The sequence below is a fragment of the Apiospora phragmitis genome (assembly GCF_038363925.1).
Source record: "Apiospora phragmitis strain CBS 135458 chromosome Unknown utg000013l:1.0-2965645.0:1.0-2969333.0, whole genome shotgun sequence".
Lineage (NCBI taxonomy): Eukaryota > Fungi > Ascomycota > Sordariomycetes > Amphisphaeriales > Apiosporaceae > Apiospora > Apiospora phragmitis.
The window spans coordinates 1-257,654 of record NW_027117413.1 but is presented as its reverse complement, the minus strand read 5'-3'; the positions used below and the strand labels follow the sequence as shown (position 1 = coordinate 257,654).

General features: G+C 51.9%; 79 protein-coding genes across 79 annotated transcripts; 44 read left to right on the top strand and 35 right to left on the bottom strand.

Moving 5' to 3' along the window:
• Nucleotides 1–3,072: 3,072 nt before the first annotated feature.
• Nucleotides 3,073–5,862, top strand: PG994_013824 (uncharacterized protein; the record flags this gene model as incomplete). The annotated part of the gene is made up of 2 exons (XM_066865233.1): nt 3,073–5,688; nt 5,761–5,862. The coding sequence occupies 2 exons, from the start codon at nt 3,073–3,075 to the stop codon at nt 5,860–5,862; spliced, it is 2,718 nt and encodes a 905-aa protein (XP_066708362.1).
• Nucleotides 5,863–23,153: 17,291 nt separating this feature from the next.
• PG994_013823 (1-phosphatidylinositol 4-5-bisphosphate phosphodiesterase 1) lies at nt 23,154–26,630 on the top strand (the record flags this gene model as incomplete). Its single annotated transcript, XM_066865232.1, has 1 exon — nt 23,154–26,630. One exon carries the CDS (start codon nt 23,154–23,156, stop codon nt 26,628–26,630), a length of 3,477 nt encoding a protein of 1,158 aa, XP_066708361.1.
• A 10,772-nt stretch (nt 26,631–37,402) lies between these two features.
• PG994_013822 (uncharacterized protein) lies at nt 37,403–38,359 on the top strand (the record flags this gene model as incomplete). Its single annotated transcript, XM_066865231.1, has 1 exon — nt 37,403–38,359. One exon carries the CDS (start codon nt 37,403–37,405, stop codon nt 38,357–38,359), a length of 957 nt encoding a protein of 318 aa, XP_066708360.1.
• Nucleotides 38,360–39,914: 1,555 nt separating this feature from the next.
• PG994_013821 (oxidoreductase) lies at nt 39,915–40,997 on the bottom strand (the record flags this gene model as incomplete). Its single annotated transcript, XM_066865230.1, has 1 exon — nt 39,915–40,997. One exon carries the CDS (start codon nt 40,995–40,997, stop codon nt 39,915–39,917), a length of 1,083 nt encoding a protein of 360 aa, XP_066708359.1.
• A 1,190-nt stretch (nt 40,998–42,187) lies between these two features.
• On the bottom strand, nt 42,188–43,491 carry PG994_013820 (uncharacterized protein; the record flags this gene model as incomplete). The annotated part of the gene is given in 2 exon segments (XM_066865229.1): nt 42,188–42,593; nt 42,605–43,491. The coding sequence occupies 2 exon segments, from the start codon at nt 43,489–43,491 to the stop codon at nt 42,188–42,190; spliced, it is 1,293 nt and encodes a 430-aa protein (XP_066708358.1).
• Nucleotides 43,492–45,931: 2,440 nt separating this feature from the next.
• On the top strand, nt 45,932–49,933 carry PG994_013819 (GANP/Nin1/mts3/eIF-3 p25 family protein; the record flags this gene model as incomplete). Its single annotated transcript, XM_066865228.1, has 2 exons — nt 45,932–45,945; nt 46,015–49,933. 2 exons carry the CDS (start codon nt 45,932–45,934, stop codon nt 49,931–49,933), a joined length of 3,933 nt encoding a protein of 1,310 aa, XP_066708357.1.
• A 1,406-nt stretch (nt 49,934–51,339) lies between these two features.
• On the top strand, nt 51,340–52,801 carry PG994_013818 (uncharacterized protein; the record flags this gene model as incomplete). Its single annotated transcript, XM_066865227.1, has 4 exons — nt 51,340–51,573; nt 51,626–51,886; nt 51,955–52,286; nt 52,357–52,801. The coding sequence occupies 4 exons, from the start codon at nt 51,340–51,342 to the stop codon at nt 52,799–52,801; spliced, it is 1,272 nt and encodes a 423-aa protein (XP_066708356.1).
• Nucleotides 52,802–53,343: 542 nt separating this feature from the next.
• On the top strand, nt 53,344–54,408 carry PG994_013817 (ubiquitin-conjugating enzyme; the record flags this gene model as incomplete). Its single annotated transcript, XM_066865226.1, has 2 exons — nt 53,344–53,392; nt 53,495–54,408. 2 exons carry the CDS (start codon nt 53,344–53,346, stop codon nt 54,406–54,408), a joined length of 963 nt encoding a protein of 320 aa, XP_066708355.1.
• A 5,346-nt stretch (nt 54,409–59,754) lies between these two features.
• On the bottom strand, nt 59,755–66,405 carry PG994_013816 (uncharacterized protein; the record flags this gene model as incomplete). The annotated part of the gene is made up of 7 exons (XM_066865225.1): nt 59,755–60,551; nt 60,608–60,831; nt 60,884–61,253; nt 61,369–62,326; nt 62,409–62,917; nt 62,970–66,281; nt 66,339–66,405. The coding sequence occupies 7 exons, from the start codon at nt 66,403–66,405 to the stop codon at nt 59,755–59,757; spliced, it is 6,237 nt and encodes a 2,078-aa protein (XP_066708354.1).
• A 947-nt stretch (nt 66,406–67,352) lies between these two features.
• On the bottom strand, nt 67,353–68,396 carry PG994_013815 (uncharacterized protein; the record flags this gene model as incomplete). The annotated part of the gene is made up of 3 exons (XM_066865224.1): nt 67,353–67,915; nt 67,938–68,281; nt 68,356–68,396. 3 exons carry the CDS (start codon nt 68,394–68,396, stop codon nt 67,353–67,355), a joined length of 948 nt encoding a protein of 315 aa, XP_066708353.1.
• Nucleotides 68,397–69,723: 1,327 nt separating this feature from the next.
• On the top strand, nt 69,724–71,029 carry PG994_013814 (uncharacterized protein; the record flags this gene model as incomplete). Its single annotated transcript, XM_066865223.1, has 2 exons — nt 69,724–69,986; nt 70,054–71,029. The coding sequence occupies 2 exons, from the start codon at nt 69,724–69,726 to the stop codon at nt 71,027–71,029; spliced, it is 1,239 nt and encodes a 412-aa protein (XP_066708352.1).
• Nucleotides 71,030–71,341: 312 nt separating this feature from the next.
• Nucleotides 71,342–72,028, bottom strand: PG994_013813 (uncharacterized protein; the record flags this gene model as incomplete). Its single annotated transcript, XM_066865222.1, has 2 exons — nt 71,342–71,915; nt 72,018–72,028. 2 exons carry the CDS (start codon nt 72,026–72,028, stop codon nt 71,342–71,344), a joined length of 585 nt encoding a protein of 194 aa, XP_066708351.1.
• A 497-nt stretch (nt 72,029–72,525) lies between these two features.
• On the bottom strand, nt 72,526–73,691 carry PG994_013812 (methionine adenosyltransferase 2 subunit beta protein; the record flags this gene model as incomplete). The annotated part of the gene is made up of 4 exons (XM_066865221.1): nt 72,526–72,821; nt 72,882–73,334; nt 73,402–73,421; nt 73,498–73,691. 4 exons carry the CDS (start codon nt 73,689–73,691, stop codon nt 72,526–72,528), a joined length of 963 nt encoding a protein of 320 aa, XP_066708350.1.
• An 826-nt stretch (nt 73,692–74,517) lies between these two features.
• PG994_013811 (uncharacterized protein) lies at nt 74,518–75,618 on the top strand (the record flags this gene model as incomplete). Its single annotated transcript, XM_066865220.1, has 3 exons — nt 74,518–74,597; nt 74,658–74,886; nt 74,974–75,618. 3 exons carry the CDS (start codon nt 74,518–74,520, stop codon nt 75,616–75,618), a joined length of 954 nt encoding a protein of 317 aa, XP_066708349.1.
• Nucleotides 75,619–76,643: 1,025 nt separating this feature from the next.
• Nucleotides 76,644–77,803, top strand: PG994_013810 (uncharacterized protein; the record flags this gene model as incomplete). The annotated part of the gene is made up of 3 exons (XM_066865219.1): nt 76,644–76,993; nt 77,057–77,148; nt 77,238–77,803. Coding segments are annotated over 3 exons (1,008 nt in total), but the record flags the coding sequence as incomplete, so codon positions are not given.
• A 439-nt stretch (nt 77,804–78,242) lies between these two features.
• Nucleotides 78,243–80,233, top strand: PG994_013809 (Cytochrome P450 monooxygenase COX2; the record flags this gene model as incomplete). The annotated part of the gene is made up of 7 exons (XM_066865218.1): nt 78,243–78,314; nt 78,389–78,948; nt 79,095–79,173; nt 79,234–79,365; nt 79,431–79,713; nt 79,781–80,015; nt 80,080–80,233. 7 exons carry the CDS (start codon nt 78,243–78,245, stop codon nt 80,231–80,233), a joined length of 1,515 nt encoding a protein of 504 aa, XP_066708347.1.
• A 262-nt stretch (nt 80,234–80,495) lies between these two features.
• On the bottom strand, nt 80,496–82,690 carry PG994_013808 (uncharacterized protein; the record flags this gene model as incomplete). Its single annotated transcript, XM_066865217.1, has 2 exons — nt 80,496–81,233; nt 82,181–82,690. 2 exons carry the CDS (start codon nt 82,688–82,690, stop codon nt 80,496–80,498), a joined length of 1,248 nt encoding a protein of 415 aa, XP_066708346.1.
• A 450-nt stretch (nt 82,691–83,140) lies between these two features.
• Nucleotides 83,141–87,663, bottom strand: PG994_013807 (exonuclease kem1; the record flags this gene model as incomplete). Its single annotated transcript, XM_066865216.1, has 5 exons — nt 83,141–84,503; nt 84,559–85,785; nt 85,954–87,446; nt 87,508–87,601; nt 87,659–87,663. 5 exons carry the CDS (start codon nt 87,661–87,663, stop codon nt 83,141–83,143), a joined length of 4,182 nt encoding a protein of 1,393 aa, XP_066708345.1.
• Nucleotides 87,664–88,626: 963 nt separating this feature from the next.
• On the top strand, nt 88,627–90,057 carry PG994_013806 (Histone acetyltransferase type B subunit 2; the record flags this gene model as incomplete). Its single annotated transcript, XM_066865215.1, has 3 exons — nt 88,627–88,660; nt 88,733–89,831; nt 89,883–90,057. The coding sequence occupies 3 exons, from the start codon at nt 88,627–88,629 to the stop codon at nt 90,055–90,057; spliced, it is 1,308 nt and encodes a 435-aa protein (XP_066708344.1).
• Nucleotides 90,058–92,131: 2,074 nt separating this feature from the next.
• PG994_013805 (uncharacterized protein) lies at nt 92,132–95,764 on the top strand (the record flags this gene model as incomplete). The annotated part of the gene is made up of 1 exon (XM_066865214.1): nt 92,132–95,764. The coding sequence occupies one exon, from the start codon at nt 92,132–92,134 to the stop codon at nt 95,762–95,764; it is 3,633 nt and encodes a 1,210-aa protein (XP_066708343.1).
• A 1,660-nt stretch (nt 95,765–97,424) lies between these two features.
• Nucleotides 97,425–99,606, bottom strand: PG994_013804 (uncharacterized protein; the record flags this gene model as incomplete). Its single annotated transcript, XM_066865213.1, has 5 exons — nt 97,425–97,538; nt 97,649–98,389; nt 98,449–99,155; nt 99,267–99,324; nt 99,451–99,606. The coding sequence occupies 5 exons, from the start codon at nt 99,604–99,606 to the stop codon at nt 97,425–97,427; spliced, it is 1,776 nt and encodes a 591-aa protein (XP_066708342.1).
• Nucleotides 99,607–104,063: 4,457 nt separating this feature from the next.
• PG994_013803 (uncharacterized protein) lies at nt 104,064–104,491 on the top strand (the record flags this gene model as incomplete). The annotated part of the gene is made up of 3 exons (XM_066865212.1): nt 104,064–104,109; nt 104,183–104,258; nt 104,323–104,491. The coding sequence occupies 3 exons, from the start codon at nt 104,064–104,066 to the stop codon at nt 104,489–104,491; spliced, it is 291 nt and encodes a 96-aa protein (XP_066708341.1).
• Nucleotides 104,492–106,852: 2,361 nt separating this feature from the next.
• Nucleotides 106,853–108,309, top strand: PG994_013802 (uncharacterized protein; the record flags this gene model as incomplete). The annotated part of the gene is made up of 2 exons (XM_066865211.1): nt 106,853–107,426; nt 107,474–108,309. 2 exons carry the CDS (start codon nt 106,853–106,855, stop codon nt 108,307–108,309), a joined length of 1,410 nt encoding a protein of 469 aa, XP_066708340.1.
• Nucleotides 108,310–108,895: 586 nt separating this feature from the next.
• Nucleotides 108,896–111,283, bottom strand: PG994_013801 (H+/oligopeptide symporter; the record flags this gene model as incomplete). The annotated part of the gene is made up of 8 exons (XM_066865210.1): nt 108,896–109,786; nt 109,831–109,864; nt 109,933–110,116; nt 110,179–110,356; nt 110,455–110,555; nt 110,629–110,750; nt 110,807–111,218; nt 111,277–111,283. The coding sequence occupies 8 exons, from the start codon at nt 111,281–111,283 to the stop codon at nt 108,896–108,898; spliced, it is 1,929 nt and encodes a 642-aa protein (XP_066708339.1).
• A 3,176-nt stretch (nt 111,284–114,459) lies between these two features.
• PG994_013800 (uncharacterized protein) lies at nt 114,460–115,254 on the top strand (the record flags this gene model as incomplete). Its single annotated transcript, XM_066865209.1, has 1 exon — nt 114,460–115,254. One exon carries the CDS (start codon nt 114,460–114,462, stop codon nt 115,252–115,254), a length of 795 nt encoding a protein of 264 aa, XP_066708338.1.
• A 198-nt stretch (nt 115,255–115,452) lies between these two features.
• PG994_013799 (DNA primase large subunit) lies at nt 115,453–117,014 on the bottom strand (the record flags this gene model as incomplete). The annotated part of the gene is made up of 2 exons (XM_066865208.1): nt 115,453–115,621; nt 115,678–117,014. The coding sequence occupies 2 exons, from the start codon at nt 117,012–117,014 to the stop codon at nt 115,453–115,455; spliced, it is 1,506 nt and encodes a 501-aa protein (XP_066708337.1).
• An 846-nt stretch (nt 117,015–117,860) lies between these two features.
• On the top strand, nt 117,861–118,795 carry PG994_013798 (inosine/uridine-preferring nucleoside hydrolase; the record flags this gene model as incomplete). Its single annotated transcript, XM_066865207.1, has 2 exons — nt 117,861–118,412; nt 118,457–118,795. 2 exons carry the CDS (start codon nt 117,861–117,863, stop codon nt 118,793–118,795), a joined length of 891 nt encoding a protein of 296 aa, XP_066708336.1.
• An 867-nt stretch (nt 118,796–119,662) lies between these two features.
• PG994_013797 (glycosyl hydrolase family 47) lies at nt 119,663–121,711 on the bottom strand (the record flags this gene model as incomplete). Its single annotated transcript, XM_066865206.1, has 2 exons — nt 119,663–121,172; nt 121,248–121,711. 2 exons carry the CDS (start codon nt 121,709–121,711, stop codon nt 119,663–119,665), a joined length of 1,974 nt encoding a protein of 657 aa, XP_066708335.1.
• Nucleotides 121,712–127,280: 5,569 nt separating this feature from the next.
• On the top strand, nt 127,281–133,086 carry PG994_013796 (Lid2 complex component; the record flags this gene model as incomplete). The annotated part of the gene is made up of 6 exons (XM_066865205.1): nt 127,281–127,703; nt 127,926–128,706; nt 128,765–128,965; nt 129,008–129,093; nt 129,165–132,424; nt 132,462–133,086. 6 exons carry the CDS (start codon nt 127,281–127,283, stop codon nt 133,084–133,086), a joined length of 5,376 nt encoding a protein of 1,791 aa, XP_066708334.1.
• A 1,172-nt stretch (nt 133,087–134,258) lies between these two features.
• Nucleotides 134,259–135,458, top strand: PG994_013795 (uncharacterized protein; the record flags this gene model as incomplete). The annotated part of the gene is made up of 1 exon (XM_066865204.1): nt 134,259–135,458. One exon carries the CDS (start codon nt 134,259–134,261, stop codon nt 135,456–135,458), a length of 1,200 nt encoding a protein of 399 aa, XP_066708333.1.
• A 1,374-nt stretch (nt 135,459–136,832) lies between these two features.
• Nucleotides 136,833–138,655, top strand: PG994_013794 (uncharacterized protein; the record flags this gene model as incomplete). Its single annotated transcript, XM_066865203.1, has 3 exons — nt 136,833–137,966; nt 138,027–138,395; nt 138,449–138,655. The coding sequence occupies 3 exons, from the start codon at nt 136,833–136,835 to the stop codon at nt 138,653–138,655; spliced, it is 1,710 nt and encodes a 569-aa protein (XP_066708332.1).
• Nucleotides 138,656–139,703: 1,048 nt separating this feature from the next.
• Nucleotides 139,704–141,494, top strand: PG994_013793 (Beta-glucuronidase; the record flags this gene model as incomplete). Its single annotated transcript, XM_066865202.1, has 1 exon — nt 139,704–141,494. The coding sequence occupies one exon, from the start codon at nt 139,704–139,706 to the stop codon at nt 141,492–141,494; it is 1,791 nt and encodes a 596-aa protein (XP_066708331.1).
• A 695-nt stretch (nt 141,495–142,189) lies between these two features.
• Nucleotides 142,190–143,786, bottom strand: PG994_013792 (splicing factor 3a; the record flags this gene model as incomplete). The annotated part of the gene is made up of 2 exons (XM_066865201.1): nt 142,190–143,626; nt 143,697–143,786. 2 exons carry the CDS (start codon nt 143,784–143,786, stop codon nt 142,190–142,192), a joined length of 1,527 nt encoding a protein of 508 aa, XP_066708330.1.
• Nucleotides 143,787–144,191: 405 nt separating this feature from the next.
• PG994_013791 (eukaryotic initiation factor 4a-12) lies at nt 144,192–145,451 on the top strand (the record flags this gene model as incomplete). The annotated part of the gene is made up of 1 exon (XM_066865200.1): nt 144,192–145,451. One exon carries the CDS (start codon nt 144,192–144,194, stop codon nt 145,449–145,451), a length of 1,260 nt encoding a protein of 419 aa, XP_066708329.1.
• Nucleotides 145,452–145,854: 403 nt separating this feature from the next.
• Nucleotides 145,855–147,262, bottom strand: PG994_013790 (uncharacterized protein; the record flags this gene model as incomplete). The annotated part of the gene is made up of 4 exons (XM_066865199.1): nt 145,855–146,368; nt 146,423–146,805; nt 146,890–146,957; nt 147,034–147,262. The coding sequence occupies 4 exons, from the start codon at nt 147,260–147,262 to the stop codon at nt 145,855–145,857; spliced, it is 1,194 nt and encodes a 397-aa protein (XP_066708328.1).
• Nucleotides 147,263–148,840: 1,578 nt separating this feature from the next.
• Nucleotides 148,841–149,354, top strand: PG994_013789 (uncharacterized protein; the record flags this gene model as incomplete). Its single annotated transcript, XM_066865198.1, has 2 exons — nt 148,841–148,991; nt 149,086–149,354. 2 exons carry the CDS (start codon nt 148,841–148,843, stop codon nt 149,352–149,354), a joined length of 420 nt encoding a protein of 139 aa, XP_066708327.1.
• Nucleotides 149,355–153,147: 3,793 nt separating this feature from the next.
• PG994_013788 (uncharacterized protein) lies at nt 153,148–155,656 on the top strand (the record flags this gene model as incomplete). Its single annotated transcript, XM_066865197.1, has 4 exons — nt 153,148–155,007; nt 155,065–155,200; nt 155,259–155,360; nt 155,424–155,656. 4 exons carry the CDS (start codon nt 153,148–153,150, stop codon nt 155,654–155,656), a joined length of 2,331 nt encoding a protein of 776 aa, XP_066708326.1.
• A 3,511-nt stretch (nt 155,657–159,167) lies between these two features.
• Nucleotides 159,168–159,656, bottom strand: PG994_013787 (uncharacterized protein; the record flags this gene model as incomplete). The annotated part of the gene is made up of 1 exon (XM_066865196.1): nt 159,168–159,656. The coding sequence occupies one exon, from the start codon at nt 159,654–159,656 to the stop codon at nt 159,168–159,170; it is 489 nt and encodes a 162-aa protein (XP_066708325.1).
• Nucleotides 159,657–160,808: 1,152 nt separating this feature from the next.
• Nucleotides 160,809–162,354, bottom strand: PG994_013786 (uncharacterized protein; the record flags this gene model as incomplete). The annotated part of the gene is made up of 2 exons (XM_066865195.1): nt 160,809–162,065; nt 162,121–162,354. The coding sequence occupies 2 exons, from the start codon at nt 162,352–162,354 to the stop codon at nt 160,809–160,811; spliced, it is 1,491 nt and encodes a 496-aa protein (XP_066708324.1).
• Nucleotides 162,355–162,819: 465 nt separating this feature from the next.
• Nucleotides 162,820–163,520, top strand: PG994_013785 (uncharacterized protein; the record flags this gene model as incomplete). Its single annotated transcript, XM_066865194.1, has 5 exons — nt 162,820–162,870; nt 162,929–162,949; nt 163,019–163,103; nt 163,194–163,401; nt 163,469–163,520. The coding sequence occupies 5 exons, from the start codon at nt 162,820–162,822 to the stop codon at nt 163,518–163,520; spliced, it is 417 nt and encodes a 138-aa protein (XP_066708323.1).
• A 1,996-nt stretch (nt 163,521–165,516) lies between these two features.
• Nucleotides 165,517–166,487, top strand: PG994_013784 (uncharacterized protein; the record flags this gene model as incomplete). The annotated part of the gene is made up of 2 exons (XM_066865193.1): nt 165,517–165,873; nt 165,936–166,487. 2 exons carry the CDS (start codon nt 165,517–165,519, stop codon nt 166,485–166,487), a joined length of 909 nt encoding a protein of 302 aa, XP_066708322.1.
• Nucleotides 166,488–167,326: 839 nt separating this feature from the next.
• Nucleotides 167,327–168,941, bottom strand: PG994_013783 (uncharacterized protein; the record flags this gene model as incomplete). The annotated part of the gene is made up of 4 exons (XM_066865192.1): nt 167,327–167,862; nt 167,938–168,376; nt 168,448–168,515; nt 168,650–168,941. The coding sequence occupies 4 exons, from the start codon at nt 168,939–168,941 to the stop codon at nt 167,327–167,329; spliced, it is 1,335 nt and encodes a 444-aa protein (XP_066708321.1).
• Nucleotides 168,942–170,123: 1,182 nt separating this feature from the next.
• Nucleotides 170,124–170,961, top strand: PG994_013782 (uncharacterized protein; the record flags this gene model as incomplete). Its single annotated transcript, XM_066865191.1, has 2 exons — nt 170,124–170,501; nt 170,623–170,961. The coding sequence occupies 2 exons, from the start codon at nt 170,124–170,126 to the stop codon at nt 170,959–170,961; spliced, it is 717 nt and encodes a 238-aa protein (XP_066708320.1).
• Nucleotides 170,962–172,605: 1,644 nt separating this feature from the next.
• PG994_013781 (uncharacterized protein) lies at nt 172,606–173,508 on the top strand (the record flags this gene model as incomplete). The annotated part of the gene is made up of 2 exons (XM_066865190.1): nt 172,606–173,058; nt 173,155–173,508. 2 exons carry the CDS (start codon nt 172,606–172,608, stop codon nt 173,506–173,508), a joined length of 807 nt encoding a protein of 268 aa, XP_066708319.1.
• Nucleotides 173,509–174,235: 727 nt separating this feature from the next.
• PG994_013780 (alkaline phosphatase-like protein) lies at nt 174,236–176,664 on the bottom strand (the record flags this gene model as incomplete). The annotated part of the gene is made up of 8 exons (XM_066865189.1): nt 174,236–174,601; nt 174,678–175,342; nt 175,406–175,650; nt 175,702–175,790; nt 175,856–175,974; nt 176,030–176,441; nt 176,495–176,542; nt 176,605–176,664. 8 exons carry the CDS (start codon nt 176,662–176,664, stop codon nt 174,236–174,238), a joined length of 2,004 nt encoding a protein of 667 aa, XP_066708318.1.
• Nucleotides 176,665–178,128: 1,464 nt separating this feature from the next.
• On the bottom strand, nt 178,129–179,648 carry PG994_013779 (tRNA-guanine transglycosylase; the record flags this gene model as incomplete). Its single annotated transcript, XM_066865188.1, is given in 3 exon segments — nt 178,129–178,927; nt 178,944–179,364; nt 179,420–179,648. 3 exon segments carry the CDS (start codon nt 179,646–179,648, stop codon nt 178,129–178,131), a joined length of 1,449 nt encoding a protein of 482 aa, XP_066708317.1.
• An 873-nt stretch (nt 179,649–180,521) lies between these two features.
• On the top strand, nt 180,522–182,492 carry PG994_013778 (uncharacterized protein; the record flags this gene model as incomplete). The annotated part of the gene is made up of 1 exon (XM_066865187.1): nt 180,522–182,492. One exon carries the CDS (start codon nt 180,522–180,524, stop codon nt 182,490–182,492), a length of 1,971 nt encoding a protein of 656 aa, XP_066708316.1.
• A 183-nt stretch (nt 182,493–182,675) lies between these two features.
• On the bottom strand, nt 182,676–183,659 carry PG994_013777 (uncharacterized protein; the record flags this gene model as incomplete). The annotated part of the gene is made up of 2 exons (XM_066865186.1): nt 182,676–182,685; nt 182,707–183,659. The coding sequence occupies 2 exons, from the start codon at nt 183,657–183,659 to the stop codon at nt 182,676–182,678; spliced, it is 963 nt and encodes a 320-aa protein (XP_066708315.1).
• Nucleotides 183,660–184,496: 837 nt separating this feature from the next.
• PG994_013776 (uncharacterized protein) lies at nt 184,497–185,243 on the top strand (the record flags this gene model as incomplete). Its single annotated transcript, XM_066865185.1, has 2 exons — nt 184,497–184,847; nt 184,869–185,243. The coding sequence occupies 2 exons, from the start codon at nt 184,497–184,499 to the stop codon at nt 185,241–185,243; spliced, it is 726 nt and encodes a 241-aa protein (XP_066708314.1).
• Nucleotides 185,244–185,741: 498 nt separating this feature from the next.
• Nucleotides 185,742–187,215, bottom strand: PG994_013775 (uncharacterized protein; the record flags this gene model as incomplete). Its single annotated transcript, XM_066865184.1, has 2 exons — nt 185,742–186,658; nt 186,726–187,215. 2 exons carry the CDS (start codon nt 187,213–187,215, stop codon nt 185,742–185,744), a joined length of 1,407 nt encoding a protein of 468 aa, XP_066708313.1.
• Nucleotides 187,216–187,893: 678 nt separating this feature from the next.
• On the bottom strand, nt 187,894–191,864 carry PG994_013774 (uncharacterized protein; the record flags this gene model as incomplete). The annotated part of the gene is made up of 6 exons (XM_066865183.1): nt 187,894–188,301; nt 188,381–189,172; nt 189,578–189,811; nt 189,880–190,000; nt 190,715–191,365; nt 191,425–191,864. 6 exons carry the CDS (start codon nt 191,862–191,864, stop codon nt 187,894–187,896), a joined length of 2,646 nt encoding a protein of 881 aa, XP_066708312.1.
• A 1,701-nt stretch (nt 191,865–193,565) lies between these two features.
• Nucleotides 193,566–194,272, top strand: PG994_013773 (uncharacterized protein; the record flags this gene model as incomplete). The annotated part of the gene is made up of 2 exons (XM_066865182.1): nt 193,566–193,737; nt 193,809–194,272. 2 exons carry the CDS (start codon nt 193,566–193,568, stop codon nt 194,270–194,272), a joined length of 636 nt encoding a protein of 211 aa, XP_066708311.1.
• Nucleotides 194,273–201,141: 6,869 nt separating this feature from the next.
• PG994_013772 (uncharacterized protein) lies at nt 201,142–201,684 on the top strand (the record flags this gene model as incomplete). The annotated part of the gene is made up of 3 exons (XM_066865181.1): nt 201,142–201,156; nt 201,405–201,482; nt 201,553–201,684. The coding sequence occupies 3 exons, from the start codon at nt 201,142–201,144 to the stop codon at nt 201,682–201,684; spliced, it is 225 nt and encodes a 74-aa protein (XP_066708310.1).
• A 285-nt stretch (nt 201,685–201,969) lies between these two features.
• On the bottom strand, nt 201,970–203,431 carry PG994_013771 (tRNA ligase 1; the record flags this gene model as incomplete). The annotated part of the gene is made up of 2 exons (XM_066865180.1): nt 201,970–203,292; nt 203,360–203,431. 2 exons carry the CDS (start codon nt 203,429–203,431, stop codon nt 201,970–201,972), a joined length of 1,395 nt encoding a protein of 464 aa, XP_066708309.1.
• Nucleotides 203,432–204,138: 707 nt separating this feature from the next.
• Nucleotides 204,139–205,970, top strand: PG994_013770 (Protein transport protein SEC61 subunit alpha; the record flags this gene model as incomplete). Its single annotated transcript, XM_066865179.1, has 6 exons — nt 204,139–204,148; nt 204,322–204,335; nt 204,448–204,702; nt 204,762–204,929; nt 204,952–205,838; nt 205,895–205,970. 6 exons carry the CDS (start codon nt 204,139–204,141, stop codon nt 205,968–205,970), a joined length of 1,410 nt encoding a protein of 469 aa, XP_066708308.1.
• A 2,196-nt stretch (nt 205,971–208,166) lies between these two features.
• On the top strand, nt 208,167–209,252 carry PG994_013769 (HET-domain-containing protein; the record flags this gene model as incomplete). The annotated part of the gene is made up of 3 exons (XM_066865178.1): nt 208,167–208,182; nt 208,338–208,860; nt 209,036–209,252. The coding sequence occupies 3 exons, from the start codon at nt 208,167–208,169 to the stop codon at nt 209,250–209,252; spliced, it is 756 nt and encodes a 251-aa protein (XP_066708307.1).
• Nucleotides 209,253–210,940: 1,688 nt separating this feature from the next.
• On the bottom strand, nt 210,941–214,115 carry PG994_013768 (fungal-specific transcription factor domain-containing protein; the record flags this gene model as incomplete). The annotated part of the gene is made up of 4 exons (XM_066865177.1): nt 210,941–211,508; nt 212,257–212,882; nt 212,945–214,048; nt 214,098–214,115. The coding sequence occupies 4 exons, from the start codon at nt 214,113–214,115 to the stop codon at nt 210,941–210,943; spliced, it is 2,316 nt and encodes a 771-aa protein (XP_066708306.1).
• A 682-nt stretch (nt 214,116–214,797) lies between these two features.
• PG994_013767 (uncharacterized protein) lies at nt 214,798–216,275 on the top strand (the record flags this gene model as incomplete). Its single annotated transcript, XM_066865176.1, has 3 exons — nt 214,798–215,642; nt 215,707–216,114; nt 216,191–216,275. Coding segments are annotated over 3 exons (1,338 nt in total), but the record flags the coding sequence as incomplete, so codon positions are not given.
• Nucleotides 216,276–217,225: 950 nt separating this feature from the next.
• On the top strand, nt 217,226–217,534 carry PG994_013766 (uncharacterized protein; the record flags this gene model as incomplete). The annotated part of the gene is made up of 1 exon (XM_066865175.1): nt 217,226–217,534. The coding sequence occupies one exon, from the start codon at nt 217,226–217,228 to the stop codon at nt 217,532–217,534; it is 309 nt and encodes a 102-aa protein (XP_066708304.1).
• A 1,796-nt stretch (nt 217,535–219,330) lies between these two features.
• On the bottom strand, nt 219,331–219,531 carry PG994_013765 (uncharacterized protein; the record flags this gene model as incomplete). The annotated part of the gene is made up of 1 exon (XM_066865174.1): nt 219,331–219,531. One exon carries the CDS (start codon nt 219,529–219,531, stop codon nt 219,331–219,333), a length of 201 nt encoding a protein of 66 aa, XP_066708303.1.
• A 1,019-nt stretch (nt 219,532–220,550) lies between these two features.
• Nucleotides 220,551–222,302, bottom strand: PG994_013764 (uncharacterized protein; the record flags this gene model as incomplete). Its single annotated transcript, XM_066865173.1, has 1 exon — nt 220,551–222,302. One exon carries the CDS (start codon nt 222,300–222,302, stop codon nt 220,551–220,553), a length of 1,752 nt encoding a protein of 583 aa, XP_066708302.1.
• An 867-nt stretch (nt 222,303–223,169) lies between these two features.
• Nucleotides 223,170–224,495, bottom strand: PG994_013763 (acid phosphatase/Vanadium-dependent haloperoxidase; the record flags this gene model as incomplete). Its single annotated transcript, XM_066865172.1, has 2 exons — nt 223,170–223,571; nt 223,656–224,495. 2 exons carry the CDS (start codon nt 224,493–224,495, stop codon nt 223,170–223,172), a joined length of 1,242 nt encoding a protein of 413 aa, XP_066708301.1.
• A 1,862-nt stretch (nt 224,496–226,357) lies between these two features.
• Nucleotides 226,358–226,585, bottom strand: PG994_013762 (uncharacterized protein; the record flags this gene model as incomplete). Its single annotated transcript, XM_066865171.1, has 1 exon — nt 226,358–226,585. The coding sequence occupies one exon, from the start codon at nt 226,583–226,585 to the stop codon at nt 226,358–226,360; it is 228 nt and encodes a 75-aa protein (XP_066708300.1).
• A 1,401-nt stretch (nt 226,586–227,986) lies between these two features.
• On the top strand, nt 227,987–228,577 carry PG994_013761 (uncharacterized protein; the record flags this gene model as incomplete). Its single annotated transcript, XM_066865170.1, has 2 exons — nt 227,987–228,226; nt 228,287–228,577. 2 exons carry the CDS (start codon nt 227,987–227,989, stop codon nt 228,575–228,577), a joined length of 531 nt encoding a protein of 176 aa, XP_066708299.1.
• Nucleotides 228,578–228,655: 78 nt separating this feature from the next.
• On the top strand, nt 228,656–229,804 carry PG994_013760 (uncharacterized protein; the record flags this gene model as incomplete). Its single annotated transcript, XM_066865169.1, has 1 exon — nt 228,656–229,804. The coding sequence occupies one exon, from the start codon at nt 228,656–228,658 to the stop codon at nt 229,802–229,804; it is 1,149 nt and encodes a 382-aa protein (XP_066708298.1).
• An 829-nt stretch (nt 229,805–230,633) lies between these two features.
• Nucleotides 230,634–231,520, top strand: PG994_013759 (uncharacterized protein; the record flags this gene model as incomplete). Its single annotated transcript, XM_066865168.1, has 2 exons — nt 230,634–231,214; nt 231,358–231,520. 2 exons carry the CDS (start codon nt 230,634–230,636, stop codon nt 231,518–231,520), a joined length of 744 nt encoding a protein of 247 aa, XP_066708297.1.
• Nucleotides 231,521–231,654: 134 nt separating this feature from the next.
• Nucleotides 231,655–233,782, bottom strand: PG994_013758 (MFS general substrate transporter; the record flags this gene model as incomplete). The annotated part of the gene is made up of 6 exons (XM_066865167.1): nt 231,655–231,911; nt 231,981–232,248; nt 232,307–232,349; nt 232,430–232,757; nt 232,832–233,164; nt 233,320–233,782. 6 exons carry the CDS (start codon nt 233,780–233,782, stop codon nt 231,655–231,657), a joined length of 1,692 nt encoding a protein of 563 aa, XP_066708296.1.
• A 932-nt stretch (nt 233,783–234,714) lies between these two features.
• PG994_013757 (Cyp51A) lies at nt 234,715–236,040 on the bottom strand (the record flags this gene model as incomplete). The annotated part of the gene is made up of 1 exon (XM_066865166.1): nt 234,715–236,040. One exon carries the CDS (start codon nt 236,038–236,040, stop codon nt 234,715–234,717), a length of 1,326 nt encoding a protein of 441 aa, XP_066708295.1.
• Nucleotides 236,041–237,071: 1,031 nt separating this feature from the next.
• PG994_013756 (uncharacterized protein) lies at nt 237,072–238,055 on the top strand (the record flags this gene model as incomplete). Its single annotated transcript, XM_066865165.1, has 2 exons — nt 237,072–237,083; nt 237,624–238,055. The coding sequence occupies 2 exons, from the start codon at nt 237,072–237,074 to the stop codon at nt 238,053–238,055; spliced, it is 444 nt and encodes a 147-aa protein (XP_066708294.1).
• Nucleotides 238,056–238,659: 604 nt separating this feature from the next.
• Nucleotides 238,660–239,345, bottom strand: PG994_013755 (uncharacterized protein; the record flags this gene model as incomplete). Its single annotated transcript, XM_066865164.1, has 2 exons — nt 238,660–239,275; nt 239,341–239,345. The coding sequence occupies 2 exons, from the start codon at nt 239,343–239,345 to the stop codon at nt 238,660–238,662; spliced, it is 621 nt and encodes a 206-aa protein (XP_066708293.1).
• Nucleotides 239,346–240,246: 901 nt separating this feature from the next.
• PG994_013754 (uncharacterized protein) lies at nt 240,247–241,299 on the bottom strand (the record flags this gene model as incomplete). Its single annotated transcript, XM_066865163.1, has 1 exon — nt 240,247–241,299. The coding sequence occupies one exon, from the start codon at nt 241,297–241,299 to the stop codon at nt 240,247–240,249; it is 1,053 nt and encodes a 350-aa protein (XP_066708292.1).
• A 1,144-nt stretch (nt 241,300–242,443) lies between these two features.
• Nucleotides 242,444–243,506, bottom strand: PG994_013753 (secondary metabolism biosynthetic enzyme; the record flags this gene model as incomplete). Its single annotated transcript, XM_066865162.1, has 2 exons — nt 242,444–242,550; nt 242,630–243,506. The coding sequence occupies 2 exons, from the start codon at nt 243,504–243,506 to the stop codon at nt 242,444–242,446; spliced, it is 984 nt and encodes a 327-aa protein (XP_066708291.1).
• A 526-nt stretch (nt 243,507–244,032) lies between these two features.
• PG994_013752 (oxidoreductase) lies at nt 244,033–245,209 on the bottom strand (the record flags this gene model as incomplete). Its single annotated transcript, XM_066865161.1, has 3 exons — nt 244,033–244,695; nt 244,768–244,916; nt 244,981–245,209. The coding sequence occupies 3 exons, from the start codon at nt 245,207–245,209 to the stop codon at nt 244,033–244,035; spliced, it is 1,041 nt and encodes a 346-aa protein (XP_066708290.1).
• A 376-nt stretch (nt 245,210–245,585) lies between these two features.
• Nucleotides 245,586–247,705, top strand: PG994_013751 (uncharacterized protein; the record flags this gene model as incomplete). The annotated part of the gene is made up of 6 exons (XM_066865160.1): nt 245,586–245,861; nt 245,954–246,334; nt 246,414–246,662; nt 246,745–246,958; nt 247,049–247,233; nt 247,301–247,705. The coding sequence occupies 6 exons, from the start codon at nt 245,586–245,588 to the stop codon at nt 247,703–247,705; spliced, it is 1,710 nt and encodes a 569-aa protein (XP_066708289.1).
• Nucleotides 247,706–247,831: 126 nt separating this feature from the next.
• PG994_013750 (uncharacterized protein) lies at nt 247,832–248,593 on the bottom strand (the record flags this gene model as incomplete). Its single annotated transcript, XM_066865159.1, has 1 exon — nt 247,832–248,593. One exon carries the CDS (start codon nt 248,591–248,593, stop codon nt 247,832–247,834), a length of 762 nt encoding a protein of 253 aa, XP_066708288.1.
• A 464-nt stretch (nt 248,594–249,057) lies between these two features.
• Nucleotides 249,058–249,988, top strand: PG994_013749 (uncharacterized protein; the record flags this gene model as incomplete). Its single annotated transcript, XM_066865158.1, has 3 exons — nt 249,058–249,306; nt 249,348–249,656; nt 249,683–249,988. The coding sequence occupies 3 exons, from the start codon at nt 249,058–249,060 to the stop codon at nt 249,986–249,988; spliced, it is 864 nt and encodes a 287-aa protein (XP_066708287.1).
• Nucleotides 249,989–251,173: 1,185 nt separating this feature from the next.
• Nucleotides 251,174–252,403, top strand: PG994_013748 (uncharacterized protein; the record flags this gene model as incomplete). Its single annotated transcript, XM_066865157.1, has 6 exons — nt 251,174–251,323; nt 251,373–251,451; nt 251,580–251,689; nt 251,722–251,983; nt 252,053–252,116; nt 252,196–252,403. The coding sequence occupies 6 exons, from the start codon at nt 251,174–251,176 to the stop codon at nt 252,401–252,403; spliced, it is 873 nt and encodes a 290-aa protein (XP_066708286.1).
• A 1,821-nt stretch (nt 252,404–254,224) lies between these two features.
• Nucleotides 254,225–254,650, top strand: PG994_013747 (polyketide synthase; the record flags this gene model as incomplete). The annotated part of the gene is made up of 2 exons (XM_066865156.1): nt 254,225–254,345; nt 254,589–254,650. 2 exons carry the CDS (start codon nt 254,225–254,227, stop codon nt 254,648–254,650), a joined length of 183 nt encoding a protein of 60 aa, XP_066708285.1.
• Nucleotides 254,651–256,131: 1,481 nt separating this feature from the next.
• PG994_013746 (fatty acid synthase S-acetyltransferase) lies at nt 256,132–256,377 on the top strand (the record flags this gene model as incomplete). Its single annotated transcript, XM_066865155.1, has 1 exon — nt 256,132–256,377. The coding sequence occupies one exon, from the start codon at nt 256,132–256,134 to the stop codon at nt 256,375–256,377; it is 246 nt and encodes an 81-aa protein (XP_066708284.1).
• Nucleotides 256,378–257,654: the final 1,277 nt, after the last annotated feature.

Sequence of the window (257,654 nt, the reverse complement as noted above, 5' to 3'; positions counted from 1 at the left end):
AGAAAAACGTACGACACACCCATCATGCCAACGCATCCTTCTGTGGAAGAAGATGTTTGCTATGTTTGTCCCAACACTCTGTGTCCAGTCACAGCGTCTGGTGTCAGCAGAGGGGGCCAGCGATGGCGAGCTAATTTGTGCCAGGGGCCAGGGATGGATGGTCCCGTTTACCTAGCCAGCACTAACCTCCAACGCCGGACACCACCTAGCCACCCGTACCCCGACGACTTTATTGCTCACTCTCCATATATTACTTACTGATTGATGGCGCATAAGCAGAAGGAACTATGTATATGTACTACTATGTATCTCTATTTCGGGTGATAGATGACCATGTGTGCACAATGGGACTAAGTCAGCATCGCAACCAACTGGCCGGTATCAGGTAGTTGTGTCCCCCAATGCCTAGCTGGCTCAGGCCTGCCGGCGCGGATCCTGATTTCAACGAACAACTCAAACGGCGGTGGCGCAGAGCTTCTCTGCCTATCTGCTTATCTCACGTCTGTGCTGTGCCCTATGCTTCTGGTCCGCCTGTGAGCTGAGTCTTGCGCCGGGCCGAGCAAGGTGTCACAGTCGCTTGTCGATAAAACGCTGCCGGGCGGATGCTGGCGTCTGTAAGATATCGCGTGGTGCCGTGCAGTCAGTATTGGTGCGCATCTCATGCTGCACGGCGCAGCCTGCACGTAGCCCGCCACTATGTAGCTTCACGATATGGCTGCATTGCTCATGTGCCATATACAGTTGTTGCTCCTGGCAGGCTGGCAGTCCTGCAGAAAGGGGCCAGATAGGATAGAAAGGAGGGGGGTGAGTGGTAACCAAGATCTGCCCACCATCCTGGGGTGGGGCAGCCTGAAATGGGAAGGACATTCAGGGGTGCCATGGCCAAGCCCTTGAAACGTGTTTCGGCAGCCTCCTGGCCAGGGTATGAGCAGCCAATCAGATGGACTATCCGGTTGGATTATTTCTATCTCGGGAAGTTAACTCAGGGGTATCCCTTTATCGATTCGATGCGACTTAGCAGGTACCGGCAAGCCCGCCCTCGTTTGCCGTCCCAGCCGGGGTGCTGGCGCTGCCGGCCACCGGCGCGTGCGACTCTGGTCGAGCTGGCGTCAAACGTGACATACATATTGGAAGAGGGCATTCGTTGCATTGTGCATCCCTAATCTGTGGCGCAAGTCGAGCCATTCACTGTTGACTAACAGACCCAGACCTAAATTTCTGGAGTGTTTCTATTTAGATCAGTCACGATGATATTCAAAGTCTTAGACTGTCCTTCGCTAGCGGGTCATTACCCCTTTCTGTGACAAAGACCGAGTTGATGCATGATATGGTGCATGGCTTTCACCTTGCTTGCATCTCTCGCCATGACGTGCCTGACCAGCAGTTCGTTCACGAAATCCGCTTCTTCTTCATTTGCTGATTCAAAATTGACGGTTGGAGCACACAGAGCAACGAAGCACGACTCATCTTGTTATTCAACAATTATTAGGGGGGTCTGACAAGATTGCCCGCCCATTTCCAGCTACGTCACACCACCAGCATCAGACCGGGCTTATCCACCCAAGAAGGCAACTCTGCAGATCACAATGACAGCGACTGCCGATCGTCCCAATCGTCTCTCAGGATCCTGTCATGTCATAAGAACGAGAAGTCAGTAATTGGAATTGTAGGTAACTGGCCTCACTGGCAAGCGGGTGAGAAAATGAACAAGGCAAAGCTATTGCGCAAAGAGCTGTATAACAAAAATGAAAATAGCAGTATATTCCCCCTGATGGGAATGGATATTTCCGTTATTTTCTTGGAATATGAGGGGCTCTCTGTTGTCCTGATAAATTCGTTGAAATAGGAGTCATCATACCGACTACTTCGATACAAGCCCATTCGCCGTAAGCTCCTTTTTTGTCACCAGCCCGACAGGCCCACAGCGGGCAGAGGACGGGTCAGAGACGGGTCTATCTCTTTTAATCATCTCTACTCCGTATGCGTCCCACAATTCCGAGTTCGTGCTTCTATAGCGATCGACTGGACCGTCTTTTGTTTATTGTCATCACATTGGCGCCCAGAACGAGGCGGGCAGCAAACAGATATTTCATCATCAGCTGGCCAGCTCGCAGGCTCGCTCGTCATGTTTCAATAAACCGTTAGGGGACCATCCTTTAGAGTTATTCTTTCATGCTTGCCATCCCTGTCTGGAGTAGTATCGTCCCCTTGGGGTTTTTAGATGACAGGTCAAGTTGCATAGTATGTATTTCCAGGGGGCTCAAACTGTTCCTGTATCATCGCCACCTCCACCCTTTCTATATATTCAATTGTATTGCCCATCGGAAGAGGATGCTGCTTCAGCTTATGTTGTTACCCGAGAGCCGCATATCAAATTTCGGCAGTCGGTCATTTGTATGTAGTACTGGTCTCTAGGGCGATTCTTGCCTCGAACCGCTGGCGATATTAGGCCATGCTATTTTCAAGTCCAATTGTAATGGCAGGAATCACGAGTTCCAGTCACTCTCCTGCCGTGCCTACCCATCGTCTATCAGGTTGTATGGATATCGTTACTTGGTAAATACATTATCAGTCCTCTGGACGACCACCAACAAGTATTTGTGTGTTTTGATCAACTGGTGTCAATTTCCGATTGTTCCTCAAGATAGAATGCACGCCCTTCAGATTCTTCCGAAAATTGAGCGTTCGAGGATCTATAATAGGCATGGTATCTTGGGGAGCGCATGCCGCGTCTAGAAAAAAGAAAAGCGATGGTGCAGCCTTTGACGATGCATCGTAGCAGTCCGTAGCCCATCTTCATATTGACACTAAAGGCAGTGATTGCTGATGCGCATGTCACGTTCCTGGCATTGGCAGCTCTGGCCGCCCCTTCCAAACGCCCGCTTACCTAATACGGATCGGCGGCGCCACAGCCGACCTCAGAGTTCAAGCCACTTTAAGGAGATGCATTGTCGCGTGTGACTTTCATCGGGTCGCCAGCGCAAAGACAGCCCACTTTGCAACTCAACCCCCCCTACGACGACGTTCCTACGACCCTTATGATGATATGAAGAATTTGATATTTGTGCAATCATGGACGATCTTTCAGGGCTCGATTGGTCGTCGACCAAGTCGGCGCAAGGCACCAACAAGCCAAACCTAATGACGATGAATAGCCAGGGCAGCAGCAACTTCTACCCATCGCTACGGCCGAGTCCAACCCCTCAGCTATCCGGCAGAAACACGCCCATGTCAGCTCAAGGCTCGGGACTGGGTGCCCCCAAACCGGCCACTGCCAAACCCGCGACCGACAGCTTCAGCAACCTAGTCAACTTCGGCGGGGCGAAGAGCAACGCCAATCTCAGCCTACGGGAACGGCAGGAGCAGATGGAAGCGGAAACGAGGAGGAAGGCGGAAGAGCAGAAACAGCAAATGCAGTCCCAGTATGGGAATGGTCAGTTCTGGGATAGCCTGGCCCAGGGTTCCGCCAATGCCTCCCGAACCGCATCGCCAGCAGCTTTCCCCCAGAACGGCCAGGCCAAGACCGGCGGCGACGACGACGACTTATTTGCGGCCTTCAACAGGAATACCAAAGTAGACAACGCGAGCCATTACCCGCCGCCGCTTCAGCCATCTTCTGGCAAGAGCACGCCGGCGAATGCGGCTACACTGGACCTTGGCAATCCGAGCGCATGGTCCCAGCCCTCAGCATCCCCTTCTGGGGGCTTCGGCGACGACGACGACGACCCATTCGGTCTGAACCAAGTTCGGCCCAATCAATCCCAGCAGCAGCCCGCTGCTCCACCTGTGAGCGATGATGATGACTTCTTGGGCGACCTGGCAAAACCAGTGGAAGAGGTGCGCCGGAAAGCACAAGCAGCTCAGCCTACAGCCCAGCCCGGCAAGCCTATCGAGGACTCCAGCTCCGACTCCAGCTCCGACGCCGAACCAGAATCCCGTCAGCCTCGCGGCGGTCGCGGCGGTAATGATCCATTTGACAAAGCGGTGGCAGAATTAGTTGACATGGGCTTTACCCCTGAAAATGCTCGACGCGGGCTTACGGAGAATGGCGCAGGGCTTAACATCCAAGCAGCTGTGAGCTGGCTCCTGGATGATGCGCACAAGAAGTCTAGAGAGAAGCCGGGAACGAGGGGCACCCGCAGCGAGCAAAGCAGAACACGCGATGAGACCGGGCGGTCCAGGAACAACGGCAGCCCAGCCTGGATGAGGGAAGATCAGCCCGACACCACGTCACCGGCCGAAGGATCAAGCGATATTCAGCAGCGCGCCGCCGCCATGGGAACAAGCTTCTTCAAAACCGCCAATACCCTCTGGAAGACGGGCCAGAAACAGGTCCAAAAAGCCGTGGCCGAGTTCAATCACGAGGGCGGTGGTGACCCGAATCAGCCGAAATGGATGCGGTCAGCTCAGCAGGAGAGGCAATCCGCGCCGGAAAAACAGCGCCCATCGGCGACGGATGAGGCCATGATGCTGGAGCCGGGCATGCGACCTGAACGGACTTCGCGCTCAAAGGAACCCCAACCTGGCGCATCGAGATTCGACTCGCCTCGGGATCGGTCTCCTGCCTTGCCTATGCGTTCTGCTAGTTCATCATCCAGCGCCCCCAAATGGCAACAGGCAGCGAAACCTTCGATAGATCCTCGGTCCCGTATTAGCAAACAGGCCATTGAAAAAGAAAGTGCCCAGGCATATGTGAGCCCGGCTCGGCGGAAGAAGGCGACGCCGCAACCGCAACCACAAGCAGCGGCGGAACCCGAACCGGACCTGTTATTCAATTCGACCGCCCCGCCGTCTCGGGCACAGCCTTCTCCGGCTCCCGCGAAACCGGCAGCGCCAGTTTCCCGTGCCATCACGCCCAGACCCGCGGCACCTACGCGGCAGATCCCACCCGTCTCGCCAGCTGTCCTGCAGGCGTCTACGAAACATCGAACGGACGGCACCGCGCACTTCAAACGCGGCGACTTTGACGCGGCGCATACTTCCTACACAAACTCTCTGCAAGGAATCCCGCAGGCTCACCCGATCTGCATCGTACTACTCACGAACCGATCCCTTACTGCTCTCAAGACCGGTAGCCCTAAACAGGCGGTCGAAGACGCAGACAATGCGATGAAGATCATCGGGCCCTCTCGCGGTGAAGGCGAGAAGGTCGCGCTAGGGGACGGCGAAAGTCGGGATATGAAGGAGCTGTACGGTAAGGCATTGAGTCGCAAAGCCGAGGCGCTCGAACAGATGGAGAAGTGGAGCGAGGCCGCCAATGTGTGGCAGCTATGCGTCGAGGCCGGCCTGGGTGGTCCTACCGCCACCGCTGGCCGTCAACGCTGTCAGAAGGCTCTGGCACCGAAGCCGAAACCCACTGCGGTAGCAGCCAAACCGCGGCCCAAGCCTTCAGCATTGTCTGATATGGCGCCACAGAAGAGCTACGAGGCGGTCCAGAGGCTACGGGCTGCCAACCAAGCCGCCGAGGCGGCCGACGACGAGAAGTTCGCTTTGAGTGAGAAGGTAGACGCCCGCATTTCGATGTGGCGAGACGGCAAGCGGGATAACCTGCGTGCGTTGCTTGGCAGCATGGACCAGGTTCTGTGGGAGGGCAGCGGCTGGAAGAAGGTCGGTCTACATGAGCTGGTCATGGCCAACAAGGTCAAGATCAACTACATGAAGGCCATCGGAAAGACGCACCCTGACAAGGTAGGCATTCTCCCCTTTTTTCTTCATTTTGTGGCTGGCGACGGTGACACTGACTATTTTCTCGAACAACAGCTCCCACAGGACGCCTCTACCGAGGTAAAACTTATCGCCGCCACCGTTTTTGCCACCTTGAACGAAGCCTGGGACAAGTTCAAGGCCGAGAATGGGCTCTAATACTAACTTCCGAGGAAGGAGACACAGGCTTCATGGTACTTTCTGGCGTTGGTAGAAGATAGCTTTAGAGTTGGGTTTAGAGGGGGCACTGTGGATGACGAACGAGACAAGAGTTATGAAGAGACATGATTGATATCATTGTAGGCACGAACTGGAGTGCCCGAAAAGGGAAGCTCGCAAGCGCGGTAGACAGATCCGGAGCATTGTTATCTCTCATATTTGAATAAGTGACAGATTGCTTACTTGCTATCTGCGATGCTACGATGCCGTAGCCCAATGATCCTAACTTCGGCCTCCAGACCACTCCTGGACTGCATGCGCCATGATGCAGGAGACCTTACGTACAAGAAGTGCTACTCGAGACTAGGATGCCACGCAACATTGCTTGCTATTCGAAGCCATCATAGTATTATACTTCCCCATCTGCGGAAAGGTGGTCAGGCCAACACTTTACAAAGATCTCATGAAGAGTCACATGTTCTATGCGGTAATAATGTAGCCTATAGCCTAGCCTTGCTGGCCACTCCATGGTCAGGGGTTGATATTGTTGATGGCGGACTCTGCGTTGCTGTCCTTGAAAATACAGCATGGCGAAACCTCCCAAGTTGCGTGCCAATGGCATACCAAACCAAACATGTTTACGTTCACGGCAACGACGCCTCGATGAGTGTGGTTCTCACCCCGACTTAGACCATTCTGTGTCCTATATATGGGAGGCGCAACACAGCATATTCTCGTGTAATCCAATATCATCGATATTGAAGGTACTGTGCAAAGAATTCAGCTCAGGTTCGTTACGACTGATGGATAACGAAAGCTCGACGCAGACTAGCTGTTGCGGGATGGTGAGACTGATCTCGGAATAGTAGCAAAATGGAAGCTGCCCGGTCTACTCCTGTCATACCTTCGCACTCAGCTGACCCTTGAGTTAGAACCGAGACGAACAAAGCATAAGGTACATTTTTTGAAGTCTGACCTGGCAAGTATCGAGGCCTACCACTGAGTAGAATCTGTTCCCCCCGAAGTTTGCCTCCCAGTCAGGCACAGCACTCCCGATTACGACCTCGCTTGGCAGCACAGTGCTTCCTTTCCCCATTCTCTAAACGTATGGGTTTGGGGAATGGACTTGCTCTGTCCCTTCCAGGGGACCACCCACCGCACTCGACCCTGTCAAAAGCTGCAGCTTGCAGACCCGCGACGGCCACAAGGGGGGCATGGGGGAAAATTATCAAAGGGGATGTCCCTAGAATTTCCATTATACAACTGGGTACATGGCCAAACCATAAAGCAGAATATCCACAATCTCCTACGAGAGTGCCATCCATGTACATAGTGTCAACCGTGCCGGGAACCCTTATCTAGCCAAGACTGCGCTTCGCGACGGTAGAAGCCGCCCTCGATCAAGATAGTGTATACCATACCGCAGGGAGCAAGGGGTGCGCCTTAGGGGGTGGTTATGGTGTGTGTGTGTGTGTGTGTGTGTACGGCTCAACCTGACCACGTCATTGGGTCGATCGTGTCATGGGCCCTGCACGCATGTGTTTCTCGAAGCAGAAAAACATCCCTTCTCTCTGCCGGCCCAACCCACCAAGTCTAGGCGATTCACCCCGGGACCGCGGGAGGGGTTTCAATCGCTCTCTCATAGGGTCCTGTTTAAAACTCGATCGTTTTCATTTGTCTGTCCATACGATGGATGAGGGATAGCATGGACACGTGTTTGCGAGCGGCAGGGGCACGCCGCCCTCGCCTTACGCAGCTCATGAAGAGAACATACCCAACGACATCCCCCTCTAGTCAAGGGCCCAGAAGAAATAGTTCCGGTGTGTCCAACGACGTTGTGTCTCTATCTCTGATGAGGCGATGGCATGACCCGCTGATCCGATGCTGCAGCTACCATTATTGCGTGTGCCCCGTAAGACAGGCTCGTAGAGGGCAGCCAGTTACTGGCAGGGTAGAGACAGACATACTCGGAACCACAGCGCCAAGGGGTTCTCGGACTGCTGGGACCGGTAATCCAAGCAATCGGACAATTGAACCATATCTTTGCAGCGGCGGGGCTCGGTCTCCTTCCCCATCCGCAGCCAAATGTGTATATCTATCTATGGTGTGGTCGCGGCCGCCCCCTCACCCTTGACTTGGTGGTTTGGGGCCTGAAAGTACTCTGGCGCGTTAGTCGCCTCTCGTGGCTTGTGCAGGGAGCAAGCAAACAAGTGGAGAGGCAGTCACTCAGGGTTTCCCAAGCCGGATCTCGACGCCTTTTGGCAGAGACGGCGGCTTCCGAAACATGCGATTGTGTCATGGTATGAATGAATGAATGAATGAATGAATGAATGAAAGGGCGGAGGTTACACGGGTCGAGGGCCACGATGTCTCACTTTCTCCACGGTGACAGCAGCTAGCAGTGCCTGTCAAGCACCTACGTACGGCCATATACAGAGCGAGGAAAAGAAAAAAGAAATTAGAGGAAAGACAAACATCCGTGTCGATCGCGTCATCCGAGACAATCTGCAAGGGAAACTAAATCTGTCTCTGCCTTATCACGCCTTGTACTACCGCATCCTGGTCTATCAAGCCGATCGTCTCATCAGTCATGGAGCCAAAGTCATCCCACAGCATCAATTATTCCACGACAGGGTCACAGGGAACACCAGGTTAAGACTGTAGCAACTAGACGGCTATGGCACGTGGACCACCGCAAACGGAGCATACCTACATGCAACGGGAACAGAGACGAGATATATCATACACCATCCCGTGATTGGCCGCGGCCAACTTCAGGGGTAAAAAAAAAAATTACCATGGTAGCATTCTCATCTGTTGCCCCCCGCCTTTTATCGTAAGTATCAGAACCATAATCGAGCTCGGGCTGGGTCCAGCTACCGAAGTGCCTCACTGCCAAAATGGTGACGGAGTCGTGACGTTGCATGGTACCACAGACCCAGGGCAGCTTCAGCGGGCGGGCGGGCGGCCAGACGGCTTTTCACGGCCGGCACGGCCCTTTCTTGCTCTCTGCGTCTACGATTCGTGTGCATCCACCACGGCCCATCGCCTTCCACTCCGTCCAAGTTGAGTCTCCTTCCCCATCTCTTCTGAGATGCAGAGAAAGAGGCGGGAAAAAGAAAAGAAGGGACCTACGCCTATACTGTTCCGGGGAATAGACGCACACAGACCTCGCGTATGTATGCATGAAATATATGCAAGGGGGTGCCAGCGGGCAGGCGGGCAAGTTGCTAGAGGGCGCGAGCGAGGGGGGGAGGGCATACTGTAGACCAACCAGAGAGCGGTCCGGCAAGGCGGACAGAAAGAGGCAACCAGGCTGAGGTGCAGGAAGCACGCATATACATATGTAGCATGGCGTCTCACAGCATTTTTATTGCTTGCGCCGGAGTCTTGGTCGAAGGCTGCTGATTGGCCGGAGCACGAGCAGGCACATGTGGTGGAAATTTAAAGAGACCTGCTCTACATCGACGCGTATGCAATAAAAAATAAATACCGTAGCATCATTTCCGAGCAGTCGCAAAGCTGACAAGGTAATCTCCAGGGTTGCATTACTGCATTTCAAACACGGCGAGTACATCTACCTTGCTGGAGGGTGAGATAGGAGAAGGGGGCTGCAACCCAAAGGAGGGCAGTGGGCGATCATGCGCGCACAGGCGAGCTATCAACATGCAGGCGTTTGGCGTACTTCGGTGGTGTGGCAGCAGCCAAAAAGAGGCAAGAAAAAGGACATCGTGAAGAAACGATACATGCTATCGATCTCACAGTGACAACATGCTACTACAAACTACATCGACCTTCGAGGGATACAAGTAGAACATCTACGCAAACACATACCTGCCATGCCCATACCATACCATACCCACACCCACATCCCCTTTCACACACAGGCACACACACGTATGCACACTCTAGCCAACGCACGAAGCCAGATCGGCCTCGGCCTACCTCGCCAGCTGACGAGAGCTGAAAAAGGACAGTGCTGTAGTTTGTGTTGACTGGTACGCTGGATGAGACTTTCACCCCCGTGCATCAAGTAGCATGCCCATGGAATCGATGTCAGCGGTTATAACGAGGGGATGTTGGGACTTTTATTGTGAGATGGATTGCTACTGCTGAGACAGATTGGCAATCTCGAGACACAGTGGGCGCTGTGGTTGCTTACGCCTTCTTCACTTCTGTCATCGTTAATACTGAATATGCTGCTACCATGACGATGATCTTCCTCAGCATAGCATCTTCAAAAGCGCCGCTTGCCACCGCGCCGCTGTTGCAATCCCATCCAGACGACACCCACCTTAGATTCGCGTTGTGTTCGGCTGTGTATAGACTGTTGCCTGGCATTGCCAACGGTAAACCACCATGGGCCCTGACCTAGCGGAAATTGGTATGCATTATGCATATAAGGTCCCATCTGCACATGTAGGTTGTCCTGCTGACCGCCCAAAAGGAAGTCTTGTCATATCTCTTTCAGGTCGGGGGGAAAGTGATTTTGCCGTTCTGGGAGGATTTGTAGATCAGCCCCAGGCCTGAAGGAGGTGTGGTCAATAGAAGCACGGAAGATTGAACGTAAGCCGGAGATAAGGTACGATACACTACATACCAGAACCATCATCATATCATCCAATGCCAAGCTAGGCCGGCTACATATGCAACACCTATCAAGGTCGTAATCTAGAAATTCCCTCCAAAGGGTCAAAGAGGCAACCCAAGTGCTTACACAAAAGCGATCCCGACTGACGTCGTACTGCATTACCCCAGAAATGACCGCACCTAGGGGCAATGTGGTTGGTGGCTGGGGTTTCTAGGAGGGAAGCACCATATTTAGACGAAGCTGAGGCTTACCTCTGCCCTGCAGCACCCTTGAAGACAATATGGGCTTGGTTGGCAGGTCATTCATACTCCTCGCCTCTGGTTCGATGTGGGCGTAACCAAGGTAGGTGAAAGTCGATATAAGCAATTAGTGGGAGACATGTTGCAAAAGGCGTGTTGCGCTCGTGCACACACGGGCGTCCGCTTTCGTTCCCCACATGGAGAAACAATTTGCGATCAGTCCTGATAACTCGGAGAAGGAGAGAGATAGAGTGCTGAATACTGGCCTCCTTGCTCTCTTCCTTAAGCAGCAATCTAACCCGGGGCTATTAAGCGAAATTGTCATCAAAAAGGCGTCATGTAATCTTTGCAAGCTGGCACAACTTGAATGGTTCCTGGTGCGATAGAGGACCCATCCGCAGGATACACGGAATGAACGAGCGAAATTCATCATTTGTCGTTCGTCGGGGCAGTAGGCATAGCCATCGGGAGCCGAGGTCCCGAGACAGATGGCCCCGTGATGCCATGGCGCCGTCGCTGTAAGCTAAGACGGCCGACATCTGCGGCGGTCTCGGTATATAGCCTGGCCATCACATATAATGGATGCCCCCCAGTTCAAATTACAAGCAGGCGGAAACAGCTCCTGGGCTTTTGAGATACCGGATTGGGCCAGGTAACCATCCATTGGACCAGTCATCTGCATGGAACCGTTGATGATATGATGACCGCATCGCAGACCACGTTTCACACTTGCGCGTGTGAAACTGTATTGGGGTGCGGAACATTCGCTGCGCGTGACCGCCCTAATCCGCTTCGTCGCTGGCCTACATCTGTTGTAGACATTGCTGACTGGTGATAGTTTGAGGAGGAAACCACGGCGTATGACAAGGCGGTCAAGCGGATATGTGAGAAGTGAGATAGAAAAAGGCCGGTCAAGTGCCAATGGTAGCAGTATAGCTGTACAGGAGCTGGCAACTTGGCACACTGTGGCTCTCGCAGTAAGCCTACCCCGGCTTATAGGTTCGTCGGCTTTGAGATGAGCGGGTTTGGGTGCGCTTGGTATTGGCTCCCGTACCAGCTCGTTGGTAGCCGACGCGAAATCCCTGTGATGTTTCAGGGAAACAAACTCCCCGGGAAACGAAACGCAGGACTAGGATTTTCAGTCTTGCCGTAACGTCGACCATGTGCCTCGTCAGCACAGAGGGACCTAGTAAACAGGACCTTCCCTCCATTGGGCAAGCAAATCTAGTTGGGAATTTACTCCGATGAGGTTGGATGTGACTAATAGCATAATCTGGGGGCTCCAACACCGCAATCTCACATGGCTCGCTTATATCCTAGCCCATGTTTCCTATATCTCGCATATAGGGCTGCGCTGTCTTCGGGGGTACCAATACTCCAAGATACCCAAACAAATACAGTACGGCGGTGGTTTGTATTGTCCGGCCGGCCCTGGCTGGCGATCAACCGGATCCTGGCTGGAGACGCGAAGCTGCAGCAGACTGCAAGGGGCCTTGTTTAGTACGCTAGGTCGTGGCGTACCATCGGCCGTAGAATGGCCGATCAGATCATGTTGTTGCTCCTGCTGACTCACTTCGCGCGACCCAAGCTGGCGATGATAATTGCCTGATGGCCAGGCAAGGGCATCTGCGCCTTTCATCAGCAGCGCGTGCAGATCAGATGCGGCGGCATGCTTGAGTATGAAACAGTGACTGTCAGATCAGGCTGGACTTGAGAGTTACACTGCATCTTGGCCAGGTACCCCAACTGGGCGTTGCTGGCATGGCTCAGAGGCGAAAAGGGTGCGATAGCGTTGGAGAATCCCCGGACGATGATGGCGGTCACGTAGAAAGAAGACCTAATGAGGCGGCTCTCGGTGAAGATTGGCCAGTCTCACCGACGACTCGTACAGCATTTCCCCGTTTGGGGAGACGCGCAGTTCCAGAAGGAGCGCTGTGCAGTCTGCATGCCACTGTCGCATCGCCCTCGTCGAGCCATATCATGATCAGTGAATAGCAGTTACGCGAAGACGACACTGCCTTCGGAAACCGACCCCGGCAACAGCCAGAGGGCAGTCCACGACTGAAAGGGGTCGATTGCACCAGATATCATGCATGTGCTCTCCTCCTCGACCGCATGCCGCTGCTATCACCCCACGACTTCCTAATGTGACCGGCATGCACGTCAATCTATAGATCCATGCGAAAGCACCAATTCGTTGCTGCCCTGAATTGATCGACACGGTAGGAAGGAGGCAGCAGATGCCGTCCGTTCGGCATATGCAGAGGGAAACAAGCAGGAGCGACGACAAAACGGCCTGGGAAGAGATGGGCATGTTTGCCTGTGCCGCCATTATCGCCTGACAAAAGCAGCCGAGCCGAGCCCACCTAGCCAGTCAGTCTTGTTCGGATTTATCGACTCGGTCAACACCGGTGCAATGCACGCAACAGAGCCCAGATAGATAGACCAGATAGACCTCAAAGAAGGTATTGAAGGTGCAGGCCTAACCTAGCAGCGTGTCGTTACATAATCCCCAAGGTAGGGAGGCTGCTGGCTGGGGATGTACCTGATCTGAAGCGTAGCCTAACTGGGTTGGTCGGGATTATATTAATCTACAAGTAGGGGTTTGTTTCTGGAGGTGACATGTTGACGTGCAGATGTGCATGGCAGTGTTGGTGGACTGGATATTTCCGGCAAAGCAATTATTCATCGGACCCGAGGAGGCGAACCAAGACCATTGCCAGTCAGGGATAACTCTGCACTCTATGTAGTACCGTGGTGCATGCCTCAGGTTTGGAGGATTTGATTGATGTATCTAATGTAAATGAACGATGAATCCCCAACGTGTCGGTACTCGTAATAATAGAAATCACCGTATCCTGGCTGTTACAGGGTCACGGCTGGTTGCTTGACGAGCGCGGCTATGCAGCTTAGACTAGCGCTAGTCGGCAAGTAGGCATGTACATGTCTATTAATACTCCTTTCCTGATAGCTAGCAAAGTTAGACAGACTTAGTCCCTCCTCTTATCAAAAGTGAGGCGGAGCGCAACATCCAAGGCACCGGCTTCCTCACTTGAGAACCTTCATTTGGTCGCTCGTATGGGCTTGCCGTCGCAATCCACACCGCTTGTGATTCTAGCATGCCTACTTTTGTATTTACTTACTTACATACTTACAGACGGTGGGTGGGAGAACATTGAACCATGTTAGGAGGTCGGCATTGAATAATACCAAAGGCGTGGTATCACCTGTACATACATAGCTACCTACCTACATCCAATGCAAAGCACCGATGGATCCGACGAGCTGGAAAAGGGCCCCAGTTTTGGCTTCTAGAAGAACACCATCTTTTTCTTCTCCATGCTGTAGTCATGTTGGAATGTCCGGCACCCCCTGTCGGCCCCAGTGGGCGTTGTACACCGTCCGTAGCGACGCAATGCACACGGTGGTATTGGAGATTGGAGATGTGCTCCTCCTTGGAGCGTATGGGCCGCGCCTTGGTATTAGCTGCTTGCCCCCTGCCATCAATTGGATCAATTGATCTCCTGCTCCCCTAAGTAACCCTAAGGCGTGGAGTTCGGATTAGATAGAGACGAATTCTAGCTATGGACGTAGCACATCCACCAGTGAACTGTATGTACTGCTAGAGAAGATATGTAGAGAGAGTCATTGGCATTGACGGTGCTCCATCTGTAGCTGTAGTCTCCTTTGCCGCTTACTCGTTGTTGTGGTCTGATGAGAAAGTATCGAGCTCCAAGTCTTATTCGCGTGCCATGGACGTCACGGAGGCAGGCTAGGCGGATCAGGGGATCATGTGTACATATTGTACATATGAGATTCCCAATCAGTACGGATCTTGCCTGGTGTTGTATGTATCTCACCATTTCAAGATTCGATTTGCTTCTGCCGCGCGAGATGGACTGGGGTAAGTATAAACATGGGGGGATGTGACATCTTCACTTCCAAGCCTGTTGGTCTTTATTTCCGTCCTGGTAAAGAAACCCAGAAACCGGGCTTTCAAGGGTTTCTTCCCTCCTGTCAATCCCCCTATCTTGCGCGCAATGACGAGCAACGCGCCCGACTCGGAATATCGCTCGTCGGTGCTGAAACTGTAGCTGCTCCACCCCCATTTGTGATCGTGAGAGCCTGGTATTCGGATCGTCTCTCCTTCTCCACAGCACATCAAATCTGCATACATGCGCATGAGTTCGGCGTTCAAAGTAGAGTGCTGGATGTGGTCAGGCCATCCTGTCACTGTCCGAACAACGGCCGCCCGGCATGTTGTTCCAGCAATCCCGCTGCCCGCCCATCATCATTCGCAGCCTCCCGGTTACTGTCCCGGTGCCTGCAAGTGTTTGGCACCCTGGTTCCCATGCCTTTCTCTTTCTCTCTCCCCTCACAGTAGGTAAAATCAACGATGGCCGACGGCAAGGTCACGGTGCCGGCCAGATAGGCGACTGTTTCAGAATGTAGTATAGACTGGAGTATACAGTCGATGGATCGGCGTTTATATGGATGCCTAAAAGGGCCCATCAATTGGAGTTCGGTATGTTCGGGTCGCAAGAACCCCTCTGTCCTGCCTGCCCCTCGTGAACACTGTAGTCTTCACCTTCCATTATGTAGAGGCAGTTTCCAATGCACAGTCAAAGGCTTGCAGCTTGGGAAAATTCCAACCAAACATAGCTTATTAGACGCAAGGTCACGGATGACGTTTACAAGTTTGCGTCGCCATTACGAATTCTATGGGCTGAGCCTGATTTGTGTGTGTGGTGTGTATGCATATTTAGTTGCGCATGGAGGTGCATGCAGATATCGGGTTGCATGCAGTCTGTATGTTGGATGTAGCCCAATATGCTCCATCATGATTGATTGAGCGGCGGCCAGGATGTGCAGGAGGGTGGTATGACAATTAAGAATCCAATTGCCTGCCGAACAGAAAGCAGCCCCCGATTGACACGCGAAAACCCTCACAGCCGCGCCATGCGCCCGAAAGGAACCCACCTTGGATGATCGAAGCGCCATGGGTGATCTACAGAGTACGGTATGACACAATCGTACCAAGCGGGTGGTGGCAGCGGCTTGTTCACGATTGGGGCCTACAAAGGAGGGGATGATCCTGCTCGCTTAAGCAGGACCCGGAGAGTACCTAGTTTGTAATGACCACCTCCAGTATTCCTCAATAGATGGATCAGCATTTGACAACTGGCCGCCTAGGCTGAATCAGGCGTCGAGATCGCGAAACTTCACGCCGATCGACGGACCGGGGCTGCGCGCGATGCGACATTGCGAACGACCGTGATGGCCCCCAACCGGCCAAACCCCAAACCTTCTTGCTGTTGTTGCCGCTCCTGCTGCTGCTGCTTTTGGGTACCGCATTGCTAGCTTATTCGGTGGGATGCCGGTTGATGTGAGAGAGGACGTCCATCAATTGCTATTCTCTCAGTCTTGGCTCTGTTGTAGAGCTGGCCGTTCGCCAACGGGCCATCTACGTACAGTAGTTTCGCAGTGATACGCATATCCCAACTGCACGATTGCAGCATGCGGCTGCAAGTTGAACGTGGAACAGCCGGGCGATGCCATCCCGCAGCGGAGCTTTTCGCTTCGGAGGCTTGTATCCATCGGTGCCCATGCAGGCCATCGCACCATCTGGCGGGACCACGACCTCTGCGGCGGACAACGTACATCGAGAGCATGTACCTATAGACAAGGCGCCGCGTTGCGCGCAATTCACCAGAAAAAAGAAAGAAAGAACCCGAACTGGTTGGCTGGCCATTTCTGGGAAGTATATGAAATGCCATGCGCATGATGCATATGTGTGTGTGTGTTCGTAGTAGAGCAAAGATATTAGAACATATCATCCCGGGTTGATACCAGGTCGGGCAAGTTCATATGCAAGTTATATGAGCTGGCCTCTCAAGAGTCAACTTTGAGCCTCACCGGCTAAAAAGCCAACTCCTCGCGCGCAGGCTTTTGACAACCCCTGGGATCCTCATGAACAACCTCATGATTGCTATATTGCAACTTGCCTTTACAAATCAGCAGTGCGAAAAGGGCAGGTCTGGACCAAATGATCATAGCTAGGATCAGAGTCGTGTTGCGGTTCTTGACGTGTGACGTGTGTATGCAGTATGACGAGTCTATTTCCTGGGGAACGTTGAAATTGGGGGAGTTGGGGGGCATCCGGACCCCTCTAAATCCTGCGAATGAGCTCGCAGCTGTGCCTGACACACGGAGTAAGCAAGCCCTCTCGTCGGAAACAAGGCCCACTGATATAGGCTCAGTACTTGTCTTGGTTAGGTGCTTATACTCTAGTGTTCTATAGAGCTCAAGTTCACGATATATCAACTCGGAAACCGGCTGGATCGCCATCTTGCAGCTTCATGCAACGATCTCTTCTTCTCTTGACAGGTCAGTGGCTTCTACTGATGAGAATGGCACTCGGACCTTGTGCGGTTGATTGGTGCGCCTTCCGGCGTTGTCCAAATGATGGGAAGCCAGCTGATACGTTCGATGCAAGACGGAAACAGCTCCTATTGGTAGTCGTGGGAGTTGCATGCAGTTGTCGCTGTGAATCATCTCGGCAAGCTTCCAAGAGGAAATCCCGAAGGCACGTAAGATAAGAAGCGTGACAGACAACCCGTCGCCTCGGAAAATACACGATATGCTTGCTGGTGGCAGCAGTTGATTGGTCGAGACCCCTGATGAACCACAATGCGCCCTGGCGTGCGAGCATGCGAGAAACTGTCCTCGTGACACTCCGACCCCTGCCGTGATGTCGAGAATTGCAGACGGGAGAGAGTATACGCCAATCGCCTATTTTATATTGCGCACACGGCGGCTGTGCGTGTTCATCTCCTGCCTACCTATCGTCTTGGATATGGACGAAGCATGTAGGGAGGGAACAAGACCAACATTCATTGTAATCATTCGATGTAACCTAGCCCGAGAGCGCGAAACAGAACACGATGTTTGATTTATTAAGCCAAGAGCACAGCGACGTCCGTATGGTCTGAAGAAAGTCCCAACACGGCCGATCTGTCATGTTGTAGAGGCCTGGCGCCGGTTTCCAAGATATACTCTTCGTTGCTGTTGCCAACCCTTTTGGATGATCTTTTCTGCAAGGCGCTCCGGGTAGACCGCTATCAAGGTTGGTGTTGAGGCATGTCAAAGGAGAAAAAGAAGAACTAGGCTGCCTAAAATGACAAGCTGGTCAGCACTAGCTGCATGCGACGACTGTCTGTTGTCAATTCTTAGTCGACTTGAGGCTGGGCGGTGAACGCCTCCCTCCAGATACTTCCTAATGCGAGTCGTCTCAGCCAATCAAGGCCCGGCTTAGCACCTGCAATCTGCAAATTATAGACAGGATCCCTGCCGCCGTGCCTTTTTACCCATTTGAGGATGCGGGGTTAAAAATCGATTATTCAGGTATTATGTTGGCTTTGTGCCAACGAATGAGACCAACGAATGTGTACCGGCACTGCCCTCAGTGCTGGGTATTGCGTGTAGCTGTACCTGTGCTGTGGTTCAAGGCAATTGCAAGTTTGCAACCATACGATTTGGGGACAGGAAGAGATGCATGATCTTCGGTGATAAGTTCGAATCTTATCAGCGCTACTGGTGTATCGTTTTGACTCTTTCCTGGGACATGACGAAGACGCCGGGCCCAGGTCCGGCGTCTTTCTGAGTCGTTGCGAAACACACTGCAAATAAGGATAGGCGCGCGGGCTGGAAATCAAGGTAGATCGCTTTGACGGGTGGGGAGAGAAGGCTGCCTCGCAGTCTTGCCATGCTTACCTATTACGGAACAAATAAAGAACCTTGAGAACCGCAGTGTTTTGGGTTCACCATAAGACTCTCTGGGGAAATTACGGCTAACCTTCAAGAGGTTCATGCACTGTTGACAGAGCTTTGGCTCACACAAATGAAGTTTTCAGAGACAACCGGTTCGTTCCAGACCAGCACCAGCTAGCCAGACATGAAGGCGGACAAACAACGCCTCACCCACATGGTCTTTGGCCATCACGATACTTTCCCGACCAGGCAGCCAGCCAGGAGCCAGGTACAAACAGTTTCAACCGGCAGTAGAACATGATGTTCGACATTCCCTGGTGCCCACAATGGTGGCTTGTGAAGAGGCCCTCAGGGTGCAGGTACATACCTACACCATGTAGTTGTTCTAGGACGACGAATAGGCCAAACTGGAATGAATGGCGAGCACTGACCGAGACGGGTTCTCGGATGATGCCGTCACCACCACCGGCTCACTGTCAGCTGGTCCCCTAGCGCAGCACCTGTACTTTGTAGTAAGGCCGTGTCCATCCCAGATTTCACCATCTGCGATAGCATGGCGTGGTGCTGTTCCCCGGTATGGTCTGCCCTGCAACGGAAGAACGGGCAGGAGCTCAGCCAGGCGCGATGGATTTTTAGCAAAGTATCAAATTTACCTGCTGTGTCCCTGATAGAGTGCCAGCAATAAGGTTGGCGACCTACAGTAGTAGTAATAAAACAGTGGCACCATTCTTGCCCTTATTGACTGGAGATGGAGCCTCGCCGACGGCCGGATGATCGCCAGAAGAGCCCACTCCCCGTATTGTTTCGCAATTAGCTTAGGTTACAAGAGGCAAGGTCACACTGTTGTCCACTTCTTCTCGAAGCGACCGTACGGTTCCAGCCGCCCTGGGTAGCAGTGGTAGAATGGGCAATGCGCTTGCCTCTCTCGCCGTGGCCTCACTATTGGGCTTGCGCCTTGAGCCCTATCGGACCTGAGGTGAGTGTGGCTCAGGGGGATGATCTTGCGATTGGACGACGAAACGCTACCTCTTCTGCCTCTTCCGGCGGATGAGTCGACTGTGTGTGTGCGTGTGCACGCAGTAACGGTCTGTCGATCAAGGACAATAACCAAGGCATTCACAATGTGCTGGCACATATGTCACAATGGACTACATACTCCTTTGGGCCAGGATTTGACCAAATTCATAATGTTGTGGTTTTGCTTGATCCAATCTGCTCAGTACTGGGTACAGCGGTAGGGTTTGGTGCTTCTGGACCCACCTGCCACATGCATCTGGGTTAGGTTGGATTCGGTTTTAATCTTGCAATCTCTCTCATCTCCCCCAGTCTCTGGACCCAGGCTTGGCGGTCAGAGAGATGAAGAAAAATTGCAATTATATGTCAAGCGGTCTGCATATGGGCTGGTAATAGATCAAAATCAAGCACACGTATAGTTAAACCCGTGAGGTATATCTGCATATCAATTGTTATACTCAGCAAATCAAGCCCATACAGTATAGATGACATTCATAGTCCAATTGGACATAACTATTGTGCACACGGGTCTCCTTGCTGGACTTTGTTACTGTTTAGGTCTGATTAAGTGTAAATTACATAGGTGCATTGAGCTCGATAGTTCGCCTTGTTCCTTGCGTCGGTCGGGCCATTCTCGACTTCTCTCAGACCAGCGGGAATGCGAACTACTGCCGCATTGTTGACTCGGAATCCATCTCATCAAATTACAGTACATGCAAACTCACGCCCAAAGGTGCGCTCTTGCCCTTGCCAGTTTGCTTGCGCACTGGAATTTCGAGACAGGGAGCTGGCTGTGGAAACGCTGCCCATGACGAACACGTCAATTCATAGGCTGGGTACCTATAGGTAATTGCACTGTCACCCAATATAGGGTGGTGAAGTCATTATTGGATGTCAGTGGAGTCTGGGCAGGCCGTAGGTACCGACACATATGGGGGCTCCTAGCACCACCTATATCAGTTTAGCCATGTACTTAGAGACCTGGCTTTCCACTGACGATAGCCTTCGTCGAATGGAGTTTCGTTTTACTGTTACTTCAGGTTACTTAGGAGGTTTGTTCCTGGAGCCGTCGGCGACGGTCCACGCCCTAGTCATCAGCACGCTATCCTCTGTCATGTATTCATGGGCGGGTTAGGCTGCCAAAAGTACACATGCATACAGTAAAGTGTCGTAGTGTGCAGTGCCAGACCATACCTAGCGCACCTGCTAGCCTAGCACAACGGTCGCGGTCGCAGTGGTTCCTCCCAACTCCTTCTAGCATACCTGTCATATGTGTTTCTTGGGCAGATACCTGCCTCGCTCCATACCTATGTTCATGTGGCCGTGACATGTACCTGCCTCATGCATCCACGCAATACACAATCCATACGCACACTGCTACGAATAAGAACATCGACAAAACTGTTTACCTCCAGTTAACCACTGAATTCTCCGCCTAAAGACATCAGCGCGCGTGCTAATCACCTAAGCTTTCGAACGAACCTTTCCGAGAATTATCCAATTGGTCGGCATGATCGTGGAATGGAATGTGAACTCTACTCTTCGCAGCAGCGGGCTCAAATCGTCTCTTCCAAACATCGAAACTTTGTGTGCGCTTGATGAGATTGATGTAGGTACTTGCAGAGGGAAAGGCAAAAAGAAAGGAATGCGTGCACAGTGTGATCTTTGCCAGGGCCCCGAGAAAAGTAAAGTAGGTACCTACACAGCTGCTCTGCCGTCCTACCCCTGGATCTGACCGGCATGCTTGCTCAGAGAAAGGCAGGGCAAAGAGAGGAAGCAGATTGTGAGGATGGAAAAGTACAGCGCACGGCGTAGCGATACATTCTTGAATCAGCCCAATTCTGGGGTATCCCCTGTACGTGCGAGCGACCGTGGCCAAGTAAAGAAGTACGTACTGGGGTGTCTCTTCTGGTTTCTTATTCGGATACATACGCCCCATGCCACTCAACCAGTCAACTGAGTTATGCCTGCAAAGAGTCATTGATCTCCTCCTGCTTCGCTCCCCAAGGCCCAAGGGGCCTGTGCCGTTCTCCCTTTTTCTTCAACTTCCTAACTCCCACCTGTACCTTTGCTGCATGTACACACTACGGGCAGGACTTACTGTACAATACAATGCGCCTCTCTCCACAGTCGATACCTGCAAAGTTTCCTTTTGTTGTTCGGTACTGCACTGCTCATCCGGTGCTCTCTTGTCCATACCCAATCCTCTTCTCCCTCTGTCCTCTGCTGCGCACACACGGTAATCTTTCTCTCCACCCCCTCCTTTTTTTTATTTCCCTTTTTTTCTTTTCTTCTCTTCCACCCTGGCTTCCCAGGCTAGCTACCTAGCTTCTGAACGACTTGTTTAGAGTCTTCAGTACGTACCTGTCGATCGTCCAACCCCGGTTCCCTGTCCGGCCATGCCTTCTCATCCCTTCTCTGTTCCGTCACTAATAATCTCCCGACCCCGTCTACTGCACCATAAGTGAACCTCAAGTCCTGCCTTTGCGAGAGAAGCACTCAAAATCCGCCTTGCGTCCAACGACTACAAATCGCCGGTATCGACACATCTCGATTCTTCCTCGCATCAATTGCCTCTGCATCGCATATACCAACGCTGTACTACACACTGGCCAGTCCTGCCGCGCACATTCAGCGACGTGCGCCAGGCCCAAACATCCAATTCTATATATTCCTCTTCGCTTGTCGCGCGCATTGCCTCGCAGCAGCGCTATTGGGGGAACTGGACAGGAACAATCGCCGACTGTGCTTAGAGAACTAGCGTGTGAACATCGCCTTCACCTTCAACATACGAAGTCGCTGTCAGGCGGCGCTCCTGGCTCCAGCTCTATCCGCGCCGCTCCTACAAAGAAGGGAAGAAAAGAAGTTGCAATCCCCCGTTAGCTCCACAGGATACGAATAAAACGCAAAGGACCAAAGAGGAAGTGTTGGGATAATCTCCTCGCGGCATAGGGAGCAACAATATCGATCGCCAGTGTGGGTTATCTGCATATCTGACTACCCTAGTCTCTCGTTGTTCCCGCCGAAAAAAGCGACCTGCATACTGCTGCAAGACCGACACCACCTTCGTCTCTCTCTTTCTCTCGCCCAGAAGAGCCAGCCACTTGCAGCCCTCTGTTGCAGGCTACGTCCACGGTCCCAACCTGCGCTGCACGTCTATGCTGTACGGCCAATCTGTGCAGTTGCTTGTACCTCGACGTACTCGCCCCGAAAAGCCGTACCTGTACTCGCCCAGTACTTCGAGGCCTGCTACTACTCCGACTCTGGTGGTTTGTAGGCCTGCTCACCACTTAGCTTCGGACCCCAATAGATATCGTGGGGTATCGGCTTGCTGCTTCGAAGTCTGTATATAAAGGCATCTTGGTCCCGGATCAGCCTGTTGTCATTTCCAGCTTACGGCCGCCACGGCTGCGTCCGTGAATGCTAAGATTCACCTGCATCCTTATAAACCCTTGCTGCTCCTCTACCGCCTACTTGTCCATGGGCCACTGAGCTTTGATCTTTTCCTTCCCAAACTGGCAGAATCATGAGGCCCACGAAACCAACTGGACGCTCCTCTTCATAGATGCCACGCCTCTTCGCCTAGCTCAGTCTGTCCTGCGCTGCTTTTCCAAACCGACCAACCGCGTAGAACATCGCGCTTCCTTGTGCCGGGTTGTATCCCGCACATATACACTATGTCTCCCCTTCCAACCTCACATCCACGGTCGAGTCCCGATCCCAATGCCAACTCCACCACTCCTCCCATGGCTGTCCAGGGCTCTTCCCAAGGTTCATTACAGCGGCGGCGGCGCCCCAGCCGGGTGCAGACAGTCGCCCTGGCGAACCCCAAACTTAGTTCAATGCCCTCCTCGACCATGAGCGCCTCTTCTATGGCCTCGAGCTTACCACAAGACTCGCCCCTCATGACGCCAGAGTACGCCGCGCTGATGGCAGGAGGCTCTGTTCAGGCTTCGCCCGAGCCCTTTCCTTTTCTTGGCCGCGACGTCGACCAGTTCCCGCCCACGCCCTTGATGCTGGGCGACCCCTTGATACTACGCGACCCGCAGCTGTCACGCAAGCCGAGCGTCAACTCGATGAATCCCAGCGTGGCTCCTAGCACCAGTTCCCTAGCTGAAGCATTGCAAAGCAGAGAAAGAGACAGCAAAGGGGGCCTCATGCGGAGACTGTCAAGCCGGGCCAAGAAGCTCGCACCCACTCGCCGGCAGTCATCTGTCACTCCCGCAGGCCGAGACGGCACTATCGGTCCTGCTATTCTGCGCCGCAGAAGTGACAGCAACAATACGGCCCCGCCTGAAACCGTCTTCTACAGCGATTCAGACGATGCTTTCACGGACGAGAGAGATGAATACAACGCTCTCGGTCTGATGAACGGGTCATTGCGAGAAGTATCATCGACAAGTAACCCTGGCTCCAACACTGGCTCGTTGTCTCCAGTTGGCGCGCACGCCGGGCCCGTCATACCGTTGGCTCTGATCAAAGGGACCTCTATCTTCAAGGTCTCTAAGAAGAGGAAATACAAGAAGATATTCCTCGTCTTGGATTCGGAGGCGGCCAAGATCACCTGGGACAAGAACCGGCCGTCGAAATCCATTTACATTGACGACATCAAAGAGATTCGAGTCGGATCGGACATTCGGCAATATCGTCTCGACTACGAAGTACCCGAGTCGGAGGAGGGCCGTTTCTTCTCAATTCTGTATGCCGTGGCCGACAAGTCCAAGAGCAAGGTCATGCACCTTATTGCCGAGGATGAGGAGACCTTCGACAACTGGGTGAATGCCCTGGACGCCATCTCGAAACATCGCCAAGACCTCATGACATCCCTCATGTCTTTCAACGAGAAAGCCATTCGTGCCTACTGGGCCAGCGAGATGACGAAACAGTTCGAGGGACGACCCCATTCCTTTGACGACGAGGAGATCGATCTCCCTGGCGTCGAGCGCGTCTGCCGCAACTTGCACATCCATATCTCGCCCGAGCAACTGCAGAGCAAGTTTACCTTGGCGGACGCCACCAAGACGGGGCGTCTGAACTACGGCGAGTTCCAGCTCTTCGTCCGCGAGATGAAGCGCCGGGGGGACATTCGCGCCGTCTACCGTGGAGCGGCCACTACGGATGTGGAAACCGGCATTACGTGGCCCGAATTTGCATCGTTCCTGCGTGAAACCCAGGGCGAGGATGTCGATGCGGACCCACGTGGCTGGGAAGCCAAGTTCATGCGTTTCGCCCGCCGGCCCAAGCCGACAGCTAGCGAGCTAGGCGACGGCGAGACCCCATTGCCTCGGATGACTGAGCAGGCCTTTGCTGCTTATCTTACGTCTACCTACAATCTTCATCTTACGCGCGAGCCTGCGGAATACTCCCTCGACAGGCCTCTGCATGAATACTTCATATCCAGCTCCCACAACACGTACCTGCTGGGCCGCCAAGTAGCCGACCTCTCCAGCGTCGAGGGCTACATCACCGCTCTAGTCAAGGGCTGTCGCAGCATCGAAATCGACTGCTGGGACGGCTCTGATGGACAGCCACAGGTCCAGCACGGATACGCCATGACCAACGCCATTTCCTTCCGCGAAGTCATCAACATTGTCAACAAGTACGCCTTTGTCGCCAGCCCATTCCCTCTCCTGGTGTCACTCGAGGTACACTGCAACAACACCCAGCAGGTGCTCATGGCGGACATCATGAAGGAGATCTTCGACACTCGCTTGGTAACGACACCACTGGATTCGTCTTCGGATAAATTGCCATCGCCGTCTCAGCTGAAGCACAGAATTCTGATCAAGGTGAAAGCGGCAGCGCCGAGCGTAGACGAGTCACGGAAAGGAAGAACCCCCTCCTCTACCGGACGTCGGCGCGGTAATAGTCTCACAAACAGCCTTTCATCGCCGTATACTAAGCCGGTGGCGGCGGACAACGGGGCGGTGCCGGCCATGTACCTCGCGAACAGCCCGCTGCTCAGCCCCAGAGAGTCGTCCCGCTTGAGAGTGGGCAAGCGATATAACACGATTACCGAAGGCGAGGTTCAAGAAACCGTAAGCAGCAACACGAGCGACAACGACAGCGGCAGCGAAGGTGCACCCAACAAAAAGAAGACGAGCAAGATCGTCCCGGCTCTCGGTGAACTAGGGGTCTACTGTATGGGTGTCAAGTTCGATGGGTTTGCTGCACTCGATTGCAAGATGCCCTTTCACATCTTGTCCTTTATGGAAGGGACGTTTAGCAAGCACACGAAGACCAAGGAGTATAAAGATGCTCTGTACCGACACAACATGCGCTTCATGATGCGAGTGTATCCCCAGTTCAACCGCCTCACTTCGCACAATTTCAACCCTCTGATGTACTGGAGGAAAGGCGTCCAGATGGCGGCGCTCAACTGGCAGACATTTGACCATGGCATGCAGCTCAACCAAGCCATGTTCGAAGGCGGCACCGACCAGTCGGGCTATGTGCTCAAGCCGCACTCGATGCGAGAGATTCGCATGTTGCGGGAAGGCCTTCCCGACGAAGCCATCGGCAAATTGGAGCGAAAGAACGTGTCCTTCACCATCGACGTGATCTCGGCCCAGCAGCTCATGCGCCCCGGCAACCTACCGGCCAACCGCACCGTTGACCCGTACGTCGAAGTCGAGGTGTTCCATGCCAACGACAAACGGGACAAGCATGACAGCAGTGTCGGCATACCTACGCCCACCGACACCCCTTTGAAGTACACCACGAAAGTGGCCCGAGAGAACGGCTTCAATCCCGTATTCGACTACAAGTGCCACTTCAAACTAACGACAAAGTACCCGGAGCTGGTCTTTGTCAAATTTAGCGTGAAAATGTCGCCGGACGGCGAGAAGCGCAACGAACGCGTGACCCCAATGGCGACATACACGGCAAAACTTTCCAATATGAAGGAGGGCTACCGGACCCTACCTTTGCTTGATCCGAATGGGGATCGCTACCTGTTTTCCACCCTGTTCTGCCGCATCGAGCGTGGCCCCGTCACCAATGTCTACGTCAATCCCGGGGACGAGAGCGAGCCGGTCGGCAGGATCAAGACGCTTGGGAACAAGGTCTTCAACCGGTCTTACAACGGCAACCCGAAGCTAGCGGCTGAGAAGACGGTGGAGAAGTCTCAGTTTCGACAGTGGCTATTCGGATAGCTCACTGGTTCGAACTGTATAACATATATTCTGCCTGTGCTTGGTCAGGGCATCCAGCATGTATCAACATATCACGCGCGGCGCAAGATGGTTCGGCCTTTGCGAGCTCAGGCCATTTTTGCAATGATTCCCAGCTTCGTTTTTTATCTACGGCGAGAATACCCTTTTCGATCACACATGAGAACGGCGCATTACGGACACTAGCGGACATGGTGCATTTACTTTTTGTTTCTTATTTTGTTTTCCGGGTTCACAACGGCGTTTCCAGGGTTGTTTCTCAGAAGAGCGCGGCCCGGGGCTGAATCGGCCAGATGCGACTGAGAATGAGCACGCATACCTGGCAAGGAATCGCATTTCAGGTGTTTGGCAGGGCTGGGACGATAGACACGGGGAACCACACAAAAAAAAGGTTGATGCCTCTTTACTTGGGCGCATGGTCTCAATCGCGGCGGCGGCGGCAATTTCAGGGGGGCGCTAGCATTGAACGTCTGCACAATCGATCCCCTGGTGGACGAGGGTTATTTCAGGCATCTGGTTGCATGGGACGGCTAAAGTTAGGAATGCTGAGCATCTCCATGAAGACGGACAGCAGGCTTTTTCGCTTTGTAAGAGTTGGAGAAGGTCTAGGCAAGACACCTGATACTCCTTGACTAGAAGAGTCATTACGAATTTTACGAATACGGGATCGCTCGTACAGCGCATATATCCCCTTCTTGATGACCTTGTTTCCGAGATACAGATACCAGTGGCTCGCGCTACGAACCTTGTACAAGTAAAATACTGAAATGGAAACATATCTCAACATGAACCACTTGATACTTTCCCCGATTCGTGACTTGTGAATACACCTCAACTGTGGAAAGGGGCCTCGCTTCGCATAAAGTGCACTAAGCCGAGTTTGCGTTTCCATCTCATCTCGGCTTGGCCTTTTTTTTTCTTTTTCTTTTGTACCATCTGGTATCCTTGTTGATCAGTGCCGTAGATCCCGCCGGTAGCCGCCATGCATCTGCCCCCTGCCCTGTTTCGATCCTTTCTCCCCTTTGGAAATGAAGTATCTCAATCTGCGCTGCGCCCTTGCAAGCTTGCTGACACCCCAGGGATTCCGCTGTAATTAGAAATCGAACTGTGCTCCTCGGGTAGCCCTGATTGACAAAAAGATGTCACATGGCCGCGGTACGGAGTCGGGCACCTGATGAAAGGGACAGACAGGGGCAAAACCCGAGAACTTGGGACGCAACCCCATCTTGCCAGGGGGTTCACGGCGTTCAGGAGCATCTGATACGTCGGGCAGGCGCCGGGGTACCACTACGCTAAGACTTGACTCCCGCGGGGGGATCGCCGGGGAAAAGGGTAGACAGACGTCATCTCTCCAAGGAAACAGAGACGAGAAAACGGTCAGGCTTTTTCCCCCCTTGCCAATATCCTTTCATCTCTCCCTCTGCTTCTTATTCGCAAGTCGCGTGGACGCCCCCTCCCCTCCACCCCCCGGGTCCCCACGGTGCTTCCTTGGGTTGTTTCAAGAAAACAGCATGGTGGTTCCAATGAGGGAGTTGAGTTGACCGCTGCGCGATTACGGCGTGCTGGGCGGGCAAGGAGGGGTTGGGTTGACCGCTGCAGATCGTGAAAAAAAATGAAAAAACAAGGATGGAGAAGAGCAAAGCCAGCCCTGCGACGATGACAGCCAGCCCAATTGACGGGAAAAGCGGGCATGATTGGATCAGACTGTTTCCCGGCAGCGCGCTTCCTCAGACACGGGAAACTGCGGTGAGCAAATCAGGTAACCAACGTGGTCACGCCGGATGGAGGGACTCCTCTGGCAACTCTCTGTCCTCCTGTCCTCGTGCCCAAAGCCAAACCACGGCACATACGGCGGGGGTTACGACGCCGGACAGGCTGTGCATCGCGCATCTTGCTTCCATCGCCAACCAATCCCTCCTCTCGCTCCCATGCTCTGATCTGACCTCAGCTGATGATGTAGGTGCGGTGTGCGTGCCGTTGTTGCCCTATCCATCCTCTTATTTTTCTCTCTTCTTTACCGCCTCGGGTGCGGTCCGTCCCCTGCCCCAGTCTAGGCTGGCTCTTCAGCGACTGCTGCCGTGGGCGCATATCTTCAAGCCCCGATTGATCAAATCCCGGCTCGTTTCTTGTCACCACTCGCGCACGTGCATGAAGGCCGGCCGGTACGCAGGCCTCCTCCTGTCCGCCCGGAATGAATAGGGTAAGCAAAAGTGCCAAGGGAACGAGCGAAATCAAATCCCACTGCAGACTGCAATTTCCTGCATGCGAAATCCAGCTGTCAACTGCAGGGGCTGACGGCAGTATGCGGCACAACCTAGGAAAAAGAAAAGAGCCCGTCTCAGTCTTCGACGTTACGTAGTGCGAGGCAGGGGACAAAAGCACTCGCTTGCTGCTTGCTTCCTTCTTTGCTGCCGCATCCTCTGTATCCGCATGTCGGCCTCCACTGAATTGATTCACTGACACCCCGCGTTGGATCTTGACAGACTGCGCGGGTGAGTGGCGGGCCCTGCATATGTTGAAGAAGAACATGCTGTGGGCGTACCTGCTACATTCGCTCGTTGTACCTTTGGTGAGACGATGTACATGCAAGGAGCTTGAAACACGTAGCGTACCGTTTAAACTGCCTTTGGTTATTTAACCTAGCAGTGGCCTCCTGTTATACGACGACAACAAGTTTGGAGCATTCGTGATGGATGGAGGCCTTCCAACAAGGCCATCTAAACAAACATCAACTGTCTCCAATCTAGATCGGGATACATCCATACCCTCTCATTGTCGGGCTTCCTCGAAAGGGAAACCCGAGGCCAGAAAACAGTGGCTCACTGCAAGTTCCAGGGTTTCATCCTCGCATCATATTCACACACGCTGGTGCTCGGGTTTGTGCTCAGTCTCGCACTTCATCTCCATGTGCTCTGTAGCTATTCGTCATCTGACACCGGCAGGAGCAGCCACGCTATGCTCGGGGAGCTCCTGGTCATGAAGCTGCGTTGTTGTTGTATAAACCTTTACTGCTGTATTATCACTCACATGATAATGCCATATGCTCGACCAATGCCCTGTAATGTATAGATCACAATCAAGGCTATTGGCGCCTCAGAGATGGGGTTTCATATGGACTTTCACGATATAGTAATTAGCTCGTAGAACGGCCAGGTCTGGCATTCCAATGGCCTCACACCCTTGCTCCTTGTGATTAGGGACAGAGACACATCCATAACGCCCTACCTTGATCTTGTACTCCAGCAAAAAACATTGGTCCTCCTTATATGGCATTCATCTACCTGAATACGGGCTCTAATGAGAATGGTTCGTATGTTCAAGCGCGACCTCGCTGTGTGGGTGGGTTGGTACCACCGAACGTACTTCCAGTCGTGAATTGTATAGTTCACGAACACAAGGTATACATCAGTAGCAGCACCGCTTGAAATGATATACTCCTGGGAAAAATGCTGTGTCATCTTCAGCTCGCCCAAATCGACACGCCGAGCGCCAGGCTAGGCGGCCTGAAATGTTTGCATGCCGCTGGTCCGCAATTCAGGGGCTCACTAGAACATCTACTCCATCAAGGGCACACTTCCTTCGACACTGGATTGTAGCATACGTAGAAATGATAATACGTGTGAAGCGCACATCGAAACTCACGTAGGAAAACTAGTCTGGTACTGGATGAGTCGAGACCACTGCCAGGGTCGTTTTTGTCGCTGCAGCGACCGATCTCTTTCTCACCAGACGCTTTGCCTATAATTCGAAGTTCTTCTGGCACAGATTGTGAGGAGATGCTGTAATGTCTAGTTGAGATCAGAATGACGAGACCAAGAAAGAAAACCTAGAGATGATTGGTCTTAGGAAACATCAATGCTACCAGTCGGTGTCGCGGCAGCATAGTAGCACAGCTTGATTATGACATGGCTGTATTGGCGACGCTCTCGGTTCCGCTACCCGCGACTCCTTTATTGAATGCTCTCGACTTTAAAATAGAGGCATTGTCTGTTACAGCACTGTCAGAACCTCCGATCGCGTGCATCGCGGGCCAGCTATCGCATATAGCCAGCCATTTTTGGACCTACTACTACTACTACGAGTATTTGGGGATTTATCCGAAACAGGAGTCTGATCCAACTGCTTAGTCCTATGTACTTAATGACATTAACCCCCACCCCTTTCCATTCTCTAGCAGTGTGTGAGCTGCCATCGTAGCGCAAAGAAAACGAATGAGTCTAGGGGCTCTTAAGAAGTGTGGCTTGTCCAACTCACCGTGACGAAGATTATGGGCTCCCTGCCCTAGCATTTGACAGAAAGAATGGAAGGAATCCCCTGCCACTAGACGAGGGTGTCTTCAAGTAAGCCTCGATACACGATTTGCCATAAACCACTCGAGAGGTTTGTAGCCACATCCGTTATAGGGCAAGTAGGGTATCAACATCATGTCTAGTTCAAGCGTCCCATTGCGTGACATGACGAAAAGTCCAGTCTGACCTTCCCAAGGAAAGCTCGCTGCCCTCGGTGTCAAGGTTTCTCCCCGTTCATTTTCTACATATGGTACCTTGACCGACTTCTCAGGCATCGACTACATCATGGAAAGAGAGGCGCTTCGTCCATATAGTGTGAGCTACGAACGCTCTAGCCAGCAACATGTTCGGATATCACTAGATACTAACAACGTTCTCCCTGGTCGTGTACTGCACCATCAAGAAGTAGACATGAATGAATACCATTGTTCTCATGACACAGGGTGGAGACGATGTTCTGTCTATGGCAGAGATAAACGCATTCAAAGTACAACCAGTTCAAAACTCGTAACGAGAACGGCCTATTCCTCCGGCTTTCCGCACTAACCGTGTAACACCTTTACATGAACACAAAACTACCTCTGCATGGAGCCAGTTCGTCCGACGGCCCCAATATTCAGAACGCAAACAGCATTCATCCGGAGATTAGGATGATGGCGGACTCCAGGTCCTCAAACAGAAGCTTTGAGCAGTTACCGCACGGGTGAGCCTCGTAAGCACAACTAATTCGGGGTCGTCTTCGTGGGGGTAGAACTTAGAAAGGGCATTTTCCGTCTCGTCTGCGGTATTTGTTCTACTTGACCTTGATTGGGGGATGAAAGCGGAGGCCCTGGAACACCAACCCTCCCACGGCAGTCTGTGCTGCTTCACCGAGAGCCCGGCCCCTCTGAAGTATAGTTTGGAGGGGTGGAGGGGAGGTTATTGGCTGGCAAACATCACCATCCGGGCGTGGGCTCACAAGCTGAGTAGAGATGAAGTACTAGCCGCCAGACCGAGTGACTCCTCGTCGCTTATATTATGAATGCCTGCTGTGGGGACATCGTGAAACGAGTCAAGAATGCTGCAAAGCACGAGAAGGTGATCATGGCTAGTTCAAATCCGCATGAGGTCCTGGATTGGATTCTTCTCTTCTGGGGCTACGGCGCTGAACTCAGATGGCCCAGTGCAAATGTTTCCCCTTAGAGGATGTGATACCCGTCGGAACGAAGGCCGGATCGTAACTTTCTTCTTGATAGCACATCCACAAATGCAAGACGATGGGGGTAGCAACCGATCCTGTGAACTAAAATTCTGGCCTCCTGGATTGCCAAGTAAGCAATAATATGTAAGCTTTCGTACTCGCCAGTATTTGCATTTGGTTTATTAGAAGAACAATGGCGACTCTTTCGGTGAGTATACTAGTCAAAGGTCATATGTTAGACACTGCCGGAGGAGACAAGTGAGGTGACAATAGTCAACCACAAAATACGGAGAGTCAGGCGCCCCATCAACGGAGCAGGCCTAGACTTCGCTGTGGCATAAACAACATCGGCTCTGTTCCTGTAATACCTGTACGCGTGAGTCGCTTCGCGGCTGTTGGAGACTCACCATGGTCCCTGTTGCCCTCGTGACCAGGCTGGCCAGCCTCCAAAGCATACGCCTCATCTTTTCTTTAGCTTTGAGTTTGCTGAAGTAAGAAACCGCGGACGCCCCGCACGGCCACGAAGAAGGAGGTCTGAGGTCTGTCTTAGCTCACCGGCTTGGGATCTGCGCTGTCAAGCTGAATAGTTCAACTCTGTATTGACTCCTAGACAAGGAGGGCCGGGGATGACTTGCGCATGGACGACGGCGACCATTGCGAATGGTCAGACACTCGCGGGTTGGCCTCCGTCGAGCGGCGCGTACTAGTGGCAGTGAATCGAATGGTAGCTGAGAACATCAGTTATCCGCCAGCCTCCGCCTTGGCTTCGGTGGAGGAATCCGCAAAGCATGTGAAGGTCTAGACTGCTCCAGCTTGCCGCTTTCGCCCTTCAAGCCACGAGCCCTTCGCTTACCTCAGCTAGCCTCCCGACGGTCCGCCCTGTAGGCTGTAGCTGTATGCGGGCGACCACGCCTTATCGAATGGCGCCTGGGGCCGGCGGTAGCCGGACCCAAAGCTTGTTCACGGCGGGTTCCAGACTATTGGGCCCTGCAAGGTTTGTGCCAAAACGTGGCATCTACAGAACATTTGAACGCCACAGGAGCCAGGACAATGGGAGCTGAAGAGGGAGAGGGAAGGGAAGCCACTAGTCACGCGCAGCTGAGCTTCACGCCAGGGAGACAGCTCAGCTAGCGTCACGTTCTAGATGCATCTCCCTTCGTCGAGGAGAAGACGCTGGATCGGCAGGGGAACCAACATACGCGAGGTCTGGTAAAGAGGTGGCGGCCTGTGTATCGTTCCAGTCCTACACTCCGATGTGTATGAGGCGTTTGTTAACACCTCAGAATAGGAGGCACTGGAGGCAAGTGCTATTGAATGGGCGTATATGCCAATCTCTTCAAGATTACCAGCATGGCCAACAACAAAGACAGCCTATTGCCACAGACTGATGGTGCCGTGAGAGATCAAGCCCAACCCTAATCCTTCTCACGTGGCGAGTGTTCAAACAAAGATTGAGCGCCGTTGCTTTTGTCGTATTTGCTTTTCTCTTCACTCAGCTATCGAAGGATGTGGAAGTTAAGGACTGGTTACTTATCTATGTGCTGAGTATGTCTGTTCAGCTGTCATTCGGTATGTAGAATTGCCTCATCACGACACCAAGCGAGATCACAAGAAGAAGAAGATCCCTCCTCGCTAATCACGGTCCCGAGACTGCTGGTCAGAGGAGCGGGGCTTGACGATTACGGCCGACCCAACGTTGTCTTGACTCAGGTCGACCGAGCAGTTAAAGATCACTCTGCCCGGTCGGGCATGTGTACATTGCATTGCATTAACCAGCTATGTGCCGAGGAACTGAATCTGCCTGAATCTCACGACATGGCTCGACGGGCAGCCAGCAGTGGTGGTTAATATGACGATATGCTCACTTTTGGAGTATCTGAATCAGGGTCCCCAAGTTTCTTCCTGAAAATGGTGTAGTCCGAATCCGATCCGTCACTTGTTTAGAAATGAGACTTGCGCGGATCAAGTCTAACGTGCATTCTCTAAGCATGCAGACCTACCTAAAGTAAGCTTTGGGAGGCTGCCAAGGAGTCAAGGACCCTCAGAGCCGGGGTAACGGGGTCAAATCCTGGTGCAGATCTACACTGGATAACCGGCCATTGGTTGCGGCTTGAGCCGAACCCCATTAAAGCGGGATGTAACCTTTGTAGAATGAGGGGGAGGGGTGAGGGGTAGCAGCAGCAGCGGGGACAGAGTCACTACCAGGACAGTGCGTGCAGAAGACTACTACCGTACATACAGTCGAAGTTTGGTAAGGTAATAAGGTTATTGTAGGTCTGTAGTGTCATTGATGGGCGCCTCCTGGTGTAGGTAAAGTACATACATACATACTTTGCTTTGCATTTTCAGGGTCTCTGATTCATGGGCTGAGCTGAACTTATTCCCCAGACTTGACGTGCAGTCAATCTGGAGTTCTGAACGCTCTTCTACTTACTCGGAACATGCGTATCTCCTGCGACCGGGAAACTACTTACCTAAAGGGGAGAGCCGGTCATATCGGGTGTCGGTCACTTAATGTCTTAAAGCAATTCTGGCTCAATGGCTTGGATTTGGTGTTGGCCAACCAATGTGGTGCAACGCCGATTTTCCCATAGGCTTGAAAAGCAGCTGGAGAAGTCAATCAATTAGCGATTGATATTAACAAACCAATCCAGGGAATGCGCCATGCACATAGCCACCTCGGGCCCGGAATTTCTCATAGCAAATGACCAGTAGAAATGCAGCACATGACGACGACGTCGCATACGTTTGGCTGGTGCCCGCCGAATATGTTGCTTCCTGCGGGTAATCCAATGATGAAAACTTGGTAGATTCCATATTCCGTTTCTCGTCTCATCTTGAGGAGCATCTAGTCAGGTGTCTCAAGTGGCAGCTGCATCCATCCCAGTTATTAAGGATATGCACACAGTATTGGTCGGCCTTGGTTTGTCTTGCCTTGTCTTGCCTTGTCTTGCATGATGACGGGTGGTGGACTGATGGGCATATTGGGAGAGTGCCTGGTTGCTGGGTGCTGGGTGCTGGGTGCCGACATGCGCCGATGATCGTGAGCAGCGCCGAGCCGCGTTGGCCCGCCCGAACACGTCGTGGTCTACGTCAAGAACCCCCCAATTGCATCAACGCCCATAGAGTTACGTATGTAAGGAACGAAAAGGGCAGCCGGCAACTCTCTTGCTGATCTGGTGACCATGCTTCGAATCATGACGCGAACGGCTAGCCTTGGCAGCGCGAACGTAACGAAGTCAATCAGTCATCGGCGGGTCGGCACCAGAGGTAGATCGCCCCCGACAACATTTGAACGTCTCTTCTTGTAAAAATAGAACATTACGCCATGGCATGGGCTGCCCCGGATCTTGTCAACCATGCGAGAGGCGAACTTTGAGTATGTACATTGTCATGGTCAATTGGCCCCCAAGGAGGGCCAATGGAGGGAATGCGAATAGCCACTTATTGATTACTAGAATTCCATACCTCCCTACCACGTCGGCCTGGACACTGCCACACACTCTGGAAGCTCAACAAATAAATAGTACTCGGTTATACGTCAAGGGTCGATACCTACACATATCTCGTCTGATGCCCACTAGAGTTGCCATGCACTTGGACATTATGGTTTACCGACCCTTGTTATTCCCGCCTCTCAAATAGCATGCCTGCAGACGAACCCTGCATTACCTAAGGGAATCGGCAGGCGGACGGAGTGAGACTTCGCCGTTGGCCGACATGATCCATTGATAGACTTCCCTCGAATTTGCAATCAAATACGGACAAGTAACTGACTCGAAAGCGCCTATCAAGCTGTCATGGAAACATCCCGATTTTCCACGTCAGTCATATCTTCTCGGGCCTGAGACTGTGAAACAAAGGCGTAAGTTATGTGTCGCAACTGAATGGATACCTACTGCCTACCTACGCACGCACTTACAACCTCCACCGAGGAATCGTCACACCATCTTGGCCTCTCAGAAACCACGCATGCATTGCAGGCAGTTTGTGGCGCAAGAGAATGCACAGTCGAACGCGCGTAAAAAGTCCATCGGTTGAACAAATCACAGAGAAGGCGGAAGGGATGGGAATGCATACGTAGCAGTATATGCGTTTGGGCGCTGTGGCTATGATAGCTCCTTGATTGCCAGATACACCACTACGAGTGGGGACTCGCGATACTTCAGTTTATATGGTTACCTGGGCGAGTCACAGGTCCTCGACGACGTGAACTTTCACCATCTGAAGATATCTGATAATCTAATTGATCCAGAGGCCGGTCCCACTCTTAGTGGTGTACGTCGTATTTGGCAATCAAGGGGATACAATACCAACACAGACACAGCTATCTGCAGAGCCTGGTTAGTGTTACATCGGCTTCAATCGGTAGGTAATGCCGTCGTCGGCAGTCCCACAGAGGTTAAACACCTCCCAATGGAGAGGAGATGCGACTTCATCAATTCGCCCAGCACTGCCAGCTGGCTTCCTCTCTCCCCATCGCACGTTTGGACACTTGTCCATAGCCCCACGGCTATTTTGTGAAAGTTACGAGAGAGATCCAATGAATATGAGACGATTTCATCGGCCTGCTTCCGCTGCTCATGACCATTTGTCGAGCTTCGCTGGAGGTGGTAGCACCGGGGACGCTGCGGCTTCACACCGACATGCCTTGGCAGGGCTACCCCTGCCTTTGCATACGAGTAGTTCTGCGGAACTTCGAGTGGCCACCACGGTGAGTCGGCCCCCAGCTGCCGCCTGTCCTCCTACGCACAACATGCTGTGCGTGCGAACAGCAATTAACCTAGTCTCCTGTGGCGTCTCCCCGTTTATCTAACCACGTTCCAGTTCTGGCCAGAGATGGGGTCAAAGTTAGCCGGCTGACATGGCTTGCACCAAGGATCTCCTGGACTCCAAGCTAACAGGGTCTGGCCTTCTCTCATGGCGTAAAGGCAGTCTAATAAAAGTAGCTGGTGACTAGCAGTCAGCTGTTGTTATGAGCGTCAAGAAACAATGTACATGCTCCCGGACAAGGATGAGACCCCCTCATTACTCAATGCCCTTGGCCAATATATAACTCTTTCAGGTCCTCGGGGTGCAAGTCATAGTCCCTCCATCACACAGCTGAACATTCTACATTGTGGTCTAGATCATCAGTTTACGTGAGCATAGCCCCTTGTTGACTTATACGTCAACCCACACCTGATCCCTGCATCAGGATCTATACTTGCTTCTTATTTGACCGTGGGGTCTTGACCCATCAGAGCACCATACCATTCTTACGCGCAAAGCCTCTCTATACCGCAATGCCATCCACCAGGTCTCACACTACAACCATCGATATGCAGGACGCGCCACTGGCCCTCGTTCCAGTTATAAACTCCTTTGGCCTCCTCACCCGATTCTACCAACGACAACGCTCCCAGTACCTTGATCTTGTCGACTCCCTACAGTGCAACATGGAACGCACACTCACGTCCCTCTTCGCCCAGGCCAGAGGCCCGCAGACATTCCACATGTTCGGCGAGCTCCCACCAGAGCTGCGCATCAAGATATGGCAAGAAGCCATGCCAACCGCACGAACAGTGGTTGTTCAGTCGCCCTTCTCACGCCGTCCCGAGGCGCCAACGTCTCTGGACGGAGTCCTAACATGCCGCGACGATGGCGAGACATGGCACTCCAACACCCAGATTCCCGCCCTCCTCCATGTCAGCTCCGAGGCACGGCACGAGGCCCTGAAGCATTACACGCTGGCGCTCGGGGTTGGAGACTACGCGCCGAGAATCTATGTCGACTTTACTCGCGACACACTTTTCTTCGGCCAAGCCGAGCTGAAGCCCGAATGCTCGTCGCTGTGGGGTTCTACTCAGGACCTGTCCCGGGCCCAACGTCTGGCGGTTGTCCCCGAGGGCGCCTGGAGGGTGTTGCGATGGGGCAAAGTCGATCTGAATTCGCTGCAGAAGATGCTCTTCGTCTACGACACATACAAGCTTCACCTGGGCCCCACCCCGCAACTCGTGGAGGACGTACCCGAAGAGGAGCTCGAGGAGCTCATCAAGCGCATCGAGGACGCGGACGAGGACCCTTTGGCCTTGCCGGCGGAAGAGGATAGCCCGGAAAAGCAGGAGCCGCTCAAGATGCGGATACAAGCGGCCCGCGAAGAGCTCGACACACTCGCCATGGTTCTCCCGACCCAGTGGGAAAAGGAACCACTGGTATCTACGGCCGTCTTCAAGAAGGGCCGGGGCGACAAGTGGGCTTAGGCCAAAGTCGGAAGACCGTGAACCACCGCTTGGCCTGGCGATCACGTTGTACCACCAAACTACCTTATTCCCTGAAGTTGTATGCTAGGTTTCTACTGGATGTGTTTTTGGGGCGTTGTAACGACTGGAATGAAGCAGCAAATGATACCATTTATTTTCTAATACCACTGGCAAGCATCTAATACCAAAACAAAACAAAACAATTTGATGAAATACTGCAATCCGAAGTTACCCATGTGCATGTTCGAAGCCGGGCAGCGATGCTGCATATTCCATCTCTACAACAGGTAGATACTGGCAGTATGTAAGTGATTCTGCCCCGCCATCGAGCCCCCAACCCGGACACCTTGAACATCAGGTCCCGAACTTGGTCTGATCTCCCAGTCCCCTTGAAATTTTGTAATGCTATGAGCATACAATCTTCTTGAGGCACGGCAAAAAGCAAGAGCGAAAACAAGAAATAAGTCAGGGGCAGTATCAAGAGGAAGACGAAGCGGTTCACTTACACCCCCTCCCTATCACACATACACATGCAAAGAGCCGATTTGTTCGCCTCAGTCCGAAGCATGCCACAGAGCCTTTGATCGGTCACAAACCAAGCAACCAATTGCCTACGCTCGCTGCTGAGTGGCCAGGACAAAAACGATCTTCGGGAAGGCCGCGCCAGCCTTCCACGCCTCTTGGCTGGGTTACAAACTTGCTTATGTTATGTGCTTTGGCTGCTTGCTGCACGGCCCAGGGATAGGTCGTGGGGTCCAGGTCCACTCGCCAACTGCCGCGTCTTTCAGCAGCGCAGCGTGCCGTTCTCGTCCCTCCGCACCTTCGGTCCCGTGTTTCCTAAAAAGCAATGAATCAAGGGCGGAAACTCTCAGCTTGCCGGATCGGCTTGCTTTTTGCACCCAGACGCGCCTAGCGATTCAGGTTCAGATACATCCGTCTAGGCGAGTCGGCGAGATAAAACCCGATTCACCGGCCTTGGCGATCTACCTCATAATAGTGACTGTCCGGTATTGTTGGTCCTAAAGAGGTCCCGGCTATTATTGCTTCTGACTAACAAGACTATCGGTTTTGGGGGCTCTCTTCCACAGCATCTGCACTGTAATTTGCAACACGGAGGACTGCCAGCCTGTCATCCTGCCAGCCTGCAGAGCACAGCTGTTAGCCATGACCAAAACACCGTTGTGCAATTGGGCAAAGCATGATATGGTCTGTCTTCGGATGATCCGTCAAAAAATGTCGCAACCCATAACCAACGACGCCGCACATGTCACCGACTCGGCCGGCCCAGCTCCGCTCCGCTGACAGAACAGAGATACGCTTGTTTAGGTAGTTTTGACTAACTCGAATGACGGCGATCGCTTGACTAGCTGTACAATGTTGCCCCTAAGACTTGAGATGACTGCAAGCCCTTGCGGGTCCCGTGGGAAGCTTAGGTAAGTATTTAGGAACAAGGTAAGGTTGGCAGACCCTTACGTACGTACGTGCTAAATACAGAACCGAGTTTCGTGTCGCTAAAAATAGGGAAAGTCAACAGCTATGTACCTGACACACGGATTTACAATTTCGGCTGACTGGGCGTCGGGGTGATGTAATCCCTCCCAGTCTTGAGCATCTGCAGGGCCTCGTCCACCATCTCGCGAACAATATCCCCTGCCGGCTGGATTTTGGTAATGGCGCCGGCGACCTGGCCCATGAGGTGCGGCGGATCGACGTCATTGCCCTGGTCGAAGTCCCATTCGATGGGTGTGATGCCCTGGTCGCAGAGCTCCTTGATCTTCTGGGGCTGCGCGTGCCACTTGGCAACGTATTCGTTGGTACGCATCCGCAGCGGGCGCCCCGACAGGACGAGCGTGCGTTCCGTCTCGTCGAAATTGCAGGCCACCACGGCCTGCTTGTGCTCCTCGCTGCAGCCGGCCTCGACGCTGGCCACGAAGCGTGTGCCGACCCACACGCCCACCGCGCCCTGCATCAGCGAACTGGCCAGGCTACGCCCGCTGTACATGCCGCCAGCGGCCACAACCATGGCCGGCTGGCCCTTGAGCATGGTCGGCTTGTAACGGCGCGCGGCATCGACGACGCTTGGGATCAGGACGCTGTTGGCTATGTCGCCGGTATGACCGCCACCCTCGCCGCCCTGCGGACATACCATGTCCACGCCCAGCTCCAGGGCCTTGATGGCGTGCTTCGGGTGGCCCACCATGTTCATCACGTAGATGCCCGCCTTGTGCAGCCTGTCGATGACAGGCTCGGGCGGGACGCCGACGGCGCTGATAAAGAGGCACGCGCCGCTCTCGATGGTGATGTCGATCAGCTCGTCCAGCTTGCCTGCGGTGTAGTCGTGGTTCGTCTTGCGCGCGTTGCCGCCCACCTGGGGCAGCGCCAGGTCGATGCCGAACGGCAGGTTTGGTTGTTTGAACAGCGCCTTCATGTCCTGGACGATCTCGCGGAGCTGGTCTGGCGTGTACATGAACCCGCCGAGGACGCCCAGGCCGCCGGCGTTGGAGACGGCGGCGGCGAGCGCGGCACCCGAGGTGCGGGCCATGCCGGCCAGGACTATGGGGTGCTGGATTCCGAGGAGCTTGGTAAGTGGCGTGCTTATGGGCCCTGTAGGCGTGAGCTCGGGGTTTGTGGCTGTCATGTTTTCCGGTTGCTGGGCTGTGCAGCAGCTGGGTCTTCGACAATATAAGTAGGTACTGGGTTGCGCGTTGCTGTGATCTGCCTATAAGCCAGCAATGTGTGGTAACGTGACTGTTGCAGACAGTCTCAATAACTCAGACAGGAATTACAAGGTTGCAGAGTACGGGCAGCATTAATATGTAGATGCATACAAATAAAGATTACTCGGCAGCTCAACTCGTGTTTGTGAGACAGTAATTGGGGAAGTAGTGGTCGTTGGTTCATCATCGCTTTAAGATCTTATCTTACAGGATCTCGGTCATGGACCCTCGGTTCTCCACCACACCCACATCCACACCGGTAGCGCTTTGCGGGGAAAATACCGAGGCACGACGCGGTCCCCTCCTCTCCCTGCACTTTCCCAAACGGCTTGTTTCAATGTTGCCCGTCACAAAGTACCAGGGCCTTAATACACTCCACGTCTACCTGCATTTTACCGCGCCCGGATCATTGATCGTCCCATTGGGAGTGCTTGTTGGTTTTCTTCACATTGGATGTTGTCTATTCAAGCATCAAGACATGACGTCAAATGGTAGTCTCACTGCTGATCCAGGACCCCCCAAGTTTGAAGGTTTGACAGAAGTCACATCGTTGAGAGGCAAGTATTATTAGGCACCTAGGCAAAGAAGAACCCATGGTCTCGGTCTCAGTATCGTCCTCGGGCCTGTGTCTATGTCTCGGAAAGACAGTGTGTAACGCCCCGGACCCCCGTGTCTATTGCGAATACGCTATGCTATCGTAATGATATCCTGTGGATTATATACAAGTAAAGGGTAGTGTCATGTCATTCTGTCATCTTCATAGCCCGGCTGGCCTTGCTTTAACGTGGCTCATCATAATGCTCATCATGGCATTCTACATCGCCGTTCGCCTGGGAACTGCAGACGTGGAAAGTAGTATAGTATGTACGCTCGTGGTGATTCCGTCCCAGGACGGGTATGTACACCAGAAAGGGGCGATGTTCGAGCCGGCATTTGCGGTTTTCGATTGCAACATCCTTCTGTTTGGAAAAGCAATTTGGTCCATATCACCTGGTGGAGGGAGATCCCCGAAGCCAGCCCTAAGAGCTAACGTTCATTCTTAACTACCATCAGAATCGTAGTGCTGCTCCGCGTAGGCGAATATGTCGGTAATCGTAAACCATTATTGCTTCTATTTGAAATACGGCAACCGTGCTGGCACGAATTCGTCGCTTGGCGGTGATGGATCTTGCGGAGTTTGTTGTGTCTGCATCGAGTCGGGTTTAGAAGGAGGAGAGCCAACCGTGAGTACTTCTGCTGTTTGCGCCGGTGCATACACCTCGTCAACTTGTACCATCTCGGCCTTAGCTTCCGGTACGGACTCGACCTGCATATTATCGCGGTGGAGCCCGCGCTCGAGCGCCAGCTGGGCGGCGGCTTGCCGTTTCCGCTCGACCTCCCCGTCTTCCTGCTGCCGCAGCCGCTCCTCCTCGTGCTGCAGATCCTCTATTATCGAGGGGTCGGCTGCGGCCAGTTCGGGAGTCGGGGGCATCGAGGGCGGCCTCGAATGCGTCGACCCCAGCGTCGTCCGCGATGCGCTGCGCTGTACGCTGTAATTCGAGGCTTTGCGTTTCCCTTGCTGCTGCGCGTCTTGTTGCTGGAGCGGTCGTCGACGCGATCGAGCTCCACGGCGAAGTCGTCAGCGAATTCGTCGTCCAACGGTATGGCATCCTCTTCCCCTTCTCCGTCACTAGGGAATAGGTCGCCTCTCGATCGGTATGAATCGCTGGTATCTCCACTTCCAGTCGTCCCGCTTCGTTTCCTAGAATGCGTAGGAGACTCCATGAAATGGGCTTCGTATCCATCAGATCCTAACAACGGCTCGTGTTCCCCTTCGTGCCGGCCTGGGTGTTCCATCAAGTTGGCCGCGCTGGGCTTGTACCGCAGAGGTCCTCCGATCTTGAACGGCAGCCTCCCTAGAAAGCCGATCGGCTGCGTGCTGGGTATAATGGTGGGATCCTCGGCCGTGCTCGACTTCCGCCTCGCCCCTCTTGTGCCGTAGTTCATGCCTCGTTTCTTGGTCTGGGGCTGCTCGCGCACCTCACCCGCCCCTTTCTTGCTCGTGCCCGTGCCTGCCAAAAGGCGGTCCCAGTCTTCGTGGCGCCATCCTTTGAATATGCCGCCGCCGCCACTGCCTTGCCCCGTGCCGTCATCCCCAGCTAGGTCGTCGTCCCAGTCATCGTAGAAATCGAAACTGTACTCGGCGTTCCCCCGCGCGCGCTCGCGCTCCCTCCGCCGCCGTGCCCTCTCCTCTTGATCGCCCAGGCAGCAGGCGGTACAGCCGTCGAAGACGGAACAGAGGGAGCCGAGACAGGGGTTCACGTAGGTGTGGCCGAAGGTCCAGATGCCGGCCGCCGCATTCTCCGTCACCGCCTCGGTCGTTTGCGATATCTGGTTCCACCGCTGGCGTAGTCGCGGGTCTTCGAGAAAAGCCATGTGAAGCTACGGGGGGGGGGGGGGGGCAGGCTTATATATAAACACTGAGCTGGGACGTGCTGCAGGGTGCTTTTGTGTGTGCGTGTAGCCTGATGGAATTGCACTGCCCTGTTTCGGGGGGCGGTTGTCGGACGGACAATGTAGGGGGAGGAAACGAGCCCAGCCAGCCAAGCGAGCTGTGTGGTGCAGATCGACCTCAATCGTGCGCCGTGTGGATTAGCTCAGGCGTTATCGTATCGTATCGCGAGAGGGCTCTGAAGGCTGTGTGTGCGGTGGTGGTCTGGTTGTGTGCTTCTGTTCTGTCGGACTTCCGGTCTGCTGGTATGTTGTGTCGCGCGAGGAAGCCTCGTTCATCAGCCGACCCTCTTAAGACATGGATGATGGACTAAGGCGATGATGATGTGGGTGTCGGACGTTGACAAGTCTCCATCAGCGGGGCTGACAGCAACGGAAGGGTCAATCGTACGAGAGGTGACGACGGCTTTTGTTCTCCAGATCACTGGAAGAGAGCCCTTTATTGTGTCGGAGACTGGACGGGCAATATGATCGTCTTTGTGTGAAGGGCGAAGACGGGGGGTTTTAGGAAGATGGTTCGAAGATCTACAGGTCACGACGGAAGATTGATGTTTCTATTTGTGAGACGCACTCTCGGCTGGCCAAGTCGAGCGTCAAGGGACTAACCTAGGGGTCTTGTACTTTTTTTTTATTAGGTTACGGGCAGAACTGTACAATGCAAGCAACCTTGGTCATCTGCGTGCATTGGGGCGGCCGGCAGTAACATGCACCCTGCAGTAATATTGCCCGGGTCAGTCAGTTCCTAGTGCTCCCATTTCCCATGAAATTGTAATGTTGGGACCGCCGCCGAGTCAGGGAATATGAATTCATCAAGTGCAATGCCGGCACCTCTCTAACTGACTACGACTTTGGTTGAGCGGAACAGCCAGGCATTCCATGTCCCAGGGCAGAAGTGCGGGTTGGCTCTAACGTGGCTGGACATGATGACCTCATTCCCTTTTGACCGGCAGTCGGTCTGATGAATGGCCATGCACGTCTACATGTATGATTGGTATCATGGCCGGCCATGTGCTGTACACGCAGTGGATGGCCCTTCATTTACACCGTACTTTCAACTCAGACTTACATTTTGCAATTGCCAAGTTGATATGATAAGTTTGGTATACAGTTGACCTTGTACTGATTCAGTTTTATACTATGTTCAGTTTTATTAATAGTACCGAGTTTCATATCTTTTCTTACCTTTGGCATTCTATTCTAATATAAGATGTAGTAGGTTATTTACTAATAGAATACGTATACATAGTCTAGAGTAATCTTGGTTATTAACATGATAGATGGCGGCAATTGCTGACAACACCAACAATGCCTCCAAATGACAGTCGTTTACCATTGGTAATGCTCGACAATCAGGTTGACTATGTTGGCAGTGCTATTGTTGGTGATGATGGACAATGGTGCTACCAACCACCCACTCTCATTGATTCTGGCCAATTGAGTAGATTAGCCCAATCCGGTCAAGGGCAAGGCGGTCAAGGTCATTGAAGCAAGCTCATGGTCAGAGCTTCCATTCTTTCCGCTTTCACTTTCACTCCATCCAGATGGCAGATGGCATTTGGGTCTTGAATGAACGCGGCCAGACACGAGCAACTTAGTCAAGCAACCCGAAAAAGACGGCCGTTCCACTCCCAACGCTCTCACTTCCACTTTGCCTCACGTCAAGTCGGATACCCACCTCGGTCAATCGCCGACAAAGCGCGACTCCAACAACACCATCATCATCAATTGCAAGGCTTTGCCAACTCCTACCATCGCCGACAACCTCGCCGCGACCCCCTTCGCATCACGATCCTTTGTCGGCCTACGACTGTACTCACGAGCTCAAACCTGTCACCAAAAAAGAAAACCTCTGAGCTCTGCGGCGCGTCCACTTCAATGATTGATCACCACACCTCAGCATACCCTTGACACTCGGCGCAAGAGGCAAGAGCTGGGGATTGTCGACAGCCATGGCTGCACCGAACCGTGAGTTCTCGGGTCTTTCCTTCAACCATCACCACTCTCCATACATAGTTATCCTGTTCACTTCGACTTGCGACCGCGCGATACACTCTTGAGTAGCCGGGAATCGCCACACTCACAGATTGGTTCCCAACCCTTCTTGAAACCATCCGAGCCGAGTTAGCTAGAGCGATGACGGATCGGCAAGACATCATGGGTTACGACATTAGGCAGATCTTTCAGCACAGGACAGGCTGGATACTGGGCAGTCTTCCGTGTCCTATCCGTAGAGGCTGCGCCTTCATGTTCCCCCAGACATCCCCAGGCGATTGATGGATAGTTTGTGGCTGGAAGCATTCGTCCGTCGGAGGCACCATTGTCGACCCATAGACTACTACGCAGGAAAACCCCCCCAACCACCGACATGCGCTTCAAAATGTAGGTGTGTAATCGATCCACTAATGTTACGGGAAATGCAGCTTTTGCCTCGCTTGCGGCGCCGGCGAGTGCACCCTTTGGCGCTCTTTCACACGCTCCATTCAATCCATTCTCCGGTCTAGACACCGCACCGAAAGCGCCATCGCCAAACCCCAATCCTTTTGCTGCTGCAGCGAAACCGAACCCATTTGGTGCTCGTGCGCCCGCGGCCGTCACAACGCCATCCCCTGCATTTGGCCAAGCGAACATTGCCAAAACCGGCGCCCTGCAGTCATATCCGGCCCCAAAACCAACGGGGCTAGCTCATGGCCAACCCAACGGCCAGGTTAATGGAAAACGCCGAGGAGGCCACGAGGAGCAAGGGCGGCCAAAGCAACAACGTACGACGCCCGCCCAATCGGCAAGCCACCTACAGCCCAAAGAAACCCGACAGCCGGTTTCGAATGGCCGCAGCTCGCCAAAAGGCACAGGGCGTGAAGATTTCGCCAACACCATCAAGGCGCAGCTTGCTAGGGATGGCGTTAAGGCCCCGACATGGCCGTCGGACCCGGGTGCCCGCAACTCGAGGGCCGCGATGGATAGCTTTCGCCAAGAGCACAAGGCTTACCGCGAAAAGGCTCGCAAGTCACTCGTGAAGGCAGATTTGGTGGATGAGGAAGGAAAGCAAAGGCGTCTCGATGAGGCGCTCATATTCAAGGGTATATGCGAGGAGATGTGCCCGGAGTGGGAGAAAATCATCCGGATTACCGAGAATGATGTGAAGCTGGCCGAGAAGGTGGACAGGAACGGGGACATGATACCGTGCCCAACGAGAATGGTGACGCGATTGGCTCGATCTGCCGCCGGGCAAGAATTGCCCTTGCCGATGGATGTACGATCGCCCGCAGCGCTAAGACGATCACTGGACTATATGATAGACCAGCTGATTCCGACTGACGATCTGCTCGCGACCCGGCATCATTTTCTTTGGGACCGCACACGAGCGATCCGAAAAGACTTCATACCCCAAGGCCCTGCCATGAACGCGGAGGAGGTGCAGGACCACATCTACTGCCTGGAGACCATCGCGAGATTCCACGTGACGTCACTACACCTTCTCTCGCAGCCTGGCTTCGCAGCGGAGGACTTTAGTGAACAGCAAGAGCGCGAGCAGCTCAGTAAGACGTTGATGTCATTAGATCAGGCATACGACTCTTGCGCCACGAATGGGATCAAGTGTGAAAATGAAGCCGAATTTCGCGGTTACTACGCCTTGTTCTTTGCGAACGAGACAGGTCTGAAAGAGAAGGTACAGAGATGGCCGGACTGGCTATGGGAATCGGATGGGGTCAGGACCGCCATGTGCCTTGTTGAAGCCATCGAAAACACCTCGAGGCTTCATGGGCCCCTCAGCCCATGGGCACCCGCCGACATGGCCATGAATATCGCTTCGATATTCTTCACCATTGTTGGATCACCTCAGATCTCCTACACAATGGCCTGTTTCGCAGAGATTCACTTCAGCATGGTCCGGCAGTCGATGCTGCAGGTGATAAAGAAGGCCTATTCAAGACCAAGAGATGGACCGAAGGACCTGAACCCTGAGTTTCTCCGGCGAAAACTGTATTTCGACACCGACGATGAAGCTGTCGCATTCGCCGAGTTGCACGGGCTGCACTTCGAGGAGGACAATAACCGCCGGTATCTGGTCCTCAACCCGCGCCAGCAGATGGACGAACCGCGCGTCCCTCATTCGTTTTCGAACGGCCTTGTCGAACGGAAGCGGAGCGACAGATCCCTTGCCGAGATCATCCACGAGACCGTCTATGAAATCACCGGAGCAGAGATGGCCGAGACGGGTCCTGACGAGGAGAGCCTTTTCGTGGAGGATACACAAGTCACTGATGAAGCACCTGGAGAGGTCGAAGAGATTGTCGAGTCGGAGACCGAGAACGAGGTCCATGCGCCGCCGACGCAGGCCGCCCCTCTGCCCACGCCAACGCCTTTCTCGAACACTGCTATTCAGGCACCGCAGCCCAGCATTGGGGTGGCTCCAGGACAGTCAATCTTTTCGCAGCCAAGTTCGATGACTGCCTCGACGCCTTCGTTATCGACTACAACTGCACAAAGTGCTCCATCTGCTGCCAATCCCTTCGCTCATCTGTTTGCGGCCTCAAAGCCAGAGGCGCCAAAACCTGACGAGCCAACGAAACCCAAGGTGGACAAAAAGGTTACGTTTGGGGACAGCACATTCCTTGGTCCCGCCGAATCTCCCTCAGATTCGCAGAAGTCAACCCCCAGTATATTCGCGTCCCCGAATAAGGACACTACATCAGGGGCAAACAATACGCCATCTATATTTGCCAACATCAAACCTTCACTCACTGCCACGAATCCATCCGAGACTTCAAACAATATCGCACCGAAAGGCCCCGCGATCACCTCGATTTTTGGCTCATCTGGATCTTCACCTGCTGGGATTAAGTCTCCCAGCTTTGGCACACCGTCTGCTTCACTTGGGAATACTTCAACGACCAACTCAACCCCCACTTCCCTCTTCAGCACGATGGGCAACCCAAACCCTATGAGCTCTGCCACTCCTTTTGGAGCACCACAATCGCCATTACCCAGCACATCGTTGCCTTCCCCGTCTGGCTCTGCATCAGCCACTACAACCCCGGCACCCAACACCCTGGGGTCACTTGCATCTACGGTGTCGTCTAGTGTCACCCCTGCGCCCCTACCGCCTCCTACTCCGGTGCAGAAAGACCCGATGGGAAGCTTTGCAGAATGGTTTGTCCTAGGCGATAGAGGGTTAATGAAGGACCATCTTGAAGAATGGGTGGTGGCAGAAACTCTTGGAGAAGTATGGGATAAATTCCGAGCCGAGGAAGATGAGCGCATACGACGGGAAGAGGACGAACGGTCGTGGGCCGAGGCCAGGGCCTTCCGTACGTACAGTCTAAGTGTCACCTACTTCTACCGGTGGCTCGACACCTTCCGCAAACGCCGCGTGAAGAAGCGAATCCAAATGGAAAGGGAGAAGGCTCGGGCTTGGAACTCACCGCAGAGCGTTGCAGCACGAAGGGCCGAGGAGGAAGCTGTGAAACAGAAAAGGCACGAAGAGGCTCTCCAGCTGGTCCGCGATCGGAAAGCACTCAACAAGTCTAAGAGAGAAAAGGCATTCAGGGAGTCGGTTCAATCACCAGACGAGGATGTCGAGCAGGCCCTGCTCGCAAGTGGCGTCTTCAAAGGGATGCGCGATGAGCAGGCTGCCGCTCGGGAAGCTGCTGCAGACGATGGCGAGCCGCCCACAATGCTTCCCTCGGAAATGCTGCGGCGCGGTGAAAATCGCCGACGTGAGAAACACGGCCTGAGGCCCATCAGCCACAACTCTACCACTTCCAGTGCCAAGCTGGGGTCCAAGACTGCAAAGCTCATGGCCTTGGCCAACGGCCGAGACTCGCACTCTCTGCCGCCCAGTAGCTTCCGCAACTCAACGACGTTCAGCTCCAGTTTCCGATCGAGCCTTGGATTCAACAACAGCCGCGTTGAAAAGGCCAAGAAGAAGAGTCGAGTCAAGGATCCTTACTGGCAATACAAGGTCCATGGTCTCGTCTTGATGCCGGACGGCAAGTATGCCTACCAGCCAGAGGCACTCGAGAAGTTCCGCAAGAGCACCATGCTTGAAAGCGAGCCTAGCGATTCCCTGGCATCAACACCCAATGGCGAGACTCAGCGTCACAGCCTGTTTGCCGTGGCCGATGGCCTAGATGGCAGCCACAACAGCAGCCCGTCGCCGGCTATTTCGCGGGTCTCCTCCAAGCGCAAGCGCCCCGTGGTACTGCCAGATGAGGTCGAAGACGAGGACCTGACCGCATACCGAAGCGAAGCGTCCGCTCCCAGCCGCAAAAGGGCCAAGAGTGACGATGAGTCGGAAGCGGACTTCCTTGCACAAATGAACGGGCTACTGCAGGAGGTGGAGGACGAGAGGAAGAGGTTGGAGTGATGATAGGAGTACATGTACATATTATAACGATTTCCAGGGGGTCTCAGTACGAGAAGATCGCGACAAGGCATCAGCGGAACATTGCATGGGACGGCGTTCTTCTAGATACTAGGAGGTGCGGTGGCACCGAATGATACCCCGATTGTGCTGTTGGAAATTCAACTAAGCATGACCGACTGACAGTTCTTCTTGCCCTTCTTCGTTACCTTGTGATGCTGCCTTCCACGAACATGACATACAGAAAAACATCTGACGCATACGTATATGTTAGCGCTGATTAGCTATTGATATACCGCTGATTCCACGTTGAAATGATATTGGAGCACATTCAGTCCATGATGCTTACAACTATGGAAGGCATTGAGTGGCCCCCTCAAGACTTGCTGGGCCTCGTCGTTTTGTCCACCACTACATCAGTTACGATCGATATGTAACACCGGTTGCTGTATTCTAATGAAGCTTTATTCTGCTAGCAGGCTATCAGGTTTCTGAAGTGTCATGTCATATGTGGTGGTGAAATATGCGAGCTACACCTATCTTGACTACACAGTCCTGGATTAGGGGTAGCTCGTATTTTTAGGACCACCCTCCCAGTTCTGTGTGGACAAGATAGGGGTAGCTCGTATATTTTTTAGGACCACCCTCTATTTTTCGAAGACCGCCCCGTCAACACTTTGTTGTAATACTGCGCGCTCCTTGTTTTTTCGGAACTGGGAACCACGTGCCTAATTGGAGTTTCAAGACAGAATTGCATAGGAGGTTGCCTTTTGTATCTGGGCCCTGATACTGTGCAGTCTGGATGTACGCACACGTCCTATGCTTCCTCCTCAAAGACCTTATGTGTCATGTGCAGTTCTTGGGAAGCCTCCAACCTAGATTTGTACTCCTTGGTTTGTGTATACAACCAAGGCAAGCGTCTGCAATGACATGCTATGTAGCTCCTCGTCCTCATGGTAGTTCTTTCCCAGCCCGAACCCGCTTTCCTCTCCATCGTCAGGGCAACTCATGATTTTTTGGTGTTTAAGGAAAGCGGGTACCTGGAATGCTTGCATTCAGTTTTTGACCCTCATGATAAATTGATTTATTTCCTTCTGTGCTTTCACCAGTCGCGTCCCTCCTGGAAGTGCAGGTCGTTTTTGCCATCTAAAGTGGCAGCTGCCATTGTCGTAAACCTCATTCTCCTCCACTCCGTGTGAGACGTACGTTACCTTTCCTCATATTCAGTGCCCCTTCTTTCACAACACATCACCTGCCGTCAATCAAAAGGTACAGTCTTCTCGGTGCTAGACAAAGGTCGAAGATCCGCCCGCACCGCTGAGTTGAGAACATCCGAGAGACGGTCATCGATTCAAATTTCTGACACCGTCCATTGGATCTTGCATCTCTTGCGTATTGCCGCAGCTATCATGGCAGCCAACAACGTCATTCCTCTCTCAGCCGCCGGTCTTGCCGGACATACCGCTCAAGTACCAACCCAGCCGCAGGCTGCTACCTACCCGTGCCCCCGGCCTGGATGCGTCGACGTCTTTACTTCCGCTGCCGATCTCCACCAGCACCAGTACAAGAAGTCGCATTGGAGATGCACCAAGTGCGAGATCAACTTCTATGACGGCACTACTTTGCTAAAGCACGATGCCGAGGTAAGATATGGGTTTCCGGTGTTGACAAGTCCATGACTGACCTGCAGCTCAGCGACATGTACCTGAAGTTGAACTCGTATGCCCTGGCTGCGATTCAATTTTTCGCCGCCCCAGAAGCCTTATGAAGCATATCGAGGCCGGCCAATGCGTAATCATCAAACCTCCGATGATCAACGAGGCTCGCAAGAGACGGGTGGACTTCGTCAAGGGCTTGGGTAGTATGAACCCTGCAAACGATGACAACCTGTTCCGCCAGATGGACGAGAAGGATGTCAATGCCGATATCCGCCCTTGGTTCCAGCCCGATAGAGTGGTCCGCAACTTTGTCGAATTGGAAGAAGATGATGATTTGCTGTTGATACGCCAGCCCGAGACCCCAAGGGTGGGCCTGACATGTATCTTGCGGGTGTCAACAAAGCGCCCGACCTGCTCACTGGAGACAACCTTGCCGCTCTCGGCCGAGCCTTCGAGGGGAGTGAAATCCAGACCGACGCTGGTCCCTGGGCATCGAAAGAGAACCAAGTGTTCCCAAACACCCGGCCTACCCCTAAGCAAGTCTTCCGCGATCTGGAGCATGAGCACCATGACATGCCGGTCGATATAACCAAGCGGATTGATCATCGTGTCTTGGATCCCGACAAGCATGGCTACAACCCGGCTGTCTTCTACGAACCTCTCTTTGAGAAGTACAAGTGTCCTCATCTTCGGTGCGGGTATGTCCACCCATCATGGGTCTAACCAGTGTGTGTTTGGGGTTACCGTTTGCTGACATGATCACAATAGTAAGAAGTTCGAGCGACCTGGAGGACTCACCTTTCACCTAAAGTCTCCGATCCACAAGGCCAGGATGCGTATCTCATGCCCTTATTGCTCCCGCCTCTTTGCCACGATGACCGATGCTATTGGCCACGCCGAGTCGGTCACCCAAAAGTGCCAGATCCGCGGATCCGACTTGTTCCGAGAGTTCATCGCCAACGTCAGTGGAGGATTGATAGACGTCTTCATGGCCAAGCCCGACAATATTGCTTTCCACGTCCCCCACTATGTGGTTCCGCCGAACATCTTGGCCGAGTTCGTTCCTGAGCTTCGGCGCAAGGCACATGAAGGAGTCGACACGCCTGCTAGACAGCACAACAAAGACGACGGTGGTGTCTCCCCGAAGTCTGAGGCACGGCAAGCCTCTGAGGGAGGATACGAGGACAATTACCCAGCGGCAGCTCCATGGTAGAGCGACTTCAGATAGTAGCCACATACATAGGGGTGCAGTATTGCATCCTGCTGATTGATTAGAGCCGGCGAAACTCTTCAAGCTGTGGGCGAGATCATAGAAGCCCGCTGTAGCAGATATGAAGCTCTATAGCTTGCACAATAGATACGTTTGATTTCCCATACTTCTATTGTTTTGGGGACTCGTTAGTGGGAATTGAATTGCTAAAATTAGCGCTCCTTGTGATGGACAGCGTTAATAAGGTTGCCCCCTAAGAGTAGTTCCCAGGGACCCTTTGCAGCGGGCTCAGCGGGGTCCTGAGCTTTGAGGTTCTAGTGCTGTAGTACATGAAAGCGACCCCAGCTGTCGTCATTATTTTAACGGCCGTTGCGCCAGTCCACTAACCGACACCTGGCTTTACCCTTCTTGACCAGATTAACGCATCTTCAACTCAACCAACTACATAAACTCCCAAGGACCTGTCAACACCACCTCTGCATCTCCATCTATTCTGCCTGCTCAGTCAGGTTCCCCTTCGATTGCAAACTCCTATCGCTGCCATCATGGCGACACCCAAGTTCAACTCCAAATCGCCCACCATACGGCGCATCTGTAAGTCTGTCCCTTCCCCCTTCTCTTCCTCTCCTGGCGGCAAGTAGAGGAAGCCGGTGATGGTCCGACACGATTCGCTAATCAGCTACACCTGCACAATAGTAAAAGAAGCCGCCGAACTGTCGTCCTCGCCCTCCCCCGACTATACTGCCACGCCCCTCGAGACGGACCTGTTCGAGTGGCACTTCACGCTGCGCGGCCCGCCGCACTCGGCCTTCGCCGAGGGCATCTACCACGGCCGCATCGTGCTGCCGTCGACGTACCCGCTGCGCCCGCCGATGTTCCGCTTCAGCACGCCGTCGGGCCGCTTCGAGGCCAACCGCGAGATCTGCCTGAGCATCTCGGGCCACCACGAGGAGACGTGGCAGCCCGCCTGGGGCGTCCGCACCGCCCTCGTCGCCCTGCGCGCCTTCATGGAGACGGACGCCTCGGGCCAGATCGGCGGGCTCAACTCGACCGAGCCCGTGCGCCGCCGCCTCGCGTCCGAGTCCCGCGCCTGGACCTGCAGCGCCTGCGGCAAGAGCAACGAGAACATCATCCGGGAGGTCGAGGTGGAGTGCCAGCGGCTCGACGAGGAGGAGCAGGGCGAGAAGAGGCGGAGGGAGGAGGTCGAGGTGCCCGCGGAGCTCAGGATGGGGTTCCGCGACGAGATGATGGAGAAGACGAAGGCGCCCGAGGGGAGTGCTGATGCGGGTGGTGCTGCTGCTGCTGCTGGTAGTGGCAGTGGTGCCGCAACAACGACGACGACGACAGAAGAGGGAACCGAAACGGCGCAACTGGCCGAGGGCTTCGTGCAGACAGCGCCGATGCCTGCTGCGAGACCGGGCCAGGGCGTGCCGCAGCCGACGAGGACGATTCCGCTTCCAAGACCCGCGGCGGCCCAGGCACCGGCTGCTGCGCAGTGGCCACAGAACAGGGCTGCCAACGCCGACGTGCCCATGTGGATCGACTACGCCATCATGGTTCTCGTAGGCCTGCTGATCGCCATGCTCCTCAAGATCTTGGTTGGTTACTGAGTCGGACAGAGAGACCACGAGAGAGCCACCGCGACGGGTATAGGTGAAGCTCCGGTTGGCAAGGGCATGTGTTTCATTTACGTATGGGCTGATTTGGCACGGCGCGGCGCCTGGTGTTTTGGACTTTCGGCACAAGGATAAAGGGAGCGTACGGTTGCCCCTAAATTAGGCGTCATTGCGCAATTGCAGCTTGCTTTCCCCCTCTGCAGGTATTAGTAGAATTCATGGATTATGCGTACGATACAGGATTTCGAGTGACTTTCTTGATTCGACTCTCCTAAGCTCTAGAGGTAGGCTGACACCGCTCAAAGGGCTGGCCTCGTTGAAAAGACCCTCATGGAAGATTTCTGGCGCAATTCACAACTTACACGGAGACAGGAAGTTAGTCCAATTCTCTTTCTTCATTGTTCCTGCTCAGTGAAGTAGTTCACACTGGGCCAATTTCTCTCTTGTACCCCTGGCTCTTAAAGCAGTTTTAAGCAAAGGAGCAACTGGACTAGAGAAGTAATGTCAGTCATGAGAATATGGGAACATTCATCCATTCCTCTTTAGAACATGCCACATAAGCACAGAAAGGTGCTGCAAGGGATGGCCGTTAAAAAGCCTAAAAAGCTAAATTATTACATTTTATGTAACGTATCCCACAAGTGAATGTCTCACATAAGTGAATGTCTCACTTTTATAAATTTCCTTATAGCCTTAACCTTTTTTTATATTCTTTTATGTCTAAAAATGCTATAACTTTAAAAAGAGAGTAATATAATTCTAGCGCTTTAAGCGCTTTAGAAAAACTTAATTTTAAGTATATAAAAGGCTATATTAATTTATTACGTTTTATTAAAAACTTTGTAACGTAAATAAAATAATTAACTTATTATTATAATGTATTTAAACTAATCACTACGTTATAAAGTAAAAGCTTTAAAAATAACTAAACGATTATTTTTATTTAATTCTATACTTTAAGTGCTACCTCGCGAGGGATTAACCCGCTAATCGTAACACTTATATAATATAAAATACCTACGAATTTTTAAAAGCTTTAAAATTTTAAAAAAAATACGATTATTTAATATATTATTAATTTAAATACGCGATTGTTTCCTCTTTAATTAATTGTTTCCTCTTTAATTAAATAATATAAAAGATATAATAAATTAATTATTTAACTTATATAATATAAGACGCGTTAATATTAATTAAGCCTTTAATTTTATATAATAATAACTAGACCTCAGGACACGTTTTAATTAAAAAATCGATTATTAAAAAATCTTTTATAAAAATCTCGACGCGTATCGCGTATAATTTACCCTTATATAAAATATAATTTATAAATACGAGATTTTAAAAAAGAATATTTATAACTTTAACGAAACCGGTTTTTTTATAAATTAAATCTCGTTCGAAATAATTATAACCACTTTTAATTAACGCGGAAAGCTTAAAGTAATATAATAAAAGAACCGGGAATAAGTTATAATTATTTAAAACGTCGAATTATATAATTACACTATCCCTCTATACTTTATTTTTACCAGGAAAACGCACCTCTCTTCCTAGTACGAAAATAACTTATTATCGAAAAATTAAGTAATCGTAATTATTAAAAATAACTAAACTATAAATAAAAAAGGCGAAAATTAAATTTAATACTTTAATAAATATATAAAATCTTATATAAAAAATATTTACCGTTTATTAATTTTTAACGGTTATAAAAGCTATTACTTAATAATTTTTAAACTTTATTATAAAAAAAACTCGATTATTATACTTTATATATTTTTTTATTTATTATATAAACTTTAACCTTTTAATATCGGTTATTTTTATATATTAAAAAAGTATATAAAAAAGAAATTAAATATTTTATATAGGCGTATATTATTTATATATTAAAAAAAGACTTTTTACTAGCGTTTTGAAAAGCGTTTTAAGCGACTTTCATTATTTTAAATATATAAAGAAACTTTTAAAAAATAAAACTCGTTTCGTATAATTTAAAATATATTATTTTATAATTAAATATAAAGCTATATATTTTAATACTTTTAAAAATATTTTTCGGCTTATTTATTCGTTAAAAATTAAAAACTTTAAATAATTTAATTAAAATTTAACTTTAAACCGAATATACTTAAAACTGTATTATATAATATTAAAATAACTTTTTAATATTTATTTTAATTAGTTTTAATTAAATCGTAAAGGTTATAATATATATTATATATTAAATTACTCTTATAAAAAGTAAGAACGCGATATTTTAAAAATTAAATAAAATATTTAGCCGCGCCGCCGTACGAAAAAAATAGCTATAAAATAAAAGATTATTTTATATATAAACTAAAAAAGATTTATAGTTTTAAAAAAATATTAATAAATATTTATAAAATAAATCGCGCTAGAAGAGTAATTATATAAAGACGTTTAAAATACGCTTATAACGCTATAAAATTTATAGAGAGCCCGGGTATAATACGCGCACTTATTAAAATAATATAAAAGTATTTAGAAATAAAGATTCCGATTAATTTTACTATATTAAATACGTTATAGTGAAATTAATTTATATTTTATCGAAAAGGGTGTAAAAGAATAAAATATTCGCTTATAAAATACGTTAACGTACCTTATAAGCGAGCTGCGTATATAAGCGAGCTGCGCACTTTTTATTATTAAGCTTTATAAGTTAAAAATTAATTCGATTATAACATTTAAAATTAATTAAATATATTAATAATTCTTAATTTTAAAGGTTTTTATATTATTTTAATAAGTACGCGTATTATATTTAAGCTCTCCGTAAATTCTATAATATTATAAGCGTATCTTAAACGTCCTCGTATAATTACTCCTTCGATACGATTTATTTTATAATTATTTATTAATATTCTTTTAAAACTATAAATCTTTTCTAGCTTATATACGAAGTAATTTTTTATTTTATAGCCGTTTCTTTCTCGTATAGCGGCGCCGGCTAAATATCTTATTTATTTTTTAAAATATCGCGTTCTTACTTTTTAAAAAAGTAACTCGATATATAATTTATATTATAACTTTTATAATCTAATTAAAGCTAATTAAAATAAACGTTAAAAAGTTATTTTAATATTATACGATACGGTTTTAAATATGTTCGGTTTAAAATTAAACCTTAATCGAATTATTTAAAGTTTTTAGTTTTTAAAAAATAAATAAGCCGAAAAATATCCCTAGAAATATTAAAATATATAGCTTTATATTTAATTATAAAATAATATATTCTAAATTATACGAAACAAATCCTATTTTTTAAAAACTTTTTTATATATTCGAAACGGTAAAAATCGCTTAGAACGCTTTTAAAAACGCTAGTAAAAAGTCCTCCTTAAAGATATAAATAATATACGCTCGTATAAAACCTTTAATTTCTTTCTCGTATACCCTTTTTAATATATAAAAATAATTAATATTAAAAAATTAAAGCTTATATAATAAATAAAAAAGTATATAAAGTATAATAATTAAGTTTTTTTTATAATAAAGTTCGAAAGCTATTAAGTAATAGCTTTCGTAACTATTTAAAAATAAGAGGCAATATGTTACGACCTAGCCTAATCATACGGCCTAGACCCACAAGTCAACGGCACGGAACTACGATGCCCCGACCGGGCTACGATACCACCAGCACCGACAGGACCGCCAGCCACACCAATATGAACTCACCTGTACTTCGCGACTAACCAACGCCTCGCACGAACACTCCGCGACCAGCGATGGGCCGGATGGGCTCCCAAGCAAAAAGGACAAAGGACGGAGGTCACGTGACGGATTATAAGGATCACCAGCTTAGGGGGAATAAGCCACTAAGCCAGTGAGCCTGGAGGCTCAGGGGATTACTAACCAAATTAGGAATAAACTACTGAGCTAGAAGAATTAGTAAAAGAGGGATTAGATATATAATAATAAATATTCCCCATGTATTTTATATAAATACTCCTTATTTTAGTAATTAATTTAAGTACTAATCTTAACCTATTAATAAGGTATATTACCTTAACGACTCTATTATAAATAACTTCGTTGTTTATATTTTACGTTATATTTATTCTTACGGCTATTATATATTATATCGATAAGAGCGGACTTTTATCACACGTTTAGATACTCTCTCGTATTACTAAATATAAACCCTTCGGTACGTCTTACCAGGTTTCTATTTAGACCCCTAATAGCGTTCGTTACACAATAATAACCCTTTGTATAAGACTTAATATATTAATTAAAATATCGAATCTAGTCCTCGCCTTTTTTATTCGTAGTTTAGCTATTTTTAATAACTATAATCACCTAGTCCTTTAGTAATAAGCTGTTTTTATATTAAGAAGAGAGGTGCGTTTTCTTAGTAAAGATAATATATAAAAGGATAGAGTAACCGTTTAATTCGACGCCTTAAATAATTATAACTTATTCCCGGTTCTTTTATTATATTACCCTAGGTTTTCTACGTTAATCGAAAGTGGTTACGATTATTTTAAACGAGATTTAGCTTATAAGAAACCTAGTCTTATTAAAGTTATATATATCCTCTTTTTATATTTTATATTTATTAATTATATTTCGTATAAAAATAAATTACGCGTAATACGCGTTAAGATTTTTATAAAAGACTTTTTAATAATTAATTCTTTAATTAAAACGCGTTTAAAGGCTTAATTATTATCGTATAAAATTAAAGGCTTAATTAATATTAACGCGTAAACTAAATAATTAATTCGTTATATCTTTTATATTATTTAACTAAGGAGGAAATGATCGCGTATTAAAATTAATAATATATTAAATAATTAGTTCCTTTTTAAAATTAAAAAGCTTTTAAGAGTTTATAGAGATTTTAAATCGTGGTCGAATTCCGCGTCGTCGGCTATGTAACGTCGACTTTAAAATATAATATATCGTTATAGCTTTTTATATACTTAATTTCGAGTTATTTTAAAGCATTTAAAGCATTAAATTAAACCTTTTTTCTTTATTTTTTAATTCTATACTTATTAAAAAAGAAAAGTTAATATAAAGTTAATTATAAGAAAGTTAATTAAAAGTGCGCAGCTCGCTTGTGGGGTACGTTATATATATTATACTTTAGAAGTTTATACAGAGCAGTGGCCCGTGGCACTCTGCATTGAGGTATCACATGTTTTAGTGCGGCCCAAGCCGGCGCGCCCTTGCAGCCCTTCACAGCTGTCGTCCCCAAGTATATCAATATCGCCGAGTGTATCAATGTCGCCGAATACATTGATATCGCCATCTGCATCGATCTCGCCAAATATGTTGACATTGCCAAATGACTATCAGCATCAACTATGCCGTGGCAGCCCCTTTCCCTTTGAGGTCTACCATGTTTCCGATGATGAGCCACCACCATTCGCCCACTGTCCAGCCATGGCCATCTGAAGTCGACTCCAAGATTCCTAGGCTCTGGATCCACTGGACGATCAGGTTGACCTCGAAGACCTCGACCATTGGATGAAGCAGAGTGGCGGCGCTCTTTGCGCTGAGGGGTCCTTTGGTAGCGAGCGCAAACACTACCAAGCAAACATACTGAACCCAGCGCTCCGCTTCTAAGTTGCCGAAGAAGTCACGCCAGATAGGCACCTCGCCCACAGGACCCCTCTCGGGGACGGGCAGGTGGTTGGCTTCGACGGCCATGGGTATGTCTTCGCTGTAGAGGTACTTGTCCGAAGGCACAAGTCTTACGTCAAAGCTGTAGTAACTCTTGGGGAACATGCGACCCTCGTAGTTGCTGGGCTCAAACCCGAAGGGTACATCTGGGAAATTCACATGCTGGAGCATGATCCTGCCCTCAGCCTGGAGATTGATGATGGCCATGATAGTACCGGCATTGGCGTCGAGAGGCACGAACATGGTCTCGCCGCTGCGGAAGCACATGTCCAGCTCTGATTTGAATCTTGAGGCCTCGGCAAACTTCTCAACGTTGGCAAGCTTCTCGGCGCGTTTCTCAAAGTTGTTGTTGAGTTTGAAGACTTGTCCCATGAACTTGCCTTTCACCCTGGAGATCACACGGTCGTGCATCAAGCTCGACACGGCCCGTTCGAGCAGAGTGTTGAGTGACTTCTTGTCCATGTTTGCCCTTCCAGCTTTGCTAGGCCATCTCGTACATCCTCGCCTACCGTGCAGCGCGACTTGCTGTTACAGAGCGCCTTGATCCACGAGATTGCCAGTTTCATGATGGCGTCGTCGTCGGCACCGCTACTCATGGGGACTGTCAATGGTTCGCCGCCGGCCCCGTCGATGCGCGCATAGGCTGATGTTATGGGTCCGAACCATTCATCTCGCCATCTGGCTTCAATCTCGGGTGGTTCTTGCAGCGAGTATCGGTCCTCGAGTACTTCTCGCCTCGGGGGGGAGCTCAACTTGCTGGTGCGTCTTGAGCTTGGCGGCCCAGTTGATCAACGTCTTCCAATCATACGCCTGGACTTTGTCGTAGTCCAGTGGAGGCAGCTTTCCCTGCTCGTAAGCCTCCAAGAATGCGATGGGGAATCGTGCATTGAACGCGTCAATGAAGCTCTTCCTCTCTTTTCCCATCTTGGACCAGAACCGCTTCAGGCCAGACAGAGACATCTGGGGGAAAAGCCTGATGAGCATGCCCCAGTCGACAATCTTTTCGACGCCACCAACCAGTGCTTTGAGCACAAGAAACGCGACTAGAAGGTGGTGTTCTCCATCAAAGAGGCCAACTTCGGCAGCGGCTTCACTGCGCTGGGTCCAGCGACCCCTGGATAGCGGGGGTAGTTCGCTAAGTGAGCGAGTCTTGTAGGCAATATCTCGACGTATCGTCACTGGCCCACGTCGACGTGTATATTTTCTTTTCTTACGAGGAGGCCCTCTAGCCGCCCCTCGCTCGGTGTATCTTCCGGGAATGCGGGGGTGGTGCAGGTTGCGTCGTGGGTTCACCCGCCCCCACAGATCCGACGGGTACACAGATCTCGTCGTCGGACGGCGCCTCAGTGATGTCCTGTGTCAAATTGGCGACTGTGTACTGCAAGTCGTTCTGCCACTCAAGTTTTGGTATCGCACGTGTGCTCGTGTGCTTTTCGTCGACGCCGAGAGATATAAATTTGTATTCTGGCGCAGCTGTGCCAGAGAATTGCAAGTAAACGCCTTCCGACGACAGCTCCCAAGCTTCAATGCTCATGAGGTTTTGGACAAAGCCTTCGTAGCCAGACCCTTGCAATTTTCGAGCATGTGGAGGTCTCTGACTGGCGCCTGTTGCCATATCTATCATTTCCTGGGCGTCATGGGGCAGATTTTCCCTGAAAAACCATTGGGACGTTGGGAACTTGCCGATCATGGCGAAACTCTCACCAACACCACCAGGTTTGGACCCTTTTGGGAGTTTTGCAGGCCAGATCCCATCGCCAAGAGCTTCGATCCGTCTCCAGGGAGCAAACCGCACAGCGAAGTTGGCGCTCGCATGTGCCCCCGCCTCCGCCGTGTCACCTGCGTCGGACGGGACATCACCTTGTGGCGGTATTTCTGCAAGGAACCTATCCTCGTCATCATCATCAGAGTCGTCCTCCTGCGTTGCTGTGAAGTCGGAGGGTTGAGGGTAAAGCAGACGGGTAGACTCCGAGAGTTGAATTGCCCGCTGAACGTTAGGGAGATCTGCATCGAGGTTCCAGAGCACACTGAGATCGCTTTCGGAAGCCCAGGTGTATCTGGCAGCATTAGCTGCTTGGCGAGCGAAATGATTGTCATCGAGGGCAACATTAACACGCTTGCTGCCACGGCCCCGCCCGGCCTTGCCCAGTCCCGCGCCCACGAGTTGTGCCGTTGCCCCGTCCTCGTCCCCGTCCTTGTCCCCTTCCACGACCGCCACCACGACCGCGCCCACGGCCAGGAGTTTTAGAAGCTAGAGGGGTGGTGTCGTCGATTTCCATGCCCTCAGTGTGGCGTTCGACTGACTCGCCTGCGCCCACGTTTGTTGCCGTTACCGTCGGATAAGGAGAGACGCCTGGCGCTTGAGGCAAGATGTAACTGGAGCCGCCCTCAACATCACCATCCAGTTTCTGTCGTTTTGAAGTCCACGAACTCCCTTCGCTGGGTCTTGCTGACTCCTGTCGGGTTCTCTTGGTGGATTCGGATGCCGAGACTCGGTCTGTCGTGGGTACCCTTGATGTCTCTGAAGGCATATGATAATCAAGCGTGAGGACGCTTTTCCGTACGGAGCCCTTGGCAATACTCGTGCATGCAGTAGGGATCGATCCTGTGTCCCCAATGCCCAGAGCTTCAGCTTGGTTGGGTCCTCCAAGCAACATACTCAGGCCTGGGGGGATATAAGGGTCAGGATACAACTCTATGGCTTTCGCTTTGATCCCGAGGATCTTCTCTGAGAGCGTCTCTTCTCCTTGTCCATCACTGGGTTTAGATATCACCGAGATGGATTTGAAATTTCCCTCATAGTCCCTGAAGGCGAAGTGATCCTGCCTGATAACTTTGGCCCCTATCATCCTCTTCACGATGTTATCACAGGCTCTTTGATCGGGTGGATCGACGTCGTCGTCGAATCTGCGGGGGCCAAATGGATGAGATTACAACATGCAGTGCTTGATCGCCAGGGAAAGCCCCCCCGTTGTCACGGAGGAGCTCTTCGATGAGACTCGTTGTGCGTATTCGTCTCTGCGCACCCATAGCCTTAGCTGCTTTGCTACTCCGCTGCTTTGTATCGCGTTGGGCTGACGGCGCGGGTAATTTTCCACCAACATTACTGCTGTTGGAAGGTGTTTCCTGCAAAGCTTGGGCTTGCGGAGTTACATAGTGTATAGGAGTGGGCAATGGATAATCGGGCGTTACACGATCCGGCATATCAAGGACTAGCGTAGGCATAGATGTAGCCACTGTAGGGTAAGGAGATGAGCGCGCAGCATTGCTTCCCTGGAGCACAGCACCGACATCTGTTTCTGGTACCAGTGGGCTGCCCGGGGCCATCGCCGGCTGGGAAGCCAAAGTGTGGACCTGGGGAAGTTGTGCAGTGCCTGTGAAGCTTCCATTTGCTCCAGGCGGCACGCGTCTTGCTGTTGGAGCAAGATCAGGTCCACTGTGTATTTGCCCGACGCTTAGCAGAATAGTGCTTTGACGTGATGGGGCCCCTTTCGCGGGGGATGTTTCTTGCGGGGTATCAGGACGAGCACGATTCGGGCGTTTGATGGGCAGCGCCGACTTGGAGTGCTGGCGGTCTGCCATGGGACTCTTGGAAGGCGTGGCCAACGTCTTTGGCAGGGGGCGCTCTTTCGGCTTTGCACGCCGGACTGATAGAATCTCAAGACTAGGCGGTGGCGGTACCCAAGAGGGGTTGCAAGTAGATTGGGACTTCTTCTTGTGATATTCCAAGCCATTAGTATTCTTCCAACTATTACCACACGTCTCGCAGGTGAATCGCTTGTCGCTTCGTCTAGAAGTCTTGTTACGAGGCGCTGCACCCTCAGCCAGAGTAGAGGCACCCTTTTGATCGGCTGACGGAACCGGTCCCGTACCATCAACCGGAGTTGAGGCATCCTCTTGATGAGCTGGGAGAAACGTCCCCGGCGCCGATTCGGAAACAGGGGTAGTAGGATGCTCAGCGCCGTTTGGTCTACTTTCGGCCACCATGCCCTTTTCGACAGCTATTGGCTTCTGAGCACCATAACTAGGCGTCGGCTGCTGGAGGTCCGGAGTCGTGTCCAATGGCTCATTGCGCGCCACTTGCTGTTGGCCAACCTCACTCGATTTCTTCAAAGAAGGGTGCCTGATCATCAACACTAACGATTTCCGTTTCCGGCCTTTGGTTTTTCGAGGATCCAACGAGTTCGGCTGACCATAGAATACCCCTGAAGGCAATGGAGGGGGCGGCATAGAGTTCTGTATTGCTTGAGACGACGATGTAACAGCACCGGCGGCTTCAGCCGGTTGAGGGTCATCTATATCCATGGGTTCAGGTTGCGTCTCTTCGCTTTGACCAATCGGACTTGGAGTCGGAGATTTCCTGCCCCTGAGTAAACGCTTCCGCCTTATTGGTGTTTCGCTAGGTTGCTCAGACGCCGAGTTCTCATCTTCATGGAAGGGCTGCGATATTTTAGGCCGACGGGTCCGATACATTAACTGCTTATCTGGTGTATTGGGTTCCGAGGGATTGACCGGTGGAATCAACTCCCGTTTCTTTGGCATAGAGACGTATTTGGCCGAAGTATTTCTCATGAACACCTTGGCAGGTGGACGTGAGAAGCCGTATTTGAGGTTCAGGTCTGTCGGTGGAGCATCAGAGGTTGTTGCGTTTTCAGCGACCTCTTGCTGTCCTCCGTCCGGGCCTAGCCTGGAGTTGCCATTTTCTGGCTTGATATTACTGGTTGCGAAGAAGCTGTATGTCATCGTCTTCCCGCGTCGGGCAAGCTGTGCAGTGACCGAGAACGGCTTGAGGTGTTCGGGGTGTACACGTTGTTGCCCGAGCAGAGTCGTCATGGAGAAAATCCATTTGCGATAAGGCCAACCCAGCAGGAAGTATCCGATATTCAAGTTCGATGTACCCTCAGTGCCAGACCGCTTAATGATGTCAAAAACAGTGTTGATGAGAGGTTTGTACGGGTTCCATGCCGAGAGCCTGATCATGCCGGGACTGGGAAGTTTGGCTATGAGTGCCTGTTGGGTTTTCAACTCCGTCTGCTCCGAGCGCGACAGCTTCGAGCCTGTCTTGGTCGATTCGTGGAGCGATACAGCCGACTTGTCTTTGCGGTGCGAAGATGGATCTTTCAACCTCATTCTGGTGGTCGGGGTTTTCCTGAAGGCTTGCCACTCCTCGGCCGTTGGATCACGGATGAACTCCACACAATCCTTGAAGACTCGGTTGCTATCAGGAGCCTTCATGGGCCGAAATTCGACGATGCCGCGGTGCGCGAACCATCTCGACGACTTTCCCATCGCCCGCATCTGTGAGGTCTTCCCTACGATATCAAGCTTGATACGGATGTCGCAATATCTGATCTTGCCGAACGCTTTCACTATAGCCAGAAAACCTTGCGCGAGTGCGATGTGATCAACCCTTGCGCCGTTCCAGAAATGGCTGAAGGGGACCGGTCCCCAGTCTTTGGTCAACGTTTCCCTGGATAAATCGACTTTGGCAGATGCGAGTCCTTCATTGATAGTCTCCTGCTTGGCATGGTCTGCGAATTGGGCCAACCAGATCTTGCTTGTTCGACAACCTCGCAGCATGACTGGTTGCTTCACGATATAGCCTTTCCGAGCAAGCGCGTCCGTCCGTGTGGGGAGCGAGCGCTTGTCTTGATTAGTGAGTCTGACTAAATCACCTTGAAGAATCCCGACCTCCCTGACAGAGGCAATGGCGACTAAAGCCTGCCATTCGAATTGAGGAACCTTCTTGAGATCGGGTTGGTGGCCAGTGATGGCCTTCCATAACCTCTCTTCCGACAGATGCAGCCGTGGTGCGACTTTGCTTGCGGATTTCCCGGATCGTCTACTATCAGTGCTAGCACCTTGAGCCGCCGGCCCGGAGTGCTCATTCGCTTCGGGCAATGTTTGGTCAGGGCTTCCAGAAGGGGGAGGTCCCGTAGGGGTGACATAGCCGGAAAGATCGAGTGCCTCCTTGAGCGAGATGCCCCTGAAGCGATTGTCATCGCCAATGATTACATCGTTTCGAGCTGTAAGCCAGTTCCAGACAACGCTTGCTTGGGAGATATCACTTTCGCCCACTTCTTGGCCGTTGACAACCTCAGAAGATGGTAGCGGTGGCTGTGCGTCCGCACTGAAAGCCTCGGTTCCGACATCACTTGGGGTGTAAAATGTCTTGACAGCCTTCACCAAATGAAGAGGCGAGAACCCTAACAGACGACAAGTTAGCAAGACCAGTCTATGAGGAGCCAGCTAGGTGAGCTTACCTTCCAGGCCAGAAAAGCCAATCTCCGTGAGGAGCCATTCAACCAAGTCGTCGAGTCCCCGATCCATGGTCTCGGTTTCGTTGGTACATCTAGTTGGGCAACGAATGCAAGTATGTCCGATGATGGGTTGACTTCCCACCTCTCAAATGCCTGATGTTGGGAAGTAGCTTGGGCGCGCGGCTACGGCTGCACATTTACCATTGTCAGACCAACTGCTGCCCCGAATTTCATTCAGAGAACACTCGGTAGGTTGAGCAAACCCAAGTCAGGTTGGCAAAGTGCAGGGGATCTGTTCAGTTCAATACGTGGGTTTTTTTATCGTTGCTTTCTCCGAACAGACATGGCGCGACAACGAGTTGCTTGCAGACTGGTATGAGACGTAAAATCCGTTTCCGAAAACGCAGCCTGGCCTGAGATTTTGTTTGTTGTGTGTGTGGTTTCCTCAACTAACCAATGTTGTATTATGATAAATAAAGCAGTAAAGAAAGAGAAAAAAAATCGAGTGTAGAAAAAGCCGGCAGCTGGGCTCGAAGTGTGGTGCTCTGGAACTGGAAAATTGGGCAGGATTAACCAAAGCCAAAGACCAAGACAAAATCTAATACCCGCTTTTGGAGCTGCTCAACCGTGGGGTATGATGTGGGGCTGATTATACTTTGATATACCCCTCACAATCACTCCAGACACGCCGTACCGTGCCGGAGCAACTATCACTTGCTTTGCGCCGAACAGCAGGCTAGCACTGAATCAGATCCTACCTGTCAATCACTATGCCATCAATGTCAACCGCAGACAAGGTATTCAGCCAACAGGATACACAGCCTCGTGGACAGTAGCACATGACATAATGGGAGTTGACGATCGCTTCAGCGACCAGCCAACCTAAGCCGCTTTCGCAACCAACCAGGCTCTGAGCAGGGATGTGTTGGGTCTAGGTGAAGATTAGGATGTAGCCTGCTTCTAATGATCTACATCGCGCGAAGCCCCCAATCAAAGGGACTGCTTGTACCCATTCACCTATTGGGCGGTTTTACTTTTGCCTTCCATCATCTTGCGATAGGCTGCGATGACGCTCTCTCGCTCACCCTGTAGCTCCTCTCTCCTTCTCAGACTTCCTGCGGCTTTGGGCACATTGTCCACCGAGACCCCTGCGCCGCGGACCGTCAGAAGTTTCGCCTTGTTGAGCTTGTGAAGCTCCGGGGGCGCTTTCGCGACGTCATGCAGCTTCGGCCTCGTTTCCCCTCGCTTGCGCTTCAGCTCCGCCCACGGGTCTTCCTCGACATCGTTGGCCTCGCCCAGCAGTCTGGCTCGCTTGCCCTTCTTGCCCTTCTTGCCCCCCACCGTGCCGAGTTCTGTAGGCAGCTTCCAGCTCACGCCCTGCTCCTCTTCCTCGGCCTCTCTTTCGGCCTGCTCCTCGAGCTCTTCCTCCCATTGCTCCTTGATCTTCCTCTCCTCTTCACGCCACTCGTCGTAGAGCTTGTGCATCTGCCGTTCCTTCTTTGTGCGCCATACCTTCCTCCTCCGAGCGGGTCTTTGCCTTGTTTCGTCGTCTTGCTGATCAAGCCCCCAAGAGGGAGCGCCTGGTCGACGCGGGCGGCATACTCTGACATTCGTTCTCCTGGTTTGATCTTTGGTATTTCGATGGCCTCCTTGGCCTCGGTCTCGTCGATGCCGCCGCAGTGGCTGCAGCTTTCGCCTTCTTCTTCTTGTTCTTTGACTCGCGATCTTCGCCATTATCCAGGCCTGAGCGTGTTCTCTTGCCCCCGGACAGGGCCATCAGCCTCCTGAAAGCGCGGGGCGCATCGTCCTTTTCCGTCGATTCGCGCTTCCGCTTCGCATTTTTGGGCGGCGCGTCTTTACTAGACTCCTTGATGTCCTGGCGACTGTTTCGTTTCGATTTCGTCACTGGCAATGACTTGGCGACTTGCGTGGGCGGCAGATCAAATCTGAAGTCATGATGCAAAGGTCAGCTTAGCCGCAAGGCGAGGTTTCCACCCATGGTCTTGCTATAGTTACTCACGTGGAGGGATCCCTCTCTCTCCTAGTGTGTTTGTGCGGCATCGCGATGGTGACCCGCTGGGTGCATGTGGTTTTCTGGCCTTGATTGTAAGGATTCCCGTCCGTCGGCTGAAACCTCGTTGAAGTTGAGCCTCTCGCCGTAGCCAGCGCCTCGAACCTTCGAACTTTTCCTTCCAATCACAGCAACTGGGCCCACTCTCGATAAGATAAGCACTAATAAGGTTGGTCCATACTTAGAAGTAAGCGCTAGCGAGGCTTGTTATATGCGCTTGCCAAGGAATCCGCCCTGGCGAATGACTCGAGAGTCTCGAATCCTCCAGGCCCATTTGGCTTACAAGCCACGTTCCATGCGGCCTTGCCCCCGTCGTCTCCCCAGTCAAATGGATGCATCCAACAACCAACAGAGCTCAGCTTCGGTTAGCTGTTGCAAGCAGGAGGAGTGCGGTTGCGCATCGAAATGAAACAACGCGTTGTGTGACGCTTTTGTAGTAGAGGGATTGAAACCTGTCTTTCTGACAGCCCCCAGAATCCCAGGCCAAGGCCAAGGATCAGCACCGTTCGTTCATCGGAACAGTTGCCCTGGCGAGGTTAGGTAAAGATGTGCGTTGCTTTGAGACTAATGCTCCGGCGCTTTTGCACACATGTCGTGACCTTGCTCCCTTATTGAACTATAATCTCCCGTGCTGATGGCAAGATGGTTGCTTTGTATATAGTAGCTTATGTGCGCCGCCCCCGCTGCACTCGCCGTACCCAATTAAAAAGCCACGCCCTCCCAGCTGGGGAGTCCGCGGGCCCTGGGTTGTCTCATTCTGCTGCTGCTTCAGTACAAGTCTGACCTAGTCCCTCTGCTAGGGACCAAACACCATGGCCGCTCCAGCGCCCGCGAGATGGGGCCGATAAGGGTCCAGACGCATCTTATGGGAGGGACGCCATATACGGGGTCTCGGGTACTTGGATGCTTCCAGCTTAGCTTCTGTCACGCAACTTAATAGGTCAGGTATTTCGATAGCAGTAAAACGGCATGCCGGCTGTGCTGGTTAAGTACTCACAGACGCCCATGTCAGCTGCATCACTAAATCCCCAGTTTCTACTCTTTTTGGTACCCCACCCTCCCTTCGAAGATCACACGATATAAGCTGTATGGTGTAATATATCCACGCCGGGAAAGACGCCGATCGCCTGTTTGCAGATCCACCCCTTATGGCGGCCACCAACACCACACACGTCATCTGAGTACACCGGAGCAACTACCTAGCTATTCTTTACATGTATAAGAGCCCCTCCGCCCGTCTTCCGGGGTTTCGCAACATTCCTATCCTTTGCATACCTCAAATCGTTTATTATAGCCAGCAAAATCACCACCGACAACATGGCTGACCACCCGCCGACGAGTGTGTCTGCGAAGGAGAAGCGGACCCTGGCCGAGTTCCTGAGTATGATGGACAGAAGGAGACCTATGTATACGCGAACCCGGTCTAGGTCCGATAGTGAAAGCGTCACGGGGTCTTCGACGGCATCTTTTGATGAAGAACACTCGACGGGTTCCGAAAGTAGGCGGCTTGTGCCGAAGCGGAGGAAAGGGCGAGCCATGGCATACTTCATGTGCGGGTCTATATGGTCCTTAACGATACTGTAAGTTTGACCTCGTTTTCGTGCCCCTCGTCGGCACAGAACTACGCTGATATAGTGAGCGCTACAGAGGAATAGTCGCGATGGTTGATCTAGCATTGATGATATCGCGAAGCTTATGGGGTCTTGAAGACGACCCCGACCAGATCTTCGCGAACTGGGGCAAGCCTGACACGGGCACAGAAGGCTTAGCATGGTATCCCACTGATTTTCTCCGGGACGTGCAGCCGATACATTGCCATTCGCACAACGACTATTGGAGGAAGGTGCCCCTCTTCTCGGCCCTTCACGCGGGTTGCATAGGCGTCGAGGCCGACGTTTGGCTGTACGACGGCAATTCCACCTTGTACGTCGGCCACAACCGGGCCTCCCTGACGGAGGCGCGGACCTTCCAGTCGCTATACATCAACCCCTTGGTCGATCTCTTGGAACGCGCCAATCCGCAGACGCAATTCACCAGCAGCATCAACGAGACTAGCCGCGGCGTCTTCGATGTCGACCCGGAACAGTCACTGACGCTCCTGGTCGACGTCAAGACGGACGGCGCCAAGACCTGGCCGGAGGTCTTAAAGCAGCTCGAGCCGCTGAGGTCCCGAGGCTGGCTGACGTACGTCGAGAACGGGACGGTGCACAAGGGCCAGGTCACCGTGGTCGGTACGGGCAACACCCCGTTCGACCTCATCACCGCCAACACCACGTACCGCGACGCCTTCTTCGACGCCCCGCTGGACAAGATGTGGGAAGACCCGGACTCGAACGAGCCGGTCACCACACCCACCACCTACAACAGCACCAACTCGCACTACGCGAGCGTGAGCTTTGGCGCCGCAGTGGGCCGCGTGTGGGCCGGTCTTACCAAAGAGCAACTGCGGACTATCCGAGGTCATGTCAAAGGCGCTCATAGGAGAGGCTTGGCGGTGCGTTACTGGGACTTACCCGCATGGCCCATTGGCCTGCGCAACAGCGTGTGGCACGCCCTGGCGACCGATGGCGTCGATATGCTGAACGTGGACGACCTTCGATCAGCATCGAGGAAATCATGGTGACATTGCGTCTAGCTAGATACTTGCATATAGCGTTTTGAGTTTTCGAATAGCCTTTTCATCGACATGAGCATATAGCGTGCATTCATTTCAACCCACGCTGACGCCTACTCGTACTCCTTTGCCGTCTTTTCCGTTCATCCATGTATCATACTTTCCGCCGGCCATCTAGCCGCAAAAGAGTTCCGTCCGAAGGTCTTCTGGCATACTCACGAGGTATCGCTCTTTGAGACAATGTATCAAACTGTGCCGATATATCCGGGGTCTGTTTGATTAGTGCCGGATGAGATCTTTCGCCGACGTCATGAGTTCGCATCACTGACTCTCATCATTGTGTGCTTTGTGGAACGATTTTGCATCGTACGAGCATCCCAACTGCTTCATGACCCCCTTCAGACTCCAGTCATCCGACTTCCGGAGTACTTTATTGGCCAGCTTGTGCGTGTCCAAAACCAGATATTTCATCGCGCTATTGTCGAGATTGAGTCCTAGGTTTTCTAGCATACTTAGATCTCCTTGCGGCGAGTGGCCAACTATAACAATGTTGCGCAACCTGCCATCGCCAAACTTATCGTCAACGGTCTCTATGACGTTACGGACGGTGGTTGCGACTTCAGGTATGCATATGGAATCATTGCAATCATCGCCGCCACCTGCGCCGTGGACTTGGTAGCTGTGGATGCGGATCAGCTTTTCTGGCATCGAGCTCATATGGTACGCGAAGTCCCGAGAGTCTAGAATCGCCAGCCCAACCTCTACAATCTGTGGCTGATAATCCGGGGTCGTCCTGGCTTTGACGCGCTCCCCACGTGGGGCTTCGATATCGAAGCCGACGAATATTGGTTCGGGGTCGTCGAACCCTTTGTCATATGGGCGTAACCCAACAAGCCTGTATATTCATTTGAGTCAGTACTCGGGGCTTCTTGACCGTTATAGTGAACCGAGCTCTGCGCGAGTACTTGGTATTTCGAAAATGCATCATGGTACTTACCTCCAGGCCATTCTTCGATACCGACTTTTTACGCATTTTGTATTCAGGGGTTTCCAATACCAGCCAGCTCAAGGTGGCGGGGGTAAGCAAATGGTGGCAATGCTGAATACCTCAGTGGAAGCATCTTATGTCGAGGTTATCGAAGAAACGACATCAGTTCAAGAAGCGTTGGAATATTTTGTCTCTTAGAGCCAAATCTGAGTGATCTGGGTTTCCTCATTTCCATAGCAGTGCCAAAGTCTGTTCCCAAGATAGCATCTCCGTCTACGCCACCACAGTTAGAATCAGAGGGGAAACGCAAGCAGTCGTTGCTGAAAGTCATCACGAGCTTTGAACCACTGCTAAATTCGACTATGCCGATATTTGTTGACTCTTATGGCATGTCCATACTTTCAACCGAGACTTGAGCGGCCATGGCATTCTTGATGCATAACGATGATAGATGAGATAGCACACCCCATGAGTATATTCCAAAAGAACATCCCGTAGCCTATTAAGCATAGACAACTCACTTTCTGAAGGCTCTTACAGACCACCTCCACCAGCCAATGAAGTCTTGAGTTATGACACTGATGCCAAGGTCCTTCAGAGCTTTCGCGCTCAAGTGGCAGTCATACGGTCGCTGTACGGCTGCGTTGGGGTCGTTGCCCTCCGTGTTCGGCTCAATCCTCGCGATGGAGAGACCCATGATGTCGCCAAAGACCTTGCAGATCTCATACTTGGTGAGCTTGTCCTCGGAAGAGAACTGCAGGATCTTGGGCATGGAAGATCGATCTTGGGTCTCAAGGTACTTCACAGCAATATCTGCAGCATATCGTCAATTAGAAGACCATCGACGGAGCCAACAACCATCTCCAAACTTACCTTGACAGACTCGTCCCACGTCCTCGGTGTTTGTGGGATAGCGCAATGCCCAATGGTCCATCTTGGTCTTGGCGCCCTCCTCCTGAGCCTTCCATACCACGTCCATCAAAACGTTCACGGCACTCTCGGCAGGGGTCTCAGCGTCGCCATATAGGACGGGCACCCTCAGGACGACTCCCAAGCCCGACTTTCCAGCGGCCTCGTACTCCTCCAGAGTTGCGTGTTCACCGTCCAGCTTGGTCTGGCCATACAAGTTTGTGGGCTGAGGTTTGGCGTCTGCCTCGTACGGCGCATCCCCAGGTTTGCCGGGAAAGACATAATCGGTGGAGATGTAGATGAGGAAAATGTTGCGCGCAGCACAGAGACCTGCAAGCGACTTGGTGGCTGCAACGTTGAGGGCACGCGTTCCCTCTGGATCATTATCACACTTGTCAGGAAAGCGGTTGGCGGCGCCTATAACGTATGTCAGCAACGGGGTTCAAGTGGTCAGGGTGAATATAGCAGGCGGATATTAGCGTACAATGGACTACGGCCTGGGGCCTGTTTTGATAGGTCGCATGGGTCAGTATATACGCGACAAAGGCGAATCTATGGCGAATGGGGACGTGGTGCTCACTTCACGCTATCCAGAATTTTCTCGACCTCGGCGGCATTGGCGAGGTCGACCTTCAGAACGTCAACACCGTCGGCTCTGGAGAAGCCGGTACCCTTCACATTCCATTTGGCGCGTTCAAAGGCTCTGGTCACCTGCCGACCGAGCAGCCCGGTAGCACCAGTTACGATGGCAGTCCTACTGGTTTCCGATGACATGGTGTTGATTGAGAGTCGTGCTTTGGAGCAAGTATTCACTAGTCAGGACCGAAGCGAGGGGTAGTCAACGGGTGACGTCGGGCTGCCTTGTGCTAGTGGGGGTGCGAAGAGGGGCAAATGGGGGCGCTCCCTTTTTGTAGCAAGAAACACCTCAGCATATCCTACATGCATACATTTGATTTGCATATTTCTTCAAGTCGGGTACTACTACATACAAGCAGACAGCCATATTGATAATAGTTCCAAGGATCATCGCTTCTTATCATCAATCCCTTTTGAGTTCTACTTGAATTGAAGCTGGCCTGCTGCTTGGGGATGGGAAGCAACAGTGGCTGTTGTGTTGTATATGAGTAAACGTCTCCTATATTAACCCCAATAGATTGATATAACACACACTCAGCAAGTTTCGAACCAATATATCAATGACAGGTTGCTTGACCAGCCGTCGATGAATATGCCGACCATCCCAATCAGCTGTGGTGCCTGAGACTCGGGTCTAGAACATTTGACGTGTCCTTACGCCAGCGCTAGGACTGACTGCGGAGTCGTTGGCGGGTGCCTTGTTTGGCGCATGCTTGCTGCTTACATACACCCTAACCTTACATACGTACCTCACACTAATTTGGAGGCCGTTATGTACGGAGTACCTGCTTTCTTATCCGGTAGCTGTTTGGTCTGCCTCGCTCAGGCTTCAACATCTTTCTCTGAATCATGTCAACCCTACGCGCTGATATCCAACTCTGCCCTGAGATCCTGCGTCCCTAAAGGCTCCTAACACTAAACGATACTATTGTTACGCTCAGGAGTCCGTAATGCGACAGCGAGAATGGGTGACATTCTGATGACATCACCCCTCTGCGAGGATCCGTCACAGTATCAATCCACCAGGCGCACCGTCTTTGGCACGTAAGCTTCAACCTCTGTCCTTCCCCGGTGCCAACTCCGGATTGCTCATCACAAATCCAGGCTACTATGGGTGTTAGTTATCGCGGCGTACGTGCCACAGTTCGTTGGCATCAAGCGGGCCGGCACTAAGGGCATATCGCCTTACTACGTCCTCAACCATGGCCTCTTCTCCACGACCACACTAGCCCTCCGGCTCAGCCATAGCGTCTCCTTTCCTGCTTTCAACTGCGTAGCGAGCCATCAACTATGGGGTTGGGAAGGCTACTCGGCACTTTTGGGCTTTGTCGAGGTAATCGTACAATGGCTCTGTTCAGTCATACTGTAGGGAACTCCCTCCATCCTTATATGGCATTTGGTGCATCCAATATACTAACAGCGAGTGCCAAGCCTCGTGGTTTATATCCGCTATCGGACTGTGCCTCTCGTCACGGCCCCGAATCCGAACGAAGCCCGGGCCCGTAGAATGTCGGACTGGCTCCCAGAAGAGGCGCATGCGCACAAATTGACGTCCACTCGGATGCGACTCATACTCGGGGCATATGCTGCCGTCGCTCTGCCCATTTCGTTGGCCTTTCTTCTCGTGGGCGCGCTGCCTTCGTCTCCGGAGCAGCCTCGTCAATCCACCGCTTTTAGCGTACTATGGAGTATATGGATCACGCTCCTGTGCGTAGCTGATGCATTCCTGGTGGTGTTCCAGTTCATCAAGCAGATGAAGACGGTCGGTCGCCTGGGCACCCGTGGGTCCCTCAGCATCACGTCGATTGCCATGCAATCCGTGGCGCTGATTTTCCTGTCCGTGTCGCAGTTCTATAGAACGCGCGGGAACTTCATGTTCCGCAGAGAGCGACCTCTGACCTTCGGGAAGTTCCTAGCGCTTTTCTTCTATGTTTACGGATGTGTCAGCGTCGATGTCATGTATTTGGTGGCGGGTCTCGGCTATCTGGTTCTGTTCCAACTATGTCTCCTGTACGACTGGAACCACCTATTTAGCAGGCGGTTTGGCCGGATTAGGCTGTTGTAGTGCGGGATGACCCTGTTCTCTGGTACGGATGTGTATGCATGGGAAGGTGCTCGGTGTTGGAAATAAAATGCCGGTGCAACGGTCATTAACCTAGGCTAGAATCGGTGCAACTCAGGTCGCCCAACAGCTTACGTGCAGGAAGTTCCCTGAGACAACATGTTGCGTTCTGCCCGAAGACCTCTGCTTCACCCACTTCACCGAGAGTCAAGAAAACCGTGAGTGAAGATGAAATATTTATCATAAGATAATGAGGCCCCCGAGGGTCCATGCGATACAGAGCGGCGGGGGCTATCTCTGGCGACTTTGAAACGGCATGCAAACACTTTGAACTGCATCGTCTGCGTTGCAGATCCGACAAGCCGAAAAGACGTTTCCCAATTGCACACTCCAAGCTGGGGGGAGGGGCCAAAGTCGGCGGGTCGGACCAGGAAAGATCAGATCAACTCCAGACGTTGACGGTTGGGGCCAGGTTGAAAAGTTCGAAGGGTTACTTTTTATGCTGCATACAGGCTAGTCTGTTCTGTCGTTGGCGTCGTTAGGGGCCCCCCTTCCGGGCCTTCCCCCTGCCTGCATGCGCTGGAAGGCCTGTCCATGTTTCGAGCTCAGCTTTTGGCCCGAGGCCATGATTGGCCCAATAGCCAATTCTGCAACCCCTGGCGATCCCCCTTGCCAGGCCTGAAGGCGGCCCTCCCTGCTGGGACGCATGCACTGTCATGAGATGATGGCGCGTCATGTTCTCCATTCATAATTTGGTTTCTAACTCAAGCTTTGTACGTCAAAACTGTAGCAACCTGTCAAATTTCCACGACTTGCCAGCCAGAGACGGAACAAGTAAAAAAAGAAAAGCAACACAGGAGAAGAAAAGCAGTATACCTGCTGTTATAAGAGCCAAAGATATTCATAAAGGTCTCTCTAGCCGAAAACCTGTACCCCTTTGATCCTTGTTCCTGCTCTGCCCTTTCCTCCATAATTATTTTCTTGTGTCGTTGATCATGGTTTCGAGCCTTTGCCAGTAACTACACGCCATGTATAGCTCCGGTCCCATATCCTATCGTCGACTGGCGTTATCCGCATGTCTTCTATCGCTCTTCCTCATCTCTTGGCTCTACCTCCCTGCCACCCGTTTGACCCGGCAGCACCTCTCCACCGCCTTGGCTCACAAGAACCCTTTTGCCGCTTCCACGACGGCGCAGCAAGACCAGGAACAAACCAATGCCCGCGTCGAGCTTGTCGTCTCGTCGGTAAAGGCCGAAAACACGTCATGGATCACCGACAATTTCCCTCATTACCCTGCTCATATCTATGTTGCCGATGATCCCTACGCTCCACTGACCGTGAAGCATAACATCGGACATGAGAGCACAGTATACTTAACGTATTGGTTGACCCCGGTTTCTTGAGGCTCTGGACAGTTCGTGAGCTAAGATCCTATTTGCAGATACATAATTGATAATTACTATAAGCTGCCCGACGTGGTCTTTTTCATCCACGGACGCCGATACCAATGGCATAATGAGGATCCCTTGTATGGTGAGTCTCTCCCCTTCCCAACCCCGCATGTACCCGGGGATGATCATCGACACATTTACTCACCGTGCGCATTGTTTTCGACTCCTCAGATGGCGTCCCTGTCCTGCAGAGGTTTAGGATCCCCTACGTCCTGAGCCACGGGTTCTCGACGCTGCGCTGTTCCTGGCTCCTAGGCTGCCCGCTCGAGATGAAGCCGAACCTGGACGCGGCGGCGCGCTGGGACGACCCGGCGGCGGACCAGCGGCTCAAGACGGAGGCGGCCTACGCCAAGGCCTACACGCAGCTATTCCCCGGGCAGCCCATCCCGGAGTCGGTGGGCGTGCACTGCGGCGCCCAGTTCGCCGCGACGCGCGAGCGCATCCGCAACCGCACCCTCGAGGACTACAAGTTTTACCGGCAGTGGCTGTGGTCGACGGAGCTGACCGACGAGTTCAGCGGCCGCGTCATGGAGTACTCGTGGCACCAGATCCTGGGCCAGCCCGCCGTCGACTGCCCCAACGCGGGCACCTGCTTCTGCGCCAAGTTCGGCCTGTGCGACCTCCGGTGCGAAGAGCACGGCTGCAAGGGCCGCTACTTCTTCAACTTTGGCGAGCTGCCCGCAAAGTGGCCGGAAGAAGGAACCGGCCAGAACGGGTGGCCGTCCAAGTATTGGCATTTGTATGATGTATAGATAAGCGAAATCTTTATTGTTATTTTTTATTTAGGGCGGCAAATCTGGACAGATGGGCTTCGTGTGTTTATATAAGCAGCACGTAATCAACTAAATTATGAGCTTCAATCCCTATACAAACCAAGTCATATTCTTTCGGCAGTAGTTGTATAATTGCCGGTGCTGCGTTGGCAGGATCTATGTCGCTTGGGGAAAGAATGCGGGGATGACGCTTCGGCTATTGGACCGAGAGCCGGCCTTTGCTGCCGTCTGTTCGGGATTACAATGCATGACTCTTTACGGCGTAGGTGATGAAGCTGCCTACTCGTCGTAAGTATATAAGGTGGACGTGTGTATCTTTCAAATCCTCGTGCATTGCTTGCTCACCGTGTGTTTGTCGGCAGAATCGACTTAGTATCACAGACCGACCGCTGGGTTATTCACGATGATCGGCACTATACTTCTGAACATAGGATTGGCAGGCGCTCTGGCCTACCTTACCTTGCTATACCCTTCTGTAAGCCACCCCGAGGTCCTACCGACCTACCTCTCATCAGCCTCCTCCCTGACAATAGACTTACACATCGCAAGCTCCGCCAAACCATCAAGCTCCGCGCCCACCGCTCCCGCCTACCCCCTGGCCCTAAGGCGGGCAAGACGGGCATCGCGAAGCCGTGGGTGTACTTCCGCCAGCTGAGCGCGCAGTACGGCGACGTGGTGTACGTGCCCGGCCTGAGCAGCGCCGGCCCGACCGTCGTGCTGGGGTCGGCGCGGGCGGCGTGGGACCTGCTGGAGCGGCGGGGCGCCGTCTACTCGTCGCGGCCGCGGTTCGTCGTCGGCGGCGAGCTGCTCTCGGACGGCCTGCGGGGGCTCATGGCTCCCTACGGGGACTTCTGGCGCCGCTGGCGCAAGCTGCTCCACTCGGGCTTCATGCAGCGCCGCAGCGCGTCCTACCGGCCCATCCAGCGGCTCGAGAGCGCCGTCCTCGCCCGCGACATCCTCGCCGACCCCGGGGGGTTCCGTGCCCATGTCGAGCGGTACGCGGCCTCCGTCATCATGCTCGTCACGTATGGGAGGCGGGTGGTGGATGTGGCGCGCGACGAGGTGGTGAAACAGAATATTGAGGCGATGGGTAGGTTGACTTCTGTCAAGTAAGTCTCATTTCCAAAGATTCTACTTCCCGCCATGGTCCCGAGAGAGATATTTGGGTAGAAACATGAACAAGTGAACAAGGAGATCTCAAATCAGTCGGATGGGGGCAGGTTTACGGTTGCTGGTGCTAAGTCTACGTCCGTAGCATCCCGGGCAAATACGCCGCAGAGAGATACCCAGCGCTCAAGTACATCCCAGCCATGTTTGCCCCCTGGAAGGCCGAAGTGCTCAAGCAGCGCCAAAAGGACATACAGCTCTAAATGGATCTCTTGAACGACATCAAGGACAAGGTCGCGAGAGGCGTCGCAACGCCTTGTTTCACGACGCATCTTCTTGAGGAACAGGAGGCTTTAGGCATGTCGGATTTGGAGCTTGCATACACCGCTGGCTCACCGTTCGGCGCGGGTATTGAAACGGTAAGTTGGCTTTGTATCCAAGACCCGATCGATTCGTAGCTAACTAACTCATTTGGTGGCCGTAGACAGCAGGGACGCTCGCAAGCTTCTTCTTGGCATGCGTCAAGTTTGGTCACAACTTCATCCCGCGGGCCCAGGAGGAGCTGGACAGGGTTGTTGGGCGGGACCGGCTACCCACGTTTGAGGACATGGAAGAGTTGGAGTACGTCAGGGCGATCGCGTCCGAGACATTTCGGTGGCGGCCCGTAGCCGTGCTGGGTGGCACTCCTCACGCGAGCACGGCCGACGACATGTACAATGGCATGTTCATCCCTAAGGGGAGTACAATCATTGCTCCGTTGTGGACCAGTACGTATTTACTACTTTTGCCACAGGCCGGCAACAGACATTCGTTGACTCTCCTCTCTCCGTACAGTTCATCTCAACGAGAGAGATTTCCCAGAGCCTCATGAGTTCAAGCCGGAGCGCTTTCTTGAGGATCGCGACTTCCCCGGCACTCTCGGTCACAGTGCGTTTGGCTGGGGCCGCCGTATCTGTCCCGGCATGCATCTAGGGGCTGCGTCAGTCAACCTCAACATCGCTCGCACACTGTGGGCTTTCAATGTGACTCCGGCCAAGGACGAGACCGGGCAGGACATCGATGTCGACATGTAGGTTCTAGGTCCAAGAAGGATCGAAGACGGCATGTATGCAACTGCTAATCTATTCTACCAGTTTCGCATTCACGGACGGGTTTAACTCGAGCCCGCTTCCGTTCCCCTGCTCCATCCTGCCGAGGTCGCCGCAGCATGCCGACGTGGTGAGAAGAACCTACGAAGAGGCCGTGGCAGAATTAAAGACTTTTAAAGATTCCCCAGTTGAAGTGTAGTATGGGGATGCAGGGCTAAAAACGACTACGCGGATGAGTGCGATAAAATGAAGAAGAAAATCTTGCTTGTTTTTCATGGTGATTCACACGTCCATAGCATCATAATGTCCTGGTGGATCAAGCACCCTTCGCTAGTTTGTCTTCCTGCTGCTGCTCGTACTGCTGTTTCAATCTTTTGGGCAGATACTTCATCATTTCGATAGGGCCCAGACTATACCAATTATCCGGTACACCATCATCATCGGTGAAGGGGTGGGGTACATTAAAACCCTATGAACCCTTCCCAAAGGCTCGAAGGGTCGAAGCCAGGTGGTCGCTCAAAAAGGGGCGCGCCACCTGGCGTCTGGGGAGTGCTTGCCCCTGACTGATATACGTCTTCGTTTGGCCAATCCTCGTTAGACACTGGACTATCGTCCTGTGGCCCCTCGTCGGCTAATGACTGCGGACGGTGATCTACGCCTTCAATGACCACGTTGACATCTTCAGGGTCACCAGGCCACCCGCGGGCCTTGCGACGTCGCACAACAACCACGCCACCGTACTTGTCCTCTAGGTCCCTCGTTGTGAGGCCTTCATAGATATCGTCGCGGCGGTAGTCCGACTCCACGAAGCTTTGCGGACTGTTAAACTGGGGTAAGCGGAGATCATGCTTCTTTTCGAGCTGGTTAATGGGCAGTGCCCAGTAAGCGGCGTCGTTCACCGAGGCCGGGAACTCAATATGCGTCCACAGCCTGTCACTGTTATCCAAGCGGCCGACGAAAAGCGCAAATGTCGAGAGCTTACCGCGACTATCAGCCTTTAGAAATATAAGCCAGTTGCGGTCGCCAGGCTCGATGTGTAGATCACAGTGATTCTCAAAGGGTACGAAGCCGTGACCCAATGAGCCACCCAGTACCTTCAGGAGCCCGAAAGGCTCCGACCCAACATAAATGATTTGGATTGAGGACTTGTGGCTCAAGTATGGTTGTGTCAACCCTTCATCCATCCGTTCAGTGACATTCTTGTATTCAAGGTGTGCGTAGACCGAAAAAGTTTGATGAGAAACCCAAGACTCCGGTCGGATGCATATTTCCTTCAGGCTATGATCGCGGACGTAGGACCCGTGTGGACCATCTTCCCGCCTGAGCATAATACCTACAAAACAGCCCGGTATACGAGTAAAGGAACAGTCCAGTACTGCTATGTAGATTGGCGGTAGGGGTTTATTCTCGGTTCTGTCAAAATTATGCCAGTCGGTACCCTCTGGCTGCGGTTTATGACTGAACGCGCGCACCAGTGAAGCGGTTGGTGCATCCTTGTGTACAAAAGGGCCTGCTGGTAGCTGCTGGAGACTGACAGACGCAATAGGCCCAATAAGTGGCAAGTTCAGACGTGCCCTCCGTAATGATACCTCGATAGGATCGTGTGGTGCCCCAGCAGAGCTATCGAAATCCTGGGCCATTCGCTCTCGAAAAGTGACAGGGGCTGGTTGCACATCCATCGAATAGCCAAAATAATCCGGGTTTGGCGCAAATAAACCTGTATGTCCCAGTCCTGAGTCATCCCGCCAACTGAATATCGAATGATCGTATGGATGCCGTTTTATGATTTCCTCTTGCAGTCTAAAGAATGCGGTTTCCCCTCTCCATACAAAAGCGGCATAGTCACGTCAAATATCCCAAGTAGGCTATAGGCGCGATCCTCCAATCGTGATGTATGTCGACCAACGGCCCAGTTCATTTTCTGGGCCGTGGTTGCCAGTCGCCATGGCTCAGCAAAGTCTCTTTTCCGGGCTGTTGTCGCTAGGTGTGATGTCTTTGAATAGTCGTCCAGCCTGCCAGGACTGATGGCAACGTTTTCTGCAGACACCGCTCGAAGATGACAGATATCAATACGGGTGATCTCGTGGATCAGTGAGACTAATGAATGCTTCGTCCCCAGGTCATGCCAGTTCCTGTCAAAGAATACGACCTCTGAAGGCGCGATCAATTCTTGCAGCGTCCATCCTCGTTTGAACCACATGCTATTGCAAAACTCGTTGTGCAGTCGTGTCTCCCTAAACAACCCCCAGATATCGTTTGGATGGGACTGTCTGAACAGTCCAGTCTCAAACATGCGATCCTTAGTGGCAAAGAAATCTGCGGTATCCTTGGTGACGTCGCTGAGGTAAGCGTAGCAGATCTCGGCCTGTTGGTACCATTTGAACATGGAGTTGATAGACTCGCTGAGCTCGGCACTTGATCTTTTGTCGATGCAGCAGGTATCAATCCAGGCGTATTGTAGCCCCTCCGACCTGGCCTTGTAGCAGAACGACAATATCTTATTGTAGGCCGGCATCGAAAAGGCGCTGCCGTCCATGTAGTCCACATACGTGACCTCGGCACCGTCGCTCCAACGATGAGACAATATGGCATACTTCGGAGGTGTGCGACCCATAAACTCCTCCATCTCCATCGTTTCCGTGTTGATTAGACGCATGTTTTGATAATTCGGCCAAGTATTAGGATGTCAGTCATCGATCGCGAAATTCCAATAGGCAAGGGCGAGCAAGGTCGCTATAGTAGACTGACGGTTTATTGAGCAAAATAGAATGAAACAGGCAACGAGAAAGTGACATGAGGCAGCCTGATCTAAACGGCCACTTACTAGGTGGGATGTGATGGGACAGGGGTTCGAACGAGTTCCCCCGCATCAGGGCAGATGATTGGCCAATATCATGCGTGTAGCCGTTGGGTTGGGTTGATAGCAAGCCCGCGCCCACTCGAGCATCAATGTTTGGTGGATTCAGTACTTGTACGTTGTCTATCTAATCTTCATTGCGCGCTTAGTATGATCATGATCCACAATGCTGGGGATCCATCGGCATCCATGAGTAGATCGCGCCTCCGGGTTGAGCATATTCACCATCATGCTTGATTTACATTTCCTCTAGGAAGAATTTTGCTGCTGTCCTCCTCTCCCTCGAGAAGTGCCGCCGCGGCCACCTCTCTGGCCTCTGCCTTCTCTCCCACGACCACGTCCACCTTTACCCCTTCGGCTGTTGTTGTCCTTAGCATTCAGATTCGGCGGAGGCGGTACTGCGCCGTAGACGGCTCCATTACTCTGTCCAGACGATTGACCTTGCGCATAGCTGTAGCCCTGGCCACTGTGGTTGGCCGATTGCCAATCATAGCCGTTATTGGCTTGGTATCCTCCTTGGTGGGTCGGGTGCTGTTGCTGCGGGTGTGCACCATTCGGGGCAGGCCGATAAACCAGACTTGAATGCTGTAGGTCTGGTACCGCGTTTCCGGCTCCTCTGCCACGACCAGGAGTGCGATGGTCTGCACCATACATCGCGCCCCGGAACGATCCATTCAGGGGAGGAGGTGCAGGAGCATCGCGGTATGTTCCTCCATTCCTGCCACGGAATCCGCCTGAGTTCCCGCGGTTTTTCTGAATCGAGTCGGCAATCCTGTGACCTCCAGTGTTTGGCTGTTTGGGAATCGCAAGGAAGTGTTTGCTCGTGATGTTCAGGACAGTATTCGCAGCGACTGTTGCTCCCCGGAACGGAGAGCAACGTTCGCCCAAAGCAGTGCCGCTCATGAAAGGCTGATCAAATACCACATCAAGCATGTGGTGGTTTCCAAGAGTACTGATACCAACAACTGTTCCCTGAGCACCAGTCTTGACCTTGCCAGAACCGGCAGCGTAGATAACACGGTCACCAAGAGAGAACTTCTGGTCGCCAAGCCGTTGCTCGGCGTCCTCAATGCGCAGCAGCACGTCTCGCGGAGCCTTACGTTTGACAAATAGATCGTCTCCCATGCCACCATTGAATTCCACGATGAGATCATTAACCGCCTTTTCAATCGCCTTGACAACATTGGAGTCGAGCTGTTCCGCATCCAAGGGAACCTTCTCAAACTTGCTGGTCTCCACCGTCTTAAGCCATGCACCGATTTCCTTGACTTTGAGAGTGGCGTCCTCGGGTTTCAGATGTCGGAAAAGGTCCTTCTCGTGCAGCTCATTACCCTGGGGGTTTTGCATCATTCCAACGAATAGATCGGCGAATTTAGCGGCATATTCCGCGATAAGGGCTTGGGCAGCGTGGCTATACTCCCATCCACGAGTGGATTTTCTAGTATAGCCCAGTACCTTCAGTTTTCGACCCTCGAACTTGAGGTTGAGGCCCAGATTCACCTTCATGTTGCCAACAGTGTAAACAAATAGCGATGAGGCGATTTTACTGAGAACCAGGGGAGAGACGCCGATGTTCTTTGCGACGTTGAAAGCAGTCTCGTAACCACCGAGACTATCCCCCGAGTGCCACAACTGGTTTAGCAACCGTAGAGAAGCGCGCTGCGTACTTGGACTCGTGCGGAACGAATTCCTGGCCCTTCGCTTTCGGTTGCGGTTGGCGGTTCTTGGGGTGATGAAATGCCATCACTGTTTCTACCAGGCCGTCCTTGTGACCGAGGACTCGGGCAGGACGCCCGTAATACAGGAAGTCTTGAACCGTTTCTCCGAGGAAGAAGACATTGGAGCCCAATGGGAACTCTTCTTCGATGGGTAACGCTTCTCTTTCAATGAATCGCTGGTCCTCACTCACGACCTCGTCTACTATGACCTGGGCAGCATGGTCTTTTTGGGTCCCTGGTATGTGTCCGTACTCCTTGATAAGGGCACCCTCCTTGGTCTTTACCAAGCCCTTCAGCATATCAACTTGTACCGTGACCTCGATGGGGCCGATGACAATTCCAAGCCGCTTGCTGTAGAAGTTGCCTAGGCTGGCCGCTGTCTTCTGCCAGGTTTGCATCGCTGGACCGTCCATGTGCTTCTGGACGATTTTTTCCTCGGCATCATGCGTATATACGTAATCGCGATCAGTGACGGAGACGATCTTGGCTTCCTGTAGGAAGGGGTAGCCAACATGGCATATTTTCCCCAGCTTCGACTTGGCCGTTTCAATGCTGCTGCGCATCTCAACGTCCGATAGCGTGACGATCATGCTCTGATTACGGCTGTCTTGCTGGAAAACATTGACTCCATGGTAATCGAGACTGGCAGTATAGGGCAACGTTGCCAGACTTGGGAATCCAGCCAGAGCCTCGATGTTGAGCTTTGCACCGTCAAGAAGGCCTCGGTAGAGCTTTGCGCCATCTGCCGTAGGGAGATCATAGATGTTCTCGACGCATTGACAGCCGGGTATGTCAGGAAACACGCCAACCATAGAAGACGGATACACGATAGGCTGAGCTGTAGGATCATAGGTGAACTTCAGCGACACACCAAAGTCGTTTCTTGCCTTCTCATGGGCCGAAAGCAACTCGTTCTTAGGGGCCATGGCCGAGAGCAGTCGCTTCTCGTCAATGAAAGGGATCTTTACGATGGCCTCCCACTCCATTTTCTTGCCGTTCATGTCAAGCTCGAAATCCCGTGGGTAGAAGTCGTTGATGGGCGACTTGGGATCTGTCATTAGCGGGTGATACACCGTGGGTACAATGCCTTTACTTCGATCCGGCAGAACACCCATCAACTGCTCGTAGGGTCGGAACGGTTGGCCAAGTTGAAAGTCCATGTCGGCATTGAAACCCCTGCAGACATCTGGCTTGTGTTAGTTCCAATAGACAAACGTTAAGTTTTCGGGGTCGACTTGCCTGATATCATCGGAGAATAATGATATGCGTAGAACCAGGGCCAGGAGGCCACGCCGCGATAGTAGTAGTACAATACCCACTGCAAACCTTGGACATAGTTCTCACAGAGTAGGCGCAGCTCGGTTTCCCTTTGATTCGGGCGACCACTCCTTGAACTTGGAGCTGTAGTACTCGTTCTTCCATTCGCCAAATTTCTCCTTGTACTTGATCGCCATCGAGGCCTGCGACTCGGATGCTGAAATGTCGATTACTTGTGCCGAGTCGTACTTCTTCATCACACGGTTAAGAGCGAAGCCGGCCTCAACCTCGTCATCTTCTTCCTCATCGGCATTACCATTCATCTTTCCGGGGAGTGAGACCACGAGATGACGTTGGCCTTCATCATCGTCAACTGTGCGCCATTCGAGTTGCATATCGCCAGCCAAATCCTTGATAAACTGACGATCGGCTGCGACGAGTTCCGTGCCCAGGTCCAAAGGCTCCGCGCGCGGCTTCTGGACGTACTTCTTGACTGTCTTCCACAGCTCCTTCTGGGCAGAGGTCATGATCACCTTGCCCTTATTCTTGGGCATCTCTTCGCCCTTTGCCTCGGCCAGCTGCTTGCTCCTCAACCATTTCTGATCGGAGTTTTCATGCTCAAAATGACGGTTCTCCTCTTTGGACAGCTCGTCCAAAAGCAGTCCAAGGCTCTGAAGATTGATAACACCTCCCTCGTTGATATAGCCCTCGCTCTTGGGCAGGACCTCCTTATATATGCGAAACATGGTCGCCAATGCACCTTCGTTGATGTGCAAATGGGGTAGATTGGGCAAGAAATCGTTTCCAACGAAAAACGCCATGAGAATGAAGTCATCTATAACCCGCTCCATGTCGAAGGGGAATTTTGTGGCTCCCTCGGCCTTCAGCTCTTGGAACTCCAACTCCAGATACTCCCGAACAATGCAAAGATGCATCAGATAGAAATTCTGATGCTCCAACTCCTTCGATGCCGATTTAGAAGCACGCCCAAATGTGACTTCCTCTCGAAGCAGACAGAAATGCGGGTCATGAGTTAGTAGGCCCAGCATGATCAGATCAGCATCAAGACCGTACAAGCAATGCCGCACATTGTGATCGTAATCAGGCTGCGCTTTGGCATTGCGGATATACTCCATGATCTTGTGCTCTCCTTCTCCGGGAACTTCGTGGCCAGACAGAACGATGTCACAGCCCTGCCAATCCGAGTCCTGGGTGACCTTCTTGTTAATGAAGTATTTCAAGTGTCGTGTCAGCTTGGCCATGAATTCTGTGCCAGGCGTGATGCAGTTACTGTCGAACGGCGCTTCCTTGGGCATTTCCACGCCCTCCTTAATCGCCTTGTCCCGGGCCTTCTCAGCGTCGAGAGCTGTTCGAAAACGACGGGCTCGTTGTTGGTTCATCTTGGCGCGTGGGGCAACACCATCAATGGCCATGAAGAAGAGCTTCTTCGGCTTGATCTTTCCGAACAAGTGTTCGATGTAATTGAAAATGCGGATGAACATCTCCTCCTCGGTGAGACGGAAGGTTGCATCATCTGAGTCCTTGTGTGTGCAATTATGTATGATACCGTTCATGTCCAGCTAATCGCAATACAGTCAGTTTTCGAGCTCACCAAAAGGAACATATGTGCAGGCGGCATACGTATAGATTGTCGAACTCGGGAATGCGATTCTCGGCGATCAGTTGCGATATCGCCGGATACCGCTCCGAGAGCCATCGAAAGAACTTGGGAACACTGCGAGAAAGTCAGTCGCGGGGTTATTATCCTTGGTAGGGTTGAGTCTATACGAACCCCATCTTGACGAAGTCGCATGCGGTCGCAAAGTATAGGCGACGAAATCCAAGTAGTAAAGACGGTTGGCTTGAAGGAGCGCGTCAAACGAAGTGTTGAAACGAAACAATCTTGCGCAGTCCAGCTGGGATACAGGAGGGTGATGCAAAAAGAATGAATCCTGTCAAAATTGCGAAGACGACCAAGACAAGGAAGAGCCTTAGCGGTACGGGACGGGACGGATCTGGCCAGAAACGCCTTGCGAAGGCAATTGGAAGGATCCTATAGAACAAGACGAAGGGTACAGCGAAATCGCGCAAATCTAGGCAGCGTTCAGTTGAAGCATCGGGAGCCCAGAGCAACAACACCACAAAATGAAACGGGAAGAATATGTAGAGAGTATGTAATGAGGTCGTCGCCTCTCTGTCTCTTTCGCTCGTATGACGACTGTGATTCTGGCCGTGCTTTTTACAGAGTCAGCCGGCAAGTGAAGTGAATGGGGCTAGCGCGGATCCTTGTAGCAGAGAGAGACCGTAAGTTGTGCAAGCAGGCGATTAACAATGAATTGATGGTCTTTGGTCGTGGCTTGGGTCGCTGGGCGATGGATTTGGCGTACAGACTTGGCAGACTCCTTCAGGGAGCTTGGGCCATATGAGTTATGCTCAGCCTTATTCTATCGAATGTGAGGGGGGGTCGATAGTAGGTAGCCTTGCATAACTACACGTACATAAGGCCCGACCTACCTAAGCTAAGGTACATGCATACAGCCCGGCACTTTACGCGACTGGAAGCCGCGTTTTCTTTCCCTTGGAGCTACGCGATCCATCACCCACCTTCCCGCCGTTTGCGCGCTGACCATTTCCACCGACCATCAAGATCAGGCCCCCGACGCAAACCAATCGTCTTCACCCTCACTTTCCTGATCAATTCGTGACCCCCAGCTCAATTGGGAAGCCGCAAGTCCCCAAAGCGATCGAACTGCTCTCACCATGGCTCCCGCGCAGGTTGCCGAGGACCCTGATGGTAAAATTCCACCACCCAGAATCAGATAACAAACGCCGTACCAGGATAGAGCTGACTCGCCTTCGCGAACAGTCAACATGACAGGCCAGGACTCCGAAGACGAAGAGCAACGGCTGATCAACGAGGAGTACAAGACATGGAAGAAGAACGCGCCTTTCCTCTACGACATGATTCTCAGCACTGCTCTGACCTGGCCCACCCTGACCGTACAATGGTTCCCCGATGTCAAGGAACCCGAGGGAAAGAACTGTCGCATTCATCGTGTGTTAATCGGCACCCATACCGCCGACGAGAAGCCCAACCACGTTCAGATCGCGGAAGTGGAGATACCCAAATCCATCAAGGCGAACCCTGGCGACTACGATGAAGACCGAGGTGAAATTGGAGGCTACGGCAAATCCGACAAGGGTTCTATGAAGTGGAACATCGTCCAGCAGATCGACCACCCTGGCGAGGTCAACAAGGCTCGCTACTGTCCGCAGAACCCAGACCTGATCGCCACCCTCACAGTCGACGGTGAGATCCTCATCTTCGATCGCACCAAACACAGCGTGAAGCCCGACGGAACGGTCAATCCACAGATTACACTCAAGGGCCACCAGGACGAAGGTTTTGGCCTCTGCTGGAACCCTCACGTCGAAGGGTCGCTGGCCTCGGGCAGTCAAGATCAAACAGTCCGTTTGTGGGATTTGAAGTCCCTGGAGAGCGGCAAGACCACCCTCGGCCCGGCACGCACTTATACTCACCATACCAACGTCGTCAACGATGTCCAATACCACCCTATCTCAAAGAACTTCCTCGGCAGTGTGTCTGATGACTTGACGCTACAAATACTCGACTTACGGCAGGAGTCGACTACCCAGTCTTCACTCGTAGCTCGCCATGGCCATAGCGACGCCATCAACGCGCTCGCATTCAACCCTACGACGGAAGTCATTGTTGCTACAGCTTCAGCCGATAAGACCATTGGTATTTGGGATCTGCGCAATGTCAAGGAGAAGGTCCACACGCTCGAAGGCCACCAGGACGCTGTAACCTCGATTGCCTGGCACCCCCATGAGGCTGGTGTTCTTGGCAGTGCCAGTTATGACCGACGCATAATCTTCTGGGACTTAAGTCGTGTTGGCGACGAGCAGCAACCAGATGACCAGGAAGACGGACCACCCGAGCTGTAAGTTTTCCGGAACCGCTTCATTGGACATATTACTGATTTCGCTCGCAGTTTGTTCATGCACGGAGGTCACACCAACCACCTGGCCGATTTCAGCTGGAATCTAAACGACCCTTGGCTTGTAGCCAGTGCTGCTGAAGACAACATGCTGCAGGTGTGGAAGGTCGCTGAATCTATCGTGGGCAAGGATGAAGGCGACATTAATTTAGAGGAGATGGGCAGGTAAAGGGGAGGCTCATAATCCCGCCTCGTTATTATCTGCGCAATCTAATTCAATCGTCAGCTAGCAAAACTACTTGATGATATTCAATATCGGTGTGTCCGAACTATTTCTAGGCGACCATATGGTATCGTTACGGCCGGAACCCAGGAGAAGACCGGTTCGATGTGCGGGGAGAAGCAGAAGGACGGCAATAGTCTACTGCTAGTGGATGTGAAGAAGCTATGCGCAGCAAGGCTACTGCATTGGATATGCAGTTACACGCATACCAGAGGTGCCACGAGATTCGGGATGGTTCGAGGGTGGTGCGCGGCATTGATCGTGCTTATGGTGTTTTGGTCCTTGGCTACATGTAACCATAGACTTAATTGCTGAATTTCTCGGGGGGCAAGCAGCAACTCAATACATGTACATTGTGATACCAATCTTGAGCTGCTTTCTTGCTTCCACTGGACTTCAAGGTCTTGCTGCCCGCAGGTGAAACGGGTTTGGTGATCTTTCAGCTATTGATGGCCTCTTTTCCCTCACAGCATCTCTCGGATGCTCCGTAGCCTACCACAATTCGCAGAAATGAGCCTCTAGCTTAGCCACGACTCCACCACCATCACTCACCGCTGCTTTCCATATTCATAATCTCTACTAACAACTCTTTCTTCCAGCCAATCAAAGAATCTGATGATCTTTGATCAACAAGCCCGCTTGGCTTAGTGGTAAAGCGCATCACTAGTAGGAGGTTTCTGACCGACGACATGATGAGATCACTGGTTCGATTCCAGTAGTGGGCAATACAACACATCATTTGGATGGATTCTTTTTATTCTACGACATGGCTTCAATACCCGACTTCTTGTGAGCGGATGGGCCTGGAAGTGATCACAACACCCCCTTTTTGTAGGTACGTACAGGCGATGTAGCCCGGCTATATGGACTATCGTTCTTAACCTAATAACTGCGCACCATATTCAATGGTTGGAATATCTCTTTCATCCAATCCAGTGTGGTTAGTTCTTTCCCATTCAGGTCAACTCGTCCAAAGATATCTGATGGTTGATCTGGCTTGTCTGAAGCATAGACTTTGGGCTTCAGGACGACTGTCCAGATCTAGGCCTCCGAGCTTCAAGAATGTGTCATTCTACGTAACCTCACATCGTAAGGAACAAGTAGCAATTGTAAGATAGTATCAAGCTTGCAACTGGTGGCAATTGATTCGGCTTGGGTGTGAAGACCATCCTCAATCCCCATATTTACAGTTCTAGACAAGCGGCTTCAGGGGCCAGCAGCGTCAACATACTTTGCGTCGTTAATGCGTTGCTGTCACGTTATGCTCCATGTACTTATACATTGAATATCTTTTCCCGCTGGCATAGGTTGCTTATAGGATTGGCCGTCGGGAGAAGATCCTGTGATCTGAAGAACCAGAGACTTGAAGCTGAGCTTCTCAAAGGAGATCATGCGAGGTGCTCGCTTCTGCGCCTGTTTATGAACGTCACTTCGCAGAAGCACATCAGAATATTCAGCTGTTGGAAGCAATATGTATCTCCTCCTGCTAGTTGCTCCTGGAACAGATCAAAGACCGCCGCACATGCGGAGCCGGGGCCGGCCCTTGCGGCCCTGCCTCGTACCTACTGACTCGGTGCGCACTTGTTCATCGCCGGGGGGCGACGACATGGTTAGTGGTGCACAACAATCCCTTTGGGTTCTGATTGTTCTCGAGGAAAGCGGGTCTCTTGTACTTCTACCTCGCCATTGTTGTTGTTATGGTTTTGTTCACACACGCCCAACACCAATCTTTCATCCACGATCCTTCCTCCTTCAGCTCTTCTCCACGCAAGCAAGCTGAAAGTGAGACCCGTTCACTACTGTGACTTGCAAGGGGTTCGACACCTGGATTTTGTTTGGCCCTGTACGCAATAATCTACATGTCCCAGACCTGGCCTTGCAAATTGCAGGTCACGTCGGAACATCAACACCTTCTCATCTGGTCCATTTTGCCAGACCCTTTGCGCCAATACCAACAGTCCCTCCACATAGTTACTTGCCCATACACATACTAGCTATTCTCAACACTTCCGTTCTCATCATGGCTTCCCAAGATCAGGGGAAGACAGATGCCGGAGGCAGCCGGCCTTCTCCTCACAAGCCTGCCACCACTAAGAAGCCGAGCATGGACGAAGTCTACAACAGGGTTCTGGATTTTCAACGCAAGAATCCTGACATCAAGTTCACCAATGAGGACTTGGCCAATGCCTTTCGTACAGTGGCTCGACGCAAACAGGCGGCAGAGCTGATGAAAAGCATGACCGGTGTCTCCGTTGACATTACTTCTCAGAACTTCCAGAACGCTGCCCATGGTTTGTCAGCTTCAGCGCCGAGCACGTCCACAAAGCTCGACCCAGCCGGCCTTGATGCACAGCAGATGACACAAGACAGCCAGGCTATCAACATCACAGACAAAGATGGTCATGAGCTCGGCCTCTGGATGAAGAAACAGGATGTCGGCCGCATTGTTCAAACACCCAATGAGGGCGCCCCTGCAATGGCATCCAAGCCAGCCTCTGCCCTGCCTACACCCAACTCGGGTGAGGAGATTGACTTGATTGAACCTGTTACAACCGCATCATCTGATCCCGCTGTTACATCTACACCCAGCCCAGACCAATCGGTCTTGTCAATCCGGCCCCGGGGTGATGCTGCTGAATCTTCGGCTCCGGCCCCGACCTTGAATCCGATTCTGGCCGCGATTGCCGGTTTTGCAGCTGCTTCCAGCACCACCGGAAACAGAAAGGCACCTCCTCCGGCCCTCAACCTTGAGCAGCCCTCCCGACTCGCGCTTAAGCCTGCCCCGAATCACTATCTCTCTATGGTGGCCAAGTCTACCAAGGAGATGCAGCCAGGAGGTATGGATAAACTCGAGGTCGCCCTCAACTGGGGCAAGAGCCCGGCGGAGCAGGTCGGCTTGCTGAAGAGCCCCATTGCAATGGTGTTCTCAGACAATAAAGAGAGGGCGGAGGGAGTACCGTCTATCGCGAATTACAGCGTGGAACCTATTCCCCAAGCTTACCAGAAGGCTACCGATCTGTCGACTGATTTCACTCTGGAGACGCCACTCACTGCCAACTTCGCGAAGGAGCAAGTCGAGATCAAGAAGGAGGAGCAATCCAAGAACGAAGAGGCGGTATCCATGTACCAACCAGACGTCAAAGCCCTCTTCAAAAACCAGCGCGGCGGCTCTGCCTCCAAGAGCAAGAAGGGGAAGGAGCCCAAATCCACTTACCGACGACGTACCGCCAAGAAGATCACGCCCTCCGAACGCATTCATTTGGCTCTCAAAACCGGTCACAGCCGCCACTCCAAGCGGTTCGACATGATCACCGAGTTGTCGACGAAGTTGGAACTCGTCGTGGAAGTTTGCAAGTACCTGCCGCCTGCCGATCTTCTCAACCTGTACAGCGTCCACCAGACCTTCCACTCAGCCATCAATGAGTTCTTGCGGTCTTCCATCCATGCCTGGACAAAAGTCAACTGCCTGGATGCCGCCCTTGTCTATAACTGGCGCAGCGCCACGTATCGACACCTGACCATTCCCGATCCCGCTGGCCGGCCACTCAAGACACCACAAACGCCGACCGGCTTTCATCCATTCCGCCCCGAAACCAATGTTTATAAACCGGGCGCAGCTGACAATGAATATCTCGAAAGTAACGGCATTGACACGAGCAGCCGCAAGGGCAAAGAGAAGATGACATACTCAGACGATGACGCCAAAAACGCCGACAAGGACACCGATGAAGACGATCACAAGATCTGCCGCTTGGTTCCCACCCTCAAGTGGTACGCCATGCGTTACACGCGCCAGGAGGCAGCGGACGATATCCTCGCCCACCTGGCACGCCGCGGCCACCGCACTCCCCCCGGCACCTCAGTCTCCCTTCTGAAGCTCTGGAAGCTGATGGCGTCGCCGACCAACGCCGAGCGCCGGTCCATCATACGCAACGACGCCCGCAGCAGCCACAGCATCGGCTGCAAGTGCTACATCCTGCAAGCCAAGGCCCGGCTGGACGCGGGCATGGCCGTGCCCCCGCTCAAGAGCCTCGAGCGGATGGCCAGGGCCGGGACGTTCGGTCTGCCCGACGAGATCCTGGGTTTCACCGACCTCGACCTGCTCCGCCTGCAGTGCTTCTTCCTCAAGCTGGACCTGCGCTTCAACCACCCCATCTACGGGCCCGAGGACACCGACCTGTCGGACCTGCTGCTCGGCCAGCGCAGCCTCGTGCCCCTGCGCCAGATGCTGTTCGGCGAGCGCTACCGCACCATCGACGAGCTGATGGCGCTGAAAATGCGGTACGACCTCGGTTGCACCTGGTCGATCTTCATGCCCGCCGCCCCCGAAGTGCTGCTCCGACAGAACTGGAAGCTCATGGGTGTGCCCTTTGCCGACTGGGGCAAGGTCCACCTCGAGTACTGGGGTGAGCGCAGTGGCGGCTCTCTGGCGACCCTTCCCGACCCGCACGACAGGACCGTCAACCGCAACCACATGGTCCACGTCCAGGAGCTCGTGGCCGAGGAATCGGCGCGGCGCGACCTCAAGCTAGAGTTGCACCTACTTCCCCTGATGCTCTGGGGCTGCTTCGACTGGAAGACGGGCCGCAACCTGTGCCCGACCGAGGCCGAGATCTACATGCCCAACGCGGCGCACAAGTCGCGGCACATCGACACGACCGAAGAGTTCACGCGCATCGAGATCCTCAAGGGTCGCTGGGGCAGCCTCACCGCCGCCGAGCAGCAAGAGGTCCTCGACGCCCAGCTCGCGCGCGACGACCTGCTGCGCAAGTGGGACAACAACCAGCTGTGGGACCCGCGGGAGCACACCGACGAGGACGACAACACAGTACAGCTCTCGTACGCCGTCACGCAGCCCATCACCGGCCGCAGCGGCCCGCCCGAAATCCCTAGCAGCAGCGGTTCGATTATCGAGAATGAAGCCGACGACACGGTCGAGACGCACGGACCCGTGACGGCGCGGGGGCTGGAGCTAGAGCGCATGCGCGACTCGGAATTCGGTTCCGACTCCGATACGGACTCCGAAGGCGGCTTTGGCAGTCAAGACGAGAACCAAAGCAGAACGGGGGATGAGAATGCTTGGATTCCAAAGACCCCCGCTGATGAATACCAGTTGCCTCAGTCTTTCAAGCGGACCCTTGACGAGTACCAGCGGCGCCAAAGCCGTACTGCATCGTCGGCTCCGCCGACCATGGCTGGATTCATGGCTCCACCGGCAGGCAGCTCGTCACGTAGCTCCGTCTACTGCAGGCACTCGCCTTTGTTGCCGCCCAGCGGAGGCGCTGGTCCTGCTGGCCCCGAAGATCCGGTGATCGACGAGGACTTTATCAACAACGTCTTGCGCGACTTGGAGCAGGAGCTGTCAGACGGGGACGAGACCGAGATCGGTGTCGACGACACGTGGGACGACTTCGACTGGGCCGATGCGCCTGGGTGTATGTGGGACTTTCTGCACCTCCAGGTGGAGGAGGAGGATGACGAAGAGAACGATCAAGCTGATGCCGCTTCTCAGTCAGCCGACGCCGGCGCTGGTATTAGCAACACTGCGATGAACATAGAGGAGACGGTTGAGGCTGCTTGGGCTGTTCTTCAAGAGGCTGAAGAAGAGGCTATTGCTGCTGGCTACCGGAGCATCCAGGCGCGCAGCCCTTAAAGTGCCAGCGCACCACGGGTTGACCGACGCTGCCTATTCGGAAGCAGCAGTGCCTTGCGAATATTTGTTTTCCCTGCAGCTCGTTTCTGCTGTCGACCACGAGCTCGTCCTAGCACCTGTTGGCCATATTCGGTTCTATGTGCGACAGTTTCTAGGGGGTACCAAAATGTTGCCAGAGAAATTTGCTGGAAAGATGTAGTATTGTATTGTACACTAGACTTCAGCAACTGTTGGAGGGGGGTTAAATGACTGATGTCATCCAGGCTTCCGAGACAGTGTAATGTGGGGGAGCTGTCAAGATGAAGAAGCATGTCATGAGATGCAAACGCAAAGGGGAGCCTATTCACTTAGTCGTCTAGGAAGCCCATGAAGCATCTGTAGGGAACAAAAGCAGAGCAGACTGGTAGTAGATATAGATGAAAGCGAATCAGGCAATGTCCAAAATGAATGAGCCTTGAGATGATGGGTCGGAAATATGGAGAGATCTTGCTGAATGAGTATCATTGTAATTCAGACACATCGACTCTGGTAATACCCGTTCGATATTGCTCTTAACCTCTCACCGAACTCCTCCAGAGCACAACTGACAGTATTGATGTCGACATTCCAATCTTGCAACCACACCACAAGCACCTCTTGCTGTGCTGGGCTGCCGGACACATAACACGACAGTTGTGAGAAGGCAATTGAGTCTTGGTAATAAAAGATGTTACTTGCATCAGTCCATATAAAGGCAAAGCCCATAAACTGAGGATTGAGTCGGCGATGCCCGGCCTCTGATCTACATGTAGAGACAGCCATCCAGCTGTGCAATAACGAACTAATCCAACCTGCACTCCCCGACTCCACCACTCCCAGGCTGTGCCGTTTTATGTAATTGATTCCTTTCGTGGGTGAGGAGTGACCATGAACATGAACAAGAATAGAGACTTTAATGACAGGCCGCAGTGGCAACAATGTGAACAAGAGTTTGACGGGAAATAACCAGCGTGGTGAAGGAAACGAGAAGGGAAAAATAACGGAAGCAGAGAAGACAAAAATTTGGACAACTAGTAAAAAGAGGCCAAGGATATACCCTTTACACTCCCCGCGCTATGCCACCAAATCCATACCACAAGAGTAACCATGTACAAAAGTCGCCCTTTGTCCGATAATGAGGGTATCAGGACAAGGCCATGTATCGCTATAAAGTGCAGACCAAGGTGACCTACAGAGGACCTAAGCCATGATGACTCTCCAACTGTGTATCGAGGATGCTGCCGATGTTGTTGTGCTGAGACTCTACTCGATAATTCCACTTTTGTCTTTCCAGCGAACCCCTCCCCAAAGTAATTTTGGTTATACGCAACCAACACCCCCTCCCTATCCGAATCACAACCTTGACTCCCCCCTTCCGGTACCAAGTTCTTCCAAGCCTGTCATATCATCGAAAGTCTGAGTCCAGTGAGATATACCTGCCAAGGTGTTTGATGGCTTGCCATCTGCATTTCATTCAAAGTACATCCCCCAAAATTAGTGACACTTTAGTATCAATGTCGTCAAAACATGGTGTATTTCCACAGCCGCCCAACACCTGACAGTATCGATGAGAGTAAACAAGCACGGCCCCAGATAGATCCGAGGTCACGCAATGGGCCATTCCAAGCTGATAACAATGCCTTTAGGCTGGCGACTTATTAGGGGGAGCACCGGCACCGTTCTGGCGCGCATCGCCTCCGCTAACAGAGAGCCCACCAATGCCAGTAGACAGAAATGAGAAGGGATCACTCTCGTTCTGGTTCGAGTAGAAGTTATTAGACGGGCCGGCTGATGCAGGGCCATTGCTCGCCGACTGGAAAGCGGCCTCGGCAGCACGGCTATCAAAGGGACCGGCAGAGTGAGAACCGGAGCAGGTCCGAAGTGGGTGTTCAGAGAGGGGTAGGGAGCTGCACCGCCACCAATACCGGAAGGAAGAGCATATGTGCTGGGAGGACCGCCAAACTGCTGACCATAACCGCCGCCAGCACCAAAGGGACCAGCAGCCGAGGCAAAAGGTCCAGGGCCGGGAGTGCCAGCCATGGAGTTGTTGCCGGGCATACCGTAGCTCGAGCTGCTATCCATGGGCGAAGGGTAACCGGAATCGGCGACGACGGCGGCACCGGCTCTGCTTGCGCCGCAGCGCAGGCAGCAAACATTCTTAGCGAAGTTGTGGTAGCCGCAAACCTCGTTGCCACATTTCCAGTCACCGGCGCGGAAGGGAACAACGCCGCCACCGCCCATACGTCCACCACCATGGCCCATATTACCGTGGTGACCTCCGCCGTGGTGAGGTGGGGGCATCATGGGAGGAGCGCCGTAGCCTCCGTAACCATAGCCACTGCCGCCGCCGCCACCACCAGTCATCTCGCCGCCTTGTGCGCCAGCGTTCATTGCGGGGAAGGAGCATCGGAAACAGGCGGTGCGGCGCTGGAAGTTGGAGAAACCACACGAAGGGCAGGTCCAGTCACCAGGGCGGGGCCTGTTCTTGCTTGGCGGGAAAGGCGTTAGTATTTCGGCAGCGCGGTCAAGTACGCGGCTTGATGAAGGCGAGACCTCGATGGCCTTCTCATTGAGTGCACGACCGTTCATGCACAAGCTCTCGGCAGCCTGGAGCACATGTACATATTAGCGAAGCCATCGGACGATTCTGCCAGGGGATTACTAACCTCTTCGTGGGAGGAGAAAACGGCGAAGCCAGTCCCGGTGGGCTTGTGCTGTTCCGGCGTGCGAAGAGTCCAGAACGCAATTGGGCGGCCGCCAAACTGGGTGAACCAGCTCTCCAGCTCGGACTGGGTCGTGTCATGGGGCAGACCAGACATATGAAGAACCTTACTGCGCTCCGACAGGAAGGCACGGACATCGGCCCGAGCATCCATGGGTCTGGTGAGGACATCAGGGTGAGTCTCGCGAGGCTGCGACTTACGGATCAGCCCGCGAAGAACTCTAGCCAACGTCACGGCTTCCTCCATGGCACGGCGAGGCGAGGCGGGAGCGAGGGCCTGCAGATGGAAAGGCAGATTGTGCTTGATGGGAGCACTGGACTGCACTGGTTCGACCTCGAGCGCAGCGCAGATGTTGGAGAGCATCGAAGGACCGAAGGGGAGAGACTCGGGGTGGTGTTGTTGCCAGCGTTGGTACTCGGTGCGCAGGTCGAAGGTGCGCGAGTGCTGCAGGTAGGGAGGCAGCACGACGGCCTTGTCGCGGGCCTCGCGGGGAAGCTGGACTCGCAAGTCCCAGGCATCGAGGGTGACAAAGACGAAATCAAGGTTCTGCGAGGTCAAGTGCTCGGAAGCGAAAGCGTCGAAGCGGTTAATTGCGTCTCGGAACGTGCCCGCATTGCGAACATGCTCCCACGTCAAGGTCGTCAGACTAGCTGCAGGTAGGCGAACACCAGGTCAGTCTTGTCCGTCCCAGAAGCGAGATCGGCTAAGCACAGCACATCACGGGGAATCGTCGGGCTCGGGTATTCTTGAACTGAACTTACTGCAGAGCGGAGTAATGGGCGTGTTGATAGGCTTGACAAGAACATTTTCGCGGTGAATCTGCCAGAAACCGCGTTAGTAACCATCCTGAAGCAATTTGCAGCACCGTCTGCACTTCTCATGCAAGGACGGGGGGCCCGCAACAGCTCCATAGTGCAGAATTGGGTGGAAAATCTTGTGCCATACCTCGTCTAGAGACTTCGCGTCCAGCAGAATCCATCCAAGCTCGATAACCTCGGCCGAATCTTTCGTAACGTAGACGCCGTGCTCATCGCAGGTGGTTGCTACATGAATGACGACGTACCGGTCGAAATGAGGCGGCTGCGGCGGCTGGTTCGACATGGTGAACGTGGGTGCCGGTGGTACGACGGTGGAGGGAATATACGATCGTGATATGGTACAATAATTATTATAATTGCAGTGGGTTTCCGTGTCGGCTGGAGAACAATCCCTTGAATTCTCAACGTGAGGTCGTCGTGACAATGGCGGCTGTGGTCGGCGTCCAAGTCCTTTTTTTCCTCCCTCCTCGTTTTCTCCTTCGCCCGATGAAGAATCGAGTCAGCTAGCTGCCTGAGCGTATGGGAAATACGAATGACTGGTAAAAATGCAGAGCCTTCCAAACAAAATGGTCGAAGGATATGGTGCAAGACCAAGAACGGGTGAACCGAAGGTCGGTGTGCTGAAGCTTCGGTCGGTTCGAAGAAGGGGTACTTCAAGGGGAAATGGGAGAGTGGGAACACAGCAATGGGCTTGCTAGTCTAGTTTCCGCTTGGTATCTTTCTCTACCACGCCTTTCCTCACAGCAAGAAATCTCTGCAGTTTCCTTGCGGTCCTTGGGGGGTGAAAACCAAATACCAGAGAAGGAAAGGGAAAGGGAGGAGAAAAGAATGGATGCAAGGGTTTGCGCGAGAGCGATGATGATACTGTGGTGGAGAGACTACAATCGAGAAAGAGAGTGGTGTGTGTGTGTGTGTGTGTGTGTGTGTGTGTGTGTGTGCGTGTACAGTTTTGCGAGTCGAGTAGGTGAGAGCGAGGTGACCGACTCCCTGAGTCGAATTGGTTATTGCGTGTGGTGCCAGCTCCAGTTTCAATGAGTCCAGCGTTCTGTTACCACTAAAACAACCGGCCTGTACACTTTCTGGGGCTTGGGTTGCTCGGGGGTGGTGTGGTTTCGGCTGGTGTTGGTTCGGGCAGTTGTGAAAGCTGATCGCTGTCTTTTCGTGTGGTGAAAAAAAGCGGATGTGCTGTTTGCTCAAAGGAGTTTAGCCCCGTGTTTGACGGGGACGGTTGAACTCGAACTAACCTAGTAACATACATGTACATCAATAATGAATAGGAAGGGTGGGCTTGCGAGGCTTGCATTAACCGAAGAATACCTAACCAACCTACCATATTCTTGACATGTCTCTTCAGCAACTTTGCTTGCTGTAGAAACCAGTCAGCTTGACTCGGGCCATGGTGGATTGGAAAACCCGATCCTTTCAAACCCACGCGTTCCGCGTCGTTGTAAGTGACTCGTCGGCCCTTCAGTAAGCTGCTAGACACCCACTCCAAGCAGCAACTCAATTCCCAACTGCGGGTGCTTGGCAATTGGCCATTACCGCGCTTTTGCTTATTATTGTGCTGCTAGGTATTCCCTTTTACACCCGTTGCGTCGGGCCCAGTAGAGTGGAGACCTGCACTTTGTTAATCCTCTCTGCATATACACGTTGCGTACTCCCTATGCAAACCACATTAGATATCGTGTATGTAGATGGACAGCTCTGTCTTTACATTCAGCGCATGCTGTAGTGGATAGCGTCCGCCGCCGTAACGTGTTGTCAAGCAGATTCCCACAGATACCGAAGGTTAAGAGTCAACCTGTCACCGAAGCTTCGCAGAACACACTTCTGTCACTGCATGTATGTGCTGTACTAGATCAGAATACCATCCGACACACCTGCAGCCAGCAACTTTTGGATATCACGGCTATATCCATCTATGTGACAGATATATGTACAGTGAGCTCATAGCGCACGCATACTAATCCAATAACCTACCTACTTAGGTCGCTTGAGCTGTAGCTTGAGCTCCAAAACAGCCGAAGGTGAGTTACAGATGCTGCGTGCCTGGTTCCGTCTCGGGCTAAGCTTCTCTGCTTCATGTACCGACAATAGAATCGGTAGGAAGTATGAAAATCCACATCAGGTACGATTGGCATATACCTGGATATCGTCTTATAACATCGCTGGCGTAATCAAGAGCCTGGCACCGACAAAAGGCCGACCTGCTGCACCTTACGTTGGACAGGTTGTCATTTGATGTTTCCCGTGGTTCCTGGCTGGGTAGCCCTCTTGGCAGGGATATATGCACTTTTTGGGCCCGGGCGTTTCAGCGCTGAGGCGTCTGTGCTTCCGGTAGGTTGGTGGTGTTCCTTATCCGACTTGTAAGATGTCATCTCATGTAACCAAAGTAAAACTTTTGGCCAGAATCGCAACCTGCCATGTCAGTTCCGTCAATATTGACAGAACTCTAATAGCAGAACATAGGTTGATTCAGAGTCAAAATGGGCGTTCAGTCAATGTGTTGCAAACATCAAAATACTTACCTATATCCAAAACTCTGACTCGAAATAACCCAACGTCAATATGAATCTCTAGATATAGCCACCTATCAGTAAACATCCGAAGGGGTTTATTTTGCTACATACAACACATGTATGCATAGTGACTCGATCGGTTCCATTGTAGTCGGCGGGCACGATTCGGCTGAAGTCCAACAGACAGGTCCCTTTGACCAAAGGGCGTTCATTAGGTTAGATGACACATGGGCCATCGTGGTAAACAGGATATGTACCTACGTAGATTATTTCCAATGGATGGATTCGCAACCGACATCTCTAGGGGTTCTCTGATCAGTCACACACATTTGACATGCGGTCTATAGGGGGGCAGCCTTCAGCGTGGCTCCCCTGCGAACATGAACTATTGGGAAGTTATCTGTCTGAGCCTCCAGACTCCCGGGATCCACTCATAGAAACATCTCTCGTCTTTTGGCCGTGTTATGCGACTGCCATTCTCATCCCCGGAACTGGCGCCGTTGATTCCTTTCCTTTCCGTCCATGCCGCCCGGCCACAAGCCTCGTGTAGAGTCGAAACTTGTGTTTACTTAAACACTAGGTACTTGCACTAGTTCCACCGGCTGTCAATAAGCGCCGACCAAGTACATAGTTCAGGCAGCTTCATCAATAGCACTCCCGTTCTACAGGTCTTATTATGGTATCTTATTGCCGGATATTATTATACATGATATAGGCGAAGAAACTTGTCCTGTAGCTGCTTGGAGCTCACCGGTCAGATGGGACAACCTCAGGTTGAGATAGCATGCCCGACCATCGTGGTTCGTTGTCGCACGCTTGGTCCAAAGGAGGCATGGTACGCACGCACTGAACAAGTTGCAAGCGATGCTATACTTGCACAGCATCGTCCACGCAGGAGCAGTATCTCGAAGCCTCCGATACCAGAGGAGGCGTGTAACATCATAGATATCGTCAAGCTGCTTACGACCGGGAATCCCGCTGTGTACCTACTATCAATAGAGTCCCAACAGATCCAAGGGACGGTCCGGGATGCTTCTCCACATGAGCTGCAAGGATCACGTCTGTGATAGTCGTTTCAGGAGGGTGCAGGTTACGTTCACATCGAAATCCATACATACATGCTGCGCGTGTCAACATTTGGTCAATCATTGAACACATGCATTCGGATGCTGCTGCATTGACCAAACGGCTTTGATACCGCCGTTGTACTCAGCAGTATGCGCCGAGCTTCGTGGTGACAGCCTTGCGTTTGCGTGGACTACGTACTCCAAGCCACATGCATAGGTAGCAAGTCGATAAGGACTGGAGGGTGCTCCGTAGTCGCAGTAGTACTGGCAAGGCTTGATGAAATCGACTTAGGCGGGGAGGCTGCCAAAACCTTACCTACCTATTCCGTACTCTAGGGTCGCCACCGAGGACGCGTAGCCCTTGCTAGTCGGGACGGCAACAAAAGCTAGAAGGCTCAAGGTCTGTCTTCTAGAACTGTTCTAGACTCAATGGTTTGGGTTGAAACGGAGGAGAACGGAGATTGACCGGGTCACCCAAACTCAAGATGTGATCAATGTTCAACATGAAAGACTTGGCATACCACCGAGTCCTCGTGAATTGTGATAAGCCAGTTGACATCGTACATCATTCATTTTGAGGAGACATGTCGAGGCTTGAACTGCCAAGTTGATAGGCATTCTGAATGATTGATGATGACTATAACTCGATGACATATGCTCCGGCGTGTGAATACGTATTATGTTGTTATCATTACTACTACTGATCACATTGAATATACGACGCTCCAAGTTGAGTCATCAATCGCAGGCCGGTAATCTCATGTTCTCGACGGACTTCATATTTGGTCAAACATATTTGGATATGCGCAACGGATAAATCGGCTGATAGAATTCGTTAGTCGCGGTGTTTAGCACGTGCGCTTGGTGGCGCATACGTCATTGCATCAATGGCGACTCGGCCAAGCCCATGTAACAAGCATGCCATGGCGAGCAAGGCAATTTCTTCGTGAAACTTGGAACAGATGCGCATAAAACAATTTCGGAATTTGCGTTGCAGTACTTATAATTGTAGCCGCCACCCTTTCTTGCCAATCAACCATCTTTGAGCCCAGACTACTACCACAACAGCAAGCAACAACCGCACGCGACACCATCAAACACATAGAATACCTCCAGGCATCTAAATCAAAGCGTCAACGAATACAGCAATCAAGATGGGTGCCATATCGGGAGTCCTCATTATCCTCATCACGATCTTCAGTAAGTAGAAGGAGACGATCCAGCGAAAACTCCGGTCGTTGTCGATGGCTCGGGAGCTAATGTGGAAATCCAGTGCCTCCGGTTGGAGTGTTCATGGTGGCCGGCTGTGGCGCCGACTTGTTCGTCAACATCTGCCTCACGATCCTTGGGTACGTTGCTTGGTCCTCACACATATAACTGTCAGTCCGTTCGGAATCTAACTGTTCTCGGTAGTGTCATACCCGGCCACATCCACGCATTCTACCTCGAATATGTCTACTTCGACCGACGGGAGCAGGCCCGCGAGGGACGTTTCGCTGCCAAACGAGCCCCTGGTGTCTATAGCGAGCGTGTGCAAACTGGCGGGCAGGGTTACGGTACGATGGCCCAGTCTACTGCTTAAGAGTTCTGCGTTGTTTTTGAGTTCAAACTGGACTGAGGGAACAGCAGCTTAATCGGCAAATGGCGAACAGCGCAAGACAGGCGCGGCTTGGGGGCCATATTGAGTACGAAGACCCAAGGTTATGATTTTATGGTATAAGAAGCAACACATGGCGTTCGCCTGGGGGGGGGGTGGGAGAGGCGGAGACGGCGGCGATCGCATTGGTTTGCTGCGAGTCCAAGAGACTGCCAGCAAGAGAGACACAGACTATAGTCGTTGGTGAAATACATGATTCTTCCTCTATCCAAAATGCTTCCCGGCGCCGATGGTACGATTTGGCAAGCATGGGTGCTAGCTACTACGGGCTTCTTGTGACGTGCAAGTCACTGATTGCACGGGAAGAAGCCCCCTGTGTAACCACCGTGTCGTTACCACTTTGTGCCGGGTATATCTGTAGGCTCGTACTATTTTTGCCATCTCAAGGTGACAAGCCTCAGCACGGTCGGTCGATTCGCCCGTTCAGATGTTACTCGCGGGCAGCGACCACGGGAACAGGCAGTCTTCCATCCACGTTGCGTGCAGCAGTGCTGGATCGTAGTCCAATGGCGGCGTCTAGCAAGAGGAGCTAGACACGTAGCTAGCCAGCCATGGAGCGCGTTCGGTTCATCCGAGTGATACCTTTTCCGGATTGAATGTAGTGGTAGAAGCCGGCCACAGCCGAGACAGGCAGTTGAGTCTACTATGCATGGATGGACAAGTACATACATCAATGGGGATCGGCAGTGTTGCTAGCGGACGGACCAATACGACGACCTACAACATAGCTACATAGAGCTTCTGGCTAGAGCCCCGGGACTTCACCGTGCTTTTCCCGAGAGCGTCGAGGGCCAATAAAGGAAACTCGAACAGCTTGCCAGATTTCCAGGACCGCGACGGAAACGGAAAAGTCAATTCGGCGTACTGATAGTTGGTACTAAAGCCTATCCCATATTAACTGCGCACTGTGATAAAGATATCTACTCCTTTCCAATGGGTTGACGCGGCGCTGCTCTTATCTCAATTATCAAATGTTGGTAGGTAGCTTTCCGGGGCGTCTCCACCCCAACGCTCACGATAGTTACCTATTGCTAGGTAGATTTGAGCGCACCGAGATTCAGCCTACTACATATACCTATGCAAGTATCATATCAATCATGGGTGGTTGTGGAAGATGTAGCCTGCCCAGCCAGATTGATTCGATCAGATGAAGAATGACTGGAGGTAATGAAGATGAACTGATAATGGGAGCAGAAAACGGTTGAGGTCGAGGTCTCCCCCCACCTCAGCTTCCCCTCACCGACCCCCCTGTCCGCCTTTGAACGACAGCCACGACTTCGTGCATATGGCGCTTTGCTTCTGGGACCTGCCCACCAAATAGTCGCGCGGGCAATTCTTCCTACGACCACTCACCACGAGGCTCTGGATATGCCTGCATACAAGCGAGGGACAGCGAAGAACGAACGAGAGTCGAGACGGTTGAGCCGAGAGGGAAACAAGAAGGTGAAGAAAGTTTAAACTCCCTTGTCGATGGCCAAAGGTTGAGATTGGGAAAATATCCCTTCTCATGCATCCGATCAAACTCATCCTTCCATACAATCCACATCCGTCTGCGCCGTACATGCTCTGTTCTACGTTGACCCCCCAGTCGAATTGACAAATCCATCCATCTGTCTGTCTACGATTCGCCCAAAGCCGTCCTCTCCAGTATAGTATCGTCGATGATCGTTCCATGCTGCTTGGCTCCTTCTCCTGCTCATGCCAAATCGGCCCCAAGAAGAAGCAGCAAGACTGTACTGCCCTGCACTGTCACCTCCATCTCAGGCCAGGAGCCCGCCTGCCTGGGGTAATCTACCTACGCCTAAGATTTCCATCAGTCCTGGTCCTCCCCCCACCTCCACAAACCACCAACCACACCATCTTCAATTCCGCGTTTTCTGGATTTGCGTGCCGCTCTCCTCACTCACTGTCCTCCATCTTCCCCAGAATTGAACAGGCACTACACCCCGTATCTGCTGCTTGCTACACCGCGGGTGTGTCTAGCTGCAGTGGCCTCCAAGACAGTGTCTTAATATCTTCCGTTACGCGACCCCCCTAGTCGAGCCGTAATTTGATTCGGCTTGCCAGATACCAACCACGGCGCATTTGCCATTGGGAATCTGCAAGAGCTCTGCATACAGCAAAGGATCCACGATCCTTAGAACGTCTAGGCCATATACGTCGCATCCCTCTCGCCTGCCTACATACAGGTTACTGCATAACCGGCTCGTTTGGACGGGAATCCACTCCCTGAACTTGTTTTTGCCCGTCAAATCTATTGCGTTGTGTTGTCCATGCATGTAGAAAATGCAGTCCGCAGATATGTCGACTACTACCCCGATATCAGACACGCCACCTCCGATACAGCAACCACCCCGTACTCCCCGATACCTTCAAAGACGGCCTCCCTCTCTTTCTACTGCTTCAAACCCACCCCCGCCTCCTTCTGCTCATCACCATCAGCCGCCGCCGCCGCCGTCTTCAGCGCGCTCGTCTAGGCATCGTCGACACTCTCTACCCTTCTTCAGCTACCCTCTAGTCAGCCAGCCCAACGTCTCCAGCACCTCTCTGGTACCCTCGACGGCCGAAGGAAAACCCATACCGCTCGACGATTCCACTGCCGCCGACCGTACGACAGCCCTGAGAGAACTCAACCGTTCACAGCCCTCTTCCCGCCACCGCTATACGAAAAGCACCGGCGCACCGAGCACCGCCACGAGGACCACCACCGGCACTTACTCGCAGCCCGTCATCGTGCGGACCTACTCTGGTCCCCCCTCCGTCCTCGATTTCCAGCCGTCCCGCGAGCCGGCGGATTCCTCTGTCCTCCAACGCGGCCTCTTCGCAGACGTCCAATTGGCGGCCTGGTCGGAATGGCATGGTGTTGAATATGACGCGCCACCGGGGCACCAAGAAGGGGCAGTCTAGGGAACGATGTCAAGCTCCCGCCCCTCGAGGCCTTCAGCTTTAAGAACATCATGGCGGATATACAGCAGGACATTGGCGCTGACCTGGATCGGATTGCCGAGATCTGTGCCAGGTCCAAGTACTCCTTGAGCAACCAGTACGAAGTCCACGTCGTACCGCACGGCAGCGGAACCGGCTTCCTCTCGTCCGCATCGGCATCATCAGCTAGGACGCAGGCACCGGTAGGGCCCACACTGCAGGCCATCCCGAGCGACGATGAGCAGTCCACCACGAGACAAAAGAAGCGAAGGAGCGCAGCGCGAAGGAAGAGCGCAGCTCACTCTACTCTCGAGACCATCATGTCCTCAAGTCGGTCGTCGGAGGAAGACAAGAGCAAAAAGAAGTCTGCCCAGGAACTTACTGACGATGTGCGCGGAAGAGCATCGAGGAAGCGCAAGGACGGGACTGCGTCGTCCTCTCACAGTGGCGAGGAGCCATCAAGCCCCGGAAAATCAGTGAGAAAGAGCGTCAGCCGTCGCAAGTCAAACTCTTTCGCGACTGCTGTTATTGATAGTACCCGCCAGGTACAGGGAGAGTGGGCATCGCCACGGGCATCGGGGGCTGCGCTTGTTGGCGAGCCGGCCAAACCCGAGACCTCCCATAGCCATCTTGAAATAAGGACAGCACAGGAACCGGGGTGGACGGCCATCCGCCCGAGTCATCTGCAGAGCCATCGAGGGCCGTGCTGTCTGCCTCCGTGGCCGCTGCTGATATCACCTCTCCCGAAGAGCCGCGGGAACAACCTGGGCTCTTGGCTGGCTTCAGCAATTGGATGCCGTGGCGAGGGTCAGCTGTGACGGAGGTTGCCTCTTCAGATACGAAAGGAGGGACGAGCCAAAGAGCTACGCAGAAGGCACCCTCAGGGAGTTATTGAGAACTTCGGAAGCATCGCCTCGGACAGTAAGGGGAAGGGGGTCGGCGAGGATTCTTGCCAGTAGAGGCTATGAACCTCCGGTTGTTTTGGGCATGACATAAACTTCCTTGTTGTCTACATACGTCGAGACGGGTCATGTGATAGAAGAGGCACTTGCATTTGAATTGGGAGGGAATTGCCGTGTCGAAAAACAAAACATTGCAGATATGTAAACTATAATGAATTAACGAAGGTCACGAGATAATGGGCTATGCCACAAACGAAGGGACGGCTACGAAAAAAGACTGGATTAATAGTATCACGTTGACAGGGCTCTGTGTCCATTCCCACTTCGACCTGAATCAAGCTACTTGGAGACTTGATAAGAGGATACGATTCGCCTATATACAACTACTCGAATATGGTAAGTTGAAACTGCAATTCCTCCTGTCCACTCGTCATCCTCTCAACCCTCTTCCTATTGGCCCAAGCTCGCGCCTAGCAGCGCAGCACATCTCTAGACCCTTCCATCAGGCTTTGGGATTAGGGGAAATGCCATCGTCGCTGCTCTTGCTGTCGATGGGCTGGGCCGTGGTGGCGGGCAGGGCGGTCTTCTCGTTCTTGGCGGCGTTTTCTTCGTCGCTGACCTCGGAGTCGAGCTTCATGTCGTCGAAGTCGGTGTTGATGACGAACTCCTGGTTGTCGAGTTGGCGGAAGGTGAACCAGAAGGCGACGGTGATGACGGCGCCGGCGATGGTGGGCGCGGCGAAGACCCAGGGCAGGTAGGGGTCCTTGATGGCGGCCGACGTGGCGAGCGACAGGATCGAGGAGATGGCCGACATGAACAGGTTGATGGAGGCGACGAGCCCCTTCATGTTCTTGGGCGACTGCGTGTAGGCGATGCCGTAGGCCGTCACGTTGATGAAGACCTCGGCCATGGCCGTCACGACGGTCGGGATCGCGTACAGGCCGATGTGCACCGTCGAGAAGCCCTGGTCGCCCAGCTCCGTCTCGGTGCACCCGCTCGCCTGGTTCCCGCAGGGCGAGGTCTGGTAGACCCGGTGGGCCAGCACCGAGTACGCGATCGACCCCAGCGTCGTCATGGCGAAACCGAACGTCATGCGGGAAATGGGACCGAAACGGATGCCGGCACGTCGGAGGGCAGGGTAAACTATCATGTCATGCCTGGCGTTAGCAAGGAGGTGGTGCTCGTTTGGGGCGGTTGCGACTAGGGCAGAAGGAGTAGACTGACCAAGGTGGTTCATGATGGGAACCAAAACAACGATAGAGACGGGGTTCAAGTTGTCGAGCAGGTCGTTGGGCATGCCATGAGCGTCCATGCCGGCAGTCAAGGTATTAGCAGCGGCGCCAATACCACCGTCATTCAGACCAATGATGGGCTTCACGTGGATGTTAGCCTCCTTTTTTGATTCGAGCGGAAGACACCAATGTCATTCCTACATACCTGGAACAGGAAGATGCCACAGGCTTGGAAGGTCCTGCGGACGTCATTGACAAAGTTATCGTCGTAAGGGTACTCCTTCGTGATGCCAGCTGCTCGCCGTACCGAAGGTTTTCCGAATCCCAGAACCCTTTACGCCCGATCATGCGGATACCGCCGTGGCGGAAGATGTCAGCTAGGACACGGAAAACGTTCCCAAGGTCAGACCCTCCGGCAGGTTGCTTGATGAGACGTGTGTTGAGGTACCACAGGAGGGGCGGGAGCATTAGATAGATGATGGTAGGGATCACTTGACAGTGCCTGTTAGTTCAAGTCATCCTCCAGTTCTCAGCCTGGTTGGTCAAAACTCACAGTACGCTGCCCAGTATCCAACAAGTTTTGCCAGGTAGCTGGTAGGAATCCCAAAGCAAGAACCAATGTTGATCAGAAGATAGAACCAGAGCATGATGGAGGCAATGGATTCTTCAGGGTCAACGACCACCTTCTCTCCGCTCTTCTTCTTGATGACATGGGCAACTTTGTGAGGCGACTGGTCCATGATAGTGGGGAAATGTTAGGCTTGAACTAGATTCAGAGATAACATGTTAGCTCTCTCGGTTCACATGATAATGAGGTTGTTGTACATACCTGGGCTGCACCAATAGCAAGCAAGTACAGTGAGAAAGCGAACGGACCAACGGCCTTTCCAGAGGTGAGGACCGGTGGCAACGCAGAGATGATCATGATAACTATAAAGTGCATCAGCAAAAAAAGCACTTTACGGAGCGGAAGGGGGGTTTCGAGATAGCGAAACCCACTCACCATGTGCTATGCCACAGATACCGACACCCCAGCAGATCATCTTGAAACGACCGTACTTGGCATCGGCCAACCAACCGAAGAAGACCGGTAATGCATACGCCATGAACTTGAATGCCTCGGTCCTTGTTCAAGGTCAGCAAAACATCCGTCATGATCAGCCAGAGAGGGAAGAACTAACATGGCCGTAGCAACCTGAGGACCAAGCCCCAACGCACCCGGGTTGAAGCGTGTGCCGGGAGGAGTCCGGCCGGTCGTCGACCCCGGAGGAAGCGGGGCACGGATGAACTGCTTGTAAACCTGGTTGCAGCCGTAGTACGAAGCACGCTCGGCAAACTCGACGGCACAGAGGTAGTAGCAGGAGTTGGGCATCTTGCCGGCCACGCGGCGCAGGGTACGCTTTTCTTCCTCGGTGGCGACGTACAGCCCGTGGAAGGTCTCGCGGTTGGCGAAGTCGGGGTCGTCCTCGAGGCCAGAAAGCGGCATGTGAGCACGGTCGATGGTCTTGGCGGCGGTCTCATCGTGGAGACCGGTCCGGTCAGGACCGACGTCGCCGACAGCGGCAGCGACGGTGCCCAGGGTTTGCTGGGTGTCTGCTCAGAATGAGTGAGTAGAAGGGTCATAAGGTAGGTTTGCAGAATCTGAACGTACCGGCCATTTCTTCACAAAGCGGCTGGCCGAAGACTTGGCTATCAGATGGCGGTGGGCTTCTTTTGCTGCCCCGAGATCCAGAAAACCAGATATAGAAATGCGGCTGGCAACTGCAGAGAACCTGGAGAGGGTCCTCTCGATCGATCGTCTTCATATATACTTCATTATCGATCCCCGGTCACGTCGCACTGAAGCCGGATATATCTGAGGACCAACACCCGAACTGCAGTCAATATGCAGCGACTGATAAGGCCTTTTGTAGCTTCCTAATACAGCCAATCGTTAGGTTACGCCCGACACCAACAGTGGTCTTGGCAGGACCTAGAAGCACACTTGACAAGGACGCTGCAGGTCCCTTGTCGTGACCCTTATCCGATGCCGCACTGCCATATCTTCAAATCGTGAGGCCGGTCCTCTATAGTATCTCTCTATGGGTCGCTATACTCGAGCTGCAAGGCAAGCTTTTCTCAAGCTCGCAACAAGGCTTGCGATCAAGCAATTGGCGCTTCTCGTCCTTTTCTTGTCCTTATCTCGCCGAGAGATTGGAGTGGGGTTTGCTTCATCCCGTATCTTTGGAGGTGTATTGGCCAAGTCGCACAAGAAGCTGGGCCATCTTGGCAACCTTGAAGCCCGGGGTATTGTAGATAATGTTAGACGAGAGAATGGTCGGGACTCGGGAAGTCGTACCGACAGGTTGACCAAGCATCTTGAGAAAGGGACTGTGCGTGCCTTGGCGCTCGACGAAGCAAACTTGTCGAGGGAAATGAGTTGGAGGCTTGGAGCGCATGTCCACGTCGGTTGATTGGTCGATTGACACAGCAACTACTCCGTATAAATAAGTCCTTCTCAAAGAAGAGGTGAGTGGCTATTGTCGTGATAAGGCAGCACCGACTGACTGATAGCCCCCATTCATGTATCCTAGTTTTGGCGTGCATACCGTTACATGAGTTGTGGAGACTCGATTCCGAACTATTACATGCACATGAAGTATGTAACCCATGCCATCGTGAGAAAGGAAACAGGAACCACTCTGTCGGGAAGGCACTGGCTTGTCTGGTCTGGGTCACCCCCACCAGCCTTATCTTGAGAACAGCAGCACAGCAACGTTGAAGGTTGCCAAGTATTTGATACACCAAATGCCAAACAGTCACAATGAGGATACATTGATCAACAGGGAAACCGGCCATTTCCTCACAAAGCTGCTGACCGAAAACTTGACTATTGTATGGTGGTGGGCTTCTTTCGCTGCCCCAATATCGGCCTGAGTCAAGGCTCTGGCAAAGTTCCAGCTTCGAATTAACGACCATGAAAAGGGGAGGATAGTGGGAAGAAAACAGATGGACGTTCACCAGGCTTTGGATGCGGGGAAGCCGCAGATAGTGTCGCCCCATTATCCTTTCAGCTGGTCGATCATTGTTACATTGGTGTCTGACAAGACTCGATGGAAAGTGCTGTGAAACGATGTGATGCAGAATGTTAGCCACAGAGCTTCAACGTCGAACCACACCACTCCATTGCCAGTCCAGCCAAGCAGCCTCTCCAGCTGGAAGTCATGACAATGTCCCGCTGCAAGTCTCAGCCTTGGGCGACAACTACGCCTAAGGCGGTCCTCCTGCGCAGAAAAGGACGAAGGGCCATTGAGCGATCGTCTGCCCGGTCCTTTCGTAGATGCACCCAGGGGAGCACATCACTGTTTCACCTCAGCCAACATCTATATCCACCAATCAAGATCCCATTGTATATTGAAAGTGCCCGGACACGGTGTATATGTGGTGCAGTGAACAGATAGGGAGAGAGAGTGCTGGCTTGCGATGATGGAGTATATAAACTCGCTCAATGCCGCTGCAACTTGTGGTGAAATCCTCGTTCCTTGCCATCTTCCTCTGGTTCTTGACCAAACGAACAAGCAACAACACCTAGCGCCACCATGCGCTTCTTCAACACCGTTCTACTTCTCGCCACGACCTCGGGCAGCCTTGTGTCTGCTGGAGATGTTTGCCCTGGTACTTTCTGCAATTAGCGGTGGCAACGACCATGAGTTGCCTGTGCCTCATCGGTTATCTCAATTGGCTCCAATCACGGGTATGAGGCTTGAACTCATAATCTTCGCATCTGCTCAAATTTGCCGAGGCGAGATATATGGCGCTCTAGCCAACCTAAGTAGGTAAGTACCCTAGAACGTTGGCACACAGAAAGTGATCTGGAGCGTCTACATCGGGTGTTTTTGCATGTTGGTAATTGCCAAGTTTCCAACGTCGTGGTGCTACCGGCTTGTAAATGATCAATATATATCAATGGTCCTACGACGTACATGTACTTCCTTGAATGTCCAAGGTTGCCTTCAGGTGAAAGTGCCGCTCCATGCTAGATCGCGGCTATGGCTTTTGAGCACCCACAGTGGGTTGTCGGCAGTATGTTCGACGACCCAAAGCATGGACTGTGGCGAAGAAGCCACTTACATTATGTATTATCTCACCACGTTTCCCATATCTATAGCTTCACTAAAGGCGACACTAAAGAAAGTCTAGCCCAGTAGATCGAGCGCCAGGTTATTGGGAGCCGAGCCTCCTTTTTTCCGAGTAGAGACCGCTAGCTTGAAACCCCCAACTACAATACAGCACCCTCTGCAATGTGGTTTCATCTACAATCGGTGTTGCTGTGCTGCGTTTCTGGGACGATCAAAGTTGGATCTTCACAGTATTGAGGAGCCTCTTATATTTTGAGATAATGATATACCGAATGTAAGCCTTCTCGGTGGTTTCCTATATCCAGGGGCAACACCAGATTGCTACTTGCGATGCCAATTAGGGGCTAGGTGCAAAACACTGGACACAAAATACGAGCATCTGCAGTGGGTAGTAGAAGAGATTCGACCCTTAGATGCATCAAAATAAGAAAGAAATTCACTTAATTTGACCCGAAACACGGAGGGCTAAATCTGCTCGTGGCGGATTGGAACTACGCGAGGAATATCCCCCTATGCGCCATGGTCAAAACCTTCCCCCCAACCTGAACGTGCATAAGAAGATGGCCATCACCGGACGTCCGACCGAGGAGAGTCCCATAGCGAAAAAAAAAAAAACAGAAGGCAGTGCTTTCCCACCCAACCGCACACCTTTCCGTCCAGTGAGACATGCATAACAACAAAAAGGTCGCGGCCTGTCCCCCCGAACGTCGCGCAGCATGCCTCGAAGCCGATTCAGCATATACGGCGAGGCTTCCGTGACCACCACGGTCGCGCCAACAGCACCTGCTGCACCCTCCTCTTCCCTATCATCGGCGCATACCGCAACGTATTCGCTGTTTCCCATCGATACCTCCACGCGCCGCTGCTGGGCCAGACCACCGCCCCGGGCACGACCACGAACCCGCACCAAGCCGAAAGAGCCCAGGCCGGCATCCGTAGCGCTACCACCGCGACCAGCATCCGTATCCCTGCCCCACATCGCCATGCTCCTGAGCAAGCCCCTACCCGACCCGAGCCGCAAGACGGCGGCAGCGGCGGCCAACAACAACAACAACAACAACGGCAAGAGCTCTTCGCCAGCCCCAGCTCCAGCCTCGGCCCCGACCTTTGCGAACAGCGACGACATGCTGCGGTGGCTCTATGCCGACCTGACGCGCATCTCGCAGGTCGCGGCGCCCGACATCATCCTGCACCGCGCGGAGGACCACAGCAACCCGCTCCGCGGCGCCGCGGCGGCGCAGGAGCACGAGGAGGGGCTTGTGGCCGCCGCGGGGGGCACGCTGGCCATGAACGTGGACCGGGTGAGCTCGAACGAGCATTTCGGGTCCGTCATGGGGACGCTTCGGGCGCAGAGCCAGAACATGGGCGTCCCAGACCTGGCGGTGCCGTTCTGCGGGGTCTGGAGGTTCGAAAAGGGGACGCTGGCGGAGCACTGGGAGAACGTGTCCGTGGACCCGGCCAAGGTCGCACGTTGGTTTGAAGAAGCCGCCAGGGCAAAAGTAGTGGAGTGAAAGAAGTTGATGTTTGGCATCCTGGCGACGCCATTCATGCTCGGAATGTTTTTGTATTACATCCCCAATGTGTTTCCGCCTCCAGCGGAAATAGACGCTTACTTAACGGCCGTCTCTCGAGGCTCTGTACACCCAAACTCCAGTTCCCCCAAATGCCTTGCGCTTCAATAAAGTCATCCAGTCAATCATCCGGCGCCATTATGCCTCTTCCATCTTTACGTCTTGACCGCCCTTTCCTAGGTTCTTGAGAAGGTAGCTTCGCTTAAAGTACTCGTTCGGATGCACAATTGTCTCCAGCTGCGCCGACGTTAAAATGCCGTCATCCTTTGCACGTTTGATCTCGTTCTTGTGTACATGCTCGAACACGCTAGATTATTTGTCAGTGCTGGTTGCTACGAGGTAGGCTGCTTGTTGGACACGTACCGATTGCAAGCCATATGGAATTTCTGAGCCTCTTTATCTGCTTTGACACCTTGTAATACTGATCGGTCTGCGATGCCCACCTGCTGTAGCAGCGCTGTCAAATTCTCCAAGTTGAAGTGCCGATATGGACATCCATGCGCCTCGCCCGGGCCGGGTGGATGCTCAGTCAAGATCTTCTGACACGAGAAGGGCGAGTATCCTCCCCCGCGACGGTTCGAGTCACCGCCAACATCGCCGTAGGAGTGCCTGACATTGTACCGATACTCCTTGTTGAAGGTATCGTCAGTGATTTTGTGGAATGATGTCCGCCAGAAGATAAGGCACTCCTCCAGGTTCAGGCCAATGCCCTTCAGGAATAGAGTGTACTGTAGACGACCAAAATGCTTAAGATGCGCATCGCGCCGCAGCGATCGGTGCAGGTGCTGCATGCAAAGAGGGAAGCTGGAGGACAGGGCGTCCACGTTCTTCGCGGAAATATCAGCATCTGGCACCGACGAGGTGCTGCTGCTGTAGGATGCGTCAGGGGTTATGAAGTTCTTCGACAGGTGGTCCAAGATGGGCGTCAGTCTGTCATCTTCGTCCAACCGAGGGAGCGCACGCGCCGTGAGTTCCAGAGAACGCTCTAGACGCTTTGTGAACTCGGCGATCACCATGCTCGTCGACTCTCGCGAGGGCACATAGGCCTTGCCGGCTCGGAGGAACACCCTGCGACCTTCCACCAAGTCCGGAACTCGCTCCCAGTCCACCTTGAACCAAGTCTCCTCTTCCTGGATTCCTTTCCTGAAACCAGTAAGCGCAGCAAGCTCGCTGGCATATCCTCTCCGCTCTTCGTCGCTAACAGGGTCCCATTCCAGATTCAGACTCTGAACGAATTCGTTACGTTCCTTGGCCGTGTCGTCGTTCAGACGTAGACGGAACAGCATTGTCTCGACCCGGGCGAACCTCCTCCGGAGGTCCTCCGTAGAAGCGAAGGCCAGGCGCAGGATGAAATGGCTGTAGTGGTCCTTCTGCCGCTCGGCAGACAGCTTGGGCGAATTGCTCGAGTTGAAGCCGAGAGGGAGGTATTTTTCGAGCAGAGGCTTCATATGATCAGCCGTTTCGGTAGGGGACTTGTTTCGGAACGAGCATGCTTCCAACTCGGCCAGGACGCGGAGACGGTCGATGGCCCATTGCTCAAACTGCTCCAAGGTGATATCGGCGGTTGGCGGGACGGCGTAGAAGTTCAGTCGGTGGGGGTACGCGGTCTCCTTGTATGCCGGGTCGGCGAATTGCTTCTTGCGATGATCGACGACATTGCGCCTTTTGGGGTCGATTCGACTGAAGTCCTGTCGCAGCATCATGATTGCACTTTGGGATTGTCGGGAAATGGCGGTCGTTGGGAGGAAAACTGGTGGATGGAAACTTGCTTGCTACCATTTCTCTCCCCACATGGCACGTCCGGGTCGCGTTTGGAAAAGGCATGGGAGACGCGTCGCGACGGAGAACCGCTAGTACGATCGAAAATCAATTAAAGCCAACCAATCACATGAAATCAATTGCATGGGGTGGTGGGGTGGGTACATATTATGCAAGTATATGGAAGCCCCCACTAAGTAGCATAATTACATACATCTGTACATGTATGTACGGATAGCTTGGGGCATATAGCGATGGTAATCAATACCTGCACGTGGTCAGGCAGGCCATGCTTCTGGGATGCGGGCTCTCTTTCAAGTACATGTATGTAGATAAGAACATGGCGAGCGTTGGTTTGCTCCTGTCTTTGTGTGGCTCTTGTCCTTACTGTTCAAAGGGCGGGTTTGCCATTTGCTACCGTTGGAATATGCATAAGAGGGCTTACTCAGAGCAAACTTTCCTTGCCGTTTGCCGCTTGCCTTTATTTTCTGGATTGGCTTTCTTATAAGAGTGGCCTTGCTGCTTGTCGATATCCAAAGGCGGATTTTTTTCAACTGTCTCCTAGCCTCCAGCACTGAGACTGATGTCTCGTTAATTCCGTCTGCATTCTTAACTCCACTAGAAGGAGTAACGTATCCCAGATCCCCCTCACTAGTACTTCCCCGTGTAGTAAGCACCAATCAGAAAACACAAAACCCTACATCATCAGCATTGCGTACATAAGCCGGTCGCAACGCCTTCACTTTCCTGTTCCCATCATCAGACCCTTGGTCAGCCACCCCTTGAACATGGCTTCAACCAATGACGGCGACACCCAGGCCACCGTCAAAACAGAAAATGTTGGCTCTCCAGCTAACAACGACGGCAACAAAGTCATCAACACGGACGGGGAGCCCAACGTTGACGACATCATCAAGGTCATTGTCGATACAGATATTGGCACTGACCCAGACGACGGTCTGGCTCTAGCATACTTAGCTCTGCAACCCCGTTGTAATCTCCTCGGCGTCACCATCGTTACCGGAGATGTCCAACAGCGCGCAGCTGTGGCCCAGGTTCTTCTTCGTGCCATGGGTCCAAAAGCAGCCGATATTCCCATACACTGCGGGCGTCGCGACGCTATATTGGAGGGCGAAGGCCAGAAGCAGTGTCAGCAGTACTCTGACATCCAGAAGGAAGACCACGTGCTCAACCGACTGGAAAATACGGCCGTCGACTTCATACGAAGGACCATCCATGAGAACCTCAATGAAGTCGTCGTACTGACGATCGGGCCTCTGAGCAATCTTGGTCTGCTCTTTGCTCTCGAGCCCGAGATCGCATCTGCGACACGCGATGTGGTGAGTATGGCCGGCAAATTCCTTCCCGCAGGGGAACCGCACAGGAATGGAACATCGCCGTCGACCGGACTGCAGCGGGCATAGTGCTGGCGACAAGGCGGCCAAGCCATCGCTTCGTCGGGCTCGATGCCACGCGCCAGGTGGCCTGGACGAAGGAAGAGTACCTGGAATTCGAGGACAAGGTGCAAGGCGAGCTCAAATCGGTCCTCCAGAAACTGAGCAGGTGGTGGATGAGCATTAAGCCCCGCATGACCTTCCACGACCCCTTAGCTGCCGCTGCCATCTTCGAGCCCGGATTGTGTAAATGGAAATCAGGGCACGTGGCGGTGGACCCGAGGAACGCGATGGTGACTTTCACCGAGTCTGAGGGGGACCCGATCTGATTGCATCCGAAGTGGACGCGGATGCCTTCTTTAAACACTATCTGGAAATATTCAAGGATGTACTGGAGCAGAGACCCGACGTTACGAGATAGAGAGCCCCATCTGGAATTCACAGTAATGCAATGGCTCATGCATCGCTATGTTACGAACTAACAGTGAGTTGTTGTTTCGCCCTCCCCGAATACCTAAAGCATAGCAGGCTGGTACAAAGAAGCCCATTAAGCACCAGCACAGAAGGATAAACGAAGATGACACTGCAAGTCAAAGCACCTTGAGAATTATTTGAATAGAACGGTCCCTCTAGCCCTTGTTTGTGCCGGTTACATTTTACTTTAAATAGTCGGCTGAACTCCTGTCGGTTCGCCAATAACGACTCGTACCCCTTTTCTTAAGTGGATATTAGTAACGCTTGCGTATTGTACATTTTAGCCCCACTTGACTAGTATCTAACTATAATCGAGTTATAGTCGATAGATGAGTTGACGCAGCTGCTTGAGGTGACGTATCAGCCGGAGTCAACAACTTTAAAGCCATCTACATCACTTCCAGAAGAGCTTACGGGTTCGGACTCCTGACACGTATTCATGTTGTCCCCGCAGGTTACATCCCGCAATCGGGATTTGGTGCTTAGACCATGAGATCGATAAGAACACTGGGATGTTTAATAGAAGTAGAGGCTTTCAATAATAACTCCTTACCCCCGCCCATTCCGTTGATGATGTAACCATCTCCTGTAGAACCTGTCCGTCGTTTAGTGACGCCTCTTTTTATGGGAACCTGTTGGATACAATGGAAATTGTATAACACATGCCAATTTAACCCTCAGACCTCATGCCCTTGCATAGTTGTATATCGCCCAGCAACACACTAGCGCAAAAGACGCTTGAATGGATGTGCTTCCGTGTTGAAAACATACTCGTCCAGGCTGATGAGACTGGGCTCGCTGAAGATGAGGTAGAAGTACTTCAACGTCTCGCCCATCCAGAAACTCTCCATAGAGTCAGTTTGGTGCGGCTTGTCCTTCGACGCAATGGTAATGTCCGCGAGCGCTGAGTTTGCCAGGTTGGTCTTGGAAGCCTCCTGGATGGCCTGAAACATGGTCCAGGCCGATTCGAGCAGGCTCTTGTCGCCGGTCACCCGGTATAACACGAAGACGCTTTCGATGGCTTCGGGCCGCAGGATATATCGTCGGTCCATAACGTCAGTGAAGCCCTTGGGCAGTCTCTTGTCGGAGATGACTTGGTCCGCGAGCGCGCTGATCTGCTCCTTCGTGAGCTTGGTCACGTCTTCCTCGGCGCTTGCGAGCAGAGCTTTCTTCCACGCGTATTCATCCCATTCGCAAGTCGTGCTCTTCGACGGACACGGTGTCATGAGAAATGTCTCGGGCATAATGCCGTGCGGCATGGAAGCATATGTCCAGATGCATCCGTCGGTGAGCTTTCGAGCAATGTCCAGGTCATCTGGCCGTTGCAGCAATTTTGTCCCGATAGCTAGCATGCCTCCAACGAAGCAGACTAGATGCTGTCCCACAAAGTCCGACATCGGTACTTCTTTCCCAGCACCGTCCTTGTTGACATGCACGGCAGCCGCCAGCAGTATGTCTGCATTATCCGGTGTCATAGGTCGGTAGAAGCTGTACTTCTTGGCTGTATTTGCCGCATAGGTGTACATCTCGCCATACTCTGGCAGCAGGCCGCCAGAAAGGGCGACCATCTTAGGTAGATACTCAAATACCGAATCAGCCATGGCACCAAGGCTAAAAGTGTTGTCTCCATGGAAATCCTTGGTCTTCGGGTTGATACTGATCGGCCACACTGTGTCAACTGTTAGCAGGAGTATTGCGTACAATAGGAGAGTAGCGTAGTTCTGCATATTACTAAAGACATCAAGAAGAGAAGGTGGCGGGTACGTACTGCCCGGGAGTTTGGTCTTGCTCTGTTCGGCCTTCAGTACCTCCGTGATCCGTTCCGTGGCATCAAACCATTTCGGGTCACCAGTTACAAAAGACAAGCGTGTGAATTCCATGCAGAGAGATCCGATTTCTGCAACGAGAGCCCATGACGACGCTTCCTGCAACTCCCCTTTTCCGGCCTTTGTCACGTCCCAGCGCGTGATGGGCATCCGGTTGGGCGTATCGAAAGCGACATACAGCATGTCTCCCACTTCACGGGCCTTGCGTAGAAGCCTCTGATCTCCGCTCAGGTCGTATGCCGACAAGAATCCTCCAAGATATCGGATCGTCGTCTCGAAGACATTGACCTCAGTAAGAGAGCTAGTCTCAAAGCTAATGTTAGTACCAGCAGCAACCGCATCCTCAAACTCGCTTCGCATGTTCATAATCCACAGCGTGTCCAAATTGTCGACCAAAGTAGCCCCCCTAAACAAAATCAGTCAGTATGCAATTGCCCGATGCAATCAGAGAAGAATGAGACGGGGCGTCGCAGGTGCTGACCATCCGCCAAAAGTATTCTTGGCACCCCCACTGACGGGCGCGAGCTCATCCTGGAGCCATGCATGCTCGCGATATGCTTTCCAGCCACGTCCGAATGCTTCCTGGACAGCAAGTTGCCTTTCGAGACGTGTCGCCTTCTCTGCGCTGGTCTCTTGGCTGAATTGATGCTGGATCTTTGGAAGCTTCAATGGCTTCCCCCCCGGTAGTGGCCGAATTGATTGCAACTGGTAGTGTGTTGGCAGCTTCCTCCAGAAGTACTCTGGATCGTCCAAAACGCCGGGAGCGATGGCGGACCCATGCTGCCACCTAAGAGCTGGTATTGAGCTGTGGAAGCTGGAGGTGTAATAAAAGCCGACGGCCAGCAGAAGAGCCAGCGGAAATATCAGTCTGCGCTGGATTCTGGCCATCTTTGCTTCATGAACTGACTTGTTGAAGTTGAAGGAGTTGAATTCAGGTGGACTCATGCCCAGCTCCAAATGTATGAGAAGCGCAACCTTAGCCCCCAGGTCCCCTGGATAATGGGGGCGGGGCCCCGGGGGGTGTTGGTTAGGTGTTGGTTATTAGCGTGGACAGTGCGAATGGAGGGCTTGCAGTGCTGCTATTTATACATTCGGTACTCCGTACTCGTAGCTTGTACTCGTAGCTACATGCTTACACTGCGTGCTTACATTAACAACGTTGACCGTCCTATTTAAGATACAGTTCATCCTGTTTCTTCACCTACCTGCCGACCCTTTCTACCAGTCTTGGCTTGGCGGCAAGGGATTCGGGAAGCTTGCAGTGCCCCTGTGCGACAACACCTCTCTTCTCCGAACGTGCCATGTATCGAATCGGCAAACTGCTTCTGCCACACCCTACATGTAAGGTACGTGGTGATGTTTATCACTTCACGACGGATAACAAAACATTTGAGACTGGAATTAAGTCACGTAGTTCTTTTCCCTTATTAACGTTACTACGAATGTTATAGAGGATGTGATTTGATTTGGTAACGGGCGACTCAGGAGAGCAAACGGCCATGCTTTCTTTTGATCTCCTTTGGTTCAAATGGAAATGAAGTAGAAAGGTGGGCGTGACGACGCCCAAGAAAAATGAAGGTCTCGTTTCTGGTCGCTTCCATGGGCAATTGAGCTTCGATCATGCCTTGATGGCAAGTCGGTGCACACTTGGAGGGGGAGGGGGGGGGGGGTAAGCAGCCACATGCATTCTGGGCAGGGCCAATGAAAGTGATGATGTGACCGACATTACTTTTCATACCTTAAGCAGTAAGTGCGCCGCCCCCTACCCTAGAAGGCTGTACACAGTGGCAGGTAGCTCATGAAGCCAGACAGCCTGCTTGACATGATCAGGCTGAACCGACGAGTCCTAAATAACGGCGCACCCCCAGTGATGTCTGCTCATTCTTGGGCGTTCGTCTTACTTTTGATCGCCTCGCTCTTTTTACGCAGAAGCCTGTTTCATACAGTTCTCTTGTTCTTTACTATAAATCAGTATGAATGCAACTCGATATTGGTCTATTGCTTTCGCCCTATCTATACTGATCGCTCACGCATATTCCTTCTGTTATTATCCAGACGGCTCCCTTGCACCGCACGACACGCCATGTCGTGATACATCTACGCAATCAACCTGCTGCGGGCAAGGCTATGCTTGTTTATCGAACAATCTGTGCAAAGCTACCGAGGAGGAGCTGCAGATACCTGGAGCAAGTTCGTTCGTTCATGGAAGCTGCACGGATAAAGATTGGCGTAGTAGCTCCCGCCCGGCCTTTTGCGTGAATTCGAAGGTACGTCTGAGACCTAGAGGGTTGGAGAAGGGTGTCACTTCGATGGGATTTCTATATAGTTCCTGCTTTAGGTATTGATGTAACGGCGTATACCAGGCGCCAAATGATGATCTTACCAGCGGTGGCATGGGGGTAGCCAAATGTGCAGACACCACCGAAGACCTTTACTACTGTATCGACTCCAACCGTGCCAATGTCGACTGTCAGAACAATATCAATGTCCTCTTTCCAGGTAAGTACGGTCTACGACTCAAGTCATCTGTGTCCTTTCCAATGTCATTGACACTTGCTTGAGGTACGCCAACAACTGTAACGGTCATTGGACAAGCCAACCCCACGACTTCCTCGACCTTATCGCAAAGTAGTATGACAGAGATACATACTACTGCGTTGATTTCACAAGACGGCGCAAAAACTGATACGCCAGCACAAGCAACATCAGGGGGGGGGGGCGTCTTCTGTGACTGGAATTGCAGTCGGTGCTTCGATCGGGAGTGTGGCATGTATTCTCGTCATACTAGGAGCAGTATACTGGTGTCGGAGGAGGCGAACAGCTGTACCTGCCACTCAAGCAATTGGGAACCAACAGACATGCAATGACGGCGCGATGAAGCCCCAGGGAACACCAGCAGAACGAGCATCAGAATTATATAATGATCCAATGGCGCATGAGCTGGCACCTTACCAGTCCGGTCAGGTGAGGCACGAGTTGCCACACGAGCCATACCAAGGCAATCAATGAAGAAAGCTTGATGATAGGGTCGGTGATAATGTGTACCTGTGGTTGCTTTTTAGAGGCGCTGTGTCTTTCTCCATCTGCATAGGCAGAAGATGACCGTTGTCTTTTTGTCTTCAATATATAATTACCAGCTTATGAGTATATAGCATTCGAAGCATGTAGTACGTTCTTCTTGATTTTTAATATTATCTTATTGGATTGTGAATAGATAGATCTTTAAAGATGAAGAAGTAGCTCTTTAGAGTAAATTAAAACGGTCAGAGCAGTGTTTTCACCTCATCCGCATAGTCTCTTAAGACGAATAGACATTTCAGTATACTCTTGCCAAGCAAGTCAAGTATACCGTGACAATAGTATATAAGACAGAAAGCACGAGCTGCTGGATATCTTCATTGGATATGTTATGGTATTATGTAGTTCCAGGGTTACATAAGTCAATGTAGATCCTGGATGCTCATGCGTCGCGGTTCTGATGAGCCACGGCCTCAGGGGCTTGGAATTGACTGAAATAAATTCTCTGGGCTAGGTATCCGTGATACAGGTCAAAAGACGTTGAGCTATCCGGGTCCTATAACAAGGGATGATTACTTAAATTCCTCTACATCTGTGGACGACATCGGCACGGATATATTTCGCCCATCATAGGTACTGAGGACGGCTCAAGGCAAGAAGGGTCTAAGGTCGCGGCAAGTATCCTACGGGAGATTAGTGTGACCTTTTGAAGAACACATAGCAAGCCTGCAATGTCATGCAATCAATCGTGTACTATTGCAGGCAGTACAGGATGGATAATCAGAGCAACGCCTGGCGATGACCTTTCCCTTGGTTTACCCCTGACTCCTGGGTTGCTTTCCATAGTATGGACGTCGAGTCTCAGCGTTCCAATAGCTGGACTAATTTGTTATAAATCGACCTTGGGTATAAATTCACAGTAATGGAGCTATCTTGTTCATGAATCAACAAATAAAATCTGTTAGAGAGAAGTATGAAGTTTGGCAGCTCACTGTCATCATTTCCCGTCAGCCACCCTCTAATTAGCCGCATGTATTTTCCTCAGCCACGGGGCACGGGCCACTATAATAGCCACAGATAGCGACATGACTCGAGTAGCTTTTGCTTTAAGACTGTGATCCCACTTCCATTGACTACTTCTGTACAGCAAACATGTGCTATCTTTGGTCAAGCGATGCCATTTATTAGGAAGCCTTAGGCGGGCAGTGATGGCCAGTGAAAGGGAAAGGGAAACGGAACATGACCATTTTGGTAGATAAGCTGAGTCAGGCATAGCCAAAGAGTAGAAGTTCACTGGTTGTGCATCAACAAACCAGTAATCCCACATCTGGACCTATGTGCCTTGAAACTTCGCTACCAAAGGTCTAGCCTAGCCATTTCGCAAATAGGCTTGAGAAATGGGCTGAATGTCGGCGTAGAATCCGATGTTCCACTGTCTTGAGGCGATACTTGTAAGAAGTCACGGGCCATAATAAAACGTCAGAAATCGCAATGGGTGGGCCCGCTGAGAAAGAGTTTGATAGCGGTCGGGGGCGACTAGGCTATATGCGAGGCTTCAGCCAATCCAAGACGACTTGTCGTTGAGAATGGGTCAACACCCCTGACTCCTCGAACCCTCATCCCTAGAAAAGGGCTCATGCAATTCTCTGACGGAAGCAGGCTTCAGTTGTCGCTTCAAGCTCATCAAGCTCTCCTCCCTCCGTGGTTGGACAGGGAGCAGACCTTGGCAGAAAAAGCACTGCAAACCTGAATATTTGCTCGAGTCGATCTACGTGCATCTAACGGCCCCCCTTGCTTTGCATTGCATACTTCGTAGTGGCACATGAGGCTCAATACAGTGTTTGTTTCTAGAGAACCGATGCAAAGGGTTCAAGTCAATCGCGACGGTGAAAGCTTATTAGCTTCCAATGGTGATCTGGTTACGGAGTAGGTGGTCCAGCTTTACATGTCGCATCAGTCTGATCATGCATGGGGCACATGGAGGGATTGGGGACTCCGGCGGTGCTTTCGCACAGATGATCAGTCAAAACTCTGCATTGCTACGATTGCTATCTATTAGCTATTAGGTATGAATTGGCAATTGTCGATTTGCAGCTATTTACTATCACCTCGTGGCGATGCCATGGATATCTATTGACAAGCCGATACATAGAGCCTGGCAGTATGAAGAGACGTCCATTGAAAGGAATTATGAGATTTGCTCAGGTGGTAGGGTAGATCAGTGGTGGTCGGCATAATTTTAGATCTTAGCCCCATTTCAGCAGAATGGGATTGGATGAGAGTGAGATGGGGGATATCTGAGGGCCCACTTCCTTCAATGAGGTCTGGTTTACCGTGTTCCCAGCTTGCGTTTGTACCGACCTCACGTCGATAGATTTGGGACCTCCGTTCCTGCCGTTCCGTCCTCCCCCCAGTCTCGATGTCCTCTCCCACCTCATCCGTTGACCGCGCTTTCGGCCTAGCCGCAATGCGAAAGTGACATTCTTACACACCTGGCCATAACACAACCCTCGAAGAAACAATGAGAACACACATTTCCTCACCTTAGTCGCTCTTCATGAACGAGGCCAATTGCATGTAGTCGTGTTAGTGATGATATAATTGGAGCTTGGAGCTAAACACGAAGAACTCCTAGAAAAAGCCTGCAACTTTAAACTGATGCTGCTCATTTCAACCTCGTAGCAAATATCTCACTCGGCAGACTCTAGGTGACTATATGATCTTCATATGAATTCATACCTCACATTCCGTGAGTTTGCGGCGTGCAAGCAAAAGTAAGTACTGATTGGAGATGGTTTGGCTGTCCAATGTGTAGTTGGTTGTAGGGGTCGGCTAGCAGGCTGGCTACGGGGGCAGAGAGGTGGTCGAACGATTCAAGCAATTCAGCCAGTGGGTCCAGGTATCTGGGCTGGTCCGCCTTTGCATGATCCATTCCCGTTCCGTCGCCGGCTCTTACTTTCTCCCTCCCAGTATTCCTCTCAACTTTCACTCCTCGTCCGTTAACCAGGAATAATCGCAAGCTTGGAACGCCCTCCTCCTCTCTTTTTCCTATATCGTTCTCTTACTAGTGAGGCGGGCTTAGCTGGTCGACTCCATTACGCGCCGGTTTCTTCGACACTAGGTACTCCCTTCTTAATCAAGCCAAGCTGCAACCCAGCTCCCTTCCTCTCTACGACCCGAGGCAGTTTTTGTTCGTACACAGAAGCTTCTGCTTTTCGTCCCTGCTTTTCGTCCCTGCAGCTACTGCCGAAAGTGCGATTCCTCGGAGAATCTTTCTCCATAATAATTACCAGAGAGCCATTATTGGAAGGCGTAACCTGTTACATCGCTTGCAATGCGCCTGCACTGTGACTGAGACGCTACTTCCCGCTCCTCCGTCGACTTCCATTTCTATGACGCCGGCCTCGTAAACAGTATACGCCATCCCGTACTGCGAACCGATTTTCGCCTCGTCTCTTCGTACTTTTCCGACAAGGTCCAGAGCTATCACACTGGCATGGCACCGACCATCCCCATAGCCATGGCCGGCAGTGCTCCCGCCAGCGCAGCTGCGAGTTCACGAGCCTCGCCAGCAGGCGGCTCTTCCACTACCAACGGAACGAAACCGAAAGCAACAACACAGATCCACGGCAATGGATACCACCCAACCAATCCGCAAATACCACTGAGTTCGATGCGCAGCGCTCCTTTAGACCTCACATCAGTCGAGCGAAGAGGCCAGCCGACGGCGAGCCGTGAGGCTGTTAAACGAAGCCGACCGCATGGACTTGAGGAGGCGCCCACGTACCGCCCAACAACGGAAGAATTCAAGGATCCTTTCCAGTATATCCGCAAAATTAGCCCCGAGGCAAAGAAATTTGGCATCTGCAAGATTATCCCGCCAGACTCGTGGAACCCCGAGTTCGCGATTGATACCGAGGTAAGAGCTGGCCCATACTGAGAGGACTCGACCGCAGCGAAGAACACCTACTAATGTATCCCACCAGAAATTTCACTTTAGAACAAGGAAGCAGGAGTTAAACTCGGTGGAAGGCAGTGCGTGTCCCCCATCTCCATTCCCAGAATCCGTGCCACCGGTCGCCGCAGCTGCTAATACGAGCGAACCATAGGTACTCGAGCGAATATGAACTACATTGACCAGCTTGCCAAATTTCATAAGCAGCAAGGCACCAACCTCAATCGGTTGCCGTACGTCGACAAGAAGCCGCTTGACCTTTATCGCTTGAAGAAGGCTGTGGAAGCACGTGGCGGCTTCGACAAGGTCTGTAAGATGAAAAAATGGGCCGAGATTGGCCGAGATCTTGGATACAGTGGAAAGATCATGTCGTCGCTGTCAACGTCCCTCAAGAACTCCTTTGACAGGTGGCTCAATCCGTACGAGAACTACCTCCGCCAGGCCAAGCCGGGTGTCTATCAACAGCTAGAGTACGAATATGGCGGCCCCTTCACGCCCAGTCCAGCTCCTAGCCCGGTGAAGCGTTCCAATGTTGCGACTCCATCAAGTCTTCGTGGGGATTCACCAGCACGGAATGCCAGTGACGCCTTGCAGACCAGCATCGGCGCCAATGGACTCAAACAAGAAGTCGACACGGCTATGCCAGATGCAATCCCTACGTCCGGCGGGTTCACGGCCATCAACTCGGGCGGTGGCGGTGGTGGATTTACGGCAGTCAATTCCGGCTTCGCCAGTGTCAACCGCGCAACGCCGATTGATAGCAAGAACTTCACCCCTCCGAAGCAGTATGGCAGCCCAATGACATCAGCAAAGAACACACCTGATTTCAGACCTGCTGCAATTGGTGCTGCAACTGCGCTGAAGCGACAGCTGAGTTGCGATAGCCTGGATTCATCGAAGAAAGAGCTGGGCACTGACAAGGATGATTCAGAGGCCGGGAGCCGCCGTAGCAAACGGCTTAAAAAGGGTGAGTTGTTTCTATCTTCTCTATAAGTATATGCGCACCTGTGGTTTGGCTTCTATAGGATCTACTACCTCCTTCATTCTCATAAGGTTTTGGGTCATCATCAGCCAATGCGGCTATCATTTCAAGATGTCGACAGCTGTGTGCAACGGTTTCCAGGCAGAAATATTGGACTACATGGGTCTCCCCTGCAGCCAAATGCCATTTTGCGGACTACTAAGGAGAATCGATCGAAACCGGAGACAAGTTGTGGTTGCTTATTGTACGAAGTGTTTTGGCTAATGCAGACGACTTACAGATGCAGTACCGACTGTGGCCGGTTCACACATGTCTTTATTCCGACCTTCGGCTCCGCGAATCCCTCGCGACGAGACAGGCAACATTGCTGAGGTAAGTACTGACTACGTTTTCGCTGACGAATGCCTCCCACTGGAAATATACTGATACTAGTGGATTCATAGCGCTGCCAGACCTGTGGCAAGGGTGAAGAAGCTGGCTACCTCGCCGTCTGCGAGTCGTGCGATCATGGCTACCATGGCGCTTGTCTCGACCCTCCCCTAAAGTCCAAGCCTGGCGACGAATGGAATTGCCCACGATGCCTTGTAGGTGACGGCCAATTTGGATTCGAGGAAGGCGGTCTCTACTCTCTGAGGCAGTTCCAGGAGAAAGCCGCCGATTTCAAACAAGGCTACTTCGAAAACCGGATGCCCTACGACCCCGTGTTGAACTGCTCTCGCCCCGTTACGGAGGATGACGTCGAAAGGGAGTTCTGGCGTTTGGTCGCTAGCATCGAGGAGACGGTCGAGGTAGAATACGGCGCCGATGTCCATTGCACCACACATGGATCTGGCTTTCCCACTCCGGAGCGTAACCCCGACGATCCATACTCGACAGATTTCTGGAATCTGAATGCTCTGCCGCTACATCCCGAGTCTCTGTTCAGGCATATCAAGACGGATATATCAGGCATGACCGTGCCGTGGGTGTATGTCGGCATGATCTTCTCCACATTCTGTTGGCACAACGAAGACCACTACGCCTATTCAGCCAATTACCAACACTTTGGTGCCACCAAAACGTGGTACGGTATTCCTGGCGAGGATGCCGAGAGGTTTGAGAACGCCGTCAGAGAAGCCGTACCTGAGCTTTTCGAGACACAGCCGGACCTCCTGTTCCAACTTGTAACTCTATTCACCCCCGAGCAGCTGAAGAAAGCAGGCGTCCGAGTTTATGCCCTCGACCAGCGGGCCGGCCAGATGGTGATCACATTCCCCCAGGCTTACCACGCCGGCTTCAACCACGGTTTCAACTTCAACGAGGCTGTCAATTTCGCCCCTTGCGATTGGGAACCGTTTGGTCTTGCTGGTGTGGAGCGGCTTCAGGAGTTCCGCAAACAGCCTTGTTTCTCCCACGACGAACTGCTCTGGACCGCGGCCGAGGGAACGGGAACGGCGACTGGGCTGAGCATTCAGACGGCCAAGTGGTTGGCACCAGCTCTCGAGCGAATACATAAAAGAGAGCTGGCACAGCGCGAACAGTTCTTACGCAGACACCTCGAAGGGAACCAGCACACTTGCATTCTCTCGGTAAAGACCGAGGAAACCCACGAACCTTGCCCGTTGACCTACCAGTTGCTTGACAAGAATGTCCCTGAAGAGGAGTACCAATGTTCGTATTGCAAGGCGTATGCTTACCTGTCGAGATTCAAATGCAGAACGTCAGGCAAGGTCCTTTGCCTACAACACGCAGGATCGCACGCCTGTTGCGATCTTCCCGAAGCCGACCGGCTCAATGGCAAGGACCACATCCTTTTTTACCGCAAGGAAAGCGAGGACCTGGACTCCATGCACCGCAAGGTCGCCGACAAGGCCCACCTACCGGAGGCCTGGGAAGACAAATACGAAAAGACGTTAGACGAAGGTTCCGTACCCTCACTCAAGTCGCTTCGCGCTCTTCTCTCTGAGGGAAAGAGCATTCCGTACGACCTCCCCTCTTTGCCAACGCTTAAGGAATTTGTTGACAATTGCAATGACTGGGTCGAAGAGGCGACTAATTATACGGTGCGCAAGCAGCAAAACCGGCGTAAAAGCGACAAACTCTTGCAGAGCGGCGGGCGCAAGTCCATAGGCAACTCCCACCACGATCAAAAGGAACGCGAAATGCGAAGCATCGAGAATATTGAGAAACTGATCGACCGAGCCGCTACGATCGGGTTTGATTGCCCTGAAATCACCCAGCTGACGGAGCGAGCCGATGCCATCAAGGATTTCCGATCGCGTGCGCAGGCTGCTCTTGACCGTCTGGTCGTCCATTCTGCCACCACTATTGAAGAATTGCTTGAGGAGGGCCGGGGTTACAATGTCGATCTGCCCCAAATCGACCGACTGGCACACTTCCTCAAACAAATACAATGGAACACGAAGGCACGCGAAAGCCGTCTCACCTTCATGACCCTCGGCGACGTGAAGGACATCTTCAAAGAGGGTGTCGACCTGGAAGTGCCCATGTACAACGACCATTACAAATATTACTCGGAGAAGCTGGCAGCCGGGCAGCAATGGGAAGCCAAAGCGCATGAGCTTATCAACGCTGAAATCATCCATTATCCCCAGCTAGAGGCCTTGTCCAACCAGGTTTCTCACAACCAAATACCTGTTACCCGGGAGACGCTGGCAGCAGTGGATCAGATTCTGCACAAGCAACGAGAGGCACATAAGCAGATCCTAGATATGACCGAGCGCTCGAAGGATCCAGACTATACGAAGCGCCCGAAGTACGTGGAGGTCGCGGAGATCATGAAGAAGCTGGAAGACCTGAACTCAAAGCCCACCGGCACGCTTGACCTTGAAAAGGAGCAAAAGCGCCACGAAGATTGGATGCGAAAAGGCAAGAAGCTCTTCGGCAAGACGAATGCGCCATTGCATATCCTCAAGTCGCACATGGACTACGTGCTTGACCGGAACATGGACTGCTTCGACATTACCAACGACAAGCCCAGACTCCCAGCGGAACCATCCTCTCGAGCTCCTAGCGAGGAGAGGGATGCCAAGGCCAATCGAGCTTGGAACGACTCGTCCGAGGGCAGGGATGTATTCTGCATCTGCCGCCGGAGCGAGGCGGGCATGATGATTGAGTGCGAATTATGCCATGAATGGTATCATGGTAAATGTCTGAAGATTGCCCGTGGAAAGGTCAAGGAAGAGGACAAGTACACTTGCCCAATTTGCGACTGGCGCGTCAAGATCCCTCGTGATGCGGCTCGACCAAAACTGGAAGATCTCCTGGCTTGGCAGGACGAGATTGCTGGCTTGCCTTTCCAACCCGAGGAAGAAGAAGTTCTTCGGAAGATAATCGACAATGCCCAGGACTTCAGGCAAGCCATTTCGGTGTACTGCAACCCGATCATGATTACTGCGAATGAAGCCGAGACGCAGCGATTCTACCTGCGCAAAATCGAGGGCGCCGAGATCCTGCTCGCCGACGAGACCAACTTCTTCCGCCAAGAATTGCACAAGTGGAGTCCCGTTGCACCCGAGCCGCCACCTATACTGGAAGTGTCCAAGAGTACTCGCAAACCACGACCCACTAAGCTACAGAGGATCTTGAACCAACATGGCGTCGAGGACCCGGAAGATCTGCCCGATAGCATCAAGGGTAAGGCCCTGAGCCTGAAGCGTAAGCAAATGAATGCCGAAGCTGCATTGGCTGCTCACCCCTCCCGGTGCCAACCCATCTGGGTACCCCCCTAATGCTACTAGTCCCTCAACTCACTCCTATGGTTCCGGGAGCCAACACTTCTTTGGCCGTGGGTCACAGCCTTCGACGCCTGCAGCCCTAACAAGCACCGCGCATGGTCATCCTCCTCGTGGCCCGGACTCAACTTCGTCTAGTAGGCCTGGTTCCGCCCTTCGAGGGGGTGATCCCATGGATGTCGACGGTTCTGGCCCGGGTCTGCATCCCGACTTTTTCATGAGCGCTGGTAGCAACGGGCCGGGTCCCAGACTCATGGCCACTGACCGCGAACCCCTTTCTTTGGAGGAACGTCTGCTGAGCGGTCATGACGATGTGATGAACCCGCATGGCGACATCAGTAAGGCTAAGGCCCTTGAGATTCTGGGCCGCACCGAGAATGGACGCCGCAAGGCCGAGGAGCTCTTTGGCCCCGATGTCTGGAGTGCAGAGGGACTGAGGCGCGGCTCTGGTGGCATCGGACGTGGCATTACGCAAGCACCAGACGAAGAGGACAATAAGGATGTCGATCGGATTATGCTAGACTTCACGAACGCTGATGACGACGAAGGCGACGCCGCAAAGAGGGGAGCTATCTCGGCCGAGAGTTTTGAGGCTGAAAGAGACGATATGGCTATGATGGATTCCGACTGAAAGTGAAAACGACTGAACGGACGGCGCTAGGAGTTTTGATTGTTTGGTGCATGTGGTCGGTCATATTTAGATCTCAAGGCGCGTTGCATTACTACATACCCATGTCAGCTAAACATGGCTGCGGACTGATTATTCCCACTGCATATCGGAGGCGGAACTACATCTGTGTATGATTACATGGCTGGACTGGAGGGCGACAGCGACACTAGGAAATTTTGTTCAAGTAACTTGACAGCGACTAAATATAGTTATACTACACCAATCACGATGCGTATGCTGTACCGCGATTTGTCTCTCCATGATTGTGCCGCTGGTAATAGCTTGGAGTATCACGATCTTTCCTCCTCCTCACAGGATGCTGCGGGCACGAGAGGCAGTGATCGGCATTGATTCCGTGACTGCTCACGAGAAAACGTTCCTCCACTGCTGTGCCCATCGACATGCCATGTAGACGATAGCAAGGTGGATGAGGTGCTCGCTCACTTCACCTCGGAGGCGAGTTGAAGACGTATTTGCGTACTTACTTACGGCAGCCGCTCGCCTCGTTGAAGTCCGTCGGGTATGGTGTCACAGTAACCCCACTCGAAAGCTCAGTAGAGTCCACCGCTTCTCCTTTGGAACTGTCATCGGCCACCCCAAAGAGTGCGTGTTCAACGGCTCGATGGGCATATTCCGTTGGTGACATGGAGATCGAAGGAATCCAACATTATCCCAGATTGGCTGTCGAGGGGGCTGGACGCGGCACAGCGGAGGCCTAACGGAGGCACAGAGACCTAGCGGAGGCACAACGGAGAACTAGCGGAGGCACAGCAGAGGCACAGAGGCACAACGGGAGTAACACCTCGGCCGACATGTAAGGTGAGGTCTTGGTGATTCAATGATTGGAGGGATGTTCCAGAAACGTGATGGATGGATGAGGGGCCACCAATTTAACATCGTTGGTTTTTTCCTTTCTTATCTTGTTGGGTTGCACTATTTCCTGGCATCTTCTCCTCAAGCCAAAATATTCATATACTTCAGATGAGATCTCATTCGTATTCCTTATACCAGTTCCGAGACAGAGGATCGAGAGGATTCTTATATAAGGTATGTACGCAAGCCTTGCTCCCCAGACTCCCCCACAAGAAATCCTGAAGGATCACTCACTGTTCACGCAGCAATCCTGCGGCAAGATGCAGTTATTTACACATCCATCAACACTCTGGACCAAGTCTCCCACTACACCTTCAACAAGTCAAGGTTCTCTAGTCCTGGCTTCCTTGTTATCCAGACAACCTTTCAAGGGGGTGTATGCCATATATCTTATTTTGGAATTCCTCATCATTCTACCATGGCTTTTGGCCCGCTACAGCTTGAAGTCGACTCGGCCCTTCCCACAATGGAATCTGAAGACATGCATTACGACCAGAGCCGTCCGGCAAATTTTCGTGTACCACACCGTTACTCGATCAGACGGTCTGGCGAGTGTCATCTCGGATCATCAGAAAGCTAAAGAGCATTACTCTGTGGCGACACCGGTAGACCCAGAGCTCTCCCAAGTCCTGAGTCCTAAATTTGCGGATCCAGCTGCGGTGGGCGGCTTATGGTTTCCAGGCCCTCCGCCTGGGGCATCACCGAATACCCGCGATGAGAAAGTAGTGTTGCATTTACCTGGAAGTGCTTTCGTCCTGGCACTTGGGCGGGAGATGTTTGGGCGAGAAGTTGCAAATGTAATGTCTCGACATCTCGGGGCATCTCGGACCTTGGTGGCCCAGTACCGACTGTCCTCTGGCACTGGCGGCGTCCGTTTCCCGGCTCCCATACAAGATATCGTCACTGTCTACCATCAAGTGTTATCTCTCGGGATAGCACCGCAGAATATTCTTCTTTCTGGGGACTCGGCTGGGGGTACCTTGATCATCGCCTTTCTGAGGTATCTAGAGGCCACATCGAAGCTTCCACCTCCGGGTGGCGCACTACTTTGGTCTCCGTGGGTCCACGTCACTTCCCATGCCGGCGCAGACCATGAAGCGAGCCGGAACTTCGAGCACGACATTCTGCCTGCCTCGCTGCTCCAATGGGGCGTTGACGCCTATCTTCCTGAACGCCAGCCAACTGCCGATGAGCTGCCCTATATCTCGCCCCTGCACCACCCCTTCCGGACCAGCGTTCCGTTGCACATCAATGCCGGCTCCGCCGAAGCCTTTTTCGACACGATCAAGGAGTTTGCAGACGAGATGGCAGGCATGAACGGCAATCAAGTCAGATTCCAGCCGGCAGAATTTGCGCCACACGACCTGGTCATGCTTTATAAGGGGTATGGAATGGAACGGGAGGTAGAGCTGGCCACAAAAGATGCTCTCGAGTTCTTCGGCTGGCAGGGACCAGCATAGAACTTGGTATCGCGGATAGAAAAGGAACAACACAATTTGGCCTATTCATGCCAGTCTTGTCACCAATCAATGGGATTGGCGCGACACTTCTTCATACATACGTGAAAGTATTCCCTATCTGGTAATCGGGTTTTAGCTCACACGCATATGCGTCGAGTAAATCTATATGCCATCATATAGCGAATATGCTGTTTGATGCTCTATTTAATTCTGGCTGTGATCAGGTCCCTTTCATCCTACGTAGCAAGATATATCAACATCTAAGACTTGAGACACTGCGAGTACCCTGTCTATACGATTGCAGGTGACATCATGATCTGTATTTGGTGTAAGAGTCAGTGACCCAACAAGGGCGCTTCAATACCGCGTATTGGAGACCGTCTCCTTGGTATTTGGGTACCTAAGCTAGGGTGCCGAATTAGGGTGTTGGGCAGGTCCAATGTGAACGATGCTTCGCAAGGGAGAACAAGGAGAAAGGGGGGTTGACGGACAGGCGGTTATTATCTTACATTCGAGATGATTTACCGTCCCCTCAAACCGAATTGCATTGACTTTTGCGTCCAGTCAACGATTTAAGTAGGTGGTTTGATGTGACACTCTCCCCATAGTAGCCCTTGTCACCTGATACATAGATGACTGCTGATGTTGTGTACATGGCTGATATTCCACTACTGCATTCTCCTCCAATAGTGAGCATGTTAATATATGTAAATAGCTTCCCAAGCCAGGCATCTACCACTCGATAAGATCGCTGATTCCCCTTACCAGGCATCACCCAGAAGCCGGGTGGTGAAACTATATCTACATCGCAATAAGGGGACCAAGACGCCCACCGAAAAGTGCAGGCTGGGCTTCATTTTTCACGCCTTAAAGAGGAACATGTACGTACACATATAACCTGTGCCTTTGTAGAATCGATCAATTCTGTTGTAAATACCAATAAGACCAACGGGGGCCACCACAGTAGCAAAAGAAACCGGCTGCATTTCGGGCATTTAGGCAGACTTCAGTACCCAGATAAAAGCTGGGTGGTATCGAGAACACTGCTGAAGTATATTGACCCTGACTTTGAGCACACGTCAAGGATTGGTGAAGCGATTATCCCAGTGTAGGTACTGAAGTATATGCTGAACAGCACATGCAGTGGGCCTCCGCTTTGAAAACACCCAGTTTGGTTTCCTTAACGACATCAACACGAACTGGCAGGACCACAACCGCACTTTCCTCTTGACCCTCATAAACAAACAACCTTATGTAACGCGTTCTACCCTTTCCCTGTCCTTCCAAATCACAACCCACCAAACCTTTCCTGTTGACCTTCAACTTGACCACGCAACTGACACCACCCATCCATTCCCTCAGTTCTTGCCAACCATGGCCGCCCGTCATTTAGGCGCAGATCAGAATGGAGAGCAGACTGATGAAGAGCCCAACATCTCTGTTGTGCCCGTCCCAAACCCCATCCTTTCCCGGTTCGGGCACTTCCTGCGCGACGAGCGTATTGAAGAGGCTGATGGCGATGACCCAGAGGCTTCCATGAATGCGCAGGATCAAGTTGATGCCTTGACAAACGCACCCGTCTTCACGACAGGTGCGGCGAACCATGTCAGCGATGCCTTGTCACTCGATCCTGGCTCCATGTCACTACTCATTCCACAGTTCGCTCTGATCGGCAATATCCAAAGCATGTCTGGATTGCCATCTACTGCGCTCGAAAACCGCTTGGTCATGACGAACCTTAACATCCCCTGGTCTGCCTTCATCTGTGGCTCCCAGGGAGCTGGCAAGAGCCATACACTCAGCTGCCTCCTGGAGAATGCCGTCATGACCAACAACGACGCTGGTCAGCTGCCGTACCCCATGTCTGCGTTGGTGATGCACTACGACAACAACTCAGGCTACAACAACACGCAGCTCTGCGAGGCGGCATACCTGTGTTCTCGGAATGTGCCCGTCAACGTGCTGGTCTCGCCATCCCACATATGGGCCATGAAGAAAATGTACACTGAGCTGCCAGGTTTGCCGCCCGGCCACCCTCGGCCCAAAGTTCTCCCACTGTATCTGATAGAGGATCATCTTGATGTCTCTAACATGATGAAGTTCATGGCTGTCGATCCAAAGGCAAGTAGCACCCCTCTGTACGTGGACGTCGTCAGAAACTTGATCCGAGAGATCGCAATGGAGGGTCCTCGGGTTTTCACGTACACCGAATTCTGCCATCGTGTCAAGCAGTTCCCGTGGCTCCGAGGCCAGGAGACGCCACTAAAGATGCGACTGCAACTGATTGATAGTTTTGTCGCGCCTGGTCAGCACACAACGAGCACAAGGCCTGCACCTGCTGCTGAGGATATATGGGCTTTCAAGCCGGGCACGATCACAATCATCGATTTGGGTGACCCTCAAATCAGTTCGGATGATGCATGCGTCCTCTTCGCCATCTGTCTTTCCATCTTCCTCAAGAGCCCCTCCAAGTGCGGCCGTGTCGTTGCTATGGATGAAGCCCACAAGGTAAATACCCGACAGGTAAAAGGATGAAAGATGGTCGATACTAACCGAGATACTGGGCAGTTCCTGGTTCAAACTGGCGAGGCCCGTGTGCTTACTTCGGATCTCACGTCAATCATCCGCCAGCAACGTCACACAGGCACACGGGTGTTCATTGCCACGCAGGAACCTACCCTGTCGCCTGAGCTGATCGATCTAGCCAACGTTACGTTTGTCCACCGTTTCCTATCACCGGCGTGGTACGACACCTTGAAAAAGCATCTAGCCGGTGCCAACAAACACGATGCCGGCGATTCCAACGAACTTTTCAGTACCATTGTCAAGCTGCGCACGGGGCAGGCACTCATGTTCAGTCCCACGGCCCTGACTGAGTTGCCTCATTCCCACGACCAAAGCGTACAGCCTCTGGGCAACGGATATTTGAAGATCAATGTAAGATACCGTACTGGCGCTATTCCGCATGAAATACTAATTCGGGACGGCAGATCAGAAAACGTCTGACTGTAGATGGAGGACGCAGCATGGCTTCTTCGGAAACAGCCACGCTCAGCTCAGGCCAGACACTCGACGTTCAGGTCCCGATGCATGTCGTACTCCGACCTCCGCAGCCGCTGAACCCCAAGAGGCATCGAAATGGAAACGGTCGTGACCATCCATATCGAAAGAGAACTAGGGCTAGTGGTCAGCCTTGAAAGGCGATGGCAATGTGTTGCCCTCTTGATTATGTTATGCGAGCGGAACAAGATCGCGATCTGATTATGGACTGGCTTGGGCTGATTAGGTACGACGATGCAATACTCAAGGACGAATATTGTGCAATCGGATGCAGTCACTCAGCATCTTTGCCAAGTTGCTACCTGTATCAGAAAGAGGTAGTTAGGTTGTGACACAAATAAGAATAGGTGGTTGGGGTTCCAATTGAGTTCCCGTTTCTCATGCCGCGACCCGACCGGAGCAGAAGATTGAAAGGAGTAAGCAGGCCAGTAAGGTAGCATCTGCCCAGGATATGCCGGCAACCTAGTCCACTATAATTAGCCCTATCTTTGCCGATCTAACCCTACCAATTTGCTGCTGTAACCTTGCTTTTGCGACTGCCTAACCGCCTAGGGAGAAGGCCCAGCCATGCGGGCCGCGGTTTGACGTCACCAATCGGCCATCTCTCAGGCTAACAACGCGTTCGTTTCATCAAAGGAAACATCGATTGACGATTCACAATTTACCACTTCCCACTTATCATGACGAGAAGGGCGGACAGCGGAGGTTTTCGGCCAACGTCTGCGTCTGGGCGATGCCTGCTCTCCACGCTCTCCACGATGCGATGCCACACGCTGCCACGGTGAACGATGTGTGCGTCACCCTCCCCTGTGCGGCACTCAGGCCAAGGTTTGTTGAATATGCAGACTCCATGCAAAGTCAGGATAGTAGCTGGGATCGCATCTATTCTTTCCCAAACTACCTACGCAATCGCAATCCTCAAAGGAACCATGAGTGGGGACGAGCTTGACCCGGCCCAGTTTCGCGCTCATTCTTTCCGCGATGCCCAGATGGGTTTTCTGTTTTGAATGATTCTAATACCTTGGGATTCCGCCGATCTCTAGTTCGGAAGTTTCTGTTTTCTCACTTCCCGTGATTGCTCCTGTTTTCTTGGTATATTGCATGCGCGTGTGCTGTGGTCCAGCAAAGCATCCTCATCCTTTCTTTCTTCTGCCTAAGTAGATTTTGCCATCACCCAGCAGCGCCATGTCGAAGCTCGCTCGCACTCTCGTTGCAGGCCATTGCCTTCTTTCGGTTCTAGCAAACGATGCCCTATCCGTGACAGTCTCCGACACTACGCCTCTGGGCGCATCGGCATATGTCGATCCCTCTTTTGCTGGCTTCGGCATTGAGCCGTCCAATTTATTCTCCTTTATGGGCCAGGAGGAGCCCAACAAGCTGACACTCAACCTCGTCGACAACCTCGTGAAGCTCACGGGCCGGCCGCCACACTTCCGCATAGGTGGAAACACGGCAGACAACTTCATTTATCGCGAAGACCAAGACAAATGGGATTGGAAGAAAAACCCCAACCCAAAGGGACAAGGCAACTTTCCCACAGACGAGTTCATCATTGGCCCGCACTATTTCGATGCAGCCAACCGCTTGCCGAAAGGGACGCCCGTCACTTGGGGCCTGAGCTTGGCCTATATGGAGGATGACTATATCGAACAAATCACCACGACGGCCCAACAGGTCGTTGACAGGTGTAAGAACCTGAACCTGGTGTCATTCGAGATCGGGAACGAGCCAGATCTGTATGGCCAGAACGGCTTTCGCACAGGTGCCTGGGATGCCAAGGTCTACTCCGAACAGTGGCTTGACAGAGCAAAGGCCGTATGGCAGCAGGTCTTGAAGCCCAACAACATCTCCAGCGACTTCTTCGAAACTTCTTGTACGGCGTCGACCATTGGCACCACGTTCGAGATTAAGGATATGTCGACTTATGGCATCACTGCTGACGCACCGGGTTCATCCTCATCTTACATAAAGAGCTGGAACCAGCATGACTACTACTACTACATCGGCGTTTCCACTTATGCACTCACCATGGACCACTTCACGAAGCTGTCGACGACCGAGGACCAGTTCGAGGCATGGGAAGAGCAAATCGACCAAGCCCATGCGACGGGCTACCCTTACGCACTCCGTGAGATGGGTGTTGTCGGCCCCATTGGCATGGAAGGCATTACCAACACGTTCGGCGCCGCCCTTTGGTCCCTCAACTTCTTGCTCTACGCTGCTACGCTGAACATCACCTCGGTTCAATTCCACATGACGGACAACAGCAACGCCAGTGCCTGGCAGCCTGTCGAGAGATACGGTCGCCAGCCCTTTGTGCGACCTCTGTATTATAGTTATGCGGCTTTCGACCAGGTCATCGGCCCTACCTGCAATGCGCAGGTCTACCACGTAGAACCAAAGAACTACCCGGGTGGCTATGAAGGCTATGTCAAGGTGTACTCCGTGTACCAGGCCGGTCAGCTCGCCTCCGTGGTTGCCATCAACAGCAAGCCCGCCAACGTTTCGGTAACCGATAAGCCGAGCCTAGACATCAAGGTTTCGCTCCCCAAGTCGCTTTCGGGCAAGCAGATGCATCTTGCACGCCTGACTAGCGAGGGTGCCGACGCCACGGACAAGACGGTCTGGAACGGTATTAGCTACGAAGAGAACAACGATGGCTTGCCGTCCCAGGCCCATGACGATGACGAAATCACATCGGTTGGATCGGACGGCACACTCACCATCTCGGTGCGCAATTCCGAAGCGGTCGTGGCGAACCTCAACAACAAGGTTGGCAAGGGCCTGAAGGCCGATGCTAGAGCCTGTGCTGCGTTTGTGGAACAGTCGCCCGGTGTTGGCACCTCAGTGGGGCCCGAGGGTGCAGGTGGTGGCGGCGATGAGGAAGACAAGAACGCGGGCGCTGGAATCAGTACGCGCGGGGGGCTTGTGGTTGCATTGGTGAGCTTTGTGGCCGGCACCCTGATGTTGTTCTAAGTTGCCTTGCATTCCCACGATTCTGAATAGCATGTTTTTTTTGATGACGAAGAGACCGAAAGACTAGATAAAGACGCTTGTTCTTTCAGAGTAATTAGAGAAGACGTGGAAAGAGGGTTTACACATAATGTCTACTTAACTTCATGAAGGAGGCAGGGCACCATAGGCGTTTTAGGGCTGGGTTTATATTAACGGGTTATGAAAAGAATATATCTATCTACACAAAGATCGTACATTCACAACATAGGCTGGGCTCCTTAAACATGAGAAAAGTGACTTGCGCCCCTTGAAGATGTACACAAACCCCTGCCCCGTGACCCTAGAATCAGGATGTCTCGTCTTCTCCGGCTGTCCGAACTCAATCCCTCCGTCCGCCACCTCCTCATTCTTTTTTTTCGGTAGATGACATCGCCTGTCCCCTTCTTAGTAGAACCCCCCTAAACCGCTCGGCTGTACAGAATGCTTAGCCGGATGCTGCTTTACTGATGCTGCCTAGTGTTGTGGCGTTTCTTGGCCTGCTATGTCTGGTATCACTTCTTTATGCAAGTGTGTAGTGTGTCGAGGACATAAACGAGTTAATACAGGGACTGGTCTAATAATGAATATGTTCTTGGTATGGATACAGTCCCTAAACCACCTACTCTGCCTGAAATCGAATCGCAGAAGCCCTCTGGAACGCCATCTGACTGGTATAATTACAAGAGACCCTGCTTCTGCAGGTCATAGTACACCTTTTCAGGCATCACGTTGCCGTCGGCGTCCTCCATTTGCACCATGGCGCCATCGTCAATCTTGCCCTTTTTCTTGTCCTTCTGGATCTTCTCCCATAGCCGCAACGCCTCGTCGATGCCCGTAATGTCCCTGAACAGTGACGTATTCGTGATGCCGAGGCACTTGAGGCCGTAGATGTGCCGCGCTTCATTAAAGTGCTTATCGAAGGCCCTCCGGCCCATGTAGACAAAGTTTCCGCAGACCTCGCAGGCGAATTCGACACCGAGGCCGTGGAGCTTGTACAGCCAGTAGGGGATGGGCTTACCATCCCACGCCAGGGGAAGCTTGAGGGGGTTGTAGAATATCTCGTCGTCGTCGCCCTCCTCGGCCTCGCCCGTCTCGGCGGGTTGCGTTTCCACCGTGGCGCTGAACAGGTTTTCGAGCTCTTGCTGGCGCTCGCGTTCCGTCATACCTTGTTTCCGCTCGACATTGACGCGGGTGTCGCTGCGCTCGGTACTCATGGCCGACGCGAGACGCTTGACCCGATGCTCTCGCTCGGCAATCGCGCGTTCCTTGAGCCTTGTCGCAGATACTCCTGTTCTGCTTTCGCCGTTGGAGCTGCCACCCATCTCTTGGTTCTCCTCTATCCTCTTCTGGCGGTCGGCAGCGGCTCTGACGTGTTTCTTCCCCGATAAGTGGCCTTTGTAGACATTCTCGTTCTTGAACTCTTTCTCGCAGTCCTCGCAATATACGGCCTCGGCCGAGCTAAGCTGGCGCGACACGCCAGAAGTTGAGACGGCCACGGTCTCTGATTTCCAGCCTTCCACCTCGTCCTTCTCCCACGCCCCGTTGAACTCCTTGTCAAAGTCTGCCAGGACTTTGTCGACATTCTCCAGGGGCCGAGTTCTCCGCATGAAGTCTTCCAGATACTGTGATACGAGCCCGGCATATCGGAAGTACTGGTCCGTCAATTTCTCGCCCCGTTTCAACCCCCCAGCTCCGGCCGAAAAGTTGTCGAAAACATCCAGGTACTGTAGGTAGCTGAGGCGCTTCGCGTTGGGGAGGTTGAGGTATGCCTCGTGACACGTATGGAGATCGAAGAAGCGGCCAAATGCTTCTTCTCCGGTAAAAAGGGAGTCCACCACGGTGGGCTGGGCAGCTTCGGCCTCGGTGGGCTTCCTGGGCCGATAGGCGCGCTCGAGGTTCTCGACAGGTTCGTTGGGGTATCTGGTGTGAAAGCTCTTGATCTCGGCTAGCTGCTTGTGGAACTCCTCCATGGGGTCGCCCGTGCCGATCTGTTGGATCTCTTTGGAGCGCGTACCGTCGGCATCGCGATAAATCTCGAGGAGCTTGGACGACTGAGCAGCTATGCGGTCTAGAAATTCAGCGACTTGGTGGTCCCGTGTGAGGCGGTCCCGAATCTAGAAAATAAACGCATGGGTTAGCATAGCTCCTGCGATCGCGAAAGTGTTCAGAACTGGATTAGCTCACGTGTTTGGGCTCCTCGCCGATGCGATCTGCGATGCCTTGTTCTAGGCGCTCGAGATCCTCGTGGAGGAAGCGCTGCTCTTCCAACAACATTGCGCGTCCAATACGGGGTATAATGCTCCGGCCGTGATGTGTTGCGCTCTCCAAATCGAATAATACAATCGCAAAGTCGGTTGATGATACGGAAGTGGGTGAAAATGAGGCTGGCCTGGAAATATTTGGGAGCTTCGCAGCACGGACTTTCGATGGCAACCCAGAAGATAAGATGTAGCCAATAGTGGGTAAGAAACAGCCGGTTTAGCTGCCACAGCGCTCGCATCCAGCTCCACCTAAATTTTCCCAGCTACCTTCTAAAGTTACTTCTTGACCATCAAGCAAGTACATACAGCCTTGCCTGTACAGTTTCATTCATTACGCGATAGCATCCTCCATCACCCCAAAGCGCCTGTCTTACTTACACCCTTCCCACCGCGGCCCCGATTAAAGAATACCATCATCATGGCTGAAGGAGGAGGTATCGATCGTCGCGCAGACGAGAAGATGGAGTTCTCTACCTCCAAAGAGGTCACAGTCCATCCCACCTTCGAATCCATGTCGCTGAAGGAAAACCTTCTGCGCGGTGTCTATGCCTATGGTTACGAGTCGCCCTCGGCTGTGCAATCGCGTGCCATTGTCCAAGTCTGCAAGGGACGCGACACCATTGCGCAGGCCCAGTCTGGTACAGGAAAGACGGCCACCTTCTCGATTTCGATGCTGCAGGTCATCGACACCGCCGTTCGCGAAACCCAGGCCCTCGTCCTCTCCCCCACTCGAGAGTTGGCTACCCAGATCCAGTCCGTCGTCATGGCTCTGGGCGACTACATGAACGTGCAATGCCACGCCTGCATCGGTGGAACCAACGTCGGCGAGGACATCCGAAAGCTCGATTACGGCCAGCACATTGTCTCCGGCACCCCCGGTCGTGTTGCCGACATGATCCGTCGCCGCCACCTGCGCACCCGTCACATCAAGATGTTGGTTCTGGATGAAGCCGACGAGCTTCTCAACCAAGGTTTCCGCGAGCAAATATACGACGTCTACCGATACCTCCCGCCCGCAACCCAGGTCGTTGTCGTTTCCGCTACCCTCCCCTACGATGTGCTCGACATGACCACCAAGTTCATGACCGACCCCGTTCGCATCTTGGTCAAGCGTGATGAGCTGACGCTGGAGGGCTTGAAGCAGTACTTCATTGCTGTCGAGAAGGAGGATTGGAAGTTTGACACGCTTTGCGATCTCTACGATACCTTGACCATCACCCAAGCTGTCATCTTCTGCAACACGCGCCGCAAGGTCGACTGGTTGACCGACAAGATGCGCGAGGCCAACTTCACTGTCAGCAGCATGCACGGAGACATGCCGCAGAAGGAGAGAGACAGCATTATGCAGGACTTCCGACAGGGCAACAGCAGAGTGCTCATCTCGACAGACGTCTGGGCCCGTGGTATCGATGTCCAGCAAGTTAGCTTGGTCATCAACTACGATCTGCCCAGCAATCGTGAGAACTACATCCACCGTATCGGCCGTAGTGGACGGTTCGGCCGTAAGGGTGTTGCTATCAACTTCGTTACTAGCGAAGACGTGCGCATCCTACGCGACATCGAGCGTAAGTATTTGTCGCCGCACGCTTTACCATACTCCATGCTGATTCTTGGACCAGTTTACTACTCGACGCAGATTGATGAAATGCCAATGAACGTTGCCGATCTCATTGCTTAGTCCTGACTCACTGGCTGTTGAACTTTGCGGGAAAACGGACACCCAGAAAACAACATCATAGATAGTGGCGTTGAAAAGGGAGAAAACCGGTTCAATCGTGTGCGGAGGAAAGGAACATATTTGCTAAAAGGTGAGATCCGAGCTTGTCCCTATCAATGCCGTACTTTTGCTGACCTGGTCGATACCAGTGCCTTAATCAGATTGACAATTTGACATGATCATTCATGGCCAAGACTCTCAAAGTCCCGTCGATGTGGTATCGCTATCACCGTGCTCATGTTCCCATCGGACCAATGTCTGCTTATACGAGACGCGTGGTGCTTGTAATCGAGGTCTCTTTACTAACGAGGCTCAAGTTTCTATATTCGAACATTTGTTATATCGGCCTGCAGTTCTGCGTCTGCTACCAAACCCTTACGCTTGAAAAAGAAGAACCCATCTGAGCTATCGGGACGCTCTTGTCTGTCTTCGCGCGTACCGATTCGATGAAGAACGGCTTTGTCGGTAGTGTCGGGCTCATGGCATGGGTTTTTGGACCACCAAAGCTGTGGATTGTCCGATTGTTATTGTCCTCTAGGTGCACATCTGGGCCGCAGGGGATGTTTCCTGGCCGGGATCCCGCGTCCACCGAGGTAAATAAACCCGAGTCGTGGGTTTGAAGCATTGGCCGTAGTCTTGCTGCGCCAACTGTTGGGGGAGGCTCGTAGGAGCCAGCCACGTCTTCCTCCAGTATCAACCTGGTTCTATGCGGATGCAGCTTATGATATAGTGGCTTCAACACCATGAGGGAGGCGCAGACAATTGCTGTGTTGAGTTCGATGCAGGACCACTCGGAAATTGACTTCCCAGCGAATGTGAAGTCAGGATCGCTTGCCCTGTAGATCCAAACAATGCGCAGAACCGAGATAAGACAGACACTACAGGCACAGTTAGCAGCAGCAACGTTTTGTAAAACCCAGGAAACCACTCACAATAGGCCGACCGCAAACACGGCAACTAGGCCTAATTTCTGCCTCCTGGGCAACCTTAATTTGTAGATGATCGGCAGTGGTATAAGGAATATAATCACGTCGGTGCCAGCTTGGAATCCCGTGGCTGTCCACCAGGGCCCTACTGGGTGGCAGTATCCATTAATGCTCTCGACAGTATGGTCCCATTTCTTATGGAGTGGAATACAGGCTGTCAACATTAATGCTAGAATGCCGCAAATACCAACGGCGACTAGGGCGAGAACGATCCACGCTGCACGTCGGAGGGTGTCGTAACTCTTGAACATGCGGATGTATAGGAAGAGAATCGACGCCTTGACGAGGCCCAACGACAAGTGGTAGAAAAGCGCAGTGTACCATACAGCCTATAGATAAAAGGGGTCAGTGGTCCTTGGGTCACTTAATACAACGAATATATCTTCGCATTCGACCAAGTTCATCTTACATACCCGAAAGTAGTTCGAGAGCCTCTCGGGGCTGATCGTCGATAGATGTTTTCCCAACGCGAAGTAGGCCTCTGGATCAGTGTGGTTTAGCTTATCTTGTTTCACAATTACAACACACATAAGGGGAGAGGCGAGATGGAAACTCACGTCTCCCGGTTCCTACGGAGGCGCCAATGGACAGTAGCAGTGCGCCTAACGCGAACCAGTCCTCGATCTCTATTTTCTTGATGATGTAGCGTCGTGTGTAGAAGCGCAGGGCAACGACCACGATCGCGACGGTGACCGGGACAACGGCGCAGCTGATGACCGCGGGATCGAGCCAGTTTACATTCTGAGACTCCGGAGGGGACGAGACGCTGGCCTGCGAGTGCGACATGGTAGGGTTCTTCGGCTTCGGGGTCTACCTGATGGGCGACAGGCGTGAATATGTCTATGCGTCTTCAGTCAAGACATGGCATAACATTGACACAGGAACTTTGACAACGCTTGCTTGGCCCCTTTTCCGTTGTGGCTCGGATGCCGGAGATGTCAGAAGTGATGCGGGGAAGGACAGGAGTTCGATCGAAAGATATAAACATGCAAGAGTTCTCCATGCTCGTCACTGTATATAACTGTTGATCTGTCGATGGGCTTGGCCCGATGCGCGGGCACGGTGAATAATGCTGTCTGCGCCAAGGTTCAGGCCTAGAAAACGCCCCTCATCATAGAATCTCATGTTCGCCTACGCGCGTATATCCGTCTCTCCTACCAGCCTCTTGTTTTTGCTACCGTCTCTAGGCAGAGTTCGTCGGGATAGCCTCACCGCATCAGCATGAACTTGTGGCGTCTTGCCCACCGCAGGCCACCCTCTACGCCGTTTCTACTATAAGTGCATACGTAGACTGCTCCGTACGGGAGCTTATTTACGGTTGTTCTTTTATAGAAATCATTTCCGTGTGTCTTCATTGTGCTGCATGACGAGCGATCCAGCAAACTCAAAACGGATGGAGATGGGTGGACTAACGTGGGTCAAGGCCCCCTTCTCGTCTACCGATTGGGACTCGTCACAAACACGAAGACTGAATGTGCTCTAAAAGTAGTCGTCGAGTCGCATAAGAAGGGGGGAAATGAGCTGCCCTACCACACTGCTATGTGCCCAAGGCGCTGACGCGGGCTATTTTTGGGGCACCATGTCGGTTGGTCCATGCCATGTTAACCACAACCCTTCCATGGCGCGAGCCGTCTGAACCTTGCCATATCATGTCCAATCACCACCATGTCTTCCTCTCCCGCATAATCTACAGATGATCTCAAACTCTATCTTGCTTTAGAAAGGGCTGGCATCGGCTGGTGGTAGAGCGCCGCTCGTTTCTTTGGACGTAGCGCTAGAAGCCAACAAAGATGACCTTCAATTCGGGGAAAAGGGGGTGGAATACAACACGAGCTGATACCTAGGGATGCTAGTGCTTAGTTCCTTGATATACCTTGATGGGGGGAGCTGAAGCACCTGGACCTGTAACTTCGGACATCTTAGACTTCGGTCGGTATCAACCGAAACTCGCCGATACGGCCGACTGCCGGTGAATTGTAGAAATAATCTTCTTTGGTAGCGTGCGAACTTACACCCACTTTTCTTGGCGAGCATACTTAAGTAAGTACGTATTGGGATCTCAGAGAGCATTGGATGTGACTTATCTCCAGAATAGTGCATTAAGGTATCGCGTGCCACTTCATCGATTTGCAGGCAATGCATTTTGTGCCTTGTGTGCTAGTCCACCCATATACGAATAGGTGAAGACATTATGTCTTCCTCACTACTTGGGACATACCTACGCATCTCGATATGGTGAGTTTCATGATACACAGGTCACATCGTCAGCTCGGCGTACTAGGGACACATGGGTGCGCATTATCCTCGAATTCAAGTGCATCCCGGTTGATGCCCTTCAAGTTCAGGTAGCTTACGGCATTCACGATGATACCGAGCTCCGCCAACAAGACTCTCCATGACGTCTCGAATACCCCTATCGTTCGCCGCGTCGCGTCCCCCAATACCCAAACGCGACCGACAAAGACTGCCTTGGATCTCAAGGCAAAGGAAAGCTTCGACAGCATCGGCTGTCCTCGTAACGAGAGGACTGTGCCGCCAAAAGCGCATCTTGCTTGGCGGGGGCGGAGGTGCCTCGGCCCTCATATGCGAGTGATTGATTGTACCGCTAGGTACGATTATTGGTCCAGCCGGCGCCGGCGCCCTCGAAATCCTTCGAGGGTGCCAAAGCGTGGCCTTCCCCGATGTGCTCGCCGAAAGCTTGGCGTTACAGGCTCCCTCTCCAGGGTGCCGGCCCCTGGGTGCTCGTGGTAGATGCACGATAAATACCGATGGGGCGCCGCACGAACCCGACGGGCGACGACAGCCCATACCCCGCGAAGATAGGTGTGGCCGTGGTTTCACGGCCGGCGGCTCGTATCTACCAGCCGTCGCAGGATAGTCCGATGCCGGTGGCAAGCGAGGCGATTCGTGTAGTACGTCCTAAGTTGTCCGGCGTTCCACGAGGAACATAAGAGCATGCAGCTGCACGACAAAAGAAGCTAGGATGAGCAGCAACCGACTCAAGACGTAGCAACGCTGCTATGGCGGCTGTTGTTCTGTAACGGACCATCCGCCTCTGCTGAATCATATCTCGGCAAGTTCCTCATGTTTCTCACGTCTGCTGCACGACGGCGCTGTCCGACACAGCAACATACAAAACAAAAAAATAGAGCACGGCAGAGTGCTGATACGAACCGTGTTTAGCGGTGTGTTGCTTTTCTCCGTGTGCTCTGAATATTGACACTGGAGTTGTTTGGATCATTCATCTTGGCATGGACTACAGAGCCTACATATTTCAAAAATCCCTATCACGAGCGCCGGTTCTTCAAAGACAAGAGCCCCCGTATGAATCAGTTTCTCGGCAATGGCCCGCGCCGGTCGAGACATGGAGCATCGAGGGGCTCCCAGTAGTCACGGGTGAGCGCATGAGGTGGGTTGGCGGTTAACGGTTGGCCTGCAGGTATGACATCAGTCCATGTCCTTATCGTCGTCATGCCTAGCCCCAGCGATTGCCGATTGGCTAAACCGACGTGACAAATGCCCGCATAGCTGCCCGCACAGCTATCGGCCCTACGAATCACGCTGTCGTAGATACGCCAATCGGCCTTTTTAGAAGTGGCCAGCAAGACTCATCATCCAGTCCGTTGGTGTCTGTACGGAGTACATGTAGGAGAGATCTGGAGAGGGCGTGAGGGGTCTTTTGTTTGAAATGGAAAGCATTAGTACCCGACAGCGAGGAAAGCGCCAAGACATCCGGCGCAAGACAGCGGAGAGGGGTTCAATTGCTGGAATTAAGGTAGTGCAGAAATATGTACATGTATCGATATCGCTGCTGTCGAGCATGGAACCTACATATTGTAGCATCAATAACAGATAACATGCTGGTTGCGACAAAGAATACCTAAATAGCAACATAACAATAATAGAGATAACAGAACCAAGCATGAAACCCGTTTTTTCCCCTGACGCGCAAGCTAAGTCTAGAGCTAGACCATGGCTCGTCTGAACTTTTCCCGGCATAGTCTTGGGTCCGTCTCGCGCCGGGAGCACGACAGCGCCAGATCGGTAACACAATAGTAGTGCATGCTCGCATCAAACCACATGGAGCCGTGCTACTTCCACCTAGCCGTAGTAGCCCAACCCTTTTTTTTCTTTCTCTCTTTCGAAATCGGGCGATGGCGAGAATGCGACATGGTTTACGGAGTAGGCGAGATGAGAGTTCCGGCTCTCCGTGCGTTGTTCGCTTCGCTGGGGACCTACACACAGTCCAGACTCTGGAGCATTCCAGTCACTCATTCCTGCGGCTGCGGCGGCGGTGGTGAACAGTGGGTGGTGGTCCCAGAAGTTTTGCGGATTTTCGATTTTCAATTGAAAAGAAAATACATGTTTGTACTTGTCATACGCGAATGGCAGAAAAGAGAACAGCGCACGGATAGTGGTGCCGACTATAGCCGACTAACCCCGGATTTGTGAGCGAAGTGAGGAGGTGGTGTTGCGGACAGTGGACTTGCGGTGCCGCTGGCAGGCTGGCAGGCTGGGTTGTTGTTGTCCTCTTGCCTCTTGGCCGTCAGATACAAGGTGTGACAAGCTTGTACCGGCTGCACGGCGATGGAGTTGACAGGGCAGTCTAAAATGCGGTGGTCGGTGCATTTGGTGGGAAGGCTTGTGCCCGCTTATGCACGCATGTATCGGAGGCACAAAAAAGTAGAGAAGATCCCCTCAACCAGGGTGGCTCGTTTTCCACCACTTGTTTAGTCACACTCTAGAACACCGAAAACACCAAACCACCACGTTCTTCTTCCATCCTTTGCAACTCACGATCCCCACTCATCATTCCTTCCTTCCGCTCCCACCCCTTTCCTGTCTGCCGCCCGCGGTCTGCAGCTTGCAGTCTGCAAAATCGCACGCGAAGGTTACGTGCCTTCATTTGCACCTGTCACATTTAATGTAAGATGAGATGAGGAGCCGAAATGCCCCTTGGGCTCTTGTTCAATATTAATGATTGTTGTTTTTTGGTCGCGGGCCATGCGTTGGGCTGCAACCGCTGGAGGCAGGGCCCTTTGCTGAACAGGGTGCTTGGCACTGGCTTAACCCAACAAGGTAACCCGAGACGTCTCTTCGCTTAGGCCGTGGTGATTGGCGGGAAGAAAAGAAAAAAAGTCTTCCATCCCACGCCCATGCCCACGCAGCGCAACACGCATGCATGCGCAACCATCACTTGCACTGTATCGTACCGTCCCACGCATCATGTGAAAATCTGCTCTTTCCCCTGCGGCTCTGCTCATAGCCCGTCGCATCACCTGCGATCTTCCCTTTGATCGTTCAACGCAGTGGCCGCAGTGGTCGCAGTGACACGAGACGGCGCCAAACGCTTGCAGACGGACTACACACCGATTGCGATCGGTACGCCCGGGAAGCCCTGCCGGATCCACCCTTTCAGCTTTCGGTGGACACCTCCCACCCAGCAATGCCAGCATAGCCCTTCACGATAATTTCAATGGTGTTTTCCCAAGCTCCATCCAACCCGTCCACGAGGGACCTGGACTGCTCCTTTCCCAGCAGAAGTCCCCACTTTGCAAGCTCTTTGCGTCACTCTACCAAACAACAGGAAAACTTGCCCATGGCCGTTCATGGGCAACCCCCACCGCCAAGTTTCAACACAGCTGACTTTCCTACAGTTTGCCTGCTATCAAGTCCAGCCTAGATCTTTGTCCCTGGTGGGGTCGACAGATAAGCAGCTTTGCCGCTCTGCTGATTTCTCACCACACCGTGCCGCCGCCTACAGCACGTTGTTGGTGTACGTCGGTATCCTACGATGCCACTACTCCACCGCAGATCGCTTTCGTCCGGTGAAGGTTCACCCTTATCGCTGCTCTCCCAGGAAACGAAGATTGCATCCCTTCTCTTGCTTCTTGTCTGACGTCCAATATGCAGTGCCGTTGCTGCCAAGTACTGTACCTGCTCTGCTGCATCGGCCCGTTAACCACTTGGCTAGACTAGCTCTCCGTCATTAAGCTCACGGCTTTGCCACCCGTGGGCCACGCGTTGAGAATGTACATCGTACATCTCCCAGGGCCTTGTGTTTCTGGTGGAGAAATTCTTGCGCAAATATGGAAACGCAGTCAGGGTGACATCTCATCATGTTTCCGACGTCTTCTATTCTAGTACTTTGCGGTACGTAGAGTAGAAAGGTCCCGCTCACATGCTTAACGTCTCGTCTTTCGTTTCCCGGGTGGAACACCTCCATCCCGCCTCGTAGGTCTGATTCCAATATCAATGTGATCCGGTGCTGATCTGGGTGACTATCACCGCTCTCCTTTCCTTTTCACAAAACTCGGCCGTCTCCTTGCTACTAGTCCTCGTACTCAAGCCAGCCATTCCCCATCGTATTGCTCGATGCTAGCCGTCTCTCTGTCTTTGATGTTGTGCCGGTTAGCCCATATTTATGTTACCTTGATCTTCGTTGTCCAGTTTTCTCGACGATCCGCTGGTACCTGGCCACCAAACCGATCGACATTGTAATAGGAGCAACCTCCTTTATCTGAACCGACTTTGGCTTCTGCTTGTCGACACCCCTTTGTCTCCATATCTGATAGATTCAACAACAGACTTTGAGCCTTCGTTCTGATACCTGCTAATCCAGTGGTGCTCTTTCGGTTCTGGTGGTGGTTGAACCACCCATACCTCAACCAATGTCGGACAACTCTCCTCCCGTAGGAACCTCACCAGCCACGGGTAATGGCGTGAAGAAAGAGAAGGGCCGGGTCCGGTTCAACAGTACGGCCGGTGGTGAGCCGCCCCGTGAGATACCTTCACCAGTCGACGACCATGATGAAAAACGGCGCAACCTCTCCCCCGTCTCCCCCGTAAGAAGGCCGAGGCCTTCTCTCTTGCGGGGGAGCTCCTACAACTCCGTCCTGGACGCCGACGTACTTACGCCGCAAGAACCCCTGTCCCCTGCCGCCATCTCGGCTATTGCAGCTCACCAACGGGCGCAAGAAGTAGCAGCCAACATGCTTGGCTCCTCTCACTCCGCCCCATCCTCCCGGCGGACGTCCCTTGATTCCGAAGCGACCGTCAATAGCTCTGGGGAGCTCGTCCCTAGGATTAATTTACCACTGGAAGATCTGGATCGGGACGGACAAGGGGCAGCTTTGGAACGGATGAATTCGGTGGAGCGACGTAATCACAACGCGGCAGCTTACGACCTAGTCAAGTTCCATACGCTGTCTCCGGACGCGCTTCTGGAAACATCGGAGAAGTTGCCATTGGCACGAATTCCTGGGAACAACTCTCCCAACGGCTACTCTTCGGACTTCGAAACATCACTGCATCATGGTCATCCCCGCGAAGGTGTTTTGTCTCATCTGCTAAAGCTATATCGTGTACCGGACGGCCCAATGCAGGGCAAGACTCATAGTGGGTATACTACCCCTGGCTCTTCCGGAACTGCCACGCCGACTCGGCGCAAGTGGTATGACCAACAAAAGAATGCTTCCCAGGACACCTTGGCTACTTTAGCGAAAGCCTCTGCCATCTTGGCAAACCCCAACGAGAAATCACGCGACAACAGCCCTAGCCCCTTTGGCAAGCCGCCCAAGCGCCCCAAGCACACTCGAACCCATAGTGGCAAGATCAAGACGTTGCTGAGCAAGAATCGCATGGCAGATGAGGCCAAGATTACGGTTCACGTAGCCGATATCTTGAAGCGGCAAGAGTACATCATTAAGCTCTGCAGGGCATTGATGCTATATGGTGCACCGACGCATCGCTTGGAAGAGTATCTGCGAATGACAGCTAGGGTGTTGGAGATAGATTGCCAGTTCCTCTACCTGCCCGGCTGCATGCTTATCTCCTTCGACGACAAAGCTACACATACAGCTGAAGTGAGATTCGTGCGACTGAACCAGGGGCTGGATTTGGGCAAGTTGAAGGACATCCACGAGATCTACAAGGAAGTTCTTCACGACATTGTCTCATTGGACGACGCCATCGGCCGATTGGACGAGATCAACAAGGGGAAGACCAAGTTCCCGGTCTGGGCCCGCATCGTTGCCTACGGGTTCGCCAGCGCATTCGTCGGCCCTTTCGCATTCCAGGCGCGCTTCATCGATATGCCCCTTGCGTTTGTGTTGGGTTGCATCGTCGGTTTCTTGCAGCTGGCTGTGGCGCCACGATCGGACCTCTACGCCAACGTCTTCGAGATTACGGCATCCGTCCTCACCAGTTTCTTGGCAAGAGCGTTTGGAAGCATCCAAGGCGGAAATCTGTTCTGTTTTTCGGCCCTGGCGCAGAGCTCCATCGCTCTGATCTTGCCAGGATACCTCTTCCTGACCGCCGCACTGGAACTGCAGTCAAGGGCCATCGTTTCAGGTTCTATTCGTATGGTGCATGCCATGCTGTATTCGCTCGTGCTTGGATTCGGAATTACAGTTGGCGTGACAATTTATGGCGCAATGGACGATAACGCAGTGTCCTCCACGACGTGCAGCAATCAGCTTAACTGGCGATGGAATTTCTTATTCGTTCCGTTGTTCGCCCTTTGTCTCTCAGTATGTTCGGTCGGTCCATTCTTATCGACATGTGTAAGCTAACGTTCGATGTCGCAGGTTGCCAACCAAGCCAAGTATAAGCAGATGCCTGTCATGGTCGTCGTCTCTGTCGCGGGCTACACCGTCAACTACTTCAGTGGACTACGGTTCAAAGCTGCGCCCCAAATCAGCAACATGCTGGGTTCTTTTACTGGTTAGTACACCTGTCGTGCATGTAAACGCTAAAAGTGTCTTGCTAACCGCTCTCGCAGTCGGCATACTGGCCAATGGCTACAGCAGGCTTCGTCACGGGGTAGCTGCGGCGTTTCTGCTGCCTTCTATATTTGTTCAAGTGCCCAGTGGTCTGGCTGCAAGTAAGTAGATCGTGATGTTCCACTTTCCGGCTCATCTGGTTGCTAACGATTGTGACTTTCTAGCTGGTAGCATTCTGAGCGGTCTCAGCACGGCCAACCAAATCACCAACTCGACACAAGTAGTCAATGGTACCACGACTGTACCAGTGGCTCAGCCCAACGACCTGCAGAACATTGTGTTCAATGTGGCTGCTAGCATGATCCAGATCGCCGTGGGTATCACGGTCGGTCTGTTTCTCGCGGCACTTTGCATCTGGCCTATGGGCAAGAGGCGAAGTGGTTTATTCACTTTTTAGTCAATTATTGGGTGTTGTATAGTAGGGAGTATCGATAGAAGGGGAGTACTGGAGGGGGCTGGGTATACAGATCCTTTGACGAGGAAACTTTTGCTTTGTTTGGATTTTTTCGATTTCGGCATCGGCGTTTTGAGTCAGCCAGCAAGCGTGTTCACTGCATTGGTCGGAGCTTATTAGGCGTTCTTGCAGGATGGGAGCGAAACAACATCTACACCTACTTTCGTCTTTTTTTGTAATTCATAATAGAGGCGTCTGGTAGAGGTGGCGTCTGGGTTTGGGGCTACCAGTCCTTATATGATGCCGGCTTACATGTATGAGGAAGGTTGTAAACAATACAGCAGGGAGCAAACAGGAACATCCAGGAGATGTATATCCAAGATAGAGAATTATTCATCCAAAGATTACATTACATCCGCCCATGTAAACGATAATGAAGAGGTGACGGTGTACGGGGCAATAAGTGCCTGCTAGGTTAAGGATCGAGGGAAGGAGGACAGCAGTAGCAGAGATGTCTTGGGACACTTGATGCTTTCTTATACCATATGCGATTTACGGTTATAAGGATGGACAAGCAAGGCGAGCCGAGCCAGCCGGTTCATAGGGGCATCGCATGGTGATAAGTCTTAGACACATTCCACAATAGTGTCGCAAACAGAAAGGCTAGGTAGGCACTGGAGGGTCCGCAACAGGTTATAAGCGAAGCAATTATTTGGCGCATCTTGGAGGAATCATCTGTCGGGCAAGAAGCATTTCCACCATCTCAGCCCACATTCAGAAAGAGGCATTCATGAGATTTGATACGTGATACTCTTTTCCCTCATCGCTTGTCACGCACGACCTGAAACGGTGGCAGGGATAGATGATGCGCGGACGGTATGATCTGCACCACTAAGCTCGAGCCAGTTGCCTAAACGAGGAACACCTGCGGGGGCTTAGGCTCTCTTAGTGGTTCTGTTCCCGCTGTCTCCACTGCTTCGAGAAGCCTCAGAAGCCTTCAGCCCCTGTCTGCCTAGGTTAGGCCTATTCCGTCCTCTGTCCGCCGTTCTTCATGGAAGCCATCACGGCCATTTTCTTCTAGATGACTTTCGATACCACCCAATGAAGCACTTTAAGGTTGCATGCGGGCACCAAACCACCAAACCAGCCCGCCGCCCTTTCCGAACTCACGGTTGTAGGAACCTCGGGAGAGGGACCCTTACCCACCATCTCCCGCCCCTCGTCGCACATCAACCTTGATCACCCTGACAGCTCAGATCTTCTTTTTAGCGAATCTCGAATAGAGTAACGTCAAGCTTTAAACACACCACTCACGATACCACCCCAATCGCTTAGGCCGGCACACAGCAGGTCTGCATCGTGAGAAAAGTCATGTTGGCATCGTGCATTTGAAACCTCCAGGAAGGCGCAGCTCCGTACCGTTTAGCCGCTCACGCAGCTCCTCAGTGAAATCCATCCAAATGGAGCTGGTCAATTGCCAGAATCCCCTCTCCTGGTTTTGGGGATTGTGAATACAAATATCGTTCTGTTTCCCACCATTTACTCAGGTATCCAACCGACACAAGACACTACCAACAACATCATCACGCCTCTTCATCTCCATCCCGTTCCCATCCCCGTTGCAGATCCCAGCCCTCCCGTTCGTCTCGCATCAATCAGCCACAGTCAAACATCCGTCCCTCGCCGTCCTTCCTCCATGTACCCAATCATCAACCTCACACAGCATACCTACCCTCTTATCCAAGCACCCTAATATCACAGCACTCTTTGAATCCGAATATCACTGCACATGAACTCTGCCCTGACCAAGTTATCCCCTCATATCGCACTTTGCTATTCCAAGCCCGTTCTTGACCCAGCACCCACTGTACCCGCAGTCATTCCCTTCTTCTCTCACCCATCATACCGACCTAGCCTACCTTGCATGGCTTACACGAACCCCTCCGACACATTATCTCCTTACCTTATCTACCACTCTTTAAAATGCACGACCAGGCCCCCTCACGCCACCACATACTTGCCCAAACTTGCCTATCATAACATCACCAGGCATCCGTGCTCCAGCCCCTATTCTCACGCACCCTGCCCTACCTCGATCCTCATCTCATGAATTTTCACAACCCCAATTCTACGACTATCCCAGTCTCTTCACTACCTCACCGATCCATCATATCATATTTCTACAATGCCATTCACCATTTCGTGTCTGCCCACACCCAGTCCACTTCGCCCCTTCTTTTCCATCATATCATGACTTACCTGGCATCCGCTCCTCCACCTTCCATAGCACGCAGCACGCCTACTGCCTACCATATATTTACCCCATAACCTTGAACACTTCCGGCGTCCGTTCCCACCTAGCCCCAACTCAGAGCAGATCACCTTCAATATCATCACATCCCCTCCCCACCCAGATCCCTCCTGTAGCCACTTCACACACTCCCCTCTACGTACTGAATCGATGAGTTGTGTTCCTTGGTGTTAGCGCGAGAGCGAATGCTTGTTTCTCTAGTGGCGACCTGGAGGCAGAAGGGATCGACTTTCGAAGAAAAGGGTGGAACACTACACTGCTTAATCATATATTCTATCATATCATGCCCCTGTCCCATCCTTCACAGCCACCCCTACATACACTACAACCTTACCTCTTCACGCAATAGATCTTGTTTTGCCCTTAGCACAAACGCCCATGTCAACTATATACCCATTCACTCAGCACAACTCTCATCGTCATCCCCCTAGCTTCCCGTCGACTCTTCCCTACCACTTCAAACTATTTCCCTCCCCTGCCCCCGCCACTTTCCGCTTCCACCTCCCCGCTTGCGTGAGTTTTGGCCCATTGACACCCGTTTATTCCTCTCTCCATCGACTCCTAACACGTACCCCGCATCCTTTATTCAACTCTACCACCCTCCCGTATTCCTACTTCATATCCCTCTCTCCCCCCTTCGCCTCCCCTTTCGCCTCCCTCTGCACCTCCCTCCCTCTTCACTTCCTTCCATCCTCTTCCTTTCCTCTTCCTCTCCTCTACCTTCTTCACTTCCCTTTCCCCCGAGGCCCTGCGTTAATGAAGTGGGAGGCTTTCTTTTGGGAAGTAGGGTGATGTTTACCGTGGTTGACGAGCATAGTAGCCTTTGCAACGCAGAACATATCGGTTTGATGGACTCGAGGAGTAAGAAAAGACAGGGTTGCGAGAACAAGGACAGTTTGTGGCCAATGTGGCATGTTAATACAGGTCGCTATGTATGACGCTGCTGACAGGAGACATCTGATTTGGTTATAAGCAGCGGGAGCGGTGGGCTATGAATGTGCGAGTTTGGCACTGGTTAGGCCAGTAATAGAACAATGTTGCTTTTGAAGTATATGGTGTTTGCTGCGCATTTGATGGTGGACCACGCACGGTACGTCTGAGTCGTCATCCATTCCACAATCAGAATACAAACGATTCTCCCACCTGAGCACTCTCCGTTCCTCCCGCGAGAAACATGATTCAACACCCCTCACTCTCTTCCCTTCAAGAACCGCCCTGGGCGTATCCATTCCGCGAGACCCGCTTTGTGCCGGGAAACGTGCGGACCTGGTAGAGCCAGCCCGCGCTCACGCCGTGGGCCCAGAGGTACGAGTCGAAGCGCGGCGGGTCCCCGGGCTTGACGAGGACCTCGACCCGGGCCGGGTCGAGCGGCCCGCCGTACGTCTCCGTCATGAACGCATCGAGCGCCGCGTACGACGACTCCGGGAACAGCGCAATGATGTACTCGTCCGGGATGACGTGTGCGTCGGTGCTGTTCTCGTTGGGGAACGGCGCCAGGTATAGCGGCGCGTCGGCCGCGGTGGTGACTGCGGCTGCTGCGGCTGCTGTCACGGCTACGGGTGCTGTTTCTCGGTTGGCGATGGGGTGTGCGGAGGTGAGGGGAGCGGCGGCGGCGGCGGCGAACAAGGTGGCGAAGAGGAAGAGGACGAAGGAGAGGCTGCGGCCGTGGGAGGTTGAGCTGGCGATCATCATCTTGGTGGCGGCTGTGGTGGCGGTAGGCAGTGGTGGTAACGATGATGATCAAGACTTCCGCTATGACAGGGCTGGCAGATAAGGGGTGAATCAGGAATTGGGTTTTCTGAATATAGACACAATTTTTGCACCTTTGCTAACCTACTACCAGGCTGCTGCTGCCAACCCCGTGTTGCACGTCACGGTTCCGTAAAATTATATGGAGCGGCAGGAGCGGCGCACTGGGCAGTGACGATGATCATCATCTCAAGAAATAAATTTATCTACAGTAACGTACGACTTTTATTAAATACACCAAGGGACCGCGAGATTAGTGCAAGGTTGCACACGGATATGATATGATGAGAGCCTGCATTTCGTATATAAGCCCCCTTGCATATGCCTATATAGCCTAATTCCATGCAACCAATCTACGCAAACCTGGTATGCACATGGAGTCCGGAAGAGGAAACCCGGTGTCATGGTATCCGACACGGCGGTCCGACATCACACTTTCTTCCCCGGATTCTTACATGGGGCATACAATCCGAAAAATGGCATGATGGTTGCCCGATGGAGGATCATGCGTCGCATTCCAAATGGGGATGGGTTTTGGGTAGCAGCGGAAGCTTCTTTCTACCGCATGCTTACCTAACGACCGAATCCACGTTGTCGTGTATGTGTTCTCCGCTGTTCCGAAAAGCATGGTTTTGTCGCCGACACGAACGACGGAGTCCTACTGCGGGTTATCCCGTGATCTGGGGTTTCAGCAGAGGCCGGTCGGACTGTAAATCTATGGCGAGAAAGAAACAAGGGCTTATTGGCAGGTCAGTTAATTTTAGCAACAGTGTCACCCATCCTGGCTTCAAGGTGAGCAAGCATAGCGCAGAGATCTAACCATTCATTATAATCAATGACTTATTGGGGTTGCCTGGACAGACAATACTTGGAACACCTTCATGAGGTTTTCCAACGAATCTATCTCCCTTTCCTCGCCAGTAGAATTAGAGTTGGGGTATCATACATGTATACCAGATAATATATATAGGGGTATCACACATAGGCTGGGGTACACGTTCTACAAGCCCAGCCCGGCAGATCGTGACCAAAAAAGAGCACACCTAGTTTGACCCCCAAAAACTGGAGTAGTCGCGTGCTAGCTCGCCCAAGGGACTACAGGGCACCGCCCACCAGTTGCACAAACCACATGGCCATACGGACCTTGAAGCTCACCCTCCTCTCCGTCTTGGCCAGGTCGTCTGTCGTGACGGGCGCGGCGTACTCTTGAAGCCACTTCTGCTCGTCGGCGAGGCGCTTCTTCAGATCGGCGTTCTCGGTCACGATCAACGCCCCGGCTTCGAGGTCCAAGGAATAGCTGCGCTTGGTGTAGTTCGAGCTCCCCACCATGGTCATCGAGGGGCCGCTCTCGTTCGGGAGCGTGATCCAGAGGCCCTTTGCATGGTACGTCCAGCCCTCGGGCTCGCCGACCGTGCCCTTTCGCCACTCCTTTAGAGTGATGTCAGATTCGCGCTTCTGCTGCTTGATTGCCATGAGAAAGCGTCGCGCCAGATACGTGTACGCATCAGGAAGCATGCCCGAGACACCCTTAGACCCATAGAATCCGTTGGCCTGGGGCGAAGCTGTGATGACGGTGCAGTTGGTCGAGGCGGAAGACATGAGGAGCTGCGTCAGTGACGGCGCCGGGTTGAAGTACCCAGCGGTAAAAGTCCAGGATGACCCAGCATACTGAGGGGCCGCGAGCGTTTTCAATACGTGGGTCACTGCTTGTAGCTCGGTCGATGTATCTGGCTTTAGTAGCTGGGATAGCTGCGCGAGCATGAAGATTGTGGTGTCGGAGGCCTGGCCTTTGGTCTCGATGGCTTCGGCCGTCTTTTGCGGGGTAATGATGCTATTCACGACCTTGGTTGCTTTCTCAACAAATTGGGCAGGCTTCTCCAATGGGGACGGCGCAGCACTCGTGGATGGCCATTGCAGGGTGAAGCCGGCGGCTTCCTTGGATGGCTCGACTTGAAAGCTGAGGGATGTCACCCCTGCGTAGAGCCGCGCAAAGTATTCCGTGATTTCCTTGGACGAAATCAGATGGTAGCGATCCTGGCGATTGGTGAAGTAGTCGGACGACAAATTGGCACCAGACAGAATGATCTCGTCGTCGACGCCGTATAGCTTCATGTGCTGCAGTCCCCATCCTTCGTTGATTCTCTTGGGGACATGCTTTTTCCGAAGCCCTGTGAGGTTTGGAGTGTGGTACATTCGAATTTCGACTCGCTCGGGCCCAAACTCGGTGATGAGGGGAGCGAGTAGTGACGCGCATGATGGGTTCGGCGCTTCTCGGGTTCCTCGTAACGCATCGGTCAAGATGCTCAGCGTGAGCTTCGGGTTGGCGCGCAAGGCCTCTTGTAACGTCGCAATCTTCCCGAGAATTGGTCAGTATTTATGCGAAAGAGACCGGCTACGAAGTGGTCACTACCAATTCCTTCTCGGATTTCCCGATGTATAGTGTTGACAAGAAGACGCGGGTTTTCGCGGACTTGATTTTGGCCTTCAGAGTCTCGTAGAAGTCGGAAGGGTTTCTGATGACTTGAATTTGCGACCCATGGATTTGGAAGGACGGCGCGATCTTGTCGAGCTCATTCACGAACGGCGCAAGCATGCCTGCAGAGCCCGGGGAGCTACTGGCAGGCGCTGCACTCGACGGCATCGAGAACCTTCGGCATTGAACCCTGTTATAACGGACCGGTGTGCGAAGAATCGTTGGCCGCAACGTCTGGCAGCATCGTGAAGTACCACGTATTATCATATCCGCAAATGCTGTGTCGAAGGCATCAGTGTGTAGTAGACCTACCTGGCTGGTTAACCCCCCAAGTCAATGCAATGCGACTTTACTTGCGACTTATCGGAAAGATTTCAGGCGCCTAGAGAGCTTTGGAAAGCTTTGGCCAATCAGCAGCGGGCTTGTGATGCAGTGGGCTGGTAGTGGGCTGGCTGGGCGCTGAAGCACCTGCAGTGCATCAAATCGATAGTCAAGCTTCAGACCGGCGGCCCGAGAAATTTCCGGTGGGCAAGCAACTGCATCCGCCAAACACCGAACTCCAACGTCGTCGACTTTAAACCAAGGGGATTCACGACAACGAGGCGCTACCACTCCAATTGAGCTGCGCCCATCATGTCGACCATTACGAGGACCGTCCGTAACCTGTGGAAGGTTGGCATCAGGGTATGCCGTCTTGATCGGAGCTTCGTGCAACATGTCGGATGCTAACTGTTTGCGACAGGATTACTTCCATCAGATGAACGTACGCGATTGATACCCTCCGACGACGCCAATCGGCCTTCATGAAGATGGTTCTGACTTTGATTCATAGTACATCGGCGATACGAAGGCTGGAACTTTGATCGGCACGGACCGATTCGGCAACAAGTACTTCGAGGACGTCGACGAACTGCCCCGTACGTGCGGAACGAGCCATTATGCGACGAGCAGAGGGCCCCATGAATGAGAATAAGAATGAGAGCAATGTAACTAACACGCCGGACCAGTGCGCACACGATGGGTCGACTACAAGGTCCATGACTTTGATGCTGCACAAATCGAGCCCGGCTGGCATGCGTGGATGTCGTATGCCGTAGACAAGGCGCCCTCGCAAGACCCCAATCTTGCATACAAACGCCGTGCGTGGGAGGACACTGACTACAAGACCATTCCCAACTACACCCAGACACGGGGTGCCTACAAGCCCTACAACACGTATGCGGTCCAACCCTCCCCTGATAGTGTGTCTGCATACTGATCCAGTGCTGACATATTCGTACAGGGTCAAGCCGAAGCATACCGCATGGGAGCCCGTTGCCGCGCCCAGACAGTAAACAGAGACTAGGAAGAGGCGATACCGTGTATATAATACGCTAGAATTCTAGCTTCGCTTCAGGAATCCGAACACTGGCTGCATTTCCGCAGCAGCTATGACCATCCTTCAACGAGCAACCATCATCTGGCTGGCTATTGTGCCAACCAATTGGGCGTTTCCGACAATGGTGATCGGTATATTGGCCCAGCGCTCTGGAAGCACCTCGCTCTGAAGCACCTGGCTTGCTGCATTTGTTCCTGTTGTTCCTTCACAATGATCAAGTACCTTCTCAACGCAAGATGACCTTACAAAGACAGCTACTATGTTGCTCTCGCGGGATAGGCCACGCTACAGTATTTCAAGATTTGTAGGATTCCAGCGCCTAGGCGAGACAAAGATCAAGCACTGCTCGAGTCTGGTTTTTGCATCTGCGTAGCACAAAACCTGCCTCCTGCTTTTGGAGTAGACTGGGGTTGGAAGTGGGACTGGATCTTGAGTCAAGACGGGATGAAGCAGTGGGTCACAGGCTCCCAGCCCTGGAAACATCTGGCAAGCTGGACCTAGCCTACTACTCGAGCTATTGCCACATACGACCCTACTTGCATATGTTGAACTCCCCAAGCCAGGTAGTACAGTAGCGTGTAGCATAGCTTTCGCACCAAAATACAGTATGTGACCGATGTTTTCCAAAAACACCGTCCCATCTGTATGAACCTATCTGAAGTGCTGGAAGGCCCAAACACCGGTAGGTTAACCAATCACCAATAGCAGCAGGCTGCTTTTAAACCCTTTGACACAACCAGACCACAAGTCAATATGGCAGGCAAAACAGTTGTCTAGCGCTATACTTCATGCAAGAGTTAAACTTGGCCCGGCTGGGTAGTACATCTCCATTGGCAGTAATCAAGGCAATCGAATGTACGGTGAGCATCATGGCGCTAGTAGGATCAGATGAGCACCGAGTATATGCTGCCGGTGACTTGCAGGTCAATGCCAATGCTCGTTCTGAAAATGCTCCAATGTGCGGTTGGTAATTGAAATAGAACAACGTGTGCAACGTCCAGCTGGTCGGACCCCTTGATAATGGCCAAAGACGACAGACAATATGTAGGTACTTTCCTCGTAAATAGGGTAGCGGTACTAGAGGTGATGAAGGTCATCCACAATTAGTAGGTACTTTCATATATAAACAAATAAACTCTTCGAAGCTGATCGATGTTGAGACGGGTCGTTGCCAATCCGAGGGGGTGTTCCGGATATCTCTGAATCCGTACATAGACCGCCACCAAGATCGCACACACCCACAAACACTTGCGTCGATCTCGGAAACGGAGTGTTCCGTTTCAAGCCTATCAATCCAAGCGGGCGAATTGCGGCAAGGTAATTTGTCCCGCCGGGTTGTTGATTCTTACAGTAACAGCCCATCCGACATCTTTGTTGAGTGAATGCAACCAACAATGAGTAAGATTCATTACGTGAGGTGAGGAAGCGACAAAGTAAGCCATGCGCCATCGAGTTGATTTCTGTCGTCTCATGTCGCATCGAGCTTGCTTGTCTGGGCGGAACACGATGCGCCTGGAGCTCGAGGAATCGGGCAGCCGGCCGCGTGAAACAGATGGCAGTCGTGGACTTCAGATGGCACCCACGGAACTTCCCATCATCATTACCATCACTGCCATCACCGCCAAGCCAGCTGACTGGGTATAACCCGGACTGATGTGACATGAGTACTGTTACCCCTACCTGCACTTCATTTAGATCCTTCTTGACCTGGTCTGACAAGATGGCTGTTGTTGCTGACCGTCGTTGTTGCTCCATACGACGGCTACAACCACTGGGCAATCTCCTCGTGCTGATCGATCTACCCAAATAAAGTCGAGCACGGCCGCTAATCAAAAACATTTCTTCTTCCTGAACCCTGGAACATTTCCATATATTTGGTTGAACCGCTTGTTGCGACTTGACGAAGACAGGACCGACTCAAGCATTGCAGAACTGGAAACGAGTTGTGCAAAATGGCATGCCGATCTCCCCTTTTCCAGAGCTTCATTGCACTTCTTGCACTGGTGTCCTCGACGCTGTGCTCGCCATGGTCCGTCGCCGATGCTTGTGTCACGCAAAGCAGCCCGAACCCAATCGCTCAACAGTACCCCAATCTCGTCTCGGGTACACTGAATGGAACAACTCTCATTGTGCCCATTCCGCTTGAGCTGGCACGGGCGTTGATACCCGAGGAGTATACCATCTTGGAGAATGCCTACCGGTGCCTCCTCCCCTCGTTCCCAACTGGCATGTATCCGCTTATGGTCACTGTAGCGGTTGACCATGATCTCCAACTTCCCGCTTACAATGTCACGGTGGGCGACTTCTCTGTATGTAAACATACAAATCGGCACCCATGTCAGATGTTGACTAACTTGCTTGATTCCTCAAGCGGTCTGCTTTGGAGTTCCCTTTCCTCGACATCCTTGGCAATGGCTACAGTAATTTCCGGTGGGCTGCCACCATGATGATCACGTCCACTGCTCTGGCTGCCATCACTGGATCGGAAGGTCTCGGCTTGGCCATATATCCGTCAGCCTTCGAGCCGGCGTGTGACCCCTACACCCCACTGCCGGATGGCAGCACGTACATGCACTCGGAGAGCATTACCCCATCTGGTGCGGACGCCAAATTCATGACGGTGCAGACGCAGGCCTCGCCAGAGGTCGTCCCGTACCCCTTGACCTTCATCCGGAACGTCACCAACCAACCCGCCTTCGCCAACACGAGCGCTTGCGACAACTACATACGGCTGTACAACACCACCAACAGTGCTGCCCCTCACGAGCCCCAACCGGTCGCCGGCACGGTCGTGACCAACATGGATCCGTTGGCCAGCAATCAGACCTGGACGGGCGTGTACGGATGGAACTACGCGACGGCCTTCATTGAGCCGCCGGTGCCTGGGAACTGCGCAGCCCTTGCCAACTTTATCGACTCCTGAGATGGATTTCGGTCGCAAGTACGTACACAGGGACACATGCTTGGGCCGAGGTTCGGTTAGGGGGTCCGTGGCTGTCAATGGTTGTCCATGACCCCCTTCGTAGTTCATATACAGTGTCGTGTGGTACAGGGAAAGTCCACTCGAACGCTAAAGATACCCATTATGTACGGCGTTGAAATTTAATTTGTCGTTGACCATCCCTCATAATCCGATTGCGGCGGCCCTTCTTCTTCTTCTTTGATGCCTTTGCAGCCTCGCTAAGACTAACCCATAGGTGAGTTTTCAGATTCAGTAGCTACGACACCACTCCAGGACTTGCTCATTTACCTCGCCGGGTGGGCACATCCTATACGTTTGGCCATCCATTTCTTTCTTGGGCTTGCATGTGCAAACCGCTTTCACCAGCAGCCACGAACTGGAGAGTGACAGGGTAGCGTGGAGTGAGCTCAAGGCGTGTATGACCAAGCAAGGATGCCGAGGTGCCACGGAACTGATAAATCCAACCCGCCAGTGGCCATAAGACATCCAGGAAAGGGGCTAGTACGATCCGAGGAATTATTGAGGTGGAGGGTTTCCAGTCTGGCTGCCAAATTGGGTATTGGAACTGCTTTTTGGACGGATAAACGTAAGAAAAATATATTCGCTGAGAGATCCGAATGGGTATGGCCCTTACCCATAGCTGTGAAGTGAAGCTGGGGTATTTTAATAATTATACAATTAATGAAAAAAGGCTGTGAGTGCAGAATCATGTACAAGAAAAGGGAGCACCAATCCCCGAAACTAAACGCCATCGTCTCGTGTCTTCCCAATTGGGTCATTATTATAGTGAGCGGGCGGGCTTATACTTGCCCGCCGGGCTTGTCGCGGTTTCCGTATTGCGACGCCGTCTCATAGGACCACTCCACATGCGTATCCTGCCGGATCGATGTGAGGGGGATCTCGTCGTGGCTCGAGGCGTAGCCGATGTTGTCGGCGCCGCTGCCGTCGCGGTTGTGCGACACGGTGACGGAAACGTGGCCGCGGCGCGCGCCGTCGTAGGCCCGGACGCCGCCGCCGACGGCACCGAACGCGTCGTCGTCGTCGATGACGCCGTACTTGCGGTCCTCGAACGCGCCGAGCGGCCGCGACTGCCGCGCGTTGCTGCCGCCGCCGCCACCACCACCAATGGTGGCCACGCCGCCCGACTTCTTGGCGGACGACGAGCCGTTGCCGCCGCTCAGCTTGTTGCCGCCGCTCAGGCCGCGCGACCGCAGCGTGCTCGGGGACACCGCCTTGAAGACGATGCGCACCAGCGGGCCCAGCGTCGGCAGGCAGGCCGAGATGATGCCACTGGCGATTTCGATGACGTTCCAGGCTACACCGTCGCCGAGCGTAACTGGGTTATTATATTAGTCGCTGGAATCGAGGAGAGCAAGCATAAAAAGGGGGGGGGGGTGCAATGGGGGCTTACAAGAATTGTCGTCATTGCTGTAGTGGAGGTAGATGACGAATCGGTAGATGCTGGTGAAGACGACGTAGGAGCCGAGCAGGAAGATGATGGTCAGGCAGACGCGCTGGGTCAGGTTGGTCTTGAGGTTCCAGACGTGGCGCATGGGCAGGCACAGGATGGCGACGTCGAGCATCATGCACGGCACGGAGATGGCCAGCTGGGTCAGGAACAGGTCGATGCAGCCGCCCGGCAGCCAGGGCTGCCACAGCTTCTCACGCGGCAGGCACTGGAAGGTCGCGGCGAAGATGCAGCCTACGTTCCACATGCACGAGAAGCCGCCGAGGACGTACGAGCCGATGCGGATGTCTCTCGTGGGAAAGAGCCGGAAGTACAGAAAGAGCAGCGCGATCTTGTACATGTTGACGCCGGTGGTATAGAGGATCTCGGCTCCTACCAGCGTCTTGTGGATGTGGATGTCAGCTTCGGTGGCCTCAAATGACGGTTTTTGGATTGACATCATATGTTGCTCACCTCGTTCAATTTTTGGAGTTGCGCCAGACTCAGAGCGCCAGTGTGTAGTCCCACCCCCTGGTCAATCACTAAGAGGAAACGGTCAGCAGTGATTCTCTGCGAAGGTGGACAGCGCGACTTTGCACGTCTCCTGATCGAGTCCCATTTCCCTCTCCCTTCTCCTGTCAAGCTCTCGTTCTCAAGGTAGGTGTATACAACTTACACACGATGTTCATAGCCATGTTGCCATGGCAAAGCACCAGTGTCACCACAGTCAACCAGTCGTCCACCAGGAGCTTCGCACCCTGCCGCCTGCGCGCGATGAAGCGCATGGCCACCACGGCGGTGGCGAAGAGGGTGAAGCCGACGGTGAGCCACCGTGCGCGGCCCCTGATGTCCTCGCTCAGGTCCTGTGTCGCTTTCACATCGGCCATGTGCTGCATGTAGGCAGCCTTTGCGGCGACCTCATCGTAGCGGCGGGCCACGTACGAGCGAATCCAGAACGGGTTGTGCATGATTTCCTTCTCTTACGCTGGGATCGTCGACGAGGGGGAGGTGGGCGCGATCTCCGGTGCCGTGAGTAGGGGATGATTCGAGCAGGGAGCAGCCTGCGCCGAGATATTTAAACAAAAAGGAGATTGATACTATCCGGCGGTGCGTCTCATTGTAGATGGGGTCGTCGGCTTAAAGCAGATAAAGGGACAAGAAGACTTGTCCAGATATCTTTGCGCGCCATAGCAGTGGTATAAGACACGACTGTTATACGTCGAAATAGCTCGAGCAAGTTGCACTGATGACCCTGTGGGGGTGCCTCTCGTTCCATCTACCGCAGAAACCTTGCCCGTCTGGACGTGTAGTCGATGTCTAACAGCCCCTTGTATGCGTCTGCATGCTGGATCTTCTTCACCGGAACCCCTCTTCCTTGATCTCTCGTCACAACGTGCCCCCTCACCCTTGCATATGGAAGGTGTGGACCTGTCGCTGTCACTGTCAGATTTGATGACAGAAGACTACTCGTTGGGGACTGAGGATGACCTCAAACTACCTTCGGGCCCCGTGTTGATATACGAGGAGTCATTTCGTGGGTTTTCCGTCCCCCTCCAAAAGCTGTCACCTTTGACGAGCGCTCGTCCCCATGAAGAGGCCGATCTTACGGAGTATCTGCATGCCGATCAGTTGTTTCGTGTCACCTGTTTCTCTTCTCAGAGAAGCACTTGAACAAACTGTCAAGGATTAACCGGTTTTTCTCCGTGGCATGAGCCACGGAGGAAGCCGCCGAGGCACTTGTCATAATATCTACAGTAAGCATACCCCTGATTAATGCTGCTACATAGTAATTAGCCCAGCGTTCAGGCGAAAGCAACCGTTGCGGTGGATACCACTACTATACTGGCCGTACATACACCAGGGTCCGATGTAACGTGCTTGCGGGGCTCTATCTATGTTCGGTACGGTACAATGCTTGTAAGGGTCTGGGCGTGCATGCACTGCTGCAACTCACCCTGATGCAGCAGCACTGCGGGGACAAAGGGATATGTCAACTTTCTTGCCTCTAAGCGAGCCGAGGGACTTCCTCTACTGCCGATGGTCAGTATAACAACACCCAAAGTTCATCATCAAGTCGAGTGAGCAGTCATTAAGTTTCGGAAACAACCGCCGGAAGAGATTCCTATCCCACCCCTACAACGTGCCCCAACATGTCGAAGCCGGTTATTGTAATTGTGCCAGGTGCTTGGCAGAAGCCTGTGGCCTGGAATGGCTTTGTCCAACAGCTCCAGGCCGCGGGCTACGAGGCAATCCACGTGGCTCTGCCCACGGTCGGAGGGACGGTGCTGCCCCTTGCCGGACTGGCCGACGATGTCGCTGCCGTGCGGACTGTGCTTCAAAAGCTTGCCAGGGAAGGCAAGAAAGCCCTGGTCCTGGGCCATTCTTCCGGCGGTCTTGTCGGCAGCAATGCGATTGCCGAGCAGGGCAACGTAGTGGGCATGATCTATCTTTCCGCCTTCATGATCCCGAGCGGGAAGGCGTTGCTCGACATGCTGGGTGGCAACCCGCTTCCGTGGATGGACATTCAGGTGAGTAGCTTTGCTTTTTCCTCTTCTCTCCCCTTAATCCGACCCTATCTAGCTATCAACGCCGTTATGCCGCTCCGAAGATAAGCAAAAGTGGACTGACAATGTACATACGGACTTACAGGGAGACCGCGTGGTCGGAGTTCCTGAAATGCTACCCCAGGTCGCCTTCAACGACCTCGTGGGCGAGGAGCAAGCCAAATGGGCAGCAGAAATGACGCACACGTCAACGGCGCTGTTCGCTACGCCCAGCAGCCACGAGCCGTGGGCTAGCAGCACACCCTGTGGATACGTCTTCTGCTCGGACGACAACGCTTTGCCCTTCCCCATTCAGCAGCAGATGGCAGGCCAATTGGGCTCGGAGCCCAAGACGGTGACACTTAAGGCGGGCCACTGCCCGTTCCTGAGCATGCCGGGACAGCTGCTGGAGGCTGTCAAGACGCTCGAGATGCAGATGCAGTAGGTGCCGGTTACCGGCAGATGGATGTTTCGCCTGTCTTCGGGGGGGGGGGAGCATAGGTCATGGGGGTTCGCTGAGAGGAAAATCGCGCCCGCACTCAGATCGGACAATGTGCCGATAAAGGGAATGCTTTCCAGGTCCTGCCGTTAGGGGCGGCCCATGCATGCATATGTACCTAGTCCTACATACATTGCAGCCAATGCATAAGTTGTAGGTGTGTACTGTACTGTGCTTGTACAGTATCTTGGAAAAAGAGGGAAGGCCCAGAGATGGGGATTCTTGCGATTTGACGTATCCAATCGGGCCTTCTGATCGGGCCAAGCCAGAAGGCCAGACAATGCCGCTTGGCGAGATCCACGCTGCTTACCTAAATAAGTCGACAACTGAAATCCAACGTCCGTCAAGACACACCATTTAGGTTACTATTGTTACAGTACTCCGTACTCATGCATCTCTGCTCTACTACCGCCAAAATGTGACAGATAACGGCTCACTCGTCCCGCAAAAGGAAACGGCCCACCCCACTGTCACCCGTTTCTGTTACTCTCTCTCGAGATAAGATAAGTAATAAGCAAGGGTTTCCTTAGTTGCTTGCCGTTTTCCAGAACAAGACCTTTCCTTCGGCTGGGACAGCACGTGGCATAGACAGGAGGCTCCGCGTACTCCGTATGTTGTAGTGCAACCCCGTTGCAGAACTTTTTTGGTCCCATCGTGAATCTGAATAAGGGGCCCGTGCCCGGGTCTCCGTGGAGGGAGCGGGCATGGCCGCATGGGTGGTGGAACTTGATAGTCTGGCCCCCAACAGCCCCTGGACCCTGGTTATCATGACTAGCAGCAATGGTTCCATAGGCCGTACGATCCTTCTGGCTGCCTTCCCTCTGGGTTGCTCTTTGTCTACGGCACATCAAATAAGGCACGCGGCAATTGCACTACACGCCTCACTTCATGCCCAGCCGCGAGAAAGCTTGTTTGTTCTGCGCCGGCCAACATCGCAAATACCGCTCTTGATACCAAGATACCAACCAATTGGCCTTGGCAGCCTGCCAGGGAAATGAAACTGATCAGAAGCAGCAAATCTGGCCACTTTCCGCATCGCCTGACTCGTGCCCAACGGCTAGTTTCGCCAGCACCCCTGGCATGGTGGATTAACGCCAGCGCTGCCTGCAGCACGTCGGAACTTCAGGTGCATGGTTTCCCTCATGTACAAAGGTAGTATCCAGGCCCAGCACTTTCCAAAGCGGCAATCGGATCGTTCTGGGGTTCAATGGCAGAGCACGGTGGATGCAAAGACGGCCCTCGGCTTCTTTTGGAAATCCCAGCATGATGGAACTGGGAGATGTGCTCCGAGGCTTAGTTCATGCTCTGGTCGAGATGGGAGATGGGGCCGGCGGTCCTCCAGGCTGTGTCCGTCTGGGAAATTACCAAATGGTTGTATAGAGTATCACTGCTAGAGTGCTATGTAGTAGGAAGTTAAAGAGATATGCCTGGGCTGCCGATCGCTCTATAAAGACTTTGTATTGCCAGGTCCTGCCTCGCTTAGAGATTCCTGCATTGCATTGCTCCAGCGTTAGTCCCAGCTCAGGCACTATCGAACCAGGCAACGACCCAACTCTCTTTTAACACCATCACACTCTTTTACCTAACAAGATGCGCTTCTCTCTGTGCTCGGCCGTCTGGGCCTTCGGCACCCTTGGCGCCGCCGTCAACCCTACCGTGGTCATCGTGCCAGGCGCTTGGCAGATCGATCCCTCGTGGACCGGGTTCATGCAGAAGCTGACCAGTGCCGGCTACGACACCAAGAAGGTGACCCTGCCCAGCGTGGGCATCTCCCTGACGGGTCTCGACACGGACGTCGCCGCCACCGCTGCCGTCGTCGACCCCCTCCTCGACGCTGGCAAGGACGTCGTCCTGCTGTCTCACTCCCTTGGCGGCCTGATCGCCGGCAACGCCGTCCAGGGCCGCGACTACGCCTCTCGCAAGGCCGCGGGCAAGGAGGGTGGCGTCATCCAGCTCATCTACCTCGCCGCCTTCATGTGCCCCGAGGGTGCTTCGCTCAAGGACCTCATGGGCGGCTCCTACTTCCCCTGGATGATAGTTGCCGTAAGTTTCCTCCCCTTCTCCTTCTTGTCCTTGTTCTTCGCCTTCATCCCTCATCTACAACAATGAGAGTGCCTAAGCGCTAACCATGAAATACAGGACGGCAAGGTGACTGGCGACCCTGCCCAGATCGAGGAGATCGGCTTCAACGACATGTCCGCTACCGACGCCAAGCGGTGGGCCTCCGCCATGACCTGGACGTCCGAGAAGGTCTTCACCGACGCCTCCAAGTTCTCTCCCTGGGCCGCGGGCATCACCGAGTCGTACATCCACACCGAGCTCGATAACGCGCTGCCCTTCGCCGTCCAGCAGCAGATGCAGGCCATGCTCCCGGCCGGCTCCGCCGTCTTCAGCATCAACTCGTCCCACGTCCCCTTCATCTCGCACCCGGACGAGCTGCTGCCCCTGGTCCGCAGCGCCATTGATGCCGGCGTCGCCGCCAAGAAGGCTTAATTAAAGTGCTTCGCTGCCTGTTGCAGGCTCTGATGTATCTGATGGTGGGAGCAACGCCGTCGCCCTTTGTGAGGCTCAAATATATTATAGAATTTTTATATCCCAAATTTCGTTCTCGACTTTCCTGCACCTCAGTATACACCAGAAGACCGAGGTCCTCCTTCCGGGGCCCAGTGAAGCTACGCGTGATCTTTTCGAGTTGTAGATGTTTACGAGCATTGTATAATATACCCTAGTACAAAGTAAGTACTTAAGCGATGGCAAGTGTTTCTAGCATGATGCATTAAAAATGGACGGATTGCTTATATGCATGAAAAGACGTGGATTGAGCTGATAAGAAGCGGGATAAAACGAGATGTGCCTTACTTGCCAATTAGCACCAACACTTCTTGAGCACTTATTTTGCGGTGTTACATGAAAGGGGGTCGTTGATAATAAGAAAAGGGGTAAAAGACGTTGCTTTTCTTCGTCAGTCGGCTCCAGTTGCGAGAGGCTGGTTACGTTTTTAGTCTAGTACGGTGTGGAGTGTAACATGATTGTGACCAGTTACTTGTGACTTGGACGAGAAAGTTCGGACGATGAAAACGAAAATAAATTAGCTAAGTCGTATGGAAAGTTGTGAAGTATACATATATCTTTATACCTAACGATTAATTGACTACACATTACTTTTTCATCTCTTCTCTGCCTATCCAATATCCACATAGCCGCCACCGACACCTACTTCTCAACGCTTCTCCTCGGCACAGGGCCTGCCGCCCTCCCCAGCGTCCGGGCGCGCGAGGCCGAGGCAGTTGGCCATCTTGTAGAACACGTCGACGTTGGAGTAGGTGCCGCCGAAGGAGTCCTGGCAGGGCCCCATGGCGTAGACGGCGACGTCGGTCAGCGAGTGGACGCCCTGCGCCTCCGACGGGGGCAGGGTGCCGTTGACGACGAAGCCGCCGGGCGCGTCCCGGCCGTTGGCGAAGTAGTCCGCCGACGAGAAGCCGGGCGCGTTGGTCGCGGGCGTGCGCGGCGTCGGGCTCAGTCGGTAGTTCTCCCGGCGGTCCGGGTTGGCGCCGAAGCCGGCCGCGATGGCGTAGCGGGGGTCCCACTGAAAGCGCGATTCGTAAGTCATGCACACCCTTCAACGCTCCAGACCAAGGGTCTCTAGGGATGGCGAAACTTACGTTCACGGGGAAGTTGGGGCCGGTCGAGTATGAGACACCAGGAGCCTCGACCTGGTAGTTGGATATACCAGAGTTCTGGTAGACACCAACAGCCTTCCGTCGCTCGCGGTCAGTCTTCTGGTCCTTAAGGTACTGGGTATCGACGCCACCAAAGACGTCAAAGCCGTGGCCGTGGTCGGCGGTAACCAGGATCAGTGTGGATTCGAGCTCGCCAATGGATTTGAGGTGCGCGACGGTGGCGCGCACAGTGTCGTCGAGCTCCAGAAGGTCGCCGAGAGCCCGGTCGTAGTCGAGCGTGTGCATCTGCTTGTCGATGGAGGCGGCCTCGGACATGAGGAAGAAGCCCTTGTCGCCACCGCGCTTGTGGAGGACGTCGATGGCCTTGAGGGTCATCTCCTTGAGGCCGGGCAGATCAGTGGCGGCCGACTTGGCCCCGGATGGGTCATTGGTCAGGTTCTTGAGATTGTCCGGAAGGATGTTGCGGTCAATCCAGACGGGCAGGTTGGATCGGCAGAAGATGCCCAGAGCCTTCTCCTCGTTGGGGATGGCGGCAAGAGCGGTCTTGTTCCAGCTCACGGTGTAGTTGGCCTTGGCGAACTCCTGGTAGTAGTCCTTCCCTTGGTAGGATCCAGATCCGGCAATGAACTGCTCAGCACCACCACCGACTACGCACGATCATGTCAGCACACACCCGAATAAGGAGAAAGCATGTCTCCGTTTCAACATACAGTACACATCAGGGCCTCCATGGTTGGTCCAGGTATAGTTAGTAACACTGTTTAAAGCCTGGTCGATAAGAGGGCCATATGCGCCACGGGACCGAGTGTGGGCAGTCAGAGCGGTAGGGGTAGCATCCGCAATGAAGGCAGTGGAGACAGCACCCCAGGCAGAGCCCCAGATACGCTTGAGCAGTTCCACAATGGTCTCGACCTTGGGATCGTCGTATATGTCGGGAGACGAGTCAGCGTAAACACTGCCACTGTCAGCCGGCTGAACACGAGTAGTGCTGCTTCTGGAGACTCACCCCATGGCGTTCACAGTGGACTTGTGGCCAGAGTACAGGGCAGAAGCCGAGTTGGCACTATCGGTGATGAAGGTATCAATGGAGTGGGTCTAATGCGGTGAAAGTCAGCGGAGGTTGGGCAAGAAAGAGTCGATCTCCCACGGCTGGTTCATACCATCTGGTGGCCAATGACAGGGAACTGGTCGAGCTGCAGGTTCGACTGGTACTTTCCGTTGATGGTCTTGTGGCCCAGAAGACGGGCAGCAGTAATCATGTTGGTGGTCATACCGTCACCTCCGTACTGTCAGCGCTTTTCATGTGTCAGTCCCAAGTGTGTGGTGCTGCTTACCGATGAAGAGGATGATGTTCTTAGCCTTCTTCTGGGTGGCAAGGGGGCGGACGACCCATTCAGCGGTTGTCTTCTGCCCATCGTAGTAGTTGAGCGTGACGGTGTACTTTCCAGGCTCGTAAAGAGCCAACCGCCGGTAGATCTTGGAGGCGACGTTGACAACAGACGCCTGCTTGGCGTCCTCGGCGTAGAGGTCTTCGTACCACTTGAACGACCATTTCTCGATCTTGGGTTCCTCCAGCTTGAAGAACTTGGCAACATCCTCAACGGCGCCGCCCTCTTTCGAAATGGTTACAGTGAACTTTTCATCCGGAACGCCATTGTTGAAGGCTTCGGAGCCGTTGACTGGGGCGTGGACCTCGAAACGGAGGTCAAAGTACTGGCCGGGCAGGAAATCCTGCTGATCCGGTGGCTGGATTTCCGTGTTAGTCAATCTAACGTGGAGTAGACACCGTCAAAGCTTACCAGCACACATCCTAGAGTGGGACAAGTGCCGAGTCTCTGGTAGTATTGCTGCGAATCATGATTAGCCGCGCGAAGATCCCGTGGCATGAATGGGGATTGGCGTGACCCACACCCGAAACGGCAGTCAATGAAGCTGCCAGCACGGCAAGAGTGTTCAATCTAGCCATCATCTTGACAGGATCAGGCCAATCAAACTGATAGTTCCTGCTTCACCACGTACGACCTGTGAACCTTGAGGGCAAGATAGCACCGAGACACTGCATAGAGGAGAATCCGGCTGGTTATATAGGAGCAACCCGGATCCGACGCAATGGAACGATATCCCTGCTCAAATACATACGGGCAAGGTCTCTCCTCTCAGCTGGGTGCTCAGCAATATAGGCGGACATTGCCCATTGGGGCTATCACGGTGAAAAGTCCTCGGCTGGGGTGATGATGGCATGCCAAGAGCACTACGGCTGCATTGTACATATTGTGCATGCGAGGGACATTAGGTTCGGGGTAGATGACCTGCTCGCTCGGAATTGCGGCTGCGAACCGATGACAGTTCACAGGAATCACGGCAGCTATAGAGCCCACGTGCTCGAGTGGCAGACAGGAACCCAACACACAACCGAGTAAACTAATTGGCTACCTATCGACAAAGCAAACGCGCCGAAATTTGGACTTGGCGTCATGGACTTGAAGTTAGCAGTTTCTGTCACGATTGAGCGCGGGGCAGTACGGAAGACACCCGAAGGCGAGAGGTTCCTGGCAACCTGGCAACCAGATGCTGACGGACGAGGTACAGATGCAGAACTTCCATGACCGGTAATAACGATAGTCGAGGAAACGTGGGCGGGATTCGCCAATGTGATTGGCTGATTGCAAAAGAGACATTAGATGCATCTTCCCATCCCACGCGTGCTTGGCATATTGGCACGGCTTGACCGCATTTGCGCGGGCTTGGCAATGCGCCGCAAGCCTTGCCCATCACCTTTCATGAGGAGCGCAACTACGAGAGAATCGAAACTTATACTGGTTGGTATTGAAATTATCGGAGCCAGGTGTCAGCAGAGGAAGACCTTGGTAGACATTAGAACCCAGAACACCGGCCTTTTCAGGGCGCCGCACGTTTCAGGCGCATCACTGTGCAGTAGGTATAGCGCTGCAAACCATCTCCCGGCACCGAGACTGGGTTACCTGCAAGACGGACTGGCCTCATTGGTTGCCTTGAAGGCATTCAAAGGTTCGAAAATACCAGGCGACATCTAGCACGTACAGTACCCGCACCCGATCCCAAGCATTTGGAACAGTGGACGTGCAGGACATAACAATACGCACAGAAGTCAGCGAGCCCAAGCTGCAGGCATCTTCTGCCACAATCTGGCCGACCCTCAAACGCACGAAGCGTTCCGCCGGTTTTCGTAGGGAGCGTGCTCCGTAGTGCCACCACAGTTTTGACTTTTAGGAACCGATCGCGCCATGGGTGCAGTAGAGAAACATACACCAATCAATACCCACTAGATCACCACGCTGATCCTTGATGTCCATACGAGTATTGGAAGGACGCATCGCCTTCTGTGGCTTGATGTAGCAGACCGTCGTTCCGATACCACTGGTTCGGCCGAAAAGTACTTTCATGAGAATTGCCTTCAAGCCCCATCAATTTTTGCAAACCCTTCTTTGGCCAAAGCAGCCGCATCGGCCTCCGGCACTAATGGCGTCTCGCTTCCGCCTGCTGCTGGGCCCGTCACGGCCAAACCCGCCGCCTCAGCAGCCGCTACCTGATCGGGAGTTCCTTCACCTTCAAGCCTATTCCAAGGAGCCTTATTGATCTTGGGCTGTCCTGCTTCGGGCTTGAAGTGATAGCCACGCGCACGAGGCCGTACCCCAGTGCCTAGGGGTAGCTCCGACTCATAACATTTGGTAAACTCGCTGGCTTTTTGTTCGAAAGTTCCATCTGCTATCGCCATCCGAATCTGCCGGAAGAACTCGCTCATGACATGATGATTGTGTATTTGCAAAAGGGTCCAGCCAAGCATTTCTCGGGCGTTCATCAAGTGCTGCAGATATGCACGGTGGTGCTTGGTGCACGCGTAGCAGCCACAACCTTCCATGAATGGTTTCACAGAGACCTGATGCTCTTCGGACGACATATCGATGCCCAAAGGTTGGATTCCGTTGGAACCTGCTTTGGGCGCGGCGAAACTGAAGTTCAGCGCGATCCCCGCATCCGATATGTTATTGACAAGAGGAGAAGCGAAGATGTCGACGCCAAGTCGAACCTGCCGCAGAATCTGATGAGGCGACTCGGGTGATTCCATTGACAAGCGAGGCAGGTCTAACAGCTGAGGATGGTTTTTCAGATCATGCAGTATTTTGACATCGTAGATCGTCAGGCCGCTTAGTTGAACAGCATGATCTTCAGATAAGTGCTTCAAGTACTCCCCACTGCATAGGATAAGACACCGGCAGAAGGGGCGCAAAGACATGAATGCCCGAAGGTTTCAGCGTCTCCTCTGGATCGAGGTGCGAGAAGAACTCATCCAGCCACTCCTGAGTCCGCTGGACCATAAACACCTGTCGCTTTGCACTTGGCGTGTGGGAGCTGAAGGTTATATCAGCCGGCGGGACAACGATGTCCGGCATAATCTGAGCGACCGCAGCGCAGAAGCTCTCACAGGTGACACGTTCAAAACCAGTGGATGTGAGAACCGAGATGTGCTTAGGTCCATTGCCATTTTGAGCCACGACAGCAGGAGTCCTTCTAGGAGCCAGAATTGTGCATGACGTGAAGGGCGTGGCAGTGTAAGCGTGCAGGGGCCTGCAACCGTCTTTAGGCAAGCTGAAGATCGCGGGCGACTTCCTCTTGCTAGACTTTTCTATGACTGGCAAGTCAGCACAAACGAGATGAGTACAGTAGAGGTAGCAAGAGGCACCTACAGTCCTCCAATGCCATATAAGCAGCCCGGATATCGGTATGCTTGCTTACGACATCCGGGGTCAGGTGTGGAATGGCACCTCTTGATGTGACGCCCACAAAAGTAGGGGTATCTAGGGGAGTTCGGTTGGCTGTCGCCAGACGGCCAACTCTTGCGGCCAGGCCATGCTCCAGAGCAGGCTGTATGATTTTGAACGGCATATCGTCACCACTCACTGCAGGCACATTCATGTTTCCGCCTGGAAGCTTGGCAGGAATCCTGCAAACCTAGCAGGGCTGGTCTTTGCTTGTGCTCAAAGACGAACGCGTGGAGCACCTGCAGAGTTTATAGCGAGAACGCAAAATCGACGGTAATGCCCAAAACGAAGCAAATCAAGGAACTCGCTGCGCGTTGTTGCAGCATATGCTACCACTCTGAGCCGACGATGAAATGCTAATTTTGGTCTCCACGGCTTCAAATCCAGCAACGAAAACCGGACTTGACCGCTTTTGGTTGATGGACCCTTTCTGTAGTTGAGACAGGCTGCCCGCCTGTTGCGACCGACAGGAAGGGCGGGGGCCTGATTGGCGCAAAGGCCCCCCAATCTCAGCCGGTTCGTCCGGAAAGGACTGTCCCTGCCACTGTCAGTGCCTGCCATCCCCCCCAAGCTGAAACCCGGTCGCGTCAAGTCTCCCAAAGTCTTACTCCACTAACAGCCCGCCCCATCGTCCATCCTCCAACCAACTTATTACCGTCATCCTTTGCTTCCTGCTTGCGTTGTCTTGCGTCGTACATTTATTAGTGTTTCCATGTTTGTAGTTGTTTCCGTGATATATACTTATCATTTACTTAGCATCTTCTTGTTGTTTGGACCCACCATCTTTCACCGCTTGGCCCGTCAATTGTTACACGTTTCGTCCCTACTTACTGTTTGACCGTTGATAGGCCACACAGTTCGGCCATTGCCCCTACAGCCTTAACGTTTCGTCGTCTTACGCCAGGTTGAGGATTTCATCCTTCGCCCTAGTCGAGCTCAGTCCGAGACCGCAAACGTTTGCCAATGCTCCATTGCGTCGCAGGCCTGTCGCTTATTGCTTGGCTGCCTATATCAAAAGAGTAGAGAGATGGGCGGCGACAATCGAGACGAGTCCGTCCAAGTCGTTTCCGACATAGAATCTTCCGAAGCTTCCCGTTCCGACTCCCACGTTCACCACCCGGATGCCCCGATCCCCCAAGCAGGACATCTCGACATCGACGATAACTCGAATCAGCCAACACCGCGCTTCATGCAAGACGAAGGAGCATGGAAACGCTGGAAATGGGTGCCCTATCCGGCGAGAAAGCTCATCACCAAGGTAGCTACTTGGTCGCGGGGCCCCCCTGAGCCGAAAGATTGGAAGATCAACCCCCTCTTTCCAGCAGTACAGCATGCGCCGATTTGGCTACTGGAACGATACCTGCCCAAGACGAAGCACAAAGCTTGGCTATTCATGGGCTATGTCGTCATCTGGATTCTCACATTCTGTCTCGTAATGCGACAAGGCCTCATATCTAGCGAGGTCGCGCAATATGGGGCTCCTAGCGACATCAGCTGCGGCACGACGTATTGGATGTCCGGCAACCAATGCGGACTTGATGGAAGTGCATGTAGACCCTTCAGTGGCTCTGGTTTCGCATTCAAATGCCCCGCCAACTGCGCCAGCTACCGAGTCCTGAACCCTCGAGCCGTGGGAACCGAGGAGGTCGTATACCAGCCGCTGGTTGTAGGTGGTCCCACCGACGGTGGCAACATATCGGCTGCCCGATATCGAGGTGACTCTTTCATATGCGGCTCTGCCATTCATGCCGGTGTCATCACCAATGGGGGTGGTGGATGTGGTGTTATTCAACTCGACGGACAGCATACGGGATATCCTGCTTCACCTCGCAACGGAATCGCCAGTATTGGCTTTGACTCATACTTCCCCTTGTCCTTCGGTTTCCCTGCCGGATTCGAGTGCTCCTCCAAGGACGTCCGGTGGCCTCTCCTTGCGGTATCTGTGACCTTTACAGCTGTGCTGTCTCTTTTCACAACTTCGGCGCCGCTTTTCTTCCTTTCCGTCTTTATCGGGATTTTTTGGCAAGTGGGCATGGCATCCGATGCTCCCAGCCATACATCCATCGCCGGGCTCTTCTCAAATATAGTAGGGAAATTCCTTCCGGTCATGTTTTGCGCATGGGTAATATACGACAAGATGGGCGTCAAGCGCACACTCAAGGGTTTGACTGCACAAGTCGAGAAGACTGTGCTTTGGCTTGGTGGCTGCTGGGTAGGCGCCCTTACTAACTATACGTTCGACTTCATCCCCATCCAGAGACTGAACGCGCATGACCTCCAGCAGCAGCCTGGCGCCAAGGCTGCGCTTGCCATTATCGTAATCGTCTTGGTTGTCGCCATGGTCTCACAGATCTGGTACTTCCGCCAAGAGGGGCGGCTCACAAAGTTTCTAAAGCTTTACCTGCTGTTTATCATTGGCATTGTTATATGCCTTGTACTCCCGAACCTCAGTCTCCGCATCCACCACTACATCCTAGCTCTCTTGCTGCTGCCAGGAACGAGCATGCAAACTCGCCCGTCGCTGCTCTACCAGGGTATTCTGATGGGACTCTTCATCAACGGAATCGCGAGATGGGGCTTCGACTCCGTTTTGCAGACATCCAGTGCCTTGCAAGGAGATGGCCAATTCGAGTCACCCTTGCCGAATATCTTGACTCCAGTCATAGCTTTGAACGCACCCCTGTGGAACGCTACTTTCAGTTGGGGTGCATCGCCTGGTCCCGAGTTTGATGGAATCAGTATTCTAGTCAATGATGTCGAGCGCTTCAGAAGCTACTTCGGCGATGAGGACGCCAAGCAAAGCTTTACATGGACGCGCAACAGCAGCCTAAATTTGAACGAGTATTTCAGGTTTGGCTACATGGATGGAAGTTCAAGTTGGGACTACTCCAAAGCGGGAACTTGGACCCCGGCAGGCGACTGGGTTGAAATGGCCCCTGGTCCATCCAAGGTCAAAGCCAGGAGTTTAGACGGGGAATCCCATGTGAAGCGAAGATGATGAACTTCTTTATGACTGTACCACGCTGCGTTAGAGCATAGCACACGATTTTGAATAGATCTTCTATTTCCTAGACTAACTCCCAGAGTGCCTTGGTCTTTATCCACCGCCATGAGATCTCACTTGAAAACTCGCACGCAAGCCTTTGCCTAAGATCGGCACGACATATCTTAGATGATTAACTTACCTATCCCTGTCAATTTCACCAACTTACCTTGTTCTCCGCGGCTCCCGCGCGTGCGACCGCAGCGTTCTCCGATCGGTACACTTCTTCTTGTGCTGAATGCTGCGGTCAGACCCCACAGCAGACGAAGCGGAGGAGCCGGACGCGGACTCGTCGTACTCTACGATACTGACCTTCTTCTGCGCCCCGACATCCTGGGTCGGGACGTCCGTCTCCGGGTCCCAGCGCAGCCGATCGATGTGTAGGTTTATCATGTCCTCTCTGGTATCGACTTCCTGGACGGTGTGCGGGTAATACACGGAGTCCCATATGCCGGCGCGGCGTCTCTCCCGCCTGGAAACCCTCACGTGGTCGCTCTGGGTACTGCTTCGTCGCGTCGTCGTTCCTGAGGTCATGTCAGAGGTAGATGTCGTGGCCGAGGGACCGGGCACGACATCTCGGTAGCGCGACAGCTCTTTTAGCGCATCCCAGGCGCGCTCGCGTCGTGCTGTTCTCTTGGATGCCAGCGTGGCGGCCGATGCCGACGACGCGGAGGGGCGCGGGATCTGGGACGGCTTTCTGGGAGCGGAAGTCAGGGCCGCGTGCGCGTCGGGCGCCGGGGAGGCGGCTGGGCACCGCGTGAAGGCATCGGTGTAGGCGGCGCGGGCCTCGGGGATCTTGTCGAAGTAGTCCAGGACGTCGCCGCGAAGCAAGCTGGCCTCGGCTAAGCTGTGGTTCAGGGTTTGGCGGCGGTACGCCTTGGTAGGGGAGGAGCCGTCTTCGTCGCCGTCGTCTTCGCCTTTCTCTTCGTCCAGGTCCTTGAGGAGATCTTTGATCAGCATGGTGGCCTCCTTGAGGATGCCGTAGGCGTCTCTGTAGTCGTGCATGGTGGGGTAGGGCGCCAGAGCGAGCTTGTCTTGGGCCTCGGCGATCAGGGCGTCGACGTCGGCTTGCATGCTGGACTTGTCCTCAAGGGTCAGGGTGAAGGAAGGGAAGTTGACCATGGTGACTAATTGAGAGGGGGTAAGAAAGTGAAAAGAAAGGTACAGATAAAATGATATGTACTTTTATCAGTGTAACGAATGGGGGAAGGTCTTGACTCTTCGGGGAATTCTTGTGTCTTCGGGTGAGCGTGAAAAGGGGCGTCACTGGAGAGTCAAGACTTAGGATAAACGCGGTCAACGCTGTAAAATGAATAGCAGACTTGCAGAAGATGCCATTCAGACCCAGCCTTGTAACATCCTCTTCCCTATATAGAAATTTCGAACCCATTGTCTCCGAAAAGACTTAATAGCCCTTGTGTCTTCCATGCCATTATCCTTTGTAATGAGATCAAGACAGTATTGAGCTTTGTGAAATATCAAAAAGAAACAGGGCCTTATTGAATAACAAAGCACGACATTCTGGTACCTGCTAGAGTATGATCTTCGAAGTAGATTACCACCTCGTCGTACACTATTAGTATTCCTGTGCTGTTTGTTGGCGCAATAGCTCACAAAAGCGGCCACGTATGAATATGTGCTCTTACAGTAACCCTGGGGCATATGAAACTTTGGCCAACAAGGCAGGGGAAAGGCGTGGTTGGAGATAATTTGATGCTCAAGCCAGTCCTCTGTAGCTGGAATTATGAAGGTTCTGAAGTCGTCCATGATTACATGTAGACGTCCATCCTTGAGCAACTTCTGCAGTGAGCAAAATTGTGATACTAGAAAGCCAAAAGTATGCTCTTCCTAACTCCACCTTTATTTCCTAGCCTTTTCAAAAGCATCTGGACTTCGTTTGTTCCGTTATTCTTATTTTTTCGCCCGACTAGAAGCCAGATCAACCGTTCAGCAGTAACAATGCTTCCGATACCACCAAAATGCTATCAAACAGAAGGAGCGCGCTCCTCCCAGCCACTTCAGAGCAACCTATTTAGAGAAGAAGCCGCTCCCGAGACGTTCCAGTTTCACCCTTTCCCGCGTCTGCCTCCCGAGCTTCGCCAAGAGATATGGCGGCTAAGCATAGAGCCTAGTGAGCTCGTTATCTATGGCACCAAGCACCGCAATACTGCCAACCCGCCCAGGGCGCCCGCCCTCTTCCATGCCTGCGGCGAGTCTCGGGCCTATCTCGAGAAGCACGGTTACGTCAAGGCCCTTCACGTATACCAGAACGCCGCCACCCACCAATGGGTGAACTTCGACGTCGACGCCGTCTACGCCGGCCCGTCCTAGGTCGGCCGAGTCCCCGACGTCGACCTGACGCGGATCCAGCGGCTGGTCCTCGAGGGCCGGAACTCCGGAAATTTCGAGGCCTGGTGTTGCCACACATTGCGGTGGCATATGCCGGCGCTGCGGGACGTGACCGTCCTGTCCATGGACCGCGACCGGGTCCGTGGCGCGCCCTGGTGGAAGCCCTGGGCACGGGTCCTCGAGTCGCTGTACTACGACGAAGAAGAAGGCCCGGTTTCCTTCCATCTGCGCGTCCTCCGGCCGGACGACGAGTCGAGCATGGGGACGCTTGCCGAGCTGAACCCGGACAACTACCACAAGCAATGGCGCATCCTGCGCCACCGGGCATTTCATCCTTCCGGCTTTTGGATTGTCTAAGTTTCATGAAGGGTCTGCTGTAAATATTTCGAGTCGGACGAAAGATTCCATCGCTCAATACAGTAGGGACGGGCGAGGCTATGCACATATTTTTGCAGTCAAATGAGTGTCAGTTGAGAGAAACCAAATGAACATCCACCACGATATACGACTATGCATTAAAGGGGTTAATTACAACCTGTGTTAGGGGTAGTTATTACTAGCAAACCTTGAAAGGTCATAATTGTACAAATGTGACTTTGCTTGCTGTTGTTATTGTTTTATATGGCGTCGGGGGAATATACATGTGATCGTGGGATGATGTGCATTTGTGCCTTTGGCTGGCTTATATGATCTTCATTCGCTAATATGATGCGGCTGACAATCTGGGTGGCGAACTTTTAATATTATTTAGTATGTTACTCAACTTGTCTTATAATACGAACTGGTGTCACAGATACCAAACAAATAATTATTCTAGTATGACAAGCTCGTCACAGCCCCAATGTGTGCGGGATTCTAAAATATCTTCTTCAGCCCCCAGCCGACCGCCAAGACTCTAGCACCAAAGTAGCAGCTCATGGCGATGGCGTAGGACAAGGCGGAGAAGATGATGACGGCGGTCCACCCTGTCTTGGTCGTGCCGAGGTCGCGCAGGGCGCCGCCGATGGGCAAGCTGGTGAGGGTGCCGAAGCTGGCGACCATGAGCGCGGTCGAGAAGAAGCGGCCGTAGCTGCGCGAGTCGCACAGCTGCCCGAGGCAGACCGGGTAGAGGCCGAGGTTGCTGCCGCTCGCGAACCCGAAGGTGAGCACGAAGACGACGAGCAGGGGCCAGGAGTCGCGCGCGGGCAGCCAGAAGGCCAGGATGGTGACGACGCACAGCGCGATGGTCATGACGATGACGTTGAAGCGGCCGACGCGGTCCGCGAAGAAGCCCGGGATGAAGCGGCCGAAGAAGGAGCCCACGTTGAGCAGGGCCAGCAGCGTGTAGGACGAGTTGGCCTCGTGGCCGTAGTCGGCGGCGTAGGAGACGATGAAGGTCAGGGGGATGAAGATGCCCCACTCCATGAACCAGATGCCCGCGCAGCTGAGGGTGAACTTGGGATCCCGGAAGACGGCAAAGTCGGGCAGTACCGAAACCACCCTGTCGCTCGGAGGCAGGCGCGTATGGATCAGAGTGTTGGCAGGTATGGCAAGCCCCAGCAGAATAAAGCCGAGTATTCGTGTCGTCCAGGCAAAGCCCACCTTGGGGAGCAGGCCTTGCATGAGTAAGGGGAAAGCGATACCACCAACCGATCCGGCCGTGGCGGCTATGCCCGTAGCGAAGCCGCGACGAGCCTTGAAGAAGTGCGCGATGGCTCCGTAGGCAGGTACGTTCAGTAATGCGCCGCCAATGCCGGCCAGAACAGAGTACGTCAGCATGATCTGGTAGTAGCCTGCAAGATTTGTTTAGTTACACACATGCCTTCTCTGGGTGGTCCTGGTGCTTAATGTTCTACTCACTGGTACATAGGCCGAGCAGCATCTGACTGGCAACGACAAGGACACTTCCAGCCGCCACGAGCGCCCTCGGTCCGTGACGGTCAAAGATGGGCCCCGCTTGCATGCCGGCGAAGAAGACAATGAAGAGGTAGACGCTGAAGATCCATCCCACTGTCGAAGGGTCGTACTCCTTCAGCTGGTGCTCGGAGAAGTAGGATTCGAAGACGGCGGCGCTGTTGATGATACCAAAGACGGACAGCATTGCACAAAAGGAGCCGAACACGACAGACCAGGCTTCTAGGCCACCCTCGGGGAAGGTGTCCTCTTCGTCATGGCAGGTGTTCTCGCTGGACGAGTCGGAGCTTACGAACAGAGGGTTCTGCGGATTGGGAGCGTCAAGCTGCGGCGGCCTCTTCTCCGAGCGCATGTCTGGTAGGTCCGGCTGAGCAGTCGAACCAACAGTTTGATTTACGAAGCAGCTGTCATCTGCATTTTGGTGGTTTGGTACCATGGAAGTCTTGCTGTTGACCTTCACGAAGAAAAAAAGGGAGGGAGCGAACGATTAACGCACGCCCTCTTGCAGGGGGCCCAGTGAGTGAATCGATCAATCCGCGATGATTCAATCTCTACAGCATATATGTATTGACTGCAATATCCCCAACCCCAAGCAAGCCCAGCAGAGTAAGCAAGCGAGCAAGTGAAATTCCGCAATAGACGAGTGTTGCAAGAGTTCACGTCCCTGACGTAGAGTTGTGTGACGGTAACGGCTGCAGTTCGAAATGAATGAATCGAAGGAAAGCAAATTTGTACGTTTGGCCAAAGTGGGTCGAATGCTACGAGACCGCCACTAACACACATACAAACACATGCCATCTCTCGCCGATTGCACCAGCAACACCACACCCAACACCACAGAGCTCGGCTCGACAGACTGCAGCTACAAGAAGGACCCCCCAGAGATTCCAGGCTCCATGCACTCCACGATCTGTGCTTGCCATCGTCCATTTTGGCGGTAAACCTCGACGCCGGGGTCGGAGCCGGCCGTCCACGAGTTGCAATTACCTAATGGCTCCATCCATCGTCTCCACGGACTCTCTACCAACGGCGGTGGTGAGTGGGTTGTTTGCCGAGCAAATACTCACAGGCTTGCTGTGGGTATGTAGGATTTCCAGTGCTCGTCGCCGATCCGCTAGAGTGGCCCAATCCGGTTTGCCACCCAGCTCGTATCCTTGGCCACTGCTTCAATCCACTCCAATCGGCGTCCAGACTCGACATCGCAATCAACTACGCGACCCGAGATGTCTCGGACAAATACTTCTCGCTTCGCCTCGCCAACTTGGCCGTTCGTCAATCTCTCCACTTTGCTCGTCCCCGTCCCGGAGTTGGAGCCAATCTGCCATATGTTGCGGCCGTTGGAGATTCTTTTAAGCCGATAGTGCTCCTCCCAGACAAACTCGCCAGAGCGAGAGACATCGTCCCGGGGACACGACCTATGCGCCAGGAAGGCTGGTAGGACAAGAATAGGAAGACTGACGCCTCGGATGATCGTGACGGACTCCAGATTGGCGCAATTGGCGAGCGCTCTCGCTACCTCGGCCTGGTGTTGACTGGTCAGCAGCAGTGCAAAGGTAGTGCCCATCACATAGACGAGGGTACGCATACCCATGGGTACATACCATCTGGCCCTCCTCCGGCGCTATCTTCAACACCCGCAACCGCGGTAGGGTGGAGACTATGGCGCGAATGGTTCCCGCGGACTGGAGCATGCTTCTAAGGCCGTCCATGGTTCCGTTGTGGGATATATCCAACGTCTCCAAGCCCTTATGTTTGAGGATAGCTTGCAGCTGTGTATTCGACGAGGCGGGATCGATGGCAGTGCACTCTCTGTATTGGCCACTGTTTGGTATCTCCAGGGTCGTAAGGGTGTCGAAAGAGGCGATGAAGCGCATATTGGCCTCCCACTCAACTACTGGCCACTCGTTGGTCGGGTGAATCCAGTTTTTCATCCCAATAACCAAGCCTCGTAATTTGGGTTGAACACCCTCGGGCATTGTCCTGAATACTTTGGTAAGGCGTTGAACTACACCAAAAGGAAGCAAATGGAGAACCAGCCTCGCAAGCTTTAGGAAATCGATAGCCGTGAACAATGAGTCTATCATATCCTCTCGAGCATCCCATTCGCAATAGAGGCCGAGAGATTGCAGATTCGGAAAGGCAAGTCTCTTGAACATGAATGCTATGTTACCATGTGGTGTGAACTGCAAGCTAAGACTCCGCAGTGTTGCAGCCGAGTTGCCGAGAATGGATCGCTGGATCTCGTGCGGTATTCTGCCGCTGCGGTTGTTCAGAGTCAGGTGTTCCGAAACCTTGACGATCGCTAAAGGTGCATATCCGGCATAGTCCTTTCTATTATGCCAATCGCTCTCGCCACATAGATGGAGAGCCTTCAGGTTCCCCAATGTTCTCTGCTAGTGTCCTGTAGTTACCGTGAGTCATGTGTCAGCCAGTTATACAGGAAAACCTTGGGCGAGCTGTAGCCAAACGGTGTGCTCTCTACTCACTTGCTCATACGATGCAGCTCCACGAACTCCAACTTTCCCCAGTTCCCGGACGCCTCCTCTCGGTGAGTCGACCCACAGTTGTGTCCTCGCGGTGAGACCCGTAGTGACAATCGCCAATGATCACCTGGAGAACATGATCGCAACAAGGAGGCCTCACACACTCTCCGAAACTGGCTATATGCCACTTCTTCCAGACGTCCAAATTAGTAATCTTATCTAGGGCTAGGGGTGGCCTCCATACGTGTGCCCATATGCCGGGGTTGGGGGTAAAGAGAACTGCGAAGAGCTCTGATAGGGGTAGGCATGACACACCGGTTGATTTCCATATTCTCCCTCGATCATGAGCCTCCACCTCTGGGCGTTTGTGAGGTATCGATCCAGCAGTCGAATCAGACCAGGCAAGTCTGCATACTTTCTTTCCCCACGGCCCTCTGAGGACTGGCGCACTTCTTCAACAATGATGCGTTTGTAGAGTCGGGGCATCATGATGGAATAAAATGCTTTGTTGGTTCGACCAAGAGCGCTCATAGTCCTTTTGTCCGCAATCTGCGATGCATCAATATATGTGTACACCGTCGTCAAAGCCGCGGATGAAGCCAGTGAACTCAACCTACGTTATCCAGGACAGAGCGGAGTAGCTCGCGTGGCAGGGCGGATAGGAATCTCGGGGCCTCTAGATCAGCCATGACTGTCTTTGTTGCGAAGTTGTAGTGACCAGTTAGACTGGTGCTGCGGCTGCTTGTTGTGTTGCACGATTTTCACACTCACTGTTGATTGTGTGCTGAGTAGACGCAGTCTTCAGGCTTGCTGGCATCTGGATTCATGCGGTTCTCCTGACTCTCAATTGCGTTACAAGCTGATGAGTCCTTGATGCTCGTAGCAATGCAGAACCACGAGAAAGTACACGAAATGAGGGGCTCCAGGAAGGTCAAGGTTGAGGTGCATTTCAGCCTCAATACCAAATCTCTCCAAGGAGGTGCGGAGATGTTGCATGCGGCTAACTGCAAGGAGCTAGCATCATGCAAGTGGTGTATCAATTTCAGACGATCTTGCTACAAATGGCACGAATAGCCCCAGCTCCTTGGTCCCCCCTTTTAACTATGACCACAATCCTTCTGACTTGGGTTGGGAGTGATGGACCATTGTAAGCAATGCAGCCCTTCTTCATATTGTGGAAGAATTATGACAACTTTCTTGTCGCATACGTCCGGATCCCGCGATTTATGCTGAATGGTTGCTCGAGAATGGAGTCAGTATTAAAATCCATATCAAGCATAATACAAGGTTAACCATATATAAGATGGGCTGCTCCGGATCGCTAGATGTGAGAGATTACGTCAAGGCTTTGATGGAGGTAAACAACATCAATTATAACCAATGCTAAATCTGACAACCCACCCCCAACAATTTAACAGCAAGTTGACCCATGCGATTGGCAACAGTGCTTACTCATCCGCCGGCTCTTTGTCTCCTTTCCCAGGCTGGGGAATGTCCTTGATTATCAAATCGTTCCAGGCTTTATGGCCAAGCCAAGATCGGAGATAGCGTGCGGGCTTCGGTGCCAGTTGATTCAAGACAACCCCGTCCAAGGTCTTGCAGAACGCGTAGCGGAGTATCACCCCGAGCTTGCAGCTCAGCTCGGCCATCTTTCGGACTCGCTCACGTTCCTTAGTTTCCTCGATCTTGGTGCATTTCCAGAACTCGGCCCAGAATGCTGCCTCGGTTTGCGGACGGAATGGCCGATCGCTCCAGCCGTCGCCGGACATAAAGCCGCTCATGCGTCTAAGAGCGGAGAGCTCAAGGCCAAAAGGGGCAATCTTGGCCAATGACCAGTCAATGAGACCGCTTATGACCAGAGTCTCCGGATCTACCAAGATGTTGGTCTCAGAGAAATCACCGTGTGTGACAACGTGCGGCCACGCTTCACTGTATAGGTAATTGAGTCCTTGAGAACCGCGTAGTTGTACAATGGAGCCCCCGAGGAACTCGAAGCCTGGAGCACCTTCAAGGAGGGAAAGCTTTTCTGAAATAGCATCGCACTGCTCTTTAAGTCTGCTGGGATCAAGCGGCCGAGGGTTGTTCCAACAGCGAGCGAAATACCTGTTCAGTGTATGTTAGGTTACCGGATCGACCTGCTTTCTCATGGAGTAACCTCGTACCTTGCCAAGTCCTGCGAAAATTGTGTATGCCTAGCTACCTCCTGGTCCCTTCTCTGAGGACCCAAAAGCGCGGCCTCGAGATACGTTTTTCCTTCCAAACAAGGCATCGTATAAATCTCCAAGCGCCCATTTTTAGACTCTGTGTTAGGAGCCGGTCCATGATAAGTAGCCAATGGCACGAGACTTCCATGAATCTCCTGGGCTGCTTTGTCCATCTCACCACCAAGTTTGTTCTCGGGAATGCGGAAGGATATGATGGTTTTCGTAGTAGCGACCACAGTGTAGCTCAGAGATCCTTGCATGCCAACAGGACTGATGGTCGATCCACTGATTAGAGATGCTGCATGCTCGTCTAAGGCTTGTTGGGAAGAACCGGGTCGTCTCTCGAAGAATTGTGTGATGGCTTCCTGCATCCATCCGTCAACCCCTGAAATGGCCATTTCGACTGTATAGCTATAAGGTAAGCTGGAAAATTGGTTAACTGAACTCAGTCCCTCAACAAAACATACCCAGTAAGATGAGCTGGTAATAATATTAGTCAAAGGAACAAAGACGACCACATAGCCACCTGACAGCTCATAAATCAAGTCTAACGCCAATGGAGAGACAAAGGACCTTCCAGTGGCATACTACGTTTTAGTTAACTAAGAATATATCTAAACTCAAGAACGGAACAACATAATAAGTATGATATAGGTAAACTGCACTCATTTGACTAAGGTATGCGGGGAAATAGGGTTGGTGGCATTCGAGATTTCTACACAAGAGACGCTACTGTAACAACGAAGCCCATATAGGTCTCTATCCAAGCGTATCTCGACTTAATTCGTATCATCACTATACATGTTTATGTACAGAAACCCAGTCATCTACTACTCAATGATCCGTATTGTTGCAAGACAGGGACAGACCTGATATTACTTCAGCAACATGGATAATGACAGTGTTGTAATACACAAACGATGCGAACGGCATTCTTGCGGGGTGGGAAGCGGTGCGATACATTTGTCTCTGCTGGATGACCGACCTGGCATCAAACCGAAGTTGAAGACAGCATAAAGAGACATCTATCTGTGAAGCATTCGAGCTTGCTCAGACTGTTGATGCTTCGTTGTGATGAGATAGCAGTAACTAATGACGATGCAAATATGGAAAGAGCGAGGAGACGAAGATGTGATGTCCACTTGAACTGTGCGACGTGGAGACCCAAGCAGAGAGCCTACCACTGCACTTGTACTCGGCGAATTAAAGCCAATAGGATCGCTAAGTCGTATGGCGCAGTGTCGCTAGGACCGTACGGGCGGGCAGTTGTTAACGGTGAGTCGATCTGGACGGTTTTAGACAGTAACCTAAGCACAGGGTTTCATCAGATGCGATAGCCAATCGGATGTTAGGAGTTGGCCGGAGGTTGCCCAATGCGGCTATTCTGCCAATTAGTGGAATGTTCGGACGCTTGTGAGTGACATAACCCTGACAACAAAGAAAGGACTTGTTCCCGTCATTGTAAGCTGTGAGCCCAGCTCAAGAAAACCACAGGTTCTGAGCGATAGCTGGAGAAAAGTGCCGAAGTTGGACGGAAACCGGTATTGGGGTGGTAGCCACATCGTCCATGACGGAATCTGGCTGGCCTGGGGCGGATCGGGCGGGCTGCAAGGGCCACGATGTTACCCTACCAGCAGAGCAAGCCCGGCATCCTGGTCGCGAAGACCCACCTTATCTGGGCAATTAAACGGCCCTCAATCTCAATGCACAATGCGATGAGGCTCGTCTGATGGCTTGGCCGATTCCTAGGCTCGGCACTAGATGCATGTGTCGGCACCTGGGCAGGGACGCTTGATGTCATTATCTCCAGATCTCAACGTCTCCCATCAATTCCATCCAGGCTTTAGACCGCTCTGCCCCTTTAATGGGCTCGGCCACCGTAATGTAGCATTGGTATTGTACACTACGTCAGCCTGGCTCGAGTAGTAGTTGTAGTTATCCAGAGTGATAAATATCGCTGATTCCCGATCTGAATGTAGATCTCCTGAGCAGCAACATTGCCTTCATCAACCAACTCAGTGTTAACACCCGCCCATCTAGGCGCCTTCGAGGAACCATCAGCACCGTCAGCACCACCACCATCATCATCAACCGCCACCATGAAGTCCATCTTTGTTGCCGGCCTCCTCATGGCCACCAGCGTCTTCTCGGCCGCCGTACCTGTGTCTGCCGCCGTAGTCAGCGCAGCCCCTCATAAGCGCCAGCTCGAGTCGCAAGGTTCCATCCTCGACAACCTTTATCAGCAAATAGTCGCACAGACGACGCAGATCAGTAAGGCTCCACAGCAGATCTCTCCGATCATGTTACTCTCCCCAACATCAAACTAACAACGTTCCCGCCAGACGCCACCCGTGACAGCGCGCCCGAGAACCCTTCCGTTCTCGAGATCCCCGGCATCGCCTCCGAGATCAACAAGAACTTCGCAGCCATCACCGAGGCCCTGAAGCAGGCCGCCACCAAGTCCGAGGCGCAGCGCAACGCGACCCCGGCCGTGGCCGCCCGTCAGGACGACGGCGGTGACGACGACGACGGCGATGACGGCGACAAGTGCGACGCCGCGTGCATCACGGGCAAGGTCCTCGACATCGTCTACGAGGTCGCGTCCACGATCCGCTCCGTCATCGAGAAGTTCGGCCTCGCACCCTTCCTGCTCCGCATCAACCCGCTGCTGCTCGCCCTCAGCGCCCTTGTCATCGGGCTCGACGTGCTGGTCTCGGGCCTGCTGCTGACCGTCACGGCCGTCGTCAACGTCATCCTCGGCGGGCTCGGTCTCAGCCTGCTCGCGCTTGGCTTTGCTGCCGCTTAAGATGGATTAAGTGCATTACACATAAAATTGGGTTCTCAGGGTGGAGAAGAAAGAGATGAATGGTGATCATCTTTAGATCTTCTTGTACATATTTACGCCGTATAATCAAAGCATTCAAGTTGTACAATCAATGTTGTCATGAAATCACCAAGTGTTGTTCGCCTCATCTATCGATACATGCAAATTGAGTACGACCTCTTACCAGCCTTGGTCTCCCAAGGAGCGTGTGATATTCCCCGGCTAGATGCTTGCTATGGTCCCTGAACTGTACTAGCGAATTTTCATTCATTGCATTAATGGTCTAAATGCAGCAGATAGCTGCGATGTAGAAGCAGGCCAGTTTGGCAAAGTACAACGCCAAAGTAGTGGGCAATGCCGTGGCTTTCCACATGTTGTGACAAGAGGTGTTACAACATCCAGTTACCGAGACTTACCTGGTTAGCGTAAAATTCCTAGACAGGAGATCTCGTACGCAGACCTTGGAAGTGGTAAACAAACAGCGTTTGGATATCATTGTGGGCCATCGGTCATGGTGCCAGTCACGTGTCACCTTGATCAACACCAAAAAGGTGTACATATGCCCACGGCCACTCCGTTCACTGCCCCAAACGAAGATAAGAGACAGAGACAGATAGGGAGACCAAACCCCCTTGTTTGCGTATATCTTGATAATCAATTGGATTGATCACCGTACTGGTTGATTTTGGCAAGCAAGCCTCTAGTTAGATAGGCATTCACCTCATTGGAGGTTGGTCAGGTACCTGCCGGCCCAAACTACGATGCAGATAGTTGTTGCTTCAGTTCAAACTCACGTATGAGTACAATAAGCCACTCGCAACTCTGCCCATCAATCTGCTTCGTGCAAAAGTGATAGGGGCTCATCCTGTTGGCTAGCAGTGGACTTCCATCAAACTAATTACCTACCTGCCCTGATATCAAACATGTGTGTTGATCCGTCTGCTGCAACAGTCACCCATCAACTCTAATTTATGAGTCTTGGGTCCCTGCAAACTTCATAAGTCATGTTGTGATGGCGTAACCCCTTGGCATACCTCAAGTGTCAATAACGCGTTCCCTAAGCACACATAGAGCACATGAGTCACAGCGTTGGATAGGGTGTGAACTACATTATTACATGTAGGCTGTGATCAAGTTGGGAATTGCCATATTTCATCCTCGTCAGGGGTACAACGGGGGAGCAGGAAAAGAAAAGAAAACGAAAAAAGAAAAGAAAACGAAAAAATAAAAAACCTACAGGGGAGAAAACACCAAAAAAATTATACCATCTGTGGTTTGCCATGTGTATTACTCGGCGCCTAAAAGCCCACTAAGTAAAGTAACTAAGCGTTAGTGTTACGTTAAAACTTATAGATTATTAGTGAGTAAGCACCTTAACTACTTAGTCGTCTTATTATATAAATAATTACTTAAACTTAATATTAAACTATATTATAACTTAAAGTTTATTTTATTAATAATTATTTAAAAAAAATCGAAAAATTATAAGTTTAACGAATTTTAATATTAATATAACTAGTAATATTAAAATTATTTTATTTTTAATTATTATTATATTTTATATTATAATAAAAGTACGATTAAAGTCTTTAATTATTTAATAAAGTTTAAATTTATATACTTTATTTAATTCGACTTATAAACGATTCTTTTTTTATTTTAATTTAATTAATTAAGCGTTTAAAATATTAAGCTTTTTTAAATTTACGAAATAATAGCTTCTTATAAGTATTATTAAATTAAATATTTTTATTACGAATGAAAACTTTAATTTAATATATATATTAAAAAATAATAAGTATAAACGCTTTTTAAATAAGTATTTATTAATTATTACATTATTTAAAGTTTAAAAGGATTATTTTTAAACCGCGGCTTTATTTATATTTATATAATTAAAAGTTTAAAAATATTTCGGAAATAAATTCTAATAGCTCGCTACTCGTTAATTAGTATTTTAAGTTTAAAAATTAATTTTTAAGCTTAGTATTACGTTTATATTAAATATTTTTAAACTTTTTATTTTAATATTAAAATAAGACTTAAATTTGAAAGCTATAATATATAAAAATATATAACGTACCCCACGGTTTAATTAACCACACGATTTAAATAACTACTTTTAAAGACTTTATTTAATAAAGTATAAGTTAATTCCGCTATAAAGCATTTTATATCTTTAAATTAATTAAAATCCTTATCTCTAGATACCTTTATATTATTTTAACAAGTACGAGCATTATGCCCGGGTTCTCCGCAGATTCTACAGCGTCGCGGACGCGTCTCAGCCCTCCTCGTACGACCACTACTCCGGCGCGATTTATCCTATAACTATTTATTAACGTCCCTCTAAAATTATAAATCTTTTCTAGCTTATATTTAAAGTAATCCTCTATTTTATAACCGTTTTTTTTCGTCTTTCGGCGCCGGTTAAGTATCTTATTTACCTTTCGAAATATCGCGTTCTTATTTTTTTTAAAAAAATAAGTCGGTATATAACTTACGTTATACCCTTTACGATTTAATTAAGTCTAGCGAAAATTAATATCGAAGAGCTATTTTAATACCGCGCGATTCGATTTCTTACGTATTCGGTTTAAGATTATATTTTAATTAAGTTATTTAAAGTCTTTAATTTCTAGGGTATAAGTAGGCCGAAAGAGGTCGCCGGAGGCCTCGGCGTACGTAGCTTTACATCTAATTATAAAATAATAGATTCCGGATTATATAATATAAGTCCTACCCTTTAAAAACCTCTTTAAATATTTAAAATAATAAAAATCGCTTAGAACGTTTTTAAGAACGCTAATAAAAAGTCTTCCTTTAAAATATAAGTAATATATACTCGTATAAAACCTTCGATTTCTTTCTCGTATAACTTTTATAATATACGAAAACAGCCGATATTAAAAAGTTAAAACTTATATAATAAATAAAAAAATATATAAAATATAATAATCGAATTCTTTTTATAATAAAGCTCGAAAATTATTAAGTAATAACTCTTATAACTATTAAAGACTAATAAGCGATAAATACTTTTCGTATAAGACTTTATATACTTATTAAAATATCGAATCTAATCCTCGCCTCTCTCGTTTATAATCTAGCTATTTTTAATAATTACGATTACTTAATCCTTTAGTAATAAACTATTTTCGTATTAAAAAGAGAGGTAAGTTTTCTCGATAAAAATAATATACGAAAAGATAGCGTAATTAAATAATACGACGCCTTAAATAATTATAACCTATTCCCGGTTCTTTTATTATATTATTTTAAATTTTCCGTATTAATCGAAAATAGTTACGATTATTTCGAACGAGATTTAATTTATAAAAAAGCCGGTCTTATTAAAATTATAAATATCCTCTTTTTATATCTTATATTTATTAATTATATTTTATATAAAAATAAATTATACGCGATACGCGTCGAGATTTTTATAAAAAACTTTTTAATAATCGATTTTTCGATTAAAACGCGTCCGGAGGTTTAATTATTATCGTATAAAGTTCGAAGCTTAATTAACGCCGACGCGTTAACGGAGTAATTAATTCGCTATATCTTTTATATTACTTATTTAAGAAGGAAACGATCGCGAATTTAGTTCGATTATATACTAAATTATTATATTTTTTCGAAAATAGTAAGCTTTTATATTAGTGATCGTACATCTTGTCGTGAAATACCGCCGCGATATTAAAGACGTAAAGTTATATAAAGGATATTATAAACTTATATTATAAATTAAAGACTTAATTTAAAACTATTTCGAAACGCTTAAAGCGTTAATTATATATCGCTTTCTTTTTAATTATTAACTATAATAAAATAGCAAAAAAGAGATAAAATAAACTTAATTATTAAGAATTACGGGAAAATAATTAATTAAACCGTGAGATACGTTATATATTTTATAATATTAATATTAAGAGGTATTTCTTAAGTATTTAAATTAATTATATAATTATAAAGCACCTTTTTTTAATTAGATTTAATTTATATTATAAATATTAAATTTCGCGTTAAAGTTTAATATCGTAAAGTTAATCGTTTAAAATAACTCGAGAGACGTTATATACTTTCGTAATAGCTTTTTAATTAATTCGATTTAAACCTTCTCGCGTCGGTTAAATTATTAAAACAACACGATCTTTTTTTAATTAAATTAATATTATAATTATAAAGATATTACGTATTAAAATTTAATTACGTAAATTAAAAAAAAGAGTAGCCGACTTAATAATGTAGCCGATTTAATTATAAACCACGTTATTTATTTATATTATACTTATTTTTAAATTTAAAGTATACGTAATTTAATTAAAAACTAAAACTTAATTATTATTAAATAAGCTTTTATACGTACGTATAAGTAAGGCTTTAAGTGATACTATATTATTATAACGTATCTTATAAGCGAATATCTCACATAAGCGAATATCTCACTTTTATAAATTTCCTTATAGCCTTAACCTTTTTTTATATTCTTTTACGTCTAAAAATATTATAACTTTAAAAAAAAGTAATATAATTCTAACGTTTTAAACGCTTTAAAAAGACTTAACTTTAAGCGTACGAAAGGCTATATTAATTTATTACGTCTTATCGAAAACCTTATAACGTAAATAAAATAGCTAACCTATACGACGCGAAATATTTACGAATTCTCGAAAGCTTTTAAATTCTAAAGAAGATACGATTATTCGATATATTATTAATTTAAATACGCGATCGTTTCTCCCCCGGCTAAGTAATATAAAAGATATAGCGAATTAATTATTTAATTTATATAACGCGGGACTCGTCGGCGTTAATTAAACCTTCGGACGCGTTTTAACCGAAAAATCGATTATTAAAAAATCTTTTATAAAGATCTCGACGCGTATCGCGTATAATTTATTTTTATACGGAATATAATTTATAAATACGAGATTTAAAAAAAAATATTTATAACTTTAATAAGACTAGCTTTTTTATAAGCTAAATTTCGTCCGAAATAATCGTAACTATTTTCGATTAATACGGAAAGTTTAAAAAAATATAATAAAAAAACCGGGAATAAGTTATAATTATTTAAAGCGTCGAATTATACGGTTACGCTATCCTTTTATATATTATTTTTATTAAAAAAACGTACTTTTTTTTTTAATATAAAAATAACTTATTATTAAAGGATTAAGTAATCGTAATTATTAAAAATAATTAAATTATAAAAAAAAAAGAGGACTAGATTCGATACTTTAATTAATATATTAAGTCTCGTACGAAGGGTCGTTATCACCTCTTAATCTTAAACGGCTACGAAAACTACTACTCGATAACTTTCGAGCTCTATTATAAAAAGAACTCGATTATTATACTTTATATATTTTCTTATTCGTTATATAAGTTCTAACCTCTTAATATCGGTTATTTTCGTATATTAAAAAGGGTGTACGAAAAAGAAATTAAATATTTTATACGGGCGTATATTACCTACATTTTAAAGGAGGACTTCCTACTAGCGTTTTTAAAAGCGTTCCAGGCGACTTTCACCGTTTCGAATATATAAGGAGGCTTTTAAAAAATAAGACTCGTCCCGTATAATCCGGAATATATTATTTCACAGTTAGATATAAAGCTACGTATTTTAGTACCTCCGGGAACGTTTTTTAACCTATTTATTCCTTAAGAATTAAAAACTTTAAATAATTTAATTAAGGCTTAATTTTAAACCGAATATATTCGAAACCGTATCGTACGGTATTAAAATAGCTTTCCGATATTTATTTTAATTAGTTTTAATTAAATCGCAAAGGTTATAACGTATATTATATACCGAATTACTTTTTTAAAAAGTAAGAACGCAATACTTTAAAAGGTAAATAAGATATTTAACCGGCGCCGCCGTACGAAAAAGAAACGGCTATAAAATAAAAGATCACTTTATATATAAGTTAAAAAAAACCTATAGTTTTAAAGGGATATTAATAAATAGTTATAAAACGAATCGCGTCGAAGGAGTAGTTATACGAGAACGTTTAAAACACGTTTATAACGTTATAGAATCTATAGAGAGCCCGGGTATAATACGCGTACTTATTAAAATAATATAGAAATATCTAGAAATAAAGATTTCGATTAATTTTAATATATTAAATACGTTATGGTAAAATTAATTTATATTTTATTAGAAGGGGTATAAAAGAATAAAACATTCGCTTATATAATATATTTGCTTATAAGATACGTTATTCTATTATTTATATCTATCTTTAATATAAGCTATAAGGGGTATCGTATACCCCTCTTTATAAAATAGAAAAGGGGTTCGTACGCGTAGGTACGTGGCACCTCTTTTAAGGTAGTATAAATAGCCTTAGTTCTAGCTGTTTTAATAATTACTTTAATTAATACGATATTATTTTTCGTTTATAAAGTTAAGTAATATTAAAGGAATAAAATTATTTAATTTTTACTTAATAGTATAAAGTTATTATAAAAGGTTAAAACGCGTTAAATTAATTCTTTAATTTATATATATATTAATAAATAAAATTTAACTTTTAACGTAATTAATAACTATAAAATTAATTAATAAAAATAAACTATAAAATACTATAATAAAAAATAGTTTTATAAATATATTTACCGCTTATTATATTTTAAATAATAATAAAGATACTATTTTTAATATATAAACGTATTATTATTAAATTAATATATATTTAAAAGAATAAAATAATTTAGATTAAAATTCGAGAAGAAATCTCTTTTTAAATCGAAATAGCGGTAAATCGTGGTAGAGGTCAACAAGGGGGTTAATTACACGGGGGGGGTTAATTATAAGGTGACGTACGTTAACTATGCAGCTAACCACTGTACTATAGTACGTTGCTGAATGTTTCGTTAATTTAGATATCTAATTAGGCGTGGTGATTTCATTCCTGTCCATAGTAGGTACCAGAGGAGGAGGTACCTGTTCTTCCGGGGCCTACTTACACTGTAGTTTCACGAGTCCTTCAGAACTGAACCTTTCCTCCTCCAACCTTTCTCTAAGCAGACGAAGCAGCACGCCACCACCGCCATCGCCGCCCAGCGGCTGCTCGACTCGGCTCCGGCCATCTAGGATGTGGCTCAGACAGAGCTCGAGTTCTACGAGCTCGTTGGAGGCTTCGACGAGGACGAGGACGAGAAGGAGGGAGAGGTAAGATGAGAGACACTCAACCCCCAACAAACCCCCTGATACAGGTTTACTAACCCTACTCGTCGTTTAGGAGCCCGCAGCCGCCCTGCCCGACCCCACGGAGGAGGAGAACGCCGCCGAGGGCGCCGCCATGGAGATGGAGGTGGCCCAGGGATTCGAGGAGATGGGCGTGGAGGAGGGAGAGGATATGGACCTCGATTGAAGGAACCAGACGAGGAACCTTGCTGTCACTTGAGACGATGATAACAACGACGAATGAATGAATAAACGATGCATCGATGCATCTGCCAAAGGCCAACGAGCCGGCACCAGGGAACACACAACCACGAACACTTGAACATGTCGCTTGAAATGTACACGCCATCGAATGAAACTATGGAATACTCTTTGATCTGATTTACTTACCCAATGTCTAGCTACTAAAGCCATTCGTAGTGGTACACCTCGATTGAGATTCTGCTGGGAAATTGTGACATCGCCCATGTGATCAAGATGGGGTTGACCAGTCGTGTCGATCGACTGGGCTACCCTGGCCCGGCCCCGATACGACGGCATTTCCCTCTTCTACCGGAACCAATGCGGTTCGGCTCTTGTGTTTCAGAAAACGTCGATGGCTGCGCCCCTTCAGGTGCTTATTCCATTGGTTTTCGGTGGTCAGCGTCACATTGCACAGGTCGCAATGTCGGGCCTCGAAAATTGGTTTGGGCTTCATGTTCTCATCGCTGAATGCCGAGAGCACCTCAGCTGCGGTATCGGAGACGCCAGCAGGAGGAGACAGTTCTTGCCCATTGAGAAACAGCTTGGTGACATCGCTCGCCGGACATAGGACGTTTCCAGAGAAGCTGGAGGCATCGGAGCTGTCCAGTAGGTAAAAGTACCTCAAGGCGTCCCTTTCCTTCAGAGCTGGCGCGGTCTTTAATCGTATCCATCTGAGTTGGGATCTCGCATATTGGCGTGTGGCAGTCTTCATATCTTCCAGCCCTGCAGTTCTTAGTTTCTCCAGCTCATCGGGAGACATCCCATCCCGCTCTCCGTCGAGGAATGGTTCAAACTGCTTGAAGCCAATCGACTGCCAAATGCCACGTGTTCGGTCGACATCGTTCCCTCGGGCCGATTGATCCCTCAAGTAATGATGGAGCTCTCGGACTTCGTCCATCAATCCGACTTTCTCCATCTTGTCGATGCGCTTGTCCAATCGTTCCTTGAGTATGTCGGGTTTGGAGTATACCCAGAACATGAGCGCTTCCCACGGGCTGGAGGACGGCGCAGTCGAGGCCTTGGCCTCCTGCTGTTCCGCGTATATGTCAGAAGCCTTTCTACCAGTCGTGAGGAATATCTCCAATGATCTTTGGATTTTGCGCCTGTCATCGGGGTGCCACCGCGAAGCTATAGCAGGATCGACCTCGCGCAGCCTTTGGAGCATCAAATCAGTCGGCCCCTCCAGTATCGAATGCTGCTGGCGCGTATCAGTCTGCGGTACGTGAGCCACATCCGGGTTATCGGACGTCTGCGAGTCCACGAGGCTGTTCTCGAAGAGCAAGGCGCTGATGTAGTAATGAGTACCACCGACAATGATGGGCAGCTTACCCCTGCTACGAATCTCGCTGATCAGCTTGGTAGCTTCCCGCGCGAAGACACCAACCGTCCATGTCGGCTGGTCATGTCCGATAGTCGCCAGCAGATGGTGCGGGACACCTCGCTGTTCCTCAGTTGAGATTTGGTTTGTGATGACGGGCAGACCCCGGTACATCTGCATGGCATCTGCATTTATGATTTCTCCATTAAATTGCACGGCCAGATCTACTGCAAGCTGTATTATGATTTAGTTGCTACACGCTGAGATATCTATGGTAGTTGTTGCTGGTGATTTGACTTACGTCGGATTTGCCGGTTCCTGTGGTCCCCATAATAGCCACCAGGGGCTGTCGGGGTTGTTTTGCGACGGACATAGTTGCGACATAGCGGACAGCGACTCTCGACGGCAAATATCGCAATATCATGAAGACATGGAAGCCCAGTTTCAAACCAGAGAGCGCTTGAATAGTTACTACTGGGTATCTCTCATTCGTGGTTGCGCTCGTCCATGAGACGGAGAATTATTCAATGCTGGTGGCGCATACTGACACCAAGCAATCATATCGTACACAACCTCCTTGCTTCAATTCAGCTGTGCACTGACCATGCCTCCCACTCTCCTTTTCAAAATTAAGGTTGTGATCCCCCCGGCCCGGCACGGATTAACGTTCCTTAGCAAGTCCCAATCCGCATCCCTTGCTTTCTGCGTAGCGGGAAGCTGCTTCCACCCCAAAATCGGGGTCCTAATCAACCCAAGTTCTGGTTCAAAGCTCCTGCCAGATTACCTCAAATTGTGTCACGTGCACCTAGCTCCACCCGAGTCGAGCTTCTGGACACATATTCGCTGCTCTTAGGATTAGTTGGGGCAATTTTTAAAGCCAGATTGACTGACTAGACAAGGCCCGTTAACATCGCGAAAGCTGGTGCGCTTCGACTCCGACCACGTCGACTTTCCCTCCTTCCTTCTTTATAGTTCCCCCTTCTCCATCACCGCGACATCCCAGCCTTCTTGGGACAACTGTCGCTTTTCTATTCAGTTTCCCCTTCCGCTTCTCAATCCCATTGGGATAATACCGCCATAATGAGTAGTTGTAAGTTTTGCGCTTCCGATCCCATGCCAAATCAGAGCTTCCCAAGGGTCGGGTCGAAATCGAAGCTTGATCATAACGAAGCTCGAGGATGCGATGCGACTTGGCCTGCCATTGGTGACGGATCTACATGTGTTATGGAACAAATTGCTAACAACGGCTTTTCCTGAATCTAGTACGGTTTCTCGATGTAAGTGTCACCTACCAGTGACCGTCCATATCGACGCGATCCTCCGCAATCCAGAACGAAGCACCGCACCACACATGAAGCCGAGGATGCCTGCTAACAATGCAACAAACAGCTCGTGAAGCCCTTCGTGGCATTCTTGCCCGAGGTTCAGCAGCCCGAGACCAAGGTTCCCTTCAACCAAAAGTTGATGTGGACTGGTCTCACGCTGCTGATCTTCTTGGTCATGAGCCAGATGCCCTTGTACGGCATTGTCTCGTCCGACACCTCCGATCCGCTATACTGGCTTCGTATGATGATGGCCAGTAATCGTGGAACCCTGATGGAACTCGGTATCACTCCCATTATCTCCTCTGGCATGGTATTCCAGGTATGTCTAGCACCTCCAGATCCTCCTGCCCTTGAGCTTCAAGTACTGACTTCCGGAAGCTCCTCGCTGGTACCCACATGATCGATGTCAACCTCGACCTCAAGTCCGATCGCGAACTCTACCAGACCGCCCAGAAGCTCTTCGCCTTCATCCTTAGCGCCGGAACTGCCACTGTCTACGTCTTCACCGGTCTCTACGGACCCCCTGGCGATCTTGGTGCCGGTATCGTCTTCCTCCCTGATCCTCCAGCTCGTTGTTGCCGGTATGATTGTTATTCTGCTGGACGAGCTCCTTCAGAAGGGCTACGGTCTCGGCAGCGGTATCTCTCTGTTCATTGCCACCAACATCTGCGAGTCCATCATGTGGAAGGCTTTCTCTCCCACCTCGATCAACACTGGCCGTGGCCCCGAGTTCGAGGGTGCCGTTATCGCCCTTTTCCACCTTCTGATGACGTGGCCCAACAAGCAGCGTGCTCTGCAGGAGGCTTTCTACCGACAGAACCTTCCCAACATCATGAACCTGTTGGCTACTCTGGCTGTCTTCGCTGCTGTTATCTACCTCCAGGGCTTCCGTGTCGAGATCCCCGTCAAGTCTTCGCGCCAGCGAGGTGCCCGCGGCTCATACCCCGTCCGCCTCTTCTACACCTCCAACATGCCCATCATGCTGCAGTCGGCTCTTTCTTCCAACATCTTCCTGATCAGCCAGATGCTGTACTCGCGCTTCTCTGAGAACCTACTCGTCCGTCTCTTCGGAGTCTGGGAGGCTAAGGAGGGTTCCGCCCAGTTGTCCGCCATCTCTGGTCTTGTGTACTACATGTCTCCTCCCCTGAACTTCAAGGATGCTCTTCTCGACCCCATCCACACCGTTGTCTACATCGCCTACATGCTCACTGCTTGCGCCATCTTCTCCAAAACCTGGATCGAGGTGTCCGGCTCCAGCCCTCGCGATGTCGCCAAGCAGCTGAAGGATCAGGGTCTTGTCATGGCTGGTCACCGTGACCAGAGCATGTACAAGGAGCTGAAGCGCATCATTCCCACTGCTGCCGCCTTCGGTGGTGCTTGCATTGGTGCGCTCTCCGTTGCCAGTGACCTCATGGGAGCCCTCGGCTCTGGTACTGGTACCCTTCTGGCTGTCACGTAAGTTTATTGCTAAACCCCTCTTCGCTAATCTTATTTTACTGACAACATGGTAGTATCATCTACGGTTACTTCGAAATAGCAGCCAAGGAAGGTGACCTGGCAGGCATGAAGGGCATGATCATGGGTTGATCGAAGCCTGCTCTGTTGGGTAATCAACATCAACACTTCCTCTGCTTGGCCAGTGCGTCAACGAGCTTGACCAATGACCATCGCGTGTATCATGGGCGGGTAAAGAAAAGTTCTCTGAATCATTCAGCTTGGAAGGAAGAGCTTGGAAATGCATTAGCGATGACCTGACCTTGAACACCTACCCTGTCCCTGATGGGATCTAGGGCTGTTCCAAGGGCAATGTGTATTTATCTACTATTACGTATTACACGAAGAAAAAGACTTGTATAATGCGTTTCATCCATGCTTTTACCGAGAAGTTACGGTGTTGTCCTACCCCCAATTGCCTGTCTATCAATCTTCTGGAATTCCGGTGGCACAAACACAGCATGACCTTCAACGATAGTTTGGGTCGTCTTGCCTTTGAAGATACTCTGCCAGTGCGAGCACTCCCGGGAAGTATCCTTCCACACGATGAAAGCACTTCATGCCTCGACGAAGCAATCTATAGACGCCCGTATCTTTGTCCTCTGGATCCATTTCTGCGATCTGGGAACCAATTGACCGACCGGTGAAGCTAACTCTCCAACCTCGAGAGCTTTAATCGTCTACTGTACCTGACGGAAGTATCAACTTCGCTCTCTAATATCCCTCCTGCGTGCTTGTGGCGTTTCAATGATTTCCCCAGAATCGTCTTCCAGAGCCCTCGGCCCTGATTCTTTGCCGGACTTTAGCTGCGTCTGCTTCCAGTAAGTTTTTAACCCTTGACCCTGGCCGATCGTCCCAGCCCCGGCCGGTCCATTTCGCGCCCCATTCTGTAGACTTGGGCTATGTTACTGGACTGCCACCTTCAGGGGTGATTTGACTTAGGCCTTAGCAGGTTTCACGGCACTCTTTCTGCGAGCTGAAGATGCGGTTTCAAAACCACCTGATATATATGTGCCAGTTGCTCGGGGGCCAATTTTTACACACATTCGGCTCGTAAAGGTACTGCTTTTTCAACTTGAAGCCAATTGGCCAGTTCATGTACATCGGGACGCCACAAAGTTCGGCTGCTCAGCTCTGCTGGCGTCGGTGTATTTAGTTAAATCTACCATGGCCTACGCCGGCTTGATGTGCTGCTCTCAAGTCGAAGTAGAGTCTAGCTTGATGTGGACATACTCGAATCAACCATGTCTATTTGCTGCGAATGCCAACTCCTCGCGCTATGGGCTCTCGAGGGTTAGGATCGCTGGCTCCGTAGCCTGGAGGTCCCCCCTGATTTCTGGCTGAGCGATTTCCCAGAAGAAAAGGCAGCTTGGAGAAACTACAGCAAATGGCTCCGAAGTGCCTTTTGAAGTGCATCTTGGACCGTCCAACTGAGCTTTGTGCAGATGGGCATCTCATTCCCTCCAGAGGCAAACGAGCAAAAGCGGCTTTCTAGGGTTCCCACTAAAAGAATGGAAGCCACGCGCTTGGTGCCTCCTCTTTCGGAAGAAAAGCAGTCCGGCTTATCGACTGGTCATCAACAGACGATTGATTATGATGATATTCCCGTGACGATATTCACGAGGTTCTCTTATTATGATCACCACATGCCGGGAGTCCTTTCCTTAAAAGCACAGCAAGTTTGGCATGATGGATAGGAAAACCTCCGGCCTTAGTACTAGGAAGTTCATCGCCATTTTTGCCGAAGGTGGTGAGTGTCCCGCCCATCTAAGAGACCGATCTTCAGGGGCTCTAGGAGGAAGGGGGGGTCTTACAAGGCTTAGTGAGCAACGGTGCTGATTCGCGAGGAATACTAGAGCCGATATTACAGAGTGCCATATGGGCTACCAAGCCGTTACACTTCGAGGACCGCGTCCGGTCATTGTCACGTGGCTGCGAACGTGCTCCACTGACAAATCAGATAAACATTCTGCATGCTCTGCTCCCGACCGTCATACCCAGAAAGGTTTCTCGACGTGAACTCGGGTCCAGACGACCGTTTCATCAAGCTGGTTCGGTCAAAAGATCTGTCTTCTGATGCCTCATCATCCAGCATACAATACATTGTTTTAAGCTACTGCTAGGGATCTACTACTACCAGGTCGTTCATCACAACGAAAGCCACCCTTCACAACAGAATGTCAGGAATATAGATCTCGGTCCTGCCCAAGACGTACGGTGACGCAGTACGTGTGGATAGGTTACTGGAGATCCGATACCTGTGGATCGACTCCCTCTGCATCGCCCAAAATGACCCGCGAGACTGGTCCGTTGAGGCTTTGAAGATGGCCGATGTATATCAAGGCAGTTACTTTACGATTGCGGCTACCTCATCGCCAAACGGACACGGTGGACTCTATCTCGAATCGCTGACCCCTGCGACCAGAGTGGATCTTTGAAGGGCAAAAGAGTCATCAAAAGTATGCTCCAGGGATCCTAAAGTCGAGCCTCCTGATGCTTGCTTCATTCGCTATCCCGTAGCGTCATTCGACATGATCCGCAGTGGGCCTCTGAACAGCAGAGCCTGGGTTCTTCAGGAACAAATATTGTCCACTCGCTTGATCCACTTCACCGAAAGCCAAATGTCCTATAAATTTGCTGCTCAGAAGACGGCGTTCTCTTCAACACAGTATTCCCTCTGCTCACCCGCTCACATGAGGCCAAATGCTGAAAGTGGAAGCTTGGGTACCATTGGTGGGCACTGGGAACCGAGTACAGCCGGCACTCTATCTCCCGTGATAGCGACAGAATGGCACGATGACTGGTATTGTCAAGGCATTTTCGCAGAGAACGGGAGGCAAGTTTGGCCTGGGTCTGGGAGAGCTCAATCTGGATGGATCTGGGATGGTACCGTTCCCATTCCTGGCATAGTCGTCCAGGCCTGTGACACCGTAGAACAGTCTACCGAGCTGGTCGTGGCTCTCTCTGATGTGCGGCTACATCAGTAATCTCGGTGAGCTCGCAAATATACGCCTGAACTTTTGTGGTGGAGTCCAACCAATCGAATCCGCCTGTAGCTGGGAACATTCATCCAGGCTTCTATCGTCGAAATTGGTGGTTTCAACCGGGAAAAAAGCACTCGACCTTTGCATGCCGCCGTACGTGTGTTATTTCTATAGGCACAAGACGGGCAATATCATAGACACGAGAATTGGCTCTGGCGATGGGGAGCCACCCGGTCTGTTTGACCATCTGGATGGGCCCCTGAAGCAGACCGATCTCGATAGCCTCTATCTCCTCCAGCTTTACACCGTCAAGTGCACATATAGTATGTCAGAGCTGGATGACTTCGTCTTGCTGCTTAAGCAGGAGGGCGGCCCCGAAACACCCGTGTAGCGCCGACTGGGGACAGGTCACCTCGCCTGAGCCTCCACCTTTCATTACATGGAGCACATCCAATTTAGGTGCCCTGGCAGGGCCATCAATGGGGAATCCACTCGGCTTTTACCAGGTCGGGTCACAGGTGGCGGAACCCGGCTTCTTCGACAATCTATCGCACCAGGATGTTAACATCGTATAAGCAAGACACCAACCTCTCTGTTCCAGTTTTCATTGCGTTTCCTGTTACTGTTTTACGACCAGGATAGTCATGCAATTTTCATAGTAACTGTTCAATTCGATGAATTATCGTGGCTGGGATGGTTAGACCACAATTGTATAGAAAAGGACCAAAATTGGGGACCGAGAATAGTGTTTTCTATCTCTAAGCTGTAGAGTCCGTTACTCTTTCCAACTTCCTGCGCAGTGAGTACTCATATTTTATGTGAGAACATGATGTGCCATGCTCATGAAGAGGGCAACAGTCTTGTCTTGTTGTTCAACATACGGTTGGCACCTTGTGTCTCCCAGCTCGGGACGAGGAAACAGCCAGTCTTTGACAGGATTTGTTGCAGTCTGACATCCAAGATACCCAGTGACTTACTGAACTCACCTGGGTTTCACAGCGTAATCTTTGTTTAGCTTGCTGCCAGATTGATTCCTTCTGCTGGGCTATTTGACGATTGCTCCTATTGCTTTGCTGGGCGGGCCTTGTTTTCTTCTCAAAACACCAAGCCACCGTAGGCCAAATGTAACCGATGCGTGACTGTTCAGTGACGTTGAATAAGTGTGCAGGCTCTGCAGCTAGCTGCACACAGGCTTATTATTGTTCCAGCTGCCCTGGAACATTCTTCGGATGACTTATTTGAACAATCAGATTTGGGACTTCCTCTATTCAATGCCCATTCAGCTAGAGGACTTAACATATTAAGTCATCTCTGAAACCAACAACCCTCGCTTGCACCTTTCAGTTGCAACCCATCCTTCTTCACGCCACAATCATTGCTCTTGACTGGCGACCTTTGCTTTTCATCACTCCTTGTGTAACCATCAAGGGATCTTCAGAGCTCAGACTAGTAACCCAGTTCTTTTGCATCTTTGCTGTCAAGAACCAATCGAGACATTGTACGATGGCGCGCCGAGGCGGCAGGGCCAGGAACGGCCAGAAGGGGCCCCAGAAGGAGTCATCGGACGGCCAGCGCCCGAATAAAGAGCCTCGACGCGCACAAGCTCAATCGTACACACCTCGCGCCTCTCAAGGCCAAATGTTGCGCGAGACCAGAGGGCCCCGAGCGGTCGATCTTCCTACCAATGTCCCCGACCAGCAGCCTTTGCAGCGTCAATATGGATCTGGTGAGAGAGACGTTACTCATCGTCCGTCTCTCTCCGAGCGAGAGTCTTTCCATCAGGATCATGATCTCCGCACCCGCGCCCCATCCCCGGTCAGATCGACCCAGCCGCGCGATCTTTGGACTGGACGTGGTTATTTTGAGTTTCCACGGGACGAGCGAGACCTTGTGCATTTCGAACGTCCCTCAGACGACTACTCGCGTGGCCATCCCCACGGGCTCTACCGCCAGCGTACGCCCGAGTACCGCCGATTCCAGCCATTGGAGGTTATCCAGCAGAGACCGTCTTTTGAAGGTCGCGACCCTCCTGGCGACCGCATGCCGTCGGATCTCCGACGCGGACGATCACGTTCCTTGTCACCCGCAGTCGGGCCCGTCCGAGATACCGGAAACCTTGCACCCGTTGCACCGGCTGCTACTGTCACCAGAGTCGGCGAGCCCCATCCCATCCAGGCCGGGAATGAACCAAGATCCGTGACCAAGTGTGGAAACTGCAAGCGCGAGGGCCACGAAGTCAAGGATTGCGTCTCCAAGATCAGCAGCTCGGGCTACATCATGGCCTGTCCCCGCTGCAACACCGACGATCACCTGTACCGCCAATGCTCGTCGCCTCTCCAGCCCGCCGCCGGCACGCGCGAGCGCGAGGAGGACGACCTCTACTACCTGTTGACGTGCCGACAGAACAAGCCCCAGATGCTGTGCTCGACGGACCTGTCTGAGCTCGTGCGCTGGACCACGCCGAGCCTGGCCGCGTTTCCCTGGACGTCCGCCTTCGCCCTCCGCTACCACGAGGACCCCCAGCAGGCCGCCGCGGAGCGCGATTATGATTATGGCAAGCACGACTTCGGCTCCGTCGGGAGAGGAGGACGTCGCCCGGACCGCGAGGCCCTGACGCGGAATTTCGACCCTTCGCACCCGGCCATTCCTAAGATTCCGGTTCCCACTACACTGGCGGTTCCCCTGATCCCGGATTCACGGGAGGATGAGAGTCATCAGGGAACCATGCCTCGTGACAGAACGGCTTTGGTAGACTCTGTCTTGAATGATGTCAATGCCCGTGCTGAAGCCATGCGTACCAACTCTGGTAAGCTAGTCGCCCTTCGGCTGTCGTTATGAACAAAACAAAAGGGCAACATTTACTAATCATCTTGGCTAGGGAACAGGCACTAATGGGCTTATCGCAACCCAGCAGTGCACCGACATCCCTTTTGGCTCATCTGTCACGGCACACACTTGGAACTCAACGCCTACTACAGCGGCTTTGCCAAATCTAGATAACAACACCAGCAATAACGCTGTCCCGGCTCCGACCCTTAGCGAAGATGGAGAGATCAAAGAAGAGCTGGGAACAAAGGGGATTGGCGCTCCAAACAATGAAGCAGCAACCAGTCGTGGCGGTTATGCTGACACTTGGGAGGCATTTGTGGAGGCAGAAATTGAGAGGATTGAGCGCCGGAAGTCATTGAACAAGCCAGTGAAGAAGTCATCCGAGAAATGAGGCCACTGCGCTGGAAGCGGCACATGAGCGTCTTGGACCTGGGCGGACCAGGGATGTGCGCATCGTTTCACTTGTGTTGTACTTATGTAGAGTATGTATAGTCTTTTGGTTTGGTCAACAAGGTATTCTCGTGCGGCTCAGTAATGTCTGTATCTAGAGCCTGAAGACATCAAACCTTGGTAATGCTATGATTTCTCGCCAATCTACATGCGCCGCCTTCTCTTGTGCATCATCGTGATCACCGCTACTACTAGTACCCGCAGTGCGCACCTGCCATACGTGAGCTATCAAGTCTTCCAGCACCACCAAGTTCCTGAACCCCAGCTTCTTTTGCCCGCGGAACCAGTCACGCACCCGCTGCTGCACCTTAGGCTCGTCGCACTCGGCGCCAAGCACCAAGACCGGCCAGAGCATCATACAGCCCCGCTCCCCCTTCCCGACGCGGTCGATGGCCTCGAGCTCCGCGACGCCCAGCTCCACGAGGGTTTGGACCGACGCCACCGGGGCCTGCCGGATGCTGCGCTGGAAGTAGACTAGTCCCGCGTAGTAGTACGACGTCGAGACGTGCTGGATGATGGTGGCATGTAGCTGGCTGCCTCCATCCATTTGATACCGGGAAGGACTGGGAAATGCGAGGTACAGCTGCAGCTCGAACGCATCGAGTTGTCTAGATAACTCATCGGAGAGGGAAGAAGAAGTACCGCTTTCTGCGGCAGCGAAGACGTTCATGCGGGCATGAGCTCTGAGAAATGACCGCGAGACGCCATAGTACGGGAACGAGAACTCAAGACTCTCGCTAGGCTGTTGCTGTTTTGGCCCCCCTCATCCTCCACATCCAAGAAGGCTTTTAAGTCTTCAGCCACCGAGAAGTCGCATAAGATAGCCATCAGGACCATATGCCGCCGGAAGGGCGCCAGCACCGCCTCGTCCACGTCGCCGCGCGAATGGAGGCGCGCCAGGTAGGCCAGCCCGCCCGAGACGTGCGTGCGCCAGCGCCGCGTGGTGCCCGAGACGGCCTCGACGGCGACGCAGGCCATGATGGCCATGGCGAAGGACGCGTCGCGGTGCTCGTCGGCGCGGGCCAGGTTGTGCCGCAGGTGGCGGATGGCCTGCTGGTCGTGGGCCAGCGCCAGGGACAGGTCATCCTCGCCCGCGCGCGCGCCGAGCTCGTACAGGTTGTACGCGGCGCAAGCACATACGGCGTGGAAGATGGCCACGTGGGAGTTGGACGCGGCGCTCCGCGACGTGAGGCCTGCTAGGGCCATGGGCAGCATCAGGGTGCGGCAGGGGTTGTGGGGCTCGTCGAGGAGCACCAGCCTACGGCTCGTGAAGGTGACCCAGTGGTGGATCAGTCGTTTCTGGTTCATGGGCATGAAGAGCTCGTCCAAATGACGTGGTGGCTTCGGGGGAGATTGCATTGTTTGTTTGTTCGGCGTTTCAGTGGCGGGTGACCTCACGGGTGTGGTTGTTTCTCCCATACGTCCAACCTCGAACGGCTCATCACTGGCGGACAGGACGCCGGTGATAGTGTCCTGGCCAAGTGGCTGTCCCGTAACAACAGTATCTGACGGTACTGCTACGTACCCAGGTGCAGTACATTGGGAGTCTACGTCGGTACTGCTTTCCGTTGTCGGATTGCCTTGGTCCATGCATTGAGTGCTGATAGAGGATGGGGTATCATAAGCCTGGATGGACGGGTTTTCTCCAATGCTGCCTCCAACCACTGTTGGGACAGGCGAGCAGTGGACACTTTGATAGGAAGGCGACTGAGGCAATGTGGCAGAAAAGACAGAAAAGCCCGATCGCCTGAGACCCGGGGAGTCCTCTGGCACCCATTCATCAATTCTCGCCAAAGCCTCATCGATCTCGGACGAAGAAAGACCGGGTATACCAGTATCCCAAGGTGTTAGCAGCCGTCTGGGTAGTCTCACGTCCGAACCGGCGGCATCATCATCTTGGCCATTGTTCTGTACCCAATTCAGGCGTACGCCGTATCCCTCACAGGAGACATTGAACCTCTGGCAACGTTGGCATGATGGCTTTGCTCTGTGAAGGGCGCCGAGAAGTAGATAGACAGTCAGAAAAGCCAGCCCAGATCATGCCACAGGTCTTCAAAATCGAGGGTCAACTCACTCGTCGCATTTGACACGTCGCCGACGGCAAGTCCAGCACCCAGTGAACAGTTTGGACCGCGGATGCTTCTTCCGGTTAGCTTCGGCCTCGGAGCGCTCCCGTGCCATGCGCAACATCAAGCTTTAGGAACGAAGATCTAGCTAGACGAGAATTGTGTTGATATATTGTTGCGCAATGTTGCTTCTCACCGTTATGAGTTGCCAGAAATTCCAATCCCAAATTGGGGTCGGCTAGCCCCTGATGAGAGACACAAATCTACTAACTGCAAATGGAAAGGGACCGCCTGAACATCCTTGCTTCCAAATCCACCGGAGATCCTGCAGACCCCCTTTTCCTCTTTTGCGACGAAGCGATTGGTGCGCAGTTAACTTCTCCAGTGGCTGTATTATTGACACTCAGTTATGTCTCGCTTTCGAATTCCTGTCTTGACGCCTGTTAGCCGTATCTGCTTGGGGTCAGTGGCAGCAGGTCATTGTTATTTAAGATGCAGCCATTCGCCCACTGAGTGCATATCTGTCCCATACACTTGGCCGAGAATCTCCAGCAACTCACTCCCTTATTACCTTCGACAAGATAACCCAAGATGGGCACCAAGCAAAGAATCCCTCCTTCCTCAGTGGCCCCGATGGCCGAGAAGTCTACCGCAGCAACCCCACAGTTCACCGATGGCGAGTCCGACGAGTTCGAGTTCGGTGGTTCTCTTGGTGCAGCAAGCCTGATGATTGGGTTTCCACTACTCATGTGGTACATGTGGATCGGAGCGACCTACTACGACGGCCAGATCCCCCTTCCCGACACGCATCAGACCTTGCCTGAATTCGGGTTCCATCTCTTCTACCTTGCCTACGACGGCGCCTTTCCGACCGCCAAGGCATGGGCCATCTACTGGATATTCTTCCTTGTGGAAGCCGTCATGTACTGCTACATGCCCGGTGTATACAACCAAGGCCGGCCGCTGCGTCACGAAGGAGGTAGGCGCCTGCCTTACTACTGCTCCGCCTACTCCAGCTTCTACCTCACCATTGCCCTCGCCGCCGCGCTACATATCACCAAGATGTTCCCCTTGTATACACTGATCGACGAGTTCGGCCCCATCATGAGCGTTGCCATCTTCTCGGGGTTCCTGAATAGCTTCATTGTCTATTTCCAGGCCTTCCTCCGCGGACGGACCCACCGATTGACGGGATACCCCATTTACGATTTCTTTGTCGGAGCCGAGCTCAATCCGCGCATCGGCATCCTGGATTTCAAGATGTTCTATGAAGTCCGGATTCCTTGGTTCATATTATTCTTCCTCTCTTCTGCGGTTGCTGCGCGTCAGTACGAGTTGTATGGATATGTCTCCGGAGAGGTCGCGTTCCTAGTCGTGGCCCACTGGCTTTATGCCAACGCATGCAGCAAGGCGGAACAGTCCATCATCACCACCTGGTAAGCGGCTCTTCGCACCTTTTCTGGCAGTAGCATGTAGACTGACCCCTTGGACGTATTTTAGGGACATGTACTATGAGAAGCTTGGCTTCATGCTCACATTCTGGAACTTGGCAGGCGTGCCCTTCAGCTATTGCCATTGCGCCCTGTATCTCGCCAACCATCATCCGGACGAGTACCACTGGAACCCGTATGCACTGGCTATTCTCTTTGTCGCCTATATTTTCATGTATTGGATGTGGGACAGCGCGAACGGCCAAAAGAACTCCTTTCGACACCATGAAAAAGGCCAGCTCGTCAAGCGCAACACGTTCCCTCAAGTCCCATGGCAGTTCATTGAGAACCCACGGGTCATCGAGACGGACGTGGGCGATCGAATCTTGTGCGATGGTTGGTTTGTCATTGTCCGGAAGCCCAACTACGTGCCCGACATGTTCTTCTCCATGTCCTGGGGCCTGATCACCGGTTTCAAGTGAGTCTCAACCTCGTGCCTACGGCAAATCGTACATACATCAAGGCTAACCAGTGATGCGACCTACTCTTCTCAGGAGCTTCTTCCCCTGGTTTTATTTCGTCTTCTTTATGGTTATGATGGCCCACAGAGTTAAGCGAGATATCGATCGCTCTCGGAGAAAGTATGGCGAGGCCTATAAGACATACGAGAAAGAGGTGCCTTACTTGTTTATACCGGTACGTCTACTCAACTCCCATTTACTCTGTGTCGCACGCAAAAGTGGACAGCCACTATATGCGTGCGATATAGTGGTATATGTACTCAATGCGACACTCTGCGCCTAACAACCCAGACTTGTGAGCTGACCAAACTTCTCTGCAGTATGTCATCTAGGTAACTATCACCGGTAATGCATTCACACTTGTACATTGAGCAGAACAGCGCCACTCACGATGCCGAACTTGGCCGCCGCCAGACGCTAGTGTGGCGCTACGAAGGAGTCCAGTAAACTGTGGCTCCTCCAGTGCGTGACAGTGTCGCTGTGGATGGGGACAAAAATGGTCCAATTGAGTAAATTATGGAATGAAGGAAATTTTTGGATTCAAGATCAGTTTCTAGTTTCCATAGATAGATGTTATGCCTGTAGGCCATCGCGTGCAACTTCGCGGGACCGGAGAGGGCCCGATATCGTGGCAATTTCCCGTCCAGCAACAATAGTAAGCATGTTCACGAGCTGGCCAGATTCGCATTGAGTATCCACAGATCCCCCACAATCCAAGGCGCGAACCGTCACTAAAGATCTATTCAAAGGCTTCTTATGGCAAACTGTTAATTATCCAGCCGAATAAGGAACCCCGTCTTACTACGTATCTAAGTAAGCCAGAGGGTCTATAGGGGGCAAATCAGTGACTTATACTCCCCAATATGTATCGTCCTCGGAATGTCTCCAGATGTATATAAGTACGCGACTGTGCTCGTCGGAAGAGGAATATTTTGCATCAACACCATCACCATTACAATTTGATAACAATCCTTGCTCTCTCACCAATATCAACACTATATCCGATCACCCATTCATCGAAATCATCAGTTCTTAACCTATATCATTATCAGAACCCACACTATCAAAATGCACGCTACCACCGTCTTCATGGCCGTCCTCGGCCTGGCCGCCACGTCTCTGGCCGCCCCCGCCGAGGAGGTCGCTGTCGAGAAGCGCTTCAAGGGCGGCTGGTGCGGCGTCCACGTCCACATCAAGGAGGGGCCGGACAACCACTTCGCGGACGTCAAGGTTTTCGACGCCAACCAGTTCCAAGTGGCTCAGAAGAGCTTCCAGGACAAGAGAAAAAACACCATCTTCGGCAGCGTCAGCGGAAACGGCCTTCCCCAGGAACTGCGCATCAACATCGGCGGCAGCGCGGACGGTCCAGTAAGCTAGCTCCCCATCACACCTTTCCTTTGCTTCCCTTTTCTTCTGCTCCTGTCTCGGGCCTTCATGGCGGTATGAAGCTTGTGGAATGTGTACTAATCGAGCATCACCACCGACACAGGCTTCTTTCGAGTACGGCGACCAGCACTGGGACTCGGGCGCGGCCAACACCAAGAACGCCCGATGCAGCGTTGGCAAGTACGACTTGGGCGGCCCCTGGTCCACTACTCGGAAGGTGGACATGGACTGTGGTTTCTCCTGCTAAGCTCAGCATGCTGCAATGGCTATGCGGTGACCCGAGCAGCGGGTGTTGGTACATTTGGTTAGGGCAGGCTCTTTACTCTTCTTCTTCTTCTTTCCATCCTGCTGGATAGATGTACATATACTTTCTCATTGAATCTCACCGAAGTTTTGTTCGATCTCTCTTCTTCAATAGGCTGTTCCCCGGTGAACTCCCGTAGACCTTTTCCTCCACCGCGATGAGTGTGTGCATCAGAACTGCCGTTGCCAGCGCTAGCAGGATCGGCGGCGAATGATAGTTATGGAAGCCGACAGCGATGTGTGCGGTACACAGAGAGGTAGATCGTGCTTATTTTCGACAGCTACGTCAAATCGTTTGGGCTGCACGGTCGAAGACCGGCCCAGTCTATTGTAGTGATCCAGTGTTAGGCAGATTGATAAAGGACGCAAAAGAAGTAGCACATCATGGGTCCAATACTATTAGGGAGTATTTCAATCGCCACCAGATTTACCTGCCGTCAAAATAGAGTTCTTAGGTACTGCCCGGAAACGGAGGCTGTTCGGAAACCCGGGCACGGGGAAAAGATTGAGTTAATTCCGAACAAGAGGGCGGCTCAGCGTCTAGACTGGAAAGTTCGCCAATCAAACCAGGACATCGACCCGAACAGTGTTGCCTTGCGACATCAGACGAAGTTTAACGGGTTCTAGCGAGTCTGTTCAGGGGGACTGGAAAGGATGTACGTATCTACGGTTAGCATCATCGATGGATAGTAAATCGACATCGTCCAACAAGGCCCACGTTCATATCTATCAAGTACATACGTGTGTGATGGTTGGTCGTCGCGTCTCAGTCACGGCTGTTACCCACCCCTTGCCAATCTTTGCATCGCCAGCCTAGCGGGCTTCCCATGAAAGGATCCGAACCAGCATTAGCTGATGATGCATACTGCTGTTATCCGTCCTTAACGAGCTTGCTTACGCCCAGAAAATACCATAATATCAGCGAAGGACTGGACGGTCAAAAGAACCTCGCATATTCAGTCGTAACATCCCTGTCGATCCTTGCATGAAGAAGCGCATGTACGCGGTGGAGCATGTATATAGTCCGTAAGCCGCCGCAATGCGCACGCCGCCGTCTTTGGCGTTTCTAATGTCTTTTCTCGTCCTTCTCTCCAGATTATATCTACTGATGGCCCGGCTGGATCACAGCTCGAACCTCTTGAGCTGTGTAGAAAGGTAGGTGGGGCCTGTTTATACCCCATAGGACACAGATTGATGGTAACTTGTGCGGAAGCCTGAATTTGTAACGCAGTAGGCCGCCTCCCGCGACGCTATTGCTATCACTTTACACAGCCCTACCCATAAAAGCCTGAGTATATTTGACACTTCAGCAGAATATCTTAAACGACCCACGATTCCCGACCGGCCAGCACTTGCTCTGATCCAAATTGGCATTGTCATCCGAAGAGCAGCCGTCCCCCTTGTAGACCGTGACTTTTGGGCCGAACCAAGAACAAATTAACACCATTCTCCTTATGGTGTAGTCTCTTGTAGGAGCGGGGTCATTACTCACGATGGCAGTTGTAGTGCTTCTTGTTGATGATGTGCATCCCACGGTTGCCCTGGGTCGAGTAACATTGTTTCTCCTCGTACCAGCCCTCGAACTTGCCTCCGCTGCAACCGCCGTCGTTGAATAGGTCGACGGTGAGCCCCTTCGTAAGCGCCTGGTCCGATGCGTCCGGGCTCCAGTAGCTGAGCACGAGCATAGCGGGGGTAATTCTCATGATAGTGGTTTCTGGGGATGATTGGCAGGCTAATTATACCTTTGAACACAGGGCAGGTTCGGGTAAATACAGGGAATACGTAATTAAAATGATGATCGTGGTTCAAAGGTGCTGCACCTTGGAGCTGGGCTTCATGATTACTGCCTTATATGCACGTGGATCGTCCTTTTTACTTTGGTCTAAGAGGAGCGTACTCTAGTGTGTGAAAACCAGGACTTTAGACTATGGGCAACGTCCCTCGTAAGGAGATTTGGTAGAGGCTGCATAATTGGCAACCCCGTTGCTGGGCTGGAAACCCTGAAAAGTAGTCGTCCCTACATTGTGTGGCGCCGAACTTCAATCCGGACTGGCGATGACATCTATCGCTGAACTGCAGGGCGTCCCACGTACCAACATAAAGTGGCATCGTATGATGCTCGGTGGTATAGGAGCAAGCCGAGCTGAGTCGGAGACGAATCAGGTACGACCGGGGGCGGTAGGGTGCGCCACATCTTCGCCGCTGGCCGAGTCAAGAATGCCGTACGTGAAGCGGTGTGGGGAAACGCCAAGAGCGGCGAGAAGGGCCTAGATCTAGAGATGCATAGTAACCTTTGGCTTCCCTCCTGCATTGTCAGCTGACCGGTTCTGTTTGCTTACACACAATGGATGAGCCTACGATTGAAAAGTATCTCTCGACGCGGTGATCTGATTGATGCGCTCTGACTTGGGCCGCCTAGTGCGCATACGCACATAATGAAGACCGCCTGCCACTGGTTCTTCGGCATTGAAGCTCAAGGGGCTCTCTTTTACCCTACCAAACGAACGCGTCCGCTATACTCCCTTAAGCTGGTGTTGCAGCAGAGGTAGTAGATGAAACGTCAGCACATCAGTAGAACAGATGAGGGGCTAGTATTTGTATACATAATCTCTGTCTTAATCTACCATCAAAACATATATGCTCATCGTCCGAGGGGCTTTGTCATGGGAAAGCATAGTTAGGAGTGGATGCGACAGGGTAGACCCTAAGAGCCAACCCTTGGGCCAGCCCTTGCCGAAGCTTCAACTGCCCGTCGTGCGTATATCCTCGCACATTCAATATACATTTCCTCTTGCTCTATCGTAGTCGATTGGATGCCGCACCTACTTGATGTCTTGATCTTGGGCGACGGGCGCCGGGGAATCCAGCCCGTCTCCCATTCGTCCTTGACGGAGGTCTCCAAAGGATCGGCCACGCCTTCGAACCCCCTGGAGAGTAGATACTGCAATATGTCTTCTCGCTTCCAGGAAATCGCAACCAGTGCGGGCTTCTCGTACCGGCGCTGCGGGTAGACCCGATGATAGTCCAGCTCATACGGACGGTGACAGTCTTCGGCCCACAAAACACGATCCTGAAGAAGACCGTTCGATGCTAGGATTTCCAGAACCCCGACACTGCCCCGAACGCAAGCGGTACCTAGCATGTCGAAAGTGGAAGTCGGGTTTGTCAGATCAGGTCCCGCGTGGTCGAGTATCCATTGTAGAAACCGATGGTGATCAAGATCGACGGCCACAATGGTTGCCTGCTCATACTGTTTCGCGGAGACCGGACGGCCGGCGTCGACTATAAGTTGCGCAATCTGAACACTGCCGCTAGTTGCGGCCACAAAGACGGGCCCAAATCCCCAGTTATCCGGACAACATAGCTCGCAACCCTCAATGTAGGCAGCATAACAGCCATGGGTGCATAGAAGGCAGATACGGTCATCTTCCATCGGACTCGCGGCGATTTCTGCTGTCATAGATTTTCGACCAAGAAGGAACGAGACAAGATCCGCATTCCCAGAACGGCAGGCATGGACAAGTGCAGTTCTGCGAAGGTGCGGGTGCTGCCGGTTGTACTCCGATTCGTGTATGTGGCGGAAAAAAAGCTGAACGGTCTCGATATCGCCGTTCCAGCAAGCTACTACCAAGCCCAAGTTCGTCACAATACCTATATCTGCTATGCGCCGGCGGAACGGCACTCCCGAGCGACCCGTCCGCCTGTGCAATTGAAACAGGTACTGGATGATGTCCCGTTTGCGAAGGCGGATCGCTTCCACGACGGCGAGCTCGAATTTCTTCCCGTATGGCTTGTGCGGGCTGTGTCCTGGCCAGCTCATCAGATACTTGACCTTGGCCAGCTGTCCGCTCTGGACGGCCCACAGGAGGCATTCTCGTTCGTCGTCGTTGAAGCTGAGGCCGCGGATCGGGCCCAAGACGGCCACGAACCGCTCCATAGTCGACCCTATGATGAAGCCTCGCAGGCCGGCTCCGAGAGGCCCAGGCTCATGGTCCTTGTCCAACAGCAACGGCCCGAAACCGGGATGCGCATGGAACTCCGACGATAATCCTCCCGCAGATGCATCGAGCAGTGATTGACACGTCAGTAGGTGGCGCTCGAGCGGACCCTTGGCGACGAGCTGACCCCTTCCGAGGGAATCGCGAAACAAGTCATATACTGAGTGCATAACATCCATTCTGTACCAGCAGTTCGTCCTCAGCTTCTTGGCCAGCAGTGTCCTCATGAAATACCGGCACAAAACCAGCATGTACGCCGGTCTGCGCTCATCGTCGACGGGCGCCCCTCGGCCTCGAAAACCAGGTCGAGCAGTGTATTCAGGTACGCCGAGAGGTTCGCGCTCCAGGGTTGCTGGGCGTGGGGGCGGAGGAGGAGGTAGCGGGCCAGGAACATGGTCTCGGAGACGACGGCGGGCTCCTCGCCCGTCCTGGGTGGGTGCCAGGGCGTGTCGTACCATGGTTTCCCAAGGCTGAACTGGGCCAGACGCCACAGAGTCCCCAAGCGCGCGACAGCTGCCAGAACTTCGGCATCGAATAACTCTACGGTGGGGATCAGTGTCAATGAAAGATGACCTATTCATGAATGACCTATTCATGGAGCGTGTAGCATACTGTTGACCTCTCTCAACTGCAATATTCGACCGAAAGTGACAAAGTGACAAGTACGGGAGATCCCGTTGAAGCGAGCAATTACGGCATACTCAATGATTGGCCGCAGGAGTTCAGGCGGCAAGTCGCCAAGAGATGCCCATTGGGTGCGGATTGGAGAATAAAATGTTGTCCGAAATCGCAACCTTCAAGCAAGTATAACCTTGAAGCTTTATTGAAGTATCTAGCTGTTGACCAGGCAGACACGACGAATCATTATCGCGGGGTTGACTCATCAGTGCAACACTCGGAGCGGCACAGCAGCTGAACTTCAGCAGTCTGCGGCCCCCGACTCCACATCCACCCCCCCTGGCTTTCAGCACTTAAGACGGGGTCCCCTCAGTGAGGACAATTCTGACCCTGTGGTTTGTCAGACATACGAGTAACCATATGGCAAAATACGTATCAAGAGCCCGAAGTTAGAACATTTATCGTTATAATTTAGAATTGCAAAGTCGAATTATTATCACGATCTCGGGTATCTCCTAGTAAACAAACTCGGCTTCTGAATATGCAAACACCCAACTCCATCAGGCTTTGTCGTGATTTTCGTTAGACGAGTGCCCGTCACTGCTGGTCTTCTTCTATCATCGCCTAAAAGAGCGACATCCAGCAGAAGGGCACATAAAGCACCCCGACACCACTCACAGAGTGCGTGCGATCAATGCTTTGATCAATTAGACCATATCATCAGCATGGCGGGCGGGGACGTGGCCGGCATCATGGCCAGCGCCAACTCCGTGGCCGACGGGTTTGCGCGAGTGCGACATACCAGCGTCATTGCCGTAAGTACCGTTGTTGTAGGCACCGTCGGTGGCAGTGCCGTTGTTGTGAAGGCCGTGGCCCTCTCCTCCGATATGCTTATCGCTGCCGTGAGCGCCAACGGAACCACCACCCCAGCCGGCCTTGCGTGTGAACATGGCATGGGCGAGCTCGGCTCCGCCGGTGTAAGGGAAGGGGGTGCCGCGGTTCAAGGGGATGTGGTTGAAGCGGAAGTCCCAGATGGAGGCGTACACCATCCGGTAAGCAGAGAATGCCATAACGGTTCCGATCACAGCGCCGGCAAACACATCATACCACTATAATTGAATTGCAATGAGCTACCATTCTCTATCCAGAAGGTCGAAATAGGGATAGGAGGGGGAGATTCTGTTTCAACTTACGTTGTGGTACTCATCGATAGTAAGGGCACCTCCAATCAAGCAAGCACCCAGAATCGGCGCGTAGATGACGACCAGCTTCCACATGGCGGGGTGGTAGTTGGAGAATACCTTGAGCTTGGCGTTGAGGTAGAGGTAGAGGTACACGAAGCCGGCGAAGGCAGCGGTGGTGTGACCCGAGGGCATGGACTCGAGCGAGTCGTTGATCTCCTTGGGGTCGCCCGTGCAGATCTCCGAGGTGTAGTAAATGCCGGTGAAACCCGCGCCGTTGTAGCCGGCGCCCTTGACGCCTGGGGCGTTGCTGGCGCGGGTGACGTCGGGCTTGCAGACGTTGAGGAAGTGCGGGCGCAAACCACCAATGAGCCACTTGACGAAGACCTGGAAGACGGCCGCGGTAATGAGCGAGTACAGGAGGCCGATCACGCCGTTGTTGACGTCCCAGAACGAGCGGACGCGGATCTGGCAGATGAGGATCACGATGATGGGGATGAAGGCGGCCAGGAGCGCGGCGGCCACGATGGGGATGATCTCCTTGCGCAGGGGGTAGGCGAAGTCGGGGTGGACGACCTCGCCATCGGAGAACTGGACGGCGAAGGATCGGGTGGGGGCAGGGTGGGCCATGTAAACTCCGAGACCGATGGCACCCATGGCGGCCATGGTGAGAATATCGAGCCATGTGAACTTCAACCATTGGCCGAAGGTAGGACGTTTTGCCATTGAGTAATGGGCGCCGGCGTGGTTGGCGGAGTTTTTCTTGCCACCACCGAAAAGGCCGCCGCGCTTGGGCTTGGCAGCTCGGGGCTGCGCCGGCTCCTGGCGCGTACGCTTGTTGAAGAGACCCATCTTTTCGGTATCTTTCTCTTTTCTGATATCCAAATCACCCAACGGTATGAGCTTTGCGAAAATGCTCGGAAGGTCGAATTGGCAGGACGAGGCAGAGGCAGCCTCTGGCTAGCTGATCGCGTAGATAGCTAGGTAGAACAAAGTCGTCAGGCGTGAGTTGCTGTGATGAGTGGTTGATGGTTCACAAGCAGCAAGGTGCGTGGGAACGAAGCTGCGGTGCCCCGAACATATAAGCTACTGGTCGCAAACTCATCAGGCAAAGCAAGCTTGCACACAGCAAGCAGCCAGTGGCTTTAGTGGCCTGACGTCACCACAGCTCAAGATGCATCATGTTCTCTTGTACATACAGCGTTTGACAATTTGAAATATCGGCTGTCGGCACAGTTTGCAATCCCATTCTGTCAGGCTTGTCGGGTAACACTGGGACATGCGGAATCGAGATCAATAGTCACCCGGTTAAGTTTTCGCATCTGCGCGATGCGAATGGCGTCTAGCGTACCTACAGTGCCTGGGTTGTGTGGTGTAACAAAATTGGTGCAATTGGGTTTCCCTCCCTTTTTAGTTGCCGTCACCAACGTCATAGCGACCGCAAAACTTGGCAAGGCTTGAATCACACTGGTTTCACCCAGTGAACAGCTCATCTTACTCATAACCCCCAGCCCACCAGCCCTGTCGCGCCGGACCAACTCCTCCTCGGCCTATCAGGGCCGGACAAAACACAAATGTCAATTGAGCCGATGTGGCATGACGGCATTCGTTCTCGAACTTCTACTTGCCCGGTGCTCTAGAACGGGCCTGGACTTGCGGCTAAGACCTGACGGCTAAGCTATCCGTTGTGGGCTGTGTGGTGGGCACGCCGCACACGCGTTCAGTTTGCCGTGTCCCGTCTTGGCCCTACGCTAAAGGTGTGGTCCTTGAAACAATGAGCAGTGTTTGTCCTTTTGTTTAGTTCTTGTTTTTTTTTTCTTTCTTTCTCCTGGTCGCAGCAATGTGATGTCAACACGAAGGTTTCGGAAATTTTGAACCTACACGGAATGCAGGATTCCACGTGTAACTCTACTCAGCCACGGGAGGTTTTACTCGTGCTGGACTAACGCCTGGTCAACTCTATTGCAAAGCATCAATACATCCAAAGTGTTCTACGGAGGTCCCCTTCAAAAGTCTTTACGTATCCCCTGTCGCCAAGTTTCTTGGCACAGTTGCATGCCAGCTGTCGCTATACCGTAAAGAACTCACGAGCCCAGACGGAATAGAGCAGGGGTGATCTAACCAATCCATATCTACGTTCAGGGAATAAACTGTCTAAAACGGTGCTCTAGTACAGTTGTGCGTGCACGTTGGAATGCCAGCTGACTGGACGGCCACTAAGAACAGTCTTGGCGACAGGGGTATGTAAAGACTTTTGAAGGGGACCTCCGTACACAGTAACGGGTTAGGGTAAATGGCAAATCGCTAAAAACCACATGCATATTTGTACAATGGATGATTGGCAGCCAGTCAGCCCGCAATGAGAGAGGTCCGAAACATGGGTAAGGTTAAATTAGGTTGAATAGAAGCTTGTCGGGGTCACCAACTTTAGTGGCTACAGCATGAGAGCACTCTCAGCTTTCCTTTCCTATTCTGCAATAACTGGCATCTTGTCATATCCGGCCATCTTTGATAATCCGGCTATCTTTGATAAAATGAAAATTGAGGTAATGTTGCTGGTCAAATGCAACATCATGAATTGATTAGTGGTTGCATACCTACGTACAATGCTAATATGCGCGGTCCCCCGCTGCGCGCAGCCGCAAACGAAGAAAATGAAGCAAGCCGGCCCAAGTTGGCATGAAGCCTGAGCTGTTGTTGCCTTACCTACTTACCTACACCTGCCCGTTGTTGATGAGTTGGCCATTGGAGGCAGACGTCTGTATCGAGATGTCGTCAAAATAGATTGGACACTCCCCACGCACACTAGCACCCGACACAGGGCTGCTCTTGAGCGCGACCCGGCTGGACAGGTTCAGCATCCCGTTGCGCGCCCGCCAAATGGACGTCTCGAAGTACTGGCACCCGTTGGCTCCGGCGGGCCCCAACACGGACATGTACATCGTGCTCTGGTGCCTGCCGAGAGGAACATTTCGATCTAGAAGAAAGTTTGGGTCCAGGTATTGACTAAGTTTACCTAGCTTCCACGCCGGGGTCTATACTAGTCGGATTTGGAATACTAGATGCATCTAGATCGCTAGACGGTGATTGTGGCTGGCTGTAGCCCAATAGCTCTTACGATAATCGCAATCCTCATCTCGTTCCATTCGCACCAGCAGTCCCTTGGACGTCAACTGATCTGAGTATTGTGTATGACATCACCGCCTTATGGCTAAAAATGGCATTGCCTTTCACTGTTGTTGCTTTGATTCAGGACTACATAGCTGTTGGCCCGGCAGCTCTTGTGGAGCATGGTCACTTCCACTACCGCTCCGCTCCGCTATAGGGGCTGCTTATTGTTCTTCACTATGCTAAGCCTCTCAGTATATCCGTGCTAGTAAGTGTAAAATCCAGGGACGGACACATAAGAAAGCCAGAATGAAACAGGCCAGGAGAACCATGGTTGGTCCGAGCCTAAGAAAAGCTTGAGTGAAATCAACAAGATGCAGCGGGAACTCCAATATTTAGTCCAATGACGTCGATGGCTTTGCCTACATATCATCCAGCCTCTTCCTTACCATGAAGTAATAAGGGAGTAACATCTGGGTATGTACACAATCTAGAATCTTCGCCCCTGTTCAAAGTACTTGGAGTAGAAGCCGCATTACTTGGAGCTGTTTTCCCCTTCCACTCAGGCTTTAGATGCCGTAGACCACCTTCGACCTTCAGGGCTTCTTAGTTGGTGCAACTATGCAATCAGAGATGGAGATCTAACGGTCGTGTTCATACTGGAAGAACTGCGCTTGAGTGACTGTGGGGGGTTTGCAACCAAGTTACTAAGACAGAGAACATCCAATTTATCGAATTTATCACTCTCAATCACCGCCATGGATTTGTCTGACCCAAGTGTAATCAAGAAAAAGTAACAGTCCTGGAGTACTGGCCATTTAATTGCAAGAGCAAGATCTCTTGCAAGGATCTTTCTTGACACTGAACGAGATTATACATTGAGTACTATTGCTTCTAGCAAGCCGGAGGAGATCGCAATGAAGCACCCCGAGTCATTGTCTGCTTGCTTGGGCACCTAGAGCCAGGCAGATATATTATATTGACTTCCTGGGTTTGTATATTGATGCGCAATCATGGCATTGAATAGAGCACATACACACACATAGTGATGACTGCGAACGAGCCCAATAAGTGAATGTATGCGAAAAATAGGCAAAAGATTCCCAACGACTTCAAATCGATGGTAGAGACCTCTTTTCATTTTTCCAATTGTATACAAGCAGGAGAACTAGCTTGACCACCACCACCACCTTCGACACCAAATGCAACAACGTACCTACACTCACCAATACACAATGGCTACCCTTACATCCCTCATACAGGCCCTCAAGCAGAGGGCCTGTTGCACAGACCCACCCCTGACACAACGACTCTCTGATGCGCAATACAGCGATGGCTTCGATAGCATCTCGCAGGGCGCAGGATGGTCGACGTACCAAAAATTCATTATCCCTCAACTAAGTCAGGTGCTCATGCCTCTTCTCAGTTCCCGGGATCGTATTTCTGTCCTCGAGGTTGGGCCTGGTCCGAAGAGCGTACTTGGATACCTACCAGGCCATCAGAGACAGAAGATCGCAAGATACACCGCCTTTTAGCCGAACGTACTGTTCTGCCACAGCATGTACGGCATGAGCCCCCAGCGGAAGTATATCGAAAAGGCACTGGGGATGCTAGTTAATTTACCTAAGGACGGAATGGTGGTAGTATTTCATCAGGAAGAAACCCTGGACGTTAACGGTCTGGCATGCCACCGCACGGCCTCTTTTCCCGAAGCCTTCCTCAGTATAGAAGACGAAGATGAAACACTGGACAGTTTTGCTGCTTTTGTCACGGGGATTTCTATACAGAATGATACAGCAATGGGTCAGGCCCTCCAGTACGAGTAGCGTAGAGTGTGCCGGGACTTGGGCCGCCACGATGACGGGAGTCAACGAGGCAAGCTGATATTCAGCACACCTGAAGTGATGAAGGTCTTCACTCAGCATGCTGTTGTCACCCGGCCCAAGCTGGTTGTCCTGGTCACAGGCGAGTGCGGCGCCGGCAAGGGCTATTGCGCCGACCTGTGGGCTTGTGTGATCAACCGGCAGCGCAAAACTAAAGCGCGGGTGGCTAGCATCAGCGATGCCACCAAGCGGGAATACGCGGCGGCTTCTGGTGCCGATCTGAATCGGCTGCTACATGATCGTGCATACAAGGGAAATCATCGCGCGGTGTTAACAAAGTTCTTCGGGGATCAGTTGCGGGAACGGCCTCGGCTGCCCGAGGAGCATTTTTCGAACCTGGTGTACGGGGCGGCGCGTTTGGACGTGGACGTGTTGCTCATCACCGGCATGAGAGACAAGGCCCCCGTCGCAGCCTTTTCGCACTTGGTGCCCGAGAGCAGAGTCGTCGAGGTCCGCGTCCAGGCAAGCCAAGAGACGCGGGAGACCCGCCGCGGGAATTGTTCCTCGAACAGCGTCTCTGATGGTCATGACAACAACATTGGCTCGAACCCGACCACCGTAGCAGCCGATTTGAAGTATGACCGACCCACTTTGGTCTTCGAGAACGATGCGGTGGGAAAGAACGATATGCAGATAGAGTCCTTCTCCGAGCTGAACCTGCTTCCATACCTCTCCGACAAACTGCAGAGGCTGGAGTGTATGGTCCGTTCGATCCCCGACTTCCCCCGCCTCGGTGTCGAGTTTCGCCATGTGCTTGGCATTGCTCAGCGGACCGGCGGCCTGGCACTGTGCACATCTTTGCTGCAATCCCACTTCGACTATGGCTTCGACTGGGCGAAAGTGGACGACATCGCGGCCTGCGAGACCGGCGGCTTCGTGTTCGCGTCGGCGCTGGCCGCCCGCGTTGGCGTACCCCTGGCACTGATCCGCGAGGAGAGCAAGCTGCCCCCGCCCACGATGTCCGTGGCCAATTCTTCGCCATCCTACATCTCGTCGATGGGCACAGATAGCGACGGCGGCGGCGGAGGAGAAGTTGGACCGGATTGCGATGGATCGCGACGTGGTCGCCCGAGGCGCGTCGGTGGTGGTGGTAGACGACGTATTGGCTTCTGGGGCGACCCTCTGTGCGGTGCTACAGCTACTAGGAAAGGTTGGGATCAGCCAAACTGACACCAGCGTCCTGGTCGTAGCTGAATTCCCTATTCATCGTGGTCGACAGTTGTTACTTCGGCGTGGCTTTGGTGGAGTCAGTGTGCAAAGCCTTCTAGTCTTCGGTGGTAAATAGGTAGAGAATAATGACAATACATGGTATTTTTAAACTCCTCTATATTGAACTGCTCCGTAGTCACTCAGGTGGTGATTAGCATTACTTGTTTATTTGCCCATTTGGGCATTGCTATCCCCTCTTGATTTATTGTTGAATTCCGACGGAAAGGAGTTGTAAGCAGTGCTTATTTTGTCTATCACGGTCTTGAGCTCTGCGACACTTTATTCCTCAGAAATAGTATGCTTAGTGAAATAGAGAAGTTGTAAACCAGGGGTATGACGAGCATTGCTTACATGCCTGTAAGCTGCAAGTTGGAGTTGGCTTGATTAATCAGCCCTCTTATTACCAGCTGTCCCCAGAAAATCGAGCAATCCAGAACACCAATCAATTCCACAGCGCGTACACATGATTACTTAATCAACCCACCAGCTAGTTGTTTGATTGCAAAGCAAGATAATGTTGCGTGTCATGGAAGTCATGATTCACTTCGCAAAGGTTGCAATATAGGTTGCAATCTAGGCAACGTGTTTTTGCTGACCAGGCATAATATGCCTGGAATTGGGTGTTAGCTATGTACACAGCATATAATGCAAAGCTGCTCGGAGTATATAATGCCAGACATCTGTGCCATACTGATGCATTATCATCCCCAAGCTTCCCTCCACGGATTACAGAGCACTATACAACTTCCCCATTCACACATTTACCAGTTGTGTAAACAAATCCTCCACGATGGGTTCTACATCCCCAGTGGCCCTTATCCTTGGCCAAGGCGCCAACGTTGGAAAGTCTGTTGCCGGTGCTTTTGCGAAGAAAGGATACAAGATCGCACTAGTAGCCAGGAGTCTCAAGGAAGAGAACAGTACGGCAAGCGAGCTACACATTAAAGGCGATCTGGCCGATCCAGAATCCGTCACCGCCATTTTCGGCAAGGTTAAGACCAAGTTTGGTCCACCGTCAGTCGTGGTATACAATGGTAGGTGGTGTCTCGTATCGTACGCATTGTGCTCAGCTGACTGGTGTGCTGCAGCTTCTGCTTGGACTCGTATTGACAAAAGCAACCCCTTTGCGCTTCCTCTGGAAGATTTCAACCGTGACTTTGCCATCAACACCACCAGCGCCTTCATGGCTGCCAAGCACGCGGCGCTCGCATTCGATGAGCTCCCGGCCTCGGCCGCGCGAACTTTCATCTACACGGGAAACTGCACCAACGTGATGCCGATGGGCGCACTGTTCCATAGCGGCATGGGCAAGTCGGCTGCTGCGCACATGATCCAGATTGCCGCGGAGGCGTACAAGGATAAGGGGTTCAAGTAAGTTACCTGGTTCAACCGGCTTTCTACCCCCCTCTCTCTCTTTTCTTAGTCATACAGTCCTCAATGAGTAGGAGTAGGAATAGTAACACGGAGAAACCCCGGTTTCGGAACTAGTGGCTAACAATGCGGGTCTTTCCTAGGTTCTACTATGCCGACGAGAGGAAGCCGGACGGCACTCCGATGTACGGTGCTATTAACGGTGATGCTCATGCGGACTATTACATGGAGCTCGCCGAAGAGGCGGCTCAGGGACCGTGGGCTCAAACCTTCGTCAAGGGTGTCGGGTACACGAAGTTCTATTAAGACGACGTATACAAGCTCCATCTGTGAATAACCTCCACAGGAGAAAGGATTGAGGAACCAATCAGTATTCAAAACAGAACTTCTAAAAGCCGCGCTCAAAAGCATTCAGCCCTTCAGATCTATCTTGACACGCATCAGACATCTTCCAGATGCTGCTCCTGCTGCATCGATGCCTTTTCTCCAGCTGCCGCACTCGATCTTCTGCGCTTCTTCCGCAAGAGCCTCTCCTGGCGAGACTTCTCCAGCTCCTGTGCGAACTTGCTCCTGAGCCGAATCTGCGGGCCCTTCCAGTAGAAGACGTAGATGGGGATGATGAACAGCACACCCATGCACGCGAGTATGGTGGAAGGGTAGATGAGGTGGTATTCCTTAGGCCCTACATTTTCATAAACTATGGGAGGAGATTCAGCGTTAACTCATAAATCTGTTGAGATAGGCAGTGAGGTGAATGAATACTTACAAGGATGCGCATAAAGCGCCGCGATACCGGCCAGGAAGTCCCTAGCAAAGTCGTTGCCTCCCGTGGCCGAGGCGCCAAAGGGGCCGTAGGCGGCGAGCATGTAGTCGATGGACGACTTGTAGACGCCGTAGTTGGCGATACCGATTACGGCGGCGAAGATGATGGGCGCAATCCAGTGCGACTTGTCCGGGCCGAAGCTCGTCCAGGCGAAGCCGAAGAGGCCGATGGGCAGCAGCGGAGCCAGCCAGAGGAGCCACCAGAGACGCGACTCGGAGAGACAGACGGTCAGGGTCGATCTTTCTCGTCTTGTTGTGGTGACATATTACCGGCAGGTAGGTAAAGTAGGCAATGATATAGGCAACAATAGTTCTAGAGGGTGAAATATGCGTTAGTACAGTAACAAGGACAAAGTGGCAGAGATGGATCGTGATCTTGGAATTATTACTCACCCCATGAATGCCAGACCAATCTGATGGGTCTCGAAGCCATACTGCTCGAAGATGGGCGTAAATGCCTCGAGGAAAACGAACACCAGCATATCGGAAAAGCCGCTGAGCAACGACAGCCAGATGACGATGGGCTCTGTGAGCAGCATGAAGTATGGCCGCCACCAGATCTTTCCCGTCTTCTTCAGCGAGAAACGCTTCAGCTTGACCTCGTTGGGACCGTAGACCTCATGCCCGTTCTTGCGGCGCTTCTTGGCCTCGCGGTCGAGGAGAATGAAGGGGTTGGTCTCGGGCACCAGGAAGAAATGCGTGACCTGGACGATGCCACCCACTGATTATGCTCATGCACTGATCAGTACACACTATACTCCGCGCAATAGTAGAGCTCGAAAGGATCCGACTTACTGATGAGGAGGGTCCAGAAGATCCACTCCACGGAGCGGTACTGGCCCACGAAGCCTCCGATGACGGCACCTGCCGGGGAGCCACCCACGCTGGACAGGATGACAAAGGCCACGGCATACTGAAAGCCAGTGTCCTCGGGACGGTACATGTCGGCAATCACGCCGAGGGTGACGGAGCCGCCCGAGGTTGATAGACCGCCCAAGATTCTGCTGACGATGACACCGCCGAACGTGGGGCTCAGGGCGGACGAGATCTGCCAGATGTTGACGAGAAAGAGAGACGCCTGCTGCGTCGGCCAGCGGCCAATCTCCTCAGACCAAGGGGCCCAGAGCTCTGAAGGAATCGCACGATTAGTCAGCTTCCTGTATTTCCATGTTCTCGTTGTTCTTCCCCCCTCTTCGCTTTCCACTAATACATTCAGGGGTCGACAACGCCCTCGACTTTGCTCTATGATGTAACCGACGAAGAGATTTTGATGACAGACTCACCACACCCAAAGGCATAGGCGACCAGGAAGGCCATCTGGCCCAGCCGCGCGGTCTCGGGCGCGACCTCGTACTTCTCGGCCAGGCCGTCGACCGCGAAGCCGTACATGCTGGCGTTGGAGTTCATGCTAGTCTGGATGAAGAGGATGATGACGAGGATTGTCCACTTGCGCCACTCGGGCAAGCTGAAGGAGAGCGCGTCCTCGGCGTCCGCTTCGCCGAGCACCGGCCTGCCGTCCGCCGTCCGCGTCTCCTTGCCCGGGTCCAGGGCCGCGGCCTGGTCCGCGCCGGGGAGGCCATCCTTCTCTTCCTTGTTGTTATTGTTGATGTCGGTGTGGGGAGTATGGGAGCGGTGCGGCGCTGGAGACGTCTCGGTGGACGAGGAGGCCGATGCGGGGCAGTCGGGATGTGGTTGTTGAGTCATGGGGGTGGTGGTCGTGGTGGGTCCGGAGTGGTGGTCCGGCATGCTGGTGTGGCGGAACCGAATATCTTACGAGATCGAACTTCCCAAAGTCTTTAAAGATACAGCGCATCAATCATTCCTACATAACTCAAGCACGGGAGATTGAATAAGTATTTATTATCAATCAATTCACCCAAAGACGTTGACGTCACTGCAGGCTGGCACACAAAACATCAGACGGTTTCCATATCGAGCGATTCTCCATCCAGGGTAAGTAAGGCAAAGGGGTTAAGAATTCGCTGGTGTACCGACCGCGGCTAGGACTCCGGGGTAAAGTACAGTCAGTCAGTTTCGCCCAGCTCGCTACGGTCGCCTGGTGTGCTCGGCACGCTTGGCGGTTGGGTACGTGCTACGATGACTGACCTTGGCGAACGCCAGAACGACGTAGTCCAAGAAAACGACTGGTCAGCGCCAAGGGCACATCAGCAAATGTTTCAATTCCTTCCAAGCCCGTGCTACAGAGAATCGAAGCGCCCATCGGTGAGCTTACGAAGGATGGAAGACGTGTGACTATGACTTCATCGAGACTGCAGTGTTCGGTCACGGGACGACCTTCCCTTAATGGTCAAGGTAATAGTATTGAAATGAACATTGCCAGCCAGCGCATGGCCATTTTCAAATATCAATACTTCTTGTGTATTGGATATCTAATTATCTATTAATAAGGAGAACAGGGTGTCTTATAAGACCATTCACCACCAAGACCCTAGAAGCCCAACAAGCAAACACCAAGCCGGCTCAAGCTATCTCAAGCTCAGCGAAGAAAACGCCCCCAAGCCGTGGCAGCATCCTGGGAAAGGGTTGCTCTTCGCCAAGCCACATATGTAGCTGTGCCCAGTCTCTAGTGCGTGTTGGTTCCTGGCATCCCAGCAGCCCTGCTCATCTATGTCATATCATTCATTGCGCGCACCCAGAACAGCGCCAAAAGCGATCTCTCACGCCTTGGCCTTCTTGCTGCTGCGTCTCTCCCACTCGACCACCGACGGCGCCTCAGGCTTGGAGAACATGGAGCTGTAATCGGTCTCGGGGACCCCGTCCCACTCCTCGCAGGTGGTGAAGCGCATCTCGCGGACGAAGGTGGCGATGATGGTCTCGAGGTTGACGAAGGCGAACTTCTCGCCGATGCATCGGTGGCGCCCCGCCCCGAAGGGCAGGTAGGGGCTACGGGTGCCGCGCGAGGTGAGGCCGTAGCCGTAGTCGACCGTGTCCGTGGTGTCGGTCTGGGAGCTGGCCTCGGTCCGCACGCCCCACTGCTGGCTGCGCGCGTCCCACCGGTGCGGGTCCCACGTCAGCGGGTCCGGGAAGTAGGCCGGGTCGCAGTGCGTCATCAGCGGCGAGGCCGCGAGCACCTTGTCCGGCTTGATCACGTAGTCGGTGCCGGGCACCGGCAGGTGCTGTGTCACCTTGCGCATGATGATGTGGATTGATCCGTGCAGCCTGAGCGTCTCCTTGATGACGTTCTGCATCAGCGTGAGCTTGTCCAGGTCGGCGTACTGTAGCGGGGGGAGGTCCTTGCTGCCGTTGCCGAGCTTGTTAATTTGTTCTTGGTATAGCTCCTCGACGATGTCAGGACGCGAGGCGAGGCGGAGCATGATCCATGCGCTGCTTGACGAAGAGGAATGCTGACCGGCCATCATCAATGTGATCATTAGCTTGGCGATCTCCTTGTCTGGTATAGCCTGGCCATTCTTGTAGGTGCAGTTCATCAGGTTTCCAATCATATTGTGGTCTTCGTTTTCGACATTGCCGCTCCTCCGTCGGTCATTGATGACATCCATATAGATCGCGCACATCTTCTCGTGCGCCTTGTCCCGTCGCCGGTTCTGCGGCAGGGGTAACCAGGGTGCAATGAAGTTGATCGGTTGGAAGCCCTGCTCGAGATCGTGGTACAAGTCGGCAAGCTCGGCCGTGAGCTTCTTCCGTACTTCTGCGCCTTGCAGTGTACGACCGGCAGTGTAGAGGGTGATCTCGGACATGGCCGCGGAGACATCGAAGATTCCGTTCCCGCCTTGCAGGGTAGGATGAGTGCGGAGGTAGTCCTTGACCTCCTTCTCGATCAACGGGACGTACGACTCGAGCGCTTTCTGTGTGAGGCCGAACTTGATGAACTTCTTCTGCTCCATGAGCTTGGCATTGGGACAGTCGTAAACGACATCGGAGCCGAAGATAGGCGTGGTCAACGGCCCGTAGATCTCCTCGGCATTGAGATCTCGCAGCTTGCCGTTGAGGATGAACTCGTTGCCTTCGATGCCGAGGTACATGGTTATCTTCTTCCCGAAGAGGACGAAGGTGAAGACGTCGCCATGATTGGCACGACAGCGCTCATAGAAGGCCCGGGATTGGTGCCGTAGGCCACTGCATTGCCGATGTAGGGGACCAGGTGAAAGACGGTAGGAGGTTGGGATTTGGACCGAGGGAGAAGCTGGCGCAAGATGTGAAGGGCAAATACAGAGACTAAAAAGCCCAAGGCATACCAGACAGTATTAGATATCGAGAGAAGCTTCGTTTCCAACCAGTCGCCGGATGGAAAATGGAGGACAATCAGCGGCGAGTGGGCTTTGTCCATTGTCGCGGCTGGAATGATGCAAGGCGGCCAGACAGAGGGATCTTTGGTAGCATCCTACTTTTCCCAATGGGTTGAGGACATGAAATTTATCTTGTATTTAAAGATGCATCGTATGATGACCACATCGGCCGGTGTAAGTCGCCATGTGGAAGGAACCACGGCGACGGTGAAAGACTTGGCGCCGCTTTCGTATTCGTATTTGTGGTCCTACAGGGGTGACTAATGACACGGTCCACATTTTGGGCCCTACGCGCAGCCAAAAATAAGGGGTATCGAGCCAGCTCGTGCCATACAGTTGATCAATTGACATGTGGTGGTATGTTCACAATGCCACCACTATCACCAAACTACCCAGCTTAGTACCCCATCCGCCAGCTGTCCCATCACCAGCACCTACTCTGCCCAATTGTCGCAATCTCTAGCAAACTACCGCCATCAGTTGTTCGGAGATATCAGGAATTCGAAAAAGCACTGAACAGCCTCGGAAAAACAATTACGTTCAAGGTACCGTAGGCGAAAAGACGGGATCGAACAAACGATCGAATAAACACACGGAAACCCCATTGATCGATTAGCCGTAAACTGGAATCAACGTGGGATGAATTAGATTGGCATTGAATACCAGCCTGGCATGCTACGGTGATTAGTGCAAATCGTCGTCATGTCTGTTTCTCACCATCACGCGTTCCTTCTAGCTAAGGGTCTCCAAGTACAGTATAAGCCAACATGGATTCTTCAGTACGTGATCACCTGCACAGACCGCGTACACCGTATCGTTAAGTTGCTGAGGCCTTATTAGGGCTGCAGACTCGGTGACAACTTCGACTCAGTGTTGGTAGCGTTGACGGCGTTGATAGCGTTGGCAGGGTCGATTTAGAGAATAGTTCATTAGTATCTAGAAGCAGTTCGTACCTGGCCTCTGAGATCGGGTAGCTGCTTCCAAATATTACCTAAGAACAGTTTATGAGGTCTTACCACTTTCCCAACTTGAGTCCAGTCTTGTTTGCATTGTATTTGTATCATATTTGCCGCTCCTTCCATCATGGTGGCCGAGTCTACTTGAAAAATCGTAAATATGCCTTGTTCACCGAGCCGCTACAAGTGAATGTGCTTGAACCAACTTCATGTATCAATCTTGTCAAGTCATAGGCGTCGCCAACCTTTCGACACGAGCTCTGACGTTATCACCAACATACACTATATACTCACTACTACGATTGCAACAATCTCCATGCGGCTATGGCATTCCTTTGTACCAAATGCTCAATATCATTTCAGAGACAACAGAACCTCCGACGGCACTTGAAAAAAGACCCTCATAACGTTCTCGACTGTCCCTCCCCAGAAAAAGCATGCGGAAAGGTCTACCCCAACTCCAAGGCCATGTTGCGGCATTTACGGAGAGATACGCAAGACCATCAAGGCATGAATATCGACGAGATTCACAAGCTTGCTGTATCACATGGGAATAAGGAAGCGATCACCAAGTCGAGTCCTGACCAGTGGGTGTACGAGATTTTCCGCGTTGAAAAGCGCGAAAGGCGTGGGAGAAACAAAGCTGCTGCCGCCAAGGGGCAGAGTGAGCAAGTCAACATCGATGACAAGACTGCGGACAAGAGAAGAACAGGTATTTCTGCAAACTATCAGTGGATTGAGATGGATAATTACGGAGGCTACGAGAGCGATCCTGACTTGTGGTGGAACCAATAAGGGGACTGCTGCGGCCTGAGATGATCGATACCCACGAGCTCATACACCGACTGTGTCCATGCCGGCCGGCCTTGCTATTAGTCTTCATCCTTTTCTTCATTGTTTTCTCTGGGAGCTGGTTCAGCGGAGGGGCAAGATTTGGTTCATAGATAGGATTCTCACAAGCGACTAGATTAATATCACTGACTTCTTGGCTTGCGACTTCATCATATTGGCATGTATTTCATGCAAAGGAGCTAACTGGCTTTCCTCCTGCCGAATGTGGTATCCTATCTTCTTTGAATCGCTCCCTCATCTGACCACCAACTCGACATCAATGCCTGAACCCCAAGGAATACCACCTGACAGAAACCGCCAACGCTCTGTGTAAGGGAAGATAAAATCATCTCAATATGAACAACAGAGCTCATGAAACTATACATACCATCTGATCAAGATTGAAAAAGCAACAAGAGACGAAAAAGAAACGATCTAAATGAGGTGCGCTCTAATCAGCTACCCACAGCCGCGATGAATTAGGCTGTCCCTGATTTAACTCCACCGTCAACCCAAGACTCGTATTGCGAACCAGCTAGAAGGCGCGCGAGATATTTGTTGCGTCCACCTAGCAGGGCTTTCCATTGGTGTTCCCGCAGGTGTTGGTATCCTCGCACTTGGAGCCGCATCCGTAATTGACGTTCTTGGTCGGGGTGCGCATGCCCCAGTCGGCCATGCACTGCGTCTCGTGGCCGTGGCCGAAGTTGTAGCGCTGGCGGCGGTAGCCCTTCTGTGCGACCATCTGCTGCTGCGTCCAGACGACGTGGCAGCCGCCGCCGTGCCAGACGCACTGCGACGTGTCCGAGGCCATGTGGCACTTGGACTTCTCGTCGGTGGTCGAGACGCCGAGCCCCAGCGAGAAGCCCTCGATCTCGAGCCCGACGTCGACGCTGATGGTCGTCGACCGGCTCTGGCACGTCTGGCCGACCGTCAGGCTCGACACCAAGCAGTCGCCTCCGGGGGCGCAGTACTGCTTGCCCGACGCCAGCTTCAACGGATCGTCCTGGGCCTCCGTGCTGACGAGGAAGTAGTCGTACCAGCACTTGCGAATCAGCCCACCTTTCCATGGGTGCGAGGTCCCATCTGACTTGACATAGGTGCCCGAGCCGTCGGCGTAGGCGCCGCCGTAGTTGGACTTGGTGTCGTCGCAGTTCTTGATGTCGCCACGAGCCTCCAGGTAGGCACTGGCTGCGGACGGGCAGCAGCGACGGTCAGAGCCATCAATTAAATGGTGTTCAGAGTATTGAACAGCATTTTGGGGGAGAGAGGGTTGACTGCTTCCGTGTATGAAAGGGTGGTAGTATGATGGAAGTTTGAGAAGAGGAGATTACTGATGCTGATTGACAGAGTCCTGGTTGAAGTAGCAGTCGTAGTGGGAAGGAGATGTGGACCTTATATATGCCTCGAGCTCGGCGTTGAGGAGTACGTATCGTCATCTCTTGCTTTCCATTCTGCTCAACTTGCAATGCATATCCTCCGGAATTTTAGTGTGTAATAACCTTCGCAAGGGGCTTCCGTGCCGATATCCGCTCCCAGACATCCAAAGTGCATAATTATATTTAAGGCTGTCTCACTGCAAGATCTAAAGATAGCCAAGCCGATCAGCTTACAATGTCTCAATCTATAGTACAACAAGCCTTGGGCCCCCCCTAATGCCCCCAAGAGCTGAAAGGCAGGGCGTCTTTAGCGTATCTAAGACACCAGTAGGGGGTTAAGGCTTACTCTAACTTGCTTAAGATAAATGCATAACGGTACGTGAATAGATTCACCGCAGGCTAACTCTTGCGGAAGCTTACTGTTCTTCTTTATATAGGCATTGGAAGCATCATGGACATGTTTTCTATCTCCACTCTTACTTATCTGTTATATAACAGGCCACCTCCCAACTCCCAATTACAGCTATGAGAGTGAAGATAGCGTCTGGTTCAATTTACTCGGATGTCTTCGCAGGGCGATAGTTCACCCTGTTTAATCGGATCAGTCGCCCGAAAAGTCACAGAAGTCAGAGACTGGATTTTGCTTCATCCTTAGAACGGTGTTCCGCAATCCAGACGATATTGAGTGTAGAAAAGTACGTCACAATATTCCATTGATAAGTAATTATGTAATTTATTGATCTATGTATAAGGCAACAAGCAAGAAGAAGCTATCCTCACTATGTTTTTACCAACTTCGAAAGCATCATCTCCAAGTGCTTGATAATAGTGAAGTGATCCTCGCCCTCGAGCTCGTGGAGGTCGCAGTTGGGCAGGCGGTCCGCCATATACCGGACCATGGCGATGGGCGAGTTGACGTCGCGGACACCGTGCCAGATCTGGATGCGGCGGTCGCAGCGGATGTCCTCGAGGCGGAAGCCCCAGGGGTGCGAGAGCAGGTAGGCGTCACGGACGAAGCCGCGCGTGCCCCCGGCGAAGGGCTCGGCGAAGATGCGCAGAAACCGCTCGCGCCGCGCCGCCACGGCCTCGGGCGTCTGCGCGGCCTCGGCGCTGACCTCCTTCTGCTTGCCCGCCGTCTTGGCCGCCCGGGCCGCGATGGCGTCGAGGTACTTCTTGCCACCCTCGGTCGCGGCGTACTTGTGCAGAAGCGCAAGGGTCGAGTCCAGCAGCTTCGTCAGGAGTCCCGGCGTCCGTGTCGCCGCCGCCGATACCGGGTGTCTGTACCACTGCAGCTCACGCGTGCCGGCCTCCCAAGGCGCCGCGATGCAAACGACTCCCACGCCAGATAGCTTTGAGGACGGTATTTCGCGTGCGCACGCGAGGACGTAGGGCCCGCCGCCCGAGCCGCCGAAGACACCATACCGATCGAGCTTGAGGTGATTGGCGAGACTCTGCATATCGCCGGGCCAGTCGGCGATGGTCTGCTCAGGGTAGAAGCTCGAGCGGCCGTAGCCGGGGCGGTCGGGACAGATGAAGCGGATGCCGTGCCGTTTGCCTATTTCTTCGACGCCGCGGGCCTCGAGGCGCGAGCCAGGGAAGCCGTGCAGGAAGAAGATGGGGTGGCCGTCCAGGTTGCCGGCCTCAGCCCACGCCAAGGTGCGTCCGTCGGGCAGCGTGGTGGTGTTCTCATAACGTGCAGGGAAGACCGAGGTGGCCTCGGTGCTGGAGAATCGGTGCGTCGGCAACAACCGTTGGGGGTGGAGTCGAGGGCGGCTTTTGCTGACCAATGGGACAAGTCGGGCATAGCTGCCCCGTGATGCTTGTATAGCCATTCCGATAGAGGCTTGTAGTATGGGCAGATGGATGGCGGCTTACTTGAGGCACCTTCGCAGGCTGCAATGGTAAACCTGCGGGAAGAAAAGGGTGATCTGGTGGTTGGAAATTTTCACGTCACGGCACAGCGCGCCCTGCCACCACTAGGAAGCGAGTCCAAGCTTCTATGTGTTACGATGGATGATACAGGCGAACAACCAACAGAACAAAGGACTTTGGCACAGGAGCAAGGGATGCTATAGGTGGGGTAGCTGGCCGTTTGGCAACATGGATGTACTTCGGAGCTCAATGCGTACAGGCAGTTTGATTTGGCTTACGTGAGAAAGTACTTTTAGGTGAGATTTCGTAAGCGTATGCTAGGAAGACAACCATTACGTGAGGAGCAGTAGTAATATGTCACCTGAGACTATTTACAGTATCTCAGTTAATGAAGGACGAAAACAATTAGTAAGGTACATACAGTCAGAAAGGATAGGGTAAAAGTATCATAGCCTTAGCAAAACCTCAGCATTAAATTAGTAATGCTATTTCCTGCATAACGTCAGGAAATAACGTAATGTCTCCATGCCAAACGACTGACATTAGTAACATTGAGCTGCCTGAATCACTGAGTAAAACGGACAAATCCATGGTCCTCGAGAGACTACACGCGGCCAATCTCAGCTTGTTGATTACGGCTGAACTCGTATGATTCTGAGTTGAATATTACCGCACCGTAACATTCGTGATGTTTAGTTACATTATTCTCCAAGCAGTCGCTATTTGCCTCTAGCTACACATTGTTGCCTGGGCAATCATCGCTGTAGTGATGAAAAAAGGAAAGTGGCAGATAGCCCTAGAGCTATCAGAAACATTTATGACTGATAACGTATTGAGAATTTGGGATATTGGCTATCATGTTTTGGTTTGGTCTCTCCTCCCCTGAGCAACACATGCTAATGTTTCAACTGACGGCTGGTCACTTGGATCTGATATTGACGAAGATGGCTTAATTCAGTAGGATATTTAATCATAGATACCTGTACTGGATGGTGTCTGTGCGCCCATTCCTCCGATATATATCCGTGAAAACGGCCTCTACCTGCAGATTAAATCAAGTAAAAGCGGAAGCCCACATCGCGTTCAGGCTATTGACCAAAGTCGTTAAATGACAGCAGGCTGGCTCAAGCTAGGTTCGCAATCTTTCATAGAACCAGTAGATGAACTTTCGACAGCCTCGAGAGACTCTAGCATATCTAGTGCTGTATTGACTTGATACGTCAAGTTTTGGATCTGCTCCAAAGTCCGAGGTTAGCAAGTAGGCAAATGATCAGGAAGATAAGCGTTTACCTACCTGTTCGCGATTATAGGCATTGAACAGTCCATAGTGACCACTGTCTACATCAATGACTGCTTTGATGAAACGATGATAGCTTTGCTCCCAGCCCAGTAGAGGATCCCCGCGGTATTTATCCACCCGGCAGGGGTGTTCCGATGGGTTTACTGGGTTTTCGTACTGGTTACACCGAACCAAGATGGCGGGTGGAGGCGAAGATGGCTCAGCAGGTTCATGATGAAGCGGGCACCGCTGTCTGTTCACGATAACCCAGTCGCTATCAGTAGGCTTGTGGGGAATCATGCCGCATTTGACTTGGAAGGTCCTGCCTCCAGCCGTGATCCGAGACTCCTGCCCTCCGCAGAATGGGCCGTCCCAAGTAGGCAATACCCACGATGGTAACATTTTGTCGCAGTGTTTGAACGAGGTTTTGACGAGGGGAGGAAGACTAGGCAGTACGGGTTCTGGAAACCTGTCCATTGATTCACCGTTCTTGGCCCAGGGGGTATGGTATGGAGAGTCAATAAGTAGGAGGCCTGAGATGGTAATATCGGCATGTTCGTGTCGTTCAGCAAGTAGGCGAGACATGACGATGGAGAGGTATCCCCCGAGAGACCAGCCGCCAAGGAGAATCGGCCCGCGTATGCCCGCATCAAATATCAGTCCGATATAATGCCTTGCCATGGCATCTATCCCCCCTTCCCATGGCTGACCGCTCCAAAAGTGAGGATTGTGGAGTGCCCATACATCACGCTGGAGGTGACCCAGCAGCCAGTAACCAAAGGTCGTTCCCCCGCCATCATGGATCAACACCAAAGGCGTGCGGGCAGGATGGGACCCTTTCAATGCCTGGGACTGTACTTTTACCGGGTTCTGGCCTTGAGGGTGCATATTGACTAGCAGGTGGTATTTTAAACATTATACGGTGGCCACTCGCAGACAAGGGCAGAAAACATGTGTTCATTGAAGCAAGTATTAAGAAAGAGGGAAAAAGAAGAACCTAAGTCAGAGTTCCGGGCAGCCTAACAAACCTGTTCTCACAACCACAATCTCAAAATCTCCACTCCTACCAATAAGGTCAAAGTACTTAACCTAATCATCGGGCGAACCTTCATATTCTATCTATATTTAGCACCCAATCAAAAGTCAATGTCTTGTTCATACAATATTGATTGTGATGCACTAGATAGCAGTACAGTCCTGGGAGTGAAAATGTGATATTGTCAGGAATGAGTAACACGAGTCTCACTGATGGTTACCATTCGACTAATGAGAAAGCCATGAGAGGGTTGGAAAAATATGTTTGACTCGATCAATTGTATGTTGCTGCATAGATATTGAAACAGTCAAGGTAAACCACTACGTTACGTGAATCTCTTGGGATGACAAAAGACCTCGTCTCTTCCCGACTATGTACTTAGTAGGCCGTGGTAAGCCGATGCAGATGAAATTCAAGAGCCGTCATCGACTTGTATCTTCTCTTTTCCCCATTCTCCAAGAAGCGCGGTAGGACGCCGACATCGGCCGTGCGGTCGATCTTGACGAAGAAAGCGCACGAGTAGCGCGGCGGCACCGTGGCGTCGGGCTGGTCTTGCAGCTCCCGGGGCACGGTGACCTGATGGATGCCGGCGGGAAGCGCGCCATTGGTGAGGCGCTCGAGCGTCTCGCCCACGTTGATGACCATCTCGTCCCAGCGCTCGCGGCGGACCGGGAAGAAAGACCCCTTGTGCTCGCGGTCCTCGACCTCGAGCCCGCCCACCTCGTCCTGCACCAGACAGGTCAGCACGCCCAAGTCCGAGTGCGGCCAGATCCGGCTTGTGTCGCCCCGCTGCATGTCCACCACCTTGATCGCGGGGTAGTGCGTGATCCGCTGCTCGCTGGCCTGGGTATGGATGACAGATGTGAGAGAGCCCCGACTGAGGCCCAGGGCGAGCTCCAGAGCGGAGAGTAGCTCCTCACTGAGTTTGTGTAGCGCGTCATACTGTTTTTCCATGCTAACGCGATAGCCCGGGAGATCCTCTTCACGGGGCCATTGGTTGTGGTACTCCTTGTCCTCTGGGGAGCCCAGGTCAACATGCTCCTTCAATCCAAGCAAGTTAGCGAAGCTATGATCCACGGGTCGTGTAGTAAGGAAGGGGAGAGTGAGTTAAACCTTGGCATCTTGAAGGTCTAGAGCAGGAGCATCACCCTTCTCTGTTCTTCCCCAGTTTAGCTTCGCAATACGCTCTAGGCCCCTGCGGCTCCATCCGCGCTGAGGCTTCGTGCTACTAGGCGCATTGGCGATTTTTGCCTTCAGTTGCTCTGGTAGCGAGAAGAGTTCACAGTTCTTAGTTAGTGAACGTAAGTACCTGATCAGCCTAGGAACCTTGGTTCGAGAAATGTCGCATGGCATTTGGGGGAATGCTCACCCAGTGATAAATCTCTTTCAACGTGTCGTCGGACATGCCATGATTGATAATTTTCGTGAACCCGTGACGTTTGAGAACATTGAAAATCTCCGAAGCAAACTTTTGCCGCTCGCTCTCTCCTCCTTTCAACCACTTTGACACATCTAGAGTGGGAAGTGTTAGCTCTTCTGTTGCTACAAACGCCATGGCTATGACACAAGTGCGAATAGACTAGAACGAATTGGAAATATCAAAATATTTGTTTTGAGGATTGATGAACAGGGAACGAATCTAACCAGCATGGAAGTGATAATGAATGTGGTACGATGGCTCCAATGGGGCTCCTGGACGAGGAATATGACGGTTCAGTGCTGCCCATGTTGGGGGTCCTGCAACGAAGAGGCTTGAATTAGTCATACATCCCCGACTGCAGGTAATCACTAGTAATCATAGCATTCATCTACAATACTAAACGCGTTGTCGATGTAATGTTCATCGCTGCAACACAGATTTCTCACCAAATACCAAATTCAAGCATCGCGTAACTGAAGAAGAGGAAAACCACGACCGATAGAATCACAATATGGAACATTACGACGAAAGTGGCCTGTATATTGCATGCCCGGATCACATACCGAAGCTTCACTCAGTGCCAGATACCTTAGCCATACACGACTTCTTGTTCAAAGAAGATTACGGAAGGCACCCGAAGTCGGACTCCAAACCACCCTTCATCTGTGGACTGACAGGCTCATACTACACGGTTCTCGAAGTAGAGCGTCGCATCGAACAGCTCGCTTGCGCCTTGGCTAAGGATACAGGATGGCAGGTCAACGAAGGAACCGTGATGGACAAGGCTGTGGGGATTTCCAGCTCAAACACTGTAATTACCTAGCTTTCTGTTTCTAATCGATTGGTTAAGTGTGGGAACATGCTGACAGTTGCTGCCAGATTGACACGGTCACGGTATCATGGGCGGTACATCGCCTCAACGGTGTGTCTTGTCCGACTAGCCATATGCACAGCGCGCAGTCGCTTTCGGCGCAGCTGAAGACAATTGGCTGTAAGGTCCTCTTCGCGAGCGCGCCTCTGATACCGACGGCATTAGAAGCCGCGGCGTCATTCGGGATCCCGAGACAGCACGTATTTGTCATTGAGGTCCCCAGAGCTGGTGCCAATGGTATGCAGATGCCAAGCGATCTCAAAACGGTTAATCAGCTCATCCAAGAGGGAGCCAGACTCGGGGCACTGCCTGCTCTACAATGGCCGGCAGGTCAGGGGGCTCGTCAGACTGCGTTCCTTATGTCCTCGAGTGGCACCACTGGACACCCGGTAAGGAGCTTGCGCATTTTCGATGCCCGTCGGCCCATGTGTCACAGCTCGCAAGCTAATTACGATATTCTGCTGATAGAAAAACGTTTGCATCACTCACAAAAACGTCATCTCCAACATTTTGCAGTTCTTAACCTTTGAAAGGTCTTATCGAGAAGAAAAGCCGCAGACCATACTCAATGTGCTCCCGCTTAGCCATGCCCTGGCCCTAATCCTGGCCGCACATCATTCCACCTACAGGGGAGACTCTGTCGTCATGATGGACCGATTCGACCTGCATCAAAGCTTGAGTGCCATCGAGAAGCATAAAGTGGAAATATTATGGATGGTAAGCAAGGGCGAGAACAAGTCTCTCCCATTGTTCAAACCTCAAGTTACTTGCAACGCTGACCGGTATCAACTCATGCTAGACTCCACCTCTCATATTCGCCATCACGGGTGCGTCCTCCATCGTGAAGACGTACGACATCTCCAGCGTCCAAGGCCTGAGAGTGGGGGCCGCGTCCATCGACAAAGACACCCTCGAACGCTTCAAAGCCTTGATCCCGGGCTGCGACGTGATCCAGGGGTACGGGCTGACTGAGACCAGCAGCCTGGCTGTCATGGCACACAGGGGACGACAACGTGTTTGGCTCCTGCGGCTATCCGCTGCCAGGCTTTGACCTGCGCCTCATCGATCCCGAGGGGCACGTCATCGGAGAACACGGTCGCCAGGAGAGCTCATCATTCGCGGCGGTAGTATCGTTCCAGGCTACTACAACGACGCGGATGCGACGAAGATGATGCTCACCCCGGATGGTTGGCTGCGGACGGGGGATCTCTGTGAGTTCAGAAGGTCCACCAAGGGCCACAGTAATCTATTTGTTCTGGACAGAATCAAGGAATTAATCAAAGTCCATGTGAGTTTCGAAATTCTGCAATACTGGTGTTTTTATGAGCTACCTACTGACCATACCTTTCCCACAGGGCATGCAGGTCGCACCGGCAGAGATTGAAGCGTTTCTACGGTCCAACCGACTGGTGGCCGACCTATCCATAGTTCCTGTGCCGAGCGACCTGGCTGGTGAGGTACCAAGGGCCTATGTAATCAATACGGAGGCCGCCGCGGCACTGGAGGAGACGGTGATTCAAGAGGAACTTCACTCCGCGGTGAACGCCCACTTCCCGCCGTACAAGCGGCTCAGTGGCGGTATCGCCTTTGTAACCGAGCTGCCGCGGACACCGGCAGGTAAGGTCAGAAGGGATTTGGTGAGACAGATGGCAAGGAAGTACTACGAAGTCATGAAAAAAGGCCGCGAGCTGGAAAGCTTTCGAGCGTCGGCGCAGCTGTTCACCTTTGATACTGATGATGATGAAGACGAAGATGACTAGCGCAATTAACCAAGAAACGTAAATGATTATGTTTATACAGGTTATGATTTACGGTTTATCGCATTGTCCTTGGATGATATAAGGTAGACAGGTGTCAATACGTAATCTATGTCTGCGAGCTTCCTTCTACGATTCAAAGAGTTGATCCGCTGCATGTGCCATGTCTCTCAAAGTACCAAATCTGAAGTCTATCGCTACAGCGTCCTTCATAGCTTCTAGATCTCCACCCATGATGTTTGGACATCTCTCGATCAAGCAACCTCGAAGCCCTATCTCTTTAGCTGGTTTCAGGTCCGCCGGTAGCGAGTAGGCCGTATGCAAGATCTGCTCCTTGCTGACCTGGAGCTCATCCCTGCAGTGGTCAATCAGGTACGAGAAGTTGCGCAGGTCGGGTTTGTAGGAGCCGATGTCTTCCGCGACGTAGACAGCGTCAAAGGCGGCGGCGGCGCCCGACAGCGGACCCGCAATTGTGGCCGCGAATGAAGCCCGGTCGACGTTGGACAGGATCACGAGACGGAAGTGCCGCTTCAGCCGCCACAGTGCCTCGACCGTGTCCGGGAAGCTCCGCCAGGTGCCGATGCTGCTGCCAAAGGCTGCTGATTCTCCTTCGGCGGTCACCTCGCTGAGGCCGCACTCGTGCGCGATGCGCTCGTACACCTTAGCCAAGATAGCTGAGTACTGCAGCGTCGGGTACTGCGCCTGGATCGCGACTTCGTATTTACTGTAGCATTTGAGAAGTGCCCCGGGGTCCCTCCGTAGCGGGTGTGTCAAATCCAGTCGACTGGTCAAAGGCCGGAAGGCTTCGATGAATCCGTTCTCCCAATCAATGAGAGTCCCGTAGCAGTCGAAAGTCAGGCACTTGTAGTCCCGGAGGTTGGACGAAGGCATCCTGAGGTGGCGGCACAAGCGACTGAGGGTAAGGCGATAAAATTGAAGGACTTTCCGCGCGCATTGTTAGTAAATATCCTGTCCCGATGCAATTTGACTCACCTGTAGGCTAAAGTTGGACACGAATCAAGGGGTTGCGAGTAACAGTGAGTACAATAGTCATCGGTTCTCAAAACTTCTGTAGCGAACATATTATGCAAGAGAACATTAATTTGCACGAATGAAGTGCCTAAGAATGAGGATTGGATACCAGGACATCAGTTCAAACTGAACCAATGAAAAGGGGTTTTCATTTGGCCAAGCGAATAATCCTCGACCTGTATGTAAACCAATTGTTTCCCCGCCCTGCTTTCAACAACCACAGAGTCTCATCAGATACATTGCCTCATCAAGCACTTCATCACCAAAGCTCTGTTTCACTCATCTATATATCTTAGCACGATAAGTACGAAAACTGCAAGAACATGAGTGTTGTCCAGACGATACCCGCCGCAGCCACACCGGCAGACTCGACGCAACGGGAAATCCGTGTTAACAGGCAAGATTCGAACACCAGCTCGAATCAAAACCGTGAGCTGACGCCGTTGGAGACCATTTCGCATGGTGGCCCAACCCTTCAAGGGCCTCCCGCCAACGTCAGTTTCGCCGCCGAGCGACTCCATCGGCTGAACCACATGGCGGCGGTCTTCCGGCACTGGTCACGCGAGGGCTACGTGTTCGGCTTCTCGGGCATATCTCGTACCGGGACCCCGAGTTTCCGCAGTCGTTCTGGACGAACCCGCTGGGCGTTCACTTCGGGCTCCTCACGGCGTCGGACATAGTGCTCGTGAACCTTGACGGGCGCGTCATCGGGGGCAACCGGTCGCGCCCTGCCAACACGGCCGGGTTTCTGATCCACGCCGCGGTGCACGAGGCCCGCGGTGATGTTGACGCCGCCTGCCACTGCCACAGCCCCGCGGGCAAGGCCTGGTCCGCGACAGGGCGGCGGCTGGACATGATGACGCAGGACGCGTGCAAGTTCCTCGGCGACGCCCACGCCGTCTACGACGCGTACGGGGGCATCGTCCTCGCCGCCGAGGAAGGGGCCAGGATTGCCCGCTCGCTCGGCCCGCGCGGCAAGGGTGCATCCTCAAGAACCACGGCCTCTTGACCGTCGGGCGGACCGTCGACGAGGCGGCCTGGCTCTTTGACGCCACGGAGCACGCCTGCCGCGACCAGCTGGCCGTGGAAGCGGCGACGGCTGGCGGCGTCAATGGCGTAACGAAAGCGTTGATAGGTGAGGAGCAAGCGCGGGTGAACTTCGAGTTGGAGGCGGATGCGGATTACTGTTACGCTGAGTTTCAGGTCTACTACGATTACGAATACCAAATGAGTGGTGGACAATTCACCAAGTAACCTAGCATGTCATGTACCCCAATCTGAACATCATCAAGAATCATGGATCTCAAGTTGCGCTGCAGCGTCACTGCAAGAATTGTTTAAAGCATGTCCAGTATTGTTCAATCACGAAGCACTTCCATACTTATTCACTGTATTCAAAGCTGGTGCGTGTACGAGGAGAAAGCTTCAAAGTTGTTGTGGGGACTGCGAGGAAGTGACTGTTCACGGTCGGCCTCATCCAGTGACACGAAATTCATTGTACAATTACCTGGAAAGTATAATATATGTCAGTACACGGAATATTAAATAATGTGGTTTCAAATAATGCTCTACTGCCGCATTATGCATAATGTGATTCCTTGGTGATCCCGAGAGTAACGAAGAATTACGTGAGTCAAGCTTTCAATTGTTAGGGGTCCTTTACAGGGCGCTAGGCGCAGAATTGGGCTTTGACAAGCAGCCGGTTTTATGGTTGACCCCCCTAGTACTCCGTAAGCTTTAGGTAATAAAGGGAGGTAAGTACTGAGAAGTACTTATCGTACCACCTGAAGTGTGGATGGCTCAGCGCCCCAGCTAGCCATGTCGGCGTACGCTGTCTACAACTGGGAAAATCTTCACGTCGCTGGAAAGCTTTTGGCGACAACCCGAGGGAGACCGAGTTTCTGGAGACTAATTTCCCAATTTCCTCCCTTATGAACGATTCGTGACTGTAGCAATGTCTCCAGCAATTCAGCCCATGGTGCATGTTGCCATGGCTGTCCTCCGACTCATTCCGCTTGGTTTATCGTTCCTTTGTATTGTCGTAGGTGGCTCCCTATTGGTCGCTCTGGAAGGCGCTTCTTACCACCAGCTCTACCACTCGCGCCGGTGCATGGCTGAGTTCTACGGGCTTCGCTCCATATAGGTATTGGCTGTGTGTGTGCATCGCGCCTTTTCCATCCCTTGGCCCAGTACCCGGGACCATTCCTAGCTAGGTTCACGAACCTTTACTCGGCGTACCACGCCTGGACGGGAGACATCCATGTCGACATATACAACTGCCAACAGAAATATGGTAAGACCCGAATTCTTGCGTCGCACATCTATCGTGTTAACAGATCACTCTCAGGAGATCGCATACGCTACGCGCCCAATCGAGTCATTTTTGACACGGCTGAGGCAATTCGCAGTACGTTATTAGCCATGTTCGCTAGGGAAAGAATGGCAACTCATGATAGTGATAATGCCACAGAAATATACGGGCACCAAGCCAAAGTCACCAAGTTCAAAAATTACGAGGTTCTCTCAAGACAAGCGGCCAACACGTTGACTTTGCGAGATAAGGAACAACACTCCCGCAGGCGGCGCGTCGTGAGTCAGGCCTTCTCCGAGAGCAGCCTGCGTCTTTTTCGAACCCAAGATCCTGGCCAAGATCGACAAGTTCTGCGAATTGCTTCGCCATCAATCCAAGGAAGCGCTTGAAGATGAAGCGACGGGATGTGAAGGATTATGGTCAAGACCTCTAGATATGTCTATTGAATGCAAGTATCGCCGCTTCCTAATCTTCGGTGTGGTCGACTTGCGGATTTGCGACGGACTGGGCTAATGAATATCACCCATAACGCAGTCAACAATCTAGCATTTGATATCATGACCAAGGTTCTTTTCGACATCGACTTCAACACTATGGGCAGCGCCGAGTACCGTTACGCGATGAAGGCGATCGAAGAGTCTAACGTGCGCCTTGGCGTGCTGCTGCAGGGTCCGAGCTCGCCATCGGCTTCCTTGACCGCCGACTCTTTGCCCAGGCTCTACACGGCCGACGTCAATTCGTCAAGTTCATTCGCATGGTCATGGCCAAGCGCCTGGGCTTCCCGAAAGGCTATTCGCGGGACCTGTTTTCGCATTTGCAAGAATGCATTGACCCGGTTACCGGTAAAGGCTTGAACACAGCGGAACTTAGCACGGAGACTGCAACATTCATAGTAGCGGGCATGTTTCTTCCCTTGATCTACTTTATCCCTTCTTCCCGTCCGTTTTGGACAAGAACCTTGAATGTCTCGGTCAATTGACATTGCTAACATATATTGGGCAACACAGGGGCCGATACATCTTCGACTAGCATGGCCGCCGTGTCGCACTACCTCACGGGCTCATCTCATTGGTACCGCTAGGCAGCTGAGGAAGTACGCAGCACATTCTTATCGATCGAGGAGATCCGGTTCAGGGCCTAAGCTGAATAGCTGCGTCTGTCTTCGTGCCTGTATTGACGAGTCGCTGCGCCTGTTTCTGCCGGGCGGTAGCGCGTTGTGGCGCGAGGTGGAGCTAGGCGGGGCCTTTATCGCGGGTGATTTTATTCCGGAAGGGTGTGAGGTGGCCGTGGGCGTTTATAGCGTCCAGTACTCGACTAAGTATTACGATCGGCCCTTCGAGTTTGACGCGAGTCGCTAGTACCGTCCGGTAGACCGCAGTGCTTCGGACTAGTAGTAGTTACCGTATATGCCTTTCTCTATCGGCCCGCGCAGCTGTGTGGGGAAACCCATGGCTATCGCGCAGATTACCCTTGTCTTCGCTCGTCTTTTGTGGGAGTTTGACTTGCGCCAGGTTAGTAGCCCCCCGATTGGGAGAGCCGCAATCTCACCCCGAAGGAGTTTGAGCTGAAAGACCATCTCACGGCATAAAAAGAGGGCCTGTTTTATGCGTCCGAGAACGTAAATAGTAACCCGGACAAAGTTTTTCGAGCGAAAGACTTGGGAGATGGCCGGCTTAAGCTGGAATCATTATAATATTGTTTTATCCACCTAGATCGTCCAACAAAACAGATACACCTTGATTAAGAGTATTATACACATACAATCATAAACACTTTGAAACCCCAATCTGAAGCATGCTATAACCATGTTTCTTAATCGGAACATGGGAAATGTAAAAGGGAACATTATGTAGTATTCAGCTTGCTTGCAGTCCCAAAGCTATTAACTCGAACTGATCTGCGCCCGGGCAGCAAAATCGAACCTAGTTGATGTAACGGGGGTCTTGGCGTCGTGGCTAAAGGCTGAGTGAGCTTTCGGAGAACTACATAACGAAGCAAGGACTGTATTACTGTCAACCATATGCGACGCAGCTCGCTGCGGCTGACATTTCTCGGATAATCTCTGACTAATACGGCACCTTGTTCCCCTACTGTACCCCTGACGGCTTCTTCAATTGGTAAGCGTGAACCTCTGTCCTTGGAGGACCTTTATGCTTGCCGCACTTCTGTCTGTGCAGCTTGGTAGCCAATAGCTTCTGTCGTCTCGGTCAATGTCTATGTACTGAACTGCCGCTGCCCAAAGACACTCATCTACTTCTAAGGCTTGATTAAGACTGCATGCCAGCTGCAGGGACCTCCAAAGGCAATCATCAAGCGTTCACGTGGCAATCCTAGTTATAACGCATGTCACATTGAATCATAGCACAACACTGCGATCAAGTTTGACCTGTACATCGTCGACATACATTGTGATTTCCAGACTGGGCTTTACGCAAACATGCCCGAGGTTTCTGGAGAAGCTGTCGCGACCATGCGCCCGTGGGAAATGCAACGCGCTGATATATCTCGCATTGATGAAGTAGCTTCTGGTGTAGCGTTACATGATGAATCATCCGGGGACGAAGCCGCGCCCGTGGAGCCGATTGCCGTCGTCGGCATGTCCATACGGCTTCCGGGGGGCGTTAGCAGCGGGGAGAGTTCTGGGACATGCTCGTTGAGAAACGCAGCGGTCTCTGTGAGGTACCCCCGAACCGCTATAACATCGCCGGCTTCCACGACGAGAGCGGGAAGCGGCCTGGGACGCTCCGGATAAAACATAGCTACTTCCTCCGCGACTTTAACCCCCGCAATTTAATACCTCGTTCTTCTCGCTCTCTAAAAAGGAGCTCGAGAAGCTCGACCCCTAATAGCGTTAGCTCTTAGAGGTCGTTTACGAATGCTTGGAGGACGCCGGAGTAATTAACTAGAAGGGGTCGGATATCGGTTATTATATTAGCGTTTTCGGTAATAACTGGCAAGATTTTAATAGCAAGGAAACATAATATAGTAGAGGTTACCGTATTACTGGTTATAACGACTTCGTTTTAGGAAACCGCCTTTCGTACGAGTTCGACCTTCACGGCCCGAGGTATATAGTGTTTCCTATCCCATTTTGATATATTTCTAGATTTCGTTGGATTGAGGATCCTTAAGGAATTACTCTTATTTTGGGGACAGCTGCTAACTTGAACTTGCACAGCATGACCGTGAAGACCGGTTGCTCGTCGTCCCTCGTGGGATTGGACATGGCCTGCCAGGTAATACGGAAAGGCGACTGCTCAGGAGCCCTGGTTTGTGGGACAGCTCTGATCATCTCCCCCGGTATGTCTCTTGCACTAGAAGATCAGGGTGTCTTATCGAAAACCGGTACCTGTAAAACCTTTGACGCAAAGGCTGATGGTTATGGACGAGGGTATGTGCTCCTTGCGTCAGAACCCCCCACGCTTTCTGCAGTGGTCCTTTCTTTCTCTTTCTTTCTATCCTTTTTCTTTTTTCTTTCTCAATTTCGAGTTCCATTCCTGACGAAGGGAGCAGTGAGGCTGTCAATGCCATCTACCTTAAAAGCTCAAGCCAAGCGCTCCAAGACGGTGACGCGATCCGAGCTGTTATCCGCGGAACTAGTATGAACTGCGACGGCAAGACACCCGGGATGTTAATGCCGAGCACCACAGCTTAGGAATCGCTTATTCGTAGAGCCTACCGCCAGGCCTATTTAGAAAATCGACTTTACGAGACTGCGTTTGTGGAATGCTATAGGACCGGTACCGCGGTGGGCGATCCTTTCGAGACCGCCGCCGTAGCTAAATGCTTTAGAGATGGCGGCATGATTATTACGTCGGTAAGGAAATTATTTACCTTTTTTATTAGCTAGGATTAATTCGACCTATAGGTTAAACTAAACGTAGGCTATTTTGAAGGCGCGGCTAGCCTTACGAGTCTCGTGAAGGCCATTTTGGCTATTGAATATCGTTAGATACCCCTTAATATCTACTTTAATACTCTAAATCCTAGAAGTGAGCTGTAAAACCTAAGCTGTAGACCATCTAAAGCCCCGATACTAATAACCGCTAAATAGTACCGTTTAAAGAGTGTAATATTCGGGTCCCCGTTAATATTAAGCAATGGCCCAAAGACCAGGCTAAGCGAGTTAGTGTTAACTCGTTTAGAATCGGTGGTGTGAATGCCCACGTAAGTCCGCTAAAGCCTAAGAGTTAAATCTCTCTGCTGATTTTACTCCCTCAAGGTTATCGTGGAGTCCTTAAAGCAGTATGAGCTGTTTAATAAACGCTTTAAAACAAGCTATCACGATATAATTATTAACGGAAATAAAAAGGCTAACGCTAATCTACTAAACGGTTTAAGTTCTAGTTCTAAGGTTAGCGATTTTTATATAAATAAAAATGAGTATAATATAGCAAACAGAAATGGCTTTAATAAGCATATTATTAATAAGGCTAATAATAGGACGCATAATAACGATAACGGACGTATTAATAGAGATTTGTATGCCATTACTAGGCCCGCTGTGAAGGTAAATCCTTAACTAAACGCGAATAGGGAAGTACTAGCAAATGGCGTCCACGAAGAGTATATTAACACGGAAGATCACCTCCTACTCTTTTTAGCTCACAGCGAAGAGTTTTTGTAGGCTAGTGTTACGGCCTATCGTAAATATTTAGAAACTATTTCCACCCTGCCTCGAGATATAGCTTTCACTTTAGCTAATCGACGGGCCTATAAGCAGTATAGAGCTTATAGTGTTTAAAGGAGTGGGTTTTCTCTTAAAGTGTTATTAATAAAGGCCGCAAAGACGTCGCCAACGGTTAGCTGGGTTTTTACGGGCTAAGGGGCGCAGTGGCCCAAAATGGGCGCCGAGCTAATTAATAGAAACGCCGTGTTTAAATAATCGGTCAGAAGGTTAGAAATGTTTTACAAGGGCTTCCAACGCCGGTAACATGAAGTATTGAAAGTAAATATGCCAACATTGCTTTGATTCGCCCGTCGGGCCCCTTTTATTCGTGAATGCTTATATTGGTCGGCTAATTGAAATCACCCTCCAGACGAACTCCGAAAAGGGGCTGACCAAAGCCGTGTGCACAAGGCTGAAATGGGCCACCCACTTTCTATCGCTGTGCAGATCGGCTTGGTCGATGTGCTTCATTCCTGGGGCGTGAGGCCTGACTTTGTCGTCGGGTATTCGTCGGGCGAAATGGCCGCCGTGTACGCGAGCGGGAGCGTGACAGCCGAGGCCGCCATGGCCGCTGCCACCTTCCGGGGAACGACGAGTAGCGAGGAGGTAAAAAGTAAGCGAGGCACCATGGCGGCTATCGGTTTAGGCCGTTATAATATATAACCGCTAATGGAGACGGGCGTCGTTATCGCTTGTGAAAATAGCCGGAACAGCGTAACCATTTTAAGAGACGCCGAGAAAGTAGAGGCTGTGGTGTAAAGGGTAAAACAGAAGCATAAAGGAGTCCTGGCCCGTCTTTTTCGCGTAGAGAAGGCTTTTTATTCTCGTAGGCTTCCCCTACCGCACATCTCATATCTGCTACGTTATGGACGCTCTCAACTAATATCATTTATACTCGATCATATGCTCTAATATGGCGCATCGTATAAAGAGTATATAAAGCCTTTTTTAAACAGTATCTCTTTTAAAGTCCCGTTTTATTCGTCCGTTACCGGTAAGCGTCTATCGGGTGATAGATATTTTAAGCCCTCTTACTAGCGTTAAAATATGGAGAGTCCCGTGCTCTTTGATACCGCCATACGCTCTACGCTTGCCGACAGAAACGAGAGAGTAGTTCTAATTAAGATCGGTCCCCACCCGGCTCTTAAAAGACTATTAGGCTAGATACCCCGATCTTTCGAGCGCGATAATATATATGTTATAAGTACGCTCAATAAATAAAAGGGCTACGTAGAAAGCTTATTATATATTATAGGTAGAATATTTTAATAAAATATTAAGCTAAACTACTTTATAATATGTCTTAATAAAGGATAACTCGCTAAAGATTTACCTTATTACCGCTAAAAGTAGGAGGCGTTATATTAGGCGGAGCCGCGTATAGCGCGGGAATAGAAATTCCGCTAAGATCCGCCCTATAAGTTGCTAAGGTTACGGGTAGTCGAAGTATTAAACGATAAGTGTTAAAGGAACAGGCTCACGCTGGAGCACGTCCCGTGGCTCTCAGGCTATAAGGTTAACGGATAGACCGTCTTCCCCGCGGGCGAGATATATCGCTATAGTAAGGGAGGCTTTATAATAATTAACCGGGGATTAAATTTATATATTAAAGTATATAAGTATACTTTTAAGTTTAATATTAAACTATAAAATATAAATAGAAATTATTACGTAATTAATATTAATAACGATAGAAATTAACGAGGCCTTATAGTATTCTTTTTATATTACTTCGTATAACGAGACGAAATAGGCCACCTATTATTTCGGCCAAGCTCGGGCTTTTTTAAACAAGTCTTTCACCGACCTTCCGTTTATTAAAGCCGGTATAACCTTTAATAACTTACCCCCGAAAGGTGGACGGACGAGAGTAGTATAAGATCCTAAACCGCGTTAAATTCTAGTATAGCGGAGCTTTTAAAGGTCTTAATAAAATCTCG